Source organism: Pinus tabuliformis, chromosome 1_2 (genome assembly GCF_031772625.1).
Source record: "Pinus tabuliformis cultivar Carrire ecotype Pingquan chromosome 1_2, CPIR1, whole genome shotgun sequence".
Lineage (NCBI taxonomy): Eukaryota > Viridiplantae > Streptophyta > Pinopsida > Pinales > Pinaceae > Pinus > Pinus tabuliformis.
This window is the reverse complement of record NC_142298.1, coordinates 444,505,496-444,793,853: the sequence shown is the minus strand read 5'-3', so window position 1 is coordinate 444,793,853 and position 288,358 is coordinate 444,505,496. Positions and strand designations below refer to the sequence as shown.

The 288,358-nt window shown below is 38.5% G+C and overlaps 1 protein-coding gene across 1 annotated transcript; it reads right to left on the bottom strand.

Annotated features, from left to right (window-relative positions):
• Positions 1 to 72,992: 72,992 nt before the first annotated feature.
• On the bottom strand, positions 72,993 to 175,711 carry LOC149206272 (Glycosyltransferase family 29 (sialyltransferase) family protein). Its single transcript, XM_089395381.1, has 12 exons — positions 175,388 to 175,711; positions 175,171 to 175,244; positions 114,669 to 114,755; positions 114,424 to 114,501; positions 114,139 to 114,239; positions 74,964 to 75,156; positions 74,677 to 74,767; positions 74,493 to 74,557; positions 74,171 to 74,325; positions 73,924 to 74,005; positions 73,691 to 73,800; positions 72,993 to 73,528 (listed from the first exon to the last, which is right to left on the bottom strand). Exons 1-12 carry the CDS (start codon positions 175,473 to 175,475, stop codon positions 73,333 to 73,335), a joined length of 1,320 nt encoding a protein of 439 aa, XP_089251507.1. The 5' UTR covers positions 175,476 to 175,711; the 3' UTR covers positions 72,993 to 73,332.
• Between the last annotated feature and the right edge of the window lie 112,647 nt (positions 175,712 to 288,358).

Genomic DNA, 288,358 nt, shown 5'->3' with positions numbered 1-288,358 from the left:
ATTAAGATTTTCGAACCAATCTTGACTGAGAATTAAACCATGTGATTCTGGAATATCAGTCACAATTATATCGATAGTCTAAAAGATTTTGGGATTTGAAGCAAGTCTGATAAGCACATTTTTTTATTTATCCTAAAACTTCTATACTTGATATGTGAAGTGCACAATCTGAGTGGATGAATTTGTAGGAGATAAATTTAATTTTTGAAGAATTGATAATGGCATTACATTGGATGAAGCCCCTTAATCAACTAGACAATTGTGCACATTTCTATTGCAGATTTCGAACGTCAAAAGGAAAGGAGGAGTTCGAGAAGATGATCTATCTCCAATTAAAGTTGCATTGATATTAGAAATATTTTTAGAAGGAGCTTTATTGGAATTTTGATTTTCAGGTGGCGTATTTTTTAGAGCTTTAATCGGTTTACTCTTAATAAGTCAGTTTTGATAATTCAAATAAATATATATTAGCTCTAGCTTTCTTCATGTCTTCAACTAAATCATAATCTAAATGTTCACCTAAAAAAATGGTATTAGATGTAGAAGTAGCTTTATCAAAAGTTTGTTTTTTTTTGGTTTGAGAGGAAGGATTAATATTTGATGATGATGCTTGATTAGGAGAGGGATTTTGACTTTTTAATATAGTTTGAACATCATTGACTTCTTCTTCATCTTTAATAGAATCATTATCAATTAATCCTCTCTGCGAAACATCCCACAAAACATTGATTTTAATAGAATCTGCTCCATTTATGTTTTCTTCTTGTGGTTGTTTCTCCTATTCTACAAATACTTTAAACATATTTATAAAAGTAACACAAGTTTTCTCATAATTTTTATCATTATGAACTCGACAAAAGTCATCTTGAGTATAATCATCAATATTGAACTCTTTAATATTGGTTTGATTAGGATTGGGGGGGTTTCTTCTAAATGGTATTCAAGGTTTTTTAATGATTGATGTTTCGGAAAGAACATTCTTGACATCAGTTATCTCATTAGACATATTTTTAATTACCTTTTGGATTCAATATAAATCGATAGTTTCCTTTTCTTTCTTGTCTTCAATCGTTTTACTGGTTGAAGCTTTTGTAGAAGTAGATATTGTTTTGTTTCTTTCTTGTCCTAATGATTGTTTTGCTGTAATTTTTAGGATTTGTTTTTCAACATTAAAATCTTCATCCATGTTTAGAATTAATTTGGCTTTTTCTACTCTAATGATAGCAAATGCAATATCAGAAGGAAGTGCAGTAGTATAGACTTCATTTAGAACATCATTGCCTGGTCTGAAAGCTGTAGGAATTCTATTGAGGATAGAGAGCAGTATTTGATTAAATTCCTTGATTGATTCACCAGGATTCATCCTAATATTTTAGAGTTCTTCGATTAAAGCTACTTTGGTTTTATCTTCTCCGTATTTTTTGATAAATTGTTTCTCAAAAATTTCCCAACTTGTGATAGAACCATCAGCTAGTGTAAAATACCAAGTTGTAGATTTTCCTAAGGAAATAGCTTGAAAACTTGATCTTCATGTTGTATTGCTCCTAATTTCAAAGACAACATGAATTGTTTGATGTGTTATTCAGCAGTAATAGGTCCATTGGGATTATATTTAGGCAGCCATCCTTCAAAATGTTTTGGTAAATCATGTTGATCTACAGTAATAGCGATGGGTCCAGCAGATAACCAAGGTTGACCTGCCATAGGTGATCTTGGGGAAGATGAACTTGAACTTTATATATGTGGCGATGAGAGACCTAAAGGAGGTGATCCTATGGGAGGGATAACTGAAGGTGGAGGATTCAGAGAAGAATATTGAACTAGTGAGGTTGAATTTGGAGTAGTTGAAGGAGTTACTATTTGGGATGCAATGGGATCAGTTTCCCAATCAACTTCTTCTAGAGGAAATAGAGGGTTCGTAAAAGTGGTGAATTTAGATGAAGCTTTGGGACTAGTTTCTATTGATGATCTAGGACTAGCTTCTGAAGAAGAAGAAATTATAGCTTTGACTTCATGCCTAGGTCTTCTCCTTTTAGATATATTAAATAAAATAGGGGATAAACTTGAAACTTTTCTTTGAGATCGATTATACACTCTTGAGAATTGTATTTGAATATGAACATGAATAAATGAAACTTCAGCTAACTCTTCTGGAAAATATGTAGTTGTTGATGAAATAGGTTGCAGTTCAGTTAGATGAACAACTGTGGATGAGGTATTGGTGTATGATGTTGTGATAGGATGAATAGACCCAATAGGTTTATCAGCGATACAATATCAATGGCCCTCCTCCTAGCGCCAAATTGTTGAAAGGGGTGGGAATTCCCAACTGCAACGAGTTGAGTATTAGCCTAATCAGGATCCCAATCTAACCCTTTTTCGTTGAGATGGATGTATACTCTCTGGAACTAAGGCCCAGTTTCCTGTCCTAAACTAAACTAAACTTAAAAGTGAAAGAGATAATAAAAAAAAAAACTTTAAAATAGGGAAAACATATGACATATTTAAATATTTACAGTTATCTACAAAAATATAAACAAATTGTTGGATGAAGCCGATTTGAACAATAGCTAGGATGGAGGGCAGGGGATTCATTCAAACATAATAAATCACAAGAAATATCATGTGTATCTGAATCTGGATGGAATTTGGGTCCAACTTGCCACACAAGTTGATTTTGAGAGAGCTTTTATACAAAAAGCTCAAAAAGATGTTTATCATATTTCCCTTCTTTTTCAAAATAATTTTTATTTGTTTTTATGAAATTAATATGCATGCATTAACTAGAAATAATAAGAAACAAGAAAGAGTGCTATCATGAAAACGAGAGCAAATTATATTCTACCTTTTTAATATCAAATTTTAACCATCACACAGGAATATATAAAAAAAGATAACAGTTCATAAACTTCTTCTAATAATAGATATAGACTGTAATAGTTCCTAAGAAATGTTAAAGGAATAATCAAATATTCATTCAAAAATAAATATGCACAAGTTAAAGATAAATACTAGAGGCATCCATTAAATAACTAAAAAGATGACCAGACATAAATCACATAGCTCAAAAGCACATTTGATTCTAAAATTCGTCTTCAAAAAAGTTGTCCCTTCAAAATTTCATTGAAAAATACCAGTTCTGAGTTTTCACAATTTCTCGACCCTTACTCCAGTGTAAGAGGTTGTAAAAATACTTCAAAAATATGATAAGTCTTTTTGACAAATAAAAACTAGAAAATCATAAAAATATTCTCTAATAAAGCAATACTTCTAAAAATAAAAGTTCCAACCTTTTCAACTGATTATTCCTAAAAAGATGTTAAGTTGTTTATCTTTCTTCCTCATCCTCGGAGTCTTTATCCTCCACATTGAGTAGTAGATGTGGTGCAATGGTTTGGATGTGATTCAGCCATTCCGAGTATTTCATGTCCCTTCTCAAACAATTTATAACAGGGTGCTGCTACACAATTCTGCACAATTTTGGCTAAGGAAGAGAACCCATCATTTTCGACTTAGGGACTAGGAGGCATTTCAACTTAATTTGGTTGCTAGTGGAATGTGGGGGCCACCCACATGGGAATTTGAATTGGCCCATTTGAATAGCTTGGAGGGAAAGTCGAATATGTGGATGGAGGGGCCCACATGAGGCACGAGAGGCCCAAGGAGTCATAAGGAAGGAGCAGCTCTCATTTTGGGATTCATTCATACATCTTACAAACAAAATCACTTGATTTTTCACTCTGTTATTTAGCTGAGTCAAGCAACTGTTTAGCCACGAATCTCTCAAGCGAGAGATTCAACCTCTACTTCAAGGGACCATCCATGCCTGCCCTAGAGAGGCATTTCTACAAGGATTTCAGGAGTTTTGGGGCAGTGACATAGCACCACCAATCAATGCAGAGCAAGGAGTGAGTATTTTGGGCAACCAGGAAACACGCAGAGGGAGATTGAAGCAAGAAAAGATTTGATTGCTTGTCTAGGAGTTGGGGAGCTGAGGTAGAAGCATTAGACCAGTGTTCTTGTTGGTTTTTACAGCCAGCATTCCAGCAATTCGAACTGTTGGGTTGGGGGACAGTGTAGAGGCCACACAGCATATTTTCGTGGTACTTAGGAGCAGCTGAGTTGGGCCGAGAGATCATCTGGGGATTCAAGGATTGGATAGCATGGGTGAACTCAGCATTTTGGAGAATTTTTCAGGTGGATTTACAGGCAATTTCCAACAAGTCAAAATTGGTAGCTAGAGCTAAGGTGAGGCTCCAAGGGGGTCGAAAATCAGAAGTCTAAACCAACCAAAATCCTTTCTTTGTTTTTCTGGGTTTTTGACAAGGATCCCAAATATAAAGTTTCATAATTTTCAGAGCACCGAACATGGGGTTTTAAGTCGTATCTTTGCAGCGGACAGTGTAGAATTATTGAGGATTAAATAGTGCCTTTGGGGGCCGATTTTTGGAAGTATAAATTAGGCCAAACCATTTCTGGGTTTTTGTGGGTTTTGGCCAAGGAGTCTCAGATTAAAAGCATATGAATTTCTAGGCAGTTTCAATGCACCTTCTAGCCATTTGAACTTCAGTAGAGCAGTAGTTTCTAGGAAGCGCAGTGCAAATTGGTGCAGTAGCTGGGCAGCCTTCAACTTAGCCATTTTCCTACCTTGGTTTGGTCTTGCTTATCCTTTCATACAATCAAGTGCACCCCTCCATCATCTATTGTATTTGACTTGCAGAAATATAATAAAATGGCTCAGAAGTTCTCCATTTGCAGCTTTTATATGAGTGTTTGTCGAATATTTCATTTTTGTAATTTTTTGCATGTATTATTTGCTTGTTATCACTTGTATTCCTATTAAGGATCATTACAGTGGTATCAGAGCATGATCTTGGCCCAGTTGTGCGAAATTAGCTAGAAGATCATTGAAGCTTTGGGTATGAGTGCACAGTGATGGGTGAAACCTGAGACAAACCCATGGCTTAAGGGAAATCCAATATGAAAAAATTCTGGGGTAGAATTCATGGAATGATGAGAGGTTGGCCCAATTGAAGAGGGTGGTAGACCAAACCCATCCTCACCCTTACAACAAAGACGTTATAGGTGAGAAGGTTGTGGGGGTGCAACCATCTACATCGTGTGGGGAAAGTCGACCAGATCAGGGCATCAGATCTCCTGAAAAGGAGTATACAGGACAAAGACAGTTAGAGGGTGAGACCAGGGGGCGCTTTTGCTAGTGGAGACCTGGCTTTAGATACCAAGAGCCTGAGGAGGAGGTTAAGCATGATGTTGAAAGCCCACAGGATGGTGAGGAGCACATTGATATACGCGGTGTGGCACATAAGTCACCCTTATTAGATACCTCTTTGATAACCCCAGTTGACACCCTGATGGAGAGGATAGAGCCTACTTTCATAGAGCCATTTGTTGAGGGGGTGTCATCCCTGGTGTCACACAGAATGAGTCGATCTTGCGGATAAGATAGACCTTCCTAGAATCTAACGATATCTAGTGACAAGCAAGCCAATCAAAAACTATCTTTCTCTAAATATGCATTTATAAACAAAGGCAAACAAGTGTTTTAGGCCTACCTTGGGTCCAATGCAAGTTTGTGGAAGCCTCGCTCCTTTGATCCAAATGAGCTCCCTTGTTGCGAATCTGCAAACACAAACAAGCAAACAAATTAAATAGCACCTGAAAAGCCAATATCATAAAGCATACTTAACATGATGATCAAGGAATTCATGAAACAAATGACATAAGACAATTTGTTGAGAAAAATGAATCTGATTGTATTAATTCAAATCAAAGAAGAACTTTACAACCTGTGGCTTGATGCTGTACAAGCTCCTCCCAAGGTCCAACAAGAAGTCTCCTCTACTTTGACAAGTTTCACTCTCTTCCCAATGAAGCCAAAAAGGTATGTGATCTCTCCTCTCAAGCTTAACTAGGAAGTCTCAATTCCACCAGCATTTACCCTCAAAAATGTTCAGCTTCTAACCTCCCTAGCAACCAGCCCAATGCGTTAATTTATAGTGCAATGGAGGGAAGTTACTAGGTCCTCCTTCAAAGGGATAAAGCCCTCCTTCAAAGGGATAGCTCCTCTCGTCAAGGGATTAGCTCCTTCTCTTTTGGGATGCATGAACCACCTAAGAGCGACCAATACACGTCAAAATTCCTTCTAGAATCATCTAGAATTAACCCAAAGTGAGTTTTTTAGAATAAACTTGCGCCTTTTTTACTTTCACAGGGGTCCGCACCCACTCCTTTAAGGACAGAGCGGGCAGGTCCGCAGTTTTTGTGAACAGGAGGTGCGGGACCGCAGGCAACAGTGAGAGAAAGTGCGGAACCAGAGCTTTGTTGATTTTTAATGTCTTTCTCTCATTTTCAAAGCTTGACTTGAAGAGCTGAGGCCTGAGACTTGCTTAGGAGGACAGTACAAGTGATGATAGACCCATACTGACTGCAAATAGTCATGGTGACGATATTTTTGTGTAACAGATTGCCCCCAAAGTGCGAAGTCTATAGTAGATGAGGATTTCATTTATCATTTAGGAAGAGTGAAGTACTTTATCATTTCGAGGATCATCTTGTGGAGAGCTCGGTCAGAACCTGTAAAAAACATTCAATGCAAAATATATATATGAGATCATATCATCGCTGAGGTAGGCATTCCCATACTCAGATCAAAACTGACTAGAAAACTAACTACTGCTCTGATATAGGAATGATCTTGTAATACATCACAAGTATAGACACATGTAGACACAGTATGGAAGCAGCCATCTGTTTATGAATAGTCCACAATATAATGAATACAAAATTCCTTGCAGCCTGGATTGCAGAACCAGATCTAGGGTCTTCATTTCTACTTCCCGAAACAGTACGATTCTATCCATGCGAATGAATGTGTTGAAGTCGAACATGGTAGAAACCACTTGATTACCAGTCAATGATGTAAATTGTTAACAAGTGTGAGAGAAACCACCAGTAATGTCAATGGCTCTCAAAGTACCCAGTACAATCCATGAGATGTGAATAGATGTGTTGATGTCGAACATGTCACGGAATCCTTTGATCGAAGGTCAATGATGCAACCTGTCGTCAAAGGCGAGAAACCTGCCATTGAGGCATGCAGATCCCAAGGTACTGACGATTTCTAGATCATTTTTCTAGATAATGAGCTGAAGTCGATAGAGAACGATCCGTCGTAGGCAAGCCCACAACACGAAATCATAGATCAAGTTGAAGAAATTTAGTTGCAAGGACTAACTCAGGGATGGTCAAGATGGATGACAGATATTTTGCAGATGAATGGCTTATTGGCACTGACCTCTTGAACACATAACGACACAGCAGATGGTTTGGTGACAATTGACCCAAAGTTAATACCCAGAAACCAGCTGAAGACTTTCAATGTGGTTTGATCAACTGTTAGGCAAAGGATTTCCCAACCCAGGTGAATAAAAGTGTCGTGTTCAAGAGTGGTTACAAAGTATGACAAACAGGCTCATTTTTCTCTCTTTTCCCCCACCATTTCTAGCAAGTACCTCTTTATTTTTGACAAGCTTGAGGAGGATAACATTTGTTTGATTATAAGCTCATCCTTCGGATGAGTCCAACTTAGTTTAAATTCGAACCCTAAGAAGGAGTGGTTCGTTCCTGTTTGTAATTGAACAGGTCCTTTACTGTTAAATTTTAACGAGTCCAGTATAGGAGAAACTCGACGTTTTTCAATCTTAGAGAGTCTGAAAAAACTTAAGAAGACTCCAGGGTTGACCTTTTTCGCAAATTTGTGTCTCCCAAGCCCGAAAAAGTATAAAATAATACTTGAGAGAACCGCTTCATCTTTACGACCAAGGAGTACTTTTCGTAATTAGTGCCCCTAATCCGAAAAAGTAAAAAAGCGATCAATGACACGTCATTTTATAACCAATATCAAATTTGAAATGACAAAAATACGGCAATCTTTTCATGTTTTTACGGTCAGAAAAAGAGCTGTAAGTGGACGGTCTTTTTAGTTCCGTTTTAACGAGTTTAAAAAGAAAAACTCGGCGATCTTTTCATGTTTTAGGACTCAAAAAAGAGCTTAAAGGTGACTCTAAATGTTTTTTCCTGTCGAAAATGACCGATTTCGCCTGAAAAATCCGTTATCCTGAACAAAAATGCAAACATTACTCATACCTGTTTGAGATGGATAAAAATGCCGCAAAAGTTACCTTTCTAAAGTGAAACATAAACAAATTTACAATTCATTTATTCAAAAAACTTATAAAAAGGGCCTTCGTCAATTCATTTTTACCGTTTGAGATTTGGGTGAGAAAATAGTGCTTTTGGTCAGACACTTCCCATGAAGATTGCGAGAAATCCATCCGTCGGAATCGAGCGCCGTCTCCTCCAGGTAATCCACATCATCCTAGTCTTCAATTTTATCCATTTCAAATCTTTTTTTAGGGTTTTATTTCATTTTTTAGAGGGTTTTTAGGCTAGAAACCCGCGCGCGGGGGCCCGCAGGCATAACACTGGTAGCCCGCGGACCCCGACTTTTTCTCAATGGGGAAAAAGTCAGGGGTCCACACCTGCCATGAAGGCAAGGTGCGGACCCACGCACTGTCTCTAATAGAGAGGGTGCGATCCTCGCAGCAAGGGTTTTTAACCCAAAAATTCTCAAAATTGACCCAAACAATTTAATTTTTTGCATTCTAATTCACCTTTTTGTTGGATGTAGAGTATACATCATGCTTGATTGGAGAGAACAGGAGCATGAGGACGTAGATCTTGCCACGTTAAATCACCAACCTTCGATCAATGCATTGAAGGCATGCGGCTTGTAGAATTTTGGGCCATACCTGGCATGAGGGCCCAAGTGGACTTCTTACAGTGGCTGGTAGACAGGTGGAGCATACAGGACCAGTGCTTCTTCATTTTTGGCCACCAGCTCGAAATTGAGCCGATAGACATATACTTTTTGACTGGTTTGCCTAAGAGAGGCGAAGACTTGACTCTATTCGGGATTAGGCCAGGTGGCCAGTCTGTCGATAGCCTCCGGCTAGAGTTATGCAACAACCAGGCTAGAGACAAAGGGATAGACATTAAAACCATATCCCGTCCTGAACTCATGGTGATCGTGTTTACTATTACCAGGCTTTGCGGGAGCGCCGCACTACATATTGCCACCGGATCCCAGATGCGGATGGCAGTTGACTGCTTTCGAGGCACCATCTTCAACTAGTGCGATGCTGTGTTGGCTAATGTAAAAGGCCAACTAACCAGAGCCAAGAACGAACAACTGAATACCTTTGGATATGGTGCCTTAGTTGTGAGCTTTGGTCTGGAGAGGGTCCCAATGTTGGTCCCGCAGCACCTCACTGTTGGAGCTGGACTTCCTCGAGAGCCCAAACTGATGCGATGGGTTGCAGTTATGGCCCGTCATCCTGACGAGGGGACAGAGGTCGTTTGATTCAAACCTGAGTATTTCCATTGGTTGGAAAACTAGGTTTTTGCTATTCAGCACTTCCCTTACGCTGGGGTAGATTTTCGCGGTGACCCAGGCATGGATCTTCCACCAGGAGAGCAATGGGATGACTCAGGTAAAATCATTTTCAACATTTTCCTATTTTAAATTTTTTTTTGTTTTTATGTCGTCCCAAAACTGATAGTAAAAGTTTCAAATGCATATGTGGGTCCACAGCGACCAGCCGCTCTCCAGCCTTACGAGAGGAAACAACCAGCTGCAGCGGCACCAGCCCCACAGGACGAATCAGCAGAGACCTTGGCCGAGTTGGAGAGTCATCTAGAGCGCTTGACAGGGGACATTCCAGAGACCAGCATAAATGACATTCCTTGTCGACTACAGCGCTATGTGATTGACCTTTTAGGAGGTTCCTTTGTAAGGTGGCTCGTACAATGGTTTCTTATCGAGATCATCACCAGTGATAGGATGATCGCCTATTGTAGACACATATGACATTTTTGCTTTTTGTACTTATCATTTTTGCCGATCATAAGGTGTTTTTCAACCTATGATCGAGGACGATGTATATTTTGACACACTCCTATATATATCACTATTACCGGCTTATCTTGTAAAACATGTTATGGAATGCTTTTAAATTTACATGTATGATTATTGCAAATGTCTACTTAACATTCGAGAAGCAATTACATCTGCTAATGTATTTAAAGATCTTGGAATATGTTGATATTCAATATAATCAAATTCACGTTCCAAGAGACGCACTCTCAAAAACAATCTCAATAACACTAGATTTCTAATGGCATACACTCTATTAAGTTGTAATACAACGAGTTTAGAATCTAACCTCACTATCAAACTCCGAATCCCAAATGAAATAGATTCAGATAATAACTCAATCACTGCACTATACTCGGCAATGTTGTTCGTTGTTTGACCGAGGCTTACCCCATGCGTAGATACCAACTCGTCAGAGGGCGAATAGATAACCCAAGCTGCGGAAGAAATGTTTCGTGTATTACGACAGGCACCATCAGTGAAACCAATGTATGTTTGGAGAGGCATTGACATCTGCAATATCAAGAGTAAAACCAAGATAAGCAGGAATAATGACGAAAAACACTCTCTAAGCTAAGCACACTTTTTAAACTAAAACACACCAGCTAGAAAGAAAACTATCCTAACTAAAAATCTCCACACCCATCCTTTAAGCATAATACCTCTTTAGGTAAAGACCATTTCTGGGTTTACCTAAAGAGTCCCCGTCAAAGTCTACCAATTCATAGGCCCCTTTTGCTAGCTTTCGCTTGACAACATCGGGACCATGCCACATAGGAAAGAATTTTCCAACGCCTAATTTATCATTAGCTTGATTGTATAATAAGACTAGGTCTCCTTCCGAAAAATTTCGAGGGGTCACATTTCGATCATACTGAGCTTTAATACGTTTTTCATGAGTTTCGATCGCCAATGCAGCATCACATCGATTCTCATCTAGTCGAGCTAAGTATAACAAACGTTTTTCCTCTTCAGAAGTGGTTGGAAGTAACTCGATGGCCATTTGCAATGACGGGATTTCGCATTCAATTGGTAACACAGCTTCCAGACCATAAACTAGTTGGAAAGGAGTGAACCCTGTTGACATTTTTACTGAGGTTCGATACGCCCAAAGTGCTGAAAATAGCATGTTATGCCAATTCGACCGATGAATCCCAATGATTCGTTGGATCATGATGACTAAAACTTTGTTGATGGATTCAACCAGACCATTAGCTTGTGGATAATAAGGAGTTGAGCTATCGTGACGCAAGCCAAGCTGGCCTGTGAGTTCGGTCATCATAACGTTTCGAAAATGACGCCCATGATCAATGATAATCGCTTGTGGGACACCAAACCTAGCAATTATATGATTGAACACGAAAATCGCAGCTGTTTTTCTGTCTGCCTCAAATGTAGGCATCGCCTCAGCCCACTTGGTGAAATAATCTACCGCAAGGATGATAAACGCATGCCCCCCGGCCGAGTGAGGGTTACATGTAATAAAGTCGATACCCCATTTGGCAAAAGGACCAACGACAATTATAGGGTGGAGAGGAGCAGGTGGAGCGCGCATCTTTCGATCAAAAATTTGGCAGTTGTGGCATTTTCGGACCGCGTTAATACAATCTTTAAACAAAGATGGCCAGAAGTAGCCAGCGCGCAATATCTTTTGGGTTGTGGCATACCCAGACATATGACCGCCACACGCTCCAGAGTGGCAGTCATTTAGAACCCTTTCATCTTCCTCGTGAGTTAAACAACATCGAAAGACAGAGTCCGCCCCGCAGCGATAAAGAGTATCTCCAATAATTCTGAATTGTTGGGACTGGAATCATATTTTTCGACGTTCTGACCTTGAAATTTCTGGCTGAAAGGATTGGGTCTGGAGATAAATGATGATATCCCCATACCATGTATCTAAAGTGCTGATTAGAAACAAGGATTCGTCCGCAATGGGCTCCTCCGCCACAGTTTCCGTGTCAGCACGCGGGAAGTCACACATCAACTCCGCAAAAACTAAAGATTTCTTAGACTTAGATTTTTCAAATTCCAAGTCGAACTCCTGCAAGATCACAATCCATTTGGAGTACTTGCCCCCTAGTAATTGCTTGGTCAAAATGTAAATCATAGGGTTGCAATCATAAATTACTGTAGTTTTACGTAGTAAAATGTAATGACGAAAACGTTGGACAGCTTGAACAGTTGCCAATGCCAATTTCTCCACATGTGAGTATTTTAGCTCAATTGGATTTAAAGTTAGACTAAGGTAATATATCACATGTTCAATACCGAATTCATCTTCCTGAACTAACACCATTCCAATGGTGGAATGGGAGGCGGCGAGATACAAGAAGTAGTCCTGGTTGTAGTTGGGAGGATGCAATAACGGTGCATGGGTCAACGCGTGTTTTAGTGCATCAAAAGATTTCTGAGCTATCTCATCCCAATAGAATGGAGTATTCTGTTTCAACAACCGGGTAAAACCCTTTGTAACCTCGGCGTAGTTAGGAATGAATCGTCGTAAAAAGTTTGCTTTCCCTTGCAAACTTTGGAGTTGGCGAAGACTCGAAGGAGGAGGCAATTTGACAATAGCTTCAACCTTTGAGGGATCGACGTGAATGCCGGCTTTCGAAACAACAAACCCCAGCAACCGACCGTTTCTATACAGAAAACACACTTGTGTGGATTCAACCTAATCCGATAATGCCTACACCTCATAAAGATTGCTCGTAAATGGATGAGATGATCAACTCGATGTAATGAATGAGCAGGCAAATCATCGAGATAGGGTTGCACAATGTGCTTGATGTCATGAAACACATAATACATGGCCCTTTGAAAAGTTGCCTCGGCATTCTTGAGCCCAAAAAGTAATTTGCAATAAGCAAATGTCCCCCATGGACAGATGAAAGCCGTTTTTGGTTGATCGGCAAGTAGAATATTGATTTGATTGTATCAAGAAAAACCATCCATGAAGGAGAATATTTCGTTGTTGGCACAATCATCAATGATTTGATCGATATAGGGAGTTGGGTAATTGTCCTTTGGACAGGCTCGATTAATGTCCCTATAATCGATACATATTCTTATTGTTCCTTGCTTTTTGTTAACCGAAACAATATTCGATACCCAATCCGTTAACGAAATCGGATAAATGAAACCTGCTTTGAGTAATTTTTCAACTTCTACTTTAATGGCAGCAGCTTTTCTTGGGTGAATCTGACGCAAACGTTTCCGGACGGGTTTAGCGTCCGAGTAAGTTTTGATTTCATGAACCACAATTGCGGGGTCAATTCCTGGCATTTCCTCATATGAATAGGAAAACACGTCGCAGAATTCTTGAAATAGGGCCTTATATATTTGAATTTCATCTTCTGTACACGAGGCACCTATATGAATGTTTTCAACAATCCCAGGCTTTACCGAAATGTCAATAGGAATAGTTTGAGATATGTTTCCCAAATTTAACTCTGAATCAGGATTTTTCATTGGATTCTGAGGTTCCTTGACATATTCAGTCGTAAAAATTGATGAAAAATCTTTTTCAAAACGATCATTCTCGGTAAGAACGAATATCTGTGATGGAGATCTTCCCATGGTAAATCATCGACACATAGGATTTCACGAATTTGCTCATCAGAGTGAACAAGTTCGGAAAACGTTGTTGAATCCGAGTTTGATGTGAAAACTAATTCCTCATGGACCACATTCATTAAGTCAATTTTGGTTGAAGATGGATCGGAAAACGATTGCATGGCCTAATGCGCAATTTCATATGGACTCAAAGGCATAACATCACCAAATGAGTCTACTCAGATTCAGAAGGTACGATCCAAGGATCATCATAAACAATGGTGTCTGAAGAAATCATATGAATGGTTGCAAAAGAAGACGATGCGTTGATCAGAGGAAAAGGAAAAGTTCCCAGTAAACTGGCATCTTTAACTAGTCCTACTCCAACATCCTTATACGGAATAGTCGTTTTATTGACATGCTAAATGCTTTCAGAAGAGGCTGGGTCGGATGAAAAGTAAGCCAGCTAGTCTATTGTTACGATCTTTCCATTATGAGGAAACTTTATAACCCGAAAGACCGATGAAACGACAGCTGTCATAGCGTAAGACCAACTATGACCCAAGAGAAGGTTGTAATCTAGAGGGGCATCAACCACCTCCACATCTAGATTAACAGTTTTTCCTTCAACCCCTATAGGTAAATCATGTAGAATGCCAAAAGGATGAAACCCACGGCCATCAAAGGCCTTTAGAATCGTCGGGGATTGATTTAGTGAAGGAGAACCAAGCGATCTCCAACACTGTATCGACATAATACACATTGAGGCTCCCTCATCAATCACAGTCCTATGAATAGGTCTGTTTTTTACTATCACTGGGATCTGGAAAGCCATTTGATGAGGTAAGCGCAGTGTACTATTTTCTAGATCGAAAATTATTAGGTTCGAGTCCTGAACGTCAACAGCTCCTATAGCCGACAAAAGTAATTTACGCTGTGCTGGACATGATTGCAGCACTTCCAAAGCCGACATTGCTGAAGGTGAAACAGCTAAATCTTCAACAATGTTATAGTTCTGAGCCACTCTCGCATGTGGATTGAAAGCTGACTTTCGAAGTATACCCTTGGCAGGCGGTTTGATTACTAAGTCTGGATTAGGTTTCTCGATCTGTAGTGGATCGGAACCGGGAGCTGAGGTTGATGGGTTAGAATGAGAAGATTCTGCTTCTTTACCATCAACAGGACTTTTACTACCATAATCATGTGATCGAGTCGCAATCCTAACATGGGACATCATCAGTATGGGCTCTTCATTGGCATTTGAGGAAGAACCTATCATCTTATTGTCTTGACTTGGAAAGGATCCTTCAAAACAGCAGACATTTGGGAACCTTTGACAATCTTCGCAACCTCTACACGATGAGGGCAGTCTCTTGTAAAATTCTCTTCGTCACAAATGAGACAAGGATAACGAGGTTTGCATTTCTCATCATTTGATTCCGCTTTTTCTAGTTTCTCTTTCGAATTTTTATATGTTTTATTTTTCTTCTTCCCTTTCTTCTTACCACTGGATTTTGATTTGGCTGTAGATGACTCTACAACATGAATATCGGCGGAAATCTCCGCGGAAGAATCTCCTGTCAGGGAATCTGGCAAGGTTATGATAGGAGAAGAATTCTTGGGAGACTTCTTCTTACTTTTGGTATTAACCGTACCAATCATACCGTCAGCGGCATGAGACCCTAAAGGAGCTGCAGCGATTTGATTTTGCTTAGGAAGATCGGGGATTTTCTCGTGTAACGTACCTGACTGTGTATAAACTAAGTCAAGGTACTGCGCTTGAGCAATTACTTGCTCCTCAGTAACGACTCCGGCCTTAGCTACATCCTCAGTGATCTTTGGCAATAAATATTTTACAAACCATTCAGCTAATATTTGATCCGGAATAAAAACCTTCACTAAACGTCGTCGACGTCTCCATTCATGAATGTGATCTGAAATGTAAGTGGACGTCGACTGCTTTAATGAAGTTAGTAATTCCGTGCCATTGTCATATCTGACTGGCAACTGAAAATGAGTTAAAAATGAAGTAGCTAACTGACTAAAGTTATAAAAAGTGGCTCGCGGTAACTCAATGTACCACTTGGCCACAAGACCAATTAGAGTGCGCTGGAAAAGCCTTAAACGGATTGAATCATCTGAAATGGAATTAGACGCACACCAGAGGTGATAAGTCATCACATGGTTCGACGAATCCTCTCCTGATTTGCCTTCAAACTTAGGAATATCACTAGGCAACTTATTCGGCATTGGCGGCCAAAACGGAAGATAGTTAATGGGATCGTTCATTAGGCGCGACAAGTCAGGCAAGTCCAAAGTTGCGATAAATGGTAACTGATGATTAGGGTCCCTAAAACTCTGGGTCATGAGACCAGCCCCAGGAGGAGGATATCCAGGATAACTAGGAATTGGAATTGCATTTGGGATATTGTATCCTCCCGGAAAACCAGGATTAACCAGACCGTACTGGGGTTGTTGAGGTTGTTGATATGTATACCCAGGGTACGGTTGATACTGATAGACTGGCTACTGCACAGTAGGACCGAATTGGTACTATCCCTGGTACGGTTGATAAGTAAATTGTGGTTGACTTGTGACAACCGTACTTGAACCAGGTTGTCCTACAGGCATCTGAACCGAAGTTTGAATTGTGGATCCAGACTGAGGTAAAGATGTCTGAGGAGTTGATACAGGAACAGTAGAAACCGGAGTTGTCGATACTCCAGAAGTAGGTGGGGTTGATTGAACAGATGTTGCGGCAGTTGCAGCAGCCGTTTGAGGCGGAGTACGAGGCGTACTAGGCCCAGGCTGAGAAACTACCGAAGGTACAGAAGTTTGAATAGTAGACTGGACAGGTTGCTGGGGTGAACCAAAAACTAAGGGTTGTCCAGTTTGAGATGACAACTGTACATTCGGTTGCAAGACCTATTGAGTTTGCGATGGATCCCACACTAAGTTCATTCCGGGGTATGAACCCATAATAGGTTGAGAATATTGAGGACCATAACCAGTTTGAGGGTAGGGTTGATAATTCAAAGGTACATTTCCCGTTCCCTGAACATATGATTGACTAGAGGGTGGTTGGAAACCTTGGTTCGAGTACTGACCTTGGGGTTGATACCCTTGAGGCACGTACTGATACTGGGGTTGACCTTGAGGTACATATTGATACTGGGGTTGACCTTGAGGTACATATTGAGTCTGGGGTTGACCTTGAGGAACGTACTGTCCCGTAGGTATGTACTGTCCTTGAGGTTGCCCCCCAGGCGCAAATTGGGTACCTTGAGGTTGCCCCCCAGGTGATAATTGAGGATTTTGAGGCTTCCCCCCAGGCGGTAAGTGGCCACCTTGAGGTTGAGGATTTGGAATAGTACCTGACATCATGAGAATACCTTCTACACTCAACGGCTTAGTACCATTGTTTCCAGTTAATAACCCTTGTTCAATGGGTTGAGGAGATGCTCCCGCAAAAGTACCAGAAAGTGACTGATACCCAGAGGGAATAGAAGGACCGCCATACAAAAAGGATTCTGGTGATTGAGAAAACATGGACGACTTTCTTGACATATTTAACGGAGGATAGTAACCTCTAGGTGTTGGGTGATAAGGAATACGAGGTGGTGAAAAAATTAGTCCCGGGTTTTCCAAAAAATTAGTCAATGAAAGATACCAAGCACTGCTCCTAGGTGGACTGTAAAAAAGTGATTCACTCTCCCTAAGTTCAATAACAGGTTGATTTTCAGGGATAGGGAGGCCTACTTCTTCTTCCAGAGTAGCAAGTTCTTCAATAGCTATAAGTTCAGAAGGAAGATTTTGAGTAATTATTCTTTCTACCCTGGGTGAACTAGGACCACTAGAAGTTGGAGAGGTAAACCCCGATCTTGGAGTAGCAGCAAATTCACTTTCAGGTTCGGATATTTCAGGTTCCTCACCTATATCACTAGTAGATGAAAAGCTACCAGTAATTTCGGAAACAGACACCGATTGTGGATTATAATCTGCTACTAAAGCTTGAAAATCAGGATGTACCACCAAAGAAGACTCTCCTTCTTCAGGTGACCCAACTCTAATGTCTCTAGGAGTTACAAGGGCTCTTAACCCTTCAGGCTAGCTCGGTGAAAACTCAGGAGGTTGGCCCCGAAGTCTACGGGACTTCCTCAGTAATTCAGCCACGATTAAAAAGTTTTAACTACTTCACATGAAAACAAAGTAAAATCTCAATCAAAACCACCTAAATCCTCTAAAGAACCAAACAAATTTGAATCACATGCCTAAAGAATCTAGGAGATCAAACCACACACAAACAGTAACTTTCCATACTGAAAACACTAGTTGGTGATGAAGCTCGTCGCAGAGTTCAATACAGAAATGGTGGTTGGAACAGTTACCCCGGCAACCTGCTTAATGAATAGACTGGCACAAGTTCCTCCACTAAACCGTCTCAAGTGAAGAGAACCCCCCAGAAAACCCAAGTGAGTCTAGCTGACGTCTGCTCTAGGTACAGTGGGATCTTCCCACCACTGTCACCTTAGGAAGAATCCTATAGAATATGGTCACTAAGGTTACCAACGGAAACAAATATACCTAGGGGAACAGTCTACGATCCGATACGCACGCAAGGGCAGAGTAACAAGCTCAATCCCCTTGAAGGCTCCTTGACATAATCCAAGGTTTACCAACAAGTGACCCCAGGCTCCTCGACAATGGTTAATATGAGGTTTACCATTTTTAATACGTGAATATCTGGCATCGTTCCCAATGAGGAAGGATTGATTCCCACACTGGTTCGGACACGATCTCGTGCTTCTCCTTTAAGAGGAGATTTCCCAAAGCATAAATGCAACAATTGGATTTCTCTCCTACCGCAAGATACAGCTACTTGTTTGTTTTACTGTCTTGGAGAGTTAATTACTCCCTACTCCAAGACACTAGCCTAAGCTATGTTGGTGTATCAGAGCCCTAGAAATAAAAAGATTACTAGATAGATTTTACTTTAAGCGTTATTTTTATTGGTTTTTGTTTAAGTCAAGAGGTGCGGAGATGAAACTCGTGGTGTGAAGACTCGACTCAAAATCACTAAAAAATGCACTTAAGATGATTAAGCAATCTTTTCCCTTCAATGAACTTCTAGCTAGGAAAGAGTTTGAGAATGCAAATGCTTGTAAACACAAATCTTTCTTAACAAACAAATTAAAAGAAGAGCTTTTTGTCTTTTCCAATGCACTCAAAACGAGACAACTAGTTATTTTCACAAAAATTTCCCTTTTCTTTCAAAACACTCAAATACTACAAAAACAAACTTTTTCCAAAAGAGACTTTTTTTATTTTTTATAAAACACTCAAAACTATGGAACTAACTAATCTTGAGATCTATAAACTATAAAAAACTATTTGAAGTCAAAGCTTACAAGATGTCTTTTTCAAGGATGTTTTACTTAGCTATAAGCAAACTAAGGACTAATTTGTCCAGAATCACAAATCAGTCAAAAAACAACCAATTTTTGTTTTCTTTTCTAAAAATGAAATCCAAACTTTTAACACAAGATTTTTCGAAGTTTCGTAAAGAGAAAACACAAGGTGGATTCCTCAACAAAGGTAGATTTTGCAAATGGTCAGACTCATAAGAAGGCTAGTAAAAACCAAGGTGATCTGAGGCTTCTACAGCTTCTAAGCTCAGAGCTACTACAATACCAAAATGAAAACCAAACCCAACAAACAAAACTTCTAGGAATTTCACCTAAAACCCTAACACCAATGGAATTAACCTAAGAAAAGCTTCTGACAGGTTATATGCAGGTCTGGGCAGGGGATAATAACATCTAAACAAAAACTAAGCTGACTAACAGAGAAAATCTTAGGTTTTCCAAAATTTTGACAGGGTCCGCAGGCCCACAGTTAACACAAGTGCGGTACTGCTATGTGCTAAAATCAAAAGTGCGGATAGGTCTGCACTGTGTCCCAAACCGAGGGTGTGGTCCTCTCCCAAAGTTATGAAAAACAAAAAATAATCCTAGATCTACTAAATCTACCTAATTCCACACACAACAAGCCAAAAACAGAAACGAAAACACAGTTTCTCAGGTCAAAGTAAAAACAAGGAAAAAATCAAGTCCCGAGCGGAGTCGCCATTTTTTCACACAGAATGAGTCGATCTTGCGGACAAGATAGACCTTCCTAGAATCTAACGATATCTAGTGACAAGCAAGCCAATCAAAAACTATCTTTCTCTAAATATGCATTTATAAACAAAGGCAAACAAGTGTTTTAGGCCTACCTTGGGTCCAATGCAAGTTTGTGGAAGCCTCGCTCCTTTGATCCAAATGAGCTCCCTTGTTGCGAATCTGCAAACACAAACAAGCAAACAAATTAAATAGCACCTGAAAAGCCAATATCATAAAGCATACTTAACATGGTGATCAAGGAATTCATGAAATAAATGACATAAGACAATTTGTTGAGAAAAATGAATCTGATTGTATTAATTCAAATCAAAGAAGAACTTTACAACCTGTGGCTTGATGTTGTACAAGCTCCTCCCAGGGTCCAACAAGAAGTCTCCTCTACTTTGACAAGTTTCACTCTCTTCCCAATGAAGCCAAAAAGGTATGTGATCTCTCCTCTCAAGCTTAACTAGGAAGTCTCAATTCCACCAGCATTTACCCTCAAAAATGTTCAGCTTCTAACCTCCCTAGCAACCAGCCCAATGCCTTAATTTATAGTGCAATGGAGGGAAGTTACTAGGTCCTCCTTCAAAGGGATAAAGCCCTCCTTCAAAGGGATAGCTCCTCTCATCAAGGGATTAGCTCCTTCTCTTTTGGGATGCATGAACCACCTAAGAGCGACCAATCCACGTCAAAATTCCTTCTAGAATCATCTAGAATTAACCCAAAGTGAGTTTTTTAGAATAAACTTGCACCTTTTTGGCTTTCACAGGGGTCCGCACCCACTCCTTTAGGGACAGAGCGGGCAGGTCCGCAGTTTTTGTGAACAGGAGTTGCAGGACCGCAGGAAATAGTGAGAGAAAGTGTGGAACCAGAGCTTTGTTGATTTTTAATGTCTTTCTCTCATTTTCAAAGCTTGACTTGAAGAGCTGAGGTCTGAGACTTGCTTAGGAGGACAGTACAAGTGATGATAGACCCATACTGACTGCAAATAGTCATGGTGACGATATTTTTGTGTAACACCTGGATGAGATGCCAACAGTTGTTGAGGTATCAGGAGTCGTGATCGAGTTTAAAGGAGATAGATGCCCATGACAGTTCCATCAGTTTCAGGCCGACCTTCTAGCATTAAAAAGGAAGGTTGTGTTAGTGCGAGAGGTGATTCTGCAACTAAACGAGGAGCTAGAGGGAATGAGACTGGTTTGTGTTGAGTCCACAACCAAATTGACTCACGTTGGGGAGAAGTTGGATTCCCTACTGGTGCAGCTAGAGTGCACGTTGGAGCATGAGAGAAGCCCTCTTCAGGCATACATAGATGGGGTTGGCAGCACTGTCAGGTTACCTTGACCCATTGGACAGAGGGAGATAGAGTTACCTAGTCATATTGTATGCATTGACCAGGATAGCGAGATGATATGACCTAAGTTGCACAAGGTGCAACACCTGCATGCTGGGGTTGTTCTATGTGCGGGAGTTCGTGCATTTGATCCATCTCTTTGGGTTGGGTGGCGATAGATTTTGAGTTGATACCCAATGGAGTGGACTATGGAGATGATATTGGACCTAGTGGAGCTCAGCGAGAGTTTCCAGGCACTGGGGATGCTGGAAGCCTCGACTGGCATTGGGATCCGGGAGGGACCACCTATCATTTCCCATGTATGTTGGTTGATTACAACCGGAATGGTGTAGTTGACCTAGCAGTTGAGCATGCACATTCACTAGGGGAGTCTCAATTAGCAACAGTGGCTAACCAGTTTATGGACGGAATCTTTTGGTTTTCTTGGTATGGCATTTGTACATGGCATCACTGTTGGAAATAATACTAAGAGGGGGGGTGAATCAGTATTATCAGATCAATAATTTAATTTTCAAAACAGATTTGTATACGCTACTTCAGTTAAGTGAACTAGCGTGTATACATGACTGTACTTAAGGCAACCAGCGTATATGCAAAGATCTTTTGATTTACCCAATTTATCATGCATTGAACTTTAACCAGTATATCAGGAATTCATTAGACAGTGCAGTAAAAGCATAATAAAGCATCACACATAAGCAACACACATGAACACCAAGATATAAGGTGGAAACCCAATGTGGGTGAAAACCACCTGCTGCTGTCGTCTCTGTCTTCTTTTAATAATAAGAAAATCTGTTTACAATTTTTGTACTGGTGCAGACTTATACCAGTACGCAGGCTTCTACCTGCAGAAGGCTACAACCTTCTCTCGTTCTCCAGCTTCTCTTGGAAGGGAGCTACAACCCCCATCTCTTGTACTAGCCGATATGTTTGCTAGTACGTATGCACCGACCTATAGAAGGCTATGACCTTCTCTTTTCTTCCAGGGACCATGTTTCATAAATTTTCAGATTGGATCCATCAACAACATCATTCAATCATCAAATATATCTGCATCAACCAATCACCTTTTGAACCAACCACAACCGAATCAATCAATCACTTTGACAACCCATCAATCTGATCATTCATAATACTGTCATCAGAATACAGTAACCAGAACCCAGAACTCTGCAACAGTAAAGAGAAACAACTGAAATATTTTATAAGGTATACGCTACTTCCATGTGTCTAACCTGTGTGTACACGCTCTTTTCTCAAAGCCAACAAGCGTATACATCTGCAAATATAAATTCAGAGTTTTGCAGCTATTCCGAACTTTAGTTATACCCAGATCATATCATTTACAGAATAATATATGCGTCAGTATTCAGATCTAGAATATACATGAGTAAAATCACATAATGATAGATCATTTTACGCCTTAAGTTCCTGATCCATCATTAGATCCGATCCCTCATCATCAGTTAAGGTTCATCCTTGGTTCAGATCCAGCAATGCACCATAACCCAATAACCTGCATACTAGATCTCACATTTCATCAAATATTTGATACTTGCACACCTTGGCCTAATGATCTTCTCCTCCTTTTATAGTTTTAGGCCTTTCTCAATACCATGGACCAAAACCACTTAGGACCAATACCTTGGACCAAATACCTAGGGTCAATACCTCGAACCAGATACCTTGGACCAATACCATGGACCAAATGCTTCGAACCAAAAACTTAGTTTTCCAAGGTATACACGTTTTTCCTTCTGCGAAAGTGCGTGTGTACGTATACGCGACTTGTATATAGTGAACCTGCATGTATACACAACTTGGTAAATGGTGAACCTACGTATACCTCTCTTTCTTCATTCTGTGAATACTAATCTGTAATTATTTTTTGTTTATCTGCTATATTGTGATCTTTCATCTGAGTGAGTTGCCTTCTGAACTGATTCCTTGAAGTTTCCATGCATTTCATCACATCTATAAACACTACTGTCATGCATTCTGTCACATCTAATATCTCTTATGTAGGTTCATCTAGTTACCATATACAAGTGAATTGTTCTTCTACAAGTGGGTTTCCATCAAGTACAACACATACATCATAATGCCAACAATCTCCCCCTTTGGACTTGATGGCAACAACCACACCAAGTCATTCTCCCTATTTGAAATTAAGGGCAAAGGGTCATGCTCCCCCTGAGTACATGCTGAATTCTCTGATATGTTGAAGTGTGTTGATTGAGCTCTCATGATTGAGTCCATGCTCCCCTTGAGCATAAGCAAAGTCTGCAAAAAGATGTTCTAAAAGAAGAACATGACTCTATACATACATCACAAATGACCTTCCTATCACCAATGACTCATACATACATCCATCTCCTAACCAAGTAGGGATATACCAATTTTTTATACATGTCAAAAACAAGAAACATTACATCATCCATCCCATGCATAGTGGGGTTACAAATTAGGTCTTTTCATGACCTTTACATTAAAAGATATACATGACATATATAATAGAGACCAAATATCTTAAACAAGACCATGATAGTCATCAACAACTATCATATGATCTACATCATCAGCAGCATCTATCAAAAACATCCAGACCAACAACCTGTATATGTCCATAATTAGTTCCCAAAGTATCATCAACCATGTTCTCCCCCTAAACCTGTTCCACCTGTTCACTGTCAGATCTTATCATTGCATATGTCAATAAGAGATATCAAAGCATCATCATCAATCAGATATACATCAAGTTATAAACAACTTTATGAGGACCAATATATTTCCACATGTTATCAGCAGATTGAAACCATCATCAGATAGAGCAGATAATTGAAAGAACCATAGCAGACCCCTTTTTCCTGAGTCTGGCCCACTGATTTTCTTCAAACCAACATATATGCGACTATTCCCACAGAAACCCACATATGTACGCGACTACACTTTATGAAACTCGCGTATAACTACCTTTCTCTAAAGAAAATAGGATTTAACAGTAGGATGATGCAACAACTACTCCCAGCGTTTGCCTGAGATATTCAAATGTCTCTTTGGGCAGTGGTTTAGTGAATATATCAGCAACCTATTCTTTGGAGGGAACATACTCCAATTTGACCTTTTTTTCAAGCACTTATTCACGTAGAAAATGATATTTGATGGGTATGTGCTTGGTCTTGGAATGCATGACTGGATTCTTTGAAATATTGATGGCACTTGTATTATCACATAGAATGGAGATGGGTGGAGTACATGTGATCTGAATGTCTTGCAAAGTTTGCATCATCCAAAGTAGTTGTGTGCAGCAAGATGCAGCAGCCACGTATTCTGCTTCAACTGTAGATAATGAAATTGAACTTTGTTTATTGTTGAACCAAGACACTAACTTGGAACCTATATAGAATGCACCACCACTAGTTCTTTTTCTGTCATCAACACTTCCTGCCCAATCTACATCTGTATATGAATGAAGTGTAAGATCTGTATCTCTAGGATACCATCAACCAAAGTTCTGTGTTCCTTGAAGATATTTGAAAATCCTTTTGACTGCCTGAAGGTGTGATTCCTTTGGATTTGCTTGGAATCTTCCAACTATTCCCACTGCATGCATGATGTCAGGTCAGGTACCTGTTAGATAAAGCAAACTGAAAATCGTGGATCTGTAAGTTGGTTGATGTACTGCTGCTAATTCATCATTTGAGCTAAGACTGCATCCTGTTACCATTGGGGTACATACTGGTTTACAATCTTCCATGCCGTACTTTTTCAAGATCTGTTTGAGATATTTGGTTTGTGAGAGAAAAATACCATCTTTATTTTGTTGAACTTGTAGACCAAGGAAATAGGTAAGCTCACCAAGCAAGGAAATTTCAAATTCTTGCTGCATTACTGAAGCAAAATTCTGACTCATGGATTCTTCATTGCTACCAAAAATGATATCATCAACATAAACAACAATTATTAGCAATTTATCAATGTCAATCTTTGTATATAGATTGTTATTTGCTGACCCCTTTGAAAAACCTTGTTGGTGGAGATATTTGTCAAGACGGTAATACCAGGCCCTTGGTGCCTATTTTAGACCATAGAGAGCTTTTCTGAGTTTTCATACAAATTTTTCATCATCTCCAAGAATGAATCCTTCTGGTTGTTCAATATAGACTTCTTCTTCTAGGTCTCCATTAAGAAAGGCAGATTTTACATCCATTTGGTATACTTTGAATTTCTGAAAACTAGAAAGAGCAAGAAACATTCTTATGGATTCAAGTCTAGCAATAGGTGCAAAGGTTTCCTCAAAATCTATACCTTCTTATTAAGCATATCCTTTACAAACAAGTATGACCTTGTTTCTAATAACTTCTCCATTTTCGTTTAGCTTGTTTTTGAATATCCATTTCGTTCCTATGATATTCTTATCATGAGGTCTAAGAACTAATTCCCAAGTATTATTCTTTTCAATTTGCTCAAGTTCTTCATTCATGGCCTTGACCCAATATTCATCTTTTCATGCTTCATTTTGCATTTTGAGGTTCGGTGGAAGATAGTGATGCTAGATAGCTTGAGGCTTCTATAATAGCTCTTCTTGTCTGCACACCTGCCCCTTTTTCCCCTAAAATTTGAGTTTCTGGATGATTTTTCTGAGCATACATGGATGGAGTCTTTTCTTCTACCGTTATTTCTTCTTATAGTGCTTCATTGGTTTCTTCTTCAAAATCAGTGTGATTTGATGAGGGAAAATGATCCTCATCTTCTTCATTGACATAATTTTCAGTTTTTATCTATTTTGTATTTTTGCATGCTTCATCAACCACTACATCAATACTTTCAATAATTTTCCCAAGTCTTTTATTATAACATTTATATCCTTTACTTCAAGAAGAGTAGCCAAGAAGAATATCTTCATCTGCTCTGGGTTCAAACTTACCAAGTTTTTCATCAGTCCTTTTGATGTAACATTTGCTTCCAAAAACTTTGAATTATTTTACAGTAGGAGTCTTACCATATGAAATTTCATGTGGAGTTTGAGTGTTGTTTACTCAAACATTTGCTTCGTTGAGAATAGTGATGGCAGCGAATGCAGCTTCACCCCAGAAGGTTGCAGGAGTTCCAAATTCATCTAGCATAGCTCGAGCCATTTGTTGAACAGCTCTGTTCATTCTTTCTACCACTCCATTTTGCCGAGGAGTCCTTACAGTGGAGAACTGCCTTTTTATTCCATGTTGTTCACAAAAGTCAAAGAACTCATCCGAGGTAAATTTCCCTCCTCGATCGGATCTGAGACATTTGATTTTTCGATCTGATTCATTTTTAACCAAAGCTTTGAAGGATTTGAATTTTTCAAATGATTCATCTTTATGCTTTAGAAGACCTGTCCAACACATTCTGGAAAAATCATGAATGAACAATATAAAGTATTCTTCTCCACGAGGTGACTTTTTCCTTGATGGTCCACATAAATCAGTATGAACAAGTTCAAGAGGCTTACTAGATGACTCTTCTTTTTCAATGAAGTGAGATCTGGTTTGCTTACTGAATTGACATGATTTGCATATTGTATTTTCAGGAATGCTGATATTAGGAAGATCACAAACAGCCTGGAATCTGCATGCTTTTCTTATTTTAGAAAATCTTAGATGCCCCAATCTTTTGTGCCATAGCCAGTTTTCATCATTTTTGCATAGATAGCATTGTTGTTGTCCTCCCTTGAGTATGTATAAGTTGTTTGGAGTTCTTGTACCTTTGATCATAGTTTCTCTTGTATCAAGTTCACGAACAACACATCTGTTTGATCGAAATACCACTTCATTTCCTTGATCACACATTTGACTGACACTCAACAGGTTTATCTTTAGACCATCAACATACATAACATTCCCATCTTTAACCTTTTCTTTCAAGAAAATAGAGCCTTTACCTTTTATGACAGCAAGAGTGTCATTTCCAAATGAGACATTCTTTTCTTTTTCTAAGGCATTATATGAGTGAAGTTTTTCTTTGTCACCAGTCATGTGTTTTGAGCATCCATTGTCAATGTACCACTAATTTTCTTGTCCTTCTACATGCAAGGCTATACCACATCTTTCTGTTTGTGGTTCTTTCTTTCTCCATATTTTTGGATTTAATGGATTTTTCTTCTTTTGAGATATTTGCCGAAATTTACTCCTGCATTCAGATTCTTCATGGCTGAAGTTCTTACAGATTGAGCATTCTATTTCATTTTCAAGAAGAGAAAAGTTATTGTAGGAACTTTTCTTGATCCGTGTCACATTCCTTTGATTTTGTGCTTCTCTAGTAATGATGGTCTTGTAAGCACCACATTGAGCAGCTTTGTGTCCAAAGTTATGACATGAAAAACATTGACCATTAAATAAGTTCCTACAATTATCGAATCTATTGGCCTGGTGATTGTAGTTTCTATTCAACTTTGAAGAAAATTGAGTATGATTTACCTGAGGTTGGTTGTGGCTTTTGTTCATCCTTGAAGTAAATGGAGCCTGATTTACCTAGTGATCTGCTTTATGCCTTTGTTGACGATTGTCATATTGTTCACTGTTCTTTGTTGCATCAAGATAGCTTTTAGTGGAGGTTGACGGCTTCTGTGATTGAGATGCTTCTTCAGTATATCCAAGACCTATCTTTATCAAAGGAGAATGCTGCACTTTGATAATTTCATTTAAGGTTTTTGATCCTTTAGCAAATCTAAGATTGAGAGCTTTTGTTTTCTCAAGATCCTTTCTTAGACCCACAATTTCACATTCTAGTTTTTCATTTTTTTTTCTCTTTCAGCAAGTTGGTATGTCAAGGTATCTATAATCATATTCTTTTCTTATAAACAGATTTTGAGTTTAGAGATTTCTTCATAAATATCATCTTCATCTAAAGCATCCCAAAAAATTCCATCTTCATAAGCCATTAAAAGTCTATAGTCATTACTATTTTCATCTCCATCACTATTTGATAAACCATCGATATCTTCATGAGTATAGTAGCTCTTTTTACTTACACTTTGTTTTCTATTCCATTTTGCAGATTCCTTCCCGTTATCATATTTATCTTTGTGAGGACATTTGGCAGCATAATGACCGACTCTACCACAGGCAAAACATTTGAAAGGTAGTTTACCTCTGAATCTTCCGGAACCCTGTTGAAGCTTCTTGACAAAGATTACTTCATCTTCTTCTTCTTAAATATGTCCTGATTCATTGAGTTATTCTTTTCCTTTTGTTGAAGCTTTAAATGCGGCTTTTCTCATATCTTATGGGCCTCCTTTTCTCATCTCAAAGGCAGTTAAGATTCTGTGAAGCTGTGTCATAGTAATAGTCTGTAGATCCTGTTTTTTTTCTATGGCAAATACTTTTGATTCAAATTTAGCAAACAAGGATCATAAAAATTTCTCAACTAAGGTAACTTCCTTTATCTCTTCACCCAGATTCTTCATGCAATTAACAACCTCATCTATACGTAAGAAGTAACTAGCTATACTTTCATCATTGTGCATCTTAAGAGTTTCATATTGAATTCTGAGAGCTCGCAGTTTAGCACGTTTTACCTAAGAGTCTCCTTCATAGCTTAGAACGATTTTGTCCCATATTTCTTTAGCTGATTTGAGCTGCATAAATTTTAAAAACTCTGATTGTGACAGACTTTCCAATAATGTATTGACAACCTTAGAATTAGTTTCATATTTCTTTTTACCTGCCGTATCTATAGGAATTGTTGATGGAAATGTATATCCTCTTTCCACGATTTCCCAGACATCTGTTCCGAGTGATTGAAGATAGGCTATGGTTCTTATCTTCAAAAAAATAAAGTTTCTCCCATCAAAGATTGGCAGTCTGATGGATCCCCCATTTTCTTGATTACTCATGATGATGGATCTTCCTTCAAGCGATTAAGCTTCTTCTGAAGGACCTGCTCTGATACCAATTGTTGGAAATAATACTGAGAGGGGGGGTGAATAAGTATTATCAGATCAATAGTTTAATTTTTCAAAATAGATTTGTATACGCTACTTCAGTTAAGTGAACTAGCGTGTATACATGAATGTACTTAAGGCAACCAGCGTATATGCAGAGATCTTTTGATTTACCCAATTTATCATGCATTAAACTTTAACCAGTATATCAGGAATTCATTAGACAATGCAGTAAAAGAAAAATAAAGAATCACACATAAGCAACACACATGAACACCAAGATATAAGGTAGAAACCCAATGTGGGTGAAAACCACCTGCTGCTATCGTCTCTGTCTTCTTTTAATAATAATAAGAAAAAAAATTACAATTTTTGTACTAGTGCAGACTTATACCAGTACGTAGGCTTCTACCTGCAGAAGGTTACAACTTTCTCTCATTATTCAGCTTCTCCTGGAAGGGAGCTACAACCCCGTAGTTCTTGTACTAGCCGATATGTTTTCTAGTACGTAGGCACCGACCTACAGAAGGCTATGACCTTATCTTTTCTTCCAGGGACCATGTTTCATAAATTTTCAGACTGGATCCATCAACAACATCATTCAATCATCAAATATATCTACATCAACCAATCACCTTTCGAACCAACCACAACCGAATCAATCAATCACTTTGACAACCCATCAATCTAATCATTCAGAATACTGTCACCAGAATACAGTAACCAGAACCCAGAACTCTGCAACAGTAAAGAGAAACAACTAAAATATTTTATAAGGTATACACTACTTCCATGTGTTGAACCTGCGTGTACATGTGCTTTTCTCAAAGCCAATAAGCGTATACATCTGCAAATATAAATTCAGAGTTCTACAGCTATTCTAGACTTTAGTTATACCCAGATCATATCATTTACATAATAATATATGCATCAGTATTCAGATCTAGAATATACATGAGCAAAAAAACATAATGATAGATCATTTTACGCCTTAAGTTCCCAATCCATCATTAGATCTGATCCCTCATCATCAGCTAAGGTTCATCCTTGGTTCAGATCCAGCAATGCACCATAACCTAATAACCTACATACTAGATCTCACACTTCATCAGATATTCAATACTTGCACACCTTGGCTTAATGATCTTCTCCTCCTTTTATAGTTTTAGGCCTTTCTCAATACCATGGACCAAAACCACTTAAGACCAATACCTTGGACCAAATACCTAGGGTCAATACCTCGGACCAAATACCTTGGACCAATACCATGTACCAAATACTTCGGACCAAAAACTTAGTTTTCCAAGGTATACACGCTCTTCCTTCTGTGAAAGTGTGTGTGTACGTATACGCGACTTGTATACAGTGAACCTGTGTGTATACGCAGCTTGGTCAATGGTGAACCTGCATATACCTCTCTTTCTTCATTCTGTGAATACTGATCTGTAATTCTTTTCTGTTTACCTGCTATACTGTGATCTTTCATCTGAGTGAGTTGCCTTCTGAACTGATTCCTTGAAGCTACCTTGTATTTCATCACATCTGTAAACACTACTGGCATGCATTCTTTCACATTTGATATCTCTTCTGTAGATTCATTTAGTTACCATATACAAGTGAGTTTTTTTGCTACAAGTGGGTTTCCATCAAGTACAACACATACATCATAATGCCAACAATCACTGGGTGATCAACATACTTTGGCAGGAGTTTTTCGGAGGAGGTGGCATTGGCAGGCCACTAGATGGTGCCTTGCATGGAGCTAAGGGCTCTTCACTTTTGTGCGGAGCATAGAGGACGCAGAGGAGCGGAGCAGTGATGGCATCACTGTTGACACATAGGGAGAGTCACTTCTCAGATCCCTTAGGGGGGATTTGGAGGGAAGATCCATTCATCGGCGGGTATAATGGTGCGATGGTGGAGGTGATGATACTAATCATGTGTGGACTAACAAGTAGAGACATACCTCTAGGCCATCATATCCAGGGATCTGTGGGAAATCTAGCGTTGAGCAGTGGTCTACAGGTAGGCATGGAGATGCATGGTGGTGTGTTGTAGTGTGTTGGACTGCATTGTGGAGTGGGAGTGCCTCACATCACAGCGAGTACATGCAGGGACTAAAAGGTATAGTGGCATAGGTAGGAAGAAGGATGATACAGGATGGCATAGCTGTAGCCAAGGGTATCCAGCAGTGTACAGGGATAGATCGCGGTGTACAGTGGCATGTCCAGGAGTACTAGGATGATAGATGGTATGCAAAGGCATATGGTGCTGCACAATGAGGTCTTGGAGTGTTGTCTCCAAGGACACCCATGGATGGAGATACCGAGCATACCTTTGGGTGTATTTCACCCAGGATTGATGGGGGCATAGATGAGCGATACTTGATGGTATATACAGGGACTCACACTCCTGACCTCTTCTACATCACTTACAGGAATGGGCGATCTGGTTGTTGTCCTTTGACACTCTAGGCATGAGCAGCAGGGGACAAGGAGCTCACCCAAGATATTTGGATGACACTTGGTGTGATAAAGGGGAGACTTCTCACTGGGGGCATCGAGTTGGTAAGCAATTTAACAACCACAGTTCGAGGGATGAGGTGATCATCGACAGGGATGGCATATCATTCATCACTGATCCTATGCCTGGGGAGTTGGCCATAGGGTAGACATGTTTCAATCTGTCCAGAGGGCATGTTTGGACCATGCATGAGTAGAGGATACTGTGTACGGCTGAGATAGTTTCCAATATGTATCTGGGTTCCAAACATTGTATCGACACATTCTCCAAGGGGCGAGTAGCCGAACCAATGGTGATGGTTGGCAAGAACAGGATGGATCTACATACACTGATTCAATTGCGCGTATCAGATACCCATCTATTGGTTGCATTCAGGGGGTAGCTATTTGCTACATGTGGTTTCCAGTAGTCATTAGTACTACACAGTGGAAAGCACCAGACAATTAGCATGCCTCATATTAGTTCATGATGTATGGAGCCTATATATGGGTGGCATGCAGGGACTAGAGATGAGGGCCGAAGGGATTCCATCGGTTGTTAGGGCTATGCCGCAGCAGGTCTGCCTATGGGACGTATGGATTCATTGGATCGATAAATCACTCGTTATGAGTGGAGTCATGGCAGAGAGTGATATAGTTTGCTCTTTGGATGACACATGGGGGTTCACAGAGGGTTTCATCATATGGGGAGGCAAACATTTTCTATTGTTGCACAAGTTAGGAGTTAGATTTGGATGGGTATGCCTTGATGCCATGGATATGCCCAGGCAGGATGTGTCTCTCCTCTTTCATTATTCCACCATCAAATTCCAGGAGAGGAGGATATTGTCTGCACACAATGGGGAGTATGACATAGTCAGAGTAGTGCAGCGTCAGCATGGTGGCATGGTGGCACGACTAGCCCATGTAGTTAACCGGGGGGTTAGAGGGGGGGTGCAGCCCTTGATCCGGATCCTGGGGAGGAGGCCCTCAAGATATAAAAGATTGAAATGGATCTTGGGGGGGACGCCCCCAAGATCTGAAAAATTGAAATTGCCAGAAGAAAAAGAGGAGAATGCCTAATAAACAAAACCACAAAGAAACTTTTTATTAAAACAGATAATAATTGTAAGGACTACATTGTGGTGGACAATCTGTCATTTTACAAAATGTGACTTGTTACTTATAGTATTTTTCAGTTACAATACCATGGGTCAATTCCATGGGTGAATGAATACCATGGTTGGATGTCACAATACCACAGGTCAGATCCATGGGTGAATGAATACCATGGGTGGATGTCACAATACCATGGGCAAATACCATGGGTGAATGAATACCATGGGTGGATGTCACTTATAATACCATGGGTGGATTCCACTTACAATACCATGGGTAAATTCCATGGGTGGATGCCACTTACAATACCATGGGTAAATTCCATGGGTGGATGAATACCATGGGTTGATGCTATTTTCCATTCGAATTATTCCTCCCTCCTTAAGAAGCAATGGTCCCCATTGCGTGAAGCTCCTCCTACGAAGCCTTTGTTGAATATGAAGACCCACTCAAGAGAAGGGTTTTATGTGGTTGACCCATAACCATGATGAAGGAAGATCTGAGGATAGAGATACCCTTTAATGCCTGTTACCAACTGTGATACTGACAGTGTGCGGCCTAGCAAATGAACTTCAATGAAGTGTGGGTTTGTGGATGACCCATAACCATGATGAATGAAGATTCAAGGATAGAGATACTCTGTAATGCTTGTGACCAACTGTGATACTGACAGTGTGCGACCTAGCAAATGGACTTCGATGAAGTGTGGGTTTGTGGATAACCCATAACCATGACAAACGAAGATCCGAGGATAGAGATACCCTGTAATGCTTGTGACCAACTGTGATACTAACAGTGTGCAGCCTAGCAAATGGACTTCAATGACAAGGATTTTATGCGGTTGACCCATAACCGTGATGTTGGTTGTTGATGAAGTAGCAGGTGCCTACATAGCCTGGGGTGGGAGGGTACATCTCCAAATAACCCAAGCCGAATGCTGCTATGCTGAAACTGATGAATGTGAAGCAGGTGCCTACTAAAGTGGGGTGGGAGGGCACGTCTCTAATGGGAACCCACTTCAAATGCTGCTCCAGAATTAAAATGGAAATAAATCGGTCAATATAACTCAAAATATTTATTATAACCTATTTTTGGAAGTAGAAGGACCATTTTGAATCTTCCCATGTGTTGGAAATCCTTATCTGGACATTCTAGAATCTCATATTCATGCTGCAATTTTTCTGCCATCACAAAAGTTCTGAAAAAATAGTTGATTTTAAATGAGCGATATCTCCCACATCCGAACTCCAACTTGACCCATTTTTTTTTTGAAATTGAGAGATTTTTTTAAAAAAGCTCAGATCTATAATCACTTTTCTAAAATTCTACACCAAAATTGAAAAAACATATAGGAGATTCGTTGTCCACGAATTGTCGTGAGAAACATTTCTACAACATAGCTGATTTTAAGTCAGCGATATCTCCCTCATCCAAACTCTGATTTGGCCGATTTTTTTTTTTTTTAATTTGGTTATTTTTCGCAAAGAATCCAGATTTTTTTTTTTTTTTGTAAATTTTGCACCAAAAATTTTAGTGATCTGCAAACTCGCTTCCCAAAAACATTCATGCAAAAAAATGAAAAAGGAAAAATTCTTCCTGCTTGGCCCAAGAAAATGCTCTATGGAAGACGTAGCACATGCTTGAAGTTTGTTGAATATTGCTTCAAAATTTAAAACTGAAATATGCATCAAACCCTCATTCCCATGGAATCATAACCTACTCTGATACCACTGATCCGAATCTTGGGGGCAGGCCCTCAAGATCTAAAAGATTGAAATGGAACTTAGGGGGGACGTCCCCAAGATCTAAAAAATTGAAATTGCCAGAAGAAAAAGACAAGAATGCCCAATAAACAAAACCACAAAGAAACTTTTTATTAAAATAGATAATAATTGTAAGGACTACATTGTGGTGGACAATCTGTCCTTTATCCACCTGTCCTTTTACAAAATGTGACTTGTTACTTATAGTATTTTTCAGTTACAATACCACGGGTCAATTCCATGGGTGAATGAATACCCTGGGTGGATGTCACAATACCACGGGTCAATTCCATGGATGAATGAATACCATGGGTGGATGTCCCAATACCATGGGAAAATACCATGGGTGAATGAATACCATGGGTGGACGTCACTTACAATACCATGGGTGGATGCCACTTACAATACCATGGGTAAATTCCATGGGTGGATGAATACCATGGGTTGATGCCATTTTCCATTCGAATCATCCCCCCTTCATTATGTCGATTGCGCAACGGGGGAGGTAGCCCCCCTATCCAGGGGGTTTGAGGGGGGCAGATAGCCCCCCTCTACGAGGTCCAGTGTAGCGCCCCGGGCAAAATTTTTTTGGACCCTATATTAGGTTGGGCGGACCTCCCTATGGTTTTGTGCATGGTTTTCTTACATGGTTTTGGACGCGATGGTTTTCGGTCCATGGTATTGGATGCTTCAGCATGTATAAATATGTATTGTAACATTGAAAGGAATATAATGAAAAATCAAACTGGTAGTCACGGTTTTGGGATCCAGGGGAAATCTCTGTGTATATGTGTTTTATGTGTTATGCTCTCGCATTGTTTATTTTCTATTCTTAGAATTTATATGCAGGTAATTTTTGTACAGGGTTAAAACCTACATTTGGTATCAGAGTTGTTTTGGCTTCAAGGGGACGCCTTTGTTGCTGAGGGGTTTCGCTCGGGCCTGTGGTAGACCCTATTTAGTGGGAGATCTATGAGATCGATTCTAGTGGTGAAAGAAGATGGCGAGCAGTGGAAAGATATAGATCGAAAAATTTAATGGTCAGAGTTTTGAGTTATGGAAACTCAAGATGGAGGATCTGTTGGTGAATAAAAATCAGTGGATCGTGGTAGATCCAAGTACTAAACTAACGGGAGTGTCTGATGAAAAATGGAAGAAGTTGGATCGGAAGGCAAAGAGCACAATAGGATTATGTGTCTCAGATTCAGTATTGTTGAATGTATCAGGGGAAGCTACGGTGAAGGCTGTGTGGGACAAGTTAGGGACTTTGTACCAATCTAAGTCTCTAGTGAATAAACTATTCCTATGGAAAAAGCTGTATAACCTGAGGATGAAAGATGGAGACTCGGTGACAGAGGATCTAAATGCATTTAATACTGTGGTAAGTTAGTTATTGTCTATTTATATTAAAATTTCATATGAAGATAAGTGCATTAGTTTGTTGTGTTCTCTACCAGATTCGTGGGATATTCTGGTTATTGCAATAGGTAGCAATGCAACTGCCTTGCAGTTTGATGAAATAGTCTCATTCTTGCTGATAGAGGAGATGAGACGGAAAAATATGAAGAACCAGAATGGTGATGCCTTGTTTGTACGAGGACGGTCCCAGAACAGAAACAAAAATAAGTCATCGAATGGAAGATCTAAATCTAGAGGGAGATCCAAATCTTCAGGAAAACCTGTAAAGGTGGTGTGCTGGAAATGCAGAAAGGAAGGACACTACAAAAGGGACTATAAATCTAAAGCTCCTGACAAAGGAAAGGGATCTGATGATGCTCCTTCTACAGAGGAAAAAACCACCTCAGATGAAGGTGGGGATGTATACTTGGCTTCTTCAAGTACACATGTAGATGATGAGGCATGGTTGATTGACTCAGGTGCATTTTTTCACTTCACTCCACATAGAGAGTGGTTCTATAAGTATGAGAAATATGATGGTGGTGATGTCTTCTTAGGGGATGATAGGAAGGTTAGAATCGTTGGTCACAGAAAAGTAAAGTTGAATTTTCAAGGTGAAAGGGTTATAAAACTTCCAGGTGTTCTTCATATTCCTGCATTGGCCAGAAATCTAATTTCTGTAAGCAAGCTAGATGATGTAGGTGTAAAAATAGTGTTCGAGAAAGATACCTCCAAGATGGTTCGAGGAGCACTGGTATTGATGCGAGGAGTTCGGATTGGAACTCTGTACAAGCTGCAAGGCAACAATGTTATTGATAGGTGCAACAGTTCTGTGGTTCTTTAAAGTGGAGCAGAAAATCTAGTGGTCTCTGGAGAAAAGACCATGCTATGGCATCAAAGGCTTGGACATATTGGAGAGAAAAGCCTTCAAATACTTCATGGTAAAGGTATGATAGAAGGTATGACTAATAGCTCTCTGGATTTTTATTTTTGTGAAAATTGTGTATATGGGAAGCAGAATCGGGTGAGTTTCCCCTCTAGTGGTAAGAGGGCAAAACGGATATTAGAGTTTGTGCACAGTGATGTGTTTGGACCTGTGAAGGTTCCATCATTGGGTAAGTCTGTGTACTATGTATCATTTATAGATGACATCTCAAGGAATACATGGATATATTTCCTCAAGAAGAAATCTGAAGTCTTTGACAGGTTTAAAGAATTTAAGGCTCTGGTAGAAAACCAGAAAAAGAAGAAGATAAAGGTGCTAAGGACAGATAACGTGGAGAGTTTTACAGTAAGGAATTTGAAGAATTATGTAAGAAGTGTGGGATAGCACGGTAGAATACACTCCATATACACATGAGCAAAATGGAGTTGCAGAAAGAATGAACAAGACGTTGATGGAAAGGGCAAGAAGCATGGTCAATGTTGTCAGGCTAGGACAGGAATTTTGGGCAGAGGCGGTGGAGACTGCATGTTACTTGCTCAACAGGTCACCTTCATCAGCCGTTGGAGGATAAGACTCCACAAGAGGTATGGACTGGTAAGAAACCCTCTCTTTCACATCTGAGGGTATTTAGATGTGATGCATATGTACATGTTCCAAAGGAGAAAAGAACAAAATTGGATAGTAAATCTGAAAAGTGCATATTTATTGGGTATAAGGATGGTTTAAAGGGTTATAAGCTTTGGAACACAGTAACAAGGAAGGTTGTGTATAGCCGAGATGTGGTGTTCAAAGAGGTTAAAGATGTTAAAGATGTTAAAGATGTTATTAAACATGAATTCCAACCAAAGGAACCTGAGAAGATAGATTTTGAGCTAAAGGAGGAAGAATCAGACTCTACAGCACACGAGGAATGAGAAGATGAAGATCCACAAACTCCAGGTGTGAAAAGATCAGTTCGAGAAAGAAGGCAGCCAGAAAGGTATAGTCCATCTGCTTTCTGTTCAATTTTTTCTTTATCTATTACTGATGATGATCCCAGAACTGTGAAGCAAGCATTAGATTCAGAGGATGGAAAACTCTGGAAAGAGGTCATGGTTGATGAAATGGCATCTTTGCACAAAAATGAGGCATGGGATCTAGTGGAGTTGTCGGCTGGAAGGAAACCCATTGGAAGAAATATCTTGGTGCTACAAACTATATTTTGGGCATGGAAACTAAAAGAGATCGGGCAAAGAGGAATCTCTGGTTAAACCAGAGGAAGTATGTCAAGACAATATTGCAGAGGCTTAATATGCAGGATAATAAACTGGTGAAGGTTCCTATTCCTATAGGTGTAAAGTTAATTGTTGAACAGTGTCCCAAGACACAAGAAGAGGAAGAGGACATGTTTCGTGTTCCATATGCAAGTGCAGTCGGTAGCCTGATGTATGCGATGGTCTATACTAGACTAGACATTACACATGCAATAGGAGTATTGAGCAGGTTTATGTCAAAACCAGGGAAGGAACACTAGACAACAGTGAAGTTGGTTTTCACGTATTTGCGTGGCACTAGTGATTATGGCTTGTGCTAGCAAGGAAGACACGGGATTGGACAAAGTGTTGGATATTCGTGGCTTTGTTGATGTAGACTAGGTTGCAGATCTAGATCAGAGAAGATCTACAAGTGGGTATGTGTTTAACCTATTTGGAGGTGCAATCAGCTGGATGAGTAAGAAACAATTTGTAGTGGCATTATCAACTACAGAGGCAGAATACATGGCAGCCACTCATGCAAGAAAGGAAGCAGTTTGGTTGCAGAGATTGTGTTCAAGTATGGGGTTAGTACAGGGAGCTATAAGGATAGACTGTGACAGCCAAAGTGCAATTTTCTTGGCAAAGAACCCTGCTCACCATTTAAAGACAAAGCACATTGATGTTTAGTATCACTTTTTGAGGGATATGATAGAAGACAAAAAGTTGTTGCTGGTAAAGGTGGACACTTTGAAGAATACTGCAAATCCATTGACAAAATCTGTGAGCTCTAAGAAGTTTTCTTGGTGTAGAGAAACAATGGGCGTTGCAGGGTTGGATAAATGACTAAGCTCTCCTGTGGCCCCCTTGGAAAGAAAACAACAAGTGGGAGAGTGTTGGGTTGTGTTATATTGTTTCCACGACTATCCCACGTAGTTAACCGGGGAGTTAGAGGGGGGGCAGAGCCCCCCCTTTGTTGCGCAGATTGCGTAGCGGGGGCAGTAGTCCCCCCTATCCAGAGGGTTTGAGGGGTGCAGGTAGCCCCCCTCTAGGGGGTCCGGGGCAGCACCCCGGGCAAAATTTTTTTGGACCCTATATAAGGTTGGGTGGACCTACCTATGGTTTTGTGCATGGTTTTCGCACATCGTTTTGGACACGATGGTTTTCGGTCCATGGTATTGGATGCTTCGGCATGTATAAATATGTTTTGTAAAATTAAAAGCAATATAATAAAAAATCAAGCTGGTAGTCCCGGTTTTGGGATCCAGGGGAAAAATATCTTTGTATATGTGTTTTATGTGTTATGCTCTTGCATTGTTTATATTCTATTCTTAGAATTCGTATGCAAGTAATTTTTGTACAGGGTTAAAACCTAAAACTAGCAGGGAACTGGGGCATCACAGCTCTTCATAGCTTAATAACCTTTAGGGATGTGCTAGCTAATGCAAGGGGATATCATACATATCTTCCATTACGCTTTAGCGAGTCACTGATAGAGCAAGGGACTTCTGGTACTTGCACTGGGCAGGATAGTGAGTGGAGCGAGGGGAGCTTCATGTTGGATAGGATGGCCTGGGATCCTGGTATTGAAGGATTCTTTAATATCAGGACAGTGCTGAAGTTAGGGACGATTCAGTAGCACATTTGTGACCCTGGCACATGTTGTAGTGACAGTGGGGAGCAACAGTTAGAGAGGATGCTTGTTGAGGCATTACTTGGGGACAAGTGATTTTTGGAGCATTGGAAGAACTTTCCAGATGAGGATGCCACCTGGAAGGGTGAGCACTATTGGAGCACCCATCTTTGAGGTTGCTTGAAGGAAAGAAACATTTTGGGATTCATTCATACATCTTGCAAACAAAATCACTTGACTGTTCACTCTGTTGTTTAGCTGAGTCAACCAGTTGTTTAGCCACGAATCTCTCAAACGGGAGATTCAACCTCTACTTCGGGGGACCATATGTGCCCACCCTAGAGAGGCATTTCTACAAGGATTCCAGGAGTTATGGGGTAGTGACATAGCACCACCAACCAGCGCAGAGCAAGGCGTGCATATTTCTGGGCAGCTAGGAAACACGTAGAGGGAGATTGAGGCAAGCAAGGATCTGATTGCTTGTCCGAGAGTTGGGGAGCTGAGGTAGCAGCATTAGACCAACATTGTTGTTGGGTTTTACAGCGAGCTGAGCCATCATTCCAGCAATTCAAAGTGTTGGGTTAGAGGACAGCGCAGAGGCCACACAGCAGATTTTCATGGTACTTGGGAGCAGTTGATTTGGGCCAAGAGATCATATAGGGAGTCAGGGATTGGATATCACGAGTGAACTCAGCATTTTGGAGAAGTTTTCAGGTGGATTTACAGGCAATGTCCAGCAAGTCGAAATTGGTAGCTAGAGCTCACATGAGGCTCCAAGGGGGTCGAAAATCAAAAGTCTAAACCAGCCAAAATCCTTTCTCAGTTTTTCTGGTTTTTTGACAATGATCACAAATATAAAGTTTCAAAATTTTATGAGCACCGGAGGTGGAGTTTTAAGCCGTATCTTTGCAATAGACATTGTAGAATTGTTGGGGATTGAATAGTGCCTTTTGGGGTTGATTTTGGGAAGTCCAAATCGAGCCAAAACATTTCTGGGTTTGTGGGTTTTGTCCAAGGAGTCCGAGGTTAAAAGCATATAAATTTCTGGGTAATTTTAGTGCATCTTTTAGCCATTCGAACTTTAGTAGAGCAGCAATTTTTGGGCAGCAAAGTGCAGATTGGTGCAGGAGCTGGGCAGTGTTCAGCTCAGCCATTTTCCTACCTGGGTTTGGTCCTGCTTGTCCTTTTAGACAAGCCCAGGTGCAACATTCCATCATCTATTGTATTTGACTTGCAGAAATATAATAAAATGGCTCAGAAGTTCTTCATTTGCAGCTTTTATATGGGTGTTTGCTGAATATTTCGTTTTTATAATTTGTTGCATGTACTATTTGCTTGTTATCCCATGTATTCCTATTAAGGATCATTATAGAGTATATCTGAGAAACAACTGAGAAATGAATCGGTTGAAATTGATTTGTGTTGACCTAGTAGTTTGAAATTAGATTTGGATCATTTTCTTTCTTTTCTGATATATGATACCAAATTTAGAAATAATTTTGATATGTTCGAAAGGAAACTACAGAAACTTCTGGAAAGTCTATTGTGTCCAGAGCTTGATTTCACTTATTCCTCATTGGTCTCTAGTAATATTGTCTTAAAGTGGTTGTTAAGTTCTCTTGGAAGAAATTTTTTTAATGGATTAGAACCTGGAAGATCAAATTCTTCAATGAAATAAATTCCCTTCTCCCATATTGACAAACATTGTTCCAGGGATTTCTTGGCCCATTCCCTGATTTCTTTGGCTTTTGTCTCTTTGCAGCTTAAGGATGCATGCATAAGTCTTCTGTCATTCTTGGAAACCTTTGGAATTACTTCTAACTAAAATTATTTTTCCCATTCAAGAATAGACAAAAATCTTACCTAGATATATTTACCTCCTTCCGCTAGGGAATCAATCCTTTCATTAAGGTTTAAAATTTCTTAATAAAATCTTGAGATTTTATCAATTTGCTTGTAAAACTTAGATTGATCACTTCTTAATATCAGGCTGATTTGTAATGTTTGTTCTCTGAAAATTTCAAAACTCTGCATTGCTCCATGGCTTTGACTTGGTTGATATTGAAGAAAATCATTTTTCTCTTTCAAAGTTGTATTCATTATTTCAATACTGCTTTCAAACTCTTCTTTTAGTATTTTACTTTGATATTCAAGAGCTTTTCTTAATTCTTGAATATGTTGGGCATGTTTTAATTCTAACTCATTCAACTCTTTTTGGAATTGATTGTGTAAAATTTCTCTTTCAACTAAAAATCCTTGAACAAGAGTTGCAGAGTTGCAGAATAAATTTTCCAGTTTTCTTCATTAAATACCTTTCCCTTCTCTAATTAACTTCCTAATTCTTTAATTCTTTGTAAATTATTATCATAAGAAGACACAAGCTCAATAATATGATATTGATTGTAATTTACAAAAGCACCCAGGGCCTGTGAAGATTCCTTTTCTTTCTCCCTAACATCGCCTTAAGCTTGCCAACTTTATTCAAAACCAGTTTCAAGAAAATCAAACTTTATCATCTTAGTCTTCCTTACAACTAACTTAGTCTAGGAATTAAAGTAATATTCTATTAAGGGAGGAATAGTATCAAATATTGTTTTGAGTTCATAAACAGGATTAAATAGAAAATAATCCCAAGGGATATTAGTTGAAGCCATTGAACTATCAGGAGATTTTTGAAGTACTGAGGATTTATCACTCTTTGCCTGCTACTCCGATGTTTCTTTATCTTTTCCAGAAAAAGTAGTGTCAGTTGTTTGCTCATCCCTTTCTACATCAACTTCTATTACTTTACCTCTTATGTTCTCTGACTCCATCTGCTCTGTGTCTTTAGGAAAATTAATAACAATAATCTCCTTAGTGTGTGATATTTGCTTGTCTGTTGACTTTCTTGTCTCTGGTTCTTGATTTTTCTCAGAAAATTTGTGGTTGTAGCATCCTTTGTTCTTAACTAACTTTTTGATTTGTCTCTTTTGACATGATGATCTTCCTTTGTAATTATTTTTTTACCTGCAACCGCTTCTTTACCTGTAATAGAAAAATATGCTACTTTTTCAATTTGACTTTTTTGTTCTTCCTGAGAAGTAGAGGGAGCATCTGAAGTAATATGCTTGAAATTAACTTGAAAAAACTCAAAAGATATAAGTTCTTCTACCGAGATATTAACGTGGAGACTCTTCTCTTTTAATAACCCTTCAAAAATTTCTTTCTCTTAATTCTTGTAATTTGACCCTTCCTTCAGCATCTAACATCTTTCCTCTATCAAAAGCTTGTTGGAAATCATCAATGGATATGAAAACCTCATCAAAAGGAGGATCATGATGTGTGAAGATTTTAACATAGCTCACAGTTTTATAATGATTAATGATAATTCCATGGGGTTCATACTCATAATGAGGTAAATATTAAAGTCAAACATCTTGGAGTTCTTCTGCTTCTTTGAACACATGTCCCCAGTCTCTAATATTCATTTCCCCAAATTTAATTGGAAAAAATGGCCAATTTTTCTTTTGAAGTCTGCTCATTTTCCGAGCCTTCCCATATAAAGCAACCTAATTTTCCACCTCTCTTAAATCAAGTCTTTTAGGTATATATCTGGGTAGAAGGTGAGGACCAACCTCACTTCCATAGACTCTTATGTAAGTAAATAATTCTTCTACAAACCATTGGCCTATTGATTCTAGGCCTTCTTTGATATTTTCACTAACCCTAGGAGGGGCTTTGCCAAAAAGAATTTCATGGAGAGAGATCATGATGTAACGTAAAATGTCATATATATGGAATTTGAAATTACTTTCCCATAGGATTGGGGCATAATTCTGAATGGGTAGTTGTTGATTAGCTGGATCATTCCATTTCATCCAGGGAAACAGGACTAAGCAATAACAATATCCATAAGGAAAGCAAACATACAAAACATTTGTTTGTAGCCGAGAGGAGACACAATGATAATTTCAAGTCCTCGGTGTTATTTTGAGATAGAATATCGGCCCAATTAAGACACTGTGAGTCACGACGGATATTATGGATTATGGGAATCCACTGCATTTTGCAATGTTCAGGATCCTTTTCTCCATACAATCGGGATAACAATTTGATGATGAATCTGAAGGGTTTCTTAAAAATAACAATGGGATATTATTTAGAATATTTGAGCTTAAACCCTTCTTCCTCTTCCTGTAACCAATCCTCAATCACTTTATCATAATTCTCCCCACATGGTTTGAAAATAGTGTTTTGGAAATTATTGAGGAATTCAGTGGAGAGAAGGATTTCAAGAGGACTGAGCTTATAAATGGCTAAAAGGACTTTGGGTTTCCAAGAAGCTATAATATTCTTGTTATGATTTGACATAATGCATGTTGGGATATCCACATGTGCCAAAATCCAAGAAATCATATCATAATAAGGGAATATTTTAGCCCTAGTAGCTACTCGGTGCAATTCTATTTTCCTAATGCCTTCCAAAAGATTATTTTTTGACTGAGAAGGTCTTACAGAATTCAACCACTTTCTATTCTCAAAGAAATCAAAAATCTCTTCCCACCTCATCGTACCTACTTTCTGATTTTTGAGGTGGAGTCGGAAATCAGAGATGGGTTGAGGTTATATTCCTCAGGTTTTGGATTGTATATCTCTTTCAATTTCCCTTTTATATGCTCTATTGCTTGTCTTGTTGCAGTCGATTTTCCCTTCTTTCCCATTTTATGGTCTGTGAACAAAACAGAAAAAGTGAGTTTTCTTTGGTAAAAATCATGAAATAAATATCAAAATCCTTTAAGAACATAATTTTACCTAAAATGCAATCGTTGAAACTTTCTTTTCCTTCCTACAATTAAAATTTCTCTGAAGCAGGGTTAATAATTTCAAACAACATGCAAGCTAGAAATCCATTTGGAAGTTTTGAATTTCGATAAAAACATGGAGAGTGGGTGAATTAATTCATATGACTTGATTATTAATTTCCCGTAAAGTAATCCAACTATTTTTTTCTGAAAAATGAGATAGAGTAGGAGAGTTTTAATGTCAGGATCAAAAAAAATCGTTTAAGCGTGGCAAAGCGAAAAACAAGTTTCAAATCAATTTATTGGAAATCAAGAAAAAAAAAACAAAAATTTACGCAAATCGTGGAAATAAAATATTATTTTATTGGATGGTTGGGAAGTCGGGAAGTTGGGTATTCAGGTGGTTCTTCATTGATTGATGAGTATCGCTTACCTATGACCCTGACTACAAAGAAGTCGGGTGACACTGAAAGGTCAGGTGGAGAATGGAGTCGGGAGGTCGGGTAGTCAGGTGGTCGAGAATCAAACATGATTGGAAGAGATCAGAAGTCGGACTGGTTGAGCAGTCGAGAGGTCGGGGTCGAGATCCATATTTTAATTATTTTTATAAAAAACATAATCCAACCTCTGACCCTCCGACTTAAAAGTTTTTTTTTCTAAGAACACTTAGCTCTGACACCATGTTGGAAAAATGCGATGTGGCAACTTATTAATTCAGATTTTCCTTAACCTTAATATTTGCTTGTGAAATTTTTAATCTTATTTATGTTCTTTAGATATATATTTTCATCAAACAAATATCAAGAATGGAACAACAATAACAGAGGACACATAAATTAGGATCTCATCTAGGGAAAAACCCCTCCAAGGGGAAAACCCAGAAAACTCTTCTCTTCTTATAGAATTTGCTTCAAATGAGACATAAAGACCCAAGTCCTAGACCAAGTCCTCTTCCAAGTACCGAGTCAGCCCTTCTAGAGAATCCTTCTCTTCATCTTGCTCTAACTAGCTTCACAATGAAACTTTGACTTGCCAACTTCAATACTCCACTCTTCTGCAACTTCGACCTTGTAGTAATTGCACAAAAACCTTAAGATATCTCTTCCAGCAATCCTCCTTGAGAAAAACGATCCTTTCCAAGGTCAATGATATCAAACAAAATATTCGCTCTTCTTGCAACCTAATACTGGACCAGCAACTTGAATCTGTGATTTTGGTCCTTCCAGGAAGCTGCAAAAACCCTAGATTTCACACATGTGTAAGAGATAGAGCTCAAAAAAAAAATCTTCCTCCTTGGATTCCTCTTGCCTTCTAAACCTTCTCTCTTCCTTTTCTGCTTCTCCCAGCTACAAATCGAACTTCTTCTTGTGAGATTGAACCTGTGAGAAGATTAGTGTCGAATGAGGTCAATTTTTGCTCTTTATATAGCCTTTCCAAGGGTTCGAATTCCCTCCTTTAGGCTGACTTCAATATGCCAGGGCTAACTTGTACTTTTGGAGTTTCCAGGACTTTCTAGACTCAAAATAAATTATTTTTCCAATTACATTTTTCTTGAAAGGGTCTTATAAACATGATGTTGACTCCTTTGACTTGTGACAATATATCCTAAGACTTAACAAATCCTAGAAACATTAAGAACATGCTTTGTTAAAATTATGGTATGTTCTATGCTTAGAGAAATTTACTTCAATTCTTCTTAATAGCCCAATGTCAATTTCCAGTATAGCAATCACATTAACATGAAAGTAAAATGTTGATAGAACATAAATGAAATCAACAGAAGACAAGCCAAGACAAGAGACACAAGATGTGGCACTAGCCAGGGACAAACCCCAATTCAGGGAAACCCTTTGATCAATTCTTCTATATTCTTCAATAATTCAGCAGACAGAGAGAGATAGTATAATATCACAAATTTTTTATTTACAACAACAGTAAAGAAACCCTTGAACAGCAATAACAAGGGTGACCAATCAGCTCCCAAATGTCCTCAAGATAATCTAGGAGAACTCGGTCTCCAACAACAGTAATAGCAACCCAAAACAGTCAATGTAAGATGGTCAAAACAGCAGTGAATGCTACAACATACTGTAGCCAGCCCTAACCAGTGAACGTTGTCATAAGAGTGCCCTCTAATAAGTCAACGCAGGCTATCCCAAGCCTAGGAGAGGTTTCCCACTCAAATTCTAGTCAATGGAGGCAGTACATTGGTCAACGTAGGCCTAAATCACCCCAAACAAGATTGTTGTAACTCTTGCATCCTTGCTGCCCTAATTGTGTCCTCTCACAATGATACCCTAGCTGCGTCCTCCTTCCCATGTGAGATCTGCATCCTCCTTCCCATGTGAGATCTGCATCCTCCTTCCTTCGTATACCCAAGATACAAGGAAGAGATGAGAGAATGAGATGAGTTCTCTAATTCCTCAAGGTCTCCTCTATTTATATCCCATGTTGAGGTTTAGTTGGGGGTGTGCAACATTATTTTACATGTTGGCCAACCTTGACAAATTGTCAAGAAATACAAATAAATTCACATCTCCATGAATACATGTCGAAATCGGATGATCATTAGATCAATCCTACACCTCTCAATGAGAGGAATCCAAGAAAAATATCAGTTGTCGTAAATAAGATGACCAACATGGAGTTTGTCCCTAGTTTCCAATTTTAACACACCCTCTCAACTAGGCAGAAATCCATATTCTAATCCATCTATTTGTTGGTACTATCTCAACCATCAAATGCACTTCCCTGCACTACTCGGCTCTGCTCTGTGCTGCTGAATTATGAAGAAGAATAAATGATCGAGAATGTATCATACCATCCTCTACTGACCTGAAGTCAGTCCCAAAAAGAGAGTGCCCAATAGCACTCTTACTCACCCCAGATCAGTTCCAAAAGAGAGTGAGTTATATCACTCTTACTGACTCAAAGTCAGTTCTAAGTGATCCTAGATCAATGTCATCCTAGCATAGGGAGTACGGTAGATACATGATGCGTCCATCGGCACTACTATGGTCCCTATCCTCATTTCCCTACTCATTGGCTAGATGAGAGGTACTTCCCATGAGTCCCAGACTGCATGGGTAGGATGTCTCGGCAGGAGAAGGATGAATCACTCATCCTGCCTACATGTCGCCACGAGGTATCACAAGGGTAGGTTGAACCATTCACCCTATACACAACGCACCACTAGGGGAGGGTGAGTCACCCTATGGTTGCTTGTCGCTCCAAGAAGTACCCCAAGCCCCCCGGAGCTCCCAAATCCCTATGTATATATCATACAGGTCCCTCATAAGAGGGTCTCTCAACGACTCCCAGTCGTTCTCGGAAAGTTAAGAATTTTATCTTTCCGAGGGGCTTCGTCAAAATGTCGGCGACCTACTCATCTGTCCCAATATGATGGAGCCTTATTGCTCCTCGCTGTAACATATCCCAGATCAAGTGGTACCTGATATCGATGTGCTTGGAGAAATCATGAAATATGGGATTCTCGGATAAATGAATCCCACTCTGGTTGTCACAGAGGATCACGGTAATATCCAATGTATGACCAAACAGCGCACTGAAGAGCTTCCTCAACCAGACCGCCTCACAAGAGGCCATACTTGTAGCAATGTACTCTGCCTCAGTGGTGCTCAAAGCCACCGACTTATGCTTCCTGCTCATCCAGGATATCGAGGCAAAACCCAAAGAGAAACATAACCCGGAAGTGCTCTTTCGTTCCACCACACTGCCTACCCAATCAGCATCAAAATAACCATGTAGCCTCACATCTCCAGCAGTGTATCTCAACCCATGATTGATTGTGCCCCGAAGATATCTCAGAAGATCCTTGGCACCAATCCATTGTTAGTGATGAGGCTCAACCATATATTGGCTCAACGTGTTGACTACAAAACATATATCTGGACGGGAGTTCACCAAGAACATCAATGCTCCTATGAGTTGACGATACTCAAAAGCATTTCCCAAAGCAGGTCCGGTAGCACTACCACATAACTTCTTAAAGTTAAGCTCCATCAGGGTAGTCGTGGTCTTGCAGTCCACCATACCAAATCTCTCCAAAGTCTTCAGCACGTATTTTCCTTGAGATAGGAAAAATTCTCCTAGCGCTAGACTTCTAGCCCTAGGAAGTAGTGCATCAGTCCTAGGTCCTTCATCTCAAATTCGAAAGCCAACTCCCTCTTACATTTGTGAATGACAGGGTTTACACCTATTAGAAAGAGGTCATCAACATACGGCACCAGTATGAGAGGCTTATCATCCTCAACCTTAAAGTAAAGGTTTAGATCGGCTTCACTCCTAGTGAATCCCGGCTTCATTAAGTAGCTATCGATCCTCTCATACCAAGCTCGGGGTGCTTGCTTCATCCCATGGAGGGCTTTCTTCAACCTGCATACGTGAGATTCCTGATTATGAATCTCAAACCCCTCAAGTTGTTCCTCATAGACTTCCTCTCTAATCAAACCATGCAAGAACGCGGTCTTGACATCCATCTGATGTAGGTTCCATCCTTGTGAAGCGGAAAGGGCTATGATCGAGCGGATGGTGGAGTATCAGGAAACGGGTACAAATATCTCATCATAATCTACACCTTCCTTTTGAGAGAAGCCTCGAGCAACAAAGCAAGCCTTATACTTTTCAGCACTCCAATCAGCTTCATGCTTTATTTTGTAAAGCCACTTCGAGGTGACAACTGTTTTGTCCTGGGGTCTGGGGACCACATCCCAGACATCATTCTTCATGATGGACTCATATTCCTCATTCATAGCATCCTTCCATACTTGATGCTTCACAGCTTCTTCGAATGATGAAGGCTCATTTTGAATGATGGTGCTCATAATAGTCAAGTATCCCTGATACCTGGTTGGCTTCTTACTTTCACGGAAAGTTCCTCTAGGTGCAATATGTCCTTTAGCATCATCAAGTGTCCCCTTAATCCATGAGGGCCTCTTCCTAGAAGAGGAAGGCTCTTGTGGAGGGGGATCAATAGGATCCATAGGTTCTTCCACATCGAACATCGTCTCATCTTCCACATCGAACATCATCTCATCTTCCTTCTCATCCGGCTTCCTCGTGTCAGCTTCTTTATCTTTCCTTAGAATAGGAAGATTGTCAACCTTGCTAAGAGCCATATCTTGATCAAAGGTGACATCATGACTTATTTTGACTTCCCTTTGACCAGCCACATAGATTTTATAGCCCTTATAATTTTCACTATAGCCCACGAAGATTCCCTTCTTTCCAGATGCACCCAATTTGTTTCTTTTCTCTTTCGGCACATGAAAATGCATAGGACTTCCAAAAATTCTAAAATTAGAGACATTAGGTTTCTTACCAGTGAACTTTTTTCGGGAGTCTTGGAATCCAATGCTTGATGAGGGAAACAGTTTTGAACATATACGGCAGTGTTCGCAACTTCGGCCCATAGAAACTTTGGAAGCCTTTGATCATGGAGCATAGCACGAACTACTTCCACAATCGTACGATTCTTCCTTTCTGCCACACCATTCTTCTCAGGAGTGTATGGTGTTGTGGCCTCCCTCTTAATGCAAGCTTCTTTGCAAAAGTCATGGAACTCATTGGATTCATACTCAGTCCCATTATCAGTTCTTAAGATCTTGATCCTCTTCTCGGTTTGATTTTCGATCAAGGCTTTGAAGTGACAGAACCAGGAGAACACGTCATCTTTCTTTTTCAAGAAGTATATCCAAGTCTTGCGAGAATAATCATCTGTAAAAGTGAGATAATATTGATATCCTCACAAAGAGTTCACAGACATCATACCAGATATGTCAGAGCGAACCAACTGCAAAATGTCAGAGGTCTTACTATGGCTTGAGGGGAATGGTCCCCTTTTGAGATTTCCTTTGGCACATCCTAGAAATACACCTTCATTCTCTACTTTAAATTCAAGCATCCCTGTCACCATCTGTCTCACATCGGGTAGAGTGTTATAATGAAGATGGGAAAACCTCCAGTGTCATAGTTCATACTGTAGAGTTGTGTCGCAAGACATGACTCCCAACGGACTTCCTCCAATTTGATATAAAGAGTCAACCCGAAAACCAAGAGTGAAAGCATCTTTAAAATTATTTTTCCACACACGTACCTTGCCATCAATGAAGGCCACCTTGTAGCATTTGTCTTCCATTATCGAAATAGACACCAGATTCTTCTTGAGATCAGGTACATATAAGACTTCTTGCAAATGAATTGTGTTACCCTGATTTAATTGAAGAGTAACATTCCCTACACCCTTTACGGGATAGGTGGAATTGTCTCCAAGAATAATTTCCAAGTTTGTCTCCTTCTCTATCAAATTAGAGAGAGATTCCTTGTAACCAGTGAAATGCCTTAATGTGCCACTATCAATAAGCCAATTGCCCAACAAGTCTGGAGGAGAGGTAGTGGAGAGGGTCGATATGAGATAATATTCATCTTTCTTATTGTTAACAACATTTAATTCATGCCTGGAGTTCCTTGCTTTCTTGGAGGGTTGACCACTTCCTTGATTTCCCGCATTCCTTTTTCCTTTTCCATTGAACCTGCCATTCCTTTGATTGTGGTTGGAGTTGCCCCGGGAGTGATTTTGATCATATTCATGAGATTTTTCCTTCCTATTTGGACACTCCCTCGCACAGTGGCTAAATTTATTGCAAGCAAAGCATCTTCCCTTCCTTCCACCCTTCGATCTGGCCTTTCTTTTGAATTTAGATCCAGAATTATTTCTCCTTTTAGAAAGAGAGGAGAAAGCAGTTGGGTTGCCTTTTCTTGAAGGCATTTCTTGCTCTACCATCCTTGTCTCTTCTTGAATGCATCTCGCCATAAATTCCTCAAATCTTAGGATTCGATCGTTTTTTAGAAGAGTGGTTCTAAATACGTACCATTCTTATGGGAGCCCTCCAAGAGTAGTGATAGTTAGTTCCATGTCAGCGATGACTTCTGCAATCGATAGATCATTCTTGATCTTAGTGATCCTTAAGAAGTAGGATTGAATATCCTCATCCTTGCCTTTCTTAATATCCTTCAGCTTATTTTTGAGGAACAAAACTTGATTTGCATCACTAACTTTAAACAAGCTTACCATTCTATCGTAAATTTCCTTGGAGGTGTTCGACTCGAAAATGTAGGCCACCAAACGCTTGTCAATAGAGTCCCAGATGATTTTATTTTCTTTGACTTCACCCTTAGTGTACTTGTTCCTTGTAGCAGCCGGTGCATTTGATGGAGGCTCTGTAATTTTTCCTCTCACATAGTCCAACACTTCCAACTCTTCCAATGTCAGATCAAGAGACATCTTATGTCCGTGATAGTCAGACTTCTCACGGAGTTTGCCTTCAGCGAGGAAGTGTGATGAGGAACCCATGAAGCCTTTTGACTTTTTCTAAGTATCTTCGATGATTTCTCTTGCTCTTGCTTGGGCTTTGTCTTCACCTCGCCTCTAATACCATGTTAAAATTATGGTATGTTCTATGCTTAGAGAAATTTACTTCAATTCTTCTTATTAGCCAAATGTCCATTTCCAGTATAGAAATCACATTAACATGAAAGTAAAATGTTGATAGAACATAAATGAAATCAACAAAAGACAAGCCAAGACAAGAGACACAAGATGTGGTGCTAGCCAAGGACAAACCCAAATACGGGGAAACCCTTAGATCAATTCTTCTATATTCTTCAATAATTCAGCAAAGAGAGAGAGAGAGATAGTACAATATCACAAATTTGTGATTTACAACAGCTATAAAGAAACCCTTGAACAGTAATAACAAGGGTGACCAATCAGCTCCCAAATGCCCTCAAGATAATCTAGGAGAAATCGGTCTCCAACAGCAGTAATAGCAGCCCAAAACAGTCAATGTAAAATGGTCAAAACAACAATGAATGCTACAGCATAATGTAGCCATCCCTAATAAGTCAACGTTGTTATAAGAGTGCCCTCCAACAAGTCAACGCATGTTGTCCCAAGCCTAGGAGAGGCTGCCCACTCAAATTCGTAGTCAATGGAGGAAGTACACTGGTCAACGCAGGCCTAAATCACCCCAAACAAGATTCGTGTACATCCTGCGCCCTTGCTACCCTAACTGCGTCCTCTCACAATGATGCCCTAGTTGCGTCCTCCTTCCCACGTGAGATCTGCGTCCTCCTTCCTTCGTATACCCAAGAGACAAGGAAGAGATGAGAAGATGAGATGAGTGCTCTAATGCCTCAAGGTCTCCTCTATTTATATCCCACGTTGAGGTTTAGTTGGGGGTGTGCAACACTATTTTACATGTTGGCCGACCTCGACAAATTATCAAGAAATACAAATAAATTCATATCTCCATGAATACATGTTGGAATCGGATGATCGTTAGATCAATCATACACCTCTCGACGAGAGGAATCCAAGAAAAATATCAGCTGCCATAAATAAGATGACCCACATGGAGTTTGGCCCTAGTTGCCAATTTTAACATGCTTTACCTAGAAAGCCATCAAAAATGAACATGAAACCTATGCTTTAATAAGGAGTTGTCTATAATGCGACTTTTTGGAGATTCCGGTGACGGAATCTAGCGGAAGAAATTGAGGTTAAATTTTGATTGTTGCAATTAAAATGGTTTTTTAACTGCATATTTGGATTTAGCACCCTGAAAAACCCCTGGGACGCTTTGATTGTGCAGAAACTACCTATCAAACTTGCGATTCCAATAAATTGCTGCTGGATTTTGACCGGAAAAACCCACCGGAAAGGCTTCCAAAAAGTCTCATTATAGACAACTGCCTTTAATAATAATAACTTTTTCTTTTCTTCTTTTGTTTGTTACATAGGATACATATTTAAATGAGTACGGCAACAATTATGAAGACCAAAACTAGTTACATTTTCAATAGAGTTGTCTCATGAGAACATATCTATGGTTTCACCTTCTTTACATGTTCACTTAACAATGTGTTCCAACTAGTGATGTAATGACTACTCCCTAGACTATTTATTTCATTTTATTTCAATGGTAATGTGCATTGTACTGATAGTGCAAGCTATATACGGAATGCACTTTGAACTAGTAATTCAAGTCCAAATTTTAGTTGTTCTTTAATGAGAAAACTTATATCACAATATAGTTTGTGAAGACCAAACCTCAAAATGTGTTATGTTTGAATCAAATGGAGTAAATGCAATGCACAAATTCCACGTCATTTGACCAAACTTGAGATGGACCAAATATTGTTAGTTTCCAGTTTCTCTAAGTTTTTATAAGATGAGGGTGCATGAGCTAAAGCGATTTTCTTAAATCCCTATGATAGATTGCTTGCACTTTGACATTTAGCATATTCTATTTTTGGTCATTGTAACGTTATGACAAATTCTATAACAATTATGGCAAATTCCTCTTACACATTATGATGATATTTACAAATGTGGTGCGCATCCCTTGAGGAGAGATTCCTTGTTACATGTGATGCATGATTCCTTTAATGAAAGATATTATTATTCATTACTTTTGTAATTGGTCTTCCTCTCTTATGAATTTTGACTCATTAAGGGAGGGCACACTAGTTGGGCTTATATATAGCGAGCTTGACTAGGATGATTCTATGAATAGTATCTAAGGAACGTGAGAAGTCATTGTAGTCTTACAAGGACAGTGTTGTAAATTTTCTATCACGTGAAAAGATAGTAATTGATTTCCCAGACTTTTGTTTGTTGTCCATTGTACTCGTGTTGTTGATTAATTAGATCTTATCTCTAAGTGTTTGTAAGACCAACTCATTTTCAGATATGTCGTGTCTATCTTGAGTTTGTCATTCAACAATTGTGTTAGGCATATTTAAAATTTTCATTGTTTTCCAAGTGTCTATGTTTTGTTGTAGGTGAATTGAATCTATGAACGTGGTGCTAAAAAGAGTAATTAGTATCAGTCTTCATAATTGTCATTTCGCTCATGACATTATGTAATTCTTATATATGTGTCAAAAGAAATAAAAATAAAAAATATTGTAAAAGAAAAAATTGTTTTATTAAAGCATGGGTTTCATGCTCAAAAAAAATTGTTTCTAGGTCAAAGCACCGATTGTGTGCTTCTAAGGTTTTGTCTCGAGTCAAGGTCATTATCATGATGTAAAATACACTATTGCGAGCTTGTATCAAGAAAGAAAATACTATTTTGTAGTTTAGAATGGTCTATAAAGACCCCAAGACAAGGTCGGCCAGCCTTGTTGAAGTCGGCCTATAGAGGCCTAATCTAGTCCCAACAAAGACTATAAAGGGAGGACTTCGACCACTTGGGCACACATACTTGACACATCTCTTGTTTAGATATGCAACTCGAAATAAGTGTGAATAAATTTGGAAGACAAGGATAAACGATTAGCAAAGGAAGGAAGATCATCTAAAGGTCTAAACTCTGAATTTCTTCTTCATCTATGAATACCCTAAGGCTAATAGGTTTACCTCAAGATCTGAAAATTGTAGGAAGGATTGTAGAAGATCGAACTTCTTCTTTTTGAATATGTTGTCACATTGAAGAAACTTGGTGGCTGGTATGGTCTTGGTGAGTCTTATTTTAGTCTTGGGTCTTAGAAGTCTTCTGACACTGATTATATAAGAATAAAGTTCTATGGGTTTTCCCCTTTAAGGGGTTTTTTCCCTCGATTGAAGCCTATCTCTAGTGTTCACTTGTTGTGTTTATGATCTTCATTGTCTGGAATTTGTCTTGATGATAAAGATATAATAATTGCAAACAAAAATTAATAAGGAACATAACAAGAAAGTATCAAGAAAGAGAAATCAAATTAAATAAAACCCTAACTATGCTACCCTAAGGATTTCTCAACATGGTATCAGAGCTTGGGTCAGTGGTATAAGGTAGCTAGAAGATCATGATTGAGTGGAAGAAAGAAGGCTTCAAAAGGGACTGTTTAGGCTGAGCTACCTAAAAAGAGAATTTGAGCTAGAAAATAGAATATTTTTGGCTTATATCTTTGTGATTAGGGCCGCAGACCTGGGATAGAGGAGCGAAGGATTTAAAGGAGTTGAGAAGCATATTTTGAAGGATCTGAAAGGCTATACAATAAGCCTAAACAAGGCCAAGTATCTAGTGAATAAATTGAAGTTCTGTTAAAAAAATGATTTGTTTTTTTCTCAAGAATCTGAAATTCATGAAGTCTTGTGCAATATTATTTTAGTAACTGAAATACATTTTTGAGATGTCCCTTAAGGACTAGAGGTAGTCCTTGTATCCAACGAAGAGTTTATTTGCAAAAGCAACCATATAAAGGCATTCTCAATCTCATTTGGAAGAACTAACCAGAATCTGCAGTTACTAAAAAAGGTTGAGATCATCTTCAGAAAAATCTGAGTATCTTATAAGCCATTACCAAAGCTTGCAGTAGCCTCTTTCTCCCATGATTTGTGCCATTTTAAAACAAGATATTTGTGTACATATAAAAGATATATAAGTTCAAGACCTAACAGTGGTATAGAAGTTGACCTTGCAAGAGGAATCTTTGTTTTTGACATGCATATTGGGTCTATCTGAAAGGTTTATTTCACTGGTTGATGAAGCCTTAATCAAAGAGTCACACTCAAAATTATATATCAGTCTTTGTCAAGGCTTATAACAGCCTCTCCCTCCAAGAAATTATGATTGATGAAGAAGAATCAATTATAAATTCTTTGGAGTAGTATGATGATCACCTTATATAGAGCATTAAAACAACCTTGACATAAATGAAAGTTGCAATATCTTTGAAAGAAAATATTTGACCTCGGCATCTTTATAGCAATGAGAAGATCATGGCATCTTGAAAAATTTGTTGCAGCAGACTTCTTGTGATCTTGGAGAACTAAGGTATGTAATGCTTGAGGTACATAATTGCTTTTATTTATATAAGTTCTAACTCAAATTGGATTGGGGTTTTGAGAACTTATTTTTGGTTCTTAGGTTTGTAACATTCATATCGTTGGAGGCTGTTGGCATCTAAGTTCTAGTAATCCCTAGTTGGTATTTGGAAACCCTAAGAGAAACCCTAACCATATTCTATTTCGTTTCCTCATAGAACCCTAGATTTTGGTCTCTAGGGTTTGTAAGTAGTCTAGGAAGAAATGGAAAACCCTAGTAAAGGTAGAATTGTATTTTAAATTCAAACCCTAGGCTTGATGCTTTGAAAGGTAGCTTAGGGTTTGAACTAGAAATCTCAAAAATTCCATGGAATCCATAATCATAACTATGCACATGTACTTGTATATTTTGCTTGGTGGTACTTGTCAGTAAATGTTGTAGGTACTTAATAAGTAAGATATGTTGATCGTATGAAGAGTATGATGAATAAAGACTTGGTAATCAAGTTGGATCTTGGGAACTTTGATAAAAGTAGACTCATATGGAGATGGACCATGAAGATGTTGTCATGACAAGAGGGAACTTCCACCTTTTCACAAAAGATAAGTATCTTATTCTTTATTTCCTTTTCATTTTGTATATCCTCTATATATCTAGCTTTATTTTTGCTTGATTATACTTCTTTCCCTTATATTTTTCTTGAAAGGAAAATTTGCCAAAATATTCTAAAAGAAAGGATTATGGCTAAATTCAAAGGGAGACTTGTAAGAAGCCATGTTGCAGAGGAAGCCCTTCAAGAGGAATCCCTACAAGGTTTGTAAAGGAAGCAACTCAAGGTATGTATAAGATTACAATATTTGTAGTAGGTCTTCATCATATAAAAATGTACGAACATTTTGTCTCTAAAATTGATTTATATTAATGACTCTCTCATGTCTAGGGTTTTGCTATAGAATTATCAAGATTCTTGTATTGTTAGGGTGTTTGATCTCTAGATTAAATCAACACTTGTAATAACTATCTTTTGCTATTTGTTCACTTTGGTCAAACCGTAGCCCTTTAATTTTTAGGGTTTTTTTATGGTATCTAGGGCATACGATAAAACCATATCTTTTTAGGGTTTGATGATAATATTTAGGGTTTATGACAAAACCCTTGTAAGAAGTTGATGTAAAAGGTCTAGGGCATGAAAGTGTAACCCTAGGCGTAAATGCTTCCGCTATGGTTGAAGCCCTAACATGGTTTAATTGTTGGATATCTAAGGTTTAGTTTATTGTTTAAAGTTTTGATAACCCTAGATTCTCTCCTTGTGATAACATGATAAACCTAGTTTGATAAAGTTAATTTCATGCTCTTGTACATATATATTTGTGCTTTGTTGTACTCGTTGATGAGATTTGCAGGTACATGGTTTTCAAGAGGTTGTAAAGATGAATGCCTACCTCATACTTGATAATGACTTTATGATGATGTTGAGCATGATGGAAATAGGGAGTTGCAAGAACCTTGATGAAATTGAAGTTGACATTGTAAGATGGCCTTGTTTCCATATGAAGATAAAGAATGATGCTCCTAAAGGTCGAAGTTCTCCAATGGTATGATGATGCAAAAAGAAAAGAGCATGTTGTTGATGATGGACTTATCTCCTTAAGTTGAGAAGGAGGACATGATGTATAGTAAAGACTATGAGGAAAGAAGGAGATCGGAAAATGGCTAAAGCACTACTGATGGTTATTCTTGTTTGATGAGTCGTGAACAAAAATTTGAGAAGTGTTGAGGTTAAGTTTGGTGTTGTTTGAGAAGTTGGAAAAGGAAGCTTATGTTGAGATTTGTTTGGATAGTGTGATGATTCGAATCAAATCATTATATTGGTTTTCATCCATATTGATACATTTGGAGTGGAAAAAGTGGAGAAATCAGTTCACGGCACTGTTTTTACCGGCACGACCCAGCTTGGCAAAACGGGGTTTGAATCCTTCCAAGAGCATTTTGAGGCATCAAATTACGCTTTTTTGGGGGTAAAACTTTGGCGCTATAGTGCCACATTTTTTCATGTTATTCTACACACAGAGATCTTTGCAACGGTGCAAGAAACGCATCAATAGGGGTTCGTATGCAAAAGTTATGCCACTCAGAGTTGACCTTCTTGTTTTCACACCTATAATTCGGAAGGATGCCGCATCAGCGCCCATTATTTATAGAAAAGGGGCTAGCCACATGTTTGCGATGTAAAAGACTCCAGAAGAGTCTATATTGTAACTCTAGTTAAGAGTTGATGTAGTCAAAATTAACCACTAGTAGGCTATCAGGTTGTGTTATAACTTGGCCACTAGGAGGAAAAGGCATTCCATTCTTTCAAGAGCATTTTGTTCCACAGCTGAGCAAAGATAGCCAGGAGAAATAAGAGGTAGAGCAAATAGAGAGGATTTGTGCACTATAGCACCTCACAACCACAGAAATTACTTCTTTGTACCTGCAGCCATATTTCTAGACAGAAAAAGAGAGCGAAGCGGCCTCACCTTCCAGTTGGGTTTTCTCCCGAAAGGGTTTCCCAAAGAGCATATATTGTGTCTTATGTGTGTGTAAGCTTATTTTTTCATTCTCTACTTTTCTACATAATTTATATTTACATGCATGCACTAATTAGAGTTAAATCCTCAAATCTTAAATTTTAATAAACTGTAATAGTGTAAAATTTCAATGTTTTAATATATTATTATCAGATCTCTTGTGACGCACTGTCCAGTGGAATATCCACGGAAGTTTACGGAACATTTGGTATCAAAGCAGGTTTCTTTAGGTGTTTTGTGGATATTGCAGGGATCTAGAGCAGCAGGACCAAAAATCATAAAACCCTAATCATGGGCGACGAATCAATAAACGAACCTCGTGATCCTACAGAGGTGAGGTTTTCACGGCTCTAACAACAAGTCGCAGATATAAACTGCAATGTAAACCTCCTCGTGACAGCCCTAAGCAGTAAGCTAAGAATATTTGGAAAATATGGGAGTTCAAATGCAAGGAACAAGTCAAAATGGGGATTAGAAGATTGGGGAGAAATGGAGAACCAGTCGAAGAAAGGACCCGAAAAAGATCAACCCAGTTCCAGTACCATGAACCAATCATAGTCCCTGTTTAAAATGGAAGCAAAAATCAATATCAAGTCGTACCATGGCGAGATCGAAGCTCTGACATTGAACCACCGGTTACGGCAACTGGAAGTTCATTTCAATGTCCATCAGATTGATGAAGGGCAAAAGATCTCATTCGCGCAGCTAAAATTAGAGGGCCGTGAAATTACTTGGTGGGAGAGCCACATGAAAACCCTGAGGTTGGAGGGAGAACCTTCAGTGACTAAATGGGAGGATTTCAAAATCCTCATTAAGTCGCAATTTTATCCCATTGGGTACGTAGAGGACCAGTGGATCCATGACATTATTTCAGGCAAAAGTCAGGCCAAAGCATGTAGGAGTACACCACATAATTCAGAAATATGGCTATAATGTTGGGTATCTCTCCAAAGAACCCAGATGTACTCAAGCATTTGGGGGGATCTGCATCGCCATCTGCGTGAGCAAGTGATGTTGTTCAAGCCCAAATCGGTGGACGAGGCTTGTGTATAGGCACAGTACCTGGAGAAAATAGGCCTCAAAAGAGCACAATTAAGTGGATCGAAGCAGAAAGAGAAACAGGAAGTTTTTAAGGATGGGAAGAAGAAGCAAAGGGGGGAAATATAAAAAGACGGAAACCATAGCACACCAGTGCAAAGATCCTAGCAACCACTGCAACATTGATGGTCACACAAAGGAGAAGTGTTGGAAGTTGCATCCAGAGCTAAACCTGAAGAACAAGAAAAAAGATAATAAGAAGAAGAATCTCATGGCCATTGATTCAAGCAACCAAGTTGAAAGCAGCTCGGACATGGATGATAAGATTGTATGTACATCAGTGAAGAAGGAGGTGAATTTGAGTATCCTTCAGCAACAGGAAGAGAAAGAAATGACCAAACTTTTCCATATAAATATACAAGTCAAGAAGACAAAGATTTAAGCAATATTTGACTCAAGATCGCAAGCGAATCTCATTGCAGCAGAGCTAGTCAAGAAGTTGGGGTTGGAAGTTCGTGATCATCCAAACCCATATCCACTAGGATGGGTAAATAAGGATTCAGAGTTGAAGGTAACAAAACAGTGAAAAATTAGACTTACTATCAGTGTTGATGTTAATGATGAAGTAGATCTAGATGTGGTTCCCCTTGATGTATGTGGAGTCGTGTTTGGGAGTCCATACATGTACATGTGTGATACAATATTCATGAGGAGAGTTAACCAGTACTGACTCATCAAAGATGGAAAATCGTTTATCATCAACGAGCACAAAAGCAAGTTGAAAATTTCACTGGTGAGTGCCAACCAACCCAAGAAATTGATTAGTTCCAGCAAGAAGTATGTTTTATTTTTTTAAGAGAAATTCAAACTGAAAAGGAGTCAATAAGAGGCAAGGCATCCCTGGAGGGGTGTACTAAGAAACAGAAACAACAATTTGAGGAGTTGTTATAGGCATACAAGGATGTGTTCCAAGAGCCTAAAGGGTTACCACCTAAGAGAGAAGTGGAGCACGAGATCCAGCAATTGCCAGACTCCCCATTGCCAAATATTGGGTTATACAGACAATCTGTTATAGAATCAAGTGAGGTGAAGAAACAGTTGCAGTAGTTGCTGGAACATGGTGTCATTCAACCGAGTACATGACCATGTGGTCACCCATCATCATTGTGCCAAAAATAATGGGACTTGGCAGATGTGTATAGATTACAAGGCGTTGAATAAAATCATGCTCAAGAACAAATACCCCCTACCCAAGATAGACAATCTACTAGATCAGTTGCAGCAAGCAAAGTATTTCACCTAGTTGGACTTGAAGTCTGGATATCACCAGGTTCGAGTCAAAGAAGAAGATACATGGAAGACCGTCTTCAAAACCAGGCAAGGTTTGTATGATTGGTTAGTTATGTCATTTGACCTATGTAATGCACCAGCTACATTTATGAGCTTAATGAATGATATATTGTGCCCTTTTATAGATTCATTTATTATTGTCTATCTAGATGATATACTAGTATATAGTGCTACCTGGGAGGAGCATGTTTCACATTTGACGCAAGCGCTAGAAACATTGAAGAAGCACCAGCTACTAGCAAATCTCAAGAAGTGTGAGTTTGCGCAGTAGTCTTTGGTGTATTTGGGGTATGTGATCGGTGGAGGAGAGTTGAAGATAGATCCTTCCAAGATGGAAGCCATCATGAAATAGTCGGTGCCTACTAATGTTTCTGAGGTCAGGAGTTTCATTGGAGCAGCACAATACCTGAGGAAATTCATAACCTCATTTTCAGCGGTAGCAGCACCGCTCCACGCCATAACAGCAAGTGGCAAGAGTTTCCAGTGGGGAAAAGGTCAGCAGAAGGATTTCGAGGAGCTAAAGAAGAAGATCAGTCAAGCACCAGTTCTGGCATTACCAAACTTGCAGCAGCCCTTTGAAGTGGAGACAGATGTGAGTGGGTATGCTATGGGAGTTGTCTTGATGCAAGGACGTTTGCTACCATTATGAAGTATTTCATGAGGCAGTTTTTAACCACCCTACCTACGATAAGGAGCTCTATGCCATGGTGCAAGTCGTGAAGAAGTGGAAGCACTATCTGATGGGAAAAGACACATTAATCCACACAGATCACCAACCATTACAGTACTTGCAGGTCCATAGTAAGCTACAACAGACAAGGCATTACAAGTGGATGGGGTTTTTACAGCAATTTCATTCAGTGATCAAGTATAAGAAGGGCAGTACAAATAAGTTGGTCAATATGCTTTCAAGGCCACCCAAATCAAAGATTACAGCTTTGGGGACTCTTATTGCATGGTGCCATTCACCCATGATGCATACAGAGAGGCATATTCAGAAGATGAGGACTTCAAGGAGGTGTATCAGTAGTTGCAGAGTCAGAGTCATGTGCACAATGGCGACAGAACCGCTGACTACCATCTCCAGGATGGGTTACTCTGCTGGCTGGATAAGCTGTGTTCCTAAAGGTGAGCATTTGCAGCTAATTAGAGGCTCACACCTCCAAGGTTGCAGGGCATTTTGGTGTAGGGAATACCGTGGCTAACTTGTAGAGGTATGTGTATTGGCCCAAGATGCAAGAGAAGGTAGCTAGGTTCATAAGAGGATGCATGCTTTGTTGTACCAACAAACCTAGAAACGAAAAACAAGGTTTATATCATCCATTGTCTGTGCCTACTCGTCCTTGGGAAAGCATTTCCACGGACTTTGTGGGAGGTTTACCGACAACCAGGATGAGACATGACTACCTATTTGTGGTAGTTGACAGGTTTAGCAAGATGTTTGTTTTGATGCCCTATAAAAAGACCATCAGTGGATAAGAAGCAGCAAACTTATTCTTTGGATAGGTCTAGGTGCACTTTGGGATACCAAGGAGCATCATTTCAGACAGGGACACAAAATTTCTTAGTGCATTTTGGACTACACTGTGGGAGAAGATGGACACAAAGTTGAAGATATCTACAGCATTCCATCCAAAAACAGATGGGTAGATAGAAATAGTCAACACGACGTTGGTACAGCTTCTGAGGGGATACAACCAGAAGCATCAAAAAACTGGAATGAAAATCTGGTATATATATAGCATTCTTATAATAGAGCAATCGACACTTCTACAGGAAAGTCCCCATTTGATACTTGTTTTGGATATTTGCCACCTTCACCTTTGGTTATTGCATATGGGCGACAAGGAGAAATGAGGGAAGATCTTACAGGAGATGCTTTGAGGGCTGAAAAAATTATAGAGAAGATCATGCAGATCCTTCTACAGGTACATGAAACACTGCAGAAGTCACAGGAGAAGTATAAATCCGGGCATGATCAGCACAGAATAAATAAATCATTCAAGGTGGGAGACAAAGTATGGCTATAGTTGAACAAGCAAAGGCTGCAGGGCCCTAGTAAGAAAATCAAAGCTTTAAGGTATGGTCCCTTTGAGATACTAGAAGATGTGGGTGATAATGTATATCGACTCAGTTTACCACAATATATGCGCATTTACTCAGTTGTGAATGTAGAGAATTTGAAACTCTATGAGCCTTCCATGCAAAATCAAGAACAGGAACAGGTCCTACCTTATGTGGAGGATTTGGCACCAAATGCTTAGGCAAAGTTGACAGAAGATAAAGTTTATAGAAGAGGTCCAAAAGTACAAGACAGGGGCAGAAATACCTTTGACAGAGTGGGTTGAAGGGACAACTTCCAGGCAAAGTTAAATGGTACATCAAAGAGAAGGTGGAGGAAAATTTTCCTCACCTCATTCAGTAAAAGCCTTTGGAAACCAAAAGCCTCCAAAAATGGGGAGGTGTGATCCGAATTGGAGCATTATATTGTTTTTCATACATCTCGATGCATTTGGAGTGGAAAAAGTGGAGGAATCAACGCACAAGATTGTTTTTACCAGCAAGACCCAGTTTGGTGAAACGGGGTCTAAAACCTTCTAGGAGCGTTTTGAGGCATCAAACGATGTTTTTTGGGGGTAAAACTTTTCCGCTTTGGCCCCGCACCCTTTCATGTTATTCTACACATGGAGATATTTCCAACGACACAAGAAGCATGTCAATCAGAGTCTGTATACAAAAGTTATGCCACTCAGAAGTTGACCTTCATATTTTCACACCTATAGTTCAGGAGGACGCTACGTCAACCCTCATTATTTATGGAAAAGGGGCTAGCCATGTGTTTGTGATGTAAAAGACTCTAGAATAGTTTATATTGTAACTCTAGTTAAGAGTTGATGTAGTCAAAATTAGCCACTAGTAGGTTATCGGGTTGTGTTATAACCAGACCACTAGGAGGAAGAGGCATTCCATTCTTTTGAAAGCATTTTGTTCCATAGTTGAGCAAATATAGCCACGAGAGATAGGAGGTAGAGCACACAGAGAGGATTTGTGCACTGTAGCAGCCCATGGGCCACAGGCATTACTTCTTTGTACCTACAGCCATATTTCCAAACAGAGAAAGAGAGCAAAGCAGCCTCACCTTCCAGCTAGGTTTTCTCCCGAAAGGGTTTCCCTAAGAGCATATCTTGTGTCTTATGTGTGTGTGAGCTTATTTTGTCATTCTCTACTTTTCTGCATAGTTTATATTTGCATGCATGCACTAATTACAGTTAAATCCACGGATCTTAAAGTTTAATCAGATGTAATAGTGTAAAATTTCAGTATTTTAATATATTATTATCAGATTTGTTGTGATGAACTGTCCAGTGGAATATCCACAACAGTTTATAGAATATGTGATGACCTAAGAAACATCAGAATGGTTGAGGACCCCATATTTTTTGTTGGCATATTGATAATAAGAACCAAAATATTAGAAGTTTGATATTGGTTGGAGTCGTGATGCTACAATATGTTCTAATGGATGAACAAGTAGTTGATGTGTTGATCTCTCCCTGAGAAGTTTTGAATATTTGATAAGCATGCTTGGATTGATTTGGTTAAGAGGGAGAGATGAGTACCTTAGGCTGCATGCTTGTATGATGGTACTTGAGAGGACATCTTGGCCTAGTTGGTATTGAGATCTCAGTTATAGTTTGGCCTTGATGATGTCTAGATCTCGGTGTGGGAAGGTATCTTGGTCTTATGGAGCTCTGTTTTAGTGTTTGACCTTGATGATACTTAGATCCCTGTGAGGGTTGGTGTCTTGGCATGGAGGCCTAGAAGGTATCTATATCATATTGGATTGATACCAAGGTTGTAGCCTAATGGTACTTATAGTGGAAAGTTGCCTTGATGACACCTTAGTCCTTGTTGGGTTGATACCTTGGTAGTTAGGGTATCAAGATCCCTAGAATTGCATATGTTGATACTCTTCTTATGAGAAATTTTCAAAGTACTTACTGTCTTTGTACCAATTTATCAATTATGAATACCTCCCTAGTTAAGAGGGAGCGTTGAAAAGAGTAACTAGTATTGGTCTTCATAATTTCCATTTGGCTTATGACATGATGTAATTCTTATTTACTTGTCAAAAGAAAGAACAAGAAAAATTATTGTAAAAGAAAATTTTATTTTATTGAAGCATGGGTTTCATGATCAATATTTTTGGTTTCTAGGTCAAAGCACCCATTGTGTGCTTCTAGGGTTTTGTCTTGATTCAAGGTCATTATCCTGATGTAAAAGACCCTATTGGGCACTTGTATCAAGAAAGAAAATATCATTTTGTAGTTTAGAATGGTCTAGAAAGACCACAAGACCAGGTCAGCCAGCCTTGTTGAAGTCGGCCTAGAGAGGCTTAATCTAGCGCCAGCGAAGACTATATAAAAGGAGGACTTCGACCACTTGGACACACACACACTTGACCATAGTTGCAGGAATCGCCCCCCCCCCCCCCCCCCGGATCCTAAGCCGGAATCGCGACCCGTACGGAATCGTTCCGGAATCTCCAGGCGAAGCGCGATTCCAAATTTTAGGTTGCGCGATTCCGTTTTTTAAAAACGATTCCTGGTTTTTAGGTGGCGTTGCCCCGGATCCGCGCTTCGGAGGGCGATTCGGGCATCCGGTTGCGCCACGCAACCCGCCCGGAAGCGCACGCAACCCGCACGCAACCCGGACGCAACCCGACGCAACCCGCGGGCAGCAAAATTAACTTAAATTTTTTTTAATTTCTTTTAAAAGTTAACTTAACTTAGCATGAGGGGGTGGGTTAGGGTGAGTTTAGGGTGAGTTTAGAAAAGAATAAAGCCCCCATTCTCTTCTCATTTTCTCACTTTGAGTTTATGAGAGTTGGAAAAGAGAAGAGAGGAGAGGAGAAGAGAAGAGAGGAAAGGAGAAGAGAAGAGAGGAGAGCTTGGAGGAGTGAAGAAGGAGGAGCTAGGAGAAGGAGGAGGAGCTTGGAGCAAGAGCTTGGAGGACTTCATCTACAAGAGCTAAAGAGGTAAGTTCAAACCCCAAACTCCCTTGTTTTTTTGAAAAAAAAATTGTATTTTTCTCCTCCCTCTCCTACTCTTTCCCATTGTTTCTACTTGCTCCTTTATTTACAGGTTGTCCACCACCTATATCCATATTCCAAGATGGTGTTCTTTTGGCTTCTATGTATCATTCCACTCTTGGTTTTAATGATGGCAAGGGTGAGGAATAGAGGGGAAGAGGAAGGGGATGAACTTGGTCCTAATAGTAGTGACCCAATGTATGATGAGGAGGAAGGGTTTGAAGAGGAAGGGGATGAACTTGAAGGGGACACTGAAGCACAAGATGGGAAAGGTACATCAAATCCCTTGTGGAACTATGTGACCAAACTTGATGGGGGAAAGGGTGGTGGATCTTACAAATTTGTGTGCCCTCATGGTTGTCATGGAGGAAAACCATATACGGGTTCATATACCCATCTGAGGAGGCATCTTTGTGGGGTGCTGGACAGTGATGAAAAAAAGGGTTCTGTGGGGGTACAAATTTGCCCAAACATTTCAACTGAAGAAAGAAGAAAATACATCCAAATAGAGATGGCTGCACAACGAAAAAACAAGAAACAAAAAACTCATTCTGAATCAAGTGCAACCTCTAAATTTGGTAGTGGCCCATCTCCTCATGGTACTTCTGCAACCTCTGGAGGTAGAAAAACAATAGGGGATTTCCTTAATGTTTCTGGGAGGGATGATGTGGATGGAAAGATAGTCCGTTTTCTTTGTGCTTGCGGTGTACCATTCAATGTGCTTCGCTCTCCCTATTGGCATGACATGGTAAAGGCCATCAATGAAGCCCCAAAAGGATACAAGGCCCCCAACTATGAGAAAGCTAGAACAGTGTTATTAGAAAGAGAAAAAGCTAAGGTTCAAAGAGCTTTGACACGTTTTACACATGAGTGGGTGGATTCTGGGGTATCCATTGTATCAGATGGGTGGACAAATATTAGAAACCAACATTTGATAAATGTTCTTGGTGTTTCTTCTAGTGGTGCAGTATTTATTGCATGTCATGACTCCTCCTCCATCAGTGCAACTGCACAAAACATTGCAGATCTCCTATTGAAATCAATCAAAGATGTTGGTCCGAATAATGTGGTTCAAGTGATCACAGATAATGCAGCAAATTGTAAGGCAGCAGGAAAAATTATTGAGCGTACTCATCCACACATCTTTTGGTCTGGGTGCCTGGTTCACACATTGAACCTTTTGATGCATGATATTGTGAAACACAAAGATTGTGGGTGGATTGCTGAGGTTTACAGGAAAGGGAAGCAGCTCATTAAATTCATCACAGGACATACAAGGGTAAACTACTTCTATGGCACTTACTCCAAGTTGCAATTGCTTAAAATTGCAAAGACAAGATTTGCTAGTTATTACCTCACCTTTAGGCGGCTAGTGAGGGTGAGACAAGCTTTAACTAATCTGGTGTGTGCTGAAACATGGGATGAAATTAACACTGACACAGATGGTGCTAATGTAGTCAAGGACACTGTTCTTGACAGTTACTTTTGGTCACAGGTTAAATATGTTTTGCAATTCACCAAACCAATTTATTACATGATCAAGTTTGCAGATTCAGATCGACCAGTAATTGGGGAGGTGTATGAGCAAATGGATAGCATGTTGGGGCAAATTAAAGACATTGTTGAGCCTAGAGATACCACCTTGTACAATTATATTCGTGTAGAGGTGCAAAACCGATGGGAAATGCTAAATATTCCATTGCATGCATTAGCATATGTTTTGACACCTAAATACTATCATCCATCATGGCTTTCAACACCAGCACCTGGGGGGGGAAGCAGGAAAAAACCACACCAAGATAGAGAGGTTCACGAAAAATATATGGCTGCATTGAGTAGATTAATCCCTGATAATGAGGAGGCTGCATTGGTACGGAGACAGGTGAGCAACTATACGCTCAACACTGGTCCATTTGGGAGCATGCATGCAATTCAAGATCGAGAGCATTTTTCTGCTCTTGAGTGGTGGAACATGCATGGAGGGGCTACTCCACTTCTACAGAGTTTGGCATTGCGGGTGCTATCACAGGTGGTAAACACTTCTTCTGCAGAGAGGTGTTGGAGCTCTTATTCTTTCATCCACAGTGTTAAAAGGAACAGGTTGAATTTAGACCGGGCAGAGAGCTTGGTTTATGTTCATTACAACTTGCGATTGTTGTCCCATTACTGTGAAGATGCAAAGTCTAATAAAGACTTGTTGACTTGGGACAAGAATCCAGAGGAGCCCAATTTGGAGGATGGAGTGTTGCGACTAGAGCAATTAGAGGATGCTCTTATCCAGGTATGTCCATTGTGGTATGAATTTTCCAATTTTCCCTTATAAAGCATTTCTCTAATTCATGTTTTTAATTTTTTTGTTAACTAGTGTTTTTTTTTTTTTTGCATGAATTTTTTGAGCGATTCTAGGATGATGATGACCGTGTTGATATGCCACCACCCCCACCCCCATCTGGTCCCTTGGTTCCTAGGTTCCATGGTTCAACACCAACAGCAGGGGGTTCTTCTTCATCAGTTCCAGTGCCACGACTTACACAGGGACCATCTTCTTCATTGCCACCACGTGGAGGCCCGCCATCACGTTCTATTCGTGGTGGAAGGAGGAGAGATTAGTAGATATATTCACAATCTACTTCTTTTTGTCATAGATTACTCATTAGACTTGTAGACTTGTGAATTTGAATTTTGAACCTTTTTGGCTTGGCGGTGACCAAGCGACATATTTTGTAAACATTATTATTTGAATTTTGGACATGACAAATGTTGACAGTTGCTCACTTGCTAGATAAATCATAATATGCTCTATGTTTTATGTTTTATAATATGCTTAAATGTTTTATGTTTTATAATATGCTTAAAAATTTGATGTATGTTTGTAATAGCTAGAATATAGATGATTGTTGTACTAGTAAGTAACTACAATGGAATCATGGATGCCATATCTATCTTGATTTATGCAAAAATATGCATGTTTTCATGTCTTCTACAATTAATTTGGTATTTGGGATGTTTGTTTTGAGTATAAATGCAAAAAAATATAAAAATATATATATATATAGCAGACGCTTCCGCGGACGCTTCGCTTCCTAGATTTTTGGAAAATGACGCTTCCGCGCTCCGCGCTTCCGCTTCGCTCCCGCTTCGTGCAACATTGCACTTGACACATCATCTCTTGTTCTGATCTACGGCTAGAAAGAAGTGTGAATGGCTTTGGAAGACGAGGACAAAAGATTAGTGAAGGAAGGAAGATCATCTAAAGTTCTAAACTATGAAATTCTTCTTCATCTGTGAATACCCTAAGGCTGATAGGGTTACCTCAAGATCCGAAAGTTGCAAGAAGGATTACAAATGATCAAACTTCTTATTTGTCAAGATCTTGTCACATTGAAGAAAAACACTTAGTGGTTGGTTTGGTCTTGGTGAGTCTCATTTGAGTCTTGGGTCTTGGAAGTCTTCTTTGAAACTGATTCTATAAGAGATTTCTCTGGGTTTTCCCCTTTGAGGGGTTTTTGCCCTAACTTGAAGCCTATCTTTGGCATTCTGTTGTTGTGTTTATGATTTTCATTGTTTGGCATTTGTCTTGATGATAAAGAGATAATAATTGCAAAGAAGAATTAATAAGGAACATCACAAGAAAGTGTCAATAAAGAAAAATCAAATTAAATAAAACCCTAACTATGTTGCACTTAGGATTTCTCAACACGTAGATCTATGCATCATCTAAATGTAAAATTACAACTACCACTTCTAATAACTTGTAACTAATTCAAATAATTAGTCTAGCTTGTTTTCCTAGTAATTTTGCCAAAAGAAAAATATTAACAATCAATTGAAAAACCAAAACTTATTAACAATCAAATAACAAAATGCTACATGGAAAAACCATGTGGAAAGCTAAAAGCTAACAAATTTGTAAACAAACCAAATGGAATGCTTAAAATTCATTTGTTAAAATAAGGTGATTGCATTTACCTTCAGCCAACAAGCAAGAAGATAATGAAACATTTTGTTGGTATGAGGTCGCACTTAACAAATAAGGTTTGTGATTGGTATTAACATTTCAAATGTTTAATAAAAATACAAATACAAAAACCAAAGGGTGCAATGGACACAACAGTATGTCCCAAGATAAATATTCTTAGCATCATTAAGTGTCTTTCTTTCCAACCTATCTTGACTTGGAAAGTTCAGCCATTATAAGTTATGCTTAACCAACTCCCTTTTACTACCGTGTATAATCCATGATGTTGTGACCCAAAATCATTAAAATAACAAGATGACATAATTTTTAGTTACTAATTAATTTTAATGAAAATCAACAATGACTGAAAACAGCCATGTAGAATTTAAGGAGCCAAGCCCAGAATACATTAAAAAAGTTAAAAAGAGCAGCAACGTCTAAAATAGGACTACCAACCTATATCAAGGACACCTATTGAAGATTTTAGGTATTAATACTCCATATATAGACACCTAATTTCAGACCACATTGTGCTTATTCTCACAATATTCTCACAAATTGTGTACTATTTAATTGTCAACAACCATCCCAATTTAGGAAGAAATCCTAATATCACAGCTGTTTTGATATGAAATTATTATCATTGAACACAATTAGGGTTTAAAGATAGGGGATGAACTCCATTTCATGTTTGATATCATGGTATAGCAAATTTAGTTAATTACAAATTTGCTTAATATCAATATTAAAATATTATCTAAAATGGTGCATATGTTGTCTAAATTTTCTGAACACAATTTATGCATTGATAATAGAAGCTAATGAGATGGAACTGTAGCATGCAAAAAAGGTCAAAAAATCTGGTGTAATGATTTGAGGTAGTCTTAGGTTTTCTGAACACAATTTATGCATTGATAATAGAAGCTAATGAGATGGAACTGTAGCATGCAAAAAAGGTCAAAATATCTGGTGTAATGATTTGAGGTAATCTTAGGCCGGCTTTCTTGATATAACACTACCTTAATTTAGGTTTCAATATATTTTATTAAACATTCCAACTATAAGTTGACTATGATCCCTAGATTCTACATTGTCATTCAATGTTCAAGTTGGCGATCATTATAGATTCTCTAAGTTGACTATGATCCCTAGATTCTACATTGTCATTCTAGGTTCAAGTTGGTGTTCATTATCGATTCTCTAGTGATTTTTACTCATAACATCTCTGACCCCTCTTAAATTCAACATACTCAATGAGCCTAGTTTTCTCAAGGGTCTTGCTTCAGTTTGCCTATCTATCACTCGGGTTTCCATCTCATAACAGATAAATTTCTCAACTAGATTCCAATAGTAGTTAAAATGATCTATGACTTTAACGTGCTGCAAAAAGATATATGTATCAGTGCATTATAGATTCTCTAAGTTGACTATGATCCCTAGATTCTACATTGTCATTCTAGGTTCAAGTTGGCGTTCATTATAGATTCTCTAGTGATTTTTACTCATAACATCTCTGACCCCTCTTAAATTCAACATACTCAATGAGCCTAGTTTTCTCAAGGGTTGTGCTTCAGTTTGCCTACCTATCACTCGGGTTTCCATCTCATAACAGATAAATTTCTCAACTAGATTCCAATAGTAGTTAAAATGATCTATGACTTTAACGTGCTGCAAAAAGATATATGTATCAGTGCATATAAATTTAGGTTTGGTATCTATTTTTAAAAATGCAGCATTTCAAATTCTTTAATCGTTTCAAAAACAAAGGCATCGTGTCAAGATTTTGCTTTATCATTTTAGGATTTAATAATTATTTGTATAATTTATGAGAGCCGTGTGATTGATTACTTCATTGCATTAATTCTCTTCTATGTATCCATCATCATAAACCTTACTTCTAAGTAATCTTTTATGTATCCATCATCATAAACCTTAGTTCTTGCACTTAGAGAGCTAATCAAATGATATGCTAGTACTTCCTCTACTTTGTTTCTTCCCCAAAGGTTTCATTACCTGCTTTTGTATTACAAGAATCAACTTCTCTCTCATTTTGGGTTTCATTCCAAGGGTATTCATCCTCAAAGGTATCTCTTAATTTCATTTGTTTACTAATTAAAAGTATAATATGGTAAGTTGGTGGAGCCTAATGAGTTTCTGCATAATAGTTGGTAAACATCACGGGGCTCCTACCTAGATGAGTTTTGATTGCATGGAAGGTTATTGATATTTTATCACCCTACCACTATCTCCGCAATGACTGAATGGGTGCATTTGCATGCTAAACCCACCAATTGTTTTTTAGAGATGAAGAAACTACCTTATGAACCATAATAAATTATGTGTGCGTCAAGTCAATAATGACCAGGGTATGCAAGACATAATATATACAATCAAACATTTATAGTACTATTACAAACCATTCCACCCCCTTCCCCCCTGCCCTCTAGTCCAAATATTGTCATTCTGAGAGTGAATCTATAATAAGGGCAAGCTTAAATTCGCTTAAATTACTGTCTGCAACTCTTGCCCGCTAATAAAACTGAGCGAGTGTTGATCCACTATATAATCAGGTCCAAAAGGTTTTACAAAGTCGATGCCACAATGCATCTATGAGTGAATTCAATAACATACCATACAGACACTGATTACAGAAAATAGTTTCATATCATGATTCAATGGCATCTGTGGAATTAACTACAACCCAAAAACATATAATGAAAAACCTGTATGCCAGGTGCCATGATCTACAAGGTTCCTCGAAAAGAAAAGAAACTGAGAGACGCAAAGCCGGCAATTAAGACCAACAAAAAATTAGTGTCAACATTCTCTTTGATGAATTAGCAATATATACCAAAAATTGCTAATTAAAGGCGGCACATGCAGTGCCTGAAGGCGAGTCATTTATTGGAAAAATGTGCTTAAAAAATAATCAATATAGAAAACTATACAGTTTAGTGCTACCCACAACAATGAAGTAGGCGGCCATTAGTCCACCTATAGCTAGAGATGAATCCATGCCCCTTTTCATTCTAGGATGGAATCAGGAATGTCTTCGGGTGAATTTTGAAATGCAAATTATCGTATGCACATTTTGTTAAGTATTTGAATTCATGTTCTAGGCCGTATGCAAAGCATTTCACCTGAAGATTTATGTTCTAACGGATACATGGTCACGCCGTGAACATAACTCTGGTGCTTCACGGCAGCCTTTCTAAGATTTGAAGACTTTTTCAACATCCCATTTGAACGATCTTTCCAAATAGTGCAAGCTGCCCGAGGATCTCCTCTGCCTTGAGCCGCCTTACTGTGTGGAGGGAAATATTGCAGTTACAGAAAGAAAACAAAAATTACCTATAGAATAAAATAGACAGCTTTGAGATACGAAATTTCTGATACATCCAGAAATCTATTTTTATACAGGATATGATCAAGACCAAACATAACTAGCGTTAGGAAGATCTTTTACCCAAGAACCCTCTCAGAAGCAATTCGTGCAGCATAAAGGGTACCCCTGTCCGGTCTGTCTTTCACAACACGATCAGGTGCTGCCCTCATTGGAGAATGAATCCTAATAAGCTGTTATTAAAATCCAGGCATCAACTTTTAAGTATAATTTCACATCTAACCATTTTCCAAGGATTTATTCATCAAATTCTTTTAATGCAATTGTGACGACCAACTTGATTTTGCATTACTCACCCCCAAACATTCCATCATCTGATAATATGCTCTTCCTTGAAGGGGCGTGTGACCTTGTCTGGACTCAGAGAAATATCGAGTCCTGAAAAAAATGCAATCTAAATATACATATACTAGCATAAAACAAAAAGATTCTCCTAAATACTGACTACATTCGAGGTAATCTTTATATTGTCAAGAGAATTATATCTCCATTCTAGATATCAGAAATATGAATAAGAAGCTCCATCTATTATGCAGACTTTACCATTCTGTGTAACCAGGATCCACTGTAAATCCATAAACATCGACAGAATCACATACAGAGAGAGAAAATTCAAGTGCTTTGACTCCTGTGCCTTTGGCTGAAGACCCAAAAGATGTTCCTAACATAAGATATACAGGATTTGGAATTGGAACTTCCTGCGTGCAAAAGGGTACCCATATTAGTGAAGAAGACAAGCAACCTAAGTGAAATTCCAGGCATGTGAACCAAGAGGGAAAAAGCAAGAAGAAAATTCTTAAGGCACTCGGTATCCTGTAAACATTATTCTTCAAAGCAATATGTCAAGTTAAGATCAATTACCTACCCGAATCATTTTACTCATAATGTCATGAATAGTAGTTTTAATAATAAGAACTTCTTTTCCAGTTTCTGCAACAACAATACAACCGTTATATTAGAATAATGGTTTTATCTTCATTTGTATGATAGGTTAATATTATGTATGAATGACACGAAATTGATATGAAAGATAGATTATAAAACATTACCATCCAATTGTGCAACCTTATCAAGGGCCTTCGCTGATCCCCTGTTGAGTAGCCGAAATGTAACTTTCTTGCCCACATATTGCGTATAATTCTAAATTTGAACAAGATACAGAATGTGAAGAAGAAGACATTTACTGAATATATAAGTTCACCAGATAGAGAATATTAGGAGATCTCATAACATTTTAACCCTTCATTCTAATCTTTTATTTTCAAGTCTGAATCTAAAATCTCAGGAAGGAAAATTGAAATGATAAGCACTAACACATGATTTCAAGCACACTGACCTTTGTAGGAGCTCCATTCCCTCGTATGATAGCATCATAACTGTCAATCTCCTTTCCAAACTTTGTTTTCAAAAGATCACCTGAATTCCCGACCACTGCACAACGTCCATACTGCCGTGGGAGAAAAGGCGGTGTATCTGGGAGGACCAATGCAAGCTTCTCCATGCAGAGTGTTTTGTTTTGACATTTATTACTGCAGTGCAGTTTGAATATAAAACATTAAGATGAAATCTGACATTATATAGACACAAACTGTGTGTTTTACACACAAGAATGTGGACAGAGAATGAAAACCATAATATATTAAAAGAGAGAATGATATCCTTGGTTCATCTAGAATATGATGTAGACGTCAATACATATAAAGGGAGACAATGTCCCGTGCCAAGATCCTCTACGAACACTTAATTAATTAATCTCTTACCTAATCTAGCACAGCTCTATTTATGACATAAGTCAATTACTAACCTTTTTTTCTTATTGACTTCAAGTACACTATAACTTTATTATATGACCATTATTATATGTTAACTCTAACACCCTCTCTTAATGGTCATATGGAAAACAAGCATTTGTCCCAGAATACAAACTGGTCTACGAATCGTTCTGGACCAAAGTCAAAGACGTCTACCCTGCAACTCTTAAATCTACTCCAAAAAATGCAGTGTTTGAAGTTGTCACCAAAGAAGCAAAAATGTCAACTGCATGACATGTAACCTACTAACCGGAAAGGCTGATACAACATCAAGCATCTCACCAACCACTTGATCAAGCACTAACTCGTCAGCCAGATTAGAGTCAACGTGGGCTGAATATTTCAGCCCAATTCCACAGATGTAGAAGCTGATTTCAACTTCAGAAAGTTGTCATTTTCCACAAGTAGGTGCCAAAGTGTTACAAAAATCATGAGTCATGCCTCTAAAGCCTGCAATAATCTGTAAAGAACCTTATCCACACCCGCAACCTTATCCAAAGCTGGGACTAATCGAGAAACATGCAGCTCCACTGGCGTTCCACCTTTTTTCCTGTCTTCAAACCTTCCACCTCCTCTTCCATCACTGGATAATGGGAGCTCTTCTCCCTTTACATCTTCAATCTTCCACATTCTCCTATGTTAATGGACAATTGGAGCTCTGGTTTCGTTACATCTTCAAGCCTTCCTCCTCCATCACTGGATTGAGGAAGCTCTACTACCACTTTTGCTACCTGCACAACATCGCATGATGACTGCTCAAATTTCTGCACTTCACTTCCTTGCAAGTCCATTGATGTATCGACCTCAAACCAGTGACCATCAATTTGATTCAGATCAGAATTTTCAATTTTCATAGATTCCAACAACCTCATTTTACGTAGGATCCACCAACATACCTCGTAACATTTTTCTATATGCGGTGACACCAAAAGCAACTGATCTAAAAAAAATTAAATGGATTATGTATGGTTTCACACCAATCCAAGACTTTTATCACCACTTCATAGTACTCATCACTTTAGCCCAATATTCATCATGTAGTAACTTGTTCTCCAACATTTTCTTCATCATGTCTACAACACTATTACTCCACCTTTTACCATCGCATCTCTACCTTCAAACTCCTTTCTTAACAAAAACATGCAACAATAACAAATCAATCACCGCGAAAAAACTAGAAAACACTTATTTTCCTACCACATTCTTCCTCTACCTTTGCCTTAAACTTCATAATAGTATCCAATGCATCTATCCTCTTTCTTAAGAAATAAGACCAGTGATTTTTGTGAAAAATCATCAACAAGGAGCATAAAATACCGTACACCTGAATGATGGTGTTCATGCCGAACCACCAATTTCAACAAGTACAAACTCCAATACTTTGACTGCTCCCATGTCCAGACACCATAGCTTCTTTGAGTGGCTTTCCATCTCTGCATGCCATACATATCCTTTCCATTTTTTCCTATCAACCATCTCACACCTAGTTTGAAGGGAAAGATATGGAAAACAAAAATGCCCGTAACTTAGACCAAAGTACATTGACATCAAACTCTCCGGTAGCTTTTCTGCAGGGCAGAAACCTCTTCTTTGACTGATGCGAGGGGTTTTCTCACTGATTTTCAGCTAGGGCTTTGCGTTTTGGGGTTTCATCTTGATAAATAAAATTCCAAGGGAGATGCAGGCTTATTATCACTGTTTTGCTTGGCTGCAGGAGTTTTAAGGCTGATTTCTATTGCAAACCTTTATGCCCTATAACCTTTCATGTTTTTGCAGAGATTTAAATTCGAAATTTGAAGTGTTTTCTCATTTGGATTTTTGGCATATTGCTGACTGTAGTACTGTGTATTGGTAACTGTAGTATTCAAACAGCAAGCACAGTGGATAGAGCAGCAGAGAAGACAGGACAGTGGACAGTGCGGCAGTTGTCAAGAAGTCAGATCAACATACTTTGAAGGGTTAAGCGTCAAACAGAGTAAACAGCAACAACGAGAGACCAGTGCTGCTCAGAGGCGCAAACCAGAAAAGGAAGAGAGGATGCACGCTAAGTGTTTGACGAATCAACTGTATAACAACTGAAGTTACAGTCCTGTTTGTGCAGTATTTTTACAGGACTTCTGATGGACCTATACATGGACGTTAACCAATTCCTTGAAATCTTGTCAGAGCCTCCAGCTTCGCCTGAAGTAATAGTGGCTGAAGGTCAAGGGGTACAGCTTGAAACTGGGGTCCATGAAAAAACCATGGAGTCGAATTTTTCATTTTGGACAGCCCAAGTAAAACAAATTTTGCAGAAAATGGAATTTCTGGAAACTGAAAACAACAAGCTCCGTTCTGAAATACACACCCTCTCTACCAGAGTTTCGGAGGTGGAAGGGGATAATTTATCCCTTAAGAAGATATTACATGAAAGCAAAGAGCAGGAAAATCTCCATCCTCCAAATGATACGTTGCATGCAGAAATTCTCGACCTTAAAAGCAAGCAGGAAGAAATCTGATCCCAACAGGCCACCTTCAAACAAGAAACTGAGACACACATCAATTCTTGGGCACAGGTGGTTCGGGCAAAGGATAAAACTCCTACCCCTCTTGCAGCAGTTGAGGAGGTGGTGCAAGCAAAACTTGTGGAAGAACGCACCAGACAAGCGAGAGAATTGAATCTCAAGGTGAGAGGTCTCCCCTTACCTCACTCCTCTCCGGATCCTATGGAAGTGGGGGCTAGGTTCCTTCAGGATACCCTTAGCCTCCCCGATATAGCTCTGGACAGAGCCTAGTTGGGCTACGACTCCACTCTCTTCCTCAGGTTTTGGACTGCATCCAATCGACTCTGCACCCTCAAGGCTAAGCGGAAGTTGTTTTCTCTCCCCAGTAGGATTTTCTTGGATGAGGACCTCACCCGAGCACAGGTTGCAGAACTTAAACAATCCAGAGAACAGGTTATGGCAGCACGACAGGCAGGGAAATGGGCAGTTATCAGGAATCTTCGGGCAGTCATTCGAGACTCCTTCCCACCTGGGTGGGAACCCCGAACTGGAGGTTCCAAATGACGAGCCCGCTTGGGGAGACGACAGGGTACAGGCATCTCTATCCGTTGTTGGAATGGCAATGGATCTTTCTGGTCATCGCCAAGACTTTTGTATGACGCTCTCGAATCAACGGACATCCTCTTCATGACCGAGACTCATGCAAGCCCTATTCAACCTCTCCCAGATATCACAGGTTACCATTAGTTCTCAGTTTGCAGGCAGGAGACGAGGAGCTCGAGAGGGGTCAGAGGATCAAGTGGAGTTGCTTGTTTGGCTAGTGACTCACTTCGGAATAGGGTATCTGTGGTAGTCGAAGACGAGTTTGCTAGGTTTATGTGGATTCAGATTAGCGTCGGAGTCTCTTGTCCGAGGGACATCTACATTGCAGTCTGTTACTTTCCCCCAACCTCTTCACCATTTTCCATCCATAATGGCTCAAATGGGGACCCCTTTATAGACTTGTACACTGGCATCACCCAATACTCTGTTGTTGGGGAAGTCATCCTCCTAGGTGACTTCAATGCTCATACTAGAGATCTCCACAATCGATCAGAGGACGTGTTTTGTACCCAGGGGATAGATCTAGATTCAGTTGGGCTTCACCGGATGTCAGATGATGCTTTGGGGCCTACAACAATTTATGGTAAGCATCTATTGCAGTTGGGGGAATCACAGTTGTTAATTTTAAATGGTCTTACCTGTTTCCTAGATTCTCACTTTTTCACGTGTCGGCCATATGGCGAGGGTGTGAGTGTAGTTGATTATGTCCTCGCTAGCCAGAACTTGCTCCCTTTTATTCGCCATCTCTCGGTCTCCCCCATCCCCCTTGCTAATCATGCACTTCTTTCCTTCTCTCTCTGGTTTGACCCTCCCCTTCCACCCCATCCTTCCCCTCGAGGCCCACCCCGAACCACCTTTCGATTTGACGAAGGCGACCCTGACATCTTCTCCTCTACTCTACACAAGATGCTCCCATCAGAAACCCAGTTCTCCTTGCTTGATTCTACTTCCACTAAATACACTCGTCTTTCATCTGCCATTTGGGAAGCAACACTCAAATCCTTCCCTCACTCCACTCGTCCCACTTTCACCTCCCGAAAAGTTGGATCTTGCCCCATGAACAAATGGTACGATGACGAATGCAAGACTCTACATCGAGAACTTCGATATGCTTTCACCCACTCTCAACCCTTCTACCCTGACATCAAAGCTTCTTACCATCGTCTCCTTCGTCGCAAGAAACAACTCTTTGTCTCTCATAGAAGACGAGAACTTTCTGCTCTCCTTGCCCACTCCCCTAAACAATTCTGGCATACAATCCTTCCCTGATGCTCCCCTCTTCCATCTGACCTCGACCCTACATCCATGTTCTCTCACACTTCCAACCTTTATGATATTCTAGAGCAGGGCCAAGTTCGTGTTACCTCCCCACCCCATTCATGTTACCTATTCTCAGACAAAGATATTAGAGAGGCCATTTGGGTGATGAATAGCAGCAAAGCAGCCGATGAGGAAGGCTACCAAGCAGAGTTCTTTAAACACAATTTATGTGCTTTGGTTAGTTACTTGGTTGATCTCTTCAACCATGTAGTCCGTGAAGGTTTTCCACCGACATGGTCACACCACATCATCCATCCGATCCACAAATCAGGCTCCAGCTCAAATCCTAATAACTACAGAACGATCATGGTGGGCCACACGTTCTCGAAGTTGTATGCTACTATTCTACATAGGAAGCTCTCCAGTGACCTTGAGCAGAGACAACTCAGAGCTAGGGGACAGGCAGGTTTTCGACCAGCTCATCAGACCATTGACCACATCTTCACCCTTCGCGCCATGATTGAGGAGGCACGACATCACTCTTCGAAAGTCTATTGTTGTTTCGTAGATTTTCGGAAAGCTTTTGACTCTGTTCCAAGGGAAGCCTTACTCCAAAGACTCAGAGATATTGGCATCTTGGTGACCTTATTGACAGCTATTACGCGCCTATATGAGTCCGTCCTTGGTCGTCTTCGCATGGTTCATGGGATGTATGATTTCATCCGAAGCACTATTGGGGTTAAACAGGGTTGTCCATTGTCCCCTACCCTGTTTGGGATCTATATTGATGAGTTGGAGGCTTTTCTACACGAGCATATCCAGGACACTGATGGTTGCCTTCTTTTACAAGGTCATGATATCTATTCTACTCTTTGTTGACGACATGGTCCTCCTCTCCTCATCTCCAGAAGTATTACAGAGGCAGTTGGATGCCTTAGCCTTGTTTTGCGATCTTTGACAATTGACGGTCAACCTGGGTAAAACCAAGGTTATGATCTTCAATGGGGTGAAGCAAACTTCGGACCTTCAAATCCGATTCAAAGGGGAGGAGGTTGAGATCACCATCACGTATACGTACTTGGGGGTGCAATTCTCAAGTCCCCGCTTCAGTTTGCAACCAGCTCTTCAGCCTTGAATCAACAAAGGATATAGATCCTTAGCCCTTCTTGAGAGACAGTACTTTCGACATCACTTCCAGGACATCTCGTCCAAGATGAGCCTCATGTCACCTTGATTTGTCCCACTATTCTATATGGCTCAGAGATTTGGGGACCGTCTTTACTTAAGTCGGATTGGGCTTCAGTTGAGAGAGTCCAAACTCTTCTTCTTCGCCGCATCATTAGATGCAAAAAGACAATACCTCAGCGCATCATCCTTGCAAAGTTTGGAGCTTAACCCTTTCAACTTGAGACAATCTTCAATTTGGTCTTATTCTTGCATCGTGTCTGAGGATTTGCAGACTTGATAAAGAGTAGGGACCGTTACCCTTACTTGGCATATTGCTCTTCTAAGAATATTGCTCGTTCTACTCCCTTGGGCTGGGCTAGATGTTGGTTTACATGAGTTTCATATATCTTAGAGTCAGTGGGCATTCAGTTGGATCGTCTCCCTCCTTTCCGATATTCCTTGGATGCTCCTGGTCACCTTCTACCTACTAGACAAGAGTAGAACAAGATCATTAGGGAGGACATCTACAGGCAGTTCGTCCAGGTCACCTGGGTCAATCCTCCAAGAGGGTTGCGCCCAAAGATAGCCTTCTACGCTGAGCACTTCTTAGAGTTGAGAGACGGGCTCATTATTCAACCCCAGTGTATGTTTCACCACTGGATGCATGCTCTTCACATTCCTCTAGACCAGTTCAAAGTAGGTTCTCATAGACTTCGGGTAGAGACGGACCACCAGATTGATAGACCAGACAAAATCTGTCAGGTATGTCATTTACAGAAAGTAGAGACCGAGGTGCACTTCATTTTTGGATGCCCTATCTACTACGAGATCAGAGGAAGGTTCCATTACTTGTTCAGAGACTCTCAGACCCTCACAGACTTTTTCAGGTATCCCGATCAGAGATGTTTGGCCCTATATATGCAGGAGGCTCTTAGGTTCCGAGCGCATATTCTTCAACCTCCCATCAGACCAGACCCCACACAAAGGATCACGACATTTTTTAGGGTACTACCTTCAAACAGGGGCACAAAGAGAACAATTGATACTGTTTCATATCCAAACTCTAGACTAGTGAGGATCCGTGGGACCTCACCCCACCACATGAGACCCCAACAACTAAACCGTCTCAGATCCATCCCTAGGAGACGGACTAGGTCCTCCAAACCTCAGCAGTGCACAAACTCCCCCAGACAACGAGTTAGTGGACAGTCCGTACCTCCCACTGACGCTTCATCAGGCTAGCAAACTTTGTGGAATTTTTTTCAGTGCTCTTCAGCCAGTCTCGGATGTTAGGAGAGATGGGTCTGATCCTCTTCGTCAAGGCAATCCATACATTGTATCTTTTATGTTCCTGCATTATACTTTTCATATTCATGCATTGTATTTTTTATAGTAGACCGTTTGGTTCTCCCGCATTTTATGGACATCATTGTACTCAATAGTCCCTTTGACCTACTTTGAGGTCATTAGTTGGACATAAATACAATTATCTTATCTTATCTACTATTGTCTATCACCCTTAACTACATAAATCACTTTAGTAATAATGACAGTAAACTCTGACTCTTATCACCACATACAATTACCGAATCTCATCAAGTAATTGCCAATCTCATGCAACAATTTCAATAAAAAGATTATTCATTTGAATAAAATACTTTTATGCCCAAGAAATAAACTCTATTCTGAAAATAAAAATTTCAACTCTGAAAGTAAATCTGTAAGAAAAATTTACGAACTTATTGTTTCCATTGTTCCAAAAATAATTCTACTCTAAAGAACATTATTTTTGTCATCTTGGAATAATATGTTCTATTATAGGGTTATTCTTACCTCGAATTTCAATCATCAAATTGTGCTCATTCAATCTATCTACATCACTTTGTTCTATTTCAGGTCTGCACCATAACTCATCTTCACCCTCAAACCCCCAAACTAACACTATTTTTCAAACTACATGCCCAAGTCTCTATGTACATGTCGTTAGCCTCTAGTGTATATCGTGCCTACCTACATATCTATTGCTAAGTCTATTTGTAGTTTGTTATCTCGCATCCTCTCAACATTGTGGCACAATTCCAACCCTTTACTGGACACCTTTCTTAAGTGGCTCGGTTTGCTAACTAAAATGGAGCACACCACACTTCAATCTGTGTAACTGTCATCCCCAACGGTACAATTCACACATCCCTCAACAAGTGGTCTCTTCGATTCGTGGGACCTCTTTACACAATGAGTGGTTCCAGGCCGTCAGAATTCACACCTTTATCCTGGTTCTATTGGCAACTTTATTCGGTTTTTAATTTTCACTTCAACTTGCACGAATGGCATTCTTCACAATGGCACAAGAAACCAAGACGGATTATTTCAAAGGCAGTGTCCCCACATTATTTGTTCGACCGTGTCAATAAATGACACAGCTCTCACAGTCAGCCAGCTTTGTAAAGCAATAACACAACTCTCATGGACTTTGATCTTCTGACAACAGAATACACCACAGGCACAAGCTTTTTAATCACAGGCAATTACAGATGGCAATGGTGACTATTCCTCGCAACAAGTTCTAACAAAAATCTCGCAATCGGCCCCATTCCTTACTTTGTTATACCTTACCATGTGATTAATGACTCTTCATATAATTAACACTCATGCATACAAGTAACCTCCTGGCAGTTATCTCACAACTTTAACAAAACGAGAAATAAATTTAAAAACTTATCTTTGTTTTAGTCGGTTTTCCCTTCTCTTTTCTTCTTTCCATTGCTTTCTTCAGAACAAGCACTGCCTCATTCCATCTCTAATATACAACAATCCCTAGGCCTTCATCAATTCTCCTTGGCTTTTTCTCAAGCTAGCTTTTATACCATGTGAGTTTTACACAGAAGAATGTGGAGAAAGAATGCAAACTAGAATACATTGAAAGAGACAATGATGTGCGTGCTTCATCTACAATATGATGTGGATATCAATACACAAAAGGGAGACAATGCCTCATACCAAAATCCCATACAACCACTTTATTGGTTAATCTCTAACCTAATCTAGCACAACTTTATTTATGATATGTGATATAAGTCATTTAATTATTAACATGAAGTACATTGTATCTCTATTATATGACCATTGTTATATGCTTTGTAACAAACATTCCTTCAATATGAGATTTGAAAAATGAAAACATGCCCAGTAGCAAAGAACATCTTTTCTTCGTACATTCATTTTTTCTCTTCTATCTAGAGCTCCAAATATTTGAAAAATTGTTTGTGACTATATTTTAAAATTTCGAAACGAAAACTGAGATCCATTGGGGAGTGCAACCATTGTCTGCCAAGTGGCAAGGGCTAAGCTAGTATAGGCTTAAAGACATATTACAAAAGATAGTCAATCATGGAAAGGAAAGACAGATTGATATCAATCAACAAAAATAACATCGCCAATATCCCAACTCCCAACCAAGGAAATGACAATAGAGAGCCTTAATAGTGCAGCAGTAGATATGGCATCTAAGGGCCAACACTGAATGTTGATATTAAGACATGTTGCATGGAGAGATGGAGTTGCAGATATTGAAAGTGAAATCTTTAAGTATATGTTAAAATTGGCAACTAGGGCCAAATTCCACCTTGGGACAGCTCATTTGATGGAGATGATGATTGCATTAAATACCTCTTTTCGAAAGGACCAAAATTGATATAAAGATCATCTCATTTGGACAAGCAGAAGTGTGATTTTGAATTTATGCCCACACGTGCAAATTGTCAAGGTCGGCCGCATCATCATGTAGGCTCAGAAAGCCCAATGGATGTGTCACTTCACCCTCAACAACTTGTATAAATACAAGTGACCTTTCACCTCATTTGGCATCTTCATCACTCACACATTCTCTCTCCTCCTCTCATTGGTTCGTACAACATTGGGCATTCTCTCTCTCTCACACGTGTGGATCAAGGAGGACGAATTTCAGAGCTAAATTGCAGGGCCGAAAATCTCAGAAAATTCTGCAGTTTGACCAGCGTTGACTTTGACCTTCCAAGGAGAGTTTGACTTTGATCTTTTGCGAGATTATCTGTTTGGGCAGGCCGCATCTTTTGGCACAGAAACCAAGGTATTCTGAGCACTTTGACCACAGACAAAAATTGCAGGTTGACCCAGATTTCAGGACAGCAGTTTGACCAAGTTTGACTGTTGACTTTGTCACTGTTTTGGGCTGACTTTGACCTCCTGATCAGGCCGAGTTTGACTGGGGAAGACCGAGCTGTTTTGAGGACATCCTATTGCTTCTTTGACCATCTTTGACTTTCTGGTTAAGGCTGATTTGACTGCAGTTGACTGCAGATTTTGACAGAGTTGTTTTGACTTTGAATTTGGCAAGTCAATTTGACTTTTGAACTCTCTCTTTGCTGAACATTTGATATAATAATAAGAAGATTTGATCAAAGGGTTTTCACTATCTTGGGGTTTTTCCTGGCATCCACCAAATCTGGTATTCTCTTGTCTTGGCTTGTCTTCTGCACATTGTTTTATGTTCTATCTACTTTTACTGTCAATGTGATTAATGGTTAATGTGATTGCTATTGGAAATCTAAATTGGAAGTTGTCATTGGGCTGCTAAAGGAACATTGAAGTAATTGTGCTAAGCATAGAACATACCCTTGTTAACTAAAATTAACAGCATGCAACCACGAAACCTAAATATTTTCCCCCGTTATGTGGTTATATAAGAGCTTGAGAGTGAGCCTAATGACCAAGAGGCCTCTTAAGAGTCCAATGAATATGGTGAAGCCATTTGCCTCATTTAAGCGGGCTGATAAAGGGAGAATATGTTCGTGGAAAACTGAATCTAGTTGCTGTGGAGGCAGGAAAATCCATGCTAGTGCTTTCAAAACTCATGACCGTTTGCCTATTACAAATATGGTAGCTAAATGGCAACATCACAGGGTTGCAATGAGCATTGTTAAAGAGGGGGAAAGGAACAAAGGCCCATCATTGATCTGTAAATTATTAGGGATACTCCATAAGACAACTTTCTCACAACATATCTCAAAATGCTACTACAAATACAGAGAGGTTATGTTCTGATGCGTAATGACTTATTATCAAGTTATAATATCAAAAGCATGCCACGTTTAATAAGGGGAAATAACTAAGAAAATTAGAAAATACTACAGTAGTAAAAGGAATACACCATTAACACATTGAACACAAGATGTACGCTAGAGAAACCCATGAAAATAAAAACTCCAGCAGGAAGTGAGGATTATGCCTTGCTCTTATTTTCAGATTTACAATGTCAGATACAAAGAAAGTTGGCTCAATAATGAGCAAAATAGACACTGGCCTATAGCATACTGCTACATGGTGCTAATCTTCCTCTCTTTTGCTATGATATCTCTCTCCTTTGCACTGCTCAACTATGGAACGAAGAACCAGTTACAATATGAATGAAATGACTTTCTTCCCTTGTGGTTCAGTTATTAATATGTCATGGTAGCCATTAGAGTTAAAATTAGAATTTTGCATGCCACAACCTCTGATTACAGTTACAATTTCTGCATGCCCCAACCTCCAGTAAGGGTTAGGGTTTTGGACCCTCTAGAATCTTCTTGAAAATCCACATGACTAGCTTCACATATTTTTTGTGTAATGGGAGTTGATGTAGCATCCACTTGGTACTACTTTTGGAAGCCATAATTTTCTCATTGATTTTCTAGTGCTAATTAGACAAGCACGATTTTCTGCAACTGAGAATTAATTCCATATATGATATTACTTTAGCAAACCTTAGAATATCATTAAGCAATTATCCTGACAAAATTCAACGGTAAATGAGATGGAAACAGTAAAGATCACAATAGAATAGCCATGCACAGTGGACACCAAAATTTTGCCCTGGGAAACTCAAACTCGGGAGAAAACCCAGTAATCTTTTCTAGGAAAAATTGATCAGTTCAGCAAAAGTACAATCTGATATTTTCAAGTCCAACTTGGTCAACCCAGACCAAAATCACAGCACTGGTCAAACAGGCCGAAATTTGGCCTTCTGCATCAATAGATCAGCTTGGTCAAACTGACCAGAAATGATTGGTCAAATAGTTAAACAATGCGGCCCACACGTGCGAAGTCAACCGCAGGTCAAACAGATCATAGAGCAGCTCAGTCAACACAGGTCAAACAGACCTCAGAAAACTCAGTAAAAGCTGGTCAAAACATATCTCAGAAAGTCTTGGTCAGTGATGTGGGGGAGCGCCCCCCCCCCCCTTCGAACCCGCTCCCGAAGCGCGCTCCGGGCGGGAGCGGCTCGGGAGCGGGTCGGGAGCGCGCTCCCCAAATCGCTCCCGGACGGGAGCGATTTTCGAGAGCGCGCTCCCGTAAAAAAATTTGCGCTCCCTGGTCTGTGAGGGAGCGCTTCAAGGAGCGATCGCTCCCGCGCTCCCGGAGCGCTTTTTAATGCCCGGGAGCGATCGGGGAGCGATCGCTCCCTGATCGCTCCCGGGCATTAAAAAACGCTCCGGGAGCGAATTTTAAAATTCCGGGAGCAGTTCGGCGGAAAAAAATTCCGCGGACCCGAAAAAAACAAAAAAATTAACTAATTTTTTTGGGTTTATAAGCCCAATGGGCCAAAACAAAATCATTTCAATGAGATTGAGCTTGAGTTTGAGAGCAAAGGAGCAAGGAGCAAGAGCTGAGGAGCAAGGAGCCAGAGCTGAGGAGGGAGGAGCAAGTGCCAAGGAGCGAGGAGCAAGCTTGCAGAGGTAAGTAACTTAATCATTTAGTTAGTTTAGTTGGTTAGGTAGTTAGTTTGTTTAGTTTAATTTACCTGTTTGAGTTTAAAGATCATTAATTTAAATTAAATTAATAAATTAAATGAATTAATCCCAATAAACTAAATTAATTTGCAGATTCAAGACTCAAACCCTACAAACATCAAACACGATGGACCTGGGGATTTTTATTGGCATTTTCCTCTTCCTGGTCCCTTTTCTGGTTATTATGGTGGTGGAGAGTAGGAAACGGAGGGGGCCTGAAACTGAAGAGGTGGATGAAGAAGCCGAAGGAAGTCAAATAGGTGAAAACCCCAGTGAGGAGGATGTGGAGGGTGAACATGAGGGTCCAAAAACTAAACAAGACCAAACTCCATTGTGGAAATATGTTCACAGGCCTGAAACAGGGAGAGGGGGTGGAACCACTAAATTTCATTGCCCCCATTGCAACAATGATTTCACAGGCTCATACACCCGTTTGAGAAGACACCTTTGCGGGAAAAGGGCATGGGATGGAGAGAAACAAATAGGAATCAGAACTTGCGACGCGGTGTCAACAGCAGATAGAGCCAAATACATAAAGGAAGAGGAGGACGCCCAATACAAAGCAAAAAGATCAAGGGTTTCTTTGAAAGCTCACAAAGAACTCCTTCAGCATCCTCCCAAGGTAGTGGATATGGACATGGAGGCTCAGGGTCATCATCTTTACGCCGTAGAACCATATCAGATTTCCTTGATGAGGGGTGTAGGAATGATGTGGATTCAAAAATTTACAGGTTCCTCTATGCAAATGGGATACCATTCAATGTTCTACGCTCACCTTATTGGCACGAAATGGTTTCTGCCATAAATGATGCCCCTAAAGGATACAAGAGCCCTGGGTATGACAAGGCAAGAACAGTTGGCCTTGATCATGAAAAAGCAAAAATATCACATTCTTTGAATAAAATGACAAGTTCTTGGACTGACAATGGGGTGTCCATTGTATCTGATGGATGGACAAATGTAAAAGGCAAGCCATTGATAAGTGTTCTTGCTGTGTCCCGAAGTGGTCCCATTTTTCTAGCTGCACATGATTACTCAGACAAGTTCAAGACCGCTATCAACATTGCAGAAGCATTGCTTGAAACAATTGAGCGTATTGGCCCATACAATGTCATCCAAGTCATCACTGATAATGCTCCTAATTGTAAGGCAGCGGGAGCAATTATTGAGGATAGATACCCGAACATATTTTGGTCTGGATGTTTGGTTCACACATTGAACCTTCTGTTGCATGATATTGTCAAAAACAAAAATGAACAATACCAATGGATTGGTGATTTGTACAAGAGAGGAAAAAAAATGATAAAATTTATTACAAATCATAGCAATACCCATGGCCTTTTCCGCAGTCACTCGAGATTGGAGTTGCTGAAGATTGCGAGGACTAGATTTGGTAGCTATTACCTCACCTTCAGGCGCCTTTTGAAGGTAAGAGAGGGTTTAGCTAGCATGGTATCAAGTCCAAATTGGCAGGTGTTAAAGGAAAGGGCTACAAATGTAGCTGACATTGCAGGTTTTGAAATGGTGGAGGAGGCCGCTCTTGATGGGCAGTTTTGGACAGCTGTGAGACAGGTATTGGATTTCACCAAGCCAATTTATAACATGATTCGGTTTGCAGATACAGACAAACCAGTGATTGGCGAGGTGTATGAGCAAATGGATACCATGTTGGGGGAAATAAAAGACATTGTTAATAACAGAGATCCCGACTTGTACAATCTGATTCACGATTGTGTGTGTGAACGGTGGAAAAGGCTTAACCTTCCACTACATTGCTTGGCGTATATCCTTACGCCAAAATACTACTCAGATTCTTGGTTGGGCAAACCTGCAGCAGGGGGTGGTGTTAGGACCAAACCCCATTTAGATCGAGAGGTAACTAAAGGATATCTGGATGCATTAGAAAAGTTGGTGCCTGACAGGGAGGAATGTGCAGCTGTGCGCCTTGAAATAGGCAGATACTTCACTGGCAGTGGTTTGTATGGTAACTTCCATGCAATGGACGACAAAGATAAATTTGATTCTCTCACATGGTGGGAAACATATGGCGGCGACGGACTTTTGCGAAAATTGGCATTGAAAGTTCTTGCACAGGTTGTAAATTCTTCTTCTGCAGAGAGGTGTTGGAGCACCTACAGTTATATACATAATGTGAAAAGAAACAGGCTCAACGAAAACCGAGCAGAAAGCTTGGTTTATGTGCACTACAATTTGAGGTTGTTGAGCCATTACTGTGATCGGGCTAATGAAGATCCCACATATAAAATTTGGGACAATCACCCTGAGGATGACAATTTGGAGGATGGCATTGTACATATGGAAGAACTAGAAGATGAGCTTGTACGGGATGAAGCTGAAGCAGCTGCAGCAGCCATGCCACCTCCACCTCCACCATCCAGTAGCAGTTCTCGGGGCCCGAGTCTTGTTCCATTGCTGTCGCCACCTCCATCGACACCCTCGCGTGGAGGCTCTAGTTCTGGTCGTCGGTCTGGGCAGGAGACTCCTAGAAGACCGCCAAGACCTACTTATACTCCTGGAGACTCTCGTGGCAAGGGCCACTTGTAGATTTACAGTTTACTTGTCTTTTTTAGTTTCTATTAGACTTGTCACTTTAGTTTTCATAACTGTTCAGTGTTGAGTTTTGAGTCCTTGACTCTTGACTCTTGACTCTTTCATATCATTATGACATTATGATATTTTTTGTAAACATTATATCACTGTGACAATGAAAATTTGAAGTTTGAAGTTGGGCCTTGGCAATTATAACTCATTGGTAATGATTTTGAATTATGAATATGATGCTTTGTGAAAGACTAAAGTTGTTTCATTTCATCTCATTATTCATGTTTCATTTTATAAATTTTTAACATTTCATATCATGTTAACAGTTAGAAGTTGGGACTTAGAAATATCTTCGATATTACTTCTTGTAATGGTTAAACTTGGCTTACAAGTACAACTTGTTACTTTGGTGATCAATGATGATAAATGTTATTGAATTGAATGTTATTTTAATTTATTATTTTACTAAGGTTGATGACGATTATAATTTCTAGATGATTGATGTGATATGGTTCAATGATCAATTTATGTTTTTTTATGTTTTTTATGTCTATTTCATCATTCTACATGTTTTTGTTGACATATATGTATCAAAAATTAAAAAATATAAAAAATATATATATTTTTAAAAAATCGCTCCGGGATTCGCTCCCAAACCGGGAGCTTCTGAAAATGGTCGCTCCCGCTCCCGCTTCCGCTCCCGCTCCCGCTCCCAAGTAACACTGGTCTTGGTTAATGCCGATCAAATGTTGGTCAAACTTCAAAAATCTTCCTCCATCTTGCACGTGTGAACAAAAGAACAATAGAAGTGATGATGATGCGAATTGTCCAAATGTTGGAGATCAAATTGGTATTCATAGTGGTCAAAAGAGGTGGGTTTTGACCAAGGGTCACACCCATTCACATGGTGGGGCCAACTTGATCTTTTGAAGCCTACATGAGCTCATAAATAATAAATTTTCTTTCTTTTAATTTTCTTCCATGAACCAACTTGTGTAGTTGGGGAATACTGTTAAATTGGCAACTAGGGCCAAACTCCATGTGGGTCGGCTTATTTATGGCAGCTGATATTTTTATTGGATCCCTCTCGTCGAGAGGTGTAGGATTGATCCAAAGATCATCCGATTCCGATAAGTATTTATGGAGATATAAATTTATTTTGTTTATGTAATTATAGTCAAGCCGACCAGCTCTTATGTAGAGGCTCTAGAAGCCCAGCCGACGTGTCTATTCATCATCCTCGTTTTAGTATAAATATATGAGGATTTGATGTCATTTGAACATGTATTCTTGAGTGATCTCCTCCTCTCCACGTCTTGGGTTTTTGGAGAAGGAGGGAGACACCAAGAGTATCATGCTTATACGTGGATGATGCCCTAACTATATAGTATATACGCAGCAAACCTGTTACATGCACAACATGCCCTATACTCTACACGCAGACATACATCGCAGCTAATGTGGATCTATATGCAACTATGAAGCCAGCGCAATGAAGCTAAGGATAAGAGTCATATAATATAGATCTATACGCAGCTATGAAGCCAGCGTAATAAAATAAAAGGAACGCAGTCAATACTCCTTTAATGCATGGTAATCTACACGCTGTACATGATCGGATTCAACGCAGTCAATACTCCTTCAACGCATGGTAATCTACACGCTGTATATGATCGGATTCAACGCAGTCAATACTCCTTCAACGCATGGTAATCTACACGCTGTTCATGATCGGATTCAACGCAGTCAATACACCTTCAACGCAATATCTACATGCTATTAAGGACGCAGGCAAAGATGCGTGGACCCACATATATATATACGCTATCCAGAAACATGCAATATGGGAATGAAGGAATATGGATATATGCAGTCATGAAGGAAGTGAAATTACACGCAGTTCATGACAACGTGATGCCATATATGCAACAATGGAAACAATACGTAGTTATAGAATCTATTCAGCAAGGACAGTCATGGAATCTGAACGTTGTCAAGGGAACGCAGCATCATATGCTGTCCAGAAGCCTCAACATGCAACGCAGTCAAGAGATGAACGATGTCAATGGAACGTAGCATCATTCGCTGTCCAGAAGCCTCATCACGCAACACAGTCAAGGGATGAACGCAGCACTCATACGCTAAACCCTAACTCGCAGTCAAATGTAGCCACAGTCTATACAATCAACGTAATGCTCTCATCTTTTATACGCAGGGCAGAGAGTTGATCTGTGCTCCTGCTAGCTCATCAGTAATGTATCGGCATTAATTTAAGGATGAGCTTCTCAATCGTTGTCATCTCACAGTTATCACTACAGTTTATATATAGTATTTATATGAAACTGTCATTATAATAATGTAGCCCTAAATGAAGAGCATAGTGAAGATCTCAATAGATCCCATCATAGGAAAGATGCTACTGTAACAACTTCAAAAGGTACTGCAAGCATGATCTCAGTAAAGGTGCAGCAATGGTGCAACTATGATGAATGATGCAACAGGCAGCATCATGATAAATGAGATCATGAGCATGGGCAGCATGATGCAAGAGATCATGGGCAGCATGATGTATGGGCAGCATAGCAATTATGAGCAACATGATCAATGAGATCATGGACATGAAGGGCAGCATGATGATAATCATGATTAGAGCAGCATGGTGCAATATGCAGTGGTGCAGCAGGTGGACCAAGATGCAGCACTACGATAGGTGAAGCCATCACCTTGGAGAATCAGTTGAAGCAGAATGTCTTCAACTGATCTCATCGTTATACGAAATGATCTATGCTAGATCGAGATAAGTCAAAGTGTTGACTTCTGTTGTAAATGTACTCTCTCTCTCTCTCTCTCTCTCTGCTGAACTTTGAAGATAAAAGAAGATTTGATCAAAGGGTTTCCCCACACATTGTGGGGTTTGTCCCTGGCTCGCGCCATATCTTGTGTCCTCTTGTCTTGGCTTGCCTTCTGCATTTTATATTTTATGTTCTATCTGCAGTTTATCATAATGCTGATGTGATTGCTAACTGTGAAAATTTAAATAAATTGCTCTAGCATAGAACATACCTAATCTTAACATGGTATCAGAGCTGAGGTGAAGACAATGCCCAAGCAAGAGCGAAAGAGCAATCACCGAAGACAGTTGGGATAAGACATAAGGATCAATGGGTTCCTCATAATTCACCTAGGGTGAAGTCAAAGCAGAGAATGTTATCAGAATGGCACGGTGAAAGATTCTAATGGTCCATCTTAAGATCACTTCATTGGGAAGTTCAGATCTAAGGGTGGATGGAAAGGCGGATGCCTTGCTGAAATAAGTTCGGCCGTTATGCAAAGGAATGTCCGAATGGCAGAGGCACATCTCTTGATGAAGATAACAATCATTCCTAGGACATCTTCCATGATCAAAAGAATGACTGGTAATGCAGGTCATTAAGGAAATGGTCGACTCTTCCACGAAAGCAAGGAACCCCCAAATTCTCTTTTATGTACCTGATCAAACCTGATGTCCATCTCGGAAATGGAAGTCAAAGGTTACAGGGTGGCACTTATCGATGGAAAGGTACGTGTTTGAAAATAGATCTTTCAAAGATGTTTTGAGTTCAGGGTTGTATCAAGTTGCAGGAAGTCCACTGGGGACCATGTCCATTGACTCAGCACCGGAGGTCTGTGATTCAAATGCTGACTAGGATGCCTGAATTCAAAAGGAAGCATGAAGGTACATGTTTGAAATGTATCGAAGGAAAACATTATAAGGGGATCATTCCTCTCATGCAGCAGGTCCACAGGCTTTTGAGACTCATGATCGGGAATCTCATGTATACAGGTGGAAGAAAGCCCTCTATGACTTGAAGTAAAACACCTCGGGCATAGTATGAGTTGATTGACAGCTGTCTAATGCAGCTGAGATTCACTAGGAGTGAAACCGATCCAAACCATTACTCGAAGGTTGTGGATGATAAACCTCTCGTACCAGCACCTATGTCTGACAAGTGTAGACCCTCTCATTTATAGGAGACAGAGGGAGTTGGATTCTGAATGTGAGAAGATAAGCTGCAAGCTTGTGACTGCCTCGAGGATCTTAACTTTCAAAAGTTATATGGTAATGATGTCGGACCAGATTTGGGAAATGCCTGTGAGTTTCATAAACTCATTCGCGTTGATGTTCTTGGAGAACCTCCGTCTGGACATCTGTATTGCAGTTAACATGGTGAGCTCATATTTGGTTGAGCCTCACTAGATTGGTGCCAAGAATCTTCTAAGATATCTTCAAGGCACAATCTCTCATGAATTGAGATACACTGCCGGAAATATGAAACCACATGATTATTCGAATGATGAGTGGGCAGGAAGTATGGAGGATCACTAGAGCACTTCTCAGTGCTGTTTGGAATCTGCCTTGATATCCTGGATAAGCAGGAAGCAGAAGTCGGTGACTCTGAGCACCACCAAGGCAGAATACATTGCTGATAGTATGGCCTTTTGTGAGGCAGTCTGGTTGCTGAAGCTCTTCAGTGAGCTGTTTGTACACATGATGAATACCACTGTGAATCTCTGTGACAACCAGAGATGGGATTCGATTATTGAGGAATCCCGTATTTGACAATTGCTCCAGCAGATAGACATCAATTACTGCCTTATCTGGGATATGGTAAGTCGATGATCAAGGAGGCTCCATCACTCTGAGATGATGTACAGGACAGAGCCCTGAGGAAAGATCAAATTTGTGATTTTCCCGAACGACTTGGAGTCGTCGAGAGACCTTTGTAAAAGGGTCCTGCATGCTGCATACATTGAGCTCTAGGAGCTTTGGGGGCTTGCAGTTCTATTGGAGCAACATACGACCACAGGGTGACTCACCCTCCCCTGGTGGTGCGCACTGAAACAAGATGATTCACTCTCTTGTGGGACAAGATGATTCGCTCTCTTGTGGGACAAGATGATTCGCTCTCTTGTGTAGCAGGATGATTAGTTCTCCTGTGAGGCCTGGATTGATGTGTTCTCCATGGCGATTGTAGCAAGATTGATGTGTTCTCCTGTGAGGCCTAGATTGATGTGTTCTCCATGGCGATTGTAGCAGGATTGATGTGTTCTCCTGTGAGGCCTGGATTGATGTGCTCTCCATGGCAGCCTGGATTGATGTGTTCTCCATGGCGATTGTAGCAGGATTGATGTGTTCTCCTGTGAGGACAGGATTGATTAAGTTCTCCTGTCGAGGCATCCTACCCATGCAGTCTGGGACTCATGGGAAGTACCTCTCATCTGCTCAATGAGCAGGGAAATGAAGTTAGGGACCATGGTAGTACCGATGGACGCATCGTTGTATCTACCGTACTCCCTACGCTAGGATGTCCTCCATTGATCTGGGATCAATGATACTGGTCTGGGACCAGTGGTAGGAGTTGTACATGCTATGACGCTGACTTCGGGTCGGCTGAGACTGGTCTGGGACCAGTGGTACATACTCCGAGACTGACTTCATGTCAGTGCAGTACTGGCCTGGGACCAATGAGAGTGGTACATACTATGACGCTGACTTCGGGTCGGTTGAGACTGACCTGGGACCAGTGGTACACTCTCTGAGACTGCGATACTGGTCTGGGACCAGTGGTAGGAGTGGTACTTACTATGAAGCTGACTTCGGGTCAGTTGAGACTGGTCTGGGACTAGTGGTATGCACTCTGAGACTGACTTTAGGTCAGTGGAGAATGATATGACTCATTCTCGATCAATTCTTCTTCTTCATAGTTCAGCAGAGCAAAGCAGAGCCAGCAGAGCAAAGCTAGCAGAGCTGAGCTGAGCAGAGCAGAGCCAGTAGAGCAGAGCTAGCAGAGCCAGCAGCGCTGAGCAGAGTAGAGCCGAGCCAGCAGAGCTGAGCAGAGCAGAGCAAAGCCAGCAGAGCTGAGTAGAGCCAGCAGAGCTAGGCAGAGTAGTGCAAGGCACTAATGGCAGAGATAGTACAGTCGTACATATGGATCAGCGGATGGAGTTCTCCCTAGTTGAGAGGGAGTGTTAAATTGGCAACTAGGGCCAAACTCCATGTGGGTCGGCTTATTTATGGCAGCTGATATTTTTATTGGATCCCTCTCGTCGAGAGGTGTAGGATTGATCCAAAGATCATTCGATTCTGATAAGTATTTATGGAGATATGAATTTATTTTGTTTATGTAATTATAGTCAAGCCGACCAGCTCTTATGTAGGCTCTAGAAGCCCAGCCGACGTGTCTATTCATCATCCTCGTTTTAGTATAAATATATGAGGATTTGATGTCATTTGAACATGTATTCTTGAGTGATCTCCTCCTCTCCACGTCTTGGGTTTTTGGAGGAGGGAGACACCAAGAGTATCATGCTTATACGTGGATGATGCCCTAACTATATACGCAGCAAACCTGTTACATGCACAACATGCCCTATACTCTACACGCAGACATACATCGCAGCTAATGTGGATCTATACGCAGCTATGAAGCCAGCGCAATGAAACAAAGGATAAGAGTCATATAATATAGATCTATACGCAGCTATGAAGCCAGCGTAATAAAATAAAAGGAACGCAGTCAATACTCCTTCAATGCATGGTAATCTACACGCTGTACATGATCGGATTCAACGCAGTCAATACTCCTTCAACGCATGGTAATCTACACGCTGTACATGATCGGATTCAACGCAGTCAATACTCCTTCAACGCATGGTAATCTACACGTTGTTCATGATCGGATTCAACGCAGTCAATACACCTTCAACGCAATATCTACACGCTATTTAGGACGCAGGCAAAGATGCGTGGACACACATATATATATACGCTATCCAGAAACACGCAATATGGGAATGAAGGAATATGGATATACGCAGTCATGAAGGAAGTGAAATTACACGCAGTTCATGACAACGTGATGCCATATACGCAACAATGGAAACAATACGTAGTTATAGAATTTATTCAGCAAGGACAGTCATGGAATCTGAACGTTGTCAAGGGAACGCAGCATCATATGTTCTCCAGAAGCCTCATCATGCAACGCAGTCAAGAGATGAACGATGTCAATGGAACGTAGCATCATTCGTTGTCCAGAAGCCTCATCACGCAACACAGTCAAGGGATGAACGCAGCACTCATACGCTAAACCCTAACTCGCAGTCAAATGTAGCCACAGTTTATACAATCAACGTAATGCTCTCATCTTTTATACGCAGGGCAGAGAGTTGATATGTGCTCCTGCTAGCTCATCAGTAATGTATCGGCATTAATTTAAGGATGAGCTTCTCAATCGTTGTCATCTCACAATTATCACTACAGTTTATATATAGTATTTATATGAAACTGTCATTATAATAATGTAGCCCTAAATGAAGAGCATAGTGAAGATCTCAATAGATCCCATCATAGGAAAGATGCTACTGTAACAACTTCAAAAGGTACTGCAAGCATGATCTCAGTAAAGGTGCAGCAATGGTGCAACTATGATGAATGATGCAACAGGCAGCATCATGATAAAAGAGATCATGGGCAGCATGATGTATGGGCAGCATAGCAATTATGAGCAGCATGATCAATGAGATCATGGACATGAAGGGCAGCATGATAATCATGATTAGAGCAGCATGGTGCAATATGCATTGGTGCAGCAGGTGGACCAAGATGCAGCACTACGATAGGTGAAGCTATCACCTTGGAGAATCAGTTGAAGCAGAATGTCTTCAACTGATCTCATCGTTATACGAGATGATCTATGCTAGATCGAGATAAGTCAAAGTGTTGACTTCTGTTGTAAATGTACTCTCTCTCTCTCTTTCTCTGCTGAACTTTGAAGATAAAAGAAGATTTGATCAAAGGGTTTCCCCACACATTGTGGGGTTTGTCCCTGGCTCGCGCCATATCTTGTGTCCTCTTGTCTTGGCTTGCCTTCTGCATTTTATATTTATGTTCTATCTGCAGTTTATCATAATGTTGATGTGATTGCTAACTGTGAAAATTTAAATAAATTGCTCTAGCATAGAACATACCTAATCTTAACAAATACCTCCTGCAGCTACCCAAAAATCAACACTCCCTCTTAGCTAGGGAGGTATTCGCCTTGACTTCCTCATATGTCCACTTCACTTGAAATTTATCCATCCCAAGAAAAGACTGAATTAGCCTGCTATGTTAATGTATCCATCCACTTCATGTTCTATCCTAGAACCATGCGGAAAGCAACCTTCATCAGCACCATGTAAAGAATCTAGTCAACCACTAGCCAAATACCCTTTGGCGATATGGTCAGGTAACCCTTGACCGAGGTAAAAACAAAACTAGTCTTGGGTCACCAACTAACCAAGTCGTCACTTGGAACCAAGTCAATTCTCCCTGAACAATGGTGAAACTGTTAAAATTGACAACTAGGGCCAAACTCCATGTGGGCATCTTATTTATGGCAGCTGATATTTTTCTCGGATCCCTCTCATCGAGAGGTGTAGGATTGATCTAAAGATCATCCGATTCCGATAAGTATTCATGGAGATATGAATTTATTTGTGTTATGGGACAATTCCAATGTTCCACCAAGACTCCAGGACGGGGAGACGCGGGTGCGGGGAGACACACAAGGGGGACGGGTGGGAGTACCCTCAAATTTTAGGGAAATTTAGGGAGGACGGGGGGACGTCGGGGTATATATTTTTTTTCCTTTTTAATATATATATATATATATATATTTCAAATTCATATTCAATAATGAAAGCATAAATACAATGATACATACATAATTGAATTAAATAATGAAATACATTGATCCATATTCATCATCCTTACTAATACATACATGATTCATCCATAGACCACGAGATTCAATAATGAAATACTCCAATCCATATTCATTATTCATTATTCACCATTCTAGAATCTACATTGATTTAAAAATTAAATTCATCATTCATAATTCTAGATTTTAAATTGATTTAAAATTAGAATTCATCATTCATCATTCTAGAATCTAATTAGTACTAAGCAAAATAGATTATAATAGATACTGAAATCTGAATACTGGAATAGTAAATTGGTAAAACTAAAACTCAAAAACAACGGAGTGATGGGTCTAAAAGTCACTCTAAAGTACAAAGAGGGCTTGGTGCTCTTGATTAAATACAAATTCCATACCCTTGTACATGACAAAATGCAATGGAAACATTGCAATCCATCGAATCCTGAATTCTTGAAAAACTATTCAGTTTGCTGGATTTTGAGTGAGATCTAAAATTCTACTTTCTCCATATGAAATCCAATGAGGTCGAAACCACTCTCAAACATCCTGAGTCATTTCATAGTAATGTTAAAAATTTAAGTAAAAGGATGAAAATGAAAGATAAAGGAGAATGTCACTTTTACTTTAAGAATTTTACATTACCATGAATTGCATAGCATTAGTAGGGAAATATGGTCAAATACTAGGTTTTCCCTGTCATAAATCAATGTTTACAAGCAAATTTAATGGGGGACGCAAAGCCCATATTGAGGGGGGGCGCATAGCCCATATTGAGGGGGGACGCCCAGACGTCCCCCTTTTGGGGAGTCGCGTCCCCCACACTAGGGAAACATCCCCCCTGCGTCTCCCCGCGTCTCCCCAAAAGGGGGACGTAGGGAAACGTTTCCCTAGACGTCCCCCCGTCTCGGGTGCATGGGGTGCGAGGGGTGCGCGCACCCAACCCTGGGGGAACGCGTCCTCGTGGAACACTGGACAATTCGTCAAGGTCGGCTAGCAACCAAATAACCCCCATGTGTGCTCAACGTTTTAGTATAAAATGAGGTGACTTGATAGTCATTTGTGCACACACTTCACTCTTGATTTCTCTCCACTTGTTTTGGGTTTTAGTGGAAGAGAAGTCTAAGAGGAGGAAGCCCTAAACGCAGGTCTAGAAGGAGACCCTATTCGCAGTAAAAGAAGGATGCCCTAGCCGCAGGTCTTGTGAAGGTTTGGCCACAGTTCAAAGGGAGATCTAGCATGGTGAAGGAGGCCTAACAGTTGTCCCTAAACGCAGTCTTATCATACCCTAGATGCCCTAATCTATACGCTGTTTGAGACAGCCCTTAGACATTGGAAAAGAGATACCCTAACCGCAGTAAAGAGGCTCCCTAACTCATTGTCTAAAGGATGTCGTAACCAGCAAAGAAGGTAGGGACAACGTGGGTGTCTTAAGGTTGTTGGAGCCTCTTGGTGACTGTGTGGAGGGTTGTTCTATGCTACAACCACGTCGAGTTTGAAGAAGGGAGCATGCAAGTCTGTGAGGGCAGAAAGAGGTAAGGTATGATTGTTTTGGAGAGTTGTTAGGATGCCGCAGAGATCTGTGGTAGGCCGCAGGCCTAGCCACTCCAAAACAGGGTTGTGTGTAGGCTTGAGAGGCTGCCATATGCCCAGAAAAGCAGCATATGGAGGCAGCACTTTACCTTGACTAGGCCGCAGTTATTTGGAGGTTGTTTGTGTGGGTTGATAAGGATTGTTGTAGCATGCACATGCCCTAACCAGGAACAGGAGTACAGCAGTATTGCAGCAGCGTGTTGGGTCAAAGTTTTGATGCAGTCAGCCCTAATCCTATACACACTTGGAGCAGCATAGCAAGATGTATAATGCACATAGGAGCAACTATGAGTACATGTTGTACAGTGCAGCATAGTGCACATAGGAGCAACAATGCATAGTATGATGTACAGTGTAGCATATGATGGTGCAGCATGGTGTAGATCAGTGTTGTTGGACATTGGAGCAGCAATGGGACAGCATGGTAATGACAGACATATAGCAGCAGCGAGAATGCATACAACAGCAGGATGATGAGGTATTGCAGCAGCAAGATGATGAGGTATTGCAGCATGCATTTGGGTGCAGCATAGTGCAATGAAGAGCTCAGCATAGTGCAGCAGTACAATGATGGGTACAGTTATGATTAGTGAAGCATGATGAGACGCAGCGTAGTGATGATTAGTGCAGCACAGTGAGGTGCAACATGATGATGAGGTGCAGCACAATGATAGGTGAAAAATGGTGATGGAGTCACCTTGGAGAATCAGTTGAAGCAGTATGTCTTCAACTAAGTTCAGCTACCTCATGTATCATCTTCTTAGAGATGATCTATGCTCTTATTTAGATAAGTCAAAGTGTTGACTTCTGTTGTATATGTACTACTCTCTCTCTCTCTCTCTATGCTGAACTATTGAAGAACATATAAGAAGAATTGATCAAGGGTTTCCCCACATTGGGGTTTGTATTGGGGTTTGTCCCTGGCTAGCACCACATCTTGTGTCCTCTTGTCTTGGTTTGTCTTCTGCGATTTATGTTTATGTTCTATCTACAATTTACTATTATGCTGATGTGATTGCTAACCTGGAAAAGATATTGAGCTAACTGTGAAAATTGAAATAAATTGCTCTAAGCATAGAACATACCTAAAATTAACATGGTATCAAAGGTGAGGTGAAGACAAAGCCCAAGCAAGAGTGAAAGAGCAATCACCGAAGACAGTTGGGAAAGGACAAAAGGCTCAATGGATTCCTCATCCCTCTTCAAATTCACCAAGGGTGAAGTCAAAGCAGAGAATATTATCAAAATGGCGCAGTGGAAGCTTCTGATGGCCTACCTAAAGATCACTTCAATGGGAAGTCCGGATCTAAGGATGGAAGGAAAGGCAGATGCCTTGTTTGTAATAAGTTCAGCCATTATGCGAAGGAGTGTCTGAATGGTAGGGACACATCACTTGATGATGATAACAATCATTCCAGGGACATCTTCAATGATCAGAGGAATGACAGGTAATGCAGGTCATCAAGGAAATAGCCGACTCTTCAAAGAAAGCAAGGAACCCCAGGTATGAAGAATCAAATGTTGTTTCTGATAAGATAAAGAAGCATTATCTTATATTGGCCCTCTCCTCCAGACTCTTTGGGAATCTGGCTTATTGATTGTAGTGCATCAAGGCACTTCATCGGATAGAAGGGTGCTCTCTCTAATTTGGTAGAGATGGAAACAATCATGGGATTATACTTGGAGTCAATGCCACCTATCCCGGAGAGGGTGTAGGGAATGTTACCCCTCAATTGAATGAGGGTAACTCGATCCACTTACAAAAAAAATCTCTTTTATGTACCTGATCACAAGAAGAACCTGGTGTCCATTTCGGCAATGGAAGTCAAAGGTTTCAAGGTGGCATTCATTGATGGAAAGGTACGTGTTTGAAAATATAATCTTCAAAGATGCTTTCATCCTTGAGTTTAGGATTGGCAGTTTGTATCAAGTTGCAGGAAGTCCATTAGGGACCATGTCAATTGATGCATAGCACCGGAGGTCTGCTTATTATGAGGCCCTACCTGATGTGAGTCATATGGTGACAGGGATGCTTGAATTCAAGAAAAGCATGAAGGTACATGTCTAAGATGTACCGAAGGAAAATCTTACAAGGGGACCATTCCCCTCATGTAGCAGGTCCACAGGATTGGAACAACCTGAGGGGTTTGAGATTCATGATCGGGAATCTCATGTATGCAGGTGGAAGAAAGCCCTTTATGGCTTGAAGCAAAACACCCCGGGCTTAATATGAGAGGATTGATAGTTGTATGATGGAGCTAAGATTCACTAGGAGTGAAGCCGATCCAAACCATTGCTTGAAGGTTGTGGATGACAGACCTCTCATACTGGCACCTTCTGAGGATGACCTCTTTCTGACCCTCTCATTTGCAAAAGTAAGAGGGAGTTGGATTCCGGAGTTGGAATGGTGAACTGCAAGCCCGTGACTACCTCAATGGATCTTAACTTTCAGAAGTTATGTGGTAGGGATACCGGACCTGATTTGGGAAATGCCTTTGAGTTTCATAAACTCATTCTAGCATTGATGTTCTTGGAGAACTCCCGTCCGGATATATGTTTTGCAGTTCGCACGTTGAGCTCACAAATGGTTGAGCCTCACTAGATTGGTGCCAAGAATCTCCTGAGATATCTTCAGGGTGAAATCTCTCATAGATTGAGATACACTGCCAGAAATATGAAGCTGCATGATTATTCGAATGCTGACTAGGCAGGCAATGTGAAGGATCGCAAGAGCACTTCTGAGTGCTAGTTCTCTTTGGGTTCTGCTTCGATATCCTGGATGAGCAGGAAGCAAAAGTCGGTTGCTATAAGCACCACTGAGACCGAATACATAGCTACGAGTATGACCTCATGTGAAGCTGCCTGGTTGTGAAAGCTCTTCAGTGAGTTGTTTGACACATGATGGATACCACCGTGATCTTCTGTGACAACTAGAGGGGGATTCGATTATTGAGGAATCTCGTGTGTTATGATCACTCCAAGCATATAGACATCAGGTACCACTTTATCTGGGATATGGTACATCGATGAGCAAGAAGGCTCCATCGCATTGGGACTAATGTGCAAGTCACAAACATTCTGTTGAAGCCCCAGGGAAAGGTCAAATTTGTGACTTTCCAAAACGACTTGGAGTCGTTGAGAGACCCTCTTATGAGGGTCCTGTATGATGCATTCATTGAGCTCTGGGAGCTCCGAGGGGCTTGGGGTACTTCTTGGAGCAACAAGCAACCATAGGGCGACTCACCCTCCCCTAATGGTGCGTTGTGTACAGGGTGAATGGTTCAACCTTCCCCTGTGATACCCCGTGGCGACTTATGGATAGGATGAGTGGTTCTCCTGTCGAGGCATCCTACCCATGCAGTTTGGGACTCATGGGAAGTACCTCTCGTTTGGCCAATGAGTAGGGAAATGGGGTTAGGGACCATAGTAGGACCGATGGACGCTTCGTGTATCTACCATACTCCCTATGCTAGGATGACCGACATTGATCTGGGATCAATTGGAACTGAATTCGAGTTAGTAAGAGTGATATAGCTCACTCTCTCTTGAAACTGCTCTGGGATCAGTATGAGTGGTTTGAGACACTCTCTTTTGATATTGATTTGGGATCAATGACACTGATCTAGGATCAGTATGAGCGGTTTGAGACACTCTCTTTTGATATTGATCTGGGATCAATGAAACTGATCTGGGATCAATGAAACTGATCTGGGATCAGTATGAGTGGTTTGAGACGCTCTCTTTTGATATTGATCTGGGATCAATGAAACTGATTTGGGATCAATATGAGTTGTTTGAGACACTCTCTTGTGGTATTGATCTGGGATCAATGAAATTGACTTCAGGTCAGTAAGAGTGATATAACTCACTCTCTTTTAGAACTGATCTGCGATCAGTAAGAGTGGCATGACACAATCTCTTCATATGGGACTGACTTCGGGTCAGTAGAGAATGGTATGAAACATTCTTGATCAATACTTCTTCTTCATGGTTCAGCAGAGCAAAGTAGTGCAGGGCACTGATGACAGAGATAGTACAGTCTGGCAAATGGATCAGCAGATGGAGTTCTCCCTAGTTGAGAGGGAGTGTTAAAATTGGCAACTAGGGCCAAACTCCATGTGGGTCATCTTATTTATGGCAGTTGATATTTTTCTTGGATCCCTCTCATCGAGAGGTGTAGGATTGATCTAAAGATCATCCGATTCTGATAAGTATTCATGGAGATATGAATTTATTTGTGTTATGGGACAATTCGTCAAGGTTAGCCAGCAACCAAATAACCCCCATGTGTGCTCAACATTTTAGTATAAAAGGAGGTGACTTGATAGTCATTTGTGCACACACTTCACTCTTGATTTCTCTCCACTTGTTTTGGGTTTTAGTGGAAGAGAATTCTAAGAGGAGGAAGCCCTAAACACAGGTCTAGAAGGAGACCCTATTCGCAGTAAAAGAAGGATGCCCTAGCCGCAGGTCTTGTGAAGGTTTGGCCGCAGTTCAAAGGGAGATCTAGCACGGTGAAGGAGGCCTAACAGCTGTCCCTAAACGTAGTCTTATCATACCCTAGATGCCCTAATCTATACATTGTTTGAGACAGCCCTTAGACGCTGGAAAAGAGATACCCTAACCACAGTAAAGAGGCTCCCTAACTCGTTGTCTAAAGGATGCCCTAACCAGCAAAGAAGGTAGGGACAACGTGGGTGTCTTAGGGTTGTTGGAGCCTCTTGGTGACTGCGTGGAGGGTTGTTCTATGCTACAGCCAAGCCGAGTTTGAAGAAGGGAGCACACAGGTCTGTGAGGGCAGAAAGAGGTAAGGTATGACTGTTTTGGAGGGTTGTTAGGGTGCCGCAAAGATCTGTGGTAGGCTGCAGGCCTAGCCACTCCAAAACAGGGTTGTGTGTAGGCTTGAGAGGCTGCCATATGCCCAGAACAGCAACATATGGAGGCAACACTTTACCTTGACTAGGCCGCAGTTATTTGGAGGCTGTTTGTGTGGGTTGATAAGGATTGTTGCAGCGTGCACATGCCCTAACCAGGAACAGCAGTACAGCAGTATTGCAGCAGCGTGTTGGGTCAAAGTTTTGATGCAGTCAGCCCTAATCCTATACAGACTTGGAGCAGCATAGCAGGATGTATAGTGCACATAGGAGCAGCTATGAGTACATGTTGTACAGTGCAGCATAGTGCACATAGGAGCAGCAATGCATAGCATGATGTACAGTGCAGCATATGATGGTGCAGCATGGTGTAGATCAGTGTTGCTGGACATTGGAGCAGCAATGGGACAACATGGTAATGATGGACATATAGCAGCAGCGAGAATGCATACAACAACAGGATGATGAGGTATTGCAGCATGCATTTGGGTGCAGCATAGTGCAATGAAGAGCTCAGCATAGTGCAGCAGTACAGTGATGGGTACAGTCATGATTAGTGAAGCATGATGAGATGCAGCATAGTGATGATGGGTGCAGCATGGTGCAGCACAGTGAGGTGCAAAATAATGATAGGTGCAACATGGTGATGGAGTCACCTTGAAGAATCAGTTGAAGCAGCATGTCTTCAACTAAGTTCAGCTACCTCATGTATCATCTTCTTAGAGATGATCTATGCTCTTATTTAGATAAGTCAAAGTGTTGAATTTTGTTGTATATGTACTATCTCTCTCTCTCTGCTGAACTATTGAAGAACATATAAGAAGAATTGATCAAAGGTTTCCCCACATTGGGGTTTGTCCCTGGCTAGCGCCACATCTTGCGTCCTCTTGTCTTGGCTTGTCTTCTGCGATTTATGTTTATGTTCTATCTACAATTTACTATTATGTTGATGTGATTGCTAACCTGGAAAAGATATTGAGCTAACTGTGAAAATTGAAATAAATTTCTCTAAGCATAGAACATACATAAAATTAAAAGAAATGCAAGGCCCATTTACCATTCCCCTAGTCGTCACATGGCACTTGAATGGTAAAAATACTCTACCCACTAGCCAAGTAACCCTTGGCAATATGGACAGAACCTTCTGTCCAGGGGAGCACTCCTGGCCCTGATGTTATCTGGGTCATTCTCCCTAGCCACATTTCATGGCACCTAGTCAATACCCCTAACCTAGGGAGAATCTTTGCCTTGATGATACAACATCAACACTTACTCTCAATGAGGGAGGCATTCTAAACCACTCCAAGCTTGTCCCTGAAGTATACAAACTTCATCCGAGACAAAGACTTTGTGAGAATGTCAACAACCTGCTCGTCTGTAGAGATATATTGGAGCCTCATTGCTCCCTTCGATACCATGTCTTGGATGTAGTGGTATTTGATCTCAATGTGCTTCGACCTGTCATGGAAAACTAGATTTTCTGAAAGTTTCACATAGCTTTGATTGTCACAATGTATCATGGTTGTCTCTAGCACCTGATCAACCAATCCTGCGAGAAGCTTCTGAAGCCACACTGCTTCACAACTCACCAAACTAGCTACAATATACTCAACCTCTATAGTGTTGAGTGTGTCAGACTTTTGCCTCCTACTCATCCAAGATATCATAGCAAAACCCAAACTGAAGCAACATCCTGATGTGCTCTTCCTATCTTCGACACTTCTTGGCCAATCGAACTATATGTTTCCTTGCAGTTGTACTTCACCATTTCAAACATATTTCAAACCATAGTTGATTGTACCACGCAAATATCTCAACACATGCTTTGCCGTAATCTAATGCACATGCCTCGGTTCCACCATGAACTGGCTCAGTGTTCACTGCAAAGCAAATATCAGGTTTGGTATTAACCAAATACATCAAGGATCCGATAAATTGTCAATACATAGAGGGATCCACCAAATCTGAGTTGAGTCTCTTAGCTTTTTCAGATTGGTCACCATGGGAGTGGCCATGGACTTGCAGTCCATCATCCCAAATCTCTAAAGGATCGTAATAAAATACTTCCCTTGACCAAGGAAGATCTCACCTGGCTTCTGCCACACTTCTAATCCCAAGTAGTAATGCATCAAACCTACATCCTTCATCTCGAACTCAAAGGTCAACTCCCTCTTACACTGATCAATGAGATTTTTTGCTCCTATCAAAACAAGTCATCAACATATAACAAGAAGATCATAGGCTCACCTTTAACAACCTTGTAGTAAAGATTGGGATTGACATCACTCTTGGTGAAACCAAGACTCATCAGGTATCCATCAATCCGAGAATACAAAGCTCGAGGTGCCTACTTGAGTCCGTACAAAGCCTTCTTCAGTTTGCAAACATGAGACTCCTCATGTACCTCAAAGCCCTGAGGTTTCTCTATGTACACTTCTTCCTCGATCACTCCATTGAGGAAAGTGGTTTTTACATCCATCTTATGCAATTTCCAACCCATAATAGAAGCAATAGAAATGATAGTTCTAATAGATGTGTACCTGGCGACTAGAGAAAATGTCTCTTCATAGTCATCTCCCTCTTTCTGGGAGAACCCTCATGCCACGAATCTCACTTTGTACTTCTCTATGTTATCATTTATCACATGCTTGATCTTGCAGATCCACTTGGAAGTCACAACTGACTTCCCCTCAAGTCTCGGAAGAATTTCCCATACATTCATTCTTCATGATGGATTGATATTCCTCCATCATAGCATCCTTTCAAAGTTGTTGGCTTACTGCCTCATAGTTGGATGGCTCAAAATCAATGATGTGACTCTTCCCAGAATACTTTATCTTCGTCCTCTTTTCCTCAGGTACATGAATGTAGACTGGACAACCAAAGATCCTCAACTGCCCAACCTCTAGTTTCTCACCTGTGAAAGCCTCTTTAGGAGTCTTATTCCCCAAGATTTGGTGAGGGCTTCTATTTTGAACATAAACTATCATTTTGGATGCCTCTCCCCATAAGAACTTGGGTAAATATTGATCATGAATCATAGCCTTAGTAACCTCCATAATGGACCTGTTCTTCCTTTCAGCAACCCCATTCTGCTAAGGGTTGTAAGGAACTATCAACTCCCTCTTAATCCCTACTTCCTTGCAGAAGGCAATGAGGTCCTTGGAAATATACTCTCCTCCATTATCTGACCTCAAAACCTTGATCTTCTTCCCTATCAAGTTCTCTACCTGAGCCTTGAACTCTTGAAACCTGCTAAAGACCTCATCCTTGGTCTTCATGAAGTAGATCCATGTTTTTTGGGAGAAATCATCAATGAATGTCACATAGTACAAGAAACCACCCAAAGATGATATTGTCATTGATCTGCATACATCTGAATGTATTAGATCCAAGATCCCCTTGGACCTACTGTCATTGCTCAAAAAAGATCCCTTGACATTCTTGCCAAGTGCACAACCCTTGCAAACTCCTTCATGCTCTACCTGGAGCTCTGGAAGACCTATAACCATCTTCCTCAATGTTGGAAAAGCCATAGTGTATGTGAGCAAATCTTCCATGCCATGGCTCATAACTCACATAGATTGGTGTTATTGTGTACCAATGCTTGAGCTGATTGTCCCAAGAGTCTATACAAGCCTCCCTCTCAAACACCAATCACCTTTGCAGAATATATGCTTGAGCCTTTATTCCATACAAGAACTTGTCCATCAACAAATGCAACTCTATACCCTTTGTCTTCCAAGGATGAAGTAAAGATCATGTTCTTTTTCAAACTTGTTACATAGAACACATCATTCATATGAATATTTTCTCTTGACTCCAAATGGAAAGATGTTGACCCAACACCTTTGACTGCATACTTGGTATTGTCACCAAGTTCCACTTTCTGTGTTGACTTCCTCTCTACCAATTTTGTGAGACTGTCACGGTCACCTGTCATATGTCTAGAGGCACCACTGTCCACTAACAAAATGTCACTTTGATTTGCAACGGTGCCTATAAGAGCAAAAAAGAAAAAGTAATTTGTATCATCAGTACAGTCACTCTTGGATCTCTTTTTATGTGGATGTTCATCATCATCAATGTCTGTCGTTGAAGCATGGCACTTCCTCTTCCTATCATTCTTCCCTTCAGGACACTTGTTTTTATAGTGACCAAACTTGTGACAACCGAAACATTGAATCTTTGACATATCCTTCTTCTTCTTATTCTGAACAGGAGCAGGTCTTCTACCTGTATTCCTTTTATGAAATTTTCCAAAATTTCTTCTTCCTTTACTATTCTTCGTATGAGTGGCAAATGCTTGAGACTCACCATCTTAAGGTCTTTGAATCTTCCCCTTTGATACTAGCTTAGACTCCTCTTGGGTAGAAAAAAGAAAAATTATTATTTATGAGCTCATGTAAGCTCCAAATGGCAAAAGGTCATGTCGGCCCCACCATATGAATGGGTGTGACCCTTGGTCAAAATCCACCTCTTTTGAACACTATAAATACCAATTCAACCTCCAACATTTGGACAATTCGGATCATCATCACATCTATTGTTCTTTTGTTCACACGTGCGAGATAAAGAGGAAGATTTCTGAAGTTTGACCAGCATTGACTGAGACTTTCTGAAATCTGTTTTGACCAGATTTGACCGAGTTTCCTAAGGTTTGTTTGAACTGTGTTGATCGAGCTGCTCTGTCATCTGTTTGACCTGTGGTTGGCTGAGTTTGACCTCACACGTGTGGGCCACATTGTTTGACTGTTTGACCAATCATTTATGGGCAGTTTGACCAAGTTTATCTGTCGCTGCAGAAGGCCAAATTTCAGGCTATTTGACCTGGTTTGCCCAGTGCTGTGATTTTGGTCTGGTTGACCAAGTTTGACTTGAAAATATCAGATTGTACTTTTGCTGAATTGAACAATTTCTCCTAGAAAAGATGGATTTTCTCCCGAATTTGGATTTCCCAAGGAAAAATTTCGGTGCCTACTGTGCATGGTTATTCTACTGCGATCTTTACTATTTCCATTTCATTTAATGTTGAATTTTGCTGAGTATAATTTCTTAATAATGTTGTGGGGTCTGCTAAAGTAATATCATATATAATTGGAAGTAATTATCAGTTGCAAAAAATTGTGCTTGTCTAATTAGCACTAGAAAATCAACAATATGGACTCCAATTGAGGTGCTCATTGGACAGTTGGAAAGTGAAGCGAACAAAGTTCCTTCTACAAATTAATTATTCCAGAAGACTTGGAATATAAAGATATCCATAAGGATACAAATATTATATATTAAATGTGTGAATAAGAATGATTATAAGAATGAGAACGAGAGGTTTGCTTATATATCATGTAAGTGTCTCTTCATGAAGAGTCATGTCTCATTTAGACATGCCTCTTCAACCTAATTACTAATTTAACTAATAATTATTTATGCTTATTATCCTTTACATTATTTTACATTATTTATATATATTTCATTCGTTCCATTGCCTTCTTCCTCAAAAAGCTTTGTCCTCAAAGCTTGTCGATAAAAAAGGCTTGATCTCTTTTTCGGCTTCGAATGACTTCTTTCCTCGGGACAATCATCTTCGTTGATACAAGTTGATATGATCTTCTAAGTGACAAACAAAATTGTCGCACTGAGAAGGGATCAGACCATCCTAGATTAATCTTCTGTGGAATATTCTGATCTTTGGAATTTTGTAACGACTTGTCAGCATAAGACGGAATTGACGTTACATCACTATTATCTAGAACATCAGTTTGTTGTTTCTAGTCTAAATGGTCACGATACGTAGCACAGTTGATTTGTCTATTCTTATGATTCGGATGCCGATATGGGACTTTACTTTCCCTTATTGGGCATGTGGCAATTTTTAGATTTTCTTCTGACAAAGATGTTGTTGAGTTGGTTATAGAACATTCACTGGGGATGTTCATTATCTGAACTGCAACATCTAAGTGTGTCATTTCTTCAATTGACTTGTCTTCTTCTTGAGTTGTGATATTCACTGAATCGGTATTCGTTGTTTTGTCATCAACTTGAATTCCTACATTTGATGCTTCTTTCTCGATAAGTTGTTGTACCTTGTTTTCTAATGACTTTTTATCCTTCTTAAGTTTCTTAATTTGCAACAGTAATTTTTCGCTATGGGTTTTAAATCGAGAAACTTCTTCATTTTTGTTAACATTGACTTTGTCAATTTCTTTTTGCATATTTTGTAATACCTTTTTACCTTCTTGAGACATTACTTTTGAAATATCTGAGATATCTTCTGGTGTTACTGAATTTGGTTTCAGCGTAACATCTTGGAGTGTTATTTTCTTCTTCTTGTAAGAAAATGTTAAAAACTTTTTCTTCGTATTTAAGATGACAGATCCTAGAGTTTCCATCCAGGGTGATCCCAAAACAATGTCACTATCATCAAGAAATAAGGTTTTCACAGTGAATTGCGAGGTAAAAGTGTAATCTCCAATACTTAGGTGTAGATTGCTTATGTCGTATTGTTTGTCATATGTGCCAAAAAAAATTGTTTCAACTATATTTGATTCAGGAATCACCAATTGGTTAGCACATTTAGGACTAACATAATTACTTTTTTCAGCAGGACTGATAGAGATTATGATATCTCTTCCTGCGAGTGATCCTTTGATTTTAAATAATGTATCAACACTTTTACTAAAGGTTTTAGGAAACCTTTCATTACTAGTCTCCATTTTACTTCTTAAATATTAAATACTTTTTGAAATCACTTTTTGTTCTGTAAATTAATTAATTAAAATATATTATTTTAATTAATTAATGTTACTTACATATATTTATTTATTTTTTATTTTTTAATTATATATAATCTAATTAAATATATGTATATTTTACAAATTATATATAGTTTTAATTATATATAATTTAGTTAAACATATGTATATTTTATATGCTATACGTTTATTAGGATTTATGGACGGTCATGTTTGTTTGAACAGTCACGTTATTTTTTTTAAGGTCAACCCTTGTTTTCCCGCAGAGACCACTGCAGAGAAAAAAATGACGCAGCTTCCACTTAGACAATCCAGCGTGCCTTACCTCCGACCTGTAGCATGGGTAACAGCGTGAGGGACGTCGCCAGTGGGAGCTGAGGGCGAGGGCCAGACGCAGGGATGGACGAGGTGGTTGTGTCGGTTCGACATTGTGGCGGCTTGACGGCTATTCGGGAAAGGGCATGATGGCAGGAACAGATAGTAGGAACGAAGACTTTGGACCGAATGCTAGCTGGTTTATGTGCTGTTCCAGAATTTAGCAGGTGCGTTATACAATTTTTATGAATAATCCCTTTTTTTATATGATTTTTTTTGTTTAATTTAACTTCCTTTTTTTGTATATATATTGATTTTCTTTTTTTCTTTTTTTCTTTTAAATATGGCCAAAGGCCTCTGATGAATCAGCGATGGAGAAAATCTCAAATTGCAGCGAAATGTTTGAATATTGACGGCAACAATGTTGACGGAGTTTGATGGCCAAAGGCCTGTTGATCAGCCAAACGTGGCTCTAATACCAATGAAGCGAACAAAGTTCCTTCTACAAATTAATTACTCTAGAAGACTTGGAATATAAAGATATCCATGAGGATACAAATATTATATATTAAATGTGTGAAAAAGAATGATTATAAGAATGAGAACGAGAGGCTTGCTTATATATCAGGGAAGTGTCTCTTCATGAAGTGTCATGTCTCATTTAGACATGCCTCTTCAACCTAATTACTAATTTAACTAATAATTATTTATGCTTATTATCCTTTAAAATATTTTATATTATTTATATATATTTTATTCGTTACAGAAAGCTCTCAACATGTACTAACGCCTAAGGCAATCGGCTATGCCAATTACACCTTTTTTGACCCCCAAAAGTGCATTTTTAGGCCACAAATGGGCAGTTTTCAATTTTGGCCCTGCTCGATGGATTTCACGATCGATCTGAAAATGGCCTCTATAAGTCAACAATTCTTATTTTTCACCCTACATAGTACCAAAAATGATGAAGTGCTATAGTTCAACTTGGCATCATATAGAGCTTAACTTTTTAAAGCAATGTGCAATTAATGTCCTTACCTATTAAAAATTAAGATCAACGCCTATGGCAAATTGGAGCCATTGTCCAGAACTGCATAGGCACCCAAGAAGGTATCCAAAAAAGATTTTGATCTACAACCAAATAATGCTTTTGAAGATGTCCTATCTATCTAGATTCTATTCTATTTTCAATATGATCCCACCATGAAGTGCTTATCTCTGCTTTACTTTACACAGGACACATTTTCTACTCAGTTTCATCATCATGTTACATCACTGAACAAAATTGATGGTACACCACAATTGATATCTTTGTTATTTGTCTGGAAATCTCAAAATAATAGTCATTGGGCTGCTACAGACTTGAACTCCAGCAAAACAAGTCCATATTTACACTGCTTGAAAATCATACAATATCAAAGGAAATTAGGGGTTTGGAGAAAATAGAGATAAACTAAACCATTAATGCAGTACATTTATATGAGCTCTGAAGAACTATGGGAAATCCATTATAATCAACAGCTTATGAACCAATTACTTACAGCAGAATCCCTTTATTAATTCTCCGCCATGCGTATTCCTCCCATCCATGTGGCAATCCATCAATGTACTCCCGTGTGAGTATTGTGCTACTATTGCGCACCTGGAAACTTCAACCATTGTACAGATCAACAATATATTCTAAAAAAGAAATACTCGTAGGTGCAAGTTGTTAGCCTTACTGGTTATTCAGAGGCAGAATAGAAACTAAATCATCCTACTTATTTCTATGAAAAAAGTCATAAAATCAAAAAAGACATTGAAAATTACAGGCCAGGACAACTCGCCTGTTCCCATGTACTTAAGGCTTCACAAAGGTTGAAGTTGAATGATAAGCTCTCCAGCTCTCCAGTCTTTGGATCTTTCTGGCAATATTGAATACAGCATTGTTAATGACCAACAGGACAGAGAAGTTTATAATATGTCTTTGTGCACTGAAGAAAGTTACCTTGAACTATCTTATCAAAGGAGATTAGAAATGCAAATGAAATGCCTTCATCACAGAGCTCTCTAAGATAACTCAAAAACATACCCACTTGGGCACCGTGTCAGTAGGAAACTTTAGAGTCACCCAGCAGTAGTCTTTTCTCACAGCTTGCAAACCCAGTCCATTTGCACTCTATCATATCATTGAAAATATCGAATATTAGCACAGTAATCAAGACAATCAAGCATCAATAATGCAAACTTCAAGCTACTCATCTGAGAGGCAAACATGGAATAAAAAGCTAGAGATCCTGCCATCTGTCAAAAAAGTAAGTTTCTCTAAGAAGCCTCAATTAGAAAGAAAATCCAAAATTCAAGGTGGATAAGAAAGACAGAACATGGGGCAAACAAAACATGTCCAGACATTCCCAACAGGTTGGGAACCCCTATGCATTCCCAGCTGCAAGGACCCCAAAAAAGTGCCAAACAGACATGTTTTAAGCGTTGTTTCAGTACCATATCACTGTTGGTGGGTCCCAGAAATGGCAAGCAAGGCCTAAAAATCCAAAAACATGAATTTTGCAATAAAATAATTAAAAAAAAACCTATCTAATCTATAACAATGTCCCCACAAGAAAAAACACCACAAAATGAAGATATAGGCTGACCACTGGGCTAAGGTTGCTTCCTTTTCAAGCCCAGGAGCTCTAACTAAAAATGGGGACCATAACTATTGCTTAATCCCCTAGATTTTTCTGTTGGTATTAATTGTGCATTCTATGCAATATGCAAACATCAATGATCAACAGCTGGCCCTGGCATGGGAAGGACAGCATGAGGCCTGTTTCACATATCCATCTGCAATGGCAGGTTTCAACCTGGCTATTCAATGCGCAGAGATGATTCCATCTTTGAAATGTGGGAAAATTCTTGCTCTAAGTTCTTTGCTGGGGTGACTTCTGGTTGTTTACCTCAGAATTTGCTCAGTTGGGGCTCCGATGGTGGTTTCAGCACTCCCTGGGAGGTGTTTTTGGTCTTCTGGTGTGGAAGCAACCAGATGTTTTCCCCCTGTCCTGTTCCGATGGTGTTTGTGTTTCGTTTTGATGGGTGACAACTGGACAGAATGTTTTTCCAGGGTTTGTGGTGGCGAGCAGCGCTTTGTTCTCGACATTGAAACTTTTCCTCTTCCATTTCTGTCATAGTGCTTCGTCCAGGCAAGTCCTGGTTCCCAGGCCTTTTTCCTTTGGCAACTATGTTCTTGGTTTTTCTGTTATTAAATCGAGGAGTTGTGGGATTGGGATAAATTAGGAATTTCAGTCTATCCATCTGTGGTTTGTGGATCAGCTTTCGTTGTCTGGTTTTGGGTCTACTAGTCTAGTTCCACAGCCTGTAGCCTCCTTTGGTTTGCTAGTCTTCTCTCCTTTCAGTTTGTTGGTCTCCTCTCTGGATTTTTCTTCTGTTGAAGGTGAGAACAGGTTTACCATGGACAACAATGATGTAAATGGAATTCATCAAGTTCTTCACTGGCATGAGAACATCAGCCAGGCCAACAGCAGCACACTATAGGTAATTTCTTCCAAAATTAATAAATTTGAACAAGCTAGCACCACTGTTAATTTTAGCTTAACATGTTTTTTGCTTAGGACAGTTACTTTATTAATCTATTAGCCCATTATTATTCCATTAGCAATCACATTAATCAATATCGTATGACAGTAACTGATGAAAGAACAACCACCATAAATGCAGACGACAAGCCAAGACAAGAGGACACCATGATTTAGGCTTAAAGCCAGGGCAAACCCCACAAGGAGGAAAACCCACAGATCTTTTATTCTTGATTATATCAAATGTTCAGAGAGAGAAATCCATAGGTACAATGATACATTAGTATCATATGACAGTAACTGATGAAAGAACAACAACCATAAATGCAGAAGACAAGCCAAGACAAGAGGACACCGTGATTTAGGCTTAAAGCCAGGGCAAACCCCACAAGGAGGAAAACCCACAGATCTTTTATTCTTGATTATATCAAATGTTCAGAGAGAGAAATCCATAAGTACAATGATACATTAGTCAAAGTCAATAGATTGACTTGCCATAGATGATCCCAATCCACTGTCCAAAAGTCAAAGTCACATCTGCAGAATTCAACAGCAGTCAAAGATGCCCTAACCAGTCAGCAGTCAACAACCCCGTCAAATCAGCCCAATCTATTTGGTCAAAGTAGAAATGCGCTCTCTCTAGGCAGTCAAAATGCAGTCAACACGGCCTTCAAAAGTCTGGTCAAAATTCGGTCAACAGTCTGCAGTCAAACCTGTCTCAGACCTGCGGTCAACCCTGTGGTCAACACATGTCAAACATCTCAGTTTGCCTCGGTTCCTCTGCCCACAAGTGTGGCCTAGCTGGTAGAGTAATAATCCATCAAAATCGCAGTCAAACAGTTGGTCAAAGTGCCTGGTGAATGCCGGTCAATGCTGCTCTGTGTACTGGAAATGTCAACCACAGATAAATCGCAGGAAATTCATCCTCCAAAAATTCAAATGTGTAGAAAGATAGCTGCCCAAAGAAAGTTGAATCCATCATGAGAGGAAAGAGAAAATCATGTGTGTGATGATGCCAAAATGGAGTGAACTCATCTTATATTTATACAAGTCAATGTGGGTCAAAGACCATGTCTTTTGGACTTCATGAGCCTACATCACTGTGGGGCCGACCTTGACCAAAACCAACATTGTGGGCTTGACTTCAAAAATACATTTCTGCTTGTCAGTATCCATCGTGCCTTAGGTCAAAATTGGTCCTCTCGAGAAGAGGAATCTAATGCCATCATCATCTCATACAAAGGAGCTATCTATAGTGGAATTTGACCTTAGTTGACCATTTTTAACACTCCCTCTCAACTAAGGGGAATTCCACCTGCCAATACCCATCATCATGTTGCTGCCATCATAACCATCATGCTGCTATCATATCGCTGACATCATAATCATCATGTATTGTGACTGCATCTCATCTCATCTTTGTTGAAGATTTGATATCATAGATCAAGAAGAAAATATCCTGGAAAGTGAGTCACAAGACCTTGCCACCTTCAGAAATGACAGAGGCAAATCCTCATGTCCAGGGGTAGAACCCCATCCAAGCTTGATCCCAAACCAGGACCGTGTTGAACACCATGCATCCTAGTCATAGGGAGTACAGCAGCACACAAGCGTCCATCAGTAGTGCTATGTGCTTAACCACTTTTCCCGACTCATTGGCCAAATGAGAGGTACTTCCCATGTATCCCAAACTAGATGGGTAGGATGATGTTGGGGCAACAACAGGGAAAGAATAAATCACATCTTGCTCACAACCACATGTAGGGAAAGGATAAACCACATCCTACAGTCACATGTTACAACCATCGTAGGGAAAGGATAAACCACATCCTACATGCATGCAAACCACTAATAGTAGGGAAAGGATGAACCACGTCCTACATGCATGCCAACAAACAATCGTAGGAAAGATCCTACCCGTGGGAAAAGGATCAACCACGTCCCACTAACATGTCAACCATTGATCGTAGGGAATGAGCACCCTACATGTAGGGAAAGGATAAACCACATCCCACTAACATGTCCACATGTGACAATCGACAGATGCCTATATGCATCTCCTACTAGGATAAACATGTATAGGGAAGGGATGAATCGCATCCTGTACATAGCGAACCCATAGGTAAAGGAGTGAACCACATCCTTTGGTCACATATAGCTCCAAAAAGTACCCGAGGCCCCCAGGAGCTCCCAGAGCTCAATGCTCAGTCGAGACCCTCACAGTAGGGTCTATCCACGACTCCCAGCCTCTCTCTGAAGGAAGATAATCTTGACCTTACCAAGAGGTTATGCAAGGATGATAGTAATCTGCACATCCAACCAAAAATGATAGAGCTTGATTGCTTTTTGTTGTACCATATCCAAATAGAGAGGTACCCAATATGTGGGGTTGTCGTGGAACATGGATTCTCTGAAAAATGAATCCCACTGAAGAATATCGCAATATACAACGGTGGTTACCAGCACGTGCTCAAATGGCTCATTGAAGAACTTCCTCAACCAATTGGCTTTATAATAAGCCATACTTGCTGCTATATACATTCAACCTCAATAGTGCTTCCGGAGCAACCGAATCAAAAGATATAGCACTAGATGTGCTCTTTCCACTTTCCATCCATCACACTACCAATCGAGCCAACAGTGTATCTTAGATTATATAATAGAATCACAGAGATATCTCAATAAACAGCTATCCAATATATGAGGCTCATCCATAGATCGACTCAAAATCTTCATAGCGAGGCATATGACTAATAGGGTGTTTATCAAGAACACCAGGGATCCCACAAGATATACATATGCAGACCAACAACTTCTCCATCTCATCAAACCTTTAAGTGCAGGGAATAGTGCATCAAGGCTAGGTCTTCCATCTTGACTTTAAAAGTCAACTCCCTCTTACATTGATAAATGAGAGGGTCATCAATCAGACATCATCAATAGCTGCATCTTTACAATCCAATCAACATGGCTCGTCCATAACTCTGAATACAAGGAAAGTGATCTTTCCAAAACATAATCATCGAGCCACCTATAACTTGTCCCTTTTCCTGCTATAGACCCTTAGGTCCATGTGCCAAAGTCATTAATGATCATGCAGCTTCCATGCAGCCTCTCAAGTAACAGGGATATATCAAGGCATCATCAAAGTCATCATAATCATAATCAACTATCATGACTTGCCTTCATCAATAAACATTGGGCGAGAAGAGTCATCGAGTCATACTACCAGAGATTCTGTAGCTCCATCTGAAGCCTTGCTTCACGTGATCATCTAGCTTTCAATCATGAGCTTCTCATGCAAGGGATGAAACTTTCCAAGAGGCAACTGCAATAGCAAACTTCTAGGAAGCTTGCTTTAGATCAGAGAATAAACTCTGAAGAATCATCATGGTCCTTTCTTCAACCAGAGTTAAGAAATTCTCCCATGAGATTATCCCAAAACAACTGTATTATCCTTCATTGCTAGACGGTTGCAACCAATGCATTAAATCACCCAATCCATGATGAGGAGGGGTCCTTCGCATCCAGGCATCCATATTCATAAGACCGTCCTTCATAAGATCCTAGCTCAACACATCAAAGTGCCCAATGACCCAATCAAGATGCCAAAATCAGGGTCCTCACAGTTCCCTCTGCTCATCATGCTTGCCAAGACATAAGATCTGCCATGCACATCCTTCTTCCAATGCTTTCTTCATGAGGCACCTGCAATAGCCATAGACAAGCACTACCAAGCACAATATGTGATCATAAAAGCATGAGATATGATCTAGGGTTTTCATACACTAATGGAGGATGGAATTCAAAACATCATCCTCATCAATCATACCCTAGAATCCACAAACCCTAAAAATCAAAAGAAAGGGTTTCTTATGAGGGAACATAATAGGGTTAGGGTTTCATATGTGAGCTAGGGTTTCCCATGAACCATCTAGGGTTCTTATTCAAATCAAACCCTCCATCAAAAGACCCTTAAAACAAATAAAAATAAATGCATTGCACATACCTTGAGAGATACCATACCTCTGATTTTACATTCATACAAGCTGCTACAGGGGTCTGCTCCAAAGTGCCTTGCACTTCTTCTATCTGCCAGACTTTCAAGGGTACTATCACCCTTATCCAAAGGTGCCAACATAAAGGAGCTGCATACTTTTCTTAGATGAACTTCCTTTGCTTCAGTTGCTAGACAAAAATAGGATCACATGGAGAGTTGCCAGACTTTCAAGGGTACTATCACCCTTATCCAAAGGTGCCAACATAAAGGAGCTGCATACTTTTCTTAGATGAACTTCCTTTGCTTCAGTTGCTAGACAAAAATAGGATCACATGGAGAGTTGCCAGACTTTCAAGGGTACTATCACCCTTATCCAAAGGTGCCAACATGCATAATTTTCTTAGATGAACTTCCTTTGCTTCAGTTGCTAGACAAAAATAGGATCACATGGAGAGTTGCCACTAAACCTTCTCAACAAAATCACATCAACTGCTAGATAATGAGCAGCTTAGTCAACAATATGACATTATGGAGGGCTTTTACTATTCTTCAAAAATCATTTTCAAATTGATGTCTAAAGAGACCATCCCTTCTCACAACTACATCCTCTATTTCCATTGACTTCAGGGCACCTTTTATGAAGGCTTCAAAGACGTGAATATATATTCCTTATTGATTTGCAAGTCAGCTTCAATGGAACTGGCTTATAACAGTGATAAGGACTCAGCCTCCTCTTCAATCACAGAATAGGGTTCCTTGATTTTACTGATATGGATGACATAGGATGCCCATTGATTGTCTTTTCAAGCCTACAATTCATACCTTGTGAATATATGCATACAAGATCTCGACTTCCTTAAATTATGAAGGGCCTTAGAACTGTCCTTTAAAAGATACTTGGCTTCCTTACAAACAAGTGGAATGAGAAATCCACCAACTTTCTTCTTTTATAGCCTGGAGATCAAGAAATCACAGCCCTGGTAACCTATACTGGTCAGCCAAATTCACAGAGTGTGATAGTATAAAGCAGTGCTTTATGTGACATAGGCTTCTCGGCCTTATTACAAACATAAGGAATAAGTAGGCATCTTCTGAGACTCAGATGAAACAATCAGCATAACCAAAACTTTGATCTTCAATAACTCAGAGAACAAAGAGGCATGAATAGGTCGGATTCATTGTCTGAATTGAAGAGCGAGAGAGAGAATATAAGACAAAGTTCACTGAGCCATAACATTTTGGCCTCCATACCACAAGATCGCAGAACAGAGAAATCCAAGGTTGGCTTCATGAAATGATCTTTGACATATTCTTATGTTCTTGCACTTTTCTTGGCCTCTTAGGAGAATAAAGTTCTTTTCAAAAGACTCAGACTTTTCCAAAAGCATACTTATGCCCAGAATGTAAAAGAGAGATAGCTCCATTGCATAGCAGACCTTTTAGTGTTTCTTGTGCTCAGAACAATAGGAACACTTGGCTCCCTCTTAATGGTTCAGAGAACTAGGCCAACAACTCGATTCTTAATTGCTTCACAGGACTCTCTTTAATTCATTGATCAAATCCAAATAAATATATGTATCCTTAGAGTCATAATTAACACAACATACCTTGATTGTAGCCCTTCCATCAGACTTTCACTAATTTGATCCTCAACAAATTTGCTTGCTGGACATCCTTGTTCACAAACTGCTAGCTTCAGAATTCTGATGCAGAGGTGGCAAAGGGATCAGATCTTCAAACATACTGCTGGCTGCTTTAACAAAGAAGAAGATTGGACTCAGATCAACAAATTCTTAAAAAAAACTCTTCATAGACTTCTTATCGTGATAGGTAGCTTAGCTGCTGAATGAGGACTTTAGCATCTTTAGATTTGATTAATGGCCTTCATGAGCTATTTAGCCTAGCTCTTGCATATACCCAGACTTTCATTATTTTTCGAGACCTCTCATGTTTTCTAGGGCTTGCAACAAGATACTTCAAATGCATTAACAGTCCACTGCTTCATCTTGACTTCAGGGAAACTTGACAACATCTCTTGTGATTGCATTCCTCCTCTTGCTTGGGCTTGACCTCACCTAGCTCTGATACCATGTTAATCTTAGCTTAACATGTTCTTTGCTTAGGCCAGTTACTTTATTAATCCATTAGCCCATTATTATTCCATTAGATTTCCATTAGCAATCACATTAATCACATATGACAGTAATTGACGAAAGAACAACCTTAAATGCAGAAGACAAGCCAAGACAAGAGGACACCATGATTTAGGCTTAAAGCCAGGGAAAAATCCCACGAGGGGGAAAACCCACAGATTTTTTCTTCTTGATAATATCAAATGTCCAGAGAGAGAGAAATCCATAAGTACAATGATACATTAGTCAAAGTCAATAGATTGATTTGCCATAGATGATTCTAATCCACTGTCCAAAGGTCAAAGTCACATTGGCAGAACTCAACAACAGTCAATGCAGCAGTCAACAGCAGTCAAAGCTGCCCTAACGAGTCAGCAGTCAACAGTCAACAGCCCAGTCAAATCAGCCCAATCTATTCGGTCAAAGGAGAAATTCGCTATCTAGGCAGTCAAAATGCAGTCAATGCAGCCTTCAAAAGTCTGGTCAAAACTCGGTCAACAGTCTGCGGTCAAACCTGCCTCAGACCTGTGGTCAACATAGGTCAAACACCTCAGTTTGCCTTGGTTCCTGTGACCACAAGTGTGGCCTAGCTGGCAGAGTAATAATCCATCAAAATCACAGTCAAACAGTTGGTCAAAGTGCCTGGTCGACGCTGGTCAATGCTGCAGTGTACTGGAAAAGTCAACCGCAGATAAATCGCAGGAAATTCATCCTCCAAAAATTCGCATGTGTGGGAAAGATAGCTGCCAAAGAAAGTCGAATCCATCATGAGAGGAAAGAGAAAATCATGTGTATGATGATGCCAAAATGGAGTGAACTCATCTTATATTTATACAAGTCAATGTGGGTCAAAGGTCATGTCTCTTGGGCTTCATGAGCCTACATGACTGTGGGACCAAGCTTGACCAAAACCAACATTGTGGGCTTCACTTCAAAAATACAATTCTGCTTTTCAGAATCCATCGTGCCGTAGGTCAAAATTGGTCCTCTCGAGAAGAGGAATCCAATGCCATCATCATCTCATACAAAGGAGCTATCTATAGTGGAATTTGACCTTAGTTGACCATTTTTAACAATCACCCATAACACCAACATTGTCAGCATTATTTTGCTTCAGAAAACAGTGAATTGATTAACTGGAGACAGAGTGTAATAGATAAAGCAGTCAAGTTTTCTCTCAGCATCTGGAATCTCTCTCCATCACCTCCAACAACCAATGAACTGAGAAGTCACTTCAAGCAGGCTTAAAGGAAGACGAAACTGTTCATCACCTGCCTGATCCTATCGAGATCGACGGTCCAAGCTCCCCTCAATCTAGTATGGGGCAGGAAGAAGAAGGGCAGTGTTCATCTTTGCCGTTAGTTTGAATGTTTTTGCAAGTAATATGTATTTTGCATCAATATGTCAGGCAAGCTAAATACTTGGAATTCTCGTTTAGAAGAATCTTTTATGTCCTTAGATGTAAGTCTAGAGCTACGTCCAGTTTTGTGGAAGTCTCATGAACTCATTTGGATGTATCTTGCTGCTAGTTTCAGCGCAGCTGTTTTTTGACTGAATACAAAAAGTTCAGTTTTGGTATTTTTAACAAAATAAAGATATTATAGTCCTCACAGTAAACTGATGTTAAATTGACAGCAAATTTTCAGTTTGGCTCATTGGCAGTGGGCCTTCCAGGAAAAGAAAATCAGAAGAACCATGTAGGAAAGTATAATTTAAAGCTTATAGATAGCATTGAGTTAAATGTCAATATACTTGGGGTCCCTGGTTCAAAAGTTGACCATGGCCGAGTTTTTCCTTCGCTGCATTGTCTGCTACTCTGTTGTAGTATAACCATGAAAATTATTGACTCTTATGAACCAGTAAAATGTTTGCAAATGATTTCCACTGGATTAGTACTTGTGCACAGGACTATTGCACTTATGTTGGAAGGACATATACAATACTTTTGAAATGTTGACTTCAGATACCATTTTCTTCAGATACCATTTTCAGATTTTCTACAATTTAGTTGATAATTTTAGAATATTTAGACACTTGAGTTAGTTAAGTTCAACTTGGTCTAATGTGTCTTTAGGTAAGACTCAAGAGTGTATTTCTTTAGTATGCATTAATTGCACTATAATCTGATGGTCACAAATATGTTCTAGACATACAATGATCCGACAGCTCATATTCTCCTTGATACTAACAGCTATTGATCCATGGCTTAACACCTGATTGGTCTATGATCTCTATTTAAAGAGCATGAAGGTTCATTGCCAATAATTGATGGTGAGAAACTCTCTTATGTACAAATTTTCTATTGCATTAATAAAATTGCCTTAAGTGTGTTGAAATTCTAGTGATGCAATGACTAGAATAGTTTTTCAGAAATGATAACTACTTCTATTGATGTAAATTGTTCTTTCTTTACATTTTAGTCAACAAGTAGCTATACATGAAAAACTCCAACCAATTATTCTTCAACAAGATCAGTAGATAGAGATAACAGTAGACAATGAACAATAGACAATAAGCAAGAGACAAGGGACACCAAGATTAGGCTCACAGCCAGGGCAAAACCCACTACAAGAAAACCCAAAAATTATTTCCTAATGAGAGAGATTTTGTCCATCAATAGTACATCTGAATGCTTCAACAAATCCAAAATAACAATAATAAGATACCCAATCAATGTCTGCATAAAAATGAAGAGAGAAATTCGACTTCTGTCCAAGGAGATGATCTGCACAAGGAGGCCGAAATATAGGCCTGAGGTCAGTGTACTAGAAGGCCGAAATTCCCACTGTAATCTCGAACGAACTATCCAAGTCTGCTCATAAAATGAGAGTGATATCACTTCTGTCCAACAAGAAAAGTCTGTATAAGATAGCTGAATTGTAGTCCTGAAGTCACTATCAAGGAAGGTCGAAGTCACCATTGTAATTAACAACAAACTGCCCAAAACATATGCCCAAAAAGTAATCGGTCAATTTCAAAATTATGTCACAACATAGAGCGAGTCTCTCTGCGATATTTCGGCCATAAGAGCATCAACAAAATAGAGATATAAATGATCCCAAGTCACTGTATCAACAAACCCTTGAAGGAGGTCAAACTGCAGTTAAGAAATCTTCTTCGCAGGTGTGGAAAAGCTTGTAATAGAACACTGAATTATCTTGTAATTGCAAACCGAATTGTTTGTGATGATAATGAGTGAAATGAATGTCCATCAACTTCTTATTCCTAGGTGTCATGTGAGGGCTAAATTAGCCCTAATGGGCCGACTTGATGACCTTTCAAGGAGCCGAATTGTAAGGTTTGATTTGAGCCGACTTGAAGTGACCAATAACTAAATTCTCCTTTGTGTAATCAATGAAAAATGCCGATCGAAGCTACAATATATTTCAACACTCCCTCTTAGCTAGGGAGGTAGTTTTTCATTCTCTCTCAAGATCCATCTTCCCGACCAATCCATAGGTCTCACGGCCCACAGCCTAAGGAAGAGAACACAATCCAAGTCTCTCTCTCTTTCAAACTCATCATAAGGAAAGATACATAGCATCCATCTCAAAGCATCTCCCAGACAACAAGGTCTCTCAACACACAGCCTACAAGAGGAATCATCAATACATATCCTGGACAACAATGTCTCTTGGCACACAGCCTACAGGGGGAATCATCAATACATCAACAATTTCTCTCGGCACACAACCTACAAGAGGAATCATCAATACATCTCCTAGAAAACAATGTCTCTCGGCACACTGCCTACAAGAGGAATCATCAATACATCTCCCGGACAACAATGTCTCTTAGTGCACAGCCTACAAGAGGAATCCATTTATATGATGTTATGTAATCGGTGGTCCCTCTTCAAGGGGATTCTCATTCATTCCAATTTCTTCATATAAACATCAGCAACCAGTTCATCATCAAAAATGTAGCCATGGTGGATAACATTCAATTGTTTGTTTAGCTTCAGCCAGGGCTTCTCTCGAAAGAAAACATCAGCAGCTTAGAAGCAATCAGCGGCAACCATAGTATAGTACAATAGACAATAAGTAGCTTCTCACAAAAGCAAGCACCAATAATCATAATAAAATCCAGCGGACCATAATCAAATCCATCAAATAACAATAGGCTTCAGCAAATAGATAAACGAACCAATTAGTGAATCAACCAAGTCAATATCAGAGTCTTGCAGCTATTTCAAATCATTTGTCAAATGTAGTCCATTGTGTCAAAGATATCACCAGGTTCATGCCTCAAAAGAAGCTCCCTCTTACATAGAAATCAAGGGCCCTTCTTTAGCATATATAAATCGAGATCGGTCTTCAAAGCTTCTAGCCATATTTATGAGAACGAGCTTCAATTAGGTTGATCTTGTTTGTTCCCTCTGAGTACAGACCCTTCTTGTCACATTGTTCTTCCATCATTTCCAACGATATGCCACACCTTGGCAATCTTCATAATGTACCTGCAAACCTTACTAGGAGGCTATGGAAGAACAAGAACAACCCAGCAAGCCAAGAGACTCATAATGAAATAATCAATAGAAATAATCAAGATAATACTTATCTTTTAAGAGTGTGTGAGCTCCCTCTTGATCTTAGCCTTCCACATAATCATTAACATCAGGAAATCAAGTCCATATCTTCATCATCGTTAAGAAGTCTATATCATCAATGAGTCCACATCATCATCATCAACAAGGAGTCTACATTATCACGAGTCCACATCATCAAGGAGTCTACATCATTAACAAGTCCATATCATCATCATCAAGGAGTCTTATCATCATTGAGTCCACATCATCATCATTATCAAGGAGTCACCATTATTGAATCATCATCATCATGGATTCCATATCTTCATCATCATCAAGTAGTCTTGTCCATATCACCAAAGAGTCCACACAAGTAGTACATATTATCTTATATTATCAAGGAGTCCATATTAATATCATCATCAAAGAATCTAGTCCAATTCATCATCAATAAGTCCATATCATCAATGAGTCCATGTCCTCAATGAGTTTATGTTATGAACAAGTCCACATTATCATCAACAACATCATCAATGAGTCCACATCATCATAACTAGATCATCATCATCATCAAAGAGTGAGTACCAATTTAGATCACCATCAAAGAGTCCAATCATATCATCCATGTCATCAATCATTGTTAGCAAGGAGTACTAATCATCATCAACAAGGAGTACATATTGTCAACATCATAAAGTACACATCATTCGTTATTAAAGAGTCAACATCAACATCCTCAAGGTTATCACCAACAACATCATCAATGAGTCCACATCCATGTTGCTTGGGAGCGGGAGCGGGAGCGGGGAGCGGGAGCGAAAACGGGAGCGGGAGCGACCATTTTCAGAAGCTCCCGGTTTGGGAGCGAATCCGGGAGCAATTTTTTAAAAATATATATATTTTTTTATATTTTTTAATTTTTGATACATATATGTCAACAAAAACATGTAGAATGATGAATTAGACATAAAAAACATTAAAAAACATAGATTTATATTGATCATTGAACCATATCACATCAATCATCTAGATTCTAGAAATTATAATCGTCATCAACCATGTCCACAAGTTAGTAAAATACATATTACAACTGCAACATATTGAGTCTCATGAATCATGATTCATGAAATTCAATCTTAAAGTTTCAACTTCAAGCTTTCAAAATTGAAAATTCAATAACATTTATCATCATTGATCACCAAAGTTGTATTTGTAAGCTAAGTTTAAACTTTAACCATTACAAGAAGCTAAGTCACCTGACACGGGGATTCGGGACACGTAGGATTCGGGATTCGTGGTGTCGGATTCGGGACACGCTGACCCCCCGGAACAGGACACGTTAGGACACGTTATATATTATTTTATTAAAAAAAAAAAAAATATATATATATATATATATATATAATATATATTTAAAAAATATATATATATATATATTAACAATTAGATATTATCATATTTCTTACACAAAATTTAATTAATGATACAAATTTATTGATTTCAAACATAGATCTTCATCTATAGCTATTAGCATGCATAGTACATACAAAATTCAAATAAATGTTGGTACTAGTCACATAAATGATAAATCTATTAAAAATTTAAATCATGATTCATAATTCATAACTGAAAGACAACTTACAACTACAAGATAGTAAGATAAACACACTGACAACTATAGTTTTCTCATTAAGTCATCAAATCAAAATGTGTTACATAGGTAGTGTTGGTGCAATGCCAATGGCAAATAGAAATAGAAAATATAAAACAACTACAGGTATACAAGCCTCAAGGCATCAATCAGCATCAGAATCAGCATCACTGTCCCCATCATCATGGTCCCCACTGCTCTCCTCTACATCCTCCTCCTCCCCTGTATCCATAGTCGCCTTTGCATCTGCTGGTATGGAGGCTGACCCCTCTAAGTCATCAAATCTAACAGGCTCTAGCACTGGATCATTGAGATCCATGTTGGCCAATGCCAACTCAACAATGGTGTCCAGACCCATATCATCAGGAACAGTGTTACTTGGGAGCGGGAGCGAAAGCGGGGAGCGGGAGCGAAAGCGGGGAGCGGGAGCGAAAACGGGAGCGGGAGCGACATATTCAGAAGCTCTTGGTTTGGTGCTCTTGATTAAATACGAGTTCCATACCCTAATACATGACAAAATTCAATGGAAACATTGCAATCCCCCAATCCTAAAATCCTGAAAAACTGATAAGTCTGCTGGATTTTGAATGAAATCTAAAATTCTACTTTCTCCATATGAAATCCAATGAGGTCGGAACCACTCTCAAACATCCTGAGTCATTTCATGGAAATGTTAAAAATTTAAGTAAAAGGATGAAAATGAAGATTAAGGAGAATGTCACTTTTACTTTAAGAATTTAACATTACCATGAATAGCATATCAATACTAGGGCCTAGACTTGATTATGAAGCTGCCAAAATGCTCTACTCCTTGCTGCAACAGCACAAATCACTTACCAAATGAAAATATTAATGAGCAAACACGCCCTTTTCATACCCGCACTGAGCTTAGCGAGTCTTGGAAACCGGACACGTGTCCTAAAATCGCGACACGCCCCTGAAAATCGCGACACGCCCTCGGACACGACGTGTCCTATGATTTGGACACGAATCCGGACCGAATCGTGTCGGATTCGCCGGATTCGGGATTCGCAGAGGGTTTAGGACGAATCCAATTTCCTAGACAAGAAGTAATATCTAAGATATTTCTAAGTCCTAACTTCTAACTGTTAACATGATATGAAATGTTATAAATTTATAAAATGAAACATGAATAATGAAATGAAATGAAACAACTTTAGTCTTTCACGAAGCATCATATTCATAATTCACAATCATTACCAATGAGTTATAATTGCCAAGGCCCAACTTCAAACTTCAAATTTTCATTGTCACAGTGATATATTGTTTACAAATGTCAAAAAATATCATTATGATATGAAAGAGTCAAGAGTCAAGAGTCAAGGACTCAAAACTCAACAGTTATGAAAACTAAAGTCTAATAGAAACTAAAAAAGACAAATAAACTGTAAATCTACATGTGGCCCTTGCCACGAGAGTCTCCAGGAGTATAAGCAGGTCGTGGTGGTCTTCTAGGAGTCTCCCGCACAGGCCGACGACCAGAACTAGAACCTCCACGTGAGGGTGTAGATGGAGATGGCGACAGCAAAGGAACAAGACTCGGACCTCGAGCACTGCTACTGGATGGTGGAGGTGGAGGTGGACGTGGCATGGCTGCTTCATCTTCATCCCTTACAAGTTCCTCTTCCAGTTCTTCAATATGTACAATGCCATCCTCCAAATTGTCATCCTCTGGATGATTGTCCCAAATTTTATATGTGGGATCCTCATAAGCCCGATCACAGTAATGACTCAACACTCTCAAGTTGTAGTGCACATAAACCAAGCTTTCTGCTCGGTTTTCATTGAGTCTGTTTCTTTTCACATTATGTATGTAGTTGTAGGTGCTCCAACACCTCTCTGCAGAAGAAGTATTTACAACCTGCGAAAGAACTTTTTTTGCCAATTTTGGCAAAAGTCCGTGGCCGCCATATGTTTCCCACCATGTGAGAGTATCAAATCTATCTCTGTCGTCCATTGCATGGAATTTACCATACAAACCAGTGCCACTGAAGTATCTGCCTATCTCAAAGCACACAGCTGCACATTCCTCCTTGTCAGGTACCAACTTTTCTAATGCTTCCAAATATCCTCTAGTTACCTCTGGATCTAAATGGGGTTTGGTCCTAACCCCACCCCCTGTTGCAGGTTGGCCCAACCAGGATGTAGAGTAGTATTTTGGCGTAAGGATATACGCCAAGCAATGTAGTGGAAGATTGAGCCTATTCCACCGTTCACACACACAATCATGAATCAGTTTGTACAAGTTGGGATCTTTATTATGAACAATATCTTTTATTTCCCCCAACATGGTATCCATTTGCTCATACACCTCGCCAATCACTGGTTTGTCTGTATCTGCAAACCGAATCATGTGATAAATTGGCTTGGTGAAATCCAATACCTGCCTCACACTTGTCCAAAACTGCCCATCAAGAGCGGCCTCCTCCACCATTTCAAAACCTGCCACGTCAGCTACATTTGTAGCCCTTTCCTTTAATACCTGCCAATGTGGACTTGATACCATGCTAGCTAATGCCTCTCTTACCTTCAAAAGGCGCCTGAAGGTGAGGTAATAGCTACCAAATCTAGTCTTCGCAATCTTCAACAACTCCAATCTCGAGTGACTGCGGAAAAGGCCATGGGTATTGCTATGATTTGTAATAAATTTTATCATTTTTTTGCCTTTCTTGTACAAATCACCAATCCATTGGTATTGTGCATTTTTGCTCTTGACAATATCATGCAACAGAAGGTTCAATGTGTGAACCAAACATCCAGACCAAAATATGTTGGGGTATTTATCCTCAATAATTGCTCCCACTGCATTACAATTAGGAGCATTATCAGTGATGACTTGGATGACATTGTAAGGGCCAATACGCTCAATTGTTTCAAGTAATGCTTCTGCAATGTTGATAGCGGTCTTGAACTTGTCTGAGTAATCATGTGCAGTTAGAAAAATGGGACCACTAACAGACACAGCAAGGACACTTATCAATGGCTTGCCTTTTACATTTGTCCATCCATCAGATACAATGGACACCCCATGGTCAGTCCAAGAACTTGTCATTCTATTCAAAGAATGTGATATTTTGGCTTTTTCATGATCAAGGCCAACGGTTCTTGCCTTGTCATACCCAGGGCTCTTGTATCCTTTAGGGGCATCATTTATGGCAGAAACCATTTCGTGCCAATAAGGTGAGCGAAGAACATTGAATGGTATCCCACATGCATAGAGAAACCTGTAAACCTTTGAATCCACATCATTCCTACACCCCTCATCAAGGAAATCTGATATGGTTCTACACCTTAAAGATGATGACCCTGTGCCTCCATATCCACTGCCTTGGGAGGATGCTGAAGGAGTTTTTTGTGATTGTGAGCTTGGTTCAAAGAAACCCCTTGATTTTTTTGATCTGTGTTGGGCTTCCTCCTCTTCTCTTATGTATTTGGCTCTATCCGCCGCTGACACCGCTGTACAAGTTTTGATTCCTATTTGTTTGTCTCCATCCCATGGCCTTTTCCCGCAAAGGTGTCTTCTAGCATGGGTGTATGAACCTGTGTAATCAGTGTTGCAATGGGGGCAATGAAATTTAGTGGTTCCACCCCCTCTCCCTGTTTCAGCTCTGTTAACATATTTCCACAATGGAGTTTGGTCTTGTTTAGTTTTTTGAGGGTCATGTTCACCCTCCTCCAGCTCCTCCTCACCGGGGTTTTCACCAATTTGACTTTCTCCAGCTTCTTCATCCCCCTCTTCAGGTTGGCCCCTCCGTTTCCTACTCTCCAGCACCATAATAACCATAAAAGGCACCAGGAAGAGGAAAATGCCAAAAAATATAGCTAGGTCCATGGTGTTTGATGTTTGTAGGGTTTTGATTCCTGAATCTGCAAATTAATTTAATTTATTAGGATTAATTAATTTAATTTATTAATTTAATTTAAATTTATGATTTTTAAACTCAATAAACTAAATTAAATTAACTAAATCACTACCTAACTAACTAAACTAACTAAATTACTAAGTTACTTACCTCTGCAGGCTTGCTCCTCGCTCCTTGGCAGTTGCTCCTCGCTCCTCAGCTCTTGCTCCTCGCTCCTTCGCTCTTGCTCTTGCTCTTAACTCTTGCTCAATGAAGTCACAATGAAATTTTTTTAAGCCCATTGGGCTTTTAAAACCAAAAAAAAAAAAAAAAAAATTAGTTTTTTTTTCGCGTCCGCGGAAATTTTTTCCGCCGGATCGCTCCCGGCCTGGGTCGAAACGCTCCCGGAGCGTTTTTTTACGCCCGGGAGCGATCGGGGAGCGATCACTCCGGGAGCGACGGAGCGATCGCTCCCTTAAACGCTCCCGAACAGGGCAGGGAGCGTAAATTTTTTTTAGGGAGCGCGCTCCCGAAAATCGCTCCCGTCCGAGAGCGATTTTGGGAGCGCGCTCCCGACCCGCTCCGGTCCGGAGCGCGATTCGGGAGCGGGTTCGAGGGGGGGGGGGCGCTCCCCCGCAACTATGGTCCACATCATCATGACTAGATCATCATCATCATCAAAGAGTGAGTACCAATTTAGATCACCATCAAAGAGTCCAGTCATATCATCCACGTCATTATTAGCAAGGAGTACTAATCATCAACAACAAGGAGTACATATTGTCAACATCATAAAGTACACATCATTCATTATTAAAGAGTCAACATCAACATCCTCAAGGTTATCACCAACAACATCATCAATGAGTCCACATCATCATGACTAGATCATCATCATCATCAAAGAGTGAGTATCAATTTAGATCACCATCAAAGAGTCCAATCATATCATCCACGTCATTATTAGCAAGGAGTACTAATCATCATCAACAAGGAGTACTAATCATCATCAACAAGGAGTACATATTGTCAACATCATAAAGTACACATCATTCATTATTAAAGAGTCAACATCAACATCCTCAAGGAGACCATATCATCATCCACATCATCAACATCAAAGAGTTCATATTCACATCATTAAGAAGTCTATATCATGAGTCCACATCATCAACAAAAACGCATATTTATCAACAAGTACATATTATCAACAAAGAATTAGGCTTAGGTATGAATTATAACATTTACAATAATAATTTTGATAATAGCTACTACTATTATCATTAATTATTATTATGAAATGTTATTATTTATTATTTATTATGTCCTATTAATAAACTATTAATAAAAATTAATCTTTTAGTAGTAATTATTAGGATTTGATATTAAATATTAATTATTAACTATTAATATAAATTATTAGTTTTTAATTATTAATTATTATTAATACATTAACATTAATATTATTGACTATTAACTATTAACTATTAATATTAATTATTAGTTTTTAATTATTAATTATTATTAATACATTAACATTAATATTATTATTATTTATAATATTATTATTAATATTAATATATTTTTAGTATTTATTTATTTATTTAATATTTATATACTAATAATAATAATTTATATATTTATATATTCACATATTATTAGTATATATTGAATATTAATACTAATATTTAATAATTATTAATATTTATTGAATATTAATACTAATATTTAATTATTAATATATATTGAATATTAATACTAATATTTAATATTTATTATAATAACTTTGATTAATTATTAATTAACTAAATTAAACCCTTAATAATAAATTTAAACATTTAGTAGTAAATATGGCTGATAAAGATTAAAATAATCAAATTATTTATTTATTATTACATTTCTTTAAAATTAATTGACAATAAAGATTATAATAAATAAAAATAATTAAAACATGCCGACATCCATTTAGATCTTCTCACCTCAAAACTATTAAAAGCTATTTAAAATCCTCATTCAAGCTCTTTTGCTTTCATCATTCAAAGAAGTCCTGATGATGGATCCCTGTTGGGATTTGAAACGTTGACGAAAAATGGTTTTCACTGTGGGTTCTTCAGTTACTAAGTTAGTAGATTTTCTTCTCCAAACCCAACCTAAGTTTTTACAAGTCACAGCCAATTCAATATTAGACTTAATTGAAATAACAAGAGAAACACAAGATACTTTTCTTTGAGATCAGGGCAACTCCCTCTTAGTCTTGAGTCCTTGTAGAATTCAACTTGCAAATCAACCTTAACATCAAAATGTTAGATCTTTTATCAATCAATTCATAATCCCAACAATTTGTCAACACGTGTCATTTTTTAACAGCATCCTCATTGTGCTACAATTAGTGTTCTGATTCAGAATCATTTCTACTATGCCCTTCTTTTTTAAGATGGCTCATCTAGATCAGCAGCAGATGCATGACGACTTCTACTTATTTTATGATCATCATCCCTTTCATAGTCATCTCTTCAATTCTTTTGAGGACAGTGAGTTTGATAATGACCATAAGCTTGACAACTAAAGCATTGAATATTGGACAGATCTCTTCTATCTCTTCTATCTCTTTCATCTCTTTTATCTCTTCTATCTAGAGAGGGAGGAGGAGGTCTTCTATGAGAGGTAGAATCATTTCTTGAAGAAGATTTAGGACCTTGTCTTTACCAGCACTTCTTTGGAATTTGCCAAAATTTGGTTTCTTCTTCTTGTTTCCCTTAACATGAGCTGCAAATGCTTCTACACTTGGATCTTCAATTTCTCCTCTATAGTAGAGTCTTGACTCTTCTTGAGTGCATGTTGCCCATAACTTGTCAAAGGTTGGAGCTTTCTCTCTAGTGCTAATACCTTAAGCAAATGAGTCCCAAGATCTAGGGAGACCACCCAAAGCAACAACTACCAATTCCTTATCAGATACTTCTTCATCAATGGCTTTGAGTTGATCTCTAATTTGAGATATCTTGACAAAATATGATGCCACCGTGTCATTCTTTGTCATCTTGATGTTACGAAGTTGACCTCTTAGATTAATGGATTAATTCACATTATTGATGTTGTACAGTCCGATGATAGCGTCATGCATAGCCTTAGCAGTCTCGTGTTCAGCAATATAAGGAATCAAATGATCCCTAACAGAATCCAATAGAATGCTTCTTGCCAAAATATCATCTTCATGATATTTTTCCTTTCCTGCTTGATCAGATGGTTCAGTAACTTTACCTATGACAATTCCCAAGGCTTTGTTCCTTTCAAGAATGATCTCAACTCTTGCCTTCCATGCCCTGTAGTTAGTGGCTCCTTCAAGCTTGTTTTCAATCTTCATGAATGAAGAATTTATGGTGAAAAAATGGGGCGGAACTCAAACATTTCAACTACTCTTCAAGATGCTTTTCTGTTCTTCAAGTGCTCTTAACCTAATCTCTCTGCTCTCTTCCTTCACCAATGCTTTGATACCATGTTGAAATTCTAGTAATGCAATGACTAGAATAGTTTTCACAAATGATAACTACATCTATTAATGTAAATTGTTCCTTCTTTATACTTTAGTCAACAAGTAGCTATACATGCAAAACTTCAACCAATTATTCTTCAACAAGAGCAATAAATAGAGATCACAGTAGACAATGAACAATAGACAATAAGCAAGAGAAAAGGGGCACCAAGATTAGGCTCATAGCCAGGGAAAAACCCCCTAGGGGAAAACCCAAAAATTCTTTCCTTATGATAGAGAGATTGTGTCCATCAATAGTACATCTAAATGCTTCAACAAATCCAAAATAACATAATAAGATACCCAATCAATGTCTGCATAAAAATGAACACTCAAGAGATATTCTACTTATGTCCTGTGAAAATTTGGTTAACCCCGAATCCTATTGAAGCAATTGATGTTAATTCTTCTAATTGTTAACCTAATTAAACAATTTAATTCTTGTGTGCTACGGCAAATATCGAATTAAATACACTGCAACCTTCACAAATAAAATACTGTGGAAGAAATAAATGCACACACACAATATGACACCGTTATTTTTGGACTACGTCCCCGGAAAAACCCAACTCGAGAAAACCAGTGCAGTAGCTAAGGATTTTGACATTATGCAGTAGTGAAAATCTGAGTGCAAACTATGGATGCCCAAACTGGCTATCCAAACAGAGGAAAACTGGCAATAATAACTAGTGAGGAATTCCTCACTCCACAGGCGATCCGACACTGACCTAAACTCGAATTAAGTTTCTCCTTGCTCCCTCTGCACAGTCACTGCGTCAGGCTACACAATTATTGCATCGCACAAGCTCACAACTGCGTCTCCTCTCACTGTCTCGTCCATTGTTGTCTGGGAAACTGATACTCTTTGCCTCTGGACCCTCTGCCCAGCTTCCGGCTCAGAATTTCTCCTTCTCCCTAGCAAAACAAAAATCTCCCCAAGAGGGATCTACGCTGCCTCTCTGTGGCAATCACTGCCTCTCTGCAATGTACTTGCCAGATCTGGAAAAGCTTCCTCCAGCCTCACTATCTTTGCCCCTCTCTCACTGCGTCGATCTCATTTAATCACCTTCGGCAACTGAATGCTGCTACTCTAGAGATCGATTTCCTAGCAAAATTGAATGCTCAATTGATTTGGTATGTCTTCTCCAAGCCCCATCAACTTCTTCTAATAATCCTCCGTTGAGACTTCAACGGCCACGATTAAATCCTAATCGATGGCAAGGATTAACTAGAAATCGATACATGTACTTTTCTAGGACATTCTCACCATGACTTAATTAATTCTAATTAATTAATCATATTTCCTAAGTTTAGACTTAGGAAATATTAAAAACTGACTAATAAATCTAATTAAGTCGTCTCTGGGTGGAATTTCCATAAACGATTTCTGGGTATTGGACAATACATGTATTCTAGCCTCTCCACCAAATCTCGTGGCTAGAACACATTTGATGCTACAAAAACTAACATGTCCAAGGAGATAATCTACACAAGGAGGCTGAAATATAGGCCTGAGGGCACTGTACTAGAAGGCCGAAATTCCCACTGTAATCTCCAACGAACTATCCAAGTATGCTCATAAAATGAGAGAAATGTCACTTTTGTCCAACAAGAAAGGTCTGTATAAGATAGTCGAATTGTAGTCCTGAAGTCATTGTCAAGGAAGGCTGAATTTACCACCGTAATTTCCAACAAACTGCCCAGAACATATGCCCAAAAAGTACTCAGTCAATTTCATAATTATGTCACAACATAGAGTGAGTCTCTCTTCAATATTTTGGCCACAAGAGCATCAACAAAACAGAGACATAAGCTAAGTAATCTGACACGTGGATTCGGGATTCGTCGGATATGGGGATTCAAGTGTCGGATTCAGACATGTTGACCCCCCAAAACAGGACACGTTCGGATACATTATATAATCTTTTATTAAAAATATATACATATATATAGTAAAAATTAGATATTTCTTACACAAATTCTCATTAATGATACAAATTCATTGATTTCAAACATATATCTTCATCTAGATGTAAGTTTTACTGTTTACAAAGTAAGTTAGTAACATTATAGCATGCATAGTACATACAAAATTCAAATACATGTCACATAAATGATAAATCAATGAATCATAAATTCTAAATTCATAGATGATAAATCATAATACATATTCAATTCATCAATGCTCCAATAGGAGAAAGACAAGATAGTAATATAAAGACACTAACTCCCGGATGCGGGTGTTTAATAGCGCCGGTACAGCGTAGCAAATCTGGGCTCGCAAGTGGCGCGACCACATGGCCACCCACGCTTCCACCCAGAATCTCACCGCTGAAATTAATGGCGTTTTAATGCTTTGTGCGGGCCAAGGAAACCTCATTCTGATCCATAAAATGGCGATTTCGGACTGCCCTCCCCTTGTTCCGCCTCCTTTGAACTGCAACTGTCTCCCTGCTGCTGCAGAGCCAAGCTCGCGCATGACAATAGGGAGATGTTGCTAGATTCTTTGCTGTATTGAAATGGTTGAAGGTGCCCACTTCTCGCATAATCTTCTTCTCTGCTTTCGAACTACTGCTTCGGCCCTGAATCCTGCTTCTGAACCTCGCATTCCTGATTTTCTATCCCTCGCTCTGGGCCTCCTAGTCCTCATCGGCCCAATTCCGACCAGGCGAATATGCCTCGGCTGCGTCATAGAATGCGCTGTAGAAGAGGCAGCAGCAGAGGAAGAGCAATTCGCCCCCCCCTCGTTGTCCCTCTCTGACTCTACCCCTTCGGATTCCTCCTCCCCCTCGACGACGGCTCATTCCGTGGGTCGTTATCCTGCCACCCGCAGCGGTAGAGGGCGTGCTGGGCGTGCTCAGACGGTCGGCTCTAGGCGCGCTGAAGAGGCTCCTCAGCCACCTGCTGCCTCTGTCCCGACGTTGCAACCTAGCCACTCCACCCAATTCCAGTTTCGTTGCACGATGGAACGCCCTTGTGTAATTGCTACCATCTCAATTGCTTTCAAAGAGGAGCCTCAAAGCTTTGACGTCCCAACTCACAACACCAGTAGAAGGAAAACTCATGGTAGCAGCTTTGGGACACGCAGAACCCATGATGAAGCTTCGGACCGAACAGGCGCAGCTCAGGGACACAATATTCCAAGCGGCTACACGAATATGGAAGCTACGACGAGAGATCAACAGCACAAAGAAGATGACATGGAGGCATACAGGTGTCTAATTGTGGAGGAACCTCCGCCACCTAATGACACCTAGCCGGCCAAAGTTTACTTCAAGTTTTGAGCTCCCGGTCACCAAACTTAGGGGTCTTCTCTGCTGTTTCTTTTTGTAATTGTTGTCATTTTTTATGTTTTGTTCAAAAAACTATTCCACTATGGTTTTACAGGCTGGTTCCCCTGCGTGGGCAGCACACTCCTCTAGTTTTAGACTGGTTTCCCCGATGTGGGCAGTCATTTCCAGTTATTATTTGTTAAACATGGCATAATCTGAGACAGGATCTGCAGAGGTCGGTGCCTCCATGTACTATTTTTTGTTACATTAATAGAATTAGTCATTTTAGAAAGAAAAAAATATAAAGACACTAACAGTTGTAGTTTTCTCATTAAGTCATCAAAATCAAAGTATGTTACATAGGTAGTGCAATGCCAATGGCAAATAGAAATACAAAATACAAAACAACTACAAGTATACAAGCCTCAAGGCAGCTAGTAGCTCATGACTCATGAGTCACCAATCCTCATAGTCATCATCAAAATCAACATTATTGTCCTCATCATCATGGTCACCGCTACTCTCCTCTGCATCCTCCTCCTCCCCTGTATCCAAAATCATCTCGCATCTGCTGGTGTGGAGGATGACCCCTCTACAGTATCACCATCATCAAATCTAACAGGCTGTAGCACTGGATCATTGAGATCCATGTTGGCCAATGCCAACTCAACACTGTTGTCCAGACCCATATCATCAGGAAAGACATCCCACATCTTTGTCTTTCCCCCCAACCACTCTTCCCTTTGCCTGTAAATAAGACGAAGGTTGGTGTGCACATACACCATTGTCTTTGCCCTAGACTGCTCAAGCCTACTCTTCTTAACACTATACAAATTCCCATATGTGCTCCAATTCCTCTCGCAACAAGAGGATGAAGTCACCTGAGAGAGGAGCCCCATGGCTAACTGTTGTAGAGAAGGGCTTGTTGCCCCATTGATTTGCCCACCAAGAATAGGCCTTCTTAGCCCCCCTGTCTCTAATCACATCATATCCTACAAATCGACCAGTGCCACTGGAAAACTCTACAAAGGCATCCTCCACCTCATCAAGCAATACTCTATCCTGAAAAACCCGCCTGAATGCATCTTTCCTCCCCTGTGAAATTTCACCATCCATGTGAGGAGGGAATCTGCGGGAATGTCCACCATTCAGCCACTCATGGCTGTAGTATTTTGGGTTCAATGAGTGAATACAACGTAAAGGTGTGCAATTCTTGTCCCATCTGCTGATATCTTGTATAGTACCACAGAAGGCCTCTAGTGATGTCTCATACCCGGGGCACTCACTCTGTAGAATAATGCTCCTGAGTCCTCACAGACTCAATCATGGAATTCCATCCCTCATAAACCTCTCCTAGGATGGGTTTGTCTATATCTGCAAATCGAAGCAAAGAAATGATAGAGTTCATGATCTGAATAATTAGATCTACCCTCTCCCACCAAGCATCATCTAGCATTGTGTCCTTCACTCTTTTAGAGGCTACTTGATCTGTCTTTCTCCAAAAAGACCAAAACTCTGAAATAACCATGGCCCCAAGAGCGGTCTTGACCTCCCTCAACCTCTTCAACATGATGAATGAAGAGGCAAACCGTGTATCCGCAATCTTCAACAATGATAGATTGTTGTAATCCTTGTCGATAGTGAGAGCATTTGTATGGTTTTGTACAAAGTTATGGATATGTCGTGCATCCTCAATAATGTTACCAATCCAAAGCACATTAGAAGCAATGGATTTCAATGCTAAGTTCAATGAATGGACAATGCAAGGTGTCCAAAACACTTGTGGATATTTAGCTTCCACAACCAAGCCAGTAGTCTTGCAAACAGGTGCATTATCTGTAATGATTTGCACACAAGAATCAACGCCTATATCTTCAATAACTTTAATAAACAACTCACCCATATATTGTGCATCCTTGTATTCTCCAAGTGTATTCACTGCTTTCAAGAAAACTAAACCACTCAAGGAAGACACCATGAAGTTGATGAATGGGTGTCATACTGAATCTGTCCATCCATCAGAAACAATGCTAACCCCAGATGTTGGCCATGATGCTTTAATAGGCTCAAGCATTTTTTGCACCTCCTTTTTTGTCTTCGACAACAATGTGGTTCTAAGCTTCTCTCAACCAGGAGGCACATACCATGATGGAGCCACGTGAGTTAGAGCTTGACACATCTCAAATAGAGGTGAGAGTGCAACATTAAAGGATATGAAGTTTTGATAGAAAAAAAGGCAATGGTGAGATCAAGCTCTTCCCGTTTCTCCTTTTGAAAAATCTTGTCCATTGGACCAAGTGAAATTGCCTTTCTTTTCGCTGCTTGTCCCCCACTAGAACTCTCAAATGGGAATTTGTTGCTGCCTTTCCTCAAAAATGGAAGGGGGTCATCATTCTTGGTTTTTTTTTATTTTGCAACCACATTTTCCATACCAACAGTCAACTCTCTTTCCATTTCTTTCCTCTTTTGTAAAGGAACTTGTGTACAAGCTCCAACTCCACAACCTGGTAAAGCCAACAAATAGCCTTTCACACAGTAATATGTGCTTGTGCAAGTACTGTGGCAAAAGTTGCAACTCCAATTCACATTGCCTCCTCCCTTCCCCTAACTGCTTGGCCCATCCTCTTTTGTGACATATTTCCACAAGGGATATTTCTCAATGTTACCTTTAGGAGGAAGTCTTCCTTCAACATTACTTGCAATAAAGGGAATACTTGCAGCAGACTCTAAAAAAATTGGGGGAGGAGGAGCATCTCCAATGGGGACATTCTTCCCCTTCCTTTGCCCCTTGCCTGTTGCCCTTGATTGAGCCATGAATACTGTAAAAAAATAAACAAAACATGCACAAATTTGTAAAAGAAATGTATATACAAACTGTTGTAATACAAATGCAAAAAAATAAAGAGAAAATGCACTTACTAGTTGCTTGAATCTCCTTAAAAATGCTCCACACCCTTTGCTCCTTGCTCCAAACTCCTCACAGTAAATCCACATCTCACCTATTGCAAAAGAAATGACAGAAAATGATGCAAATGAAAGGAATTTCCACCCTTTTATCGCTGTGTGGGTCCCAGTTTGCCAGAATCGTGTCCGGATTTCGGGACACGATGTGTCTGATCGGGGCACGATGTGCCTGATCGGGGCATGATCTAGATTTGATCGTGTCCCAATCAAACACGATGTGTCACGAAATTCGGACACAATTTAGGTCGAATCGTATCAGATTTGACAGATTCAGACATGTGGCCCTCTAAGAGCGAATCCGGTTTCAGAGAATATAAATGATCCCAAGTCATTGTATCAAGGAACCCTTGAAGGAGGTCAAACCACAGTTAAGAAATCTTCTGCGCATGTGGAAAAGCCTATAATAGAAGATCGAATTATCTTGTAATTGCAGACCGAATTATTTGTGATGATAATGAGTGAAATGAATGCTAATCGACCTCTTATCAATAGGCATCATGTGAGGGCTAAATTAGCCCAATGGGCCAACTTGATGACCATTCAAGGAGCCGACTTGTAGGCTTTGATTTGAGCTGACTTGAGGTGACCAATAATTAAATTCTCCTTTGTATAATCAACGAAAAATGTCGACCGAAGCAACAATATATTTCAACAAAGTGACCATGTAGGCTGGGGCCGCAAAGTGTTTCCCTATTAAAGGGATTAAACCATGTAAAAGAATTGATGTTATGATCTTTGATCTAGTTGTGTGAGTGGTTACTGAAGGTGTTCATCCTATATGGAATACCATGTTTTTCCAAACATGGGATCAAAGCCCATTTGAAGAGTTGCTCCCATTGTTTCTTGAGATCTTGAGCCCATGTTGCCTAATTTTTGAGATCTATTTCCATTCATGTTTGGTCTGAATAGACTATTCCATTGCGTCTGGAGCACTACTTTCAAATAAAAACAACTTTCATTTCATCTAAAAGGTGTTTGTTTGCCCAAGATACAACTTTTTCTGCCAAATCTGAAGGTATACAATCTGAATATATTGTTTTTTTTTAAATTACAGAGTTTATATTTCAATTTTCTATTTTTATTTCCAGTTTGCTACTCTTTCCAATCTGCATATGCTCTTTGCGTGCACTCTATGCGATCTCAGCAAATCAAAAACAAAGAAAACAATGTTTTATTTTCTGTGTATGCACTTTGTTGTGTGCTTTGTGCGATCTCAACAAACCAAAAACAAAGAGAAAACTTGCATTTTCCGGGTAAACTAACTGAGATCTAACCCCATTGTTGCTGAGTTTTGGATTGTTTTTTGAAAATGTTGTTTGTTTTTGGATGAGCACATTTTTTGGCAAACTTCAAGGTAAAGCCCCGATAACAAAAACAACACCCCCATCCTCCTTCATTAGTATTGTTATGTGTTTTTAATTAGCTCATTTGTTTGAAAGTCCTGATATTTAGTAAGAGGTCTTGAATTCAAATCTCTTTTTATAAGTTACTTTTTTAGAAAGTTCATGCTATCTTGGGTTACTCCATAACTTTATTGTAAAGTGTATTCCACTTGTATTAGAAAAGTGAATCAATATAAAATAACTTTAATATATATTTTTATGTATTACTTTTTGCATGCAACTCTCATTTATAAAGTAACTTTGTTTTAAAATTGAATGTCACTTGTTCTATAAAGTGGGTCACTTTATAAAGTAACTTATTTGTAAAAGTGAGCTTATAGGCAAAGCTAGATGAATTTTTTGTTTCTCAACAACATCCATCACCACATTGTTGTTTTTCCACGATCTTGGGTCTAGGATAGTATCTAAGAATCTCTGACGCTACTTTGCACAACGGAATATAAATGGCAGTAAATCTAGACAATTTCTTACAAATTTCCACCCGACTTCATTATATTAATCAACATATAATACAGCATTCTAGGGCTCTCGTACCAGGGATAATGGCCCTCATACATCCACTGACACAAGATACAAAACTAGGGCTTGGTGTCAATGCATCGACAACCAATCTGCCCATACAAGATACTTTGACCATCTAGCTAATGTAGAGCTCCTCACAACTGCCTTGGTCATACCATGTACCTGCCCAGTCCTTCGGCTCCCAATCTGTAGCTTCTACCTCTATCAACGATCCAAGTCCATCTGATCACTGAACCTCGGTTGTCAATCTACTCACTAGTTGTGCCTTAGTCCATCAAGGGCACAACACAATGAGACTCCTGTCGAGTTGTTTACAACTGCACTTGTGAACAACTCTCAATCTGCCCACTGCTGCTCCTCAGCTACTCCTATTGTATCATCTTTGTAAAACATTCAATCCTATCTCGAGTTGTTCTTAAAGGGGGATGTTAGGATATTTAGACACAGGACTTAGTTAAATTCAACTTAGTCTAATGTTTCTTTAGGTAAAAGTGTGTTTCTTAGAGTGTTTCTTCAGTGTGTATTAGTTGCATTGTAATCCGACAATCACAATATGTTCTAGATTGATCTAAAAGCTCATATTTTCCTTGATACTAATAGCTATTGATTTGTGGCTTAACACCTAATTGGTCCATGATCTCTATTTTGTTGGAATTTCCATGCACCCCAGGTCTGGTCTATGCCTTAGCTAGGAACATAAACACATCGAAGATTCCCAACCAAAAACAACTTTACACAGCAGAATATGGCAGCAAACAAATCAACAATAGTACACAGTATTTATGGCCCAAAACACGTTCCTTATTTGTCCATTAATAAGAAAACCTTAGGTCTCTCATACCAAGGATCATGGCCCTTTACAAACCCCATTACAATGATATAGTACAAGTTAGTCCTTTGACCAAATACAACTAGGGTTGAGGCCTAGTCCATCAGGTCCTCATCTTCCCAGCAAATAAATACAATCAGTAGGATACCAAAATCACCAGGGCGTGCTCCTTTTAGCCCACATTACACTACATTTGACCAATTGTCCTTTACAGCCAACTGTTAACCTCTAGTACCCTTGTTGTCCTTGTTGTAACTCTTATCCTTTCACTGCTACAATCTTCTTTTATCACATGGTTTGCTCCTTTAGGCCACTATCAGCCTTGTTTCCTACCTGGCAGACTTGCTATTCAATCTCCACAGCAGTTGCTTGACATAAGATGATCCTTTAGCCCTACTACTAGGTCTCTTTACACCTTTGCCTTGCTATCAATCTCCTTTATCCTTCCGAGCAACTCCTAAAACTGCTACCCCACCAGACTGACCCTAAACCAGTCCTCGGCAACCTTACTTCAATTGGGGTCAGCTACCACAGTCCACCATAGGCTTGCAGCCTAATTCCCTTCGCTGCAAGTAGCCCTAATAGACCCATCCATCTATTTTAGGACCCTGTGGCCCCCCAACAGGACCTCGCCTACCTTCTTGTAGATCAAACCAAGCCTAAGCCTTCCACCTTGGCTCTCGCTTCCTACTCGAACACTCAACGTGCTTCAAAAAGCCTTCTTTCAGCTGCAGGTGGCCCCTTATAGGCCTGTTCAAGCCTCGAATTTCTTAGTATTTCGTGTGGCTAATAAAAAAGACGGTCCAACCCTCAAACTAGGGCTTGGACCTCTTTTCACCCTCGTAAATACCTTGGCCCAGGCTCCTTGATTGCGGCCCCTTCTCTACTAGACCTCGACCTCCTTCTTGTTATGGTTATATTGCTTGTAGACTCCACTACTCTCATAACTCAGCCTCTCTCTAGTTGTTGCTCCTCTTCTTGACTTGACAGTCTACTCAGCCCTTTGAAAAAACTTATCGTCTCCATCTTGAGTTGCGTCTTCTCTCTAAGATCTGCGACCTCCTTGGACTCTTTTCCTTGCAAAAAAGTCATGTCTCCCTTATGATCTTGGCCTATATTTATAGCTCTCCTCTAAGTGTCTCGGGGGCCTTCTGTTGGAAAATCAGAAAGGGAGTCAAGATTTTCTCGATCTTAATAATTACTTGTGATGTTTCTTATTATTACAATACTTTATATCTTATTTCTTTAGTTCATCAAGCAATTACCAAAAGCAACAATACATAAAACAATGGACACAAGATGTAGGCACATGCCAAGGCAAAACCCCCCTCGAGGGGAAAACCTAGTCAAAGTAATTCTTCCTTTCAATAGTATTCTTTGAGACTCTTCACCCTAGACCAAGACCAGACCTTCCCTCCACACCAAGTCAGCCTCCAGAAGTTTGACCTCTTCCCAACAACTTTGACTATGCAGCAACTAACAGCTTCCGGCAGCAGTCCAACTTGGAAGACTTCGATCTCCCAATCCAGAGCACGAAACAGAGAGAGACCACCACCAAAATTTCGATTTTCCTTGACTCCTTAGACTCACCCAAACTCGCATTCACTTTGGCTTCCCGACAACAGACTTTCCCAGCTACCCACTTCGCACTTCTCCCCAGTAGAGAGAATTCGAACTTGATGAAAAGTGATGCACCAAATGAATTCGATGTCCTTCCTTTTATAGGCTTCTTGTGTGGTCCAATAGGGTCTTAGGCCGACTTGATCTTCCTTAGGCCGACATGGTGTGCAGGTTCCATAATTCATATTTGACTCAATACTAAACCTTTTTACATGATTCAAAAGCCCAAGAAGGGTCTCTTTAAATGTACAATAATTCTATAGACTCAGAATAAATCTTAGAAGTCCTCAATGGGGACTTTGACCTAAAACATGGTGACCCAAGCATGAAACCCATGCTTTAATAAGTCACAATAATAATAATAAAAATAATTTTCTTTATTCTTTTGACAAGTACATTACATAATGACTCAAGTACATTATTGAAGACCGAACATAGTTACTTTTTCCAACACTCCCTCTTAACTAGGGAGGTATTCATAATGTACATATACAATGGAAGATCTCAAACTATATGAAACATGAAGAACTTTAGGCACCGCAATGCCATGGACTAGATTCCTGACCAAGGCAATCTATCCAACTAGTCACTCAACAATTTAGGCACCGCAATGCCATGGACTAGATTCCTGACCAGGGCAATCTATCCAAGTGGGACTAAGGTGGACTCAAGCTTTCAGCCCCTCTAGGTACCATCAGGCTTACTTTCTAACCACCAACCCAAAAATCCAAGTGTGTATCCAAAACAAAGCTCAATAATCAACACCACCTTTCCAACTTCGGGGACTCAAACATCAACACAAAGTGTCAACCAAATGTCTCCCCAGGCAATGCTTCACTCGCAAAGCCTCAACACCCCTTGATCCAGTAGATCAAGAATAACCAATCTCTCCCAATCAAACTGATTGGTAACCAACATGCTTTCCTTCGAGAGATTCACCTATACAAACACAACCCCAATCAATATACTTTCATATGTATATAATCAAATACAAACCTCTAGGGTCTTACAGACAGCTTGATGTTGCTTCTCAACTTTCCATAGTAGGATTGTCAATCAAATCTTTTGACAGAAGATTCCTCAATCATATGATTTTTCTTCCTGCTTCTCATGTAGCAACATATCCTCCGAAATTCATTCATCAATTAATACCAAGCTAAGCCCTCCCTCTCAACCAAGAAGCACCTCTTTATCCGAACTCCCTCTTAATCTTAGGGAGATCTCTTCTATTCATGCTTCCTCCAGGAGATCAGCTTCTTCCTTTTCGACATCGGAGAATCTTTCGTGGCTTCCAACCAATTCATCAGAGTTATCCCCATCATGCTTATCACATCAATGAACATCTTCATCAAGTTGAAGATTGTATACCTGCACAACTTAAATAGCAAGTACAACCAAAAACTATAGAAGCATGATGTTAGCCATATCAAAATCACGGAAGCATTTCATCTTTATACGTATCAAATACCCAAACTCAATTACAGACTAGAGACATATACTCTTCAACATCTTGTTAGGGACTTTATACACCCTAGGCTACTTCATAACAACATTTATTCCATCTAGGGTTTCAATGTGTCTTCCAAAGGTATGACATACCTTACTAAAACATATAGCAAACCCTAGAAACAATTCACACAAATATAGATCTACAAAGTATCTAACAATATTTCAAAGTACATATGTTAGACTTCTCACTAGAGATTCATATAAATCCTAGATTTCATACATAATCAATCAAAGTCAATCACAGCATAGTCATTGACCATCTTTTACTAGGGTTATTTCCAAACCCTAGATTTTCAATCACCCATCAATCAGTCACTAGCATGACCAACTACTACTAGGGTTAGTTGCAAACCCTAGATTTCCGAGCAATCATCAATCTCAACCAAAAATTCAAATTTCAACAAATCTCTCATATAGTTAACATTCATCAGAGATTTCTACTTCAACTAAGGTTCAACTCCAAAACCTTAGAATTCACAAATTCACCAAACTTTATACAAATCTTGAATCATCATATTCTAGAGATTCTACTTTGACTAAGGTTTAATTCCAAAACCTTAGAATTTCATTTTCACAATCTCAACAATCATTACATATATAGATCTTAGATCGTTATATTTCGTACTAGATAATGTCACTACTAGGATTTAACTGCAAAACCCGAGATTTTTCAATTTCAACAATCATCTAATAGATTTCGGATTGTTATATCACATATACTAAACAATTTAAACCTCACTAGGGTTTAGCTATAAAACCCCAGATTTCCAAATATGGTCATCCTAGAATCTTAGACAAGGACTTCCATTAAATCCTAAGACTTATGACCATCAATGACTAGGTCAACACACAAAACTAGGAATTCATAATCATTCATAAGCATATCATATGCCCAACAACATTAATACATCTCACCTAGACCAACCTGGGATTTTTACCCAAAATACATATCTATATATGCCTAGATTTCATCATCATGCAAATACATTTCATATCATGTGTTAGTCAAACCCAACTTCACAACAATATCAAATAAGAGTTAGACACACAATCATTTTGATTACACTAGGGTTTGATCAGACAAACACACACATACCAAAGAAAACATTTTTAAGACAATGTAAGGGTCTTGCTCACACATTCCACCAAACCCCAATGAGCTAGGGTTCCAATGTAGAATCACACATTCCACCAAACCCTAATGAGCTAGGGTTCCAATGTAGAAACATAGCAAACCCAACATTACCAAAACTTCAAAGGTTCGAGATTTTAGACCTCATCATTCAACCCTAACAAGTTAGGATTTCCAGATCACACCAAATCCCAAACAAGACATCATCAATAAAACTTTAACTAGCATTTCACAATCACCCTAAGTAGCTTAGGATTTCAAACATTCACAATAGCATACCCTTCAATTATGGTTTCCAGAACCTGTCTAGGGTTCTACATAGTCAATCAAAAATATGAGTGAGGTGGGTAGATTTATCAAAAGATGAATCGCCCAAACAAGAATCACTACGATTCAATACAGCTAGTCATAAAAAGTTAGTAATAGATTATCAAATGAATAATCCTTTCAATCAAAGTATTCAAAGCATACCTTTATTTCTTGACTAACCTTGTCTTGAGAGATCCTCCTTCTTGCAGATGTTTTCCTAATCAAGACAACAGAGGGAGAAAGGTGATTAGTATTTAATATAATCAAAACTAAATGAGTACATGAACCCAAAACTAAAAAGACATGAGATACTTATCTTTGAGAGTTATTGGGAGCTCCCTCCAAAGCTTGAGGGAAACCTACAAACTTAAAGCAATACAAAAAATGTCTTTTCCAAAAATATTAGAAACCTATGAATTCTACAACATATAAAGCAAGATATATAAAGATACAAGCAAAGGGCTTAATAGTGTAAGTCCCTAATGTCGGATTCTTCGGGCTTGACTTTCTTTGAGTCTCCTTCAGCAAGTTGGCTTGATCTCTTCCTCTCTTCTAATTCCTTGGATTCTCGAGACAGCCACTCTTGTAGTGACCTTTCTTATGACATTGATAGCACTCTATCTTAGACATATCAACTTTCTTCCTTGGTCCCTTCGATCTCTTTCCTTTATTACGAGCGACATAAGAATTTGATACTTCTTCAGGATTGGCAACCATTGAGATCCTTAATTCTTCTTGACTACATGCGGTCCATAATTCTTCAAAGGTGGGAGCTACCTTCCAACTGTTGAGACCTAAAGCAAATGCACCCCAAGAGGGTGGAAATCCTAATATAGCAGTGATCACCAATTCTTTGTCCAGAATAATCTCATCGATGACCAAGAGATCATCCTTGAGTCTAGCTATCTTCACAAAGAAGGTTGCCATAGTATCTTCTTTAGTCATTTTCGTATTCCTCGGCTCATTCTTCAAACTTGCTACTTGACCAATGTTCTTAATAGTGAACAGCTTCGACAAGGCTTCATACATCTCCTGAGCATGATCGATGTTAGCTATGAATGGGACAAGATTGTCTTTTATCCCTTCTACCATCAGAGTCATAGCCACCAATTCTAAATCCCTAAATTTTGCTTTGTCGGCATCACTGGCTTCTTCTGTAGGCTTCTTTACATTTCCTTTTACCAAATCCAATACCTTGTTCTTCTCGAAGATTAGGTCAATCCTCTTCTTCCAGGATCTGAAGTTAGATGCTCCTTCAAGTTTGTTCTCACCCTTGATTGAGTTAGACATCCTCCTTGAATATAATAGACTCCTTCCTTGAGATAGTGCCTATGAATGGATCTGCCTTTTTCTTCTGTAGCATAAAAACTAAGGTTGAAGCAAGAAAAATCGATAGCTTGGAAACTTGAATGTAAAAATACACATAGGTATTTGTAATAATAATTTATTATATATATAAAATTGTATAAGATGATATAAGATTGATTGAATGTTACAATGAGGACCCGCGTTTATATACCTAAGCAGGTGTCCTTTCGTGAGTGCGCATGTCTTTTAGACATACCTTTTCACTTAACTTAATGACTATTTAACCTAATTAATATTTAATTATTTAATATTTATATTTATTTTATTTATTTAATTGTTATGAATTATATTCATAACATTGCCCCTTCCTTCGGAAGCTTTGTCCTCAAAGCTTTAATGGTGTGAATTTTCTTCATTTAGTGTCCGTCGTCTTGATGTGTATAATATGGCCATCCTCTCGTCTTATAGCTCATCAGTAATATTTCCTTCGATTTTTATTTTTTATTTTTTTATTTTTTTATTTTTTTTTTAACTCTAGTTTATATATATATATTTATGTATATTTAACTCTAAAATCTTTCCTTTTTTTAAATATTTTTTTTAATATAATTTTTTATATTTTTTTAATTAATTAATTAAAAGATATTATTTTAATTAATTAATGTTATGTACATATATGTAATTTTTTTTAATTATATAGTTTTAATTACATATATGTATATGTCATATACGTCGGCTATTTTATAACTTATTTAGTTATTCGATGGACAGTCACGTCCCTTACCTCGCCGAAAAGTCATGTTACTGAACAGTCACGTGCCGAATGGTCACGTTACTGTTTGACGGTCAACCCTTCGTGCGGATATCACTACAGAGACCACCACAACAGAACTGCAGGTCACCACAGAGGAAAAAGAACAACGCAGACATCCGCCGGACAAATGTTGCATGGTTTAGTCGTGGGGTTGTGCGCTACGGTTTGGCATAGCTACGTCCTGCAACCCTGCGACGTCCTGCAACCCCGTAACCAGGTGCAAGCCCGGAAGTGATGATTGATGCTATGTGATTCGTTCTCCACATTTCACTAGTTTCAATCCCACTTCTTCACCCCTGTGAGCATCACCCGATGCAATGAGTGCTAAGTGAAATATTCAAAAATCATGAGAAATTAGTCAGTTACGACTACCTCTCACGGAAATGGTCATACGTGAATGATCTTACTTAACGCAGTTGAATCCCAAAATGATATCTAATATAATGCACTGCGTAAAAACCCCCATACTTAAATTCAAAAAGAGTCAAGGGATCTCTACTTGAATGGTTCATGAGGCACAATACTTGCTAAGGTTTTGCAAATGGGGTAGCAAGCTAAGTGGGCTTGATTGTGGGGAAAAACTCCACAGTTAAGCGCGCTTGAGCCAGAGGAGTTCTGGGATGGGTGACCTCCTGGGAAGTCCTGGTTACCGGGTGCAAGCCCCGAAGTGATGATTGATGCTATGTGATTCGTTCTCCACATTTCACTAGTTTCAATCCCACTTCTTCACCCCTGTGAGCATCACCCGATGCAATGAGTGCTAAGTGAAATATTCAAAAATCATGAGAAATTAGTCAGTTACGACTACCTCTCATGGAAATGGTCATACGTGAATGATCTTCCTTAACGCAGTTGAATCCCAAAATGATATCTAACATGGAGTTCAATTATAGTCTGCTCTTCCTCAAATGAAAACTGTCCACGTTTTATATTAGGTCTTAAATAGTTGGTCCATCTCAGCCTGCAACTTTTTCCACATCTCAAGAGCCCTTCCATCCTTAGCTTGAAGTATGGATCTTCCTCATATATTTTGGACTTAACAATTCCTACTAGCATTGGATTCTCCAAATTCAGGGAACGATTTTGCTCCCCTAAAACTATTGAATCATTTTGAACTTTGCCACTCGTATTTATGGGCAATGACCCCCATAATGCTCGTGTTCTAGCCAAGTCATCTCCAGTTTGAGAGGATACCAACCATTTAAGTAGTTCAATTATTTCATTGTCTGAATCCTTCAATTCAGTACTTTGTTCCATTTGAGACCTTACAACATTCTCATCATTTTGATCATGGTTTTCTTCGTCCTCTTTCCCATAATCCACTTCTTCCTCTTCATCATCATTAATGTCTTCTTCATTATTATGACATTGTTCATCTTCTTGTTTCTCAAGATAGTCTTCTTCCACATTATCTTCATTTGTTGCAAATTCCAAATTAACTTCAGCAGTCTCCACAGTGGGGAGTTCTGAATCGAAACATTTTTCAGTGACTCCTGCTTTAAGTTGACTTCTGGTATCTACATAAACTTCTTCTTCTGCTTCACCTTGTTCCGTTTCTTCACTGTCGCTATTCTCTTCCTTATTATCGATTTCCTTTTGACATGCTTTAACTTCTGCAATTGATTTTTCTAAACACCGAAATGCTTCTTGAATTTTACTAAACTGCTCAACGCATTCAAGACGTGAAATTTTGAGTCAATTTCTTGGTCATTTCAGTTTCATAAATAAGTCAGAGTCCTGTGTTGTAGTCGAAATGATGACTCCATAGCCCAATGGACGAAGGCACTGTCTGCTCTCCCAAAGATCTGCCATTCTTGGCACCTCCAAGGAGCTACCATCCCCCATTGGAGCCAATGTTAGAGTCGGTCTGGTCAGTCCTCCGTCAGAGATCAAAACTCTTTATGCATTTCATTTTTAGGTGTCCCGCTCCATTCACTCAGCTGCATTCCGCTAGGGGGCATGCCATGATCTGACGGAGAAAGTCATGCTAGTCATTTCCCCTCATGTCTGGCTCCTGCTGGCTTATGTCTTTGTGTCAAATAATCAAAAAGTCCATAACAGTCAAGGTCTGGTCCTTCAACGGACAAAGGTCATTTTTGGTCATTAGGTCTAGGGATTGATCAATTTGGTCTTTAATATGTCCAATAAAGCCATGCAGGCCAGAGGGATGTTCTTGCAAAGTAATGATCCGCAGAGTTTCATCATCATGATGATAGACTTCGACTATTCTTCAAAACTCTGTTTTGAAGAAAAGTCAAATAGTGTCATTTGTGACAAAATGTTCAAAAAGAGTCGACAGTTGATTCCTTCAGGTGTAGTCATGATTCCCGTGACCAGATGCTCTATCATGCAATCCCTGCAAAAAGTGTTGAAAATTTCATCATTTGAGCCAAAATTTCAGAGGAAAAGTGAAAATCAGGGTTATATTAAAATCAGTGAAAAAGTGTTGAACAGGACATTAGAAAAGTGGGTTTTTTAAAAAGTAAATTTAAAACATCACTACCAAGGCTATATATACAAGTGTTCATCAAAATCAAAGGTCATTGTGCTAATCCAAGCCTTGGAGAAACGTTGCAAAGGGTGTGAGTGTGCATCGTGAGCATTTGAGGGAGTTGGAGGCAGTTTGAAGGCGCGCGGCACACACAGGCAGGAGTGCGGCACACTCACCGGGCGCGACGCACACAGAGCCTGCCCACATTTCAAAATTACCACTGGCGCGGCGCACTGGGCTTTGCGCGCAGCGCACAGGGCAAAACGCCCAAAACTTTGCCAAATCGCCTCAAATTTTTTGTGGAGCTCTTCTATTTGCAAGGTAGGCTACCTAAATTCAATTGTGCACCAATTTTTATGGGTGATATGATGATTTTATGCCTGTAATAAAATGCAAAAAAATTTCATAAAGCAAACACAAAGAAGACACCAAAGAAAACCATTATGCTAGGGTTTGTGCTACAGTGATATTGCTGCCAAGGTTATTCTTCCTACCCTACCCCTGTTCCTTATTCCCCTATGCCATTGTCCCCATAATCACTACCCTAACACTACCAAAATCATACTCCCTTTCCCCTCTTCCTATTGCTAAATAAATCCCAAACCCTACCTTACAAACCCTAAAACCTTACCTTGCCCAAAACACAAAACCTACCCTATCAAAATACCCCAAAACCCCCTGTATATCCCTAAACAAAATTCTCCTATAAACCCCTATTCCCATTATATTATCCCCCTCCTAATACTCCCTTTTTAATTGTCCCCTTGGTGGTAGATTATCAAAGCAAACTCCAGCTTCACTATAATCAAAGGGCAGCCTAAATTCAGTTTACAAATAGCAGTCATGGCATCCGAGGTTTCATCAGAATATGAGGAGGAGACCCACAGTGATACAGCTTCAGGAGAACAGGCCCCCAGGAGACATCACCGAAGTGGCAAACATGTTAGAGATGAGCCAAACACCCTCACCGAGTTACATGCATGCTCTCTTGCTATGTCATGTTTCCAACACTTAGCATGTTTTGAATTTTGTCAAAGGGTGGCAAATGTCAGAGTTCATCATGATTTGGCCCGTCTTTTTGCACTTCACCTACATGGAGGTCAGTCTATCTTGGCTGGGGTCACTTTCACATTGACACCCGAAGCCATATCAGTGGCAACAGGCATACCAAATGTTGGAGAACAGTGTCATAAGAAGAAGAAGGTGGAGAGGCATCATTATGAGCCTTACATTAAGGCCAGTTGTTTGAGTCAGCTCACGAGAGTTTTCCCGTTCAGATTTTTGAGAGATGAGTATGCTTCGCTCATGAAACTGATCATGAAATACTTCAGTTGTGAGGGGAGGTTTTCTCGCCTTTATGCCTATCACATCAGGTTGCTCATGCACTTTACCAGGGTGCAAATGATGAACCTCCCATTTTTCATCTGCGGAAACATAGAGAGGATGAAAAATTTCATGCAGCACAAGACCCCTCGACAGCAGCTCAACAGTGTTTATCACTTTGCTCTTATCCGGATTTTGGTGGACCATCAGTTGGGATTGCAGGGTATTGCTTGGGAGGACTTCATCTCCCGTGACTTCTTCAGCGCTCCACAGGTAGTATCAGAGGCAGAGCATGAGATAGGTGGCCCATCTCATCAGTATGAGCGACATGAGACTGCTACTATGCCAGTATACATCACCTATCAGAGAGGCAGTAGACCCTTATTTGTAGCAACAAAGCGAGTGTTATCTCCACCCGGGGTGGAAGGGGCCTCGCTTCCGACATCGGCATCACATGAGCAGGGCAGAGGTAAGGAGCCAGTGCAGGAGGAAGGGCCATCAGGTGAACGAGAGACCGAATTCGTTCTCCTCCATGATGATGAGACAGATGCAGAACCAACAAATGCAGAGCTTACAGAGATCATCCAGGAGCAGCAATCAGTGATTGAGTCCTTATCCCTTGACTTGGAGAGGGCCAAGTGGAACATGAAGTACCTGGAGCAGAGAAACAAGCAGCTTGAGGATCAGCAGGCGATTATGGAGCTGCAAAACATTCGTGAGCATCGCCAAGCTGCTCAAAGGAGAAGAGTTGAGCTCACATCATTGGAGCAAGAGATCAATGAGGATCGGGAGGCCCATCTCGAGAGCGTGAACATGCACTTGGAGAGGCTGCTGGACAAGGCCGATCAGGACCTTGCCTTACTGAGACACATGGCTTATCGTTACAGGACACGAAACATGAGTGCAAGGGCCCGGATAAGGAGCTTGAAGGCGAAATTGAGGAAAGCAACAAGAAAGGCAAAAGAGGCAAAAGAGCAAGATCGGCTTCGAATCTTGGCTGAGGCTTCCTTGGCCCATCATAACACCCCATAGGGAACCTCCAGCCCAAATTTCAAGAAATTTGGGGAATTTTTGGTCACATGACAAATTTTTGGGCAAAAAACAGGGTTTTTCTCCCTGTGCGCCGCGCTTAGAGCTCCAAATGAGGAATGGTTTGCATTTTTGGATTCAGCATGGAAAATCACGACTACTGGTGCCCGGACAAGAAATTTTGGCAAGAGATGAGTCTCCAAAAGGTCAAAAAACACCCAAAAATGGCCTCTCTGCCACTTTTTTGACACACAGGAAGCAGTCTTGGGAGAATGAAGATTTGGAGGGGCAAATGAGCACCAAATTCAAAAATTCCAGTGGGGTTAGAAAGTAGACAGGACAGCTTTCCAACAAGCCCACTTGGGCACATTTTGGACACCTGCAAGTGCCCCAAAACAGGCCCCAAAGTAGCGCGGCGCACAGAGGAAAAATTGCCCAATTTGCTTCTGTTTCGCGAAATTTCGGTTCGCGACTTCTCCAAGTGGGCCCACTCATCTACACTTCGATTTTTTGGCACCAAAGGCGGCATTTAAAGTGCTTTTTTCTCCAGATTGGCTTCTATCCAAGTGGCGAAGGAAGGCAAACGGTCACCCAAGCCAAATGTCATGTTTATAGCGCTGCACCTGTAGCTGATGGTTGGCTCTCCATCTCCATTTTGCAATGATTCGAGTAACTCCCCAACCCTTGGGCGTTCTATCTCTTCCTTACACATTCTATATATTGTATGCAAACTATTTGCAAAGGGTGGGTTGGCTTGTAACTTCTGGGAGACTGTGGGAAAGAAACTCTGTTTCTTCACTGTATATTTTTGACAGAGAATTAATGAAAGGCAGCGGCTCTGTTTCATGAGATTCTTGTGGTTGTGAGTGTAGTAAATGTGTCTCTTATGTTTTCATATGTATTTCATTATGTTTCATAATTCAATTCATGTCCATTTCCAGTGAAATTTTCTGAGTGAGATTAGGTAGAATTCAATTTTATTGCTCTACCTGTGGGAAAATTTCATGTTCAGTGTTCTTCTTCTGTTGAAAAGGATTCATGTTCCTATGCCCTTTTCACACTCCTCAGCAATCTCTCCGTTCCGAGTTATTCCAAACTAGATTGCTACACTTTCCGCCTGCCTTGCCTCACGAAGTAATCTGTGCCTTTGTATTAAATTCTCTGTTCTTTGTTGACCGTTGGTCCCATACCATCCCAAAAGCTCAGTCATTCATAGAAATTGTTTCGTGTATCCCTATTCACTTACTAGCCTAAGATCAATATTTCACTGTAAGTCATCTCAGACCGTTTTTGCTTATATATTCACTGAGCGTGACTCGGAGAGATCGGAGAGAGCCCTCTCCTGTTCTGGTAGGGCTAGCTACCAGACTGAGCGTGGTTTGTGGTTACCCTAATTTTTGCCTTCCTTCAGCCTAAGGTAGATTTAGGTGCTAACATAGTGGCGACCAGTAATGGCACATTGTGCAGCGAACAACGTTCAAAGACTCGCATCATTATATCGTGTGCCATGGCTCTGATACCACTGTAGCATAAAAACTATGGCTGAAGCAAGAAAAATTGATAGCTTGGAAACTTGAATGTAAAAATACACACAGGTATTTGTAATAATAATTTATTATATATATAAAATTGTATAAGATGATATAAGATTGATTGAATGTTACAATGAGGACCCGCGTTTATATACCTAAGCAGGTGTCCTTTCATGAATGGGCATGTCTTTTAGACATGCCTTTTCACTTAAGTTAATGACTATTTAACCTAATTAATATTTAATTATTTAATATTTATATTTATTTTATTTATTTAATTGTTATGAATTATATTCATAACAAATTCTCGGGACAGCCACTCTTGTAGTGACCTTTCTTATGACATTGATAGCACTCTATCTTAGACATGTCAACTTTCTTCCTTGGTCCCTTCGATCTCTTTCCTTTATGATGAGCAACATAAGCATTTGATACTTCTTCAGGATTGGCAACCATTGAGATCCTTAATTCTTCTTGACTACATGCGGTCCATAATTCTTCAAAGGTGGGAGCTACCTTCCAACTGTTGAGACCTGAAGCAAATGCACCCCAAGAGGGTGGCAATCCTAATATAGCAGTGATCACCAATTCTTTGTCCAGAATAATCTCATCGATGGCCAAGAGATCATCCCTGAGTCTAGCTATCTTCACAAAGAAGGTTGCCACAGTATCTTCTTTAGTCATTTTCGTATTCCTCGGCTCATTCTTCAAACTTGCTACTTGACCAATGTTCTTAATAGTGAACAGCTTCGACAAGGCTTCATACATCTCCTGAGCATGATCGATTTTAGCTATCAATGGGACAAGATTGTCTTTTATCCCTTCTATCATCAAAGTCATAGCCACCAATTCTAAATCCCTGAATTTTGCTTTGTCGGCACCACTGGCTTCTTCTGTAGGCTTCTTTACATTTCCTTTTACCAAATCCAATACCTTGTTCTTCTCGAAGATTAGGTCAATCCTCTTCTTCCAAGATCTGAAGTTAGATGCTCCTTCAAGTTTGTTCTCACCCTCGATTGAGTTAGACATCCTCCTTGAATATAATAGACTCCTTCCTTGAGATAGTGCCTATGAACGGATCTACCTTTTTCTTCTTTCTTCACCAAAGTTATAGATACCATGCTGGAAAATCAGAAAGGCAGTAAAGATTTTCTCGATCTTGATAATTACTTGTGATGTTTCTTATTATTACGATTATTTATATCTTCTTTCTTTAGTTCATCAAGCAATTACCAAAAGGATCAGTACATAAAACAATGGACACAAGATGTAGGCATATGCCAAGGCAAAACCCCCCTCGAGGGGAAAACCCAGTCAAAATAATTATTTCTTTCAATAGTATTCTTTGAGACTCTTCACCCTAGACCAATACCAGACCTTCCCTCCACACTAAGTTAGCCTCCAGAAGATTGACCTCTTCCCAACAACTTCGACTATGCAGCAACTTGCAACAGCTAACAGCTTCTGACAATAGTCCAACTTGGAAGACTTCGATCTCCCAATCCAGAGCACGAAACAGAGAGAGACCACCACCAAAATTTTGATTTTCCTTGACTCCTTAGACTCACCCAAACTCGCATTCACTTTGGCTTCCTAGCAACAGACTTTCCCAGCTACCCACTTCGCACTTTTGCCCAATAGAGAGAATTCGAACTTGATGAGAAGTGATGCTCCAAATGAATTCGATGTCCTTCCTTTTATAGGTTTCTTGTGGGGTCGAATAGGGTCTTAGGCCGACTTGATCTTCCCTTAGGCCGACATGGTGTGGAGGTTCCATAATTCATATTTGACTCAATACTAAACCTTTTTACATGATTCAAAAGCCCAAGAAGGGTCTCTTTAAATGTACAATAATTCTATAGACTCAGAATAAATACTAGAAGTCCTCAATGGGGACTTTGACCTAAAACATGGTGACCCAAGCATGAAACCCATGCTTTAATAAGTCACAATAAAAATAATAATAATTCCTTTTTTTATTCTTTTGACAAGTACATTACATAATGACTCAAGTACATTATTGAAGACCAAACATAGTTACTTTTTCCAACATCTTCTTTGTCCTTCAAAAAACCCACTTCACCACTCAATAACAAATTAAAATGTTAAACTCATTACCTTGGGTTCCAAGCCCACAACATTGGGTCCAAAACCCCAACACTTAGGTATATTGCCCACAAGTCTCCTTTTTGTGAATTTTCTCCACTCAGAAAATACCTTTTGAGCTACCCAAATTTCAACACTCCCTCTTAGTGAGGACGGTATTTCCACGTCCTCGTAGAAATCTCCAACTCCATGACTTTCCTTGCATGCCCATGAATTCCTTGCATGAGCCATGACTTTCCCTTGCATGGCCATGATTGTCCTCGCATGTGCCACATCTTCTTTTGTGCTTTATCAAGACTTATCTTGCAAGGTGTATGTACCATGACTTTTCCTTACGTGATCCATGAATGTCTTCACATGGTCTACCACTTTCTTTGCACCACCATGACTGTCCTCGCATGGTTAGTGACTGTCCTTACATGGGTTGAAAATTCCACTCTCTTGCTTGAACCTAAGGTTAGACTTCCACTGGGTGGCTAACTCTCCTTCACAGTCTCCCTCTAAAGCCAGACTCCCTCTGAGCCTACACAACCTCCACCTGGCTCACTCTATTTTCCTTCCTGGAAAAAGCTGTAACTGAACTTGTGTCCTTTCAAGGTCAGTCTTGAGCTACAGTTGAACACAGGGCCTAGTCCACTCTAGACGACGGCAACTCAACATGCAAGTGTCCTCATCCTCCTAGGTCAAGCACCTCATGTGCACAAGGCTCCATTATCGAATGTGCAAACCTACAACCCAGTGAAGATAATATCTTACAATCAACCTATCATCCACACAAAGCTACCTCGTCCATGCCAAAGCACTCCTTGCCAAGGCACTTGAGCAGTGTCAACATACTTTGACAAGTCAACGAAAGTCCATCATCAGCAACTTACCACACAACATATTGTTGTGCACCAAGTTCTCCACCAATCCACCAGAATGCCCATCCTGCCTCGTCACCAAACCAATCAAGGCCGCATCACCATGTTCTCAGTTGAACCTTCTACTCCATGTCTAGCCAACTCACTTGGAAACATTGTTGTTTCCTGCAACAATCTCACGGCTCCCACCTAGAGTTAACACCTGTGCACACTCTAATCTAGTTGCCCATCAAAGTCGCTTTGAAACCATGTTGGAATTTCCATGCACCCCAGGCCTGGTCTATGCCATAGCTAGGAACATAAACACATTAAAGATGCCCAACCAAAAACAACTTTGCACAGAGGAATATGACAGCAAATAGATCAACAACAATACACAGTATTTATGGCCCAAATAAGAAAACCTTATGGATCCCGTACCAGGGATCATGGCCCTTTACAAACTCCAGTACAATGTTATAGTACAAATCAGTCCTTTGACCAAATACAGCTAGGGTTGAGGCATAGTCCATCAGGTCCTCATCTGACCAACAAATAAATACAATCAGTAGGATACCAAACTCACTTAGGCTTCCTCCCTTTAGCCCACAGTACACTACAGCTAACCAGTTGTCCTTTGCAGCCAACTGCTAACCTCCAGTACTCTTATTGTCCTTGTTGTAGCTCATATCCTTTGGTTGCTACAATCTTCTTTTATCACATGGTCTGCTCCTTTAGAGCACGATTAGCCTTGATGCCCACCTAGCAAACTTGTTGTTTAATCTCCACCAGCAACTACTTGGCTTGGGTTGATCCTTTAGCCACCTTACTAGGTCTATTTACACCTTGGCCTTGCTATCAGTCTCCTTTAGCCACATTGCTAGTTCTATTTACACCTTGGCCTTGCTATCAGTCTCCTTTAGCCACATTGCTAGTTCTATTTACACCTTGGCCTTGCTATCAGTCTCCTTTAGCCACCTTGCTAGTTCTATTTACACCTTGGCCTTGCTATCAGTCTCCTTTAGCCTTCTGAGCAACTCCTAAGCCTGTTGCCCCACCAGACTAACCCTAAACCAGTCCTCGGCAGCCTTACTTCAGTTGGGGTTAGCTACCACGGTCCACCATTGTTAGAAAATCAGAAAGGCGGAAATATTTTCTTATATTGGCAATTACTTGTGATATACTTTTATTCTTATTAGCTTTCTTTATGTTCTTCTTTATCTTCTTTTCATCAAGCAATCATCAAATCAAAAGCATGAATATCAATGACACCAGAAGTAGGCACTCAGCCAGGGCTAAAACCCCTATAAAGGGGAAAACCCAGTCAAACTCTTCCACTAGTAGATTCAAATCAAATTGAGACAAACCAAGACCTTTAACTAGACCAAAAGACCTTCCTCACTCCACCAAGTCAACCTTCCAAGATGATTATGCAAACTTCAGTAGTCTCTTCTTGTCAACCAACTTCAACCCAGCTAGAACACAATATTTAGGCCCCCACCTTCCAGAATTTCGGCCCTACTGCAGATCTGGAATTTCAGCCTTCCAACAACAGCCCAGAAGCTCACACGTGTTGCAGAAGAGAGAGAAATTTGGCTTCCTTTTGCTTAACAAATGTCTCCTTCTTCGCTAGAGTTTTTCTCCTTCTTCTTAGGTATTTCGCTCCTCTTTTCTTCTCCAACTACTTCAGATCGAACTTGCTTGGTGTGTGCTCCAAATGAGGTCGAGTCGTTGCCTTTATAGAGTTAATTCCAGCGCCCAATTAGTCCAAATTGTCTTCCTTGAGGCCAACTTGATAGAGGAGGCCTAAATGACTCATTTTTCATCAAAATATTTTTTCTTTCTTGATATACAAAGCCTAAGAAGGGTCTATTACATGATGACATGGACAAACACTCTTGACATAAGCCCTAGAATCCTACAATGTAGGCTTTGACCTAGAAATAAACTAATAGAGCATGAAACCCATGCTTGATAAATAATTTTTCTTTCACAATAAAATTTCTTTTTCTTTTCTTTGACAAATACATTACAGTATGACTCAAATACAATTATGAAGACAGACACTAGTTACATTCTTCAACAACCATAAGCCTGTGGCCTAATTCTCCTGGCTGCGGGTAGCCCTAACAAACCCAGCCAGCGCTTTTAAGACCCTACAGCCCCCCAACGGGGCCTCAACTACCTTCCTGTAAATAAAGCCAGGCCTCAGCCTTCCTCCTTGGCTCTCAGCTTCCTACTCCATCCCTCAACGTGCTTCAACAAACCTTCTTTCAACTGCAGGTGGCCTCTTCTAGGCTTGTTCAAGCCTCGACCTTCATAGTGCTTCTAGTGGCTAATACAAAACACGATGCAGCCCTTAGACTAGGGCTTGGACCTCTTTTCACCCTCAAAAAGACCTTGGACCAAGCTCCTTGACTATGGCATCTTCTCTGCTGACCTCATCCTCCTTCTTGTGCGGCTATGTCCTTTGTAGCCTCCTCTACTCTCAGAAGTCAACCTCTCTCTAGTTGTGGCTCCTCTTCTTGGCTTGATAGTCCACTAGACCCATTAGAACAAACTTATCCTCTCCATCTTGAGCTACGTCTTCTCTCTAAGATCTGAAACCTCCCTGGATTCTCTTCCTTGGACAAAAGAAGTCACATCTTCCTTATGATCTTGGCCTATATTTATAGCTCTTGTCTAAGTGTCTTGGGGGTCTGCTTTGTCCTTCAAGAAACCCCACTTCACCACTCAATAACAAATTAGAATATTAAACTCATTACCTTGGGTTCCAAGCCCACAACTTTTGGTCCAAAACCCCAACACTTGGGTATCTTGCCTATTAGCACTCAAACCAGCGAGGGACCTAAAGGGGTTCCTAAGAGGGCAACTACTAGGTTAAGGGCAACGGTGGAGGCTTAGCCCACTGTCACCACAGCTAAGTCTCCCTGCTCTTTACGAACTTTCACCGATGGGAGGAGTCCTGGTAGTGTAGGGATCACTTGTAAGGTATATGTCAATGGATAGGTGAGAAGTGACCCTGAAAACCCTTTCCCAAGGATGGAGTGAAGAATGGAACTTGCTTGCTCTTTAAGCAAGGGACTTGGTCCACCAGGGGTAAGGGGTGAGGATTGGAGGGTTGAGGGAGAAAGGATAGGCTTATAAACAAGGTTCTCAATCCCTATAATCCTTGGGAAACTTGGATTCCCAAATGGTCCTTGACGAATAATCTTTATTGAGAAATGGGACCACACGGGGCCAAGTGGACCCAGCCTAGGTTCGGGGATGGAATGTAGCAACCAATGATGTTCCTATCCTGGACAAGGTGAGGGGAAAGGACCAAACAAGAATACTTTCTTCAAAAGGTTGAATTGATCCTATTGAGGTCTAGCCTTGGGGATGCCTAGGCACAATTCGATCCTAAAGCTAGGGCTTGGGATTCCTGGAGATTCCACCATAGAATTGCCTCAAATTTGGAGGGAGGCGACTCACCAGCGCAGTTGCCTATAGGAGATCAAATTTTTTCCTTGGGTAAATTCTTGAGAATTTGATGCCCTATGTGACCTAATGGGGCTAGACTTGGGGAAGAAGGGGAAAATGGTTAAAAGGGGGTTGAAATGATCACCCTTTTTGTGGGATCAGTGCCTAGTTCACTTGGGGATATGGAGTCAAGGATAATGATGAGTAAGAACTTGGTTTCTTGATCAAGGAGGCCCAGAAAGTCAACTTCGTCCAATGTTGAGAAAAAGAAAAGAAAAGTGACCTTCAAGCATTTATACTTTAAAGAAAATGATGCAAGCTTCTCGAGATAAATAAATCTCTACGAAATTTCATTCATATAACGTTTGGCCCATACATTAAATTAGCTAAAACATGCTCAATTCCACATTTCGATAATGTAGCAACTAGCCCTAATTTTAGCAGTATGCAGCAAGAATAATAGCATCAAAATTTACTTACAACATTATAGAGTATATCCAACTAGCATTTTGTTTGCTCAATAAAGTTCCAAGACAAGAGAAATAGCCCAAATCCATACATCAAAATTCATCCATCTCCAAAAGATATCCACCAAGGAAAAAGTGTGAAAAATCTCTATGATTAGAGAGATCCCAAGTCAAGTGATGATACAAATGAATGTATCTAACATCAATATATAGCCTCCTAATGAGTTTGAATTAGCCTATGGGCCCCTAAAGATAAAATAATGTGCAAATAATAACTCCTAATGGTGACAAGCCCACCATACTAGCTCATAATGTAAAAACAAGCCTCATAAGGGGCCAAATAATGATGTATGCATGTCGTAGGACCCTCTAAAGGCTCAATAACATCCTGAAGTGCCATATTGAGGAATAAATTCCTCGGAATATGATGGACAAGGGGGTGGCCCCTTGTTCTCCAAGTAGTAGACTTGTGGTGCTCTCAGTGGGTCTGAGGGCACATCAATGACCCCATGGGTCTCCATATGAATCGGAGATGTCTGTAGATCCTCTGCAATGGTCCAAGTGGTGGAATGAATGCTACCATGACATCGTACAAGTGCTGGGACACTTGCCAAGAGTGTGGGGCTCCTGTGGGGGCCTGCTGAGCATAATGTACCAATCATGTCACCATCGTCCCAAAAGTGGATCGCTAGTAGTCTCTGAACATCCATGAAGATCTATGGAGTGTTGTCTGCTGCTATGGAGGCCCATGGCTCTCTATGCACACCCTACATGTGCCAATGTGGACCTCTAGGGTTAGGATCCCATATAGGGAAGCCAAACCCAAATGGAAACCACCTGCAATCCTGCATAAGATCCAATGTGTCCCCTAGGCTTCCAGTACAATTAGTCATTAGAATAATCAGGTAAAAGAGCTTACAAACCATGGATAACAAAGTGGGCACTTCATAATGGCATGCCCTTCCGTAGTGGGCTTTGGCATGTGCTAGTGTCTCCAAGCTCCAAAGGGGGTTAGCCAGGTACCTTATTAGGTGGTTTCAACCCTTAGAGGGGATAGTATGTCCAAGGTACACCCTTCTAATGGGGGTGGCAAGTGACAAATAGGTGAGATGGAATAGGGAATGAGAGGAGCAGTCCCGGGCCACATAATGGGGCATAGGGGTAGCTAGATAAGGGGAAGCCCACATCTGGGTATATAATGTATATGAGGGAGCAGTCGTGGTACATGAGGTGCCCCGACCTTGATTTTTCCACCATTCTTTATCTGTCTTTTGCCTTTTATGAATTTTCTTTAATTAACTGCTTGGGGCTCAAAGGACAAGAGCATGATGTGTATAATATAGCAGTGATTACCCCTTTTGAGGTAGGGCGGTTCATTGCCCTCTAGGGGTTGGGACAATCACGGGTTCTTGAATGATAGAGGAGGCCCATTTAGGGCCTACGGAACCAGGGTGATAGCCATGGATGGGGTAGAGCTCATGTGTCGTCTTTTGCCCACATGCTAATTATTTTTGTCTCAGCCACCTTTTTGCATTTTGTGGTACAATTTCATGTTAAATGTGGCAAATTATGCTTTTTCTTCTTTTTTAGTTGCTTCTACCTACGGGGCATCATTCCAAGCCTGACCCAAGGTGGGGGCAAAGGGGATAGGGAGGCTAGCCCTATGAGGACCCAGAATGGGAATGTGGACCCAGGTGGGAGAAATGATGAATGGGGGTATAGTGAGTTGAAAGGGAGTAGTGTCTGCAGGTAAAGGAGCAGGACCATGCACCCAAAGTCGGGGTTTCCCAAGTAGTACCACCCTAGAACCAAATGGCCAATAAAGAAGATCCCACGGGACTAAGATCCAAGGGTAGCAACCAAAAGAGTTCAAGGAGACAAGAATACAAACTAAGCCCACTCTTTCCGCCAAATCCCCCCATCAATCCATTCCCATAGGTATCCATGTTAAGTAAACTCAATACTCAATTACCAAATGACAAGACATACCTTTAGATTCGGGAGGCCCACCTTCAAACATACGAACAATACAAGTGGGTGAAAGACCACATAGTTGGCTCAGGTGGCAGAGAAATGGCACAACGAGCTAGTAGGAGGCATCGAGAGGCTGTTCGCTGCCGGCTGAGGCTCATCATGGAGAAAAAAATTCTCCTGGAGATATCACCCACAAAGTGGTGGGTAACGTTGCCCACAAGCCTCCTTTTTGTGGGTTTTCTCCACTCAAAAATACCTTTTGAGCTACACAAATTTCAACATATTTAAAAAGCATGGAAAGTCATCATCGATGATCGATTGTGGAAAACTCTCTTACGTAAAAAATTTCTTTTGCATTAATAAAATTGTGTCAAGTGGCCAAGTTGGCTGAGGCCATGGAGTGTTTTCCTCTTAAAGTATTTAAAGTACATAAAAATATTGGTGTTATGATCTTTGATCTGGTTGTGTGAGTGGTTACTAAAGGTGTTTGTCTCATATGGAATACCTGTTTTCCCAAATAAAAAACTTTGTATTCAGTTGGTAAATGAAATTATGCCTTGAACCTCTAAAGTTCAATGCCTTCGAGAAGTGATCATGTGTATCATTCAATTCACAGCAAGCCTCCACTACAATCTGAATTATCTTCCAATTTATCAGGCTATATTGTCTATTTGTTGCCTTTGTTTTCATTTTGATGGCCACAAGTTCCAGGTTATGTATTTGGCTTTGTCCAAGTATAACCAAGTGTTCCTATGTATTTTTCAATTCTGAGGTTTTCCCCTTTTTTATTATTTTTTATGCTTTTATATATTTTTAAATATGTGTTGCTGTTGCTGTTGCCCTTTCATTTCCTGCAAATTTGGGTGAAGTTTTCAGCCATTCTAGACACCCATACCCATGTTCGAAACACTAGTGCAACACTGGCTTTTGCCTTTTAAAGAATTCATACAAATATATTCTATGCTTGTTTATAGATAATCTTAGTTCTTCTAAAGGTTTAGAACGTGAAAAAAAAAAAAATTACAAATTAATTTCCCCTTTATTAATTCAAAACTTATAAATCCAAAACCTTTTAATGATTTACATCAATAATTAATAATCCATGTAATTAAGTTATTATTTGGCTTACATTAATGCTTGCATTAACAAGATATTTATTTACCAATACCCTTGAATAAGCCAAATAATATTTGCATTAATGCTTACATTAATATGGCAAAATATTTACCCCCGATGCGGGTGGTGACGTGTTGAGGGAGGACGAGCCACATGCCCAGCATGTGCCGCCTCGTGGTAATCTTTATGAAGCTGGTTCGACCGTCAATGTATAGCGGCTCAGCATACACGCGATGGAATTCATTGCAGTTAATGCGCCGGGGCAGAATGCAGTTAATGTTCTGGGGAAGAGGAAGCTCAGAACTCGATCTCAGCAAACAATGTGGGAACCTTGGCAAGTTAAATCCAGACGGATGTGGGAGCAGAGGAATTGTGAGCCGAGGGAGGCCAGGAATTCAGCTGCAGTGCAAGTTTTGGTTTGCCGCTGTAACTCGGGGTGTGGCAGACAGCAGTGGTGGCAATTCAAAGGCTCTCTGGTTCAGTGGGAGGCACGAAGGGTCAATTCGCACGCAGAAGAAAGGTGCTCGGAAATTGAATTGGTCTGGGCATACGAGGGTGGCAACGAGGCAAACATGGTTAAACTACGGGAGCGACAGCCGAGTAGACGAGGACCAGGGAGAGGGTCCTCCTCTCGAACTCCTGCAGCAGACGAACACCATCATTGCTGCTGTTGCTACTGTCACAGGAGAGCCAGAGCTACACAGCTCCCATGTGGGCAATTTCTGGAGGTTGGCAGTTCGAGTGAGAGAGGGCCACTGCTGCCTGCGTTTGGCTCTGTGGTATTCACCTTGGGCGGCTCACGGGATACCACAGGAGTCAATGCCCATATCTCTGTTTTATTTACAAGAATTCCTGAAGAATTCGAGGCAGGCGCACCGGAGGGCATGGTGGAGAAACCTTCAGAAGGTTCGGGCACGAAAGCAATGGAGAAGCCACCAGAAAGTTCGGGCAAAGAGGATGCTGGCAAGGGTAGCACGGAGGAGCTGCCGCCGGTTGAGCAAGAAGGTTTGGGGAAGGAAGCGGACAAAGACACCGGACCATACTTGGGGCCGGCACCTCCGGGCGTGGACGAGGACAAATGGAAAGCCATGTGGGCAGGTGTCCCGGAGGGAAGGGGATGGTGCTATGTGGTGGAAGACCCAAGCCTCTGCGAGGAACCGGACAGCGAGCCCCAAATCCACTCAGTCCCTCCTCTCTCCACCAGAAACGAGGACCAAAGCCCCTGCGGGTAAGTCGGTCACGGAAACAACTGTGCGTCGGTCTGGTTGGAATTTCCTGAGTCTGTCTATCTGGCCCATGTATGTCGGGTTTAGCTTTAATTTTCTTTACTGTTGTGTTCAGTCAGTCACGGTTGATAGCCCCTGCGTGGGCAGACATGATTTTGTTTAAAGCAATGAAGCTCCATAGATTGTTGATTCTCTCTGCTTTTGAGCCTCCAGAAGCAATAGTTTTTTGGAAATACTCTGTTAGCTTGGTTAGTCGCCTGAGGGATAATTTTGGTAGTTCAGTCGGTGCTGCCCCTGCGAGGGAGCTTCTTGTTTCAAAGTCTAACCTTTCCAGGGTGCATCTGCTGGCCTTGGAATGCCTGCATTACTGTCTGTAATATGTTTTTGTAAATATAATAGAAACTCTTAGATAGTCTTTTAACAACAAAAAAAAAATATGGCAAAATATTTACACTTGAAGATCCATGTGTAATTAAGTACTAGTGAAAGTCAATGGCTAAGAAGACCCTTCCATCACCTTAGGGAGCATTGGCCAAGCTACCATCTAAACTTTTGCCTCCTACCCAGGCCAGAATGGTGAATGGGCAAATATTTCTACAAATACCCTTCAACTCATTAGGCCTGGTAGCAAGGCTCCATCCTCCAATTCTTCTCAACATATGTGATTCCTTTGTGAGGCACAAAGTCCAAGTCAACCACATCATTGGGACCCTTTTGGGCTCTATCTCTACTGATGGCACTGTCAACATGCACAATTTTTCATATTCCTCGCAACCAATCCTCGTCACTTTCTCCACTTCAAACCCTTCCCACCGACAAAGATTGAGGTCGCAACTTCCAATGAAATAACTAGGCCTATGTGAGGTGGAGCACTTCCATACTCATTGGTCAAGAAGATGCCAAAAGCCATTGGGTGTCGATCAATTGTTTGACAAAACTCCTGCAAGGCATCTGGAATATTGAGCACCAAAGGATGTAAACAAATTGTTTTCAGAAACTTTTGAAATAATTATTTTTCAAATATTTGTGAAGTCCTTGTCTGGGAGAACAATCACTCTTGATGTGACTTCCATGTATTTTATTGTTGATATTAAGGCACAGATCTGGCTTCAAGAGGGGATTCCTATCTCCAGGCAGAGACTACTCTCTGCTGGAAAGCAGCTCAAAGATTCCAGACCACTATGTGCATATAATATTTCAAAGGCACCAACCCTACATCTAGGGCTTCTTTTATGTATAGGTGCCAAGCATGAAGGGAAAAACTCCTCATCTAGTGTGATTGCCAAGGGAAAGGCTCCTTCTTTTAAAGAAACTCCTCTTTGGTCCAGGACAGCTCATAACAATTTCCCTTCGATGCCTGAGTAAGTTCCTATTCATTCCTTTTGTATAGAAAAGGTAGCCATAATACCAACCTTGAAGTTGGATCCAGCTTGGGTCAATGATGGGGAGGAGTATTACTCAAACCATGGCATGATCATAGGTTCAATAGTATTTGACCCTCTCTTAAGCATATCTAAACTTGGATGAAGATATCTTGGCAATCCTTCCTAGAAAATATTTTGGTTGCTGGTAATCCATCCAACAGCAAAAGGTTTCTTTGTTCTAGAGTTCATCACCAACATTGGCAAAGGTGAAGTTGCAAGTAGAGGACCTTGGTTCATGGGGTTACAGACCTCTTTATGAAGCCATAGCACGTTGGTTTTAACTTTTAAACCACATACAGAATCTCTATCAGAAGTCCTTATTTGGGTCAGATGGCCTAGTCTTCCATTGGAATATTAGGGCTTCAAGACTTTTAACGCCATTGGTAATACTTGGGTAAGTATATCAACCTTCTTCCGGAAACATGTAAGAATGTTTCCAACACTTTCATTCAGATATGTATGCTAATTTGTGCAATGGTCTTCCAGATCAAATAGTGTTGGAAAGAAGAGATGGAAACTAGAGACAAATTAGGAATTACAAAAACATTGTTGTATACTTTGATGATGGACATGTGGTGGCCTCATGTCCTAAGGCAAAGAGTTCTTCGGTGTCTAAAAGGAAGAATAGACAAGCCTGCTAGTGGAAAGATTCAAAGAAGGATAACCATTGGGTGAAGCCATCCAAGCAATAACAGGATTTTGAAACTCTTAAAAATATCCTTAGATTTGATGAAATTTGAGATTTTTTGAGAAAAAATGCCATATGTAGTGACTGAGTTCACAACCTGCTCTCTCTCAGCCACATTCATTCGGATCTGCACTGGCAGCATTCTTCCTCCAAGCTAAATGAGTCCCAGCAGTGCATTAATTAGATCTGACTCATGATGTAGGTCTGCCCTCTTCCTGTTGGATTTTAGTGCATGGTAAGCAGACCTACACTGCTACGAACTCAAGGCAGCTAAAAGAACAAAAGCCTCTCAAAACCGCAAGTAAGAATGCTAGATCTACAAACAAATGAATGACAAACTGAACAGCAAACTAAATATTGCAGCAAATGCTAAAATTTAAATAATCACACCTCTGTTTATTAACTAAAAATAGAAAATTAGATAGCAAACAGCTCACTCAAAACTCAATATGAATAACACCTTTACCCTGCCTTTCTTTTTTAGAAGAAAAAAGTCTAGGGATTTACAAAATTAAACCATCCCTGTGGGGCACCCTGTAATGTCCCCAGCCACTTAGGAGAAATAAGAGGGGTTCCGCTAGCTGAATAAGTTCCCGTAGGCTAAGGCGGGAAAAAAATTTAATAAGGGAACCTGATTCACCTAGGAAATACTCTATAACTGTCTAAAGGGTGAAAAGGGGACATATCCCAGGCTAATGAAAAGTCCCTTTAATTTGATAAAGTGGACTTCTTCTAAAGTGACTTAATAAAATATTAAAAGGGTAAAATGGCAGCAAAAGTGGCCACTCAATTATAAAAAAAGAAAAGTGATGAGTTTATCCTCATTTTTTCACTTGCATTTTGAGAAAAGAAGCTCTTGAAGAATTTTTGGGAGAGAAGCTTAGGGTTTGAGAAACCCTAGCCGTCATAGCTAGCTTCAATGTTGAAACTAGACACCCTAGTTGGTTCCAAGAGTGAAATCACTCAGATTTCACCATTGTGCTTTCATGGAGAAAAAAAATTGCAGGAGATATTGAGCTAGAAGAGGTTTTTTCAGTTGATTTATTTCCTGAATTTGTGTTCTCTGTATTTCTTGTGATAGGTGGAGGTACATCTTTCCATAAATATGCTTTGAGGACAAAGCATTTCTAAAAGGGATGGCAATGTTATGAACATAAATATTAAATAATATAAAATTCATAATTAAATAATAACTTATAATCAATGAAGGAAGATGTCCCAACTACAAATACATGGCTATTAATGAAGAGCACTCCCACCTAGCTATATATATGAGGCCCTCATTTGTAATATCAATATCATATCATTTTTACTCATACAATTTATATATTTACAGTCCTTGTGGATATTTTATTAGCAACCCATATTTTGATTATTACATTGTTATGGCAATCTAGAATAGCATGATGCATATCCAACCAATCCATCTCAAAGAGAACAACATATGAATCAATAGGTATGGTGTTCAAATTTGCAATAATGCCAACACCATTAATATCTATTGGGCAACATTTAACAATCTCATCTTCCTTTTGGTTTCAATGGCTAGTTGAACCACTATGATTTCTCAAATGGATCTTACAACTAAATTAGGGGCAACGTAGCTATAACTTGCTCCAGAATCAAATGGTAAAAGGCAGATTTGCCATGTTACATTCAACCTCAGTCATAATTGACTAATGGTCTGCAAATCGATTCTCCAAGGCTGCATATATTCTTGGAATGTTTCTTCTCACATCTTCAACTGTAGTTGCCTCCTATGCATTGTGCATCGTACTCATTGTCTCCGTTATGAGGGAAATCTCTGTACAAGTGATCTCCTTCACATATCCAACATTTGATGGTTGTTGCCTTGTCCTTTTTCCCAAGGATTCTATCACCTTGGACCCACTCTCAATTAGTTGGAATCGTCAATGTGTATTAGAACCACTACTGAAGAAAGAAGTTTGAATCCCTTCTTCCTCTGATCCAACTTTTCCTTCTTATCTTTACAGGACTTCTAGAAAGTTGCTCAACCTTTGTTTTGATCACACTTTGCCTTCCTAATGGTCTCTTCTAGAGTCTTACATTCATCAAATTGAATCTTGTCCTTCTAAAATTATGGCAATCCACTTTTGAGACTTTGTATCTTCACCATTTTTTTCCTTAATAAATCCCACATATCTCAGCAACTCCAAAAACTTCCTCATATTCCTCCATGGTCATGTTTCCCAATTTGAGTTCAAATAAGTCATGCATTTTCTTGTCATAGTAGTGTTATAAAAGGTATTGTTGCTGGAAATATTTCTTGAACTGTTTCCAAGGAATTTTTATCTCATTAAAGTGCTTGACTTGCTTCAACTGATCCCACCACATTGAAGCATATCGTTGTAAATGGCATATGGCAATCCTGATTCCTAACTTCTAGACTGGATGAGTAGCTATGCAACTGAAAATACTTCCTTATCTCTAACAACCAAGATTCAGCATCCTCTCCCCTTCTGTTTTCACCTTCAAAAGTTGGTGGTTTAATCTTCCTAAGCTCTCCTTGCACACTGTCTTCTTCATGTCTCTTCTTTGGTGTCTTAGATGTCTATGACTTTGTGGCTGATTAAGTTGGTAAATACTAATGCTTTTGAATTCTAGTAGCACCTCTAAAGTGCTTAGCTCTACTATAACTATCCCTCCTTGCATGAGGTCCGCCTTCTTCCTCATGTCTTGACTGATTCATTCTTTATTTGCCTCAGCAACTGGTTTAGGCTTTGTAGCAGCTAAGTGTTTATTTGATTTTGTTCCTCCAAGCTTTAAACAACCTCTCATTATCAACTCTGTAATTCTACACCTCCATATTTAGACTCCTCATGGTTTTTACCAGTTGTAATGGCTCTATGTTGTCTCTATGTCCATTAGACTTTGTCTCTTCATCTCCTACACTTATATTCATGCCTCTATCTTCATTTTCATGATTGTAGGGTCTTTGTGCATCTTCCATAGGAAAATTATGGCGTTCCGAAACAAAGCCATAAGGCAAGTAAAGGTCTAGTGGACCAGGTACAACCCTAAAGAGGCAGCATGGGATCTAAAAGATGCAATGCAAGAGGCATACCCAAATCTGTTTTGAGATTTTGATGTAAACAAAATTTTGATGGAAAAATGTGTGTGCATATGTATGGCGAGTTGCACCAAGGATGATGCATCTGTTACAGGGAGGGAAATGTAATACCCTAGTTTTGATCCCCAATTAACAATGTACATATGTATATGGTGAAAGCTTGAGGGCCAAATAATGATGTAAATATGTGAATTGTACATCAATAATAAAAATACACCACCAGCCAGTAGCAACAGGTAGAGAAGGATAAGAATACGGACAACTATGAATCCACAAAAAATAAATGAAAGCAAATAAAGGCTCAAGTAAATAATAATATTTTTTATCCAGCCAAAACCTTTATTCCATTTTACCCTAAGTCGTTTATTTCGTACATTATCTTTTATTACCTTGGAGTGAGTTGCAAGTGAAGTTTGGATTTTTTGCAATTTAGAGTTCAATTCTGGTAAGGTTGCACCAAAACAGAGGACACTAGATAGATTATCAAATCATAGGCAGGCGCATACAAATACACAAAAAAAATAGATCCCGGGCAGCATCATCGCGGGGAGCTCTGCTTGACCAAATCTGGTTGAACCCTTTATGGGTGTCTTGGAGACCAAATCCCAGAAAATAGCTAATAGCCCCAGTTGAAAACAGTTTGCCAGCAACAAGAAGTGTTATAATCATAAGCATAAAACTCAAATGGACTTCATAATGAACATTATGTTTATGACTGCTTGCATTGTGTATACGATGTGAGCAACAAATTGCGTTCATCGTTTAAAAAGATAATAATAAACACAAAACAAATGAAAAACCTTTGCGTTATTTAATGTTTTAGGAAAGGGATTGCCGAGTGGTACCACGCACTGCTTGAAGCTGTTCTGTAAAGCCTCCAATGCATTTATGTCCTCCTCCGAAATGAACGGCTGACCATCTAGCAAGACAACTTAAACAAAACCATCAGGGTCCCTGTAAATGCTGTAAACAAACAGATCTTTCGTGCTGTTAGTTTGAGCATCGAAGATCTGAAGTAAAGGAGAGTGATATATCTAAAACAACGCAGAATTTAGTAATCACCAATGGCAGTTAGGCCTTCGATGTAAATAAAAGTTACGATCAAGCCAGTCGATATTGCTATAGCTAGAGCTAATTGCAGTATTTTCATTCTTGGGCGCTTTATTCTGATTTCCTAATTCAGCCAGAAGCATATCCCCCGGTACATGAATAATGTTTGTTGTTAGACCTTAAGCAGGTGTTTCCAAACTTTGCTTTGAAATTCAAGGGATCTCTGGAGTGTAGTTGAGCAGAATGCAGTGGAACAATACGGGGACTAGATTTTGTTTTTATGAGGTCCGGGGATTGAGAGTGACTCCAGGGCCTAAACGTCTTGAAGTCCAATTAATTAACTTGTGCGGTGTTTCTGTTTTTTCATACCTTCTTTTTAATTATGAGTTTTGAAATAAAATAAATTTATTTGAATTGCAATGGGTAATGCGAATACTTATCATTTACGGTTATGAGTAAATGATTAAATAAATAAATGTAGGTTAATCTATTTTTATTATTTTATTATTTGTTTTTTAAGTCTGGTTATTATTTTTTTTTTAACTTGGGAGTTTTATATATTTATCATGTCTAATATATTATTTTGATTCAGGCGGGGAATTGAACGGTGACTTCACATTAAATAGTACTTTAATAAAATACCCAATACATCTTTATCATATATCAACGTGATCCGGGCGAACGAATAATTGACCCAGTGACTTCACATCAAAGAATACCTTAAAACACGCAATCACAGTCTATTAAAGACGTCGTGGACTAATTTATTCTTAATATTATTATTTAAACATAATCAAATTATCATTAATCCTTTTAAATGATGAAAGAATAAATTTTGATTTTTCTAAATATTTCTTAAATTTAAAAATAATAATAATAATAATTTTTATCATTATTAAATATTACATTTAAATTCATTTTGGATTTAAAAATAATGAAATTTTATATTTTAGTATGGGTAAAGTAAAATGTTAAGGTTAAATACATTTTTACATTAATTAAATTTAATATAAATACTAAATTTAATATTTTGTTTGTAAATATATCATTCAAATCAATTAGATTAGTTTTTTAATTTTAATTTTTGTATACCATTGTAGATCCATTTTAAATTTAGATTTATCCAGTGTTAAGAGGGATTAAATCTCTAGAGATACAACTTTTTCCTCAAGTTTTGCACTCAAAAAAAAGGTTTAAAGATTGAACTTGAGGAAAAGTTTGCACTTCAAGAGATTTGATCCATCTTAAAGCTTGATAGTTGTCGAATTAAGATGGATATAAAATGGTTTACATAATAAATAATTATACAAAAATAAAACATATATTTCCAAACATAAGGACTATAATTACATGAATCAAAATCATTGAAATGGAATTACCTAATTTCTTTTGAAAACTTTGAAACTTTGCCTACAAGACACTCATACAAAAATAAAGCATATATTTCCAAACATGGACTATAATTACATGAATCAAAATCATTGAAATGTGATCACCTAAAACAAATTAAAACTTTGCCTATAAGACAATCATACAAAAAGAAAGCCTAACTTTTCAAACATAAAGACCATTCATAAAAGCTTTTAAAGGAAGAAGTTAATACACTTTCATAAAAACACTCTCATGTTGGAGGACAACAATAAATAGAGGTATTTTTTGTCTGAGAATTTTCTTTTATTTACACAAATTGTTAACTAGAGATTTAAAAATTAAAAAATATAAATATAAAATCTTATTTTTATTTTTATTTTTTAATTAAGAAATTATAACTAAAAAAATTATCAAAATTTTCCTTTTTTTTAAACTTTTCCTATAAGACACTTTGATACAAAAATAAAGTCTAATTTGGTGTTCTACAAGGGAAGGCTTATCTTCACCAATAATAACTCCTTGTGAAATTAACCCAAGCTCATAATCTTTGAATCACTTTGTGAATCTTATGTGTTTATATATAGCTCTCACACAAAAGGATTCAAATCTCAAATTTGGCACAACAAATTGATGCTTGGTTTCCTATAAAACACTCTCATGTTGGAGGACAACAATAATTATACAAAAGTAAAGCATAATTTTTCTGTAACAACCTTGGTGAAAAGTTCATGTAATAAAAGTTAATAAAGGCAAAATATAACCATGGGTAAGGGACACGTATTCCAAGCTGAATATTGGGCAAATATATCCTAATGGGCATCACTTGATGTGTGTTTTGGCCAAGAAAAATTGGAAAACACTAAGGCAAAGGCATTAAAAGGCAAGAAGGCATTTTTGGCACATTTATTTATGAAAATAAAGGAAATTAGGAGAAAAGTAAGGTGAAAGGTCACAGGTTGCATGTGAGGAGGAAATTGAAGGAAAATAATGGAAAATGAATAAATGAGAAGCCTCATACATAAAAAGGCTTTTGAGGATCAGTTCATGGTTTTTGTCAGTTCAAGCTTGGAGCTCTCTCATTAATCTCTCTCTCACTCTGGGTCACTTAGAGTTTTCTTTGAGCACTGTAGTTTGGAGCAAGGAAATGAAAACAAGCAAAGGAAAGGAAAAGCGAGCAAAGATCAAGGAAAGGAAAGCAGGATTAAGCAGCTTCAGCAGGAATACTTGCAGGTAACACTTTGCATGTGCGATTTCCTAGCTGGTTTGGACATGCATGGCTTTGCATGTTGGTGTATGGTTCTCTTGTTGTCGGTGGCATGGTTTTGTCAGGTTATGACAGTGGATTTCAGCCTAGCCTAGCCTTTTCCGGATGCCATGATATGTTGGGATGTTATTTCGGTTTTTGAGCTTTGGTTTGCCGGATGGATTTCAGAATCCGGGGGAAGGCGGTCTCAAGTTCCATTCCCAAAGGTCTAGGAATCCCTTGACCAGTTTTAGCGAGATACACGGTAAAGCCTGAGGGAGCAGTCTCGGTTTAGGGCCTAATGATCCGGGTTTGGATTGTGATAAAGCCTGAGAGATAAGAAGACGAAAAATTCCTCAAGGATAGTGATGGATTCTGAATGGCATTCCAAGTTCGGTTTGGTTGTAATCAGAGCACTGGTTTTGGTGTGATCACGGTTTGATGAGGGTGGAGGTGGTTTAACATTTGGATTCCCTTGGTTGTTCTTGGATTAGTTGTTCTATGAGATCCCACATTCATGCTTGGAATATGGCATGGGGGTGACTGGCTGAAAGAGAGATTTGGTTCAGCCATGTCTATGGTCGGGTGGTACGTGGAAGTCCCAAACCTGGTTGAATTTGCCTATGATTAATAAAAGCTAAGTTCTCTTACTTTTGCACTTATTTATATGTGGATTTAATGGCTTTCATATATCTGATATTTATGTGGTTTTATGTTGGTTATAAGCATGGTTGAATGACCGTTTATGTCATGGTTATTTCACATATTTACTTGTAATTATTAAATGGATGGATGCAAGACCTAATTGATGATGTAGTAATTCAATGGAGAAGGAGGTGATCCTTCTGGTTATGTTTCATAAGTTGTTTCAGTTGTTTATGCTCTATCTTGTATCCTAGACCTGTAGGTTGCATTGATGCCAAGTGTTTGACAAAATGTCAGTCCCAGTTGGGGATGCTTAGGCCTAGTCCTGAGGGTGATTTTTGATTGATCAGCATTGTTATCATATTTTTAATGAATTCTGGAAGTTACAACAAGTTCTGGGCAAAGGCCAGGATTCTAGGCTAGAAAAGTGGCTTAAATCCCAGGGTCGTTGGCACAAAACTAGCAATTTTGGTCCACAATCACTGGCAGGCAGGCCTATGAGAGCGACTTTGGGTTTCTGGTCGCTCCCTTGCCCATAACATGAGAGTGACTATGGCCTAAGAGCTGCAAAATAGCAGTGGGACCTAGGGACAGACTGTCTGAGTGGCTGACTTGTCTCTTGAGGGTTATGTTGATGATGTTGGATGACTGTATGTGATGTTTCGTCAATTCCTCTTCCTTAAAGTGACATAGGAGGTTGAATTTGATCATAGTAGCATCTCTCCTAATGTTTACCCAGGTTGGCATGGTTACTTTGGGTAGACCTGGGAGGGGGTGTTACATTTTCAGACATTAGGACTATAGATACATAAATCAAAATCATTGAAATGAAATTACCTAAAAATATTTAAGAACTTTGCCTATAAGGCACTCCAATACAAAAATAAAGCCTAATTTTTCAAACATAAGGACTATAGATACATGACTCAAAATCATTGAAATGGGATAGAGAGAAAACAACTCTTCTTTTTATTTTATTTTAAATTAATAAATTATAGGGGTGGCAGAAGGGGGAGGGATTCTTATTAATCCCAACAAAATAACTAAAGCAAAGTTCTTATGGGGATTAGGAAGAAGATCTAATAACTAAGCTAAGATGTATGGGCTCCTGCAAGGTTTATTCATCGCCAAAGACAGGGGTGTGGAAGACATAATCATCTTTGGAGACTCATTGATTATGATTCAATATCTTAACAATGAAAATAATCCAAAGGACAACTCTCTTGCTAGGGTGCTTCAGAGAATCAGAAGTCTAATGGCAAGTCTTCGCTCTACGAAGAAGATATGATGGCAAACTAGGCTTGCTCTCTGGAAGAAGTTGAGTTGGTGATCAATGATCAAAGGAACATGTGCCCAATCCCCTAATTGAATTCATGTCTTTGAATATAAGGACCTCCCTTATGTTCTGTTTATATTGGAATATGGCTAGAATAAAAAGCATTATCATTATATTCTTCCTCCCCATATATTTCCCCTCCCTATCATACCTCACTCCTTGCAATCATTGCAATCATTCCTGTTTGGATTATATGAAGTACTTTGATGGTAGGATCCCCTTTGGAAACATGTTAGGGTACAAGTATTAACATCATGCAATGGTATTTCTTCCAGTTTCGCATGCTCGAAACATTATTATGCTCCAACATTGGAATTTCCCTTCAATCAGTTTAATGATGAATTTTCTCAGACGATACACTGGAAAATTTAATGTTGTGGAGATGGAGTTCATGTGGAATGACAGGGGTTATTATGTTAAATTGGAAGGAGGTCTTACTTTTGAGTTACTATATCCTGAGATTCTCATTCCAAGGGGGTCTTATTTGCAAGTGGTCTCAAATTGGGTTATGGTTCAGCTCAGTCATTCAATTGTGGCGTCCAAGCAATCTTCCTTGCAACAACTTTGTGAAGAGCTCCATTTTAGGCTTTAATTGTTCAGTTGGGTGTCATTTCAATGGGCAAGGCATTTTAGCTCATAGGTTTTTTTGGAAATCTAGGCTAGTTGGCTCAGAGGTCAATAGGCCTAGTTCGGGACAGAATTGCAGTGCGAGATTAAGTTTAATACGGGCCACATCTCAAGAAGGTATTGTTGCATTTCTAGTTTATAACTTTGTTCTTTGCTTCAATTTGGGTCTGAATAGCAATACCAGGGATCTAGGCCTCTCCTTTGGCCCCGGGGTTGTTTATTGGCATGTTATAAATGGGATTGTGACTACACTAGTTATTTCAGCACCTTGGAGGTCTCTTCCTTTGGTAAATTTCCACAGGTTCGTATGTTTGCAGAGGTGGCACCACTCTCGGTCCGCTTTCAATATCCTCCTAGTTTTTCATGGTAGTAGTTCCTTGGTTGATAATTTAATCACAAAGCATATTAGAATTCACATGTCTCTCTCCAACATAAGTCTAGAAAGTCTGACAAGGTCACTGGAGTCATCACGTATCACCTTAAATCAGAATTGGGTCTTTTCTCAGGGTGATCTAATGGACATAGATTCGAACTCTGAGTCCTCTTCAGCAGGTAGCCCATGCTCTCACTATTTGGCTTCCCATGAAGCTCTACATAGAGCAGATTATGATCTTCAAGTAAAATTTTTCCAAATGTCTCATGCTCAGATTGATCTTATAAATAAGATCCTATCTCTTCAATTTCAGCTTTCTCAGTTGATTGATGAAGTTGATGCTCTCAGGAGCATGGTTATGGACCTCAAATTAAGCAAAGAAGCCCAGGCAACTCCAGACAAGCACCAGGAGGATACAGGCCATCGTGAAATTGATCTCAATAAGCTAGCTACAGATAGTGACTAGTACCTCCAGCAAGCTCGCTCAATGGATTTTGGTCTTTTTTGTAAGCATGTAGTCTGAGATAATTTTATGTTGGGCATCTATAGTTTGTCTAGTGTAGCCATGCAATTTTTCTAATTGTATGCTTCGTTAGTCATATTGTCGGGTCTTTTTGCACTCATGAAAGCATGATTTCAGTTTGTATGTTGTTAACTCTTCTAGTCTTTTGTGTAGATCCTTAGACATGTACAGGTCTTATGGTCAAATCTGAACTTTGAAGATGTAATCCTCGTGTATATCGCTAAGACTGGGAACAAATTTTTATCAATATCACTCATTTTTGTTAAAAAAAATTAAGAAATTATAATGAAAAATGTTTTATCAAAATTTTTCCTGATTTTGTTTTAAATTTTTGCCTATAAGATACTCACGCTAGAGGACAACAATAATTATACAAAAGTAAAGCCTAATCTTAGACATAAAGGCTATGGATACATAAACAAAATCATTGAAATATGATTCCTTAATTTTTTTGAAAACTTTGCATATAAGACACAATGATACAAAAATAGAGGTATTTTTGGTCATAGAATTATCTTTTATTTACATAAATCATTCTTTTGCAAAAGATCTCAAATATATTAAAAAAATAAAAGCAAAGAGTTGCTTTGTTAATCTTTTGTGTCTATATATATGGCTCTCACACAAAAGGATTCAAATTTGGCACAACAAATTGACAATTGGTTATTTTTATGTGGAAAATTCATTAGAATTTTATGCTTTTAAATAGGCTACATGAAGAATACTATAGTGAAAAACCAAAGTCAAAATATTTACATAATAATAAATTTACTATTTTGTTATTTTATATATATATGCTATATTAAAGAAGAATACATGGGAAAAAACCATGAGTTATGAAAACCGTGAGTCAAAATATTTCATAAGGGTAAATTGACTATTTTATTTTAATTAAATAATTATTTTTTTTATTCTATTTTATTTTTATATTATTATTTTTTGTTTTATTATTTTATTTTTATGTAATTATACGAAGTCAAAATGTTTTATTAATAATTATAATTTTTAGATTTTTAAATACTTTAATTTAATTATGTTTATTAAATTTTAATTTTATTATTTTATGTAATTTTACCGAGTCAAAATGTTAAAGATTATAACATCTCTCTCGTACTAGGATGGACAGTTTTTAAATTTTATTTTATTTTTATTTTTATGTTTAATTTGATCGAGTCAAAATGTTTAACAAAACATGACATGATAGAACATTACAACATCTCTTCCATACTAGGCTAGAGAGCGCCTCTCGACACAATGAGTCAAAATGTTTAACGGGACAAGACATTACAACATCTCTTCAATATTGGGCTAGAGAGTGCCAATGGGCGCAATAATTAGAATAAAGATTCAAAAACTTTTTTATTATGTGAATCCTATGTTTATTATGGAAAAATTAAATATTACAGGTATTTTTTATTATTGATAAATGTTAAAATTAAATTTAAAACATAGTGTACCAAAAGATGAAGATTTGTAGTGTGGTGTTCTCTTATCAGTAAGATTTACCTGTCCGTATTTTGTAGGACATTGCTACTATTATGAGCCCTTTATCGAGTGTAGTCTTTATGCCTTAGTAATTAACCTTAGTTGAGTTACCAACTCATAATCATTCCAAAGCTTGTAGGTGTTTGTTGTAGGGTTTTTTCAACATAACAATGTTGGTTCAGTGCAATCGGATATGTATACCAGCAATTCAGTAAAGAAGCCATATTGAGAATGTCTTTTTCTAATTACGATGCTGGTGACTTTAAGAAGCTTATAGGCTCTCTAAAAAACAAAAGATCTTGTCTAGTGCATCAAGTAGTTGGATGGCACTCCCCACTTAGATCTATCATCTCTAAAGCCCAAGAAAAAAATCCCTTCTTTTATTTAAGCATATGTTGATTGGAAAGTCTATAGGATTGTGGCTAAGTCTAATAGCTATAGGGACATGCATAGCAAAGCATTAAACTTATACGACCCAAGAGGATGTTCTTAACACCTTGGTCTATTGGCTTTAATCCAAAAGAAGAGATTACAACCACCCTACTGTGAGTAAGGCTGTGTTGACGGTGTGGATGCTGCCAACAGTAGGGGGTATCCCAGGTATGAAGTCCCAATTAGACCTCACATTGTTTGAGATAGGAGCCCCATTCAGAACAAAGGCCCAATTGCCATTTATTCTTAGATATTTTCCTTGACTACAATTAACACATAAGAGAGAACACATATAATTTGAGATAAGCAAGTAAGTTACCCTGTGAAACACACAATTGCAATGTGTATAAGGTACTTTCACAGACAGGAAAAGAAAGAGTGAGCCTTTAGAAGAAAAGTAATAGTACTATCCTAATAAAGACACACACATATATAGAAAGAATCGTTAATTAATCTGCGAAATAGTTCACAAAGTAACAACGATCATGAAAGAAATTAAAGACACACAATTCAAAGATGTATACCAAAGCCAACGAAATAGCTCATTTTCCTTAGTATATATGAACACAAACATATACAACAAACATGAAATAATAGTCTTACAACATTCATGATACATGCATTGGCTCTAAGAGCTTCAAAATATTAAGTGAAAGTTCTAAGATACATAATTACAATGATGCATCACTAGCCCCAATAGTGGAACATTGAGCCACCACTTGCTCCTCAGAAGAATGATCTTCTCTCTTATGTTAAGATTGAGAAGCCAAGGTGAAACGTCCTTTACTTGAGGCATGAGGACCTATTTATAACACATGGGGTGACCTTTCACCTCCTATGTGACACTTGATCTCCCTCATGACTCTTGAGCTCTCGTATGACTTGTAAGATCTTGCATGACCTTTGGACTTCCAAGTGACTTTTTACATTCCATATGTGACCCTTGGACTTCCACACATTTTACATTTTCCAATTTTCAAAATTACATAATTACATTCCACTAATAATGTGGTGAAAATACATAGAAAAAAATAACACTCTTGTGTTCACACTTTGAGAAGCTACAATTTGGTGATTGTGACATGAGACTTCATTGTAATTTATTGATGCCAAGTTCTTATATTTGTTGTTATGTCTTCAACTCTTTGTGATTGATATGACATGTGCTTCATATTCACCCTCCAAAGGGTATGGATAAGTATTAGAACCTGTTAAGTCAACATGAATTTACATCTCTCTGTTGTGGTCTAAGATTCCTTTACTCTTGCATGATATCATCTTTGTGTATTTTCTCCACAAGTGTCCTTTTGAAACCCCTTCTTGATGACCTCCTTGAACATCATATGCCATGTTAAGATGATAGTACCTGCAATGAAGTTCACTCATGGAAAGACAATATCAGTTCCAAAATCACCTATTATATCTTTGTTTGCTCATGCAGGATGCCAGATGTGATGGGACAGTGCACTAGGACTGAGGGAGAGGTCTTCTTGGGCATAGAGTGCAGAGTCGAGAGGAAAAGGGGTGGAGGTCTGGGAACTATGAATGCATACTGCATAATGGCCAGAGAGAGAGGCAAGTCTTGGGTGCAGAGGGAAAGTCTAAGTGACAATGGCTAGGATCTTGAGGCCTGAGTGCAATGCACAATGGATGAAAGGGAGATTCTAGGTGCAGAGGGAAAGTCTAAGTGACAATGGTTAGGATCTTGAGGCCTGAGTGCAATGCATAATGGATGAAAGGGAGATTCTAGGTTGAGCATAGATTGCCACTACAAAGGGAAAGGGGTGACCTCACTGTCCACTAGGAGTGTGAAATGCACAACAAAAGGTGGGGTTGATCAAGGCTTTCTTATTGGGCAAGTGTAAGTCACAAGGTGTTATGTGACCGTGCCCTGAAGTTGTACAATGCACTTGTGAAGGGATTTGTCCTCGAGATGGGTGCATGATGCAAGTTCAAGAGACAAGAGTTTCATCACTGAGGTTTAGGAGTGCGCAATGTGCTCATCACTTGCTTGGAAGTTGAATGTACTAAAAAATTGTGCATGATGTGAGGGCAAGAAGAAACTCCAAAATTGACTAAGTGTGAGATCAATAGGACAAGAGAGGGAGAGTTAGAGCATACAAATAAGTCTTGGACATAATGACACACACATATACACAATCAAGCACATGAAAAGAATATGCATAGTACCCAAAACCAATGTGTATACATTGAAACGACAATAAAATGACACTAATCTCCAAGTGCGACAGTTAGGGAACAAGCCTTTGTGACACAAGAGTCGTATGTAATGAAAAGGTGTGTTATGCCATCTGAGTGTGTCCAGTACATGTTCTTATGATATATAGGATCAACTAATGCAAGGGAGTGCACTAGATCTACCTTTATAAGGTGCACTAAGGTTTTCTTAACAAGATATGTGAAAGCAAGTGAAAGTGACACATGCATGAGTGAAAGCAAGCAAAAGCGACAATTGAGAAACTCACACATAAGACGATGCATTTGCAACCAAGAGTGAGGGATCCTCCTTGTGCTCCAAAAGTACACATAGCTCAAAATCGAAAGACAAGTTTGAAATGAACTTTGGGCTAGACTCTTTATATAGGGACAGCAGACATGCAATTAGGGTTAGGGTTTTTGAGTGCACTCAACACATGTAAGAAAATTAGTAGATAAGGATGAGTTGATTTCTTCTATAAGTGTGGTAGTGTTGAATTAAGGAAGTGTGCTCTCGTTGTCAACAAGAAATGCAAAATCGATATCGACAAGGTGTGTGCAATCACTATCTTTGGGAACTATGCAATGACTGTATCAGGGAACTGCGCAGTGTTTATCAACAAGAAGTGTGCTTGCTTGAGCTCCAAGAGTGCACATTGACTGTCAACTGGGAGTGCACTAGGCTTGCTTAGAATAAGTACGCTATGAAAGCATCACGAACTAATCATGTGAAAGCAAGTAGCTTCAACACTTAGATTTCCTAAGGGAAGACTTGAACACTAGAAAACATGATCAAGCATCACATTAATGACTTGAACCAAAAGATGAAATGATCATAAGGGGGATCCAGAATTTGAAAGTAGGCAAAACTTTGGAGGGTGTTGTAGCAACTACAACAAGTTGCTTCATCTTCCTATAATATTCTAGAATGATATCTCTCTCAGAGCTAATAGGGACAAGTTGGGTCATTTCATTGATCGGGTAGAACCCAAATGAAATCTACTCTCTTTGGCTTAAATATGTGTGGAAATGAATCCAAAAAATGGCCTCCCAAAGAAACTCATATCAATATGGATGGATGGAGTTATTAAAAAATCCTAGATTATAAACAGTTTCCTTCCATGTGAACTTCTTACATTGAATGCATACACTTTAGTAAAAATTACTCAAACATTCAAGAGATCTAACCACCTTCAAAGCAACCTTTGAACCTCTACAAGGAATAAAAGCAACACACAATCAATTTGATAAAGAATTAACTAAGAAAATCTCTAGCCAAGGGGCTACAACAATGTTAGAAAACTCAAGAAGGCCTATCTAAGTCAAACAACAATAGATTTGAGGCCCTTGGATCTTTAAAGGTTTTGAAGCATGAAAATAAGGAGATTAAGAAATTGATAGAATATCCAAGCTAAAATAGAAGATGATTAACTTAAAGGCGAAATTGATCCATCCAAAGCACATGTGAAGCTATAGATCGTTGATCTTAATTAATTAGTAAAAACTCCTAATGCAAGAGTCATCCCAAAAATATCTTGCCAAAGAGGAGGCAGCTCACCATTTATCTCCCACCTCAAATCCTCTATCTTTTTTGGAGTCTTAAAGAAAGCCCCTCGTCCCTCCCCCTTCACTCACAAGGGGAAGAAAATCAAATTAGGAACACAGAGAAAAAGAATTTGAATAAAATATTTTGTTGGGTCACTAGCTCACCCTAGATTCAACCCTATTTAAGGAAGGGACAAGTGTCCATTCCAATCAATAATTATGTATTATTTAGGCATTCTATTTTATAAGAAATTTGTAAGAATTATATCCTTATATTCAATAAACCTAAAGAAAGAGAAATATAAGAAAAGAAGTGGATTTTTTTTGCCCTCCTAGCACTTCAACGAAAGGAGAAAAGAATTGAAAGTCTCAAGCAAACTACTCAAAATTTATCTTTCCAAGTTGCTTGGATTAATCGCAACATCTATGTGTGTGTGTGTGTGTGTAAGATCACATTAATTTTAAGTTCATATTCACTTCTTCTTTTTTGTCTGCTAACCCACGAGGGTATTCAAATCGACAACTTTTTCATAAGTAGGCTTTTAATATTACACCCAATCACCATCAATTCAAAGCCCCGATTTTCACCCAAGATTTATTAAGTATGAAGATATTTTTTGAAAGATGTCATGTTTAATTCCTTTTCCAATTAAAAATGTTTTAAGTGTTTTTTTTTAACATTAAATATAAAATAAAAGTTATATTCTTTTATCATTTAAATTTAAAGTGTTATATACATGATTATAATACATTTGAATCTAACTCTATATTTTGAAGGGTTGAAAGGAGAGTAGAGGGTGGAGGAGGAACTAGTAGCTTACATTAGTGTAGATCAATCTTAATTCAAGATCTATCATGCACCAAGAGGGGTCAAATTCTTTGAGCTACAAACTTTTCCTCAAGTTTATATAATTGCTTCAATGCCCTACATATCATTCTTTAGGATCTAGACATTTTAAGCTAAGTAGAGTAGCCCATCTTCATGAGGAGATGCTCAATGGTTCTTGCATGTTTGAAGGCCAAGCATTTTAATTAATATTATTCATCACCATTAGTTCAAAATATTTTACCAATTTGACATTTTAAAGTGAAAATTTTTAATTCATTGTTGGAAATACGGTTGATAATAAGTACCCGACACTTGTTCAATTTCCATCCATCATCTCGATTAAGATTGTTTGGGCACTTTTCTATTTTCTACAGCTTCTCTAACTTGTCTCTTTGTGTAGTGATCCGTGTTGGCAATAGCTTCAACATTTTCCACACAAATATGGTGCCTAGAGATTTTAGACTGTCCTACCAATGCAGACTTCTTTGCCCAACCATGTATGATGTCAACACTATGCTCTTTTAATATGAGTAGTTAGTAGTGTCAATATATACATCGCCATAGTCACATGGAACATAATAAACACCTTCATTCTTTTTTGGATTTGTTTGATCTTTCGCATGGTCGCTTTGATTTTCCTTAAGTTTTTTCAACTCTAAAGAAGGATTTTCATCTCAATAAAGGGTTTGATCCCTATCCATGCATGATAGATGTGAAGTTGGTATGGAACCATGTTGGTTCTTCAGATATATTTATATATGCCATGCATCAAATACATGTTTAGCAAGAAAGGAGTTACACATCTCCCTTAAACCAAGAAACACATTATTGAAATGTTGGTTGACCATGAAATCAAAGAATTACACATTTCCCTCATAATAGGTTGTAGAAATCACCCCTTGGTGTAACAAAGGATGAATCTGATGTAGTATTGAAGCCTATCTTTAATTCTAGAGATGACTTTTTTGAGATTTAGAACTCACGTAGCAGGGTCGCAGACTTCTTTGTTGAACGAATACAAATTGATAACCCCTTTTTCATATCATTTATCTTTATTCTCGATTTATATTAACATAACCAAAATTTAAATGGAATTGAGGTTCACACGTCACATGGAGTTTCCATTCGAACAAGAGCCACGTGGTGGCAATGTCACTACTTTTGCTTTTTTTTTTACACATTGTCACATAACATTTGTTTACTGTGCAAGAATGACATGAGCTACATGTGAAAATATTTATGTATTACTTTAATATTACTAATAATATTACTTTAATATTACTAATAATTACATTTAGATGAATATATTAAAAATCGGTACATACATTTGCTAGTTCTATTGTTAATTTTACGTGTTTTCTTTATAATCATGTGATTGTATATAACAATGTATAATTATGCGAAGAATAAGTTAGAGAGAAGGAAGCCAAAAATATTTATATACATATCTCCGTAGATTTCCAAGTGTGTGGGCTATTCTTGTGAAGAAAAAGAAGCAAAGGAGCATTTTCTAGTAGCTAGTTTAGATGTAACAAGGTTCCATGTAGTGGTAATTATTTTTTTGGGTATGTCTATGACTCTACTTTTAGAGGGAAGTTCTTATTTAGCAATTTTCTATTTTACACAGTGTTTATGTCATGATTTTTTATTAGTTACATTAACAAATTACAAGCTCGACAAAAAAAACTAACTTTAAAAAATAAACACATTATGCGGTGTTAAATTTATAAAATTTTGAGGATAAAAAATTTCCACCAAGGAGTGTTGTAATTGGTAGGAATGTTTTATTACGTTTTTTAGTTGTAAAATTAATTGAAAAATATTATTATTAAAACTATAAACAATTAAGTTTTTATTGAAATATTTGAATGGTAAATATCTATTAATTTATTAAGAAATTTAGAGAAAAAATTGAATTTATATTTATAATAATATTAACCATTATTGATATTTAAATTTATTTAATTATATTTAGTTTTTAAATAAGTGCTAATTTTATTTGTTTAACTATATATCCAAAAATGTATTTTAAATAACCATAAATGATAATATCAATCACGGTATTATTAATTTCAATTAAAAAAATTAATTAGAAAATCATTTTTAATTGTTGATATTTTTGTTTAAGGTTTTGATATTTTTTCCCTAATACATATGTAATCAAAAGTTAAAGAAAACAAGCCACAAACATACAATTCAGGAAAATTAAAAAAAAAAAATACTAAAACTTGGAACTACCCAATTAGGCAACATTTCCTTTCCTGAACCACTAGAAAGCAACAACCACTGATAAAAGTTGCCCGAGGAAATGAATTAACGCAAGCCAAGAAAAAGAACATGTAAGAATGATACAAGAAAGAACCACCATACATTCCAAACATCCAGTTTATGTCTTTGTCCATACCCAGTTTATGCCTGGTCCATAACCTTCCGTGCAAGAAAATCTTGATACATCCATACATATGGCTACTCAAACACTGTATTATATTTGGAAGAAAATACTTGATACATCCATACATATGGCTACTCAAACACTGCGCTATCTTTGGAAGAAAATAATGATGAATCTGTACATATTGAGGAGGAAAATAATTTGTCCAATTCTTAAAAATGAATATTTTCAAAAAAAAAATTTTTTTATAAAATTATTGAAATTATAATAAATATAAAAATGAATTTCCACCCTCCCTAGATTATATGGAGACATATATACTCTAAATATATAAATTTGAATACTTATGGAAAGAGACTTATATAAATAGATATCATATTTAGAAGGTTTGGCGAAGAAATTATAGATAATGTCGTATGTATTCACATAGATGATGGTGGCGTCTCTCAGTTATTTGCGGACGGAGGAGAGCTGACATCAGAGGATTGTGTTGAAATGACGAATATCATTGTAGGTGTTTGTTAATTTGATTGTCTTAAATTGATTACATAAATTATTGACCGGAGTTGGTAAACTTGTGAAGTGCAAGTGCACAATATATGCTAGAAGCATATTTATTAAGTTGGATTTATTAATTGATTGAGTTATTGGAAATGTGTTTTTAAGTTTTGTATTCCTATTTTAAAAATGAAATTAACATTGCTATCTAGTGAAAATAAAATGATTGTGAATCTAAAGCAATATTCCTTTCTTGAAAAATGAAACTATAAAGAACTCACACTTGCAGAATGAAAACTAGATTAACTCACACTTGCTGAATGAAAACTAGATTAACTCACACTTGTTGAATGAAAACTATATTAACTCACACTTGCTGAATGAAAACTATACTAACTCACACTTGCTGAATGAAAACTATACTAACTCACACTTGCTTCAAAATTGAAAGTTCAATAAAGTAATTACAATCAAAACACACTTCTTTTTGAAATTAAACTAAGAAAAATTTTGAATAAAAATGCTCTGAACATAAAGCTGAGAGGAATCTATATACCTAAATCTATAGAGAGAAACATATTATGCTATGAAGTTGAAATGATTTTTGATGAAATTCCAAAGAAATCACAAGGAAACCACTGGTATTTTAATGAGTCAAATCAACTGCATAAATTGTAAAAGAGAGTTGTAATGTTATCATAAGAAGATCAAAACTATGAATGGCCAGGATTAATATTCGATGATAAAAAACAACTAATGAAGAACTTCACTATTGCTTTTCTAGCCAAAAGAAATATCATTGCTGCTATCCAATTCTAAAATCAAACTAAGGATTATAAAATGAAACATGTACGAAAATACTATAGCAAATAATAATAAACAGGGAAATCTATAAGTTAAAAACCTCACTGTCTGCAAGGACCCTCCACAAACAAGCGGTCACAAGCTCTAAATGAACAATTAACTCTGCATCAAGTCTTCAAAGGCGTTTCCATTAAATAAAAACATAGAGTTTTAAAACGATTACAGTCACCATAAATTCATTCACGTCGTCCCCTGTTTTCTCCTACCTTGCAATATTTATAAAATCCATTTAATAACTGTTTGAGGCTTTCATGCCTACTTTCAGCTAATAGAGTTCTAATTTAACTATTAAACTAAGAAATCGATAACGATTCACTCATGATTTTCTATTCGGCAAAGCAAATCATGAGGCGGTTTCATCTCAGACTCTCGCTCGCTTGCTCCAGCTACGTGTTGACCGTTGCCTTTGACCACGTGATTCGGGCTTTATTCTAATGATTTGGTGCAGGTGAATAGGAGGAGATCATTGAGGGGATCAACCTCTTTCTACCCATATCTCTCTTTCCTTGAATGGCGCCTTGGACCCTGTTCAACAATGGAGTTGGCTGCAGAAATAGATGTTAGCTACAAAATTGCACGAATCCGCTAGCCAATGCAAAATCTAACTTAATAATAAGGAACATTTAGGAAATATGAAAAATATGATAATTACTACCTTACCTATGTCAAAAACCTGCAATTTGATGTCTATCAAGTTAAAATAAATGGTCAAGGAGAAGGAAAATGAGTGAAGAAGAATGTCAAGATGAAGCATTCATGAGGCTCTACAGTAGGAAACAAAGAAACCGTGCTAATCCAAATCATTGGAAGTATGGGAGAAATGAGCCAAAAGGGACCATAACCTGGAGGCATCACATCCCTCACCAGAAAAGTCCTTGCTCCCTCATTGTATAGATCTTGTACAACTCTTACGATTGACCCCGCAACCTTTGGAAGAATGGTAGTTGTCACTTGGGTGGTGATCAGTTTGAGAGTCATGTATGCATAGCTGAAGTCATTTCCCCCGATCTCTATCATGTACAACCCGCTCTTGAACTCTTCAGTGCTTGGGAGATAGCTTAGAGGCCATTTTATAAACTTTCCATAAATTCTCAGTTCAATACAATTCAGTTCAGTTTCCAAGAACCGATTATTATTTCTATTTAGATTACTACAAAATACAATTAACTAATCATGCACCTGAATGTTGGCGAGAACTTGTTGCTTGAAGACCTTGAACTGAATGATCTGAACACTCAGTGAGATGGGAGCAACAAAGGAGTCAATGTCACGAGCAATAGCACCCACCACTGCAAAGTTGGCTCCATTCCCGAAATTTGAAGCCACATACTACATATATGGACTCAGAAACGACAATCCCAAAGCTTGAGCTACAACATTGATCATGTTCCACAATTAATTAAAGATTAAACATGACAATTGACAAAGAGATTGTGCATTAGAATATTTTCCCAATCTAATATTTTCATGATCAATCTATTGGTTTTCTGGTTTATATGGTATATATGGAAATGTCTTATTTTATCAGAATGGTACATTACTATTACCTTATGCTTGCCTTGGTTCTTTAAAAATTGTTGGTTATTTTTCAAGAAATTATTTTGTTGTTATCCAGTGTTAAGATGAAGCATTCATCAAGCTCTACATTCCCCCACATGGAGGTCATTGCATGTCCTCATGCAAAAAATGCAAAAATTAGTGCCCTTGTGAGCTACTACATTTCCTTTGAAACTCGAGCTAGCAGATCCAAATTTGTCCTTTTCACCTTTTTCCTTGCCATTGTCATCCTTGGCTTCTTCATTAGAATTTTGCATTTCAGATTTATCACTTTTCTTTTAAGGACTTTATTCTTTTGTTTGAGCTTCATATTTTTCTTATACCACAGACTCAAATGTAAGAGAATATTGTCATTTTGGGTCCTTTGTATTTCATTCTGCATCTTCAAGCCTTCATGTTCCATTTGTATGTGTCTATTTAGCATCTCCAGTTCAAATATTTCTTTTATTTTTATTTTTATTTTTTATGATTGGAGGTTCTTGTGGGCTACTAGACAACTCTTTTTTTTCATGCACTGTTGAACCAGATGTATTTTCTACATCTTTATTTTGCAGGGATTTGATATAATCGTATATCTCTTGTTGTACTGGATCTATCTCTGGCGTTTTTTGGCTTGGGATTTGAATGGGTGAAATGATAGTAGGTGAGGGAGTCCTTTGTTTCTCTGTTTCCTCTTAATCATATTCCATGTCTTTTAGAGATGGTTCTTTCAGTGCTGGATTAAGCTTGACACTTCTTCTCACAATTGATGGAGGAGGGATTTTGATTTGAATTATTTTCTTTCCTGTTTTGACCTCTTCTATCTCCTTGGATGTGTTTTCTTCTTCTTTACTAACTTTCTTTCTTCTAACAGTTTGTTTTTTGATGCTTCCTAAAATTCTCGCAATAGGGATTTCATCCTCTGATTGTTCCTGGGACTGCTGTTGAGGTAAATTTTGAATAGGGCTTTTAGATACTCTTTTTCTCCCTCTTTTTCCTTTACTATTACTAGCATGTTCCTCTTCTTCTTCCTTAAAATGGTTTCTAAGTAAGAAGTTTTCCCAGTTATCTCCTAAACCCTTAAGGTGGAATTCAATAAGCATTTTGATGAGGCCATGATGATACATAGTGGTTTCTATAAATTGAATCTTTTTCTGTACATTTCCTGACATTTTTCTTAAGCTATTCAACAAAAATTATGGGAGATTGATCTCATTCCCTTCCAGAAAATGCATCATTAGGCGAATGTGATAAAAGAACATGCAGCCAAACCTTCCTTCACAAGAAATAAATTTTTGAATAACCAGTAATAGATTTCTCCATTTACTTTTAAGTGCAATGCTTGGGATTCCTTTCTTGAAAATGGATACGTCCATACCTGGATTCTTTAAGAAAATTATCCACTCTTCATTTTCTATGCCTCTATTTTTAAACCATCGTTCTCCTCCTCTGGATAGGCTCGTAGCTTCAGTAATAAGGGACTCTGTCACTGCGAATTTGATATCTCCAATCTCAACTTCTACTCCATCAAAAGCTCTAGCGAAGGATTTGGTCACCTCTTTGTTGAAACCATCAAATTTCTCCATGAAATGTAGCCACTGTGCTTTCTGCAACATCTCTTTCACTTGCGGGTAACCTTCCATGAACTTTCTTCCATTCGGCTTAGACCTCACAATGATCCCCATGATCAAAAATTTTTGCCTCTGACTTGCTTCTTGACAGAAAATGGATCAGGGTTTCAAAATGAGGGGTTTCGACAAGGGTATAAATGAAAATGAGGACGAGAGAGGAATGAATGAAATGACCGTTCTGGAGGATTTAATGAATGTGAGTTGGCAATTTTGGCGATCTCTTCAATGAATTCAAAATTGAGTTGGGGGTGTTGTGAAATTATTGGAGATAATGGCGGCGTTATGGTGATATGACCAAAATATTCTTCAACCTTAGGCAATGATGGTTTTTAACCGGTGGTACAATCATCATAAAATTCATATACTAAATGTTTTTTATCCTTATTACTAAATTAAATGTTTGCATACCTTTGAATACCTTTACATTGATATTTCTGACCTTTGTTTGCTCCTTTCTTCATTGTCTTCAAGTGCTTTCAAGAATGAATTTGATCACTGCTTCAATTGCCCAATTGGTGGTTCCTGTCAAACATCAGCTGCAGAATTCTGTAAAAGTTGCAGATTTCTTGCTATTCTGTAGCTATTTTATTTTTGAAAAGAAAAGAGTGGGATATAAAGAAAATGGGTTTAGAACAGGTATGAGGAAAATTTAAGGTGTCAAAAATTGATTTTCACCTTAGATTTTCTATATAAACATGCCAACCATTGTTGGTTTTCAAGTTTATATATATATATATATATATATATATATATATATATATATATATATATATATATATATATATATATATATATATATAGTATTATTTATTTCCTAGAAAGAAAAAGAATTTTGGAAATCAAGTTAGGGAAGAAGGAAATTTTTTCTTCACAAACTTTAAATTAGTATTATCTTGCAAATATTTGATAAATTTTTCCTTGGTCAATGGCTTATGATAGATTCTCAGTTGATGACAATTCACAAGAAAAGTGTTCCTTTCTTCATCAATAGTTCTGATCCTAACTGCACCATTATCAAAGATTGTTTCAATGTCATACGGCCCAAGCCAATGAGTTTGAAATTCCCCTTGGTAATCTTTGAACATTGAATCAAACAGTAATGCCCAATCTCCTGGCTGGAACTTTCTCTCTTTGATATATTTGTCATGCCATCTAGATCTCTGTTGTTGAACTAGATTGGTTCTTTGGATTGCATCTTGTCTTATCTCATCAAGTTCATTCAGTTGCTCCATTCTTTATTTTTGTGCCTCTGAAATATCAAGACACAATTTGACTATTGTCCTGAAAGTTTTGACTTGAAACTCAATAGGAAACAAGACTTGCTTTCCATAAACAAGATCATAATGAGTATGCCCTGTAGTATTTCTCCATGTGGTACGATATGCCCATAAAGCTTCTGGAAGCTTTTCTGCCCAATCTCTTCTATGCAGATGCACAATTTTTGTGAGAATTGCTTCAATGACTTTATTGGTGGACTCCACCTGTCCATTTGCTTGAGGATGATATGGAGTAGAATTCCAATGTTTGATTTTGTACTCCTCCATTATCTTCTGTACCATCTTGGATGTGAATTGAGTACCTTGATCTGTTACAATTTCTCTTGGAACACCAAAACGAGTAAAGATATCCTCAAAAAAAAAATGAAACTACAACATTTTCAGTAGCAAAAGGAAGTGATTTAGCTTCTACCCATTTTGTAACATAATCAGTGCAAACAAGAATGTACCTTTTCTGTCTTGAAGGTGGATTGATTGGACCAACAAAATCTAGAGCCCATTTTTCAAAAGGCTCAATAAGTACCTGAGGTTGTAGAGGCATCTCATTATAAGGAACAAGTTTCTCCATCCTTTAACAACTATCACATCTCTTAACATACTCCCTAGCATCCTTAAAAAGGGAAGGCCAATAGTATCCTAAGAGAAGGACTTTGTAAGAATTTCTTTTGTCAGCGAAGTGTCCTCCACATGGCTCATCATGACAAGCTTTCAATATCTCTAGTACTTCATCTTCTTTAACACACCTTCGAATGATAAGATTTGACCCTATTTTATACAATTCTTCCTTTATCCATGAATAAGATGCACTAATTTGAATTACCTTCCTTTTTTCTCGAGGAGACAAGTATGATGGTAATTTTCCTGTAGCCAAATATTTAGAAATATCTACAAAATATGGAGATTTAGTAGATACTGCAAAAAGATATTCATCAGGAAAATTATCTTCTACAAGCATGTCATTGTTATCATTTTAAATCCTTGATAAAAAGTTAGCAACTATATTTTTTTTTCCAAGTCGATCCAAAATAGTAATGTTAAACTCTTGCAGCAACAACAACGATCTAGTGATTTTGCCATTAGTGATTGGTTGATTCATTAAGTATCTAATTGCAGAATGATTAGTATGTACAAAAATTTCATAGCTAATAATATAATGTTTGAATCTATTGATGGCATGAACAACAACTAAAAACTCCTTCTCTATGATAATATAACTTAACTCTCCAAGAGTCAAATTTTTACTAGTGTAATAAATGGCATATGGATTTAAGTCTTTTTGTCATAGTACAACTCCTAAAGATGTACTTGAAGCATCAGTTGAAATGTGAAAAGGTAATTTCCAATTTGGTCCTCTAAGAATGGGTGCTTGAGAGATTTTCTCCTTTAATGACTCAAAGGCCTTTTGGAAATCAGAATTCCAATTGAATTCATGGTCTTTTGTGAGCAATTTGAAAAGTGGAGATGCAATTTTTGTAAAGTTTTCTATGAATCTTCTATAATAACTAGTGAAACCAAGAAAACTTCTAACATCTCATTGACAGGTTGGAATTGATAATTTTGAAATAACTTCTACTTTATATGTGTCCACTCTAAATCCATTTCCTGAAATATGGTGTCCTAAAACAATTCCCTGAGTAAACATCATAAAACATTTTTCATGGCTTAATGAGAGATTTGCCTTTTTACATCTAATGAGAACTTTTTCCAAAATTTTAAGAGCTTATTCAAAAGAATTTCCATAAACTGTAAAATCGTCCATATACACTTCCACACAATCATGAATTAGATCAAAAAAATGCCTAATATTGCTCTTTGGAATGTTGCAGGAGCATTACATGATCCATAAGGAAGTACTCGGTAAGCATAAGTTCCCCGTGGGCAGGTAAAGGTAGTTTTATCTTGGTCTTCGCTACTTGGATTTTATTATACCCACTAAAACCATCTAAGAATGAAAACTATTTCTTTTGTGCCAATGTATCTAAAACTTGATCTATGAAATGGAGTGAAAAGTGATATTTTAAAGTGGATTTATTCAATTCCCTATAGCCAATACACACTCTCCATTTTCCATTCTTTTTAGGAACAATTATTAAGGGTGAAGCCCCTTGACTATCTGATATTGGATAGATGAAATTGACACTCAACAGTTTTTTTAGTTATTCCTTAACAATCTCCCTTAGATTTGGATTCATTCTTCTTTGAGGTTGTCGAATTAATTTGGCTTTTTCTTCAATGTAGATATGATGTATACAAGTATTAGGAACAATTCCCTTCATGTTAGTATATTCCCATGCATAAACAAAGGAATGTTCTTGTAACATTTTTATTCATTCTTCCAAATTATTATTGATATTCAAATTTTTCCCTTGAAATATTTCAATTGTAGAATTGTCAAATTTTTCCATAGAATGCAAGGACAGTTGATGGGATGATAAATATTCAATATTGCATTATTCTTGAAAACTCTCACTAGATTCACTAAATGATGAACATTCATTATTTTCTATTAAATTCAAAATTTGATCTTCCTGTCATTCTAAGAGATTTGGGTTTTTCGAGATCTCTCTGAGCGCTGGCTCGACCTAGTCGGCCCGATCAGCTCCCCCGTGCTACCTCCCGCGGCCTCCTCGCCTGGCAGCCTCCTGCTGTTGGGCCACCCGCTCTCGATCCCCTTGATATGGGCTGCTTCCACCCTCTCGGTAGCCTTCTCTTACTGTGTGAAGCGATCTCCCTGCTGAGCGCTTGTGCCAGTGTTTGATCAGGCTCCAGACCTGCTGCGATCAGCCGCCCAGCCATGCCGCCCTCTCGGGGCCCGGATCCATTGGACCCTCCCTTGCCCCCTCCCCCAGAGGTGATCACATTAAAAGCAATGATCGCCTCGAGCTTCAAGCGTCCGCCCTCAGCCAATCAGCAGAAGTTCGTCAAGAAGATGGAATCCATCCCCACGGTAGCCCTTCCTGAAGAAGAAACCTGCAAAGCAGCTCTGAATCTTGCTGAGAGAGGTCTCATAGGCCAGTTCACAGGCCTCTGGCCCTCTCCCAAGTCGGTAGAGGACTGGACACAAAGGAATTGGAAGCCGTTAATCAAAGAAGGAATAATAAGCTACTTCATAGGCAAAGGTTTTTTCGTCTTCGTCTTTGAAAGTGCAAAGGATAGAAGCTTAATATTTAGAAACGAACCTTATTTTATGGGCCCCCAAGGTCTATATCTTAACAAATGGTTGCCAGATTTCGACCCAGCCCAGGATGTCCCATCTGCTGTTTCGGTGTGGGTGCGGCTTCCCCACCTCCCCCTCCACTACTGGAATCAGAAGTCTCTTCAGATCATCGGCAACGGCTTAGGAAAATACATAGATCAGGCCGTAAGAAAAGATCAATATTCATGTGCACGCATCTGTGTCGAAGTTGACCTAGAGGAGGGTTTACCGGAAGCCATAAATCTTACAGTCGCAGGATGGACGCATGTCCAAGAGTTGGATTATGAACAACTCCCATTTAAATGCAGACACTGCCATGGCTACGGCCACTTCGCCAAACATTGCAAGAAAAAGGCGGAAGAACAGCCAGACAAACAGAATGGCGAGCAATGGACTCAAATACAAAAAACCACCAATCATAAAAAAGGCAACGGGAAAGGCACTCCGAAAGAGACACCAAGCAGCTCCAACCCCACCCAAGAAAAGAACTCAAACAACAAAGAAAACAGTCAGAGAAAGTCAGCCACAATAGCCCCAGAAAATTTGGATCAGACTGTTCCTCCTATCACTAACAAAGAAGATGAAGAAATGGCTCATCTGGAAGCCTCCCAAGGAAGTCCTTCCAATCCCTCATATGCAGATGTAGCAAGGAAAAAACCAGCTGATAGCTCTGACTCCTCAGAGGAGGAAACCTATGAGCAGCCCACAAGAAAAGTCGGTAGGAAATCCCGCAGAGAAGCAAGGGAAGAGGAGGTGGAAAGGCTCAAAACCCAAGGAAGCCAGCCCACAATAGAGATGTCTATCGGGAGAAACTCCAGGAACAGGCCCCCCAAGGGAGGCTCCCATCCCACCCCTGGTAAATAATGCGCCTCGTCTCTTGGAACTGTAGAGGTCTGGGTAACCCCTTGAAAGCAGAAGCGGTTAAGGATCTTCTCAAAATAGAACCCTCAGACATTCTAATGCTCCAAGAGACTAAGATAGAGGGGAAAGCCCTCCTAGACATCAGCAAGAAGAAATGGAAGAAAAGCACAGGAAGAGCAGTCAGCTCAAGAGGCTCATCCGGAGGGCTTGCAACTCTTTGGACAGAAGATCTCTTCCAGCTGAACAAATACCATGAGACCCAACACTGGATCTTCACGGAACTAACGCATTGTACAAGTAAGTTAACCATCTCCCTTTTCAATCTTTATGTACTTGTCCGGTATTCTGAAAAGAGAGACTGTTGGAACTCCCTTATTGAATTCCTTGAGCAGCAGTCCCCTAGCAATATTATTCTTGCTGGGGATCTAAACATTGTTTTAAAATCCAAAGAAAAAAGGGGAGAAACTAATAGCAGAGACCCCATGCTTCCTGTTGGATACCTATACTAATAGGTTTCATATTTCATGATTGGCCAAGGAAAGTCCAAATATGCTCTGCTTTGGTATTACAAAGATCCCATATTTCCTAGAGAACAAGAGGTGTGTAATCTGTTTCAAATATTGAAGACCTTTATTTCAATTTTGTGGATGATTCAACAGTTTAAACTGGATCATGCCATGTTTCAATTTTGAGTTATAGAATAGAGAAAGAAGTCTGTCCAAACTGCTTAATCTTGGCAGGCAAGTAGTTTAGGTAGAGGAGTAAAGGTTCCCAACAGCTTAATCTGGGACCTTGGAAGAAATAAGGTTAGAAGTAGATAGAAAAGAAAAAAGAAAAAGCCAAAGAAAAGAAAAGGCAAGCAAGGGTTTGCAAGTCCAAATGCACCCTCTAAGGAGAAACAAAAAATGCTAGGAAAATAGCTGGGTAAGCAGTTGTGGTTGCAGAAAAGGTATTTTCACCATTACACATATGTCAAGAGGTGTTTTGCCAAGGCAAAAATCTGTCAATGGACAAAGTGGTTAAATCCATCAAATTACAGCAAGGAGCATAACTAACCTCCCTCTTCCCCTCTATTCCATTACTAACACTCCCTTTCTTTAGCTGAGATTTATGAAGAGAGATCATGGTTTTATGATGGTTCTTGTTCTTTTAGAAGCCACATTCCTTGTCTAAGATCTTTTCATTTTGATCTACTCTCAAAACTAAATCAATTTCAGATAAACTCAGTAAAATCCCCTTCATTTGCTCCCTGCATTCATATTAACCTCTAATTTTACTACATAGCTCCCTTATCTTACCCCTTCCCCTAATAATACTAACACTATGGTGTATAAAGCCCTAAATCTTATAAATACTCCCTCCCCTTGGCATTATAGCCATACGTTCTTCAAAAGGAACCAAAGTGACCTCTGGTCACCTTGGTGAACCTATCACACCCCAATCCCCCTTGCTACAGGCAGCTTGCTCCTCAAACTACCCTTTGCATTGAATAAACCCTTATAAAACCTCTTTTGCCTTTAAATCCTTTGCAAAAGTTACCAAAGTCAAAAACCCGCCTCTGGCGCATTTCCAAAGGTTAGCGCATTATTTGTTAAATGGAAAACATTCAAAAAACCAATGAAAAACCCATAAACCCAAAGTTTCCGCCGCGCATATAACCTAAGCAAGTTGCCGCTCCGCCCACCGTCGGATCAAGTCTCTGAGATACGACGATCCACAGCGATATCGGAGCTGCCCCTGTCGCCGTCCTTTACCGCCCGAGAAGGTGACGTTGCGTCACGTCACGGGCAGGCCACGCGTCGAACGGCAAGGACTCTCGGAGCCGGGTCTGACAGTTCTGAGACCGTACCTAAACCGCCCCGAGAGACCGTAGCGGCTATCCCTAACTGTAACCGCTACGGTCCTAACCGCCAACTGTTTTCCGCCAACGCATCGCCACGTCACGTTCGCTTGTACTCGCCCCTGCTATTCGTCCACCTGGCCGCTGACATGGCTGCCACCTCATCGCCCCCTTGGACCAATAGTCTACCGCCACGTCACCCGATGACGTCAGCTGACGTCACCTCACCTTGACCCGCCAATGACGTCATGCTGATGTCATCACTAAAAAGCGCCAAAATGGTAAAAAAGTCCATATTAACCCAAAAAAGCCGTGTTTTTCTCACTTTTCACTCCTGTCGCCACTGTTCTCTCTGCATGACCGTTTACGTTCGAATTTCCGCCAACCTGCTGAGTTAACCCGGGCGACCTCCTCAGCAGCAACTGTGCACGCCTGCGCAACCTCTGTTCGTCAATTAACAGGTATTTACCGTTGTTCTGCCCTCCATACGACTGTTATTGAAATTTAAGTTGCTCAGAAGGCTAAGGACACCTTACAAACTATATTTGCACCGCCCATTTCCATCTGCACGTCCACAATTGTAACTGTGAAGTCTAAAAACACCAGCCAAGCCATAATACCTGTAATTTCACTCAAAAACAGCGTTCACTGCGTATTCCCGGCAAATTCCTTGTTGACCTCAATTCACCCGCTGAAAGAGGGCATAGTGACACCCACAGTAGCCTTGGCTCCTAGTATAAGCAGTATTTCAATTGCTGCTGTATAAACTCCTCCTCTGATACTTAAATTTCACGACTATTCTTACAAAAAGCACTTCTGTTCTATGCTGGTGCTTTTACAAGCCACTTTATTACAATTGTTGAACTTCAAAGAATCATGGAGACTCCTATTGCTCTAAATATCAAGCCCCTCAATGCTCCTCACCAGGAATTAGCATGGAAAGCTCTGGGAGACATGGATTACCAAATGCTGGACTGGTTCCCTATGGGAACCAAATACAATATCCAGATGATGAATGAGTTAAAAGCCCAGCACCTGAGTGGGGCAGACATCTTGGGAATTTGGGACTCAAATTTGCCCATCTACAACCTTCCCCAAGTAAATCCTATGCCAGAACTGATCTACAGCTGCCAGGAATGCTATGACCCAAACCAAAGAGCTGTCATCAGCCCCACAGGCTCAATCCTGTTCCAGATTACCCCAGAGAGTATAAATGGAATGCTGCACTTCCAAACTGCCAAGCAATTGACCCCCATCTTTATGCAGAATTTGATAAACAAAGGGACCAAGCTGTCAAATGACCAAATCATTAAAATCAATCAGTTGTTTGTAAGACCAGGCTCTGAATCAGTCAGAACCCCTCCTATTGGGTATCACTACTTGAATGATTTGGGCAGGATGTTAGTGGATTTAATCAGTTATGTCCTAGGATTCAGGGGAATGGAGGATGTGGATGATAGCCTAATGGCAATGCTGTCTATATTCTCTCCTGGTAAGCCCCCAGCTGTACATTATGACTATGCAACCTACATTGCAGATAAAATCCATGAGCAGTTTATGAACTTGAAGAGGGAAAGACTATTCAGGTATACTTCATATATATACCATCTATTCTTGTTCTATCAGCCAGCCACCTTCTCTTTTCCTTTGAAGCAACTCAATGCCCAGGGAAATCCAAGATCAGTTGTGTTCTGGACTTCTGTTTTTCATCATACCTCTGTATCACCTTACACATACACTGAGTTTATTGACTTATTCATTTATCCAGTCATGACAGTATTGCATGGTACTCCTCCTCCTAGACTAACTGATGACATGAGAAGAATTCTCCATTTGAATAAGTCCTACAGCATTGGTAATTGGTACTTCTACCAAAACCACACAGTCATCAGGATATATGGCTGTGAGTTGACCCCTTTTAGGTTGCCAAGGTATGTCCCCATGAGGCTTTTTGCCTTGGAATATTTCAGACAGTTTGGGAACTCAGACTACCTGCATTTTCAGAGCAAGAACAAGAAGTCACAGCTAAAGGTGAGGAGCCAGCTGGGTTCTTTCCTATATAACAGAAAAGAGGAAGGGTGGAAGGAGGCAGACAGTATCCTGGAGGGCCTCAGACTGCAAACCAGCTTTGAATGGATACCCTATGACCCCAATCATTCTATCTCCCTCAGGAGGATTAGATACAAATTGGGTAGCTATGCACACAAGAGACAACCTGAGATTGAACAGTATGCCAATGCATCAAATTGGGAAGAGGGTACCCTAGAGGAGGAAATTACTAATGAAGAGTTACTTGAGAGAGAGGCTAGAAATATGCAAAAGGAAGCTGACTTGGAAACTTGTGGACAGGTGCCCCTCTCCTACAAAAAGCAACTTGGAGCAGCTGCTACATCATCAACAGCACAGCAGCAAACTGCCGAGAAAGCACCACAGACAGCAAGCAAGGATAAAGGGAAGTAGGTGGAACAGCCACCTCCATTGACAGAAGAACAAGTGGATACATTGCTACAGCAGCAAGAAGAGATGGAGCAGCAGGAACTCGGGCAGCAACAGGAAGAGGAACAATTTAGTGAACAGCAGCCCTTGCAGCAAGAAAAAGTGATTGATGCCCCAAGCTCCACTGAGCAACAGGCTCAGACAATAGTGCCTCCTAGGGCAGAAACTACTGTTGATACCTCAGTCCTCCAAACCCCACAAAAGGAGGACTTAACCAGGAAAAGGGATAGAGAGACTCCCCTGACTTCATCCATCAATCGGGGAGAGAAAAGACAAAGACTAAATGACTCTCAAGAGGATGACATAGCAGTGAGGCAAGCAATGGGCATGGGCCCACCCAGTGGAGAAGTTTCAGCCAGTTCATTTCAGCATGAACACGATAGAGCCGTGGGAGGAGAGGTCAGCTCCTCCAGCCAGCACAGAGAAGGACAGTCAAGCATCAAACAGCAATTTATTGACATTAAGAGGAGGAGTGATCCTATTAAAGTACAGCTGTACAATCATTTGCTGAACCTGGCTCCTACCAATCAGCAAAGACTCATGTCTGCCTTTGATGTAAGTGAAGGCAAGATGATCATGAGTCACTTCATGCCCACAACGCTGCATCCTCAATCTACCTCGGATTACCTAAGAACCAACATGGAGGTTCTGGCCAAAGACATACACCCTATGGATAAGATTGAATTACATAAACAAACTGGTGAAATGGTGTATGCCTCCTTGGCAGATGAAACGTTGGAGAACTACAAATTGAAGAGCAGCCTTGATAACACAGCATCTCAGCTGGAATTGGAGAGAGCATCATCACAAGCCAAGGACAACAGGATCAAGTCCTTGGAAGAGGTAATTATAGAAATAGGACATGATCCTAAAGATGTTAAGGGTATCCAAGAACTCTTGAAGCTAAGGGATGCAGACTTGGCGGCCTTAAGAAAGAAAATCAAGCTTCCAGCTACCATCCATCCTCAAACCGATGAAGTTGCCCAGCAAAGGCAGGAAAAGGATGCTACAGATCTACTGATATCCCTGTACAAGGAGCTGGTTCGGACTCAAGACCAGCTAGGGCAATCAGAAGCTGCAAAGGCAGCATTACAGACAGCTATGAAACAAAAAGAAGAGGGCCAACCCTCCCAGCCTCCTCCTGTGATAATCAACCTTGAGGAAGTCCAGCCAACAACTACTCCTCCTCCTCAACAGACAGGGCCTACAGCACCATCTACAGCAACAACTACACCAACAACAGAGCCAACTCCTACTCTGGATATGCAGAAGCTGCAAGCTGAGATCCAAGTTCTTGAATCCCAAATGAAAGAGCTTGATGAAGTCAAAAGGTCTTTGACCAAGGTGAATGAAAAATTTGACAAAAGCAAGCAGAATGAGGCAGCAAAGGAAAGAGAGGTGAAAGCTCTAAAAAAGAGAATAGCTGAACTAGAAAAAGAGCTTGCACTAGAAAAAGTAACAGCAGAATTGAAAGCAGTCCTCTGGGGCAACATTGGTCGATCCATCACCAATCAGTGGCAGTATATTGAGACTATGGATGAGCAAATAGCACTCATCACGAAGGCAAACAGGGAGGTACAGAGAGCAAGAGCAAGCCTTGGCCACATGCCAGATGCTGCCAGCAGAATGATCAATATTTTGAATAACAAAACTAGCTCTCAACTAGCCACCATGGGAATTACTAACAGGACTGAAACAATTTCAGTAGTTAAAAGAGTCTTGACACTAAGAAGCCTAATTGGAACGCTGGAGAGGAGAACACAGGATATGCAGACCGAGATCAACAAATTCCTGGACAGATTTGTGGCATTACAAAACAGAGGCCTCCCCAGCATATTAAGCAGTGTAGGAAGGCTGCTTACTCTGGAAAATTACATCAAAAGGGTTGATACGCAGGCTGCAGCACAAATAGCAAAACAACCCAGTACCTCAGCTGAAACAGGGCCAGCAACAGGGCAGAATTTGTATGATAGGGTGGATAACCTGTTCTTTATTATGAATGAAATTGATCACCTGTTTGATACCCCACCAAATTTCTTTAAGTATACAGAGGCAGATGAAACTTTGGGGGCAATCATAAGACACCAATTGCCCACACAGGAAGAGTGGAGGAATTTGACACAGATAATTTTATCAGGCCAGAACCTGTAGCGCTAATTTTTTCCAGTATATGAGCAGTCATGCACAGGCAGAATTTTGATAGATAAAATCTACAAGGAAGAGACAGATGCTGAGCCAACTCAGCAGAGCTATTTACTCACCACAGCAGCAGTCACAATCACAGGTGACAAACCCAGAATACAGCGTACAAGCCATAAAGTCGGGTTCCCCAGCATTTAATCAAAGTATCTCAACCGACTCAGCAGATCCCAAAGGCCAAAATATCTTCTGACAGAACATTAAGACGCCTTTATCTTGTATTCAATGCGGTAATAAATTTCTGATAATAATATCTCAAAAGTTGGTGAGAATATTAAAGTCTGAGATAACTTAGAACTCAGATATTTTGTAAACAATCGCAAGTATATATTCACCCCTCGCAGAAGCTGAAGGGGTTGTTGTTATTTTCATTTTGGGCATCTCATTTGCTGTAAAATTCTCAGAGAAATAATACAAAGGGTGAATGGAATTTCTGAAGCTTGGCGTACCTTGATGCATTGTGATGAATGGTGAATGTTGCAGGATTCCAGAGTGTTTCATAAAACAATAAGTCTTTCTTAAATCTCTGTGTTACATGTTTTTCGAGCCTTTTGTTCTCTTTCATTGTTTAAATGTTTTACACTTAATAGCAAAGTAGAAGAATAGTTACAGGATTTAATCACTGATTACCCTGAACTCAATCTGAGCTATTATCCATGTTTTCTTCAGATACAGTGAATGAAGTGTAATTCTTAATTGCTGCACTTTAAAACTATATCTTTTACAGTGATAGACATCCCCAGGATTCAAGTTTTGCTCCTGAGGCATCTATCTGTTTCTCATACCTAGTTTGGTGGAAATACTCGAATACTTTAGTGAAAATTCTTAATTGCTTTCACTGGTTTTTTCACCTGTTTGTGTTATAAATCAAAATTTGTTCTATGAAGTATCCAAATGGCCCTGTAAGTTGCACCAGTTCACCTCAAGGTTTCTAGACACCTATACAGCCATAGACTCCATTGCCCAATGATATTTGACTCTTTGAATACTACATCATAAGACCTAAAAGAAACTCTTCAACCAAAACATAAACAAAACCTGTGCATAATAGCTAGCCTAAAACCCTATCATAAACAGTTACAAATCATAAAGAGAGAGCCCTCTCTGATCACAGTTTGGCTAGAAACAGTGATCCAAAGATTGGTTAGTGGTTACCCCGGCCGTATTCCCTTGGGAGTCATAGGGAACAACCTGGGTGTTAACATAATTGGCGACTCCGCTGGGGATCTCCTAAAATTTTTCAATTACTATCTATCTCCCAAAGCTGCCATCAAGCCTGAAATTAGCCAAGAGGCCTTAGAACTGTTTCTCTAACACAGGGACAGCTTGAAGGAAGAGCTAGTTAGGGAATCTTAATCCTAGCTTTGGAAAATATATAGCCATTCCAAAATTTTCATCCAGTCCTTGAATATATAAACCTTGTATACAAGTTCTAAAGGAATAATTAGAAGCTGGCTCCCAAAAGAAACCCAAGGCACACTAGGGCAAACCCTGACCCTAATCAACCCATCATTGTTGATAATCCAAATATCATTCCAAAGAACATAAGGAGACAGCAAAAGCAGGAGAAGCCTGCTGATTCAGATATAAGTTCAGACCAACCTATCCTCATTCCAACTCCTTGCAAAGTCCTTTTCCGTTCCACACCTAATTCCCCTAGTTCATCATCAACCCCTCAAAGTCCTCCTCTTCCATCTTCACCATCTGCACATACTCTTTTAACCAGCCCCCCGCTTGTTACCCATCCTATTAACCCTGTTACACCTGTAATCCCAGCTGTCCCATTTGTTCCTATTAACCCCATAAACCCCATAAACATGGCTAACAGATATGCACCTCTGCAGATACCAGCCAATGCTCCAGCTCTACCCCAAGACTACCAAACCAAAATCTCATTTTTTGACTCCCATGGCCCTTTGACAGCTGTCCAGCATGCTAAGAAGATGCAAGACCACTTTGAGACCTATGAAATAGATGATGACAGTGTCAGGATGAGAATTTTTGTTCAAAGCTTAACTGGGGATGTCAGAACTTGGTTTAGATCCCTGAATGCAAATTCCATTGCAACCCCTGAGGTCCTGTACCAAGAGTTTACCAACAGATGGGAGAAAAAGAAAGATCCACTCCACATACTCGGTGAATATAACACTATTAAAAGAGGTCCCCAAGAAACAGTTTTGGAATATTGTGCTAGGTTTAACAATGTATATAATGCTATCCCCCAGAACTTAAGGCCCCCTCCTGATTTGGCCCTGTATAACTTCCCTGACGGTTTTGACTCTGATATGGCCTATCAGCTGAAAGAAAGAGATCCTCCAACCCTTGCAGAAGCTCAAAGAGTTGCAGTCACTGTAGAGGCTAACCTAATTGCCAAGAGAAACAGGGCAAAGCTGGAAAAGAAGGCTGGCTTCAGAGAAGAGCCCTCAGGTTTTGATCAGAAGCTGGATGCAATACTAAACAGCATGAAGAGATTGGGTGAAAGAGTGGAATCGGTTGAAAGAAAATCATCATGGGAAGCATCACAAAGCAACCCTCCTAGAAACCCAAATTTTAGGAGAAATCAGAACCCAAACATAGGAAAAACAAGTGCTGACCAGGATATTAGACCCCCTTTTCAAGAAAACTATGCAGAAACTTCCACAGACAATCAGCTCAATGAAGATCCTGAAATTAACTTAATGGGTCTGGATGGTAAAACCCATGTTTTCTTAACACAAGAAGACCATGAGGAGGATGAAAGCAAAACATTCCAAACTAAATCAGGAGAATCCTTTGACTTTAAACAAGGGTATGACACTGCTGTCTATGAAGTCCATAAACAATATAAACTAAGGAGTAGGACTGTAAATGTAAATCAGCCTGAAAAGGCAAAGGAGAAACAACAGTCCAAAGAAACCATGGTCACAGAACCTAATCACAACACAAACGTGCCTACAAAAGAAGTAGTGGTTGAGGAGGTTACTGAACTACTGTCCCCACTACAACAGCCCACGGCAACCTCGTCCTCCCACCCAAATCCGAACATTACCCCTCAAGACATGAGTATGAGGGGCAGGTTTCGAAATCAAGATGAAATCCAACAAGAAGATTTAGGGAACAAAGAAAAGACTGCTATCCGTGACTCTAAAACCCAAGTTGACAAACCTTTTGACCTAGGTACAGAGATTGGCAAGTTAAAGATAGCAATCCCCCTCTCAGAGCTAGCCAAGCATGACATATACAAGCAGCAGATAAAGAACTCCCTTCAACTCACTAATAGCAAAGATGATGTAAATGTGCTAGATGACACTCCAGAATTACTGTTTGGCCCAGAGGTAGATGGAAAAACAGTAGTCACAGGGGTTTTACCTTTTTATGTCAGCTTGCATGTTCATGATAAAATACTGCACAATGCAATGTTTGACTCAGGTGCCTCTCACAACCTTATGCCAAAAGCAGTCATGGAAAGATTGAACTTGGATATAACAAGACCATACAAAGACCTGTTTTCTTTTGATTCCAGCCAAGTCAAATGTTTAGGCCTAATAAAAGATTTGTGTGTGTCTCTGGTTCAATATCCCAACAAGACTATTCTAATGGATGTTGTAGTTGCTGATATCCCACCCAAATATGGGATGCTGTTATCAAGATCATGGGGAGCCAAGCTCCAAGGCTCCCTGCAATTAGACATGTCATATGCAACTATTTCTGTCTTTGGGCAACCAAAAAGACTTTATAGGGAAACACTCATGAAGTATATGGTCAGCAGTGAAGAAAAGCCTCAAAATTTTCCAATATATGCTGTCCATTCGGACATAGACTCCTTCATCCTTTTCAATGATAGCGCAGACCTTTCAAACAATGAGATTAGGACCGAAACACTCATACAAGAACAAAACATTGATCAGACAAGTAGCACCTGCCAAACATCAATCAGCCCAACAATACACATTAACCCTCCTCTAGTCGTTAAAGATTGTCAAACAAATGATAAAGCTGTCCTAGAAAACAAATGGGGGAAGAAACCCCAACTCCTGCTCACATTGCCATCTCATGAACAGAACTTTAAATCTTCTGTTCAGCAAGATATCCTGTGGGTCCTAGAATTTGATGGGTCAGTCAACAAGTTAGGGGCAGGAGCTGGAGTGTGGATATATAACAAAGAGAAAGGCTATGCAGAAGGCAGGGCTTACAGATTGAATTTTAGGTGCACTAACAACATGGCAGAATATGAAGCTCTCTTGCTGGGCCTAAAGCTAGCAAAATCACTACAAGCTCCTAAACTCTCCATTATGGGAGACTCTGATCTAGTAATTCAACAAGTGAAAGGACATTTTGTCACCAATGACAAAAGATTGAGGTCCTACAGATCTGCTGTAATTGAAATATTAGAAACCTTCTCTGAGTTTGTTATCACAAAAATTTCAAGGGGCCACAATCTCCATGCACACAGCTTGGCAACGTTTGCCAGCACCTTCAAATTCCCATTAGAACCCAATAATTGTTTCACAGCCGAGGTCAAATACAGACCCTCTATTCCAAACAATGTTAAAGAATGGCAAGTATTTGAGGATGACATGCAAATAAACAATTTCTTGACCTTGCAACAAGAGTTCATAGGATTAAATATTGATCTTGATGGAGCAAGTCAATCACAAATACTTGAGGAAGCAAGTCCATCACAAATACAGTTTCAACAGTCTGCTCACCCAATGTCACCTAGAACAGCAAAACAATTACTGAGTCCAACCATTTTCGACAATGAAAACATTCAGCAAATTCACCAAATTGACTGTGAAGAGGTGAGCAACGCTGAAGATGAAATCATACAACTCAAAGACAATTTCCTTCCAGCAGGCCTTACCCCACTAGAGGACATTTTTGACTCAAATGATGTCCCCAGGAAACCAAAGATGCAGCCATTAGATGCAGCAATTGAAGAATGCAACATTGGTACCACTGACAAGCCTAAAATAATAAAACTATCTGCTGCTTTGCCCCCTGATCAAAAACCCAAATATATTGACCTCTTTAAAGAGTTTCAAGATGTTTTTGCTTGGGGTTATGAGGATCTAAAGTCCTATGATACCTCTGTTATCCAGCATACCATTCCCCTCAAGCCTAATCAAAAACCATTCAAACAGAAATTGAGAAGAATCAATCTTGTGCTCCTTCCTTCCATTGAAAAAGAATTACATAAAATGTTCAAAGCTGGTATCATAGCACCAATCAGGTTCTCTGAGTGGATTTCAAATTTGGTCCCTACAAGAAAGAAAACTGGTGAGATTAGACTTTGTGTAGACTTAAGGAATTTGAATCAAGTATCACTCAAAGATAACTACCCTTTACCCAAAATGGATCATATTCTTCAAAGAGTAGTAGGGGCTTCAAGGATATCATTGCTTGATGGATTCTCAGGCTTCAATCAAATCCTAGTACACCCTGATGATCAAGACAAAACTGCATTTACAACCCCATGGGGAACTTTCAAGTATGTGAAAATGCCCTTTGGATTGAAAAATGCAGGGGCAACGTTTCAAAGAGCAATGGACATTGCTTTTGCAAAAGAAATTCATGACTTCTTGGTCATTTACCTAGATGATCTTACACCCTTTTCAAAATCAGACCAAGAACACTTGAAACATTTGAGACAGATTTTCATAGCATGCAGGAAATATGGCATTTCCTTAAACCCCAAGAAGTCATTATTTGGCTTGGAAGAAGGGAAACTCTTAGGACACATTATTTCAAAAGATGGCATAAGAATTGATCCAGATAGGATACAAGCTATCCTACAAATGCCTCATCCAAGGAATGTCAAGGAATTGCAAGGATTCTTAGGGAAAATCAATTTTTTAAGAAGGTTTATCCCGAATTTAGCAGAATTAATCAGATTACTAAACAATATGCTAAAGAAAGATTCAAAGGTCAAATGGACTGTTGAAGCAAAACAAGCCTTTGAAAGCATAAAATTGGCCTTGACTCAAACCCCAGTGTTAACCAATCCACAGTTTGACAGAGACTTTATCATTTTCTCCTTTGCCTCCCAACATACTATTGCTGCTGTTTTATTACAGAAAGATGACCACGGGAGTGAGAAACCTATTGCTTTTTTCAGCAGAGCTCTCAGAGATGCCCCTCTAAAGTACCAAATTATGGAGAAACAAGCCTATGCTTTGATCAAAGCTATTAAAGACTTTAGGATTTACATCCTTTACTCCCATGTTGTGGCTTATGTACCAAGTCCTATTGTCAAAGACATTCTCACCCAAGAAAACTTAGAGGGCAGAAGAGGAAAATGGATTGCCAATATACTAGAATTTGACATTGAAATAAAACCTACAAAGCTGATAAAAGGGCAAGGTTTGGCCAAATTAATGACAGAAGCAAATTTCCAAGCCTTAGATATCAATCAACTGGACAGTGAAACAGAGCTGGCGACTCCAAAGATCAATGTAGCCTTTGAACAATCTCCTTGGTACTCTGATATCTGCTATGTGTTACAAAACCTGTGTGCTCCCCCAGGACTGTCCAGAACTAAGTGTAGGTTCCTAAAAATGAAAACATCTAGATTTTGTGTGATGGATGGAAATTTACTTTGGAAAAACCATGAAGGTATCTTGCTGCACTGTCTAATAGAGAATGAAACTAACAAAATCATGCAAGATTTCCATGCTGGAGATTGCGGTGGACATTTGTACTGGAAGTCCACTGTGGACAAGATATTGAGGGCTGGGTACTACTGGCCCATTATGTTCTCTGAGGTTAAGAAATTTACAGCCTCATGCCACAAATGCCAACTATTTGAAGGCAAAAGACAGTTGCTGCCACTTCCTTTGAAGCCCATTGCAACAGAGAGACCTTTTCAACAATGGGGCTTGGATTTCATTGGGGAAATTCATCCCTCATCTTCAGGGCAACACAGATGGATTTTAACAGCAACAGACTACTTCACCAAGTGGATTGAAGCTGCCCCATGCAGACAAGCAAATGATTAAGTAATTATTCAGTTTTTGGAAAACAATATACTGGCTAGATTTGGCTGTCCGGACAAGATAATAACAGACAACGCTGCTGCCTTCAGATCCAAGAAAATGGTGAACTTCTGCCATAAATTTCACATTATTTTGGGCCATTCTACGGCTTACTATCCTCAAGGAAATGGCCTTGCTGAATCATCAAACAAAAGTTTGATAAATATCATAAAGAAAGTGCTGGAAGAGAACAAAAAGAACTGGCATAAGAAACTAGTAAATGCTTTATGGGCAGACAGACTAACAACTAAAAGATCAATTGGGACCAGCCCATATGAGTTAGTCTATGGATTAGAGGCCAGATTTCCGTCATCACTAGGAGTGCCGGTTATGAAACTTCTGCAAGAAAGCCAAGCAGAGCCAAATGACATGCAAAGAAGGATTAACCAGATAATTTGTTTACAACAGACCAGAGAACAAGTTTTCAGCAGAGTACAGATACTACAAGAGAAACTGAAAAAGGCCTTTGATAGAAGAACCAAAGCAGAAGATTTCAATATAGGGGACAAAGTTTTAAAGTGGGATGCAAGAAGAGAAGAGAAAGGGAAACATGGAAAGTTTGACTCTTTATGGAAAGGACCATTTGCTGTCCAAGCAGTGCAAGGTAATAACACCTACTTCCTCAAAAGTTTGACTGAAACTGACTTGGATGAAGGTCCTGTCAATGGCAGGATGCTGAAGCACTACTTTGACTGTTCACTATGAGTGGAATCCAAGGATTCATTGTATATATGCAGATGTACATATTGTTTTCTGTTTTAGATTGTAAAAAGCAGTTTTCCCAAGTGATTCACCAAACAGCTAGAGGCAAGTAGAATCAGAGGTCTTCCAAGAAAAAAGCACACAATTTTGACACATTTTTGCAGCAAATTTCAAAGACTGGGATGGGCAGTCAAAGAACAAGGCAATCTGACCTGCTGTTCTTGGTCTTTCAGAAGAAAAACCATCCCCATGTGGAGCCACTGTTGGATACCTATACTAATAGGTTTCATATTTCATGATTGGCCAAGGAAAGTCCAAATATGCTCTGCTTTGGTATTACAAAGATCCCATATTTCCTAGAGAACAAGAGGTGTGTAATCTGTTTCAAATATTGAAGACCTTTATTTCAATTTTGTGGATGATTCAACAGTTTAAACTGGATCATGCCATGTTTCAATTTTGAGTTATAGAATAGAGAAAGAAGTCTGTCCAAACTGCTTAATCTTGGCAGGCAAGTAGTTTAGGTAGAGGAGTAAAGGTTCCCAACAGCTTAATCTGGGACCTTGGAAGAAATAAGGTTAGAAGTAGATAGAAAAGAAAAAAGAAAAAGCCAAAGAAAAGAAAAGGCAAGCAAGGGTTTGCAAGTCCAAATGCACCCTCTAAGGAGAAACAAAAAATGCTAGGAAAATAGCTGGGTAAGCAGTTGTGGTTGCAGAAAAGGTATTTTCACCATTACACATATGTCAAGAGGTGTTTTGCCAAGGCAAAAATCTGTCAATGGACAAAGTGGTTAAATCCATCAAATTACAGCAAGGAGCATAACTAACCTCCCTCTTCCCCTCTATTCCATTACTAACACTCCCTTTCTTTAGCTGAGATTTATGAAGAGAGATCATGGTTTTATGATGGTTCTTGTTCTTTTAGAAGCCACATTCCTTGTCTAAGATCTTTTCATTTTGATCTACTCTCAAAACTAAATCAATTTCAGATAAACTCAGTAAAATCCCCTTCATTTGCTCCCTGCATTCATATTAACCTCTAATTTTACTACATAGCTCCCTTATCTTACCCCTTCCCCTAATAATACTAACACTATGGTGTATAAAGCCCTAAATCTTATAAATACTCCCTCCCCTTGGCATTATAGCCATACGTTCTTCAAAAGGAACCAAAGTGACCTCTGGTCACCTTGGTGAACCTATCACACCCCAATCCCCCTTGCTACAGGCAGCTTGCTCCTCAAACTACCCTTTGCATTGAATAAACCCTTATAAAACCTCTTTTGCCTTTAAATCCTTTGCAAAAGTTACCAAAGTCAAAAACCCGCCTCTGGCGCATTTCCAAAGGTTAGCGCATTATTTGTTAAATGGAAAACATTCAAAAAACCAATGAAAAACCCATAAACCCAAAGTTTCCGCCGCGCATATAACCTAAGCAAGTTGCCGCTCCGCCCACCGTCGGATCAAGTCTCTGAGATCCGACGATCCACAGCGATATCGGAGCTGCCCCTGTAGCCGTCCTTTACCGCCCGAGAAGGTGACGTTGCGTCACGTCACGGGCAGGCCACGCGTCGAACGACAAGGACTCTCGGAGCCGGGTCTGACAGTTCTGAGACCGTACCTAAACCGCCCCGAGAGACCGTAGCGGCTAGCCCTAACCGTAACCGCTACGGTCCTAACCGCCAACTGTTTTCCGCCAACGCATCGCCACGTCACGTTCGCTTGTACTCACCCCTGCTATTCGTCCACCTGGCCGCTGACATGGTTGCCACCTCATCGCCCCCTTGGACCAATAGTCTACCGCCACGTCACCCGATGACGTCAGCTGACGTCACCTCACCTTGACCCGCCAATGACGTCATGCTGACGTCATCACTAAAAAGTGCCAAAATGGTAAAAAAGTCCATATTAACCCAAAAAAGCCGTGTTTTTCTCACTTTTCACTCCTGTCGCCACTGTTCTCTCTGCATGACTGTTTACGTTCGAATTTCCGCCAACCTGCTGAGTTAACCCGGGCGACCTCCTCAGCAGCAACCGTGCACGCCTGCGCAACCTCTGTTCGTCAATTAACAGGTATTTACCGTTGTTCTGCCCTCCATACGACTGTTATTGAAATTTAAGTTGCTCAGAAGGCTAAGGACACCTTACAAACTATATTTGCACCGCCCATTTCCCTCTGCACGTCCACAATTGTAACTGTGAAGTCTAAAAACACCAGCCAAGCCATAATACCTGTAATTTCACTCAAAAACAGCGTTCACTGCGTATTCCCGGCAAATTCCTTGTTGACCTCAATTCACCCGCTGAAAGAGGGCATAGTGACACCCACAGTAGCCTTGGCTCCTAGTATAAGCAGTATTTCAATTGCTGCTGTATAAACTCCTCCTCTGATACTTAAATTTCACGACTATTCTTACAAAAAGCACTTCTGTTCTGTGCTGGTGCTTTTACAAGCCACTTTATTACAATTGTTGAACTTCAAAGAATCATGGAGACTCCTATTGCTCTAAATATCAAGCCCCTCAATGCTCCTCACCAGGAATTTGCATGGAAAGCTCTGGGAGACATGGATTACCAAATGCTGGACTGGTTCCCTATGGGAACCAAATACAATATCCAGATGATGAATGAGTTAAAAGCCCAGCACCTGAGTGGGGCAGACATCTTGGGAATTTGGGACTCAAATTTGCCCATCTACAACCTTCCCCAAGTAAATCCTATGCCAGAACTGATCTACAGCTGCCAGGAATGCTATGACCCAAACCAAAGAGCTGTCATCAGCCCCACAGGCTCAATCCTGTTCCAGATTACCCCAGAGAGTATAAATGGAATGCTGCACTTCCAAACTGCCAAGCAATTGACCCCCATCTTTATGCAGAATTTGATAAACAAAGGGACCAAGCTGTCAAATGACCAAATCATTAAAATCAATCAGTTGTTTGTAAGACCAGGCTCTGAATCAGTCAGAACCCCTCCTATTGGGTATCACTACTTGAATGATTTGGGCAGGATGTTAGTGGATTTAATCAGTTATGTCCTAGGATTTAGGGGAATGGAGGATGTGGATGATAGCCTAATGGCAATGCTGTCTATATTCTCTCCTGGTAAGCCCCCAGCTGTACATTATGACTATGCAACCTACATTGCAGATAAAATCCATGAGCAGTTTATGAACTTGAAGAGGGAAAGACTATTCAGGTATACTTCATATATATACCATCTATTCTTGTTCTATCAGCTAGCCACCTTCTCTTTTCCTTTGAAGCAACTCAATGCCCAGGGAAATCCAAGATCAGTTGTGTTCTGGACTTCTGTTTTTCATCATACCTCTGTATCACCTTACACATACACTGAGTTTATTGACTTATTCATTTATCCAGTCATGACAGTATTGCATGGTACTCCTCCTCCTAGACTAACTGATGACATGAGAAGAATTCTCCATTTGAATAAGTCCTACAGCATTGGTAATTGGTACTTCTACCAAAACCACACAGTCATCAGGATATATGGCTGTGAGTTGACCCCTTTTAGGTTGCCAAGGTATGTCCCCATGAGGCTTTTTGCCTTGGAATATTTCAGACAGTTTGGGAACTCAGACTACCTGCATTTTCAGAGCAAGAACAAGAAGTCACAGCTAAAGGTGAGGAGCCAGCTGGGTTCTTTCCTATATAACAGAAAAGAGGAAGGGTGGAAGGAGGCAGACAGTATCCTGGAGGGCCTCAGACTGCAAACCAGCTTTGAATGGATACCCTATGACCCCAATCATTCTATCTCCCTCAGGAGGATTAGATACAAATTGGGTAGCTATGCACACAAGAGACAACCCGAGATTGAACAGTATGCCAATGCATCAAATTGGGAAGAGGGTACCCTAGAGGAGGAAATTACTAATGAAGAGTTACTTGAGAGAGAGGCTAGAAATATGCAAAAGGAAGCTGACTTGGAAACTTGTGGACAGGTGCCCCTCTCCTACAAAAAGCAACTTGGAGCAGCTGCTACATCATCAACAGCACAACAGCAAACTGCCGAGAAAGCACCACAGACAGCAAGCAAGGATAAAGGGAAGCAGGTGGAACAGCCACCTCCATTGACAGAAGAACAAGTGGATACATTGCTACAGCAGCAAGAAGAGATGGAGCAGCAGGAACTCGGGCAGCAACAGGAAGAGGAACAATTTAGTGAACAGCAGCCCTTGCAGCAAGAAAAAGTGATTGATGCTCCAAGCTCCACTGAGCAACAGGCTCAGACAATAGTGCCTCCTAGGGCAGAAACTACTGTTGATACCTCAGTCCTCCAAACCCCACAAAAGGAGGACTTAACCAGGAAAAGGGATAGAGAGACTCCCCTGACTTCATCCATCAATCGGGGAGAGAAAAGACAAAGACTAAATGACTCTCAAGAGGATGACATAGCAGTGAGGCAAGCAATGGGCATGGGCCCACCCAGTGGAGAAGTTTCAGCCAGTTCATTTCAGCATGAACACGATAGAGCCGTGGGAGGAGAGGTCAGCTCCTCCAGCCAGCACAGAGAAGGACAGTCAAGCATCAAACATCAATTTATTGACATTAAGAGGAGGAGTGATCCTATTAAAGTACAGCTGTACAATCATTTGCTGAACCTGGCTCCTACCAATCAGCAAAGACTCATGTCTGCATTTGATGTAAGTGAAGGCAAGATGATCATGAGTCACTTCATGCCCACAACGCTGCATCCTCAATCTACCTCGGATTACCTAAGAACCAACATGGAGGTTCTGGCCAAAGACATACACCCTATGGATAAGATTGAATTACATAAACAAACTGGTGAAATGGTGTATGCCTCCTTGGCAGATGAAACGTTGGAGAACTACAAATTGAAGAGCAGCCTTGATAACACAACATCTCAGCTGGAATTGGAGAGAGCATCATCACAAGCCAAGGACAACAGGATCAAGTCCTTGGAAGAGGTAATTATAGAAATAGGACATGATCCTAAAGATGTTAAGGGTATCCAAGAACTCTTGAAGCTAAGGGATGCAGACTTGGCGGCCCTAAGAAAGAAAATCAAGCTTCCAGCTACCATCCATCCTCAAACCGATGAAGTTGCCCAGCAAAGGCAGGAAAAGGATGCTACAGATCTACTGATATCCCTGTACAAGGAGCTGGTTCGGACTCAAGACCAGCTAGGGCAATCAGAAGCTGCAAAGGCAGCATTACAGACAGCTATGAAACAAAAAGAAGAGGGCCAACCCTCCCAGCCTCCTCCTGTGATAATCAACCTTGAGGAAGTCTAGCCAACAACTACTCCTCCTCCTCAACAGACAGGGCCTACAGCACCATCTACAGCAACAACTACACCAACAACAGAGCCAACTCCTACTCTGGATATGCAGAAGCTGCAAGCTGAGATCCAAGTTCTTGAATCCCAAATGAAAGAGCTTGATGAAGTCAAAAGGTCTTTGACCAAGGTGAATGAAAAATTTGACAAAAGCAAGCAGAATGAGGCAGCAAAGGAAAGAGAGGTGAAAGCTCTAAAAAAGAGAATAGCTGAACTAGAAAAAGAGCTTGCACTAGAAAAAGTAACAGCAGAATTGAAAGCAGTCCTCTGGGGCAACATTGGTCGATCCATCACCAATCAGTGGCAGTATATTGAGACTATGGATGAGCAAATAGCACTCATCACGAAGGCAAACAGGGAGGTACAGAGAGCAAGAGCAAGCCTTGGCCACATGCCAGATGCTGCCAGCAGAATGATCAATATTTTGAATAACAAAACTAGCTCTCAACTAGCCACCATGGGAATTACTAACAGGACTGAAACAATTTCAGTAGTTAAAAGAGTCTTGACACTAAGAAGCCTAATTGGAACGCTGGAGAGGAGAACACAGGATATGCAGACCGAGATCAACAAATTCCTGGACAGATTTGTGGCATTACAAAACAGAGGCCTCCCCAGCATATTAAGCAGTGTAGGAAGGCTGCTTACTCTGGAAAATTACATCAAAAGGGTTGATACGCAGGCTGCAGCACAAATAGCAAAACAACCCAGTACCTCAGCTGAAACAGGGCCAGCAACAGGGCAGAATTTGTATGATAGGGTGGATAACCTGTTCTTTATTATGAATGAAATTGATCACCTGTTTGATACCCCACCAAATTTCTTTAAGTATACAGAGGCAGATGAAACTTTGGGGGCAATCATAAGACACCAATTGCCCACACAGGAAGAGTGGAGGAATTTGACACAGATAATTTTATCAGGCCAGAACCTGTAGCGCTAATTTTTTCCAGTATATGAGCAGTCATGCACAGGCAGAACTTTGATAGATAAAATCTACAAGGAAGAGACAGATGCTGAGCCAACTCAGCAGAGCTATTTACTCACCACAGCAGCAGTCACAATCACAGGTGACAAACCCAGAATACAGCGTACAAGCCATAAAGTCGGGTTCCCCAGCATTTAATCAAAGTATCTCAACCGACTCAGCAGATCCCAAAGGCCAAAATATCTTCTGACAGAACATTAAGACGCCTTTATCTTGTATTCAATGCGGTAATAAATTTCTGATAATAATATCTCAAAAGTTGGTGAGAATATTAAAGTCTGAGATAACTTAGAACTCAGATATTTTGTAAACAATCGCAAGTATATATTCACCCCTCGCAGAAGCTGAAGGGGTTGTTGTTATTTTCATTTTGGGCATCTCATTTGCTGTAAAATTCTCAGAGGAATAATACAAAGGGTGAATGGAATTTCTGAAGCTTGGCGTACCTTGATGCATTGTGATGAATGGTGAATGTTGCAGGATTCCAGAGTGTTTCATAAAACAATAAGTCTTTCTTAAATCTCTGTGTTACATGTTGTTCGAGCCTTTTGTTCTCTTTCATTGTTTAAATGTTTTACACTTAATAGCAAAGTAGAAGAATAGTTACAGGATTTAATCACTGATTACCCTGAACTCAATCTGAGCTATTATCCATGTTTTCTTCAGATACAGTGAATGAAGTGTAATTCTTAATTGCTGCACTTTAAAACTATATCTTTTACAGTGATAGACATCCCCAGGATTCAAGTTTTGCTCCTGAGGCATCTATCTGTTTCTCATACCTAGTTTGGTGGAAATACTCGAATACTTTAGTGAAAATTCTTAATTGCTTTCACTGGTTTTTTCACCTGTTTGTGTTATAAATCAAAATTTGTTCTATGAAGTATCCAAATGGCCCTGTAAGTTGCACCAGTTCACCTCAAGGTTTCTAGACACCTATACAGCCATAGACTCCATTGCCCAATGATATTTGACTCTTTGAATACTACATCATAAGACCTAAAAGAAACTCTTCAACCAAAACATAAACAAAACCTGTGCATAATAGCTAGCCTAAAACCCTATCATAAACAGTTACAAATCATAAAGAGAGAGCCCTCTCTGATCACAGTTTGGCTAGAAACAGTGATCCAAAGATTGGTTAGTGGTTACCCCGGCCGTATTCCCTTGGGAGTCATAGGGAACAACCTGGGTGTTAACACTTCCCACGGTGGAAGACCTCATACAGCAGTGGGAACTTCTCGATTTCACTCCGGTCAAAGGGCTCTACACATGGTCCAACAACAGAGTGGGTGAGGATCATATTTCCGCTCGTCTGGATCGTTTCCTAGTCCAAGATGCACTGATGATGAACAAGAAGATAATTATCACCAAAATCCTACCCAAACTGACCTCAGATCATAAACCAGTCCAGCTCATTCTGGAAGATGAAGAAGACCTTGGTCCAATCCCCTTTCGATTCAGCCCTCTTTGGACAGAAAGGGACAGTTTCATAGACACAGTGAAAACAGCATGGGCCAAACCCGTCACAGGGTCCTCTAGTTATGTGTGGGAACAAAAGCTCAAAGCCACAAAGCAAGCCCTGAAGGAATGGATAAAGAAACCTGCCCCAAATCCAACCAGCCAAAGAAAAGAAATTGTTCAGTCTTTAGAGGCTCTGCAAGTCGAAATGGAAAGCAGAGATATCACTCCAATGCTGCTCGACAAAGAAGTTAAAATTCAATGTTCAACATTTCGATCGTTCTGGATGGAGGAAGAGTACTGGAGAATCAACTCTTGGAGTCTGTGGCTGAAGGCTGGCGACCGGAACACCTCCTTATTCCACCGCCAATATCGAGCAAGACTCTCCAGAAACCATATCTCTGAAATAACAACAACAGAGGGGCAGATCTGCAAAGGGTACAGCCAGATAAAAGAGGCAGCTAAAAGACATTTCAGACATCTCTACACCACAGGTAATCAAGCCAACGAGGAGGAAACTGTTGATCTCCTCTCCAACATTCCTCTCCTGGTCAGCCCTAAAGACAATTTCGCTCTCATTAACCCCATCACTGAAGAAGAAATCACTAAAGTCATCTGGTCTATGGATTCGGACAAGGCCCCTGGGCCTGATGGATTCACTATACACTTTTATAAGACTTGCTGGGACATCATCAAAGCGGATCTTATAAAGATGGTAAAAGGATTCATGAAAAAAGCTAAGGTAGGAGGAGGAACTAATTCCACCTACCTTGCCCTTATTCCTAAAGAATCCAACCCTGAAACCTTCGCCAGATTCAGGCCAATATCGCTTTGTAATGCCTCCTATAAAATTCTGGCAAAGCTTCTTGCTAACAGGATAAAGCCACTGCTCAACAGGCTGATCTCCAACAATCAAGGTGGCTTTGTAGAAGGCAGGCACATCCTGGATAATTTCATCCAAGTGCAGGAGATAATCCACTCAAGCAAACAGCGAAAAGAAAAAGGTATGCTGATAAAACTTGACATGGCCAATGCTTTTGACCGAGTCAATCGCTCCTTCCTTTACAAAGTCCTCCACTCCTTTGGCTTCTCCCCCCATTTTGTCAATCTCATCGCTGCCTGCACTCACAACCCCTGGATTTCCCCTCTTGTAAACGGTCGTCCTACCTCTTTTTTCCAAGCCCAGAGAGGACTCAGGCAAGGATGCCCGCTCTCCCCCTTCCTGTACATCTTGATGGCGGACTCCCTTAGTAGAAAGCTAGCAGCCGAAAAAGTTTCAGGTTCCCTTCCTGGCCTCAAACCCTCCATTACCTCTCCAGCTCAGAACCACTCACTCTTTGCTGATGACTCTCTCCTCCTGGGAGGCGCCTCTATTAGAATAGCTAAATCCTTTGACTCTATCCTCAAAAGCTATTGCAGGGTCTCGGGAGCCTCTATCAATGAAAGAAAAAGTGAAGTCTATGGTTGGAACATTGGGCAGCAAGAGCTCACAAGTATCTCTAACATTCTTGGCTTTAAAGGACATGCCCATTGGGAGAAGATAAAATACCTTGGCCTCCCCATCACAAATGGCTTCAACAAGAGGTCGCTGTGGTTCAAAATCATCAGCAAAATTAAAACAAAAATTACAGTCTGGGGAGGATATTGGCTCACAAAAGGAGGCAAGGTCATCCTGATCAAGACTGTGTTATCTGCACTCCCGATTTATCAAGCAGCCTTCCTCCTCGCCCCTAAAAGTGTTACGGACCAAATCTCCAAAATCCTTCGTGACTTCCTCTGGCAGGGGGGGAAAGGAAATCAAAACAAATTTCACTTAGTGAAATGGGACGTGGTCAAGCGTCCAACTACTGAGGGAGGACTACAAATCCGTGATCCGGCATTAGTCAACCTGGCGTTGGGAGGCAAAATTATGTGGAAGCTATTCAAAGATCCCAAGCACCCTGTCTGCGATACGTTGAAATCAAAATACGCCCACAAGATGCCGCTCAGAAGTCTACAGGCAGCTCAAACAAACAACAGCACTCAGGTCTGGAAATTATGCAGTAAAAGTTTGAATTTCTTCATAGGTAAGGCGTACAGGATCCCAGAGAACGACAAACATACAAATTTGTGGCATGATAGAATAATGGATCGAGATCCCCTCGCGGAAATTGATGAAATCGCAAAGCTAAAAAACTGGTTGGAATGTGTAGGGATAAACACTGTTTATGATTTGTCCAACTGGGATTGTCATGACGATTGGCAAGGCTGGGACTTTTTTGGAGTTCTAGATTGGCTAAACTAGCAGAAGTGCGCCCTTGAAGAACTGCTAGAAGAAGCGGCCCCAATGAACAGAAAACTGAAGGATAGCTGGGGATGGGGGCAATATGGAAGCTACACAACAGCAACAGCTTATAACGCCCTCCAGCCAAACAGGAATTGTAGTAAACCACCGAATTTTTGGAAGAAAGTCTGGGAACCGCTTGCTCTTCCTAAAGTAAACTTCTTCTTTTGGACACTGGTCCACAAAAATTTGTTAACAGGAGACAATCTGATGAAAAAAAGCATAGCTGGGCCGCATAGATGTGAGCTGTGTAGAAGCAGCTTAGAAACTACCAAGCACCTCTTCATGGAATGCAAGTTTGCCAAAGAAGTATGGGGACTCATACTTCACGAGCTACAAATCATAATCCCCCCTTTAACTCTGTTGCTGATCTATTTGACTCATGGAATCAATGCTATCCCAACAAAATCCCCAGCAAATCTTTTTGGAGAAAAGTCTGGAACGCTATCCCCAAATTTGTATGCTGGCAGATCTGGCTGACCCGGAATGACCTGATATTCAATGAAAAGTTGCAAGCTCCTTTCTCGGCAGCGGTAAAGGCCAAATCCCTCCTCCTTGAAGCAGCCCAACAACAATATTTTTCAGATGATTCTTTGCTTCTACCTGAAGAAGAGAGGTGGCTGGGCCCCCTCTCCCCCTACCCTCGGAAGAAGTTATCAGCCCCTCATGCAGTGAATCTGGAATGGTGCAAAAGAGATTCCGAAGCCACCATTCAAGAATGGTGGTGAAAACAAAAAATAACCACGATTTTCTTCGATGGAGCCTCCAAAGGCAATCCTGGGACAGCAGGAGCTGGAGGGGTCATTTATGCCTTGGACGGATGAAGAAGGGACAGCATTTGCTGGGGCATCGGGCAAAAAACCAACAATCAAGCAGAGCTCCAAGGCCTCCTCAAAGCTTGTCAAATAGTCAGAGACAGGGGAGCCAAAGAATTCCAAGCTTTTGGAGACTCAAAGATCTTAATAAAAAATTTAAATACGGGCAAATTGTTCAACAATGCAAGTCTCAACAAAACTTTGAATAGACTAAGAGAGTCCTGCTCGACTTCGACTCCTATAAATTCCTCCATATCCTCAGAAGCTTGAACAATGAAGCAGATCCGATGGTGAACAAAGGCTGCACTCTTGGGAAAGGACAACTCCTCATAAATGATGAAAGCTCATTCTATCCCTGTAATCCATGAGGAACATGCATATTGTAATAGCACAAGAAACAGAAATAGAAGCAATGTAATGATGGCTGCCATGGCATAAGTCCAATCTTTTCTCCAAATAAATAAATCATACCCGTTTCAGTTAAAAAAAAAAAAATTGATCTTCCTCATCTATTTGTGAAATAGCAAAGGTTGGTCTTATATCAAAGTCATCATCTATCCATTCTTCATTTTCGACCTGTATTGTCATTTTTGCTGGTGGATACAGTGTGAATTTCTTTGTTGTACTCCCATCAGAAATGAACATATCACCAAATCTACAACCTATAAAAGCATCGGCTATAGCTAGCCATGGTCTTCATAAAATCAATGGATGTCCTCCTAAGTTATTCTTGGGTGTTAAAATCATAAAATCAACAGGGTATTCCCAAGAACCTAAGGATACATATATATCTTCTAATACACCATCAGGTTTGATTACAGATCTATTTGCCAATTGTAACACTGTAGGCGTATATTGAAGATTATAAAGTTTTAATTGATTCATAGTTTGTTTACTCATGATATTTATGGTTGCTCCTAGACCAATCAATGTATTTGGGATCTCCACACCATTGATGTGTGTTTTCACAATGGGACTTCCTAGATCAAGATATTTATGAATTGTTTTTTGACCCATCATGATATCTGCAATTTTTCCAACTAGTTGATTTTTAAAATTTTTCTTTTTCTTCCAGGTCTTTTTATGCTCAAGTCCTTAATTGTTTTTGCAAAAATTGGTATTTCCTTAATGGCTTGAAGAAAAGGAATCTTTATGCAAACATTCTTCAGTTCATCTAACATGTCGTAATCAGATGATAACATTTGTTTTTCTACCCCTTCATCAATTTTTAATCTCTCAGGGAAAGGTGGCTTTGAAACAGATACTGAAGGTTGTTCCATAATAGGAGTTGGGTTATTTGAATGTGTTGGAGTAACTTGTTTTTGAGTTTTTTCTTTTTCATTAAGAGACTTTTCTTCTTCATAGATCTTTTCTTTTTTACTTTCTTGAATAACAACTAATGGGGACTTCTTTTCTAATATTCTACCATATCTAAGTTGAACATTGTTTATATCTAGTGGAGTTATCATGTAGGTTGAAAATTTTGTCCTTCCATATTGTAAACAGGTTGTGAATTTTTATTATTATTTGGATTTGGAAGTGGTTGGGTAGGCAATTGGTTTGGTCTTTGAGGAAATGGTAATGAAAGTTGTGGATTCAAATTGTGAGGTTGAGTTTGTTGAACAGGCTGAGGATAATATTGTGGAGGAAAAGTAGGATATGATTGTTGAAATTGTGGAAATTGAGGATATTGAGGGTATTTTCCATAAGGATTTTTCCATCCTTGTGACCAAGGTTGTGGCCAAGATTGCCAAGGCATTGGAGCAGTCCAATTACTTTGTGAAGATTGTGCAAATGGTTGAGTGTTAAAACCTTGAGTTGTATTTGGCTGTGGATTCTGCCAAGGTATTTTAGCAATAAAACAGAGAGGATCTGGCCGATTTGGTACTCCTTTTTCTTGAGGACAACTTTAAGACCTGGTATTTAGGGACATTCGTTTGTATCATGATTTTCCGCACAAATAACACAAGTTTATACACTCTTTAAATCAAGAGGACATTCTCTCAAGGCATGTTTCTTTCTGCACTTAGGGAAAAAAATGGACAATACAACATTTTCAGCTTTTTGCTTGTTTTGTATGTTAAGGGTATTAATTTGATCACTAAGACCCCCTAAAATACATGTTTTAAAATTATCAAGAAAATTTCCTAATTCTTCTCTACTTATTGTCCCAACTGCAGATTTATTAATCCTTGATAAAAGAGGATCTCTTGAATTTTTCCCGGTTCTTGCTTTGCCTCTTGAGATGTGTTTGCATGACTCACAAGTTTCTCCTGGTGACAACTGAGAAATGCCCCCCTTACCCATTAGATTGAGAATATCAATCCACTCATCTCTAATGGATTTCAATAAGAGAGATTTCAAAGTTTCCTCATCTAGATTATTCATTTTTCCCTTTTAACATTATAAACAAATCTTTTGATGAAGTCTTCAAGATTTTCATCTTCTTTTTGTAACATTTTAAAGACTTCATCCTTAATATTATGGGGCATACAGTAGTCCTTATATTTTTCTAAGAATGTAGTTTTCATTTGTTCCCATGTTCTTATGGAGTTTATTCCTAAACTCATAAACCATTTTAATGCTACATCTTTAAGGGTTGCAGGGAATAATTTCAACTTTTGAGCATCATGCAGATAATCATATGATCTACACAAGACTTCAAATTCAAAGAGAAATGTCTCAGGATCTTCACTCCTTAATCCATGAAAGTTTGGAAGGATAGAGGGTGAGATATTTTTCATTGTCACAGTTGTATCTTCATCGAGGATAGGAAATCCAAAGGGTTCTGGATTTATATATTCTCCTCTTCCTCTTCCTCCACCTCTTCCACCTCCTCTTCCCCCTCCAATCCTAGGTTGTTCACCATTCAAATTATGTACCTCTCCTTCCCCTTCTCCAACCATTGTATATTCTTCAGAACTAATATAGGGTTCTGATTCTAGTTCTAAGATTGATTTTTGAAGTAGGTTTCTTCTTCCTCTTCTTCAGTAGGAACTTCGAAATATTGATCTAGAAGTTGTTCTCCAGTTGAATATAGGAAATTACTCCTGTTGTTGGGGATATGGGATCCTATTCTTCTATTATGGCTTCTGTTCACGAAGTTGGTGAATCTCTAGGTTGGATTTCAGATCTTAATACCTCAGGGAGTTTATGTTTGCCTATTATGAATGGAATTCAAGTTTGTGTGGGTGGTGTGGCACTACGAGGTCATGGTGGGGTAAGTGATGTTGTTGGAATTAAGCTCTTTCTTCTACCTACAAATCTACCCCTAGAGTCTCTTTCCCTATGCATATCATGTTTTTGTTTTTGTATGTTTTTTTTTTAATCCAAAAGAAATCAAGACTTCTATTTAAACCTCCCTGGCAACGGCGCCAAAATGTTTGTCAATTTAATTTCCTTAAATTGATTACATAAATTATCGACTGGAGTTGGTAAACTTGTGAAGTGCAAGTGCAAAATATATGTTAGAAGCATATTTATTAAGTTGGATTTATTAATTGATTAAGTTATTGGAAATGTGTTTTTAAGTTTTGTATTCCTATTTTAAAAATGAAATTAACATTGCTATCTAGTGAAATTAAAATGATTGTGAATCTAAAACAATATTCCTTTCTTGAAAAATGAAACTATAAAGAACTCACACTTGCTAAATGAAAACTAGATTAGCTCACACTTGCTAAATGAAAACTATATTAACTCATACTTGTTGAATGAAAACTATATTAACTCACACTTGTTGAATGAAAACTATATTAACTCACACTTGCTGAATGAAAACTATACTAACTCACACTTGCTTCAAAATTGAAAGTTCAATAAAGTAACTACAATCAAACCACACTTCTTTTTGAAATTAAACTAAGAAAACTTTTGAATAAAAATGCTCTGAACATAAAGCTGAGAGGAATCTATATACCTAAATCTATAGAGAGAAACATATTATGCTATGAAGTTGAAATGCTTTTTGATGAAATTCCAAAGAAATCATAAGGAAACCACTGGTATTTTAATGAGTCAAATCAACTACATAAACTGTAAAAGAGAGTTGTAATGTTATCATAAGAAGATCAAAACTATGAATGGCCAAGATTAATATTCGATGATAAAAAACAACTAATGAAGAACTTCACTACCACTTTTCTAGTCAAAAGAAATATCACTGCTGCTATCCAATTCTAAAATCAAACTAAGAATTATGAAATGAAACATGTACGAAAATACTACAACAAATAATAATAAACAGGGAAATCTATAAGTTAAAACCTCACTGTTTGCAGGGGCCCTCCACAAATAGGTGGTCACAAGCTCCAAATGAACAATTAACTGTGCATCAAGTCTTCAAAGGCGCTTCCATTAAATAAAAACATAGAGTTTTAAAACGATTACAGTCACCAGAAATTCATTCACGTCGTCCCCTGTTTTGTCTTGCCTTACGGTATTTATAAAATCCATTTAATAATTGTTTGAGGCTTTCATGCCTACTTTCGGCTAACAAAGTTCTAATTTAACTATTAAACTGAGAAATAGATAACGATTCGCTCACGATTTTCTATTCGGCAAAGCAAATCGTGAGGCGGTTTCATCTCGGACTCTCGCTCACTTGCTCTAGCTATGTGTTGACCATTGCCTTTGACCACATGATTTGGGATTTCTTCTAACGATTTGGTGCAAGTGAATAGGAGGAGATTGTTGAGGGGATCAACCTCTTTCTGCCCATATCTCTCTTTCCTTGAATGGCACCTTGGACCCTGTTCAACAATGGAGTTGGCTGCAGAAACAGATGTTAGCTGCAGAATTGCACGAATCTGGTAGCCAATGAAAAATCTAACTTAATAATAAGGAACATTTAGGAAATATGAAAAATAGGATAATTACTACCTTACCTATGTCAAAAACCTGCAATTTGATGCCTATCAAGTTAAAAGAAATGGTCAAGGAGAAGGAAAATAAGTGAAGAAGAGTGTCAAGATGAAGCATTCATGAGGCTTTACAATAGGAAACAAAGCAACCATGCTAATCCAATTCATTGGAAGTATGGGAGAAATAAGTGATCTAAAAGGGACCACAACCTAGAGGCATCACATCCCTCACTAGAAAAGTCCTTGCTCCCTCATTGTATAGATCCTGTACAACTCTTACGATTGACCCCACAACCTTTGGAAGAATGGTAGCTTTCACCTGGGTGGTGGTCAGTTTGAGAGTCATGTATGCATAGCTAAAGTCATTTCCCTCGATCTCTATCATGTACAACCCGTTCTTGAACGCTTTCGTGCATGGGAGATAACTTAGAGGCCCTGTATTAAACTTTTCATCAATTCTCAGTTCAATACAATTCAGTTCAGTTTCCAAGAACCAATTATTATTGCTATTTAGATTACTACAAAATACAATTAACTAATCGTGCGCCTCAATATTGGCAAGAACCTGTTGCTTGAAGACCTTGAACTGAATGATCTGAACACTCAGTGAGATGGGAGCAAAAAAGGAGTCAGTGTCACGAGCAATAGCACCCACCACTGCAAAGTAGGCTCCATTCTCGAAATTTGAAGCCATGGACTGCATATATGGACTCAGAAACATCAATCCCAAAGCTTGGGCTGCAACATTGATCATGTTCCACAATTAATTAAATATTAAACATGACAATTGACAAAGAGATTGTGCATTAGAATATTTTTCCCAAGCTAATATTTGCATGATCTATCTGTTGGTTTTTTGCTTTATATGGTATATATCAAAATGTGTTATTTTATCAGAATGGTACATGACTATTACCTTATGTTTGCCTTGGTTCTTTAATAATTGTTGGTTACTTTTCAACAAATTATGTTGCTGTTATCGAGTGTTTAGATCCACTTTCTATTGGTTCTTCCATGATGCATTGGTTCTACTGGTCCATATATGGTTGCATGGATCCGAGGTTTCAATTTTGTTGAAGAATTTTCTATTGTAGTGATCTATGATTGAGCTTTTTATTCTATTGATGAGGAGAGTAGATATATATATATATATATATATGTGTGTGTGCGTGTGTGTGTTTTTGCTGCTTGAGAGATCCACATATTATATTGCTGCTGAAGATTGATCTCTTATTCCATTGTGGAGACATGTATTTGTTGATGCTACATATAGTTACAACTATGGTAGTTGTTATGTTTCTACTCTTTGATGTTATGTCACCGCTCTATCTTCATACTAGTTCACATGTTGCTACTAATTGTTATTGATGTTTTCACCAAAGGGATCATGAGTTGCATATGTTACTATTATTAACATTGTTGCTACTCAACTGAGGTTATATTGTTGCTTATTGCTACTCAACTGAGGTTATATTGTTGCTTATTGTCTTATCTACTAATGAGTTGTCTTATTTGCTGCTGAATTTTTCCTTCATGGCCAAGGTGTTGAGGGTTAGTTGAGTGTTGCTTATCTTCCAATTGCTATTTTATCTTGAGTGGTTGAGAATGAGGCTTGTGAAGATGTTTCGTTGACATGTTATTCACTAAGGAAAAGAACCTATATGTTGCTTGTTGTTGCCAAGAGTTTTTACAAATGGCAAAGAACTTCCATGACATCTTACTCATTTTTTGTTGCTATTTTGGGCTATGGATGAAATGTTGAAGAGTTTTAGGTTTATTGATGTCATTCACGTCTTTCCTTAATTAATGATATGCATATGGTTTTATTTCTCTCCATTAGAATTTTGGTGGAAGGTTGAAATGGAGATCCATATATGTGAAATTGGTATTATTGCTACATCCTTATGTCTCATGTTTAGATTGTACAATGGTGGTCTTGGTGCCTAGAAGACATTGATGGGACTTATCTCTTTCCATATTGACATACAATAACTATGTACTCTCAATATTAAAGTCATGCAGTGGTCATATAAAGCATCGTAATTGTTGTTCTACATACCATGGAGTTATATTTGTGTTAGACATATATTGGAACAAGAGTCATGGGTCATGCCAAGTGTTTGTTGATGAGAGAATGATGAAGAATGACAATTGTTGCAACCATGTTTGAGCTATTTGGTGTCATGCATTTCAACCATGTATGGGTTCTTGGAGTCCTTCAGTATCAATGTACTATTACGTCCTTCTTATGAGTCATGGTTGATTCATGTGTGTGTCTTTCATGCATGATAGAGGAGTCACAGTTCAACTAGTTAGAGGCATTGTATAGAATTGTATTGTCATTCATATATCCATGTATTATGACTTATAATTTATTGTTTATCATTGGCCCAAGTTGGTCAAAGCATTGATATATGAGGAGCAACCTTTTTGCATATGAAAAAGAGGCACTAGCAACAGCAAAGGCAACATGTTCAACAATTTGAGAGATGTTTTTATAGTCCCTTTATATGTTCAGGGGGAGCTTGTTCAACCTTGTAGTGGTTCATTGGATTGTATTAGCTTTATATTGGCATGATGTTTAGTTTGACAGGGGGAGTGCTTATTTCAATCCTCACATGTTGGCATTGTTGAATTTGTCCCTTTGACATTGATGTCAAAGGGGGAGAAAATGAGGAGTTCAATTCTTCAAGAGGTTGTTTGGATGGTTCAACTGGGTTGCCATCAATGTCAAAGGGGGAGATTGTTGGAATTGATGTTGTGATGAGGTGATGGTTGGCATTGATGTCAACCCGGGCTTGTGTTGTCTATGGTATGCATATGCTTTATTGTTTGATATTATTGGCTTGTGCATGGTTGTTGTGGCAGATGCTTGTGTTTCAGCTACTTTAATGTTTCTTTTGTGGATTTGATGGTTGATTGGCTAAATAGGTCTCCATATCTATGATGCTTGAGGTGTTTCTTTGAGATTTCCTTGATACTCCTGAGTTATGGATTGGTTTATGCACTTATGAAGACTATGTCATGTATAATCTAAACAGGGGGTTGTAGAGTTGGTTTTCAGGCTTGTCATGGCTTGGACAACCTTTACAAATGTTAGAGATGTTGATCAAGAAGTTGGAGGCAGTTCTAAGTTGAAATTTTTGGGTTTTGAACATCCGCTACCCCAACCACATGGAGCTAAGCTAATGCGTATGGTTGAAGGGCCCCAACCACATGGAACAAGGCTCATCCATGCGATTACAACCTAAATTTCATAGTATTGTGCATGAGGTTGTGCTTGTAAGTCAAGAATTCTCCGGATTGCACACGCACCTTGGGTGACTTAAATGAATTATGATGATTCTTGTTTGGGATCTTTCATAGAAGCTTATAATTGACCAAATCTTCATGCTATGATGAAGTTTGAAGTGTGAATGCCTTGATGGAGTGAGTAGTGGAGATAATGGATAGGTATGGTTAAATAGAGGAGCAAGAAACTATTCTGGTGTTAGAAATTGTGTCCAATGACATGCTGAGGGTTATGTATAGTTTATAGGTGGAACTCCTATAATAGTAGGATAACCATAGATTAAGAGATGACTATGTTAGAAGCATAGAGATGTAGAGGTTGATTTACTTGCTTAAGAGAGAATATGCAGTCATTATAGCAGAGATCGATGAGTTCCAGATATCCTTAGGTCAAAGTTTACAACATAGATTCATGTATGTGCTTCCTTAGATGTTCATGCAGGTCATGAAGACAAATCATGGAGGAGGTTAATGCTATTGTGGAGACTATATGTTAGCATGCTCTCTATGGAACCATTGCTATGCTAACATTGTGTTTATAGGAGTTCATAGCTGAGGAGACAATGATTATATTGTAGAAGTTTGAGTTGTATGGTTGTAGCATTGCATTGTATAGCTACTCCATTGCCTTCTTATTTGATCTTGTGCATTCTGAGTTATTATGCTTTTGATGGAGTTGTTTTTGGAGTGTGTGTATGCAATAGTTCGATGTATGTTTGTGTTTTAGGAGTTTTATGGGTGTTGGTTACTTAATGAGTAGAGTTTGATCAGAGACTCCATTGTAGGATTGTTGCACGTCCTTGAAGATCATATATTGTTGTTGTGTAGTGTTGGTATTGTTGGCATTATGGCTAATGTGTTGTCCTTGATGGCAGCCTTCCTGATAAGTATGTCCTTGATGACAACATAGTGATAATATGCATATATAAATAATATTGGTACAAATGTTACATAGGATATGGATAGAGAAATGGAAGTTCAGGTACAAATGGATGACAAACGTAAAGTTTGAAATTTACGCACAGTTCCTGTGAAGTAGGGTAGCGTATATACATAGGTCTTGTGAGAAAAAGTCACATACGTAATCCAAACCATGAAAATATAGATACCATGGGTCATCACCATGGTATTTTCCCATAGTAATTGGGGTGACAATGTTTATTTGATCCCGTTAACAAATACTAACAACATTACCAAGGGATTCACCTAAGGTATTGGCTAAGGCAAAAGTTATATAAGGAGATGGAGATCAAGGTGTTATGTGTGCAAGTAATGGGTTATTCATATGTGATCTGATTTGGAATAGGTGTGCACTAGGGAGTAAGAAGAAGACTCAGATCTGAAAGATTTGAAGATATGTTGAAATATATGGTTGATTGATTTACTTTTTGCAAATGTCTAAGTAGCTAATAATGATGGATTTGTGATTATAGTAATGCTATGATCTTTTCATAAATGTGTGGTTTTGACAGTGAAGGTTCCGAAATGTAAGTTGTGTTTGCAGTGAAGGTATGCTTTAGTAATTTAATATTTGTACGTTGTTTTGCTTTTGAATAGTCATGAACATACGTGGATTAGTTTCCGTTGAGTTGCATATATATTTTGAGATATGTTCTTCAATATGTTGAGACCTGTACGCGGGTGTTGCACACGATAAGCATGTATATACGCAAGTTTTCTTAATAACAATAATGTATTTTGAGTTAGATCTGATCACGGTTTGCAGTGATGCTTAATGATGAATGTTGACAAGTTCTATTATATTTGATGTTGTTTGTCAATGATGTCTTGATTTGGATGGTTTATATCTGTTGTGGTTTGGTTGTGCATTGATCTAATCTAGTTGTAGTGGTTGATTCAATATTCAGTGGGATGATGTTACAGTGATTCAATTTGTTCAGTGATTGTATTTTAGATTCAGTATTCAGTTTGGTATTGAGAATAATGATGGTTGTGCGTCTAGTGTGAAAATTTGATTAAAGGTGGCCTACAAGTTTTGATGTTTTGAGACAAGTGAATACAGTGTGAAACATTCTCAAACATGGTCCACAAAGCTGTTGAGGGTTGGAGCCTTCAGTAAGATAGTTGGAGTTTCCTTCCGGTGGTAGCTAGTAAATTTGTTCAGGGGGTAGGTGCTCCCTTCTAATAGGAGTCAGTAAATGTGATTAGGGGGTGGTAGCTCCCTTACAATGGGTGCTAGAGAAAAAGTGGAGGTTGTAGCCTCCTGCAGGTGGATGCCTGCATGCTGGTAAGAGTCCGTGCTAGTACAAGATGTAATGAAGTTTTTATTTATAATAAAAGAAGAAGACAAAGACAACGACAATGATGGTTTTCTCCCATATTGGGTTTCCACCTGAAATCCTGGTGTTCTATGTGTGTTTCTTATGTGCTGTGACTTATCTATTATTTACTGCATACTGGATAGTTAATGAATTAATAATGCAATGGTTAAGTTAACTCACTGATGGAATTTATGTCAAATTGAGTAAATTGGATATACACTTGTTTACTTCGCTAAAGTTGTGTATACACGTGAGTTGCATAAATGACAATAGTGTACAAAATTATGAATATGAAATTGAAAATTTAAAGTGATTTAAAAATACTGATTCATCCCCCCTTATCAATGTTTTTCCTAACAATTAGTATCAGAGCAGGTCCCTCAGAAGAAGCTTGATTGCTTAAATGTAGATCTATCGAAATAAGCAGTCAAGAGGGAGTATTTTCTTCCACACCACTCTTGTTTAATGGAACTAACTTTTTATTTTGGAAAGTGAGAATGAGAGCGTATTTGCAGGCACTAGGAAATGATATATGGGCAATTTTTGAAGGTGGATATCAATACCCAGCCTCCATTCACACAGATAATGTAGTAAAGAAGCAATACGAGAACAATGCAAAGGCAGTAAATGCTATTTTGGGAAGTTCGGTTGAATCTGAGTTTGTGAAAGTCATGCAGCTGAGCATCGCAAATGCAATATTGGATAAGATTTTCCAAAGCTATGAAGATAACACTAAGGTAAAAAGTGTTAAACTTCAAACATATATAATTAAGTATGAGACTCTTAGAATGCATGATGATGAAATAATTATAAGATTTTTCATTAGAGTAGACGAAATTGTTAATACAATGAAAAATCTTGGTGACGAAATAAAGGAAACTGTTGTTGAAAAGATATTAAGATCACTAACCCCAAAGTTTGATTCCAAAGTCTCGGCCATTGACGAAATGCAGCATTTAAAGAATCTCACTATTGAAAAACTCCATGGGATCTTGATAGCTTTTGAAATGATAAAAGGGGATACATAAGGTGTTAAAGAAGCAACATTTAAAGCCACATACAAAGAAAATCCCAAAGACACAAGCTCCATTTTAGATGAGGAAGAAGTGAATTTTGTAAGAAAGTTGCAAGTGGGGACTAGTAAATTCAAAGGTAAGCTTCCCTTTAAATGTTTTTCTCGTGGAAGAGTAGTTCACTATGCATCCAAATGTCCATATAAATAAAATAATGATAAGAAAGAAAATGGAAAGGACGTTGACACGAAAAATGCCAAAAAGAAGTTTTCTGCCAAGAAAAGTTTATATTCTAATAAAGATAGTCATAGTCAAAGCACATCTGATGATCAAGAAGATTTAGATTCAGATTCTAACAGTTGTTACTAGATACCTATGGCTCTTGAAGATCAATAAGATAGTAGTTTTATAGAAGATGATTTAATTCAAACATTACATGAAATTGATAGACTCAGGAATGCAAACAAAGAACTAAAAATAAAAGGAAATAGTATGGTCAAGGAAATAAACATGTTTATGATGCATTTGGAAGCAACCAATAGAAGAACATAGGTCTTAGCAAAACAAATTCAATAAAAGGAAAAAAATTATGAAAAATTAGAAACATAGGTTGTGACTTTAAGGAAATATTGTGAGAAAATCAACAAATGGGTAAAGGCATTTTAATCACTAGAGAAGATTCTCAATGAAAAATGCTCTCCTCTAATCAAGACGGGCATTGTATACAACCACATGGCTTCAGATTCACATTGTACCAATAAGCATAAGGTATTTCAAAGGAAAACTAAATCAAGTCGCAAATCACCTAGATCAAAGTCAAGATCAGTCCCTACACATAAAGGATGGTTTCATGGATACTGTTTTTCTTGTAACTCATTTGGGAATCAGGGCACTCATTACAGGTCAAGAATTTGGAATGGATGGGATAAGTTTCGCAAATTTGAGCACATGATTAGAAATTGCAAGTAGATTTGGAGGAAGAAGGAACATCAGTCAGAGACGTAGGGAAGATTGTCCCTATTACAACCCATTGTTCCTAAAAGTATACTTCTAACAATCACTGCATAAATGAATGTGAGGTACATATCCTCATTAAGAACAGGTGATGATTATCAGGTCCACAGGATCAGTGGTGTATGATCTTAGGGGGATATATGCATGTGTATCTTAATGACGATACCCTATTTTTTTTTGATAAGTATATTACTGAAATTTCATTAATGAAGTGAATAGGAATAGACAAGACATGTTTAGGGGGATATGTGGCTATAAAGAATCAACAGTTTATTTTTTTGTACGCGGATCTTATGAAAGACAGTCGCTTGTATATACGACTTTTGATCTAGACAGTCACGTATGCTTCTCAGTAATGAAAAAGAAGTGACACAGATTCAGGGGGAGCTTCTCATATGCTTCCATTAGTTCATTATTGGCATTTTGGTTCTAGCATTGATTTGTTACAATTTGTTGATGATGCCCATATGCTTCTTAGGAATGTGTTGGTTTATGATGAGGTTATGAGTTGTTGCAAAATGATATTGTTGCTGTTGAAATGGTTCTTTGGTGCATTTTTTGATTGATGAGATGGATATGATCATATTTGATGATGAAGAATTGGCACAGGTTCAAGGGGAGCATCTACTATGCTTCTAATAGTTCATTGTTGGCATTATGGTTTCTTGAGCACTCCTTGTTGCATGATGGTGTTTAATATGATGAGTTCATGATTTACTCATTGTTTGTTGGCATCTTTCATTGATGAATATATATATATATATATATATATATATATATATATATGTTGTTGTAATTATGTCATGGGTTATCAATGATGCATGAATTGAATATAGTGATCTTATGGATGATTGCTTGAGTTGCATTTGGTAAAGCTATTAATGGTGTCCTATCCTTGCTAAATCTTGAAGATATGTATGTTATGTTCACTAGAGATGTTGGTTGTTGATGCTGCTGATTAGTTATATTCTACTCAATGATTTGTGGTGTTGGAGGTACTCTTTTGCACATATGATTGCTATCTATGGTGTTGTGGTTCAAGAGATTGATTTTGTTGCTTGTGGATTGTGAATCTTCCTATATACGAAGAGAGTGTGCTAATCACGATGACATGAGGTCAAGGGGATGAGTTGATTAAAAAAACTTTATTTCACAAACTTATGCTTCTACTACAATTGATTGGTGATTCTTAGAAACATTGCATACTTTGTCACGTGACGATGATATAGGAGAGATTGATGCTACACTATCTTATCTTACATAACTTCTTGATGATGAGGATGTTCATGTTGTTGTCATTATCACATTATGTTGCCGCTGTTAGATGATTATGTTGCAAACGCACATTTGGAGCATGATGGTTGCTGATGATTATCATGGCTTTGTTACTTCATTGTTGAGAGTCCTATTTATGGTTATGGATGTCATGTATATATCTTGATGTAAAGGTCATGAAAAGACCCATGTTGTAATCATTGTAAAATTCAGTCATGAATGGGATATCGGGATCAAGTAATGTCATGTATGTAAACCCATTTTTTTGGGTAATTGATTTAAAATATGGGTCCAATATCTAAACCCAATATGTTGGGTGATTGATGTAATCATGGGAGCATAGAGTCATTGGTGATAGGAAAGGTCATATATTTCAAGTCTTGTATTGCATATCTTCAGAAGGTCCAACATATGCTTAGGGGGGGCGTGCTCAACATATCAAACTTACAAAAATAAGCACTACAAGGGAAGTACTTCATTCAATCTGATTCATCCCTTTACACTTGATGTCAAAGGGGGAGAAAAGACTTGGTGTTTGGAAAGATGTTTGGAGAGAAGATTTGGTGTTTGACTTGATGTTTGGAGAGAAGACTTGGTGTTTGCATGTGTGTTTGTAGGTGTTTTCAGGTAGTTGCCAAACACCACAGTGGTTTCCACCAAGTCTAAAGGGGGAGATTGTTGGCATTATGGCTAATGTGTTGTCCTTGATGGCAACCTACTTGATAAATATGTCCTCGATGACAACATAGTGATAATATGCAGATATCAGGAATATTGGTATAGCTGGTACAAAGGATATGGATAGAGAAATGGAATTTCAGGTACAAATGGATGACAAATGTAAAGTTTGAAAAGTATATGCAGTTCTTGTTAAGTAGGGTCTCGTACATATGCAAGTATTGTGAGCACAAGTCGCATACATAATCCAAACCATGAAAATATGGAGACCATGGGTCATCACCATGGTATTTGTCCATAGTAATTGGGGCGACAACGTTTATTTGATCCCGTTAACAAATACTAACAACATTACCAAGGGATTTACCTAAGGTATTGACTAGGGAATTTTTTTTATAAGGAGATGGAGATAACGCTGTTATGTGTGCAAGTAATGGGTTATTCATATGAGATCTAATTTGGAACAGGTGTGCACCAGGGAGCAAGAAGAAGACTAAGATCTGAAAGATATGAAGATATGTTAAAATATATGGTTGATTGATTTACTTGTTTCAAAGGTCTAAGTAGCTAATAATGATGGATATGTGATTATAGTTTTTCTATGATCTAAATGAATTTTTAGAAGTCTATAGTTTTGACAGTGAAGGTTGCGAAATGTAAGTTGTGTTTGCAATGAAGGTATGCTTCAGTAATTTAAGATCCGTATGTTGGTTTGCTTTTGAATAGTCACGTACATACATGAATCTGTTTCTGTTGAGTTGTGTATATATTTGAGTTATTTTATTCAGTCTGTTGAGACCTGTACGAGGGTGTTGCACATGATAAATACTTATATATGCATGTATGATTAATAACAGTCGCATATATATTTTGAGTTAAATCTAGTCACGGTTTGCAGTGTTGCTTGATGATGATTGTGGATGACTTATGTTATATTTGTTGCTGTCTATCAATGCTATCTTGATTTGGATGGTTTATATATGTTGTGGTTTGATTGTGCATTGATATGATCTAGTTGCAATGGTTGATTCAATATTCAGTGGGATGATGTTACAGTGATTCAGTGATTGTATTTTAGATTTAGTATTCAATTTGGTATTGAGCATAATGATGGGTGTGGGTCCAATGTGAAAATTTGATGAAAGGATATGTTACAAATGCCTATGACCCTCCCATTATAACTATGAAAAGGGACTTCCTAGACACAATCCGCCTATTGGTATATTTTACTCAAAATAAATTGCAGATCATTAATGGAGGAGACTTCAATATGATTAAATACCTTGATAAAAATAAAGGAAGAGTTAGGAATTTGGAACCAAAGAACGAATCTTTCAAGAGAGATATGAGGAACTCCACCTTGTTGACATACCAAGTCTATGAATGTTAGGTATACAATGTAGAATGATAGGTGACGAGGGATTCACTAAATATCATTTCAACTACATTTCCTAGTCTCTAAAACCATGTTCCAGAAAAGTCATGCTATATCAGCATAGATATTGCATTTATTAAGCTCTAATTATTGGCTGATTCTCTTGTATTTATAAATAAATCCCAAAGATTGATCAAAACTATATCATTTTGAAAAAAAATAGATGGAGCATGTCAATTTCCTCCAAAACATAGAAAATGGTGGCAAGAGAGATAAGATTTGTATGGATCCAGGATGTGTTAATTCCAAAAAAAAATGAAACAACTCATATCCACAAGAAAAGTATGGAACAAGGAGGTCTTTGGAAACAAATCTAAGGAGGGACAAGTTAGAACAATATGACCAGGGTGCACAAAAATATCATCCAAAAAGGGTGGTCATAGGACCTCAAAATTAGGGAGGAGCAACTCAAGTTAAAAGTCAATCAAAGAGATAAAAGAGGAGAAAATATGGAAACACAAATCATGGATATGATAACTAAGGCAGGGGGACAAGAACACTACATTTTCCGTAATTTAATTCGTAACATAAGAAACATAAACAACATTTCTCCCCTCAAAACATCAATAAGAGAAAATCTAGAGGAACTTATTAACATTGAAAATGAGTTAAAAAATCACTTCAACGAACTATTGAAAGAAGATGAAGTCGATTAGAAAATAATTGTCCAAAAAATTCTAGATGTAATTGCCTCTCTTGTACATCTTGAGAAAAATTATAGTCTCACTTGGCCCCTCTTAATGGAGGAAGTGGAAAGCATGGTTAAAGAGATGACAATGGGTAAATATTTGGGACCTAAAGGCTTCACAATGGACTTATTCAAGGCCTATTAGAGGGTCATCAAGAAGGAGGTGTGGGAAGTGGTTAAAGAATCCTACTTAATCGTAGTGCACCTATGACCTTTGTGAACAACAAGGATTTCATGTCATCACAATTGGAAAAAAATGGGATTCCTTATCATTGAGAAGATCATTAAACTACTAAATACCTACAAGAAAATCCTCCCATGACAACATTGGTTGCTGGTAGATCTAGATCAACGCCCTCAAGTATAATACATGCATATTTTCCACCTAATTCCATTTGAAGAGGAATCATGCTAGCCTTTTTGGAAATTACAATACTAGTGTCATCCCAACTGAACCTGCAATATGCAGAGAAAATGAAAAACAATATTCAAGCAGATGGTGAAGATTTTAAGTTTTAAAAATTCATTAATAAACATATTAGTGAGTTTATATTACCTGATATAACCTGTACCTAGATGCATTGTGAGAAAGTCACTAATTTCAGATCCCTTCCCTGTGACACAACTAATAAGGCCTTCTGGGAATCTAATCAAATGGAAGCAGTGTACCATGTGCAAGGATATTGCTTCTCCCTGTTAGTAGGCTATATATTCCATTGTAAATTTACAATGGAATTGTATCACATATATGGAGCAAGAAGAATTTAATGGTAAACTTTGTTCATGTAGCTACAAAGAAAGAAGTAAATATCCTTGGTAGCTTGTATGCACTTTATTTTCAGTAGTGGTCTATTGGCTATACAAGAGTTTATGTCAACACAATAGTCTAACCAAGTAAATCCTAACAACCTAGTCGCATTCAAATGCTTATTCAAGCTATTCAAATCATGGAAAAGAGTTCTAAAATTTCAACTATTGGTGATAAGCTGTAATACATACGCAAAATGTAGACTCCTGATTTCCTATGTAACCCACTCCCGAGGAGTCATATTTCATGAACACCATGACAATTTCATAATGTCTTACACCATGGTGAGGAATCAGGATGGCATAAGTGCACTTAGTTACTTAAAATGAAAGCAATGGATATAGAATTTGACCAAAATCTCATGTTAGTACCCTGAAAATTTGGATCAAGAAAGACAAAATAAAAGCTATTGTCCAATCACTCCATAAACCTCACTTCAAATATCCCTTATAATTGCATGAAAATCAACCAAATAAATATGAAATCATTGGAAAACATTGGTGCAGGCGAATAAAATAGTGACTTGAATTTCCCTCTCTACTTGCCTAATAACAAATGTGCACTAAGGATCCAAATAAACAAGCAAACATGAAAAACTTGAAAATGATTGGGCAAAGCATGTACTAAAATATCAAACCTATTATAGAAAATAATAGGTAACAAGGGAAAACCATGTAATGGGGTCCAAATGTTGGCACATGCCCAATTTATTGATGGTGGAATTGAGCCTAGCAAGAGAATAATTGAACAACAAGAATAGCTTGTTATATAGAGGAAAGAGAGGTTGCATTCACTATTCATCACAAAGAGATCTTGGTAAGGAACACAACACTAAGGAGATCAATGTCGCCAAGGTCTAAAGAAATTCACCTCAAAAGATGTAGATTAGTGTGCATGTTAGAACTAAAGGGTGAGAAGTGAAGGTTGTGACTAATAAGGATATGCAGGGCAGTGAGAGGACTACAGAGGGAGGGAAATCCACAAATGGGTCTTTAAAGCAAGTCATGCTCCATTGGTGAGGAGGAAAAACAACAAATCTCCCCCCATAAATACTACTTGAACTTGAATTTCCTATTTATAGATTTGTTCAAGAGCCTTGAGAATTTGTAATCACATTTCCTCAAGCATATTATGCGAACTTTATTCATGGAAAATATATCAACATTTATGTATATATTACCATAATTTGATTTATCTTTAGCTATATAATGTTTCATGTCAACATTTTCATTACCATGGCCAAGAACAATGAGGCCATGCTCACTCCAATGAATTGTTTCCCGAGATACCCATAGTGAGAAATCTAAAGGTTGTTTGATTAGGTGGAGCTACAATGGTTGGGGACTTATTCACAAACAATTGTCCATTTTGTTGTGACAAAAGTGATCTAACCAAATTGATAATCCTGAGAGGCATCACCCTTCGATGAGAATGCACAATATCTCATGTCACATAACATATAAGGGGATCAAATGACCTAAAATTAAAGGAGGAAGGGGATCACGTGATTAAAGTTGATCAAAACCAATTTTATTTTCTTCAACTAGTTATTAATATGTAGATAATCAATTTCAAGAAGTCGAACTTGTTTAATCTGTTATCACAAAATCATGCCCCTGATAGGCTGCTGATCAGGAAGACCTTATGTAACTCTTTCAAACCAACTTTTGGCTGAGGCTTAGCCTCCTCAACCTGAGAGGGCTCTCTCAAAGGTTAATGATTTTGATAAAGATTAGATGGCTAACTCTATGAAATAAGTGAAAAATATGAATGGTTGAACATGATCAGTAAACATCCATTGGGCTTATGGAGTCAACAACACCTCAATATAACAATGAACTCAACCTTACATGGAAGTCAGGGCATTCAGCATTTAAACATTCAGAACATAAACTCATATGGGACCACACAGTTTATAAATGTATACAGGAAGTCAGAGCACATTCAGTGAATTCTGAGTGATTATACATCCATACCACTGTAAGAATTAAGAAAAGGACAACATCACATATTCTGAACATAAAAAATCCTTCATGAATCCTGAGAAGTAAAGTCAAGCATGTATTACTGAAAATGAGTCTTACATAGGCCAAATACAAGCTTTTCCATAAAATTTCCAACCCCTTGTACATCAGCTCTTCTGCTATATATAGAGCTCTTTACACAACTTAGATTCCTCTTCTAGGATGAGGAAAATTCGAATTCTACCTGACCTGACACCTAATGACACTCAAAACTAACTATTAAATGCAAATGACACCTAACTAGCAGTCCTAGAGACCTAATACAACTAGGAGTGTATCTCCTTATCATGATTACAACAACCTTATCTAAGCATTAAACACTCCTTTTGACACACAAAAATCCATGAAGTCGAATTTGATGAAGCCCATAACCTTCCAGCTGGCCCTTGATGACTCATCCTTTTGGTATTCCTAGAAACTAGGAGACTGTCCCTTGCTCTGTTCTGGCTGAAAAATAGGTCTTGGGACAGAGCTCATAACTTCTCGTACAAAATGTATTTGGAAAAACTGAAGGAGGCTTTTGTGAACCAATCCATGCTGAACAAAAACCTATTTTTTTTTTTTTGAAACACTACTCCAGCTGCCCAGAATCGATCCTTGAAGAAGACGTGTAAAACAGGAAATTTTGATTTTTTGAAAAACTGCACCTACAGCAGTTTCATAGCGCAAGTTTAGTCTTTCATTTCTCTCAGATCATAATGGATTTGAAGAAAGTGGAAGATTTTTTTGTACTTCAGTATCTTAGGAATGAAAACCTCTTTCACTTTTAAGAGAGGAGTTTTCAAATGCTCATAAACTCTTCTAGAAGTTGACTAGTAAAAACAAGAAGACAGTTTGACTGATAAAGTTTGGAGTTCAAAAATGTCTCTCCTCTACTTGTTTTGCCCTTGCTGAATGTTGACACTTTTTAAATGATCCTTTGTAGAGATTCCCCTTCAAAAATATTTGCCTTTGTCTTTCAACATTGGTCCATGAAATCATAATGTGCAGCTACAGTAGTTTCGTAGCGCGCTACGAAACTGCTGTGTAATTTTAAAAACACAGCTTGAGGCCAAAAATTCAACTCTCTTGATCTTTCCTTTGCTTGAAATGGCCTTTCCATCTGCCATGAAGTTGTTCAAAATTTTTGTGTGATTTCTTTTAGCTAACTTGCTCCTGGTTAAATGTTGATAGCTTCAGATGATGCCTTGTATGCCTTGTAGACATTCCCCTTTCAAAATTCCCGTTGCAGTGAGATTTCTTTATGGAGATTCTTGTAGCTGGCTCAACTGTATCTTTAAGTAATTTAAATTGTAATATACCTCCAGTTTCTCCTGAATTTGCAACCACAAGAAGTGTTCCCCTGCTTCCATGATGGCCACTTTACTTTCACTATTAAAGGAATCAATCACTGATAGTAACCACATTGCAACTGTTCTAGCTGAAACATAGGTCTTGGGACAGAGTTCATATCTTCTCATAAAAGATGTATTTGGAAAAACTGAAGGAGGCTTTTGTGAACCAATTTATGCTTAACAAAAACCTCTCTTGGTTTTTTGAAACATATTTCCTACTGCCCAGAATGTGTCTTTGAAAAATAGGTGTAAAACAGGAGATGAAAAACTGCACCTACAACAGTTTCGTAGCGCAACTTTGGTCATTAATTTCTCTCAGATCATAATGTATTTGGAGAAAGTGGAAGAGGTTTTTGTACTTAAGTATCTTAGGAATGAAAACCTCTTTCACTTTTTAGAGATGATTTTTTTAACTGCTCAGAAACGCTCCTAGAAGTTGACTGGTTAAAAACAAGGAGAGAAAGTTCCCCCTTTTTATGCTTTTCATTCTTATGCTTGTCTTCGAATCCTTCTGCTGACCATGTTGTCTCCTTTGCTTGATGTTTATACCTTGTAAGTAATCCCTTTCCTTGAATTGGGAAATCTCAAGGTTGGTAGACATCAATTTCTTTTCTGACTTCCTCAAAGCTACATTCTTCTTCTTGAGTTTAAATGGAAAACTCTGATGTATGTTGAACCTGAGCTTTGCCATGTGCTTCTTATGCATGAAAGGAGCATGAGAATAACCAAGACCAATTCTCCCTTACCTTACCCTTTTCCTTTGAAATCTTTTCAGTGATAACATAATCAATAAGCAATGTCTCCCCTTTTTCTAATAATTATGGGGGAATTAGGTTTCAATTGTGCAAAGGCTGTAAATTGCATTGGATGATTAGTTTCCATTTTGGTAATCACTTATAAACAATATGATAATCTAAATAGACAATAGAATTTTCCTTATAACAAATACTATGCAAAGGCACAATGCTTCTTGCTAATAACAAATCATTTTGTGAAAGAAATTGAGAATGATAATCATGACGTACAATAATCATTTGGAAGCCACAAAAACCCAAAAACAACCCAAAAACCCGACTAATGAACCCTACCCCACATAATTGGGTATATAATTGGTGCAAGAGACGATGGGTAGAACACTAGGCACACATTCCTTTCCACTTTGAGGCCAAAAAAACCAAATTGGTTACAAATTTAAAACCAACAACCATTTAAACCATAAGAGTGGAAAATAAATTCAAAAACCTGGGCCGATTTTGAGCATTTACTGTCATAGGAGGGTGCTTGACAGGTCTCTTTCATGTGGCAATTCGCTCGACAGGTCGCTTTCATGGGGCAATTCCTGTAAGAGGAAATGACACTGGGAAAAATGCTTTCACAGTTTAGTTCTATTGCGACAAAAATGATAGGCGGGTTTTCATTTTTCTATTTATACCATCCAATCTTTTAGATGAGATTTTAAATTAGAATCAATATTCTTGACCAAGAGTTTTAAATGGAATGTAAACTCTCGGTTGATAGTTATAAATAAAATCTATATTCTTAGACGAGAGTTTATTTTTGAGATTTTTTTACCAAACTTCTGAGTTGAAAACTTGTCAAACTCTCATATGAGAGTTTTGAACCTTGCCATTAACCTGACCAAACTCTTGAATGAAACATTGTAAAACTCTTGGACGAGAAACTTTTTAACTCTTGGATGAGAAAATTTGTTGACTTTTTAATCAATAAGAAACTCATAAACGACAATGCGATTTATCCCTACATTCCAAAAGTGTTTCCCAATTTTGCGTTTTCATAAAGGTGTAATGTACTAGTAAATGTTTGATTAAATGATACAATACACTAATAGAGTGATTATATTCAAACACATTAATTGAAATAAAAATAATCAAATTATAAAACTATTGTATTTTTTATGATTAATAAAAAGTTTATAAAAAAAAGAAAAAGTTGCATTTACATACCCACAATGGAAAATAGTTAAAAACTTAAAGATATCAGTGCATAGTACTAATTTGAACCAAACAATGTGTTTCATACCTACTTAAATATTTTGGATTTAAGAGATTTGTGGTTTGTATCTTTTGAATCAGAGACCGGAGAATCCACAGTATGAACATTTTTACACCAACGTTTCAAATCCCAAGTGGGATCCATCATCAGGGTTAAATATTGTTGTCTCTAAATTGTTCTTTACATTGTTGTGCTATAAATGTACAAATGCATTCGTGGTTATCATTATGGTTAACACATTGGTGCTTCAAACTAAAATAACAACACCATTTCCTTCTACTATAAGATTACTAATGTCATCACTATTATCGTTGTCATAATACCAACAATTTATAGTGCATACTAATCATATACACCAATGCATGATATTCGCATCAGTGCTTTTAAAATAAATGATATGCATCAATGCTTCATCTTTAATACATTGGTTCATTATATGATACAATATTTCAATATATAAAAAATGCATCAACATGCACTAAACATTTGTACAATAATGCAAATTATTGTCTTAAATGCACCAAGAAAAAAATATCTATCATAGCTTTCGATTGTCTAGAATTATTAATTACACTGAACATCCACTAAATTCAATGCTAAAATCTCCATTGTAATGGAGGTTTTAGCAATTGTTTTTTTCAAAATTTGTCCAATATTGTAACAATAAAACCCTATTCTAAAACATCCATTACATGGTCATTTTTTTAGTCGGATTGGCATAGAAAGCATTGTGTTTAGGAATTTTCATTCTTTGTACAAACTTATTATATCATGTAGAAAGACTTGTCTTAACTGCAATGTTTAATCCAACATCAATGGTATTGGTTGAAACAATAGAACATGTAATCCTTGATATAAATATCCATTGAGAAAATAGAATTCCTTTCAAATTAATTTTCATTGGGAAGGTCAAATTTCTCATAAACATGAGATATATCTTTTCCAAGTTCTTTAGATCAAACATGCATTGACTCACTTTATTAATATCTTTGCATTTTTGCAGTTTCATTGCATGAATTTATATTGTACTATGAGGTAAGGAAAACAATCATAATTTAGAAATAAGAGTAGAAAAGCAAGATCCTGTATATGCATCCAAGAACACCACTAATTACAACATTGGCATTAAGAAACCATTATTTCAAAATGAGGTCATTTATGATTACCTATCTTATTTTGACACAAAATTTGGTATTTAGGAAGGAACAAATTTAAAAGGGCCTTACATCGAGAAACATTTTGCATCAATACCATCATTTGTGATATCTTTAAAAGCAATATTTTTTAGGAGTTTGCTAGCAAACAATCAACTAATATTTCTTAAGTAAGTTAATACTATGACTTAAGAGTTACAATAACAAGGAGATATGAATGCATGAAGGAATTAATGACCATGGTTTATACATCCCATAACTAGGACACTTATTATCCACTCTCTTCTCTCACACCCTCTAACTTGTCTCGATAATAAAAGGATTTATTTAAAGCAATCCTTCAATGAATAAGGATTTCCTTCAGCTTAACTTTCTTCTAACAAATCCATTTCTATTTAGATTAGAATCATAATTATATAATTTGAGTATCATGATAAAATTCCTCATTGAATTCATTAGTAGAAGAATAAAAATGTCTACAAGGTCAGGCCTTTGCAGGCAGGTCTTCTTAGAGCAATTCTCCTAATGGTAATGATAGAAATTGTCCATAGTGACATCATCCAAATCCATATTAATATTGGTAGGAGGTGGTTCAACAACTCGAGGAGGTGGATTTAGTCTCCTAATGAAAAATCTATAAGGCCTATGGTTAGATGTACCTTTCCATGTGCTCCTCCTGAAATTTATATTTCATTATTCAATTTCTTGATCATCTATTAGAGATCTTCTAGTTTGGGGAACTCCCTATTTATTTCTTTGTCTTTAGGTCGCACTCTATTTATGTTTACTTCCTTCTTGTAGGGTTATATTTTCAAGTGGTTTTCTTTGCAATCAATCATTCTCTAATTTGATCTTTCTTGCTTCAACAATAATTTCTCATAGGGTATTCTTAGAAAATATCTTTAGCCACATGGACATGGGGGAGGGTAAGGCATTAACAAATATTTATTTTTGTAGGTCAGTTAAGGGTTTCTACTTGATTTGAATATATTCAATGTAGACATGAATTTGCACAAAGTATTTAATATTTTTGGTAGGTTCCATGGCTAGGGAAACAAATTCTACCATAAGGGAAGTCAATGTAATTGGTTCACCAAATTGTTCTAGAAAGAGAGATTGGAAGATATTCCAACTAGTGATGCTCCTAGTTGGTATCCCAAAGTATTCCTACATGGGATGGAGTGATCTAATTCAGAGGGTAGTGGATATTAGAGAAAGATAGATATACCAGATATTTGATGTCATGAACCAAGACCTGAACTCTATGAGATCTCATGGGTAGTCTTCTCCTAGATCGATGAGGGAGGACATGAGTAATTGGTATTATACCTAGTGTCTTGGTGTATTTGTGTGTAACTCATCTACAAATATTTTTGTAATTAATTGGGACTTCAAGTTTGGACTTTTTTTCTTATTGATTTGGTTGAACTTTATGACTATCAAAATCTTCCATATATGGTTCAACAAGTTTTCCCTCCTTGTAGTGCTAGAAGAACTATTGATGGGTTGAAATGCACCATTGATTAATTGAAGGGATTCAACCTAGAAGAGAGGCCCAATTAGACTCTTATTTGGAATAGTTAAATACTTTGGATTATATGTCTTGTTAACCAATTATGATGGGATTTAATGATGGGAAAGGATGCATATTAACAAAAAAAAACCCCAAAACACTATCCTACAAACTATAAAATAGAGGAGATGTAATTAAACAAATAAAATTAGTCAAAATGTACCAAAACACAATTTAATCACTAGTTTATAACGCAATAAAGCAAAATAAAGCTACAATTCAACAAATAAGATTAGTCCAAATCCACTAAATGACAATGTAGAAATATATATTAATTGCAAGAAGAAAAAAATATTACTCTACTCTAGAAAAAATAAGATAAAAATAAAACTATACTAAGCTAATAAAGAAATGTGTAGCTAATCTAACACGTGAAGGAATATGCACTTGCACAAAATAGTCTGTAAGCACACAAATTCTTATCACACGAGTCAATTGAATTCACAATTCGAAATAATCCTTGTGTAGAACTCAAGGAGTGATGTCAATGGACAAGCAAAAGAATGGGATAAGTCTATTCCATACCATGCTAAAGAAATTACTACCCACATAATAGTCCAAGGATCAAGTAAATATCTCAAGAAAAGTAGCTAAACTAGTTAAGGTAGGAACTAGAAAACACAAAGCTAATTTAATCATAGAACAAAACCCTTCTATTTCCTGAATGGTCTAAGATATAGATGGAATTTCTCAGTAGAATATTAGACACGAAATAGGATTATTGAATTAATAATTGAGAAAAAATAATTCTTATAAAAATATTAACCTCTAGTGAATAAAAAATTTCCCAACCCCTAATCCTCGAGGAATTTCCCATATATATAGTATTACTAATTTCTTCCCTCCCTATATGAGGTGGAGGGGAATTAATCATGAAATTGAATTTGGTTTTAGCTCCAACATGTAGCTATTAGTAGAAACCTCAACTCTCTAGAGTGGGGGAGGTACTTGTGTTACACATGTTGGCCACATTGTGTTCCCAACTCCCTCAAGTTATTTTGATGTGTTGGAACGATGAAGACATATCTAACTCATTGTTAATTCAAATCTCGCCATGCTCCTCAATAAATTAATTCTAGCTTTCGATTAATGACCTCTCCAAAGAATGCCCTTCTAAAACCTCTTTCATTATTGGTCTCAATTTCCCTATCCATGTCTTTTCTCTTTGGTCGCGTTCCTTGCCTCGTCTTACTTTCCCTTTCTCTTGCTCTGGTTGTCACTTTGGCTTCCTTGTGTTCAACTTATTTTGATTTTGTGGTGTCTCTCTTGAGTGCCTTTACTTTCTCAACTTGTTGAACAACAATTGATAGAATATAATCTTTGCATGAAATTATACAATTAGGGGCGTGCAAGAAAAAGTTGTGAAATTGATTTAAGCTACCTCCCAAATGTAAATCACTTAAACTATTGATTGATTAGAAATCCTTGAGGCTTGGCGAGAATGGTTTCCTCTCTTTGTGGTTGCACTAGGATATTTCTCCAGTGTAATTGCAATCTATGGTAGAGTGCCTCATGACTTAGTGCCTATATTTTTCCCCAATATTGATGCACTAAATATATACTTAGATTTTTTCTTTGTAAAATAGAGGTTTACACTCTAAAGTTGGGGAACAAGGTCTCTCATACCTGTCCTTTATGGATATAAGGGTGGAGATTTTTGTTGAAAAATGAAACAACAAAATCCTAATTTAATTTTGTCCTTGAATTAAATTGTAATTCTAATTCTCATAGCAACTTGTAGTAGTTAACTAAGTTAATTTGACTTAGTTGGCTCATTTAATTCGAGTTGGGAGTCTATATAGACTCATGTAGAGTGGTTCCTAAATTTTAGGGGCCCAGGTTGAGTTTATTTTGAGTTGTAATTATTTAATTCAATTTAACTGAGTTAAATTTAGTTAAACTAGTTCCAACTGATGGAGGAATTCAAGAGAAATCCAGTAGTGGGGTGTAACCAACACTGCCCAACCAGTAACTAAATATTCAATCATAATTAACTCATGCATGTCAGATCAGAGAAAGACCCAGTTGAGATTGGAGTTTAGGGACAATGTACTATCAATTGTATAATCATTTGAATTGTACAGGTGGTGCATGTAATTAGAGGAAGGCCTATGAGGATTGCACAGTTCATTATTAAGGAATTTCCCAATTAAATATGGGCTAATTCCTTAGGAAACTACACAAGGAAATAGGAGTTTGGCAAGCACCAAATTTGGCTAAGTATTGGCTGGAACTTGTTTGTGAAGCAATGAGACAGATTGAGATAGTGCATAAGTTGCTCGGGATTGAGCAAAGCATTGTAATCTTCTCATATTTTATGATTAATGCAATATATAGATAGCAAGGGTTTTAGTTGTGGCATTCCCCAGAAAATTATTGTGTTATGTGTGATTGAATTCTTTCTCTTTTATTCTTCATGATTTCATCGATCGTTTATTGTTTTCGCTGATGAGTAGAGTAGATTCAAGTCAATTGTTTTAGCATATTACAATCTTTAGTTTGAATCTACAAGGAATTTCTACATAATATCGGAGCTGAAATCATTGTAGAAGAGGAGAATACGACTTTGTCTTTTGTAGGAGAAATCCAATTTGCAGTATCATACTTTAGAGCTAGCAGGATGTCTTTCTATGGATTGAGACTCGAACATGCCCTTGAAAGTAGTTCAAACTATATTGCTTGGAAGGACAAGATGGAGGCAGTGTTGGAAGACAATGAGCTTAAGGAATTTATAGACAAAGACATTTCTAAGCCAGCTGATGCTCAGGACTAGCATAGTGGAGAAAGTGTGTGGCAAAGGCGAGAAGGATTATCCTAGAAGGAGTTCAAGATCATATTGTCTCCAACCTCCATGGTAAGGAAACTCCATTTGCAACGTGGAAGGCCTTGACAAACCTATTTCAAAACAAGAGTGACCATAGGAAGTTGGCACTAAAGGACAAGCTCAGAAAGACCAAGATGGAGAAAGGTGACACAATACCAAAATACTTGACCAAGTACACCAAATGTCGGGATGAGCATGGAAGTGTTAGTGTTATAGTTTCTGAAGACGATCTGGTTATCCTAGCACTTCTAGGACTTCCCAAGAGCTAGCATATTTACCAGGACTTAGTCAATGGGAGGGAGAATCTAATAGAGTGGAAGCGATTGTGGTGTGACATGGTACAAGAAGAGATTTGGAGGAACACCAGAGATGGATCCTCATCCAAGCATGATGATGAGGAGAACTTTTCCTTAGCTGGAAAGGCAAATAAAGGGAAGGGGAAGTAATCCCATTCCAATCAGATTCTAGTCAGGGCTAAAAGAAGAAGGACATGTCAAAGATTAAATATTTTCACTGTCAAGAGTTGGGACACTTTGCCACAAAGTGTCAACACAAGAAGGCCGATAAGAATCCCTCAGGAGGAGAGGCATGTGAAGCTCTTGCTTCACAATTTGATGTGGATTTCACCCTCATTGCTTGCATGGTGACATCAATGATGGATAGTGTGTGGTACCTGGATTATGGAGCCTCATTCCATATGACCAAAAACAAAGGGTTATTCAGTGACTTGGAGGAGAAGGACCTCCATATGCACATCGATATGGGAGATGATGGGAGGTATAGTGCGACTGGCATCGATACTATTACCTTTCAGAGGGAGTCTATTTCTCCTCTCACATTAAAAGATGTCATGTATGTTCTAGGTTTGAAGAAGAATTTGGTTTTAGTTTCCATGTTGGAGGACCATGGATATGATGTGATATTTAGCAAGGGAAAGGCTTTCCTTCATCACATAGCCTCAGGACAGGTGAAGCGGATTGGGGTTCGGGTGAAGAACCTCTACAATTTGGATGTATAAGACTGCATTGCTTTGAGTACAAAAGCAGAGAAGGTACAAAGCTGAGACTTCAGTGAATGATGGCATAGAAGATTGGGACACTTACACCACGGAGCTTTGAAGATCATGCAACAAATTTCTACAGGACTTCCCAAGGGTACACTAGAGTAGAGAGACACATGAAAAGGGTGTAAATTGGGGAAGTACAAAAAACTTCCTTTCATGATAACGATAGTCAAGCGCAAGTGATCCTTGATTAAGTTCACTCAGATGTGTGTGGACCTTTCTCAATAGCATCCATGACCAAACACGTGTATTATGTATGATTTGTTGATGATTTTTCTCGTAAGTGTTGGATTTTCTTCATGTATAAGAAATATCAGAAGTTTGCTAAATTTTATGAATTTAAAGCACTTGTCAAGAAATATATTGGAAGGAAAGTTAAAGCTCTCAGAAGTGATAATAGTGGAGAATATGTGTCGAATGAATTCAAGAACTTCTATGCAGCAGAAGGCATTCGACATGAATTAATAACACCTCATAACCGACAATAGAATGGGGTGTCTAAAAGGAAGAACATAAGTATTGTGGGAGTGACACAGGCGATGTTACATGATCAGGGCCTACAGTTGCACTTGTGGGTTGAAGCATGCAACACAAATGTTTATTTGTAGAACATAAGCCCTGATCGAATTCTCGGGATGAGTACACTAGAAGAAGTTTTTTCAGGTAAGAAACCAGATGTGGTACACTTCAGGATCTTTGGTTCATCAATCTACTATCATGTTACGAAGGATGCATGGAAAAAGCTAGAGCCAACAACTCAGCTGGGTATATTTGTGGGGTACATTGATACACCTCACAACTATCAGGTGTATCTGCTATCCAACAGGATGACAGTGGTTCGTAGAGATGTGAAGTTCGATGAAGAGAAGGCCATGAGATGTTCCCTTGAGAGGGAGCTTCAGTTACATGCAGATAAGGATCTTTTAGCTCCAATGGATCAATCTTAGGATGATGTGGAGCAACCACATGCTGAGGAGCGGAGAGTGGAAGCACCCACTCATGTAGAGAATTCCATAGATGGAAGGAAGTGCACCAAAGAGGTTGATAGATTGATGTGTGAGGTTAGAGAGAATGTGGGAGCACCCACATCATAGCGCAGGCAGAGGAGGTCACTAGATTGGTACACTGGATACTTGGCTCTAATGAGTGAGAGTGTAGAAGTTGAGCCATCCTCATTCGAGGAAGAAGTGAAAAAACTAGTCTGGGTTGATGCCATGGTTGAAGAGTATGACTCCATTATTAGAAATAGTGTTTGGGAAGTGGTCCCAAGACCAGTAGACAAGTCACTAGTGAGTTCTAGACTGCTTTACAAGGTAAAGCAAGCAACATATGGGAGTGTGGAGAAACACAAGGCCAGATTTGTAGCCATAGGGTTCTCTTAGGTGGAGGGAACTGATTACGAGGAGACATTTTCTCCAACAACAAGGTACTCTTCAATCATATCTATTCTAGCATTGTTAGCGCATATGGAATGGAAGATACATCAGATGGATGTGAAGACAACATTCATCAATGGTATGATTGAGGAAGAGGTGTATATTGAGCAGCCGGAAGGATTTGAGACCTTCAACAAAGAGTCACATGTGTTCAGACTCAAGCGAGCTTTGTATGGACTAAAACAAGCACCCTCTGCTTGGTACACCAGGATTGACATCTATTTCACCAGGTTGGTCTTCACCAAAAGTAAAGCAGATGTGAACCTTTACCATATTGTGTTTGAAGGTAAATTGTTGATTATAGTACTATATGTCGATGATTTGATTCTAACAGGTGATGAGAAGTTGATAAAATCTTGTGAAGAGGATCTTGCAAGAGAATTCGAGATGAAGGACCTGGGGCTCATGCATTACTTTCTTGGTATGGAAGTATGATAAGAAGACGAGGAATTGTTTGTCTCTCAGGGCAAGAATGCCAACGAGATATTAAAGAAGTTCCACATGGAGAGAAACAAACCTATGGAGACTCCTCTAGCAAGTAACTGGAGGAAGGAGGATGCTACTTCAGGTGAAGTAGTATAGGCTACTATTTATAGACAACTTGTGGGTTCACTTATGTATTTTGTGGACACACGACTGAACATGTTTTGTAGTTAACCATCTTAGTCAAGCCATGGTTAAGCCAACTAAACTTTATTGGAAGGCAACTAAACATGTGTTGAGATACCTTAGAGGCACCACTCAGTCTGGTCTTTGATACAGACGAACACAGGGAGTGAAGCTTCAAGGTTTCACAGATGTAGATTGGGTAGGGAGTCCATCTGACAGGAAGAGCACATCAGGGGGAGTCTTCAGTATTGGGTCAACAACAATTTCTTTCTATAGTAAGAAGCAGAGATAAGTTGCACTTAGTGAGGCTATCTTGTGAGGCTATCTGGATGAGGAAGATCCTTGTTGGGTTATTTGTTCAACAAATGGACCCTACAATGATTTACTGTGACAACCAGAGTTGTATCAAACTCTTTGAGAATCCAATTTTTCATGATCGGTCGAAGCATATCGACATCCGATATGACCATCTATGAGACTGTGTGCAAAGGAGAATCACGTTGCTGGAGTACATTCCTATAGAGGAGCAAGATGAAAATATTTGGCAAAGGCATTGTCAATATGCAAATTCAAGTTTCACAGAGGCAGAATTGGGGTAACAGATAATCCCTTTCTTGTTGAGAGGGAGTGTTGAAAAATGCAACAAGAAAATCCTAATCTAATTTTTCCTTGAATTAAATTGTAATTATAATTCTCATAGCAACTTGTAGTATTTAACGAAGTTAATTTGACTTAGTTGGCCAAGTTAATTCGAGTTGGGAGTATATCTAGAGTCATGTAGTGTGGTTCCTAAATTTTAGGGGCCCAGGTTGAGTTTATTTTGAGTTGTAATTATTTAATTCAGTTTAACTGAGTTAAATTTAGTTAAACTAGTTCCAATTGATGGAGGAATTCATGGGAAATCTAGTAGTGGGGTGTAACCATCACTGCTCAACTAGTAAATTGAAGATTCACTCATAATTAACTCATGCATGTAAGATCAGAGAAATACCTAGTTGAGATTGGAGTTCAGGGATAATGTACTATCAGTTATATAATCATTTGAATTGTACAGGTGGTTCATGCAATCAGATGAAGGCCTATGAGGATTGCGCAGTTCATTATTGAGGAATTTCCTAATTAAATAAGGGCTAATTCCCTAGAAAATTATGCAAGGAAATAGGAGCTTGGTAGGAAACAAATTTGGCTAAGTATTGAATGGAGCTTGTTTGTGAAGCAGTGAGACAATTTGAGATAGTGCAGAGGTTTCTTGGGCTTGAGCAAAACATTGTAATCTTCTCATATTTTTTGATTAATGCAATATACATATAGTAGGGGTTTTTAGCTTTAGTTTTCCCCAAAAAATTATTGTGTTATGTGTGATTGAATTCTTTCTCTTTTATGCTTCGTGATTTCATCAATCGCTTATTGTTTCTGTTGATGAGTAGAGTAGATTCAAGTCAATTGTTTTAGCATATTACAATCAGCAGTTTGAATCTACAAGGAATTTCTACAATTTTCACTTGAGGTAAAGTGACAATCTCCCACAACATATTTCCTACTATATGAGAGCATGCTTCGCCTTCTACTTATTCCCATTTCTTCTAATATTTTTGAAGTTCCATCACCATCATTTGATCTTGTTCCTATGCCTACCTTAAAGAAGCTCCAAGCTAGGTGTAGGTCATTTTTGGTGGTTTGATAACTTAGATGAAAACTTTGTGGATTTAGTTAAGGTAGCCATATTGATGAGTGATCTCTCAACTACTTATGGACTTTGAGAGGGAAAGGAATGAAATATTATGGAAGTTGACATACAATTTATAGTCTAGGGATTTGGATTCTCAGGTATGCATAATTTGAAGCTCCTATATTTGATATATTCCATGGTACACTATTATCTTGGAAAATCTATATCTTTACACTCAACTATTCTAATCTTACCTTGGGATGAGAAAAAATATTTGATTGTGTGATTGTTCACTTCCATAAATGTGCTTGTATGATTATTTGGTCCATTTAAGTGCTTCTAAATTCATTTCACTCAAGAATTATCTAATGAATGGGAGATAACCTGGATGAATGTGGGTCAAGTCATGCCTTGCTACTAATGAAATTTTAAGTCTCAAGGTAATCTAACCATTTCAAGACTTACATTTTTGGTTCATATGTTGTGAAGTGCAAGGAAATATTTAGCCGAGGATGTGTGATTTGGATACACCACATGCGATTTTGAATGGGAGGCGAGTATCATATCATTGAAAATTCATATGGTGTAAGAGATGGTGTTATACTACCACATTGTGGAGATAGGCATATGGGGACCAATGCACTATAGCCATAAAGGAAATAAATATTCATCGTTACACATCAAGAAGTTCAGATCACTATGGAGGTGCTAGTATTGTACATTAATGACTACTGGGAATTTTGGAATTAGAGTAATGGAGCGATAATGTTCAATTCAATAGGGAGAGGTATGACATGTCCAGTTCAATAGGGAGAGGTTTGACAAGGGAGGCCTTGCTGATCCTAAACATCAATGCATATTAGAATGACTGCGGGGAGGGGGTGCGAAGATCTTGGTTCCCCTATGGGAAATGATGGAAGAGTGCTAGCATCAGAGCGAGTGAAAAAATACCATGTGTCAAGGACACATGTTTGTATAATGGTGAGTTAGGGATTGGGATGTTAGAGATGGGTGAGTGGAGAGCTATGGTGACATCCTGATAGTCAAAATGCCACTAGTCATACATGTGGATAGCTAGTGGAGAATGTCGAAATTGTAACAAGGAATGACTTCTTTGTCTTGTGCCTCAGTCGAAGATGCTAATTCGAATCCACTCTCATAGATACTTCAGTTAGTTGTTAGTTAACATGTGCGATATGGCCTATCACTAAGTTATTGTCAGTTAATTCGAGTTAGATGGATTTCAACTAGTTGATAGCTAAAATTTAGCTATCTAGTGGAGTTAAACTCTAATGTTTGTTAGTTAACTGATCTCTAGTTCTAGAATAGAGATAAACTTTAGTTCTTGAGTTTAGTTGAGTAGTTTGAATTTTGTTAACTCAATTGACTCTCAGTTAACTAGTTGCAACTACTAAATTTATCCCTAGTAGGTCATGCAATTTGAAATTGCCTATTGAGATTGAATGAAGACATAGATCTGTTTATTCATTGTACACAGGTTTTTTTGTAGAGGCTGGAGAAGCAAGGAAAGCAATTTCTCTTGGGAATCACACAAGGAAATAAACTAAATTCCTAATTTTTAGGGGTATATTTGTGCTAGGAATTAGGAGCTTCCTAGCAGGACTTATTTGCCTAAGTGTTGGGCAAGTATTGTAGAGAGTTGATTAGTATTGCAGGTAGCTTTAGGCTTGAAGCAGTTTCTTTTTCATAGATCAGATTGCTCAATTGATTTAATACAAGCAAAGAGGGTTTTTTTCCCAGTTGGGTTCCCCATAAAATTATTATGTTCTCTGTGTGGTTGTGTTTCTATTCATTGTTTTCTTTCTGTAGAATTTTGGTAGAGAAACCTTTTGTCTTTTGCAAATCAGTTTTCTCTCATTATCAATTGCAAGGTTTCAAGGATTTTCTACATGGCATCAGAACTGAAAATAAGAGAGAGACTAAGTTCCGTTATCAAATTCAAAGCCAATTGAAGAGGCGATCAATTGGTGCAGGAATTCTACAAGTGAAAGAATCATGTCAATCTATGGTTTGAGGAAAAATCATGCCCTGGAAGGGACTTCGAATTTTTGTGCATGGAAGGACATAATGGAGGTTATGTTAGATGATAACAGGATTTTGGAATACATCAAAATTAGTATTCCTAAACCTGTTGCAACAGATGCACAACAATTGGCTTAATTGAAGAAGGACACTGCCAAAACTAGGAGGATGATCTTAGAAGGAGTTAGATACCATATTGTTCCAAATTTGCATGGGAAGGAAACACCATTCCAGATGTGGAAGACCCACACTAATCTATTCGAAAGCAGTAGTGATTCCATAAAACTTTGTTTGAAGAAAAAATTGAGGAACATTCAAATGGGCAAGGATGAGCCCATTGTTACATAGTTATCCGGGTTTACTCGAGGGATGAACTTGGAGGTGTTGAAGGGACAATTCCATCAACAGAGCTTGTGAGCCTTGCTTTTCTTGGGCTTTAAAAATCCTGGTAGATTTTCTAGGATGCAGTGAATGGTAGAGATAAGCTCCCTAATTGGGAGAGACTGTGGTCAGATCTTGTGCAAGAAGAGATAGAGAGGAACACAAGTGATGGAGTCTCATATGGGATAGAAGTTGAGGGAAATTTTTCTTTAGTTGGAAAAGGGAAGAAAGCCAAGGGCAAGAAGATCTAAGGCAAAACTGAGTCTAGTCAGAATGGAGGCAAGGAAAAGAAGGATCTTAGATGGATCAAGTGTTTTTATTGCCATGAATTTAGACATTATCTTACAAAATGTCCAAACAAGAAATCCAAAAAGCATGTTGCGACAACAATAGGAGGAGAATCACTCTCTTCTAAATTCGAATTGGATTTCACCCTCGTAGCTTGCATGGCAAGCTCAACATGAGGTAATGTGTGGTACATTTACTGAGGGGCTTCATTCCACATGACAAGGAATACAAATTTCTTTAGCAGTTTGGAGGAAAAAGACATGCAATTATGTATAAAGCTTGGAGATGATTGCAGATATATGATTAAAGGTGTTGGCATAGTAAGATTTAAGAGGAAGTCTAGTTCCCTTCTCCACCTCAAGAATGGGATGCATGTTCTAGGATTGAAGAAAAACTTTATCTCATTAGTAGTCCTTGAAGACAAGGGGTATGATGCAGTATTCAACAAAGGGAATGCCTACCTCAAGCATTCTTCTTTAGGAAAGGTCAAGAAAATTGGTGTCAGGATCAAGAACCTCTACAAATTTGATGTTGATGCATGTGTAGCCTTGAGAAGCAAGGAAAATAGTTCTCAGAGTATAGATGTGGTGGTTGACTGAGAGTATGATATAGTTCTCAAGATGGATCCTCAACCAGTATCTTAGTTTTAGTCTAAGCTAGTTGGAAATTGGGTTGACCAACAGGATGATGATGATGAGGACCATAGGTCGAGGTGAGTGGAGGCAACGACTTAGCCAAAGACTTCTAGTATAGGGAAATTTTGAGCCAAGTGGGCAGAGGATTTGGTTAAGGGAGATAAAAAGAAAAATGAGTCTCCCAACACCAAGAAGTAGACACCCTATACACAAGGTACATGGACCTTTCTAGTTTAGAGGGAGCAGATAACTTGGTAGAGTTGAAGACAAATCTAGGTGGATAGGGTTCTTCCAAGAATCCCTTCCTCGCTAAGAGGGAGTGTTGAAATTGTAGCAATGAATGACTTCTTTGACTTGTGCCTTAGTCAAAGAGGTTAAATGGAATTCAATCTCATAGATACTTGAGTTAGTTGTCAGTTAACATGTGTGATGTTGCCTATCACTGAGTTATTCTCAGTTAATTCAAGTTATATGGCTTTCAGTGAGTTGTGTACTAGTTGATAGCTAAAATTTAGCTATCTAGTGGAGTTAAACTCTAGTGTTTGTCAGTAAACTGATCTCTAGTTTTAGAATAGATATAGACTTTTGTTCTTGATTTTAGTTGAGTAGTTTGGATTTTATTAACTCAAACGATTCTTAGTTAACTAGTTGCAACTAAATTTAGCCCTAGTAGGCCATGCGATTTGAAATTACCTATTGAGATTGAATGAAAGCAATGATCTATTCTTTCATTGTACACAAGTTTTTATGTAGAGGATTGTGAAGTAAGCAGAGCAATTTCTCTTGGGAATTTCATAAGGAAATAGGAGAAATTCCTAGTTTGTAGGGGCATATATGTGCTAGGAAATAGGAGCTTCCTAGCAGGCCATATTTTCCTAAGTGTTGGGAAAGTCTTGTAGAGAGTTGATCAATATTGCAGGGAGCTTCAGGCTTGAAGCAATTTCTTTGTAATAGCTCAGATTGTTCATTTGATTTAATACAAGCAAGTAGGGGTTTTTCCCAGTTGGGTTCCCCAAAAAATTATTGTGTTTTATGTGTGATTATGTTTCTATTCAATGTTTTCTTTCCGTATAATTTTGGTAGAGAAACCTTGTGCCTTTTGCAGATCAATTTGCTCTCATTAGCAGTTACAAGGTTTCAAGGATTTTCTACAGAGAGTCATAGAAAATGGCTTATTGGAGGATAATTTATATGCATAAGGATAATCATTCCAATTAAGGAATTTGATAGCCATACATGTGGATGGATGGTAGGAAGTTGGGAGTGAGAGTGTTAGAAGATAGACATTTGGGGTGGAAAAAGAATGCCTAACAACATAAGCTTTGCTTACCCTACATGTGGATGGCTAATGGGGAGTTAGGGAAAAAAGGATCATTAGAGGATTGAATGTGATTAAAGATAGGTCCAAATGAGAAAATCCGATTGATACTTCACTTATATTATCGATGACAAGTTAGATAATCAAGGATTCAATGTCTCGATTGAGACTAATGAAAGTTCTAGAAACAAAGAAGAGCTGCTAGGATGATAGATGAATGGTTGACATAACATCAGATCCCAAGGTAAAACAATCAACAACCCAAAATGATTATTCATTGGTACACTTGAAGATGAAAAAGATGAAAGTATGGAAAAATTCCATGGAGGGAACATGATAACATATTAAATATGAAAATCTAGGAGCTTGTGAGTTAGTTCAAAATCTTAGATACCAAAAATTCCGAAAGATGGTACTTGAAAAAATGCACATTTTGCACAATTTTCTTCAATATGTTGAGGTTTCACCATATAATAGTCTCAATTCTATTATTAGGGCACCCATGACACCTTAATTATTTTCTTTCATGCAAGCCTAATGAATTCTATCATGATATGCAACATACCTAGGACCATAAAAACATGAAAAACATATGTAATCGCATTAACCATGAACATCATAAATTATACACAACGAAAAAATATAAACATAAAAAGGAACACTTATCTTTGAAATGAAATACCAACTCGATATATACCTCATACTTAGCCATAGACCTCATTTCTCCAAATCTCTCATAGTGTGTCACCATCAAGCTAGGACTATGACTCCACTAGGGAAAATGATCAAATAGAACCCACTATGATCATGCAATCAACATTAAAAAGGTTAGTCAAAGGTACTACAATTCAATATCCTCCAACATATAGTATCTCATCCCCCATTATCCTACATACCCAAAGGTAGTGCACCCCTTATCTATGCTTGTACTCCCTTAGGTTGTGCCACTACTTCTTAGGGCTTCTAGCATGGGCTAGCCATATATTTTAAGATCCTTGTGGCTCCAACATTTCTAAATTCCCTTAGGTCTCCACATACCAACTAGGCCTTGCACTATGGAATCTTATCCCACACCTAATTTCGCCTAAGATCCACAGGACAAATTAGTTACATAGGCTTACCACCCCTCTATAAGCTAGTATTAGAGATAAAAGGACAACATGGATAGAGGATTACACTAAATCCTCACTTTTTGTATTAATGGGGTCAACTTAACAAGTGTCACCTCCAAAACTTAGGATAAACCATGTGCCTAGTAATTTAGGAATTATTTTATTATTTATCTCAAGCCCCCATCACTTAGCCCTTATCCCCTTTCTACAATCATGGACTCCCATCCCCCTATCTCTCTTCTATAACTTGGTTTGAAACAATGATGCATTTTTTTTAATGTGAGTGTGATTACATATTACATAGTTGGGTTTGTTGGAGGGGCTAGTCAACTTAGTCGACTAGCCCAATTGAGTAACAAACCTATATTGTAAAGCCAATTGACTCTGTAGTCAAGTCAACACTCTAAGTTAGATAGGTTGAGTCGATTATAACAATTAAATTGTTGTAACTATCTCGATAGAGTATATATATGATAATGTATGCAATGTACTGGTTCTGATCAAATTTTAAGAGAATATAATAAAAGTGTGCCTTTGTTGGTTCTCTGCTACATTGTGTCTCTTATGTCTTTCTTATGTTGCATATGATCATATGAGTTCTTGTTGGGCCTTTCTACTGGTAATTATTCTTACTTTATGCTAGACTATAATAGCCTTATAGCACTTAGGTTCATTAGCTTAAAATCACACAAGCACTTTGGCCTCCAAAACATTATATACGCACGCACACAAGCCCAACACACACACACACACACCCATAAGCATGCAAGCCCAACAAAATATTGCCTCATCAACCTAATAATAATATGTATGAATAAATTTATGGGTCATCTGAGGGGTGTTACATTTTTTAAGGGTAAAAATTAGAATGAGTTACCATCGATTTCATACAGTTCTACAAAACATAAATTTTAGATATGTGACTTCATTCTCTTTATTTCAACAACTTCATTTTCTTTATTTTAACAAAATAGAAGGGTGTTAAAGTCACCTTTAGTGTTACACATCCTATCTTTATTATTGCTTCCATTTTGTTTTATATTAGTGTAGGCCCTAGTTGTAGGGGTTTAGTTTTTACAATGATATTTGTTTGTTGTGGGTTTTGGGTATTTGTAGGTATCAATGGTTATTTTTTTGTAAATGATATTTTAATGGATTAGGGACCCTTGTTGCATTCACCTCAAACCTTGTCCCTATTAGGAATTTTTTAGAAACGTTTCTAGGTTTTAAAATGCATGTTATCTAATACATACACACCACTACATTGTTTATTGTATGGAACAATGTTTGGATATGTTATTTTAAAAGAAATTGAGCTTCTTAGTGCACAATGTACATTGAATATGCAATGCTGTGATAATTACTTTAAGGTGCACTTCTTGGCTATTTTATTTTATTCAGGTTTAATGGTGCATAACATATAGCAAATATATTGATAGAAGATATTTCATTTTGTATGTCTTTTATTGATATAAGTTATGGGAGAAAAACTCATGGTAACATGCACAAAGAAATGTTTCAAATACAGAAACTGGGTGGATTGAAAGGTGATGAAATGAAGTTTTCCTTTTACTTTTTACTAATAATGTACTTCTTAAAAATACTAAATAACATGTTTCAAAAAACCATTTTTCATATGTCGTATTTTGTGCAAGGGTGGTGAGGGAAGATAAGGCCTTCTTAAGAAGAAAAAAATTATGAAGGACATAAATGATAATGAATTTGTCCTCAGTACATTTGTAATGGTGTTGGAAGTAAATTATATGGGGCATTTTTTTATATAGAAGTACGAGGGTATATTAGAAAGAATGTCTATTGGATGTTCTTTTCATTTACAATATAAAATAAATCCAAGAATTGGGAAGCCATTTGACACTTGCTTCTCTGGTACACTTTCTAATTTATACAATCATGTATAGTACACTGTAAATATAGACATACTTCTTACACTTTATTTCTATGTTTTTAAATGGAACATGTAAAGAAAAAAATAACCAAGCTCATCATCAAGACGTTACAAATAACTCATGTACAATATTCCTTGCAACTAAAGAAAAAATGAAGCATGTAAGCAATCGAGGTAATGATTGTGGTTCAAATGATGGATGCTAATCAATATAATTGGATGTTTCAAGTTTTATACTGTTAAACATTTGTTAGTCAAACATTTTGTTCAATATTGACATATGGTCCCAATTGGAATGATAATGGGTTACCAATAATTATAAGAATTATTTATCCATTTTGATTATCATGGACCTTTATGTTATCCTATTTATGTATAATCAAGAGTCCCTTATCCTTATCTATATATATATATATATATAATCGTATCTAGTGTCATAAAATATCACGTTGCTAATTAAATATATGGATGATTTGCATTATTACAATGATTAGAGGTGTAAACCACTAGTATATTTGTGTAAATGATAAAAGAGACTAATGTAATCATTATATTCTAACACAGTAATGAAAATATAAAAATCAATATTATTATAACAATATAGAATTTTTATGATTAATAATTTTTTAATAAAAAGACAAGAAAGTGCATTTACATGTCCATAATGTAAAACAATTCAATATTTAAACATATTGGTGCATTATATTCATTTTAAACAAGCATCGTGTTTCATACCTATTTAACCACAAATGATTTTGCGCTATTGTGCTATAAATGTACAAATGGACTAGTGGTTATAAATATAGTGGGTTGCTCACAACTAAAATGACACCACCATTCCTTTCTACTATACAATTACCATTGTCATCATCGTTACTGTTATCATTATACGAACAATTTATAGTGCACAATGATTTTATGTTCTAGTGTGCAATAGTAGATAATTTGTATCAGTGCTTTTAAAATATTTGATATGCACAGATGTTTCTATATTATATGAAACATATTGGTTCATTATATGTATACAATATGTACTAGGCCTTTCAATGTACATAAAATGCACTGGCATGCACTAAACATCCGTGCAATAGTGCACCTAGCCATTTTGAATGCACTGAGAGAAAAATGTCTATCATAGCATGTGATTTCTTAAAATTGTTAATTATACTTAATTTCCACTAAATCCAATACCAAAATCTCCACTACTAATAATGGAGGTTTTGGCATATGTTTTTTTTTTCAAAATTTTGCCCAATCTTGCAACATAAAACCGTCTGCTAAAACATCCATTACATAGTCTTTTTTTTTTTTTACAGTGATGAGTGTAGAAAATATTGTGTTTGGGCATTTTCATTCTTTTTAGAAACTTATTATATCATGTAGAGATACTTTTATTTTTTGCAATGTTCAATCCAACATCAATTGTATTTCTCATATTCGTGAGAGATATCATGTCCAAGTTCTTTAGATCAGAATGCATTGACACACTTTATTAATAGCTTTGCATTTTTGCAGTTTCATTGCATGAAGTTATATTGTACTATGGGGGTAAGGCAAATGGTCATAATTTAGAAACAAGAGTAGAAAATTAAGAGCCTACATATGCATCCAAGAACATCATTAATTGCAACATTGGCATAAAGTAACCATTTTCAAGATGAGGCCATTCATGAATACCTATCTCATTTTGACACAAAATTTTGTATTTAGGAAGGAAACAATTTAATTGGTCCTTGTAGTGAGAAAATCACTAATTGCAACATTACATTAAGAAAACCTTTTAAGACGAGGCCATTCATGAATACTTATCTCATTTTGACACAAAATTTGTATTTAGGAAGGAAATAATTGAAATGGTCTTTGCATCGAGAAATTTTTTGCATCAATAACATCATTTGTGATATATTTAAATACTATATTTGTTGGGAGTTTTTTAGCAAACTGTTGACTAATATTTCTTAAATATGTCAATTTTATGACTTAAGAGTCACAATAATCAAGATATAGGAATGTCTGAAGGAATTAGTAGTCATGGTTTATGCATCCCACAACTAGGGTACTTATATTGAACTCTCTTGCCCCACCTTTCTTTGGCTTATCTTGACAATAAAATGATTTATTTAGAGGAATCCTTTAATGAATGATGATTTCCTTAGGCCTCGATTTATTCTAATAAATCTATTTCTATTCAGCCAAGAATTGTAATTTTTTAATTTGATTATCCTCATAAAAATATTCATTGAATTCCTTAGTAGAAGAAATACAATGTCTACAAGTAAAGTCCATTGGAATTTAGCTAAAATGTCTTGTTGAGAGAACCCAACCACTCTCAAGCTAACCATTTTTGTCAAAACCATTTAAGTAAGTCATTTGCTTCTATTCCAAAATAATATATTGATTGACATGTTCTTCTACAAGGCTAAAGAAAACTTCAAGAAAATTTCTCAATGAACTTAGTGTGTCTTCTCTTAATTGTAAAGGTCATTCACCTCATTTAGCTTGTACATTTCTATTTGTTTTCAAGGAAATATCCAAGCATATCCACCCGAAGGGATCACATCCCACTCGCTTGTTAGCATAGCCTAACCCCAATGGTGTCAAGGAGAATTGACCTCGTGACCTCCCATTAGCAAGGTGCTTTAGCGATGAGAACTCGATCAATTGAGCTAACCCTCGGTGCTAGATCATAAAGTTTTATAATAAGAAAAGATCTTGATGATTCATGCGCTCCTAAGATATCCACTTGCAAGACAAATACAAGTTTGAGGAAACACGTATTTATATAAGAGGAAGCATTTTTGAAAGAGAAGGGGTTAAAGTAATTTTGATAGATAACATATGGGTGAAAACGTGAAGCTGGGTTACACTTTTGTGAGAAACATCCTCGAAAAATTCACAACCTCAATTTTTCAGTCGAACAATTTTTTTTTTTTAGTTAATTAATTTATTTTTATTTTTATTTATTTATTTATTTTTTCTTTTCTGCTGAATTTTCTAAATTTATTCGACCGAACTTTTGGCTATTTAGGCTAATGCCGATCGTTAAACGAGTTTTTTTCCAGAGTTGAAAAAGTCGGCAAAAATATAGTTTGGCTGAATAAATTATCGAGCCAAACTAGGGTTTTTGGCTGAATTATTTTGTTCAATATTGACATATGGTCCCAATTGGAATGATAATGGGCTACCGATAATTGTAAGAATTATTTATCCATTTTGATTATCATGGAACTTTATGTTATCCTATTTATGTATAATCAAGAGTCCCTCTTATATATATATATATATATATCTTATTGTATCTAGTGTCATAAAATATCATGTTGCTAATTAAATGTATGGATGATTTGCATTATTACAATGATTAGAGGTGTAAACCACTAGTATATTTGTGTAAATGATAAAAGAGACTAATGCAATCATTATATTCTAACACAATAATTAAAATATAAAAATCAATATTATTATAACAATATTGAATTTTTATGATTAATAATTTTTTTTTATAAAAAAACAAGAAAATGCATTTACATATATCCATAATGTAAAACAATTCAATATTTAAACATATTGGTGCATTATATTCATTTTAACCAGGCATTGTGGTTCATACCTATTTAACCACCAATGGCTTTGCACTATTGTGTTATAAATGTACAAATGGACTAGTGGTTATAAATATAGTGAAACCATTGTTGCTCAAAGCTAAAATAACAACATTCCTTTCTACTATACAATTACCATTGTCATCATCGTTACTGTTATCATTATACGAACAATTTATAGTGCACAATGATTTTATGTTCTAGTGCGCAATAATAGATAATTTGCATCTGTGCTTTTAAAATATTTGATATGCACCGATGTTTCTATATTATATGAAACATATTGGTTCATTATATGTATACAATATGTATTAGGTCTTTCAATGTATATAAAATGCACTGGCATGCACTAAACATCTGTGCAATAGTGCACCTAACCATTTTGAATGCACTGAGAGAAAAATATCTATCATAGCCTATGATTGCTTAAAATTGTTAATTATACTTAATTTCCACTAAATCCAATACTAAAATCTCCACTACTAATAATAGAGGTTTTGGCATATGTTTTTTTTTTTCAAAATTTTGCCCAATCTTGCAACATAAAACCCTCTGCTAAAACATCCATTACATAGTCTTTTTTTTTTTTTTTTTACAGCGATGGGTGTAGAAAATATTGTGTTTGGGCATTTGAATTCTTTTTAGAAACTTATCATATCATGTAGAGATACTTTTATTTGTTGCAATGTTCAATCCAACATCAATTGTGTTTCTCATATTCGTGAGATATATCATGTCCAAGTTCTTTAGATCAGAATGCATTGACACACTTTATTAATAGCTTTGCATTTTTGCAGTTTCATTGCATGAAGTTATATTGTACTATGGGGGTAAGACAAATGATCATAATTTAGAAAGAAGAGTAGAAAATTAAGAGCCTACATATGCATCCAAGAAAATCATTAATTGCAACACTGGCATAAAGTAACCATTTTCAAGATGAGGCCATTCATGAATACCTATCTCATTTTGACACAAAATTTTGTATTTAGGAAGGAAACAACTTAATTGGTCCTTGTAGTGAGAAAATCACTAATTGCAACATTGCATTAAGAAACCTTTTAAGACGAGGCCATTCATGAATACTTATCTCAATTTTGACACAAAATTTGTATTTAGGAAGGAAACAATTCAAATGGTCTTTGCATCAAGAAATTTTTTGCATCAATAACATCATTTGTGATATATTTAAACACTATATTTACTGGGAGTTTTTTAGCAAACTGTTAACTAATATTTCTTAAATATGTGAATTTTATGACTTAAGAGTCACAATAATCAGGATATAGGAATGTCTGAAGGATTTAGTAGTCATGGTTTATGCATCCCACAACTAGGGTACTTATGTTGAACTCTCTTGCCCCACCTTTCTTTGGCTTATCTTGACAATAAAATGATTTATTTAGAGGAATCCTTTAATGAATGATGATTTCCTTAGGCCTCGCTTTATTCTAATAAATCTATTTCTATTCAACCAAGAATTGTAATTTTTTAATTTGATTATCCTCATAAAAATATTCATTGAATTCCTTAGTAGAAGAATAACAATGTCTACAATTAAAGTCCTTTGGAATTTAGCTAAAATGTCTTGTTGAGAGAACCCAACCACTCTCAAGCTAACCACTTTTGTTGAAGCCATTTAAGTAAGTCATTTGCTTCTATTCCAAAATAATATATTGATTGACATGTTCTTCTACAAGGCTAAAAAAAACTTCAAGAAAATTTCTTAATGAACTTAGTGTGTCTTCTCTTAATCGTAAAGGTCATTCACCTCATTTAGCCTATAGATTTCTATTTTTTTTCAAGGAAATATCCAAGCATATCCACTCGAAGGGATCACATCCCACTCGCTTGTTAGCATAGCCTAACCCCAATGGTGTCAGGGAGAATTGACCTCGTGACCTCCCATTAGCAAGGTGCTTTAGCGATGAGAACTCGATCAATTGAGCTAACCCTCGGTGCTAGACAATAAAGTTTTATAATAAGAAAATATCTTGATGATTATGCGCTCCTAAGATATCCACTTGCAAGAAAAATACAAGTTTGAGGTAACACATATTTATATAAGAGGAAGCATCTTTGAAAGAGAAGGGGCTAAGGTAATTTTAATAGATAACATAAGGGTGAAAACGTGAAGCTGGGTTAGACTTTTGTGAGAAACATCCCTGAAAAATTCACAACCTCAATTTTTTAGTCGAATATTTATTTATTTTATTTTATTTTAATTTTTTTTTTTAGCCGAATTTTCTAAATTTATTCGGCCGAACTATTATACAAACATTTGGCCGAACTTTTGGTTGTTTAGACAAATGCCGATCGTTAAACGATTTTTTTTCCAGAGTTGAAAAAGTCGGCAAAGAAAAAAGTTCTGCTGAATAAATTATTTAGCCGAACTATTTGTTCTACCGAACTAGGGTTTTTGGCCGAATTATTTATTCGGCTGAAAAAACGTTTATATATATGACGAGCAAGACATTGCTGTAGAGTTTTTTGTGCTGTTCATTTTTTTCTGTGGTCGGTTGTCTGTTGAACTGAGTGGAAGTCGAGCATTGTAAGGTAATGTCTATTGAGCCGAGTGGAAGTCGAGCGCTATTGATTTGTGTCTGTGGTCTATTGAGCCAAGTGGAAGCTGAGTGCTGTAAGCCGAGGTCTGTTGAGCTGAGTGGAAGTCGAGCATTGTAAGCTGAATCGAAGCCGATTAGGTCGTAATTTAATTTTGTTTTTATGAAATTTTTATGATGTTTTTTTTATGAATTTTTTTATGATGTTTTTTATTTTTTGCAGCGTGGCGCCAGAGGAACTTTGGTTTGTTGCACTCATCGCTGGAATATTTATCAACCTCCTGGTCCACCCTCCTCATCTGGACCAGTTAAGTCACCCACTGCATGTTTGTATGTTTTTTGCTTGTATGATTTGATAGAATTTTCTGTATGATTTTTGTTTGTATGATTTGATCGACTTAAAACATTCCCTTTTCACTTTTGAGGCCAACTCAGAAAGTTTCAAACAATTAATAACTTCCAATCCAATTGACCATAGGTTGTAACTTCCTAGAGTTTCCCTTACTTTAACCCTTTAACTGACTGCAAGTACTTTCTCTGTTAATTCATAAAGAAAAAATACAAAAACAAAAACAGTTATACCAAATTAAATTCTCAATCTATAAAAGCTAGAAAACACTGTCGAACAAGATCCACCTCTCCTTGGGATTCTTCAAGGACATTAAATGGATTCAGTGACAGATAGATCTCGAGGCTCCATTCCTATTTTTTTTAATTATGAGTTTACCAGCTGCTACCTGTTGACCTCCTTTGAAGTAACATGTACTTTTACATTTTGCTCTCTAAATACATTAGTAAATGAAAAAGATTGAAATGAGTTTGCAACATCTTGTAATTGATCATACAAAGGCAAGTTGTTCGCTTTCATCCAACTTATTACAAAAACTGAATCACCAAAAACCATTGTGTGACATTGTTATCCAAATCAAACTTGAGAAGTAGCTTTAATGCTTTGAATTCTGCATAGTTTTTGTCCAATTATCAAACCTAGAAATCATAATAACATTTATATACAAACATAATACATTTAACATGAACCATAAATTAGAATTAGTCTATATATATAGAATCTACTCATACTAGAAACTGTAAAAGTCAAATTATGAAGTTACAAGGATAATTGAATCACACAGTCTCATTATTCATATCTTAAAATTTGTACTTGAAAGTCAATGACTCCATCTTTTTCAACCTCCTCTTTGTGAAAGATCTAATTTCTTTTTTCAGATGTAAAAAATGTCGGTCACTCAACAGTGTTCATTGATTCTGCGGTTCACTACTCAATGAAAGCTCATTCTTCATGTGCACCGTAATAAGAAGAATGTGCACCGTAATAATTCTACTTTCCTCTTCTAGTGGGTTACTACTTTAATAACATTTTAACTGCTTTAATTTCTTCACTGATTTCCAGTAACAAACTCTCAAAACAAAAATTCGACTTCTAAGAAATTTTGCTCTCTAAATACATTAGTAAATGAAAAAGATTGAAATGAGTTTGCAACATCTTGAAATTTATCATGCACTTTAATATTTTTAAAGTCATAGGATTTTTTTTTTTTTTTTTTAACGTTAAATACGTTTCAAAATTTTATAGAGTTTCAAGGATGTCTTACAACTTCTAAAATGGTGTACAAACGTGGTGAAGAGAAAACAATTATGAAGTTGACATTCAGAAAGTTTTGTATTTACTTCTGTATGTTGCCAAGGTTTTACATACATATTGTTTTCACAAATATCATTAGATTGTGTGCCCTCTATGTAAACATGACAAAAACAAGAATACTTTCTTTTATCAAATGCAAACGCATTTTGGTAATCATTTGTTTTATTTTAATGAAATTTTCGAGTCCCTTTTACTGTTTTAGCTTCATATGTAATCAATCTATCTACATCTTTGAGTGAGATATGCCAAAAAAACTATAGTAAATTCAAACAAGAGTTTAAATATGTTATTTAAAATACAATTTATATATGTTGAAGATAATCATCCTCATAATGTTTAAACTATATAATTTATAAATGTTTAAAACTATTTTTTTTTTCTTTATATATTAAAACTATATACAAGTTAATTTGTATATATGTACATACCTTTGTACCTTCCTTGATTGGTTAGTCTGATGGCTTAGTGCAACGTCGTAGCATTGAACAACTTGTTCAACTGAGACAATTTTGTTTGCAGAGTGGTCCATTTCATATCTTCGTAATGCTCATTTTATACATGCCCCTGCACCATCATGTTCTCCTTTTCCATGACCTATCTCAAAGAAATTCCAATGATGTTTAATGTGGGTTTTCTTATGAAGACGACATAACCAAAAGAATGATTGTGAAGATTTGAATTAACCAACGCATCCATCTGAGCGTATCCAATTTTCATTTAATTTTATTCCACGATCTTTCAACGAGTCATAAATCTTATCAAAATAATGTTGTACAAAATGTGTATCATGTGTACGATCATCACTAATATAAAGTAATATTCTTTAATAACATGTCGATTCTCACTAGTTCTTTCTATATCATCAATATTTTGTTCAACATGTCTAAATAGAATATGGACAAGCATAAAGACCTGGTCAGAATGATAATATTCACTATGTATTTCATTTTGTGCAACAAATGTGTAATTATCTGCAAAATCAACTATTGAAAAAATGGTTCCCGGTGGAAACATTTCATGAGATTTTTTGAATTCTAGGTCCTGCCATCGAGATCTATGTGAATGCTTGGTGTACTTATAAATTTCTATCTCAAATTTCTTCAAAAAATCTATCGGAGGAATTTCTTCTTCTTGTAATTCAATCCTTTTAGCACTTGTACTATTATTTGAACTAATCGATGTATGGATATATTCATATCTCTTACATTTCACTTTTAGGTTAGACAATGATTGATCATTTATATCAATAGAATATTTGTTGTGAAATAAAGTCAAATTTCCACAATGATCACATTTTTTACCACCAACACATTTCTTTTAGTAAAATAATTCATGACTTTCTCTTTCACATAGAATTTCGGATATGAAACCATGGATAGTGGAAGGAAAAGGTGAATTTTTCCAAAATGTTTTACCAAAATTAAGGAAGGTGTCATAATATAATTGAAATTCCACATGATAACGACAACAACAAGTGTTGTGTACAATGATAGGTTTAACATACCATGGTTTTTGTTGCACAAAAGTACCGATTGAGACATTAATTTCACGATTCTCTTCTATGAACTTATTGAACAACTCTATCTGAGTGGTGTCCAAGATATGTTTTGCATGTTCTTCATACTGATTTCGTGCTATTCTTCACTGCATCACATTCCTTTATTTTTTAATCCAATATTCATATATTATTTTTTTAACATCTTCTCCAAATTTATCTTTGTATGGTTGCCTACTTTTCCAACAAGCGAGATCATCATTTACATATATTTGTAATCGAAATTTCCTATGTTTGTGCAATGTTTTTCGTGAGGTCCCTAATATTTTTGCCATAGATTTTACCAAACGATTTTCTTTAGTACTTGATGAAACCACTGCCATTTGTATTTCTCTACGTGCAACTACATTGTTTTTCTTTCCAGATCTTCCAATTTTTTGTAGAGCACTATTTACATTTTGAATCACATTTTCCTTCACCTTTTTATCTTTTGTTGATTTTTGAATACCCAATAGAGTTGTAGCATCTTTTAATTTCTTTGATGTTAAGAGACCTCTCAAATTTTGAGCTTGAAATGTCACACTTTCACCTTTGAAGAACTTCTCAATAATGACCTTAACATGATATCGTATAATATGGTCAACTTTTTTATCTTCATATATGTCAGTGTCAACATTTTATAACATCTCATCATCGATATTGATTTCATCTGTACATATGAAAATTAAATTTAAATGGGTATAAATATTCATTAAATAGTAAAATTAAAAAATAGAGTTTGAATGAATTTGAAATTAATAAATATGTATAATTTCAATAATACACATGACATATATATATACATACTTGATGGTGATTCAACTTTTTCATTTGAATCTCTTTCAACATCTTCAATAACATCATCAATCATTGGTTCATTATCTTTTTCACTTCGTCTTTCAACATTTTCAATCTCATCATCAATGTTATGAAGAATATCTCTCTTTGTTTACATTGCAAAATATTTTTCAAATTAGTTCATCAAATAAAAATTAAATTTCACAAGACACTAATTAAATTTTAAATATCATTTATAATATTTACATTTACATATCTGCTTCAAATTCTAGTTGAGATTGATTTGCCCTTTCAAGGTTTGCGCACTCTTCATTATTTCTTTTGTAATAGTTTCTCCTGTATTCTCTACGAGCCTCAATGTCTCTTGTTCAATCATATTTTCTCTTGTAATTTCTTTGATTTCTCATGATAATTCAATCTATGTAGATTTTTAAAATCCAATCCAAAAAAGTCAATTTCAAAATCCTGAAAGCTCACTTTAAAAATTCACCACAAAAGAGTTACTTTAAAAAAACACTTTAAAAATTCAACCAAAAGAGTTTACTTTAAAAAAACTCACTTTAAAAATTCAACGCAAAAAAGTCACTTTAAAAATTCAGCCCAAAAGACTTACTTTAAAAATTAAGCCCAAAAAACTTACTTTAAAAATTAAGCTAAAAAATCTCAATTTAAAAATTCAGCCCAAAAGACTTACTTTAAAAATTAAGCTAAAAAATCTCACTTAAAAAATTCAGCCCAAAAGACTTACTTTAAAAATTAAGCTAAAAAATTTCACTTAAAAAATTTAGCCCAAAAAACTTACTTTAAAAATTAAGTCCAAAAAATTTCCTCCAAAAAATTCAGCCCAAAAGACTTACTTTCAAAATTAAGTCCAAAAAATTTCCTCCAAAAAATTCAGCCCAGAAGATTTAGCTTAAAAGTTCACTCCAAATGAGGAAAGAGTGCGAAAATAATGTTTCGGCTCCATTTATTTATATCATTTCGGGCGAAACATTTTTTCCAGAGGGTTTCATCATTTTATTTTTGCGGCTGACAAAAAATATCGACACATTCTCGGCTGAACTTTTAAAGTAATTCGGCCGAATTACTTTTCCGTTTATTTTAACGGATGTCGATGATAAACATAAGTTCGACCGAATGTAATTTTAATTTAGCTGAACTATTTTAATCTTCAACTCGGCAACAACTCGACTCTGGTCACCTTTTCCCAACTTCAGAATGCTTAAACTCCATCGAATTTGGTGAATTTACTGTCGGAACCAATACCGACATTTGCATAATTGAATCTACTTTCAATAAATATAAATTTGATGGAATTTTATAGAAATTTGCTAATTTTAATTAATTTTCTAAAAAATTGTGTGCAAAAAATTTCTGAAAGTCATCATGATTCAGTGAAATAAAAAATATGTATATTCCAACATACATTATAAAAAATATGAAAATTTTATGGTTCATTACATTGGTCCGTCTTTTGTAATGGGTAGTTTTTAGATTTTTAGTTTATAACTAATATGTTGAGAAATTTGACACGCAACTAAACATCTTCAAAATCTACAGTTTTTTTATATTGGTTAAATTAAAAAATTCCTAGTAATTATGATATGCATCAGTTGGTTTCATAAATATAACGATATCGAAGTAGAGTCTGTCTAGATTGTTGCAACACATTTTTTTTCTTCTTCAAAAATGTTAAGTTAACAAAAATACACTAGTGCTAAAAAACATGGCGTGTTATGAATCCCTTGATTTTTAAAGAACACAGTCAAATAATTGCTAAGTTGGCATATCAAATGTGAATACAAAAATTCCAAAAAATAAGTAATAGAAAACTAATAAAATTTCTGACAAGTTTTTATTTATCGTAAAATGAAATTCTAAACAGAAAAGTTTCTTTGGCTTGCGGAAAGTTGAAGACCTTCCAAAAATGATATGTTTTTCTCAAAAAAAGGAAAAAAGTGTAACCCAACTCAACATTTTCACGTTGAGCACAATAACAATTAATATAATTAAACAATTTCACAAACATGTTAAATGTTCTATATATTAATTTTAAATTAAAATAATAATATAAAACCCTCTTTTTCTCTAGTTGGGAGTTGGTTTGTACATGTTTAAACTTGGGATTAACTTCTTGGTTTTTGTGATCCTTTTAAGATCAATAGGAATGAATCAACTCTATGCAAGTTTTAAGATGTTATAGTAAAGCAATACACACACATATTCTTTGTAAATATAAAGTAAATAATGACAATCACACATAATACTTAGAGATTTATGTAGAATCCCTTAAATAAGAAAACTATCAAAATACTTAGAGCCACACCTATAACTTTCATCATTGATCAAATTAATCATTTATAATTCAATATATAGGATCCCGTGGCATCCAAATCCCTAATCCACCGACCTAAATTAGATTCCTTAACCGGGATTGCATTACAATGGCCTAAAAAACCATTTGCCAAAAAACACCAAAAATAAGTAAAAAGGTACCAAAAATGACTCAATTTTTTTTTTTGGGTCTCAGAGAATACATCTCTAAACCTCCAAAAAAGGGATCCAAGTTGGCCCAACCTTGCTCCCATATCAATGTATTGTACATACACGTGGCCAATCATGCAAAGAATATAACACATACCAAATACTCTTTACTTGAGAACAATTACTTTTCTCTTGGTGAATTTGTGGATTTGAAACATTACAAAATATGGAGTTAAGAGTGGATGATAATTAAAGATATTGGTCTTCATGTGATCGAAATTTATGAAGTGAATGAAATGAAATACAAATTTAAACCCAAAACATAGAGATATAGTGAAACCTGAATGCAATTAATAAATGCAAAATGAAAGCAAACTACTTTGAACGGTGGTAGCTTATCTCTGAGAAGAGATGTGACAGTTATGCGCATTCCTGAAATGTGTTACAATAAGGCTCAAAGGCATTTTTATCATGAACAAATAATGAGAAATCCTAAACATCCAAAAACCTAACACTAGGAGATGAAGCGCTAAAGTCTTATGGGCCCCAATGGGGTAAGTTGGAACATCAAATTTTGGTGTCATAACTTTGGCATACAATCCCCATTTGGTGCACATGATAGCCCATTAGAAAGGTCTATCCGAGGAGTATAATTTCTGAGTTTCGATAAACTGTATGACTATTGTTGGCCTATTTCCACAAATTATTGTTTAGGGCCCCAAAACGATTGTTATTATGAAAAAATGGTGCACTCATTTGTACACAACAAATGACACTCATAGTTAGTAAGAAGCATGTATAAAGGAAACATTTACAGTTGAAAAAATTATGAAGGGAAAAAATTATTTTTTTTCCTAAAGTTGGTTTAAAAATCAACCCTCGTGGGTGCTCCAAATACATTTTAATGCACCCTCGTGAATTTTTCTTCGATAGCCGCGAGGGTTGCAAAAAGTACAGTCAACACCTCAGGAGACACAATTCCTTGTAGAAGAGTAAATATCCTAACATGGAAGGGTTGACCATTCAAGCCTTGAGGTTCAATAAGCCTTAATTAAAGGAGGATGGTATCTCTCATCTCATTTATGAGCCAAACAACCTCATTGATGAGCCAAAGGAGGGATATAGTGTTCAAAATGTCTATAAATGCAAGAGCATGGAGAGCCAAAAATAAGAAGTCGTGCATTGTTATACTTCCAAAATTACTACAAAGAAATCAAGCATACCAATGCTAAGATGATTCCACCATTGAGAGAGTCTATTCTTTACTTCTTTGAGAGAGCAAGAGCTTGCAAAAGAGATTGAGAAATGGAAATCCTTGTTGAGAGATATCAGGAACCATTGCTCAAAAAAATATCTTCAAGTGTCTTTGAAATTCATTTGTAACTCTTCCACCACCAATAATCAATAAGGACGACCCTAGATGCAGGAGCATCTAACCTGAGTCAATCATTTACTAGAGGAGTTAGTTTGTAAAGTATGATTTAATTAATTAATGTATTTTTTTAATAGTTTTAAGAGAGAATGATGATTATTGTAAATAGGAGAAGATTCGAGAGTATTGTGGAAGGTTTGAGAGGATTATGGATTAGTTAGCTCTTATCTAGGGATAAGGATTTAGATGAGAGATTTTAGGGATCAAGAGAGATATTGTTGCAGTTTGTTAAGGGATCTAGAACCTACTTGGGTTCTAATTCATTTTTATAAATTGAGGAGAGCCATGAGGCATGTAAGAGGTAGAAATGTATGTAGAAGTTTGAGACTTATGATTTAGTTAAAGCTTTTGAGTGTGATTCTTTTTGTGTGTTCAAGTATTGGAAGCGCTGCACCATTTTTGGTATCAGAGCCTGTGAGATTTCTATGTATTTGTCTCTGTGTTATTGTGTTTGTAAGATTGTTGTAGTTGAGTTGATCATCGTTGAGATAATCATAATAGTTTATCCATAAATAGAAGACTGTATCACTATTTGAAGGACGTTGAGAGAAGTGCACTTGTATTGTTTCCCGTGGAGAATCTACGTCCTGCGCATTTGCCAATGTTTGAGGAAATTGTCGTACGATCCCCTCCAGATTAAAGTTAGGGACCAGAGAGCCTTGTTGATTATCAACTTAAATATTGTCGTTGTGAATATGTTTTGGAGAACTTGATCTTTGGAGAGCTAGTTGAAGCGGGATGTACTTGTTAATTGTTAAATATTGAGACATTTGATTAGATTATTAGTGAAGCCATTTCTGAACAAGAGTTTCATAAATGTTATTTTCTATTGTCTACGAAATTCACTATTGATCCAACACGATTGCGACTGCGTTGGTAGGTCAATTTAGACCGGATCGAATTTGGACTTTGAGCTTGCCATCAATCTAAGTCCATAGGAACGTGAGGCAATTGAGTGCCTCACAACTATGGGATTTGATCTTGCCCATGTTTGAGCCTTCCCTATTAATTTGGACTGCTTCGAAGTCTATATGTTTCTGGTTGGTGGTCAACAAATAGCTAAGGTTCGAGTATTCTGTGCCAAGACATGGATGTAAAAGTAGTGATGAATCTAATAAATTACTCTGTCCAGCACATCATGGTGCACTATTAGTTGTTGCAGCACAAATGTGGGACAAAGCATTTGTATTGAAGACTAGCAAATGGACGGTGCCCATCTATTATTTACAAAAGTGTAAAATGGTTCGCACGATTGAGAGTGAGAACTTGTGAAATAATTATCGGCTACTAGAAGAGTATCAACACTTTGGAATTTCAGTACTTTGGATATTCCCACTGGGACCTGGAACTTGTGGCTGTTGTTCGATTTTGTTGAATCGAGAAAGAATTGTTTGATATGAGAGTTGCAAACATGCATGATTGGTTGGTGTGAGCAGTGGAGCAGTGCGGTGATGTTATCATAAATTGATGACATTGGAAATCCCTGTATTATGAGAAGTGAGCGTTGAACCATGCGTGGAGCCGTCCAACCCATGGAAATTTTGCGTGGCCTGTGGAGCTGTTGAAGAGTGAGGGATTACTGTTGAAGTCTTCTGTCCATGTTTGAATTTGGGGACAATGAAAAGTTTTGTCCATGCAAAGAGAATCTAGCCCAATGCAATGGCTAATATCAGACTCAGTAAATGAAGATGGTATTTTAAATATGCTCTAAAAGCATTGTTCGGTGAGGAATTTAATTACCCGCTTTTCTGTTTTCATTTGCCGCTGCTATACTAGCTTTTGTTACAATTAAATCTAATGATTGCAATGCATAACATTGATAATTTTGGAATTCCTGCAAGGATCAAGATACTTCCTAATCCATAGACACCTGATACTGGACTTTTGACAACAACATTAGAGGCATACAAATGGCAGAAAGAGGCCATGCACATGTGTAGGAATTGTTTGATGGCATACAAAAATCAGAATCTCGCAGGTGGTAAATTTATGTGTACATATTCTCGAAGGCTTCAGGAGTATCTTGAATATGCGATTCTTCGAGGCTGTATGGAGAGAACGGGTATGCACAAAGCGCACGGGTATGAGCACAACATCATAGGTAGTCTCCTCGGCCTGCATAAAAACTGTCCGGTAGTACAGTTATGTGTGAAAGTTTTCTGGAGAAAATTATAGTCATAATTACTTGTGTGCTGATCGATATACCACAAAGGCTCGAAAGGCTGGGGTGTTGGAACATTGTAGATAAATTCTCGATGATGAGATAATGTAAAGTAGATGGCAGGACAATGTGGAGCATAATAAAAGACAAGATATTTTGCGTGGGAGACCTGCATATGCATAGATGCTACAAGCCTTGGAAATCTGTGTAAAATTGTAGAACATTCACCAAATTTTCTCAGTCATTTAAAATTCACGTAATGCTCACTATGATCATTTTAGGAAAGTGGCGAAGAACCTAAACATTCTAGCCAAAGGTTGGACAGAGAGGACAAGAGTGTTCTCAAGAAAAGTGGATTTAAGTTGCAGAAGAAAAGAGGAGCGAGAGAGTTGCTCAGAAGATGGTTCCAAGACAGAGAACCAAAAGATATCAAGAGGTCAAGCGCAAAGAGAAAAGCTTGCATTGTTGGATGGAAAGTATGAAGGCTTGCTGAAAAGGGGATTGAATGCAGTCCACAAGTGAACAGATGGAGTTCACAGAGGAGGAGAAGGTGACTATTGATAGTCATTGCAGAGGTTCGGGGAGAAGCCACAGAAAGGAGAAGGAAAATGCCAAGGCAAATGGCATGAGAAAGAATCAAGAAGAGATTGACAGAGAGAAAGCTGAGATAAAATTCCATCTTGAGTTATTGATGGAGGTGTTACAAGAGAAAGAGAATGAAGACCAAAGATATGGATGGAGAATGAGGAAATGGGTCAAATGGAACCTATTGCAAAAGAAATGGAATGCCAAGTTGATAATTTTTTTTAGAGAACTTGAACAAAGACATATTGCTTTGTTGGAGAAGGAGAGACTCAAAGGAATTGAGTCACAGCCAAGAAGATTTGCTAAAACCCAGAAAGTCCATTGTGAAAGATTGGTTCTTGAAGCATCAAACGAGACCGAAAGGTCTTGTATTTTTAAAACTGATAGCTTGTTTATGTATGGAGGTACAGTACCAAATGATGAGTTTGTTGCTAAGAAGGAGAAGAAAACTATGACAGCTAATGACCATAGAAAAAATCCAGAAAGAAATTATGGTCAAGAAGTTCTTTGTGAATCTGAAGGAAATTGGGATGATTGTTTTTCATTCCATGAAGTTGAGTTTTCAGCTCAATTAGAGAAGGAAACAAAGGTAAAGGATGATCACATGTGTAAACCAAAACAAAGAAGAATCTTTGGAGAGAATGGAAAAGATGCTGGAAGAGATTTGATGTTTGAAACATCAAATGAGGCTAGAAAGCATTATATTTTAAAATCTGATAATTTGTGTAAAGAGTTTGTTACAAGTGCAGGAAAACCATCTACAACTGATATGAAGACAGAGAGAGAGGAAGAAGAACAAAATATGAATTTCTTTATAAGCATAGATGAAGTAAAGCATTCAGATGTTATGCTTGAGAGATATGATGCTGAAATAAATTTGCTGGAAATATTGTTGGAAGAATCCGTGTTAAAGAAAGAACCTCAGATTGCAGGACCACACAACAGTGGTACAAACAAAGATAATTTGCAGAAAATTATGAGCAGTAACAACTTTAAAATTGTTTTAAATTTGCAGGGAAGAAGACATTTTAATGTATTACATTTTTATGAAATGAAGTATGATGAAGAGGAAAATAAGAATTTGAAAATTCTTGTAAGTAAATTTCAACAAAATGATTATTATTTAAATGTTGAAATTGAGAAATTAAGGAAGCTGATGATGAAAGTACCCAACAAAAGGTACATGAATGTGAAGGAGATAAACCGTTGCAGAAAGAAAATGATGATAATAGAATTGATTAGCAGGGTGAAAGGAAGGCCACAACATAAAATTTGGAGACCTGGAGAAAGAAATATGACAGGAACAAAAACACAATAGCATGAAGAAGAAAGACTGAAGGACCAACAAAAAAACAAATTTTGGGATCCTAGAGGTAGAAAGTCATTAAGTCTTGTAGCTGTCACATTACCACAGAAAAGTGACAGACCTCATAGACTACAAGAGTCTATGATTATTTTTTTTGGGAGTCTGATGCAAGAGCATCTAACCTGGGTCAATCGTTTACTAGAGGAGTTAGTTTGTAAAGTATGATTTAATTAATTAATGTATTTTTTTAATAGTTTTAAGAGAGAATGATGATCATTGTAAATAGGAGAAGATTCAAGAGTATTGTGGAAGGTTTGAGAGGATTATGGATTAGTTAGCTCTTATCTAGGGATAAGGATTTGGATGAGAGATTTTAGGGATCAAGAGAGATATTGTTGGAGTTTGTTAAGGGATCTAGAACCTACTTGGGTTCCAATCCATTTGTATAAATCGAGGAGAACCACGGGGCATGTAAGATGTAGAAGTGTGAGAAATGAGAGGCCAATCATTGGGCCAATTCTCCTTTAATTATTTTGTTTATTAATTAATAAATTTCTGAGTTTTTACGTGCATATGGTTGGTTGGTGTGATCTTCAGTTTAGTTTTATTGTTTTTGTGAAGACCTATGGTTAGAGCACTGCATCAACCCTTTTCCCATTCCTTTGTTGATTTGTTTTAGATTCATTTTCTTGTTTCAAGTTATTTAGTTTAGTTTAGTTTTAGTTTTGTTTATGCATTGTTTTCACCTAATTCAATTCTTTATTGGTTCATATTTGATCATTAACATCATTCATTGTTTGTATATCTTCTTGCAGGATGAAACCAACTATAAGATAAGTTTATTTGGGACTCATATGCTACGAAATACACCATACAAAATGGCGACTCCACTTGCTTTCCTTTTTTGATCTAATTGGTTGTTTTGGAGACCTTTTCTTGTTGTTTTTCCATTTGGTTTTCGTCAAATAATTTTTTTGTAGGTCTCCCTTGGACCTACTCGCAGCTTGAAATCCTCTCTTTTTAATTTTTTCAGGTTGCCCTCGTGGCTTTTTACAGGAAAAATTGTGTGGGTCTCGTGATTGTGCATGAACCCATGAGACAAAAAGAACCAATTTTATCATTGTAATTTCCTTTTCCTGAGTGTTTGAGAATCCTTTAGTGACCTCCCTACATCCTGCAATTTTTAACACTTCAAATAGCCTTCAATTTTACTTTGCTAATCATCATATGTAGAGTAATTTTAATTATCTTTTACTTTAAAATTTTGTATGTTGGGACTAGGTGTAGTGTGACTAAAAACACGAGTAGGATCTCCCTCCTTGAAACCTTGTGGCGAACCTGAGGAGGGATCCAAAAAGGTTTTAAAATACTACCTACCATCTCCCTTTCAATTGTAAAATTACACATAACTTAACTAGGAAATAAGTAAGTGACCCTAAATCCACACATCTTTTACTTGTTTTGCAAACAATTCCATATTTGGGATTAGGAGTTGGTGTTAGTAAGAAAGAGAGTAGGTTCTCCCTCCCTTGCACCCTTGTGGCGAACATGTGGGGGGATTTGAAAATTTTCTCAAAACACTAAATTTTTCGTCTCCCTATAAGCTCATCTAGCATAATTAGGAAAAGTAAGTGGCCTATCATCCACATATATTTTTGTTTTTGCAAGGAACAACATAACATAGTGTAAAAAGGGGGAATTGTAAAGGATCATCACATATCCACATTTATTGCAATTCAAACACTTTGTATGTTCACCATTCACCTTGCACACACCATCACATCACACACTAAATTAATTTAAACTTTGTGCAAAAGGTATGCTCTCTTGCAATCTTTGCACTTAGTTTATTTTGAATTTACATCTTGGAACAACCTAAGCAAAGCAAAGACTCTTTACTCAAACTATTTGAACTCCCCATAAGGGCCACAAAATAATTTAATAGTTTAGGTTAGGACCATGGGGGTGGGCATCCCATAATCTTCCATAGTTGTTTTTAATTCAAAAACATAAAAGTTGTCTTTTTATGCAACTTTAGAATCCTAAATCATACAGTGACAAAACTGGTAATGAGAAGAAACTCGTGAAGGGGAAAGGCCTAGACAACATATTATCACAACCCTCCTTGTTGTGTCCCTACACTAGGTAGGGGGCTTTGGGTCGAAAGTTGACAACCAGAAGCTAAGATTCTCTCATTCCCATTGGACATAGGTGGCTTAGTAGCCAAATATTAGGGCATCTTAGTGGCCAAATATTAGGGCATCTTAGTGGCAAAATATTAGGGCATATTAATGGCCAAATGATCTGAACTTAAATAGGAATGCAAAAACTTACATATATAATCATAAACACAGAGATGCAATAGAAAAACACTTCATTTCATTAATAGAAAAATACTGAACTATGCTTACAAACAGAATGGAAATAAGATAACTTAGACGATGGTAGCTTATCTCTAAGAAGAGTTGTGGCGGCTACATACCTCTAAAATATGGTACAATGAGGCTCAAGGGCCTATTTATTATTGGAAAACATGAAAAAACCCTAACCCCAAGAGAACCCTGTTGAGGTTAGTTGGGCAGGCAACTTCCCGAGGTCGTCACTTGGCCATATTATCTCCATTTGGCGCATACGATACCTTGTTGGAACGGTCTCGCTAAGTACTACATGTTTTTCCATAGGGCCTTGCCTATGGCTATGGGCGTACTGCGAACCCCAAAAAACGTCATTTATCAGGACCCAAAAAACTGCTAAAAATAGTAAATGTTGAAATGAACAAGGAAACAAATGAAACTGACTGGGGGTTCTATGTGGAATAGGTGGGTGGTGACCAATATCCACCTGGATCATCCCTCCCCCCTTAGGAAGCAATGACCCCCATTGCGTGCAGAGTCTCCATGAGGTGAGGAAATTTCTGTTGAACCTGGTCCTTGGTGAACCACTTGCACTGGTGAAGAAGTTAACCTGCTTTGACAACTCAATATAATTGTATCCTTTGTTGGTGAGTGTTATTGATATGTGTGTCCATGACCTGATCAATTGTGGCATATTCCATGTAGTCTGGGTTGAGATCTGTTGGTGTAAGCTGTTTTGCAATGTCAGATGTGTCCAACAATGGTGGAAAGTATGGCTGAAGGCGGTCTACATTGAACACTAGGTGCAGACCATGGAATGGTGGGATGCTGACCTCGAAGGCATTGTCACCGATGACCTTGGTGATGGTGTAGGGCCCATATCGGAGTGGGCGAAGCTTGCGATGGGGTCCAACAAGGCTCTCCTTTTGTAAATGTAGCCAAACTTTGTCGCCCACCTAGAGCTTGTGCGACACTCGATGCTGATCATGGCACTGCTTGTACTTAGCATTGGCTCTGTCGAATATATCATGGACCTATTGGTAGATGTGTTGAATGCACTCAATGAACCTGTCAGCCCTTTCAGCTTCGGACTGAACGTGAGCCGAATCTACTTGAGTGGCTGAAAATGGTATGGCCACATCAATGGGGCATAATGGCTTAAATCCTAGCCCTACCTGAAAGGGGTTGTGGCCTATTGAGATGTGGAGAGCTCTGTTGTACCTGTGTTGGACATAGGGGAGACTTTCATCCCACGTGCATGGATGCTTCGAGTTGTACATGCGCATAATGTGTACAATCATCCTGTTGACAACCTCTGTTTGGCCATCAGTTTGGGGATGGAAAGTTGTGGAATTAGTAAGTTTTTTATCCAACATCGACCAGAGACTTGACCACAATGCACTCAGGAATCTGTTGTCCTAATCAAGGATCCCAAAGTGTACCCACACTCGCTCAAAGAAGAGCTTAGTGGTGGCCTCTGCTGTGATACTCTTCTTGCAGGCCACAATGATGGTCATCTTAGAGAATTTGTTGACGACCACATAAACATAATCATTGTCGTGCTTAGTAGAAGGAAGGCCCGACATGTAATCCATGGAGATAGATTCCCAAGGTTGGCTAGGAGTAGGTAGAGGAGTATACAAGCCTTGCTTCTTTATGGTTGGTTTGGCAATGGCGCAGGTGCTGCAGGATCTAATGTACTTCCCAACATCCTGACGAAGTTTCGGCCAAAAAAA

Coding starts and splice junctions, on each gene's coding strand:
- LOC149206272 (XM_089395381.1), bottom strand. CDS start 175,475: ATGAAAATACTGCAATTAGCTCTAGCTATAGCAATATCGACTGGCTTG. Junction 114,756..175,170: donor ACAGCTTCAAGCAGTGCGTG/GTACCACTCGGC, acceptor ATGATATGATAG/AGTGCAAATGGACTGGGTTT. Junction 114,502..114,668: donor CTGACACGGTGCCCAAGTGG/GTATGTTTTTGA, acceptor CAATATTGCCAG/AAAGATCCAAAGACTGGAGA.